The sequence below is a fragment of the Sus scrofa genome, chromosome 13 (assembly GCF_000003025.6).
Source record: "Sus scrofa isolate TJ Tabasco breed Duroc chromosome 13, Sscrofa11.1, whole genome shotgun sequence".
Lineage (NCBI taxonomy): Eukaryota > Metazoa > Chordata > Mammalia > Artiodactyla > Suidae > Sus > Sus scrofa.
Genome location: NC_010455.5, coordinates 187,106,844 through 187,395,201, shown reverse-complemented (window position 1 = coordinate 187,395,201; position 288,358 = coordinate 187,106,844). Strand labels below are relative to the sequence as shown.

The 288,358-nt window shown below is 34.4% G+C and overlaps 1 long non-coding RNA gene across 1 annotated transcript; it reads right to left on the bottom strand.

Moving 5' to 3' along the window:
- LOC110256467 lies at positions 50,821-207,619 on the bottom strand. The gene is made up of 3 exons (XR_002338013.1): positions 207,383-207,619; positions 153,460-153,531; positions 50,821-51,297 (listed from the first exon to the last, which is right to left on the bottom strand). It is a non-coding gene; the product is annotated as an uncharacterized LOC110256467 (long non-coding RNA).

Genomic DNA, 288,358 nt, shown 5'->3' with positions numbered 1-288,358 from the left:
CATATGCTTGGAAACCGCATTGTTGGATTCCAAAAGAGGGAATGGCTTTAAGGAGGCTTCATGGAAAAATATTTTGTATGTGTTTGGAGGGGCAGGGGGGCAAAATGGAGAAAGAAACTAAACATAGCAATGATTTATAAGCATGTGTAGACTAATTTAAAAAAAATTACATAAATGATGAAGGAAGAAAACCATCAGGTTATCAAATATTCCCACCAATTTCCTGAATTTAATTAAATTGGAAATATATGACTCTTTGTAATCCTATTTTTTAATGCCTTAATTTTTATAATATCCTATAAGTTAGTAGGTTATACCATGGCTGAAAAAAAGTACCCTGTGTAATTTTGACTCAAGTGTTAATGTTTGACTAGAATACTGTGTTAAAAATGGGATAACACAAAGACAAAAGAGTTTACTTTTCTTCTTGTAAATATCTATTTTGATTCATGGTTACATCTGTTATCTGTTCTTTCTGTTCACCTGAACATGTTTTACTAACCTTCTTTCTTCTCTACTATGGACTAGATACTTGGAAAACCATCTCAGAATAAAGTGCCAACCGTTCTTCAGACACCCAGGGTTGTTTCGGATGTCCTTTGGGACATAAGGGCATGTGAGGCTGTTTCCAACTGTAAACAGCAGAAAAGTTGACAGATGTTGCTATTATTCCTTAGATTACTCCTAAGGATAACACACCTCAAACAATGCCAGTCCATATTTTCTCTAATGGATTGGTTGTGAGACAACAGAAATGAAATTAGAGCATATTCAATGTTATATAAATTGCCTAGAATGTATGAGAGACAAAACTATGAGGTACAGGCTGTTTTTTTATGTAAAATATATCAAAACTGCCCTATACAGTGTCTAAAAATATTATTTTGGAATCATCTGTTCAATGAATACTCATTATTCACTGCATTTACTGAAATTTAGTGGCTATACAAATCACTCTTCTATTTACTATTCTAAGGTTTGCTTCACTTGTTTTGCTAGGTAATTAACATCATTTAAACCTTTACATTTTATTTTTATTTAAAATTTTTTTTTCTCATTTCTTTGTCTTTTTAGAGCCACACCCACAGCATATGGCGGTTCCCATGCTAGGGGTCCAATTGAAGCTGTAGCTGCTGGCCTACACCACAGTCACAGCAACAAAAGATCCAAGCCACATCTGCTACCTACACCACAGCTCACATTAGTGCAGGATCCTTAACCCATCGAACAAGGCCAGGGATTGAACCTGTGTCCTCATGGATGCTAGTCAGATTCGTTTCTGCTGAGCCACGACATGACATCACTAAATTTTATTTTAATATTTAAAATTTTTAATATTTTAAATAAAGAACATTGTTTCAAACTATAATAATTCATTTTTCTAATATATGATGAACATTTGATAAATAAAGCTTAGACTAAATTAAAAAACAGATTCTGCGTATATGCAGTCATGACCAAGGATATTATTACTAGTTTTAATCTTTGGGAAATATAACAAACACTTTTTAAAACCATTAGTCAAAAGGCCACTAATTAATTCAGTGGTGACTTAATAGCAACATCTTCTAAAGGAACTGCTTTTCTTCTTTTTTCTTTTTGGCTTCACCAGCAGCATGAAGAAATTTCCAGGCCAGGGACTGAACCCACCCCACATCAGAGACCCAAGCTGCTGCACTGAAAACTGTGGAGCCTTAACCTACTGTGATACCAGGGAACTCCCAGGACTGCTTTTAAAGAAACATTTTGGTAGACTTAGGTAGAAAATGGAAAATTATTTTATAGAAATATGCCTAAGTGATATTTTCATTATTTCACAATTTAAGAGATTATCTTTTGTTGAGGGCACGCCATCGGCAATATTATACCTTTGTAAAATTACAACTTAAAAATTGCTCACAATGTCTTGAAATCTTGTTTAAATGTCATAACATCCCTGAGAGTTTACATGATAGATGTAAATATATGCTCCTTTCTACTGATGAGAAAATTTAGGCTTAGCAACATGAGGTGGTAATTTAAGGGTGAATGCATGGTTATTAAAAAAAAAAACAAATACTGAGAAACTTGTCTTCTAATCCTGTACCATCTTTATGAGATTATGATTTAATACCTTCCCATATAGTAATAATTTAACAGAAGACTCCAGCCTCTTTTTAGAAACTAAACTTTAGGAACATATTATGAGGATTAATGGTAAAGAACAGATTATGAAGAAATTTCCATTAAAACTACTGTGTTTTCTACTAGTTAATTCAACAGGGCTACTCATCATTGTCACTAAAAAAAAAGTGTTTTGCAATGTGGGCAATAATACAAAGTAGTTACCCTTGTTTTTGATAACTTTTCTCATTCTGTTTTATTATTGTAATGATTATAATTGTATTAATTACTACAGTTATTTCCAAATATTGCAGAAGTAAACTAAACTAATTAGAAAACAGGGATATGATTCTTGTATTGTCAGTGTTATTTCCTATCATTGATTGGAAATGATTGTTCCTTTATTTAAATGAGAAAATTTTCCTTATGTTTTATTGACTATAGATTTAAGTTTCAAGTTCATTTTACAATATTAGAACTCTATACACATTTAACATTTAAAATGTCAATGGCTTTTGTGTAGTGAAGAAGAATTAAACAGAAATTTGAAAATTTTTCAATTTACTTATTTTGTGACTCTATTAAATTCATCATTCTTTCAACACCAAGAAGCCAGTATTTCTATTAATACACTACTTACATCACTAAAATATAATTTATTAATTTAACATATTAATATTTATATATCTTATTTGTAAAAATTCATTTATTCTGATGGAAATATTTTAACAAATTAAAAAGTCTAATGGACCAGATTTTAAGAAATTTAAAAACCTTAAAAAGCAAATAAAACATAAGCCATCATGATTACAGAAATTATTACCTCATCTTAAATCAGATTAAAAGCTCTTATAATAAGATTGAAGTATCTCTATGTTCAACCTGTTTTGCAAATAGAAACAAATATCTTGCCAGCTTTATCAACTAAAGACAGCAAAGATTTTATCAGTGCTCTTTCATGCTCAAAGGAGAGCCCTACCAAAGACTATTTCAAGCCAGCCAAGCAAAGGCTTCAGGATCTGGGTTGTTGACCAAATGATGTTTAATTAGGAGACAAGACTGTTTTACCATATTAGTTTATCCAATCCTATACATAGAGTCATTTAAAAACTTCCTTTCTATGGCTGTTAAAAGATACTTGAAGTCCCTGTTTTTCACAGAATTTTAGTTTCTTGAAACATCTACTATCAAATTGATACAACATTTAAATTAGTCTGTCTAACATTATCTAATTCATCTTGCTATTATTGTATATTAATCTAATCTATCACATAATTTTAAAAATAGGCATGCGTATTCATCTATAAACATATAATTTAAGCTATGTATATTTTTGTCATATTTGCATTCTTAAATACACATTATAGCACATTATAGATAATACTGATCTCATTATTTATCACTTTTTTAGAATACATTGGGAAATACCAGATATCTTGAGTCAAGCCATTATACTGCTTTTACTACAGTGCTTCTCTCTCTCTTTTTTTTTTTTTTCTTCTTTTTACGGCTGCACCTGGCATATGGGAGTTCCCAGGCTAGGGGTCAAATAAAAGCTGCAGCTGCCAGCCTACACCACAGCCTCAGCAATATAGGATCTGAGCCACAACAGTGACCTACACCACAGCTCATAGCAACACTGTATCTTTAACCCACTGAGAGAGGCCAGTGATGAAACCCACATCCTAATAGATACTAGTTGGGTTCATAACCCACTGAGCCACAATGGGAACTTCTACAGTGCTTCTTAATAGAAAGGATGGGATGTTTTATTTAGGTAAACAAGTAGAAAATTCTTCCAGCTTTGAAAGTAGAAAAATGAAACAAAGATCATTAAATTATTTCATTCAAAGTACTATTATAAAACCCTTGATTATGCAAAACAATGCATCTAGCATACTTTTAGCTGAATCACATAAATTTGTGTTGTTCTCCTGGTTTAAGATAAATTTGTAGATTTGAATTAATAATTTTAAAAATAATAATCACCCCCAAATTAAATTGCTACTATGAGTGAGAAAAAGAAGAATGAATTGAGGAATATACCTGCAATAAATTTGTACCCAATCAAGAAATGTGATATCTTACCTTTTGCTTGTCTGAAAAGCTTTTGATCTCTCAATCAAATATCAATAAGAGCTTTGCTGGGTAGACTATTCTTGGTTCTAGGTTCTTCCTCTTCATCACCTCAAATACATCTTGTCACTGCCTTCTGGCTTGTAGAGTTTCTGTTGAAAAGTCAGCTGTTATCCTTATGTGGAGTTCCCCTGTATGTTATTTGCTGCTTTACCCTTGTGGCTTTTAAAAGTTTTTTAATTTTTATTTAATTTTTGTCAGTTTTATTTATATGTGTCTTACTGTGTTTCTCCCTGAGTTTATTCTGTATGGGATTCTCTGTGCTTCCTCGACTTGAGAGACTATTTCCTTTCCCATATTAGAGAAATTTTTAGGTATAATCTCTTCAAATATTTTCTCTGGCCCTTTCTTTTATCTTCTTCTTCTAGAACCCCTATGATGCAAATGTTGGTATGTTTAATGTTATCCCAGTGGTCTCTTTGACTCTCCTCAATTCTTTTCATTCTTATTCCTTTATTCTTTTCTGTGGCAGGGATTTCCACCACTCATATTCATTTCCACCTCACTCATTCTCCTGTCTCCATTATCCTGTTATTGATTCCTTCTAGTGTATTTTTCATTCCAAATATTGTGCTATTCATTTTAGTTTGCTTGCTCTTTAAATCCTCTAACTCTTTATTAAACATTTATTTTAAATTAATACACAGAAATCAACAGCATTTCTATACACTAACAATGAAAGATCAGAAAGAGAAATTAGAGAAGCAATCCCATTTACCATAGCATCCAAAAGAATAAAATACCTAGGAATAAACCAACCTAAATAGACAAAAGACCTGTACTCTGAAAACTATAAGACACTAATGAAAGAAATCAAAGATGACACAAATAGATGGAAAGACATACCATGCTCTTGGATTGGAAGAGTTAATATTATCAAAATGACTATACTACTTAAGGCAATATACAGATTCAATGCAATCCCTATTAAATTACAAAGGACATTTTTCACAGAACTTGAACAAAATATCTTAAAGTTTGTTTGGAAGCACAAAAGACCTAGAATAGCCAAAGATATCTTGAAGAAAAAAAATGGAGCTGGAGACATCAGGCTACTGGACTTCAGACTATACTATAAGGCAACAATCATCAAAACTGTATGGTACTGGCACAAAGACAGAAATATAGATCAGTGGAACAGGATTGAAAACCCAGAATTAAACCCACACAGCTACAACCAACAAATCTATGATAAAGGAGGCAAGAAGAGACAATGGAGAAAAGATAGCTTGTTCAATAAGTGGTACTGGGAAAACTGGACAGCCACATGGAAAAGAGTGAAATTAGAACATTACCTAACACCATACAAAAAACCAACTCAAAATGGATTAAAGACCTAGGCATAAGACCAGACACTATAAAACTCCAAGACGAAAGCATAGGCCAAACACTCTCTGACATAAATGACAGCAACATCTTCTCAGATCCCCCTCTTAGAGTATTGACAATAAAAACAAAAATAAACAAATGGGACCTAATCAAACTTAAAAGTTTCTGCACAGCAAAGGAAACCCTAAACAACACAAAAAGACAACCCACAGAATGGGAGAAAATCTTTGCAAGTGAATCGACTGACAAGGGATTCATCTCCAAAATTTATAAACACCTTCTGCAGCTCCATAGCAAAAAAACAAACAATCCCATCAAAAAATGGGCAGAAGATCTAAACAGGCAGTTCTCCAAAGGAGACATACAGATGGCCGAAAAACACATGAAAAGACGTTTAACATCACTCATTATTAGAGAAATGCAAAACAAAACCACTCTGAGGTACCACCTTACACCAGCCAGAATGGCCATCATCAAAATGTCTACAAACAATAAGTGCTGGAGAGGGTGTGGAGAAAAAGGAATCCTATTACACTGCTGGTGGGATTGTAAATTGGTACAACCAATGTGGAAAACAGTATGGAGATTCCTCAGAAAACTCAAAATAGAACTACCATTTGATCCAGCAATCCCACTCCTGGGCATCTATCCAGAGAAATCCATGACTCGCAAAGACTCATGTACTCCAATGTTCACTGCAGCACTATTTGCGACAGCCAAGACATGGAAACAACCTAAATGTCCATCGACAGAGGAGTAGATCAAGAAGATGTGGTACATATACACAATGGAATATTACTCAGCCATTCAAATGAACAAAATACCAGCATTTTTAGCAACATGGATGGACCTAGAAATCATCATGCTAAATGAAGTCAGCCATACGATGAGACACCAACATCAAATGCTTTCACTGACATGTGGAATCTGAAAAAAGGACAGACTGAACTTCTTTGCAGAACAGATGCTGACTCACAGACACTGAAAAACTTTTGGCCTCTGGAGGAGAGTTTGGGGGGTGGGGAGTTGTGCTTGGGTTGTGTGATGGAAATCCTGTGAAAATGGATTGTGATAATCATTACACAACCTCAGATGTGTTTTTAAAAAGATAATAAAAAAAAGTCAAAAAAAAAAACTTTTAAGTTCTCAATCTGTGTCTCCATTTTTTTCTCAATATCTTGGATAATCTAAACTATCATCACTCTGAATTATTTTTTGGGTAGATCACCTATCTCCTATCATTTAGTTGTTTCTATGTGTTTTTGTCTTGTTCCTTTGTCTGCAAGCTACTTCTTTGTCATATCATGATGTCTGCCTTTCCATTTATCACCCCCTTGATAGCAGGTATGTCAATTCAGCAGCAGATGCACAGTCCTGGATTTCTCTGGGGTGGCAGCAGTTCATATGTACCCAGAGCATGTGATGGGAGCATCGGTATCACACTACCTCTCCTGGAGCTGAGTGGCTGCTAGGGATGTAGTCTGTACGGAGCTCCTAAGAAATGGTACAAATGACTAGCATTTCAACTTTTAAAATTATCACAATAAATTTAGTATATGTTTGTGTATATATAGGTAGTGAGTTTTATTGACTATTAGATTGTGTATACACATAAAAGAAGGATTCAGAGTTCAGAATGGGCTTCCTTATTTTGATTTAATTAGCTTCCTCAATGTCTTTCTTCTGTCTTTGCTAACTGGTTGGCTTTGGAGACATTCTAAGAAACTTAGCTTGCTTGAAACAAATGTTGAGAGTGGCTCTGTAATCCTGTTGCTAACCATGAGTCTAAACATAACCTAATAAGCCTTTGCTGGGATGCATATTTTATCCCAAATCTGATAGTTTGTGCAACAATAGCACTATAGTTTGTGATCTTTCACTGAGATCCACCGCCAAATCAGCCTGGGCAAGGCTCTTCTGGATAGATCAGGGATTGTGCAACACTGTCAACTAGCAATTAGCAAGAGGTCACAGTAACATCAGTGTGAGTTATAATAAATTTTTTTTTTTTTTCCCACTGTACAGCAAGGGGGTCAGGTCATCCTTAGATGTATACATTGCAGTTACAGTTTTTTCCCCCACCCTTTCTTCTGTTGCGACATGAGTATCTAGACATAGTTCTCAATGCTATTCAGCAGGATCTCCTTATAAATCTATTCTAGGTTGTGTCTGATAAGCCCAAGCTCCCGATCCCTCCCACTCTCTCCCCCTCCCATCAGGCAACCACAAGTCTCTTCTCCAAGTCCATGATTTTCTTTTCTGAGGAGATGTTCATTTGTGCTGGATATTAGATTCCAGTTATAAGTGATATCATATGGTATTTGTCTTTGTCTTTCTGGCTCATTTCACTCAGTATGAGATTCTCTAGTTCCATCCATGTTGCTGCAAATGGCATGATGTCATCCTTTTTTATGGCTGAGTAGTATTCCATTGTGTATATATACCACATCTTCCGAATATTGAAGGTTTTTGCCTTTTTATCCACTCAGCCACTCTGTGTCTTTTGATTGGGGCATTCAGTCCATTGACATTTAAGGTGATAATTGATAGATGATTATTTATTACCATTTGAACCTCGTGTTCCAGTTGATTCTATGGTTCTCCATTTTTTTTTTTTTTTTTTTTGGTTGGATGGTCTCCTGTTATTATCTGCTTGAGTGGTTTTTTTTTCATTTTTTGCAAATGCAATATTTGGTTTTGGCTTGTGATTGCCCTGTTTTTTAAGTATGCTAACCCCTTCCCATAAATGTGTGTTTTAGCCTGATGGTCCTGTAAGTTCAAACACTTCATTACTATATTAAAATTAAGAAGAGAGACATACATATAAACAAAAAGGGTTATTTACCTCCTGACATCCCTTGCCCACATTTTATGGTTTTGATGACTCTTTTTTATTTTTTTCTTTTTAATTTTATTTTGTTTGAAGCATGTTCATGATTAAATCTGTATGCTGGCTTATTTGAGTGACTTCTCTCTGATTGCAGTTTCCTCAGTCCTAGTTCTTCCTCTTCTTCTTCTTCTTCTTTTTTTTTTTTCTTTTCTTTTTTCTTCCCTTTCCTTCCTTTCTTTTTGGTTTAGAGAAGCCCTTTCAATATTTCCTTTAACCTGGGTTTTGTGTTGCTGTATTCTTTAAGTTTTTGTTTGTTGGGAAAAATTTTTATTTTTTTTTTTTTTGAGAGTTGCAATGTTTATTTCAGGTTCTCTCTTGTTGTTTTGTTTTTTTTTTTCTTTTTTTTGTACTTTTTTTTTCTTTTTTGCCACACAGACAGTATGTGGGAATTCCTGGGCCAGGGATTGAACCTACGCTGCACAGCAGCAACCAGAGCCACAGCGGTGAGAATGCAGGAGCCTCAACCTGCTAGGCCATCAGAGAACTCCCTATAACAAATTTTGATGTTTCTTGATAGAGGAAAAGAACATAGAGTAATTCAATGATCTCCACATTAAAATAAATTAGCCTTACAAAAGCACTTATTATTAATCACCAAGAATGCTGGTAAAGACTAAAGTCCTTAATGATTCACCAGGAAACTAAGATTTATTTCTCACAAAGTATGTAGTTCTAACAGCTTTAAACTTAGTTTATTGAGTGTTACCTTAAAATATTTTGCAGAGTAGGTGTTTCCATGTAAATAAGGATTTTAATTTTTTGGTCTTTTTTTAAGTCATAAAGAATATGATTTAAATTGCAAAGGTCCATTCAGATAGGTTAAAGATGTAAATACAAGTCTTACATGTAGTTTGCTGACGACTTATGAAAGCATAAAGACAATTAAATTTTTTTTGAGAGAGTCTTGGATTTCCCTGCAGAAGCACTTTATGGTTATGGGTGAATGGATGATATATAAAAAAATAAAGACTATTGCAAACAACTATTATTCTAACAGAATTAGTCACAGTTGTGCTGATGGTTAGAGGAGACTTTAAAAGCAAGATTCTTTTCTTCATTTTATTCTAGCCAGAGCCTACTTTCCTCCTAAACCCTAACAGTCCTTTTTTTCTTCTTTTGTTCTCATCAAAATTTCCTAGGTTGCTTTGTTCCCTACTTAGATCCCAATAAGAAGCACAGACTCTTAAGTATCCTATCTTTCCTCATATCTAGTAAATAAGTTTTATTGAATATAGGTAATTGAAGGTATATCTTGATTTTTCCTTAACTCATATATAAGCATTTATGTGGTTTAACATGGCTGGTGGCCATTGTGAAAGGAATATAGTCAAATGTTCTCTGGATAAATTGGTGGTCAGATGATGGAAGTACCTATGATTTTAATAGTCTAGTTAGGTTTCATGTTATTTAGGAAATGTATAAAATTTCTGAAAAATGAGGCAGAGACATAAATTATCTTTCTTGTGGACCTTGGTAAGATTTTTCATCATTTGTAATATGAGCTAAGTTGCCAGTATAGATCTGGCTCAAAAGCTTTTGGCAAAGATGGAATTAATATTGGGTAGGAGAAACTAGACTAGTTATGGGAAAATCTTCTATGTCTACTTGGTTTCATATTTCAGATGTGGGTAATCCTGTAAACCACAAAATATAGGACATAATCAACATCTAAGTAGAGGTCACTTAATGCATTATGGAGCCATGGAGTAATTAATTCTGATTGGCATGTGAATTTCTTCACAATGATTTGTATTTTCATGTTTAATTCTATACTGAAGGTACAGCCAAATTCAAGATTAAATTATAAAACTACATTTTCTGCTTAAGGAATCCATTCATTAAGCTCATTGTTATTAAGAGATGATGAAGAATAGAATAATATCAATAATAATACCAATAATAATAAAATGTATAAGCATATATATATAGATAATTGCACATGTATATATATGCGTGTGTGTGTGTGTGTGTGTGTGTGTGTGTGTGTGTGTGTGTGTATTCTATATGGAATAGACCAACTAGAGAGCTTCTACCAAATCCTAGAAATTTTTCTCTGTATATTCATATGGCATATCTTCTAATTATCATAAATACCTTACAGGTTAGTTATTATTAACTGTATTTCAAAAGAAGATAGACTGATTATCTAGTCTATAGAGACTTAACTAAATTGTTTAAAACTTAAACGCATGATGGTGAGAAACCTAAGATTTAAATCCAGGACTTCTGAAGCTAAAGCCTATGACAGTTCTACTGTGTAAATCAAATGATTAAATATGCCAGAATCACTTCTGTGTCCTGGGAAATGTAGACATGTTAAAGGCCCTTTTCTGTAGATATACCCATGAAAGTAAAAGCATATTCAAGAAAAGAAATCTTGCCACCTAAATTTTAAGGGCTAAATAGAAATTTCACCAGCAAACAAGATAATTGAGGCAAATATAGTGGTCTACAAAAATGGGATATGTCTCAAGCAAATCAAGAAAATCTGGTAAAAGATGAAGATTTCTGAAAGGTCAAAGATCACAGAATAGGAATGGTGTTGGCAGGGACTGAATTTGGAAGTTGTAGCAAAAACAAAAACAAACAAACAAAAAACAAAAAAAAAAACTGATCAGAAATGAAAGTTTAACTAAGAAGAATATACGAAAAAAAACAACAAAATATAACTAGGAAGAGTATATCAAAAAAAAAAAAAAAAAAAAAACCAAAGCAAAGGAAAGATGATGGTGAATCGTCTCAAGCACTGCAAACAGACTGAGCTGAATGAGATCACAAGACACTGTTATATTCTGTAAATAGAAGGTGGTGCATTTTCTTTGAAGTAGTGATACTGTAGTCAGAGTGATGTATTGGTAGTTAACGAATAACTATATGATAAGGAAAGGGGGAAACAAAGATTGAATCATCAAAATGGAAGCAAATTTTAAACAACCCTTTTTTCCAGACTTTCAGATAAGATGCTTGATGATCTTTATATAATTTCACACAAACTAGATGCCAAGAGATTGAATTTTTAAGTGATATTCTTAATGTATGAGTCATTGAATGTCACCTTACATTATTTGACCTTTAGAATTATTTTATCATATTCTTTATGCTACCCACTCTTTCTACAAGATTGATGATTTTCTTTTAATCCTAACATAATATTACTTTTATAATATTGTTTAGTTAAAGTATCATTGTGTTAGCAATATTTCCCCTTCCCAAATCTATTCCTCCCTGTAGGTGAAAATATTGGAAGCACTAGATGCTAAAAAATGGAAGTGTGAGAGAGAAGACTGGAAATTAGGATTTTCTGTCTTTGAGTGGAGCAGAGGGTAAAAGATGAACTCAATGGCTGAGCTCTCAAAAATCCAGACTTGAAAGGAAAATTAGAGTCCATTTATCCAATTTGTTTATTTCCTTTCATATAATACTACCAAAGTATTCTCTGACCTATGTTTGCACATCTTATAACACATACATCAGGATACAAGTGGGTAAAATTGAATTATTGTATTTCTTAACCTCAAGCCAACTTTAATAGGAACAACCACTCTATTTCTTTTCTTTTTCTTTTCCCTAAGGTTTGAACATCTGGTATTTAATACAGCCCCCAGCTGATGAAGGAGGCCACAAACATAATCTTTGATGACAAAGATCTGGCAAGCAAGAAGGTGAGACAGACAGTAGTTTAGGAATTTCTAAAGGCAATGAATTTTAACCCATATACTTCTAAACACCAAAGTTGGTAAATGTTCTTTTTCTGAGTTTTGTCTGAATAGCTGTGTGCCCTTATTCTGTTTAATCTACAAAGCAGCTTAGCCAAGGAATCCAGGGATAGCTGCAGCTTCCCCAAGCTAGCTCCAGCCTGGTTACTCTAGCTGTGAGTAGGAAGACAGGGCCAATGCTCACCAGAGATCAAGAACTCTGTATCATAAACACCTCTAAGGGTGACTCTTTTTACAAAGCATATATTTTACTCAAATCTATCCCTCTGCAGCTTCTGACAACTGGACCTAGACTACATAATATAGCAAATAAAGTAAGGCTAGTCTATGCTCCATACAGGAAGATTTTATGCTGAATCAGAACATTCATGATACCTTAAATCATTTCTCTCACTATCAAAAATAAGATTAGTTTCTTCTTTCTTTCTCATATCAAATGATTGAGAAAGAAATGTTCTTTCCTTTTTCTCATTTCCCACCTCTAAATGTGTGAACTGGGGGTGAGCAGTTTTAGGGGGAGGGTGTATGCGCATTTTTTTAAAAGTTTGCCACCAAGGGAAGCATAGTGGATTGATTACCCATGTCCTGCTCATCTTTTTGAGAATCCATAGTGCTCGTAGAAAGAGTTCCACGGGATTTACAAAAGGAAGTTGTTAATCTAAAACAATTAAACAGCCAGTTATTTTTATAAGCACAACAGCTTTATTTGGGAGCAACAAAAGATTTTAGTTCAGAACAAGCAACTATGACAAGCCACGTGCAATTCCGTAAAGCATGGGAGAAATTCATAAAGAGGAAGTTGGGAGAGGCTGTTATAAACTAAAATTCCATTGGAGAAAACTGGAAGTTAAAAGTATAGTGGCTTTTCATTGGTTGATTTTTGGCAGTCTCTCATTGGCTGAGCTGTTGCCAAGCAAAGAGAATATTTTCCTTCCTGCAACTGATGGTAGTAAAGCAGCAGCACTTCCTGCCTGAGTTGCGAAGTAGGTCTCTTCCTGTTTGGATCATTATTGATCACAAGTAATACCAGTAGGAGAGCTCCTCCTTCTGGTCTCCTGACTACATTTTAGTGAGATTTCCCTAAAATAATTTCCCTAAATTAATCATGATTTTTATACTCTTACTGTGTCTAAGCTTATGATGTTTCTCTTGTAAAAGTAGTAGAAACAAACTTGCTACACACTACAGATGTTAATTGCAGTCACACACATGAAAATTTTTAAACATTTCTTCATTTAATATATTTCTGGGAGGTTATCATCTCAGTTATGATATATCTTTCTTTGAATACCTGGCCAATGCTAGTTGGTGCAGGGGCAGATAAACTGAATACCAGTATGCCTCATTGTTTATTAAGTATAATTGTTCAGAGATCCTAAGAAACACTGTGAGTTTCATATATGGAATATCAAACCTGAGGTCTTCCCATTCCAACATCTGTACCCTCCTTTTGATGGCTTGATGTTAATTTTTATCTTGGTAATGATATACCAATAATCTCTATGTGATTATCTTATATCTATCCACAATAATGTGATAGACCAAATAATACTCAGCAATTTTATGATGTAGAATTGAGCATATTTTGTAACTCCAAGTTATTTGTTTTTATTTTTTTAAATATTCTTCTCCTAAACTATTGCTTAAATCCGAACGCACATAATGTTGAATATTTGAGAAAAATACTTTTGATTTTATAAGATTAAAGAAAGAGAAAAAACTGGTAAGTGACTCAGCACTATTTTTAACAATTTTATTTTTTAGAACAGTTTTAAGTTGAGAGAAAAATTGAGGAGCTATATTTCCCATATGCCACATCCCTATGCACACATAGCCTCCCCCTTTATTAACATCCTGATTAAGATAGTACATTGGATACAATTGATAAACCTATATCTAACTATCATAATCATCCAGAGTCCATAGTTTTCACTACAGTTCATTTGTGGCATTGTAAATTCTATCCATTTGGGCAAAAGTATATTGACATGTATTCATCATTATATTACCATATAGAGTAATTTCACTGCCCTAAAAATCTTTTGTAATTTACTTAGTCACTCTTCCCCTACCCTTCTAACCCCTGGAAACCATAGATTTTTTAATGTCTCCTTTTCCTTAATGTTATACAGTTGGAATTTTACAAAATATAGCCATTTCAGATTGGCCTCCTTCACTTAATAGTATGTATTTAAGGTTTTACCATGTCTTTTCGTGGCTTGAAAACTCATTTATTTCTACTGCTGAATAATATTCCATCCTCTAGATGTACTACAGTTTATTTATCAATTTGACTACTGAAGGACATCTTGATTGCTTCCAAGTTTCAGCAATTATGAATAAAGCTACTATAAACATCCATATGCAGGTTTTTGGGTGAGCGTAAGTTTTCAACTCCTTTGGGTAAATATTAAGTAGGATGATAGCTGGATCACATTGTAAAGTCTGTGTGTTTTTCAAAGCAACCTCTAGAGGCTGCACCATTTTGCATTGCCATGAGAAATAAACAAAAGTTCTTGATGCTTCACATCCTCACCACCATTTGGTGTTGTCAGTTTTATAAATTATGGTCATTCTAACAGATGTGTAGTGGTACTTTTTTATTGTTTAATTTGCTTTTCCTGATGACATGTGATGTGGAGCATATGTTCATGTGCTAATTCACCATCCTTATATCTTATTTAGAGAGGTGTCTGTTAAAGTCCTTGACCCACTTCTACTTTTTTTTTTTTTTGGTTTTCTTATTCAGTTTAAAAATTATTTATATATTTATATAACAGTCCTTTATCAGATGTGTCTTTTGTACATATTTTCTCCCAGTGTGTGGCTTATCTTTCATTCACATATATTATCTTTCATGAAGCAGAGGTTTGTAATTTTAATGAAGTTCAGGTTCATTAATTTCATGGACGTGCATTTGGCATTGTATCGAAAAAGTTAATGCTGTACCCCAAATCATTATATATCTTATATGTCATCTTCTATTTTATAGTTTTTCATTTTACATTTATGTCTCTAATCAATTTTATGTGAGTTTTTTGTAAGGGATGTAAGGTCTGTGCCTATATTTATATTTCTGCAGGTAGATGTTCAGTCCTTCCAGCACCATTTGTTGAAGAGATTATCTTTGCTCCATTGTAATTGCCTTTGCTCTGCCAAAGATCAGCTGACTACACTCTAATGGGTCTATTTTTGTGCTTTATATTTTGTTCCATTGATCTGTTTTTCTATTTTGCAAATATTATACAATCTTGATTTTTTTTTTGGTGGTAGAGTACATCTTGATATCTGTCAGTATTCTTAAATTTTGTGATGGCTATTCTGTGTCTTTTCCCTCTACATACACATTTTGGAATCAGTTGGTCTAAAGAATCAAAAATCACTTGCTGGTGTCTGAGGATTGCTTTGACAATAGACCAAACTGACAAAAACTGATATCTTGACAATAGTGAGTCCTCCTATGTATGAATATGGAATAGTTCTCCATTTTCTTGATCTTTGATTTATTTCATAAGAGTTTTGTAGTTTTCTCCACATTTTGATATATGTACACATAAGTATTTCTTTTGAGGGATGCTAATGTAAATGCATTTGTATTTTTTTAATTTCAAATTCCACTTGTCATTGCTGGTACATAAGAAGGAAATTGTCTTCTGCATATTACTCTTATATTCTGCCACCTTGTTATAGTCATTCACTAATTCCAGGAGTTTTTGAAAATCAATTATTTAAGACAATTTACATAGATGATTAAGTCATCTGTGAACAAAATCATCTGTGTTGTGACCCCCCCCAAAAAAAATACCATTTTTATTTATTCTCAACTGGTATATCTCTTGTTTTTTTGTCTTCTTGCATTAGGAGAACTTCCAGCATAATGTTGAAAAGAAGTAGTGAGAAGGGACTTCCTAGCCTAGCATCTGATCTTCATGGGAAAGCTTTGATTTTTCTCACCATTAGATATGATATTATCTGTAGAGCTTTTTTTTGTAGATGTTTCTTTTTAAGTTTAGGACGATCTCCTCTCTCTTGGTTTACTAGGAGCTTTTATCATGAGACGTTATTAGATTTTGTCTAGCACCCTTTCTATATCTATTGATATGATTAAGTGAATTTTCTTTTTTAGCTTCTTGATAAGGATAGATTATATTAATTGTTTTTCAAATGTTAAACAGCCTTGCCTATAGTATAAGTCCCATTTGGTAATACTGTGTAATTCTTTTTATACATTGTAGCTTTCAACTTGCTAACATTTTGTTGACAATGTTTGCATCTTGTTCATGAGAGATATCAGTCTATTATTTTCTCTTCTTACAATGTCTTTGGTTTTGCTATTTGGGTAATGCCGACTTCATAGAATAAGTCTAGAATTAATCATTCCATTTCTAGCCTCTGTAACAGAATATAGAGAATTGATATATTTTCTTCCTTAAATGTTTGGTGTATTTCACCAGTGAATCCATATAAGCCTGGTGGTTTTTGTTTTGTAAATTTATTAATTATTGATTTGATTTCCTTTTTTATTATTCTTATTTTTTTATTACTCAAATGAATTTATCACATCTGTAGTTGTATAATGATCATAAAAATCTGATTTCACAGAGAGAGAAGGGGACAGAAAAAATATTCCAAGAGATAATAGCCTAAAACTTCCCTCACATGAGAAAGGAATCACTCACTCAAATCCAGCAAGCACAACGAGTACCATATAAAACACACCCAAGGAGGAACACCCCAAGACACATATTAATCAAACTGACCAAAATTAAAGACAAAGAGAAAATCTTGAAAGCAGCTAGGGAAAAGAAACAAGTAACATACAAGGGAACCCCAATAAGGTTATCAGCCGATTTTTCAGCAGGAACTCTGCAGGCCAGAAGGGAGTGGCATGATATACTTAGCATGATGAAAGGAAAAAACCTCCAACCAAGATTACTCTACCAGGCAAGGCTCTCATTCAGATTTGAAGGAGAAATCAAAACCTTCACAGATAAGCAAAAGCTGAGAGAATTCAGCAGCACTAAACTAGCCTTACAACAAATACTAAAGGAACTTCTATAGGCAGAAAAGAACAAGAGAAGAAGGAAAGAAAAAAGAGCAACAAAAACAAATCCAAAGTAATTAATAAAATGGCAATAAGAACATACATATCAATGATTTAATTTCTTTAATAGATACTTTTACTTTTCCCCTTCCAATCTGGATATATTTTATTTCTTTTTCTTCTTTAGGTCTCCCAAAACTATGTCAAAAAGAAGTGGTGAGAGTATTTTTGTCTTGTCTGATTTCAAAGGAAATGCTTTCAGCTTTTCACCTTTAAGTATGGTGTTGGCTGTGGGTTTATCATAAATTTCCTTTATTATGTTGAGATATCTTCCTTCTACACCAATTTTGATGTGGGTTTATATAATGAATGGATATTTAATTTTGTCAAATGCTTTTTCAGCATTCATTGATATGATCATGTAATATTTATCCTTCCTTTTGTTAATGTGGTGTGATATTAGCCATTGTTTTTTTTTCTTTTTACTGTTTATCTAATTTATTAAAGGAAATTTGAAGGCAGTTTATAACTAACATAGTAGATATTCAGGAAATATTTAAAACAGGAGTTGGCTGGAGTTCCCATCATGGCTCAGTAGCTAACAAATCTGACTAGGAGCCATGAGGTTGCAGGTTCGATCCCTGGCCTTACTCAGTGGGTCAAGGATCTGGTGTTGCTGTGAGCTGTGGTGTAGGTCACAGACAAGGCTCAGATCTGGCATTGCTGTGGCTGTGGCATAGGCAGGCAGCTACAGCTCTGATTGGACCCCTAGCCTGGGAACCTCCATATGCCATGGGTTTGGCCCTAGAAAAAGACAAAACAAACAAACAAACAAACAAAAAACTAGCCATTGTTTATGGTGTAAACAAGATTACTTATTTATTTATGTATATGTACATTTCAGTATAGATATCGAATTGACTGAGCTATTTATTAAAAATAAATCTATCACCCACTGAATTGTAGTAGGTTCTCTCCTTTTCTCCTTGGTTTATCAATCAGGTGATTGCTTATGATTAGGTATATTGCTCCTTATTTAGCAGCATGCTTTCAGACTGAGCACCTCATTTTTTAGCAGAAGCAGTATGAATATGAGTCCAACTGTGCTTGCAGCTTTCAAATTATACTACTTCACTATCACAGCAGACATATTTGTTCTGTTGGTGATGCAGTGTGACTACAGATTTCCATTACTCCTGGAATTGATTGGGGCTCCAATGGATTTCACACATCTTAGTAAATTAATTTTTAAATTCAACACCCATTCCTAATAAAAAAAAAAAAAAACTCTCCAGAGAGTAGGCATAGAGGGAACTACCTCAATATAATAAAAGCTGTTTATGACATACCCGCAGCTAACATCATTCTTAGTGGTGAAAAAAATGAAAGGATTTCCACCAAGATCAGGAACAAGAAAAGGATGTCTACTTTCACCAATGTTATCAACATAGTTTTGGAAGTCCTAACCATGGCAATCAGAGAATAAGAAGAGATAAAAGGAATCCAAATTGGAAAAGATGTAAAATTATCACTGTTTGCAGATGACATGATGCTATACTTAGAAAATCCTAAAGACACTTCCAGAAAACTGTTAGAGCTCATCAATTAATTTGGTAAAGTTTCAGGATAAAAAAATCAATACGCATAAATTGATTGCATTTATATATACCAACAATGAAAGATCAGAAAGAGAAATTAGAGAAAGCATTCCATTTACCCTCACATTGAAAGAATAAAATACCTAGGAATAAACCTATATAAAGAGACAAAAGACCTGTAATCTGAAAACTATAAGATACTGATGAAAGAAATTGAAGGTGGCACAAATAGATGGAAATATTTACCATGCTCTTGGATTAGAAGAATCGATATAGCAAAAATGACAGTACTACCTAAGGCAAACTACAGATTCAATGCAATCCCTATCAAATTACCAAGGATATTCTTTACAGAAATAGAAAAAAAAATTAAAAATTTGTATGGAAACACAAAAGACCTCAAATAGCCAAAGCAATACTGAAAAAAAGAAAATAGAACTGGAAGAATCAGGTTCCCTGACTTCAACTATACTACAAAGCTACAATCATCAAAACAATATGGTACTGGCACAAATACAGAAAAATTGATCAAAGGAACAGGATAGAAAGCCCAGAAAAATACCCAAGCACCTATGGTCAACTAATGTATAAGAAAAGATTTAAGAACATACAGTAGAGGAAAGACAGTCTCTTCAATAAATGGTGCTGGGAAAACTGGATAGCCACATGTAGGAGAATGAAATTAGAACATTTTCTAATGCCATACACAAAAATATACTCAAAATGGATTAAATACCTAAAGGTAAGGCCAAATACTATAACACTCCTAGAGGAAAACATAGACAGAATGCTCTTTGACATAAAGCACAGCAACATCTTTTTGATCCACCTCCTAGAATAATGATAATAAAGACACAAGTAAACCAATGGGACCTAATTAAACTCAAAAGCTTCTACACAGCAAAGGAAACTATTAAAAAAAAAAAAACCCACAGAATGGGAGAAAATCTTTGCAAATCATTCAACCTACAAAGGATTAACCTCCAAAATATACAAACAATTCATACAACTCAACAACAACAAAAAAGCAAACAACCCAATTGAAAAATGGGCAGAAAATCTAAATAGACATTTCTCCAAAGAAGACATACAGATGGCCGGCAGGCACATGAAAAAAAAATGCTGAACATCATTAATTATTAGAGAATGAAAATCAAAACTACAATGAGGTTCCACCTCATACCAGTTAAGGTGGTCATCATTAACAAGTCAACAAATAACAAATGCTGGAGAGGATGTGGAGAAAAAGGAAACTTTCTTCGCTGTTGGTGGAAATGTAAATTGGTACAGCCACTATGGAAAACAGTATGGAAGTACCTCAGAAAACTAAATATAGAACTACCATATGATACAGCAATCCCACTCCTGGGCATAAATTTTCATTGAAAAAGATATATGCACTGTATGTTCATCACAGCACTATTCACAATAGCCAAGACATGGAAACAACCTAAGCGTCCAAGACAGACGAATGGATTAAGAAGATGTGGTACATATATACAATTGAATGTTATTCAGCAATAAAAAAAGAACAAAATAATGCCATTTGCAGCAACATGGATGGAACTAGAAACTCTCATACTAAGTGCAGTAGGTTGGAAAGAAAAAGACAAACACTATATGATATCATTTATATGTGAAGTCTAAAAATATGGCACAAATGACTGATCTACAAAACAGAAATGGATCATGGACATGGAGGGAAGACTTGTGTTTTCCAGGGCAGAGTGGGGAGAGATGAGGACTGATGGGGAGTTTGGGGTTGCTAGATGCAGATTGTTACATTTAGAACAAATGGTTGATGGTGTCCTACTATATAGCACAGGGAACTATATCTTGGGTAAGATCCTGCTGGAAGATGAAAAAAAAAAAATTGGGTATGTATGGGTGACGGTGTCACTTTGCTATATAGAAAGAATTGAAGGAACATTGTAAATCAACTATAACAATAATTTTTTAAAAAATGACTAGAGTGGAGCATGATATCCATAATTAAAAATACTTTCCAATCCATAACTTTACACAATTCTTTGATAATTTTAGATTTAATCCTCTAGTTTAAAATAATTATAAATTTCTCTTCTAATAAATTATTTAATTTTCTGATTTTTCATAATCTTCCTAATCTAAAGAATGTAATAATTGGATTTTTTCAATTAAAGCATAGTTGGCTTATAATATTACATTAGCTTCAGGTGTACAAGTAGAGATTTGTTATTTTTATAAATCACACACCATACAAAGTTATTATAAAATATTGTCAATATTCCCTGTGTTGTTCATTACATCCTTGTGATTTATTTATTTATTTATTTTTCTTTTTGGCTACACTTGTAGCTTGTTAAATTTCCAAGGCCAGGGATCAAACCTACTCCCAAACCACAACAGTGACCATGCCAGATCCTTAACCCGCTGAGCCACAAGCAACTCCCATTAATTTATCATGACTGGTAGTTTGTACCTCTATTCCTCTTCACTTATTTTATCCCCCTACTCCACCCTTTTCCCCTCTGGTAACCACTAGTATGTTTTCTTTATCAGTGAGTCATTTTCTGTTTCATCATATTTATTTATTTATTTTTTTTTTTTTTTTTGTAGATTCCACATATTACAGAAACATACAGTACTTGTCTTTCTCTGTCTGACTTATTTCACCAAACATTATATCCTCCAGGTCCTTCTGTATTGTGCCAGTGACCAGATTTCATTCTTTTTATGGTTGAGTAATATTTCATTAGGTAGATAGGTAGATCAGTAGATATATAGATAAAGAGAGAGAGACAGAGAGATGGAGATGATAGATAGATAGATAGATAGATAGATAGATAGATAGATAGATAGATAGATAGATCATCTCACATTTTCTTAATCCATTCACCTGATCATGGTATACTTAAGTTGCTTCTATATCTAGGCTATTGTAAATAATGATGCTAAAACACTGGTATGCATATATCTTTTCAAAACAGTGTTTTTTGTTTTCTTTGGATAAATACCCAGGAGTAGAATTGTTGGTACCTGTGGTAGTTATTTTTTGAAGAATCTCCATAACTATTTTCCATATTGGCAGCACCAAGTTACATTCCCACCAATAGTGCACACGGGTTTCCTCTTCTCGGCATCCTCACCAACCCTTGTGATTTCTTTTCTTTTTAGTGATATACATTCTGACAATGTGAGTTGATGAGGTCTAACTTGTTTTTGCCGATATTTTACACATTTTATCTGATCTGTAGCTACATTATTGAGGTTATGACAATGATAATAGGAGATATAATGGCAAGGATGTTTTGCTCACATTGCAAATAATCTGTCAATTAAGTCTAATTTATAAAGTAAAGCACTTTAAAATCCTTAAGTTAAAAGTATACTTGATTCATACTATTCTTTCAAAATATTATTTGTACAGGCATTTGATGAACATTGTAGCACTGCTAAAATGTATTATGATATTTACTTAAATTTCATTCTGAATGTTTTCACCTCTTTAACACTAGATTTAAAAAAAAATTGTCTGACATTTAAACTGACTTTCAAAATATCTTCTCAAAGTGTCTTAATGATATCTCTTGTTATTATAAACATAAGTAATGGGCGCAAGAAATAAGCCTCTGTGTTCACCTTTATCTCTGAGACATTTCATTACTACTCGACATGTTTGGAAGCTATAATTTCACTCAACATACCATCATGACCTTTTCCTGAAGAATATTTTAAATGTATGAAAAGTTAACTTTTAAGAATATAAAAATGTGAAAGCCCTCAACATTAAGTTTCTCACTAAGACCACCTGTTAGAGAATTTTCAGTACCTACTGTGTGGTCTGCATTAATTAGATGGTCCAGATAAAAGAAAATTTATATTTCTTGCCCCAACCTCTATTTCATCTTATTTCTGCTATTTATAGAAATAATCATAAAAATAAATAACATTGCAGTATAACAAATGACTCTGTGAAACACGATCTACCTATAATAAAAACATGCTCAAAGGCAGAATCCAGATAAGGGACGGTTGTCCTATCCTATGAGTAACAGGCTGGCTACAGAACAATGGCATCACCTGAAAATTCTCAGGCCCAACGCCAGATAAACTCAGGCTTTGGGTGACTGTGGGTTTAACAATCTGCATAGGAATAAACTTTAAGTATTCTAATGCAGACTCAAGTTTGAGAACCAGTGCATTGAATATAATCTTGCTAAAGATAGTGTCTGTGCTAAGATATTAAACAGAGTCTGGAGTCAACCTATAAATCAAAATTGGCTAAGGAATTACATATAATACAGGATTTTAGGACAGTACAAGGGGGCACAGTTAAAAGAAATGAAGTTGAGCATTTGCTCACAGACCTCACCATGAGTCTATGTCATGGTAGAAAGCTTTGCTATTATGGTAGAAGTCCATGGCATTCACAATGTTGAATGGGAACCACACTGAAAAATATTTTTATATACTTAAATAGCAGAAATGAATGTGTAAGTGTGTATTCAAATAATTATTATCACTGTTTTTTTGTTTTGTTTTGTTTTTGTTTTGTTTTGTTTTGTTTTTTGTCACATCTCTTCAGCATGTTGGCTCGGGATCAATCCCCAGAGCCAGGGATTGATCCCCAGCCACAGCAGTGACAATGCTGGATACTTAGTTGAGCCACCAGGGAATTCTGATTCTTACTCTATTTTTTCTTCTCTTACATTTTATTATTTTCAATTTCATGAAAAATGGTCATTTCAGACATACAAAACTGATTGCATAATCCTTTTTGGACTAAAACCAACAATTTAGGCAATACTAGTGCATAGGATTGAGAACAAAGGAAGAGTGAAGCAAGTTGTAAATATCCCTTTTAGAAAGACCAACATAGCAACAATTTGGAATAGATAGAGAAGTAGAACAGAACCATGTAAAACTATGATCAAAACTTAATAAGAACAGTAAGAGATGATGCGGGATGAAACTAAATGAGTACTAGCAGAAGTGGATAAAATAGAGAGATATTAAAGTTAGGGAAATGCTAAGATGTGACAGTCAATTGAATCCAGGCAATTAGAGAGAAGAGGGAGGCAAGCTTGACTCTCATTTCCTAACATATGGGACAGAGTGTAGGGTAAAAATGCTACTTTCTCAAATTAAAGGAAAAGGGAGTTCCCATTGTGGCTCAGCAGGTTAGGGACCAGATGTTGTCTCTGTGAGGATGCAGGTTCAATCATTGACCTTGCTCAGCGAGTTAAGGATCAGCATTCCTGCAAGCTGCAGTGTAGTTTGCAGATGCAGCTTGGATCACATGTTGTGTGGCTGTGGTGTAGGCCAACAGCTGCAGCCCTGATTCAACCCCAAGCCCGGGAATTTCCACATGCCACAGGTGCAGCCATAAAAAGTAAAAAAAAAAAAAAAAAGTGAAAATAAAATTAAATGGAAAGGAAATAGTTATTCGTGAGATGGCAGGAAGAATGAGAAAAATGATTTCAGGATGAAAAATCATGTTTTCATAAAACCACTCAGAATTCTGGTTAAAAATATGTAAAAACAACATCAAATTCAACTAAATGAAGAGAACATGACAGTCAGTCAAATTATATATGTTTGTTGTTTTAGTTGGTAGTTAATTTTCTCATAATATGAGTATGAATGCCGATTTTTATATTCCATGTTATATTTCAAAAATATTTAAGGTAGTGGCAACAATATGAGGCAATTATGGCTCTCAAAATAACGATGTGGGAGAGGTGAAGTTTAGTCCAGTTATTTTTATAACCATTTAACTTTACTATTTTAGAATGGTTTTGGTAGCCTTGTTATTAGTTTTTAGATATTAGGAAATAGGTTATGGGTCTGTTTTGGAGGAAAGGGCTAATGAAAGAGTACTGCAAAAATGGTTAAGCTTTCTAGTTTCAGGGAAAACTTCTTAGATTCCCTAAAATATTAAAAAAAAAATCTCTACACACCATTTCAGGTACTACCTGATACTCAGTTGTAGCCAACACTCCTTACAACAGGAAATATCCCTTTTTCATGAGTAACAATTAACTCTGTCATAAAGCTGTCTTACAAATGTTTTCCTAAAATGGAACATCTAAAGGATAAGTTCTAAAAGAGATGCATGCTCTGAAAGGGAGGAACAAAGGACAGTAAAAGAAAAAATGTACTCAATAACTTATTACTTTGTTACTAAACCAAATTTTTCTAACCAACTTTCCACCACTATTGATACATTAATAATGAACTAAAAGCTGCACTTACATTTTTAGTCTACCTGTATGCTAGCAATTCTACATTCAAAAGATATAATTTTTAAAGTCAATTAGAATAGGCACCTCCTCCTTTTTAATTCAATTGGCAATATTTTGAATAATCAGTACTTCATAAGCACTCAAGGATACATTGAGACATCATTCTATTACTGAAATTGAAACAAAGACAGAAATCAATCTGTATTCATTGCTATAGAAAAATAACTCCACTCATTAATTGAGAATGAATGATCTGGGCCAGGAGCCATTGATGTGAAAATCTAGAATCTTTTTTTTTTTTTTTTTTTTTTTTTTTCAGGGCCACAAGGGCAGCAAGCTGCATCTATGACCTACACAGGAGCTAGCTGCAATCCTTAGTCCACTGAGCCGGGCCAGGGATTGAACCCACATCTTCATGGATATTAACTGGGTTCGTTTCTGCTGAGGTACAACAGGAATTGAAAGATCTAGAATCTTTATCAAGATAAAACCTTTACCTTATCAATCAGTTCTCTCTATCTCCTTCTCCTTACTTTCCCTCCTACCGCATTTTTTCAAAGGGGAAATTTTCTAATAAGAACCTAAACTACATTTCAGAATCTAAACTGCTAAATTTAATATCAAGAAGTGTGAGAATCTCTTAGACTGCAGCCAGAGAAAGTAATGCTAGGATTCAATTAATAATTATTTCTATAAACTCGTTTCTCAAGCTTTAAGTTTAGTCAGTTTAAGACATCAATCGAATAGGTTCACTGTGTTACTTACATTAAGGAGAACCTGTGGATCTGCTTTCAAATAATATTGAAATATATTAAAATTAGGATGTAATTATAGCATCATTTAGATCATTTCTCCGTATTATAAATCCTCATTTTTTAATTTTTTGATGTAAAGTAGACATACTTTGGGAATTTTGGTGGGTTATCACTGATGATCTGAAAATAATATCACATTTATGCTCTTCAGATGATACATGATTATTACCTTTAAATTATTTTCTTTTTAGTCATGGTCTCTTCAACTTTTTTTTTTTTCCTTCTTTTTATACCTGCACCTACAGCATATGAAAATTCCCTGGCTAGGGGCTGAATCAGAGCTGCATGCCTATGCCACAACCACAGCAACACCCGATCCAATTCACATCTGTGACTTATACCTCATCTTGCAATAACAACGGATCCTTAGTCCACTAAGCAAGTCCAGGGATTGAACCTGCATCCTCAAAGACATTATGTCAGGTTCTTAACCCATTGAGCCACAAGAGGAACTCCCAATTTAACGTTTTAAAATATTATTCGTAGAGCTGCTATTCATGTCATGGAGTCAAATTATAATTATGAGCTATATAACTATCATGTGGTAGGGAAAATAGCCCCCAAATATGGCCATGCCCTATTCCATAAAATCTGTGAATGTTACTAATGTGTAAAAATGATCATTGCAGAAAAGATAAGTTAAGAATATTAAGATAGGAAAAATAATCCAGATTGGTCCATGTATCTCAATGATCCTTATAAGAGCAGTGCACACAGAATCAGAGTCAAGGGAAAGGGGGATGGATGGCTGAAGCACAGATGGAGTGATGCTCTCTGAAGATGTTTAACCTATCACCTACCAAATAACATAGGCATCACTAGAGGCTGAAAAAGACTGAAGACAGATTCTCCTCTCAAAACCTCCAGAAAGAAAGAGTCCTGCTGACACCCTGACTTTGAATTAGGTCCAGTGACTTTTGGACTTCATTTATTTATTTGTTTTTAGGGCCACACCCACGGCATATGGAAATTCCCAGGATAGGAGTCAAATCGAAGCTACAACTGCTGGCCTACACAGTTCAATCCCACAGCCATAGCAATGTGGAATCTGGTACCCTGCAGCAACCATGTCTTCGACTTACACCACAGCTCATGGCAATGCTGGATCCCTGACCCACTGAGCGAAGCAGGGATCGAACCTGCAGCCTCATGGATACTAGGTGGATTCGTTTCTACTGTGCTACAACAGGAACTCCCTTTTATTTTGTTTTTAGGGCCCAGCCTTGGCATATGGAAGTTCCTGGGTTAGGGGTTGAATCCAAGCTGCAGCTGCCAGCCTACTCCACAGCCACAGCAGCCTACACCACAGCCAGCAGCAACGCCAGATCCTTAACCCACCAAGCAAGGCTAGGAATCAAACCTGCATCCTCATGGATATTAATCGGGTTCTTAAACCACTGAGCAACAACAGGAACAAGATATTGGACTGCTGACCTCCAGAATTGTAAGGGGATAAACTTTTGCTGTCATAAGTTACTAAATTTGTGAAAGTGTGTTATAGCAGCAAAAGGAAACTGCATAAAAGTACATTCTACTTGTGTTATTGATGAGCAGCAAATCTGGAAAAAGTATTTTTCTTTTATTTTTTTGTTTTTTTTTTTTTTGGCTTTTTAAGGCTGCACCTGCAGCATATGGAGGTTCCCAGACATGGGGTTCAATGAGAGATGCAGCTGCTGGCCTACACCACAGCCACAGCCACCCCCACAGCAGTGTGGGATCTAAGCCGTGTCTTTGACCTACACACACCAGAGCTTACGGGAAACACCGGATCCTTAACCCACTGAGTAAGACCAGGGATCGAATCTGCATCCTCATGATTACTAGTCAGATTCGTTTCCGCTGAGCCACAATGGACACTCCAAAGAAAAAATATTTTTCAAATAAAAGATTAAATGTTAAGTAGCTCTCTTATGGCTCAGCAGGTTAAGGATCTGGCATTGTCACTGCTGTGTCTCAGATTTGATCCCTGCACTGGGAAATTCCACGGGCAGCAGGTGCAGCTAAAAGAGGAAAAAAACAAAACCAGGTTGAATGTTAAGTCATTTTATTTTTAGTTCTGAATTTACACAAATTGTATATTAAGGCTTATTTTCTCCAATAAATAATTTCCATATTTATAAAAGAACTCTCTTAGGGCTGAAGAAATCACTTTTCTTTTTGTGTCTTTTTTGTCTTTTTAGTGCCACACCTGAAGCCTATGGAGGTTCCCAGGCTACAGATCAAATTGGAGCTGAGCCGCTGGCCTACAGCACAGCCACGCCAGATCTGAGCTGCATCTGCGACCAACACCACAGCTCACAGCAACACTGGATCCTTAACCCACTGAACACGCCAAGGGATCAAGCCTGCAATCTCCTGGTTCCTAGTTGGACTCATTTCTGCTAAGTGAGCCACAATGGAACTCCTGAAGAGATGGGTTTTCATTTGCATTTGCACATATGCATGTTTCTAAGTTATCCCCTTTGTAGGAATGCAACTGGGAATAACAAACTGCTGAAGTCTGTTAGTGAGATGGTAGGCCTGGGAAACCATCCGAAGGCTTCTTCATTACACAAAGGATAGAGAAAATACACAAAGGATGTCCTCTACTTGCTGGGCTGACAGGCTTGTCACACATAGTCCATGACCAGCTGGGAACACAGCTCCTAACACTGGTAAATGGAATTTCTGGAAGGACTTCTATGATCTTTTTATTATTATTATTAATTAATTAATTAATTAATTAATTTTATTACTCAAATGAATTTATCACATCTGTAGTTGTATAATAATCATAACAATCTGATTTCACAGGATTTCCATCCCACAGCGCAAGCACATCTCCCCACCCCCCAAACTGTCTCCTCCAGAGACCATAAGTTTTTCAATGTCTGTGAGTCAGCATCTGTTCTGCAAAGAAGTTCCGTCTGTCCTTTTTTCAGATTCCACATGTCAGTGAAAGCATTTGATGTTGGTGTCTCATTGTATGGCTGACTTCAATTAGCATGATAATTTCTAGGTCCATCCATGTTGCTAAAAATTCTGGTATTTCATTCTTTTTAATGGCTGAGTAATATTCCATTGTGTATATGTACCACATCTTCTTGATCACATGGAAAAGAGTGAAATTAGAACACTCCCTAACACCAGACACAAAAATAAACTCAAAATGGATTAAAGACCTAGATATAAGACCAGACACTGCGAAACTCTTAGAGGAAAACATAGGCCAAACACTCTCTGACATAAAGGACTTCCATGATCTTTACACTGGAAAGAATGCTATCTGCAGCACTGGTGTCTTTGGAGGAACTATAAGATAAGGGAGGCTGGCCCCTCCCCCTTGGGCTCTACCTTCCTGCAGAAAATTGAATTATGTCTTTGTGCTAATAAAATGTATATCCTTCACTAGTGCCTGTTCATTATCCCATTTATACAACAGAATATAATAAAATTCTCCCCCCAAGTTTATATAGTTGACATTTTTTAAATAAGCAATATATGAATGCATAAAAGTTTATATTTTCCCTAGATATTAGAACTTTTTTTAGATCACTTTATTTTGTCCACTCCTCATAAGCATTGAGTATTACCTAGAATAAGTCTTCCTTTATCTAATATGTTAGAAATAATTTTAAATTTTAGAGAGACTTATTGAAAGTTTTCTATATGGGTGTATGTATATACATGCATATTTACACATGTATAAATACTTTCATTACTTCTGAGTATGAACACATAAGCTTGTGTGTGTATAGTATTTGTGAGTGAAGTTGAATAAAGGTTTTGAAATCTAAGCTAAGATTTTACAAGGAAAAAAAGCTTTGCTTCTTTTAAATAAGTATAATCACATCTTTATATCTTAAGTATATGAGGACAGTAGTATATAAAATACATTTATGGTATTTTACATCTTTAATAAAATACACTTTATGGCAGCTCTATTACATTCAGTTCTTTACTCCTGTATTTATTCATGGATCTCTAGATACTTGTAAAATCAAGTGATCATTAGTATCTATAAAACAGTCCATAATCTTATTTAATTTTTTTAAGTATCAGGATCAGGAAATCAGATACATCAGGTTACCTAATCTAAAATAACTACTAAAATGTGACAGGAAAAATGAGGAGAGCTTTACCAACTAAGGAAGTCAGTTGACTGAATCTAGCTAGAAGTCAAAGAAAAACTATTAATAAGTCCAAGGGCTGCCTCATTTTTCATATCACAGTGCAAGCAATCTCTAAGGGCTGAGATGATTCTGCAGCAGATACCAACTTGAAGGAAAAAAACAAGATTCAGGGATGAACATGTACCAGCCTATACTTTGATGTCCAGGTGGAGGGCCTTGAGGTTTTTAGTTGATGAACAGAAACTCAAGTTCAGACTGGCATGGAAGGTCAACCTTATAGCAACCCGGAAATAAGTATAACACAATATCCAAAGCTAGGAAGAAATTAGGTATGTGGAATATTCAAGGAAGGAGCAGGCACTTTGCACTCTGTTGTTTAAATTAAGGCCCACAAAAGTTCTTGAACTCAGATACTCAGTGCAGGAAAGCCATGATTACAGCAGGAAGGTAGCAGTATAGTCAGATGAAGCCCAGGGGTCACAGACCTCGAAACTAAGCATCTGGTTTGGATGCTTTGCTTATTTTTTCACTTTTATTGAGGTGTAATTAGCATATAACAGTGAATACGTTTCAGATATACCTGCAATGATTTAATATACATATATATTGCAATACACACACACACATATATATGTATATTGCAAAATGACTACTACATTAGAGTTAACAGATCCATCTCCTCACAAATTTAATTTGTGTGTGTGCATGTGTGTGTATTACGATTTATTCTCTTAACAACTTCCAAGTGTACAGTACAGTTCTGTTAACTGAAGCCACCATGTACATTACCTCCCTAGAATGTAGTCGCCCTATTACAGGATGCTTGTATCCTTTGACTACCTTCAGTCATTTTTCCCACTCTCCCACTGATCCCATGTCTGATGCTGATGGTGATTTAGAAGCTCTGTGATGAGGACTCAGGCATCACTTCCTACATCATTTTCAGAGGGAAGGTTAACAATAATTTTGTATGGTTTTGGTAGTGGTAGAAAGAAGTAGTGGAGAAGGAAACTGGATCAAAGGACAAGGTTTAGGAGTAGATGCAAAGAAAAAGTATTGGCTGAACTTGCTAAAATATTTTTCAATAAGCTATGTCATTTTTATTCTATTGCCTGTGAGAATTACTGATCAAATCTAAGTTGTCAATCAACAGAGATCACTTTAATTTTTTAAGTGTTTATGTATCTTCCATTCTTTGTAGACCATTTAACTCATCATTTTTTTATGATTTTGCCCTCGCTTTTAGAAAATTAGGAGCTATTTTGACTATACTACCACATTTTTATGTAGTTAATTACATACAGCTTTTATGCTTATACAATAATTCTAAAGCTGTTTGTTTTTTTAGGCTACAATTATTTCCTGGATTGGGATGTAGATGGATTAACATAATGGATTTAAAATGTTATTTAAATATCTGAAGTAAATTTGGGGTTAATTATTTTTCATTAGAAAGGTGATACAAATGGTTCAATAGTTTTGCTAGATATTTTGAATACCCTCTGATAAACTAAAATAAAGATATTCATGGTCTTCCAAACATCTATAGCTATGCCAATACTTGAATTACCTTTTTTTTTTTTTTTTAGTTTTTCAGACAGAAATATTTCCTTAGATCAGTATGAATTCACTCCTCTCATTAGGATATAAATAACTTTAGAAAGCAGGAAGAGGAAACAACTTGAAAAATTCAAATCACTCCTTCTATAAATTTAAGAGGCTATCCTATCCTTCTTCACCAAATCCTGAATAATTACACTTTGATGACCCCCTTAGGCAGGCTGAAGGCCTTCCTGGCCTGAGATTTTTTAAAAATCTTCATCTTCAGGGCTGTAGGTTCAGCTTATTAGTTTTTATTAGACATTTCTGGGAGTAACATATATATATATATATACATTTTTTTTTTTTTTTTTGGTTGGTTTTAGGCCACACCTGCGGCACTTGGAGGTTCCCAGGCTAGGGGTCAAATCGGAGCTACAGCTGCCGGCCTAAGCCATGGCCACAGCAATGCAGAATCCGAGCCACATCTTCAACCTACACCACAGCTCACAGCAATGCCGGATCCTTAACCCACTTAATGAGGCCAGGGATCAAACCCATGACCACATGGTCCCTAGTTGGATTCATTTCCGCTGCACTAGGTGTTACTTTTAGCTCTGTGATTAAAAGTCACAGATGGCAGGGAGCTGATATTCATTTCTTATTAAATCACAATTTCTGTTGATGCCTCTTTTCTGCTCTTCTGATCATATGCTTTTCATCTCCTTAAGATGAAGGGAAACAAGTGATACTGTGTAGCTACTATGTTACTACTCCTTTCTTCCTCTTACCCTCTAACTGCTAAGATCTTTTTTTTAAAGGACATGGTGGCTAAGGTACTGATTGTATCTTCATCCACGCTGATAGTCTTTGACTCTTATGTTACAGCATGTCCTTTCTGCTAAATGCCATGTATACAAGTCCTATTTGCTTTGGATACTTTTTAAACCATATATATTTGGAGACAATTAACAAAACTGAAATGTTTTAAATAGTTTAAATAAATTTTGGACAAATATAAAAATTAAAATTTTAGGGTGTGTCTGAAAGATCCCATAGAAGGAGTATGTTTAAACCACTCCATATATCAAAATTAGCCATCAAACTGACTCTTCTCCTCCTGTCTCTATTCTCATTAGTATATATGGCTCTTTTCCATGCTTCTTTGTCCAAGTATCACGAACATCACTATCATGTGCACATTCTTGATGCCCATTATTAATAATATACTTGTTTTCATAGATGTATAATATAAATGATTGGTGGGAGTTCCTGTTGTGGGAACCCAACTAATATCCATGAGGTTGTAGGTTAATCCCTGGTCCCTCTCAGTGTACATACACTCAGCGTTGCTGATGTATGTAAAGTGTAGGTCACAGTAAACAGCTCAGATCCGGTGTTGGTGTTGCTGTAGCTGTGGCACCGGTTGGCACCTGCAACTCCAATTTGACCCCTAGCCTGAGAATTTCTGTATGCCGTAGGTGCAGCCCTTAAAAAAAAAAAGAAAAAAAGAAAAAAAAAAAGAGAGAGAGATTGATGAGATGGAAAGAAGATTATCTGAATATCTGAATACAGACGATCCTATATTACGTGATTAGAGAGATGAAATTCTCCCTAAGCTTTGAAGCTTGGTGAGAGTGCTGATGATATCATTTATTAATTAATTATTAATTTAGAGGCAGGTAAGTAGAAAATATTGAATTCAACAATGACTAAAGAGTATTTAGACTGACAACTTGTAGGCAATCCTTTGGCGTTTTGAAGACACTCATTTCATTAAATGGATTTTGTAAATTGGTTATACTGAAACTTAGCATTTTCATTAATTTTCCTCCTGAATCTCATTATAAACTACAAATTGTCTACTGAAAACTACAGAAGTAAATATTTGGTCCAAGTGGTCATTTCTCCCAAAACACCTGATGATTAAATCTTGAAAATCATTATAGTTAATAAAAAGATGCTTTCCTATAATAATAAACTCTAAGCTTCACCAAGAAATATAAATGTTCTATCTTCTAAAATAAGATTATTTCAGGAGTTCCTGTCATGGCTGGGGGGTTATGAACCCGACTAATATCCATGAGGATGCAGGTTCAATCCCTAGCCTTGATCAGTGGGTTAAGGATCTGGCATTGCAGTGAGCTGTGGTATAGGTTACAGACGTGGCTTGGATCCTGTGTTGCTGTGGCTGTGGAGTAGGCCAGCAGTGGCAGCTCCCATTCAACCCTTAGCCTGGGAAACTCCATATGCTGTGGGTACGGCCCTAAAAGACAAAAGACAAAAACAAAAAACAAAATTATTTTTAAAAAGATTGGGATAAGAGGTGCACTGATTCAACAAAAGTCATGAATACATACCAAATTTAATTGTTTCATGAATCATCTGGGAATTATTTTTAAAATTTGCTTTTCTAGAACTCAAGTATTCTGAGTTTCTAATTAAATAGATTTGAGGCAGGACACAAAAATTAATAACCTAAGAAGCATTCCTCTGTTCTGATTCTACTGACTTACTGAATACATTTGGGCAGTTCTTTCCTGGAGTTCAGAGTCAAGCCAATTTCCTAATGGGATATTAGTCCATTAGAAGTAGCTTAAGGAGTTCCCTTTGTAGCTCAGTGGTTAATGAACTTGATTAGGATCCATGATGACATAGATTCAATCCCTGGCCTCGCTAAGTGGGTTAAGGATCTGGCATTGGCGTGAGCTGTGGTGTAGGTTGCAGACGCAGCTCAGATCCCACATTGCTGTGGCTGTGGTGTAGGCTGGTGGCTGCAGCTCCAATTCAACCCCTAGCCTGGCAACTTCCATATGCTGCAGGTGTGACCCTAAAAAGCAAGCCAAATCAAACAAAGCAAAACAAAAAAAAAATCAATTAATTTTTTATGCTCATAAATAATATACAAATACCTCTGGCAATAACAACACTTTATAGTTCAGTATGCTTTTTTAATTATATGAATTTTGGATAAATACAATATAATTTATTCTATGAGACTTAAATGAAATAATGTTTATAAAAGTTACTTTCAAATCATTTGAGTCTTTCATCAATATTACACATAATGAAAGCCAAGTTTTAGGTTCAAAGGAAAAGTGGTACATTTAAAAATTTTTAAATTTAAATTTTTATGAAGGCATTAAACTATTTTTACAGGCAATATATGCCAATATAAATGAAACAAAAACTATCAGCAAAAATGCATTACCTAGAGGCAACCATGTTTCCTACTGGGAAATATCCTCCCAAAGAACTCTCGTTGGGCTCTGAAAGGAAATGCTAGAATGTACAATTTTAACTAATATTTTTAAAAAATTAAGCACCATTTAATTATGAGTTGACATGGCTATCCTCACCTATGTCTATGTTAAGTGATTAAGGAAAAGTGGGGGTACCACAATGAGGATAGCTTAAGACCATCTCCTTCACATGCTTATTATTTTCAAATATGCAATTCATTGCAGTTTTTATGCTACAGATTGACATAGATGTTGTCACTTTATTTTTTAAAAAGACATTTTAATAGTAGACTATTTTAAATGCAATGTAAAAACATGAGAAAGGAGATTAATGTTAATTTGTAGCACACAAAAATTTACTAATTGTACCATGGAAAAGAAATTATAAAAAAATATTTTTAGAGAAAAGGAAACTTGGAAAGTTAGTGAGTTACAAACAGTCTCAGGTCTCACCATTTATAGGACAGGAAATAGTAGTTTCTAATAATTCCTAATATGATAAATAAAATTTATTAAATAAGAGATTTCTAAACGACACTGGGAAAGATGGACATTTATTAGCTTAGGAAATTCTTTTGTAAAGAAACTTTACACAGAATTCCCATCGATGCTCAGTGTTTAACAAACCTGACTAGTATTCCTGAGGATGCGGGTTCCTCATTCAGTGGTTAAGGATCTGAGTTATCATGAGTCGTGGTGTAGGTTGCAGAGGCGGCTCAGATCCCACATTGCTGTGGCTGTGTAGTAGGCTGGCAGCTACAGCTCTGATTCGATCCCTGGCCTAGAAACCCTAACAAAAAAGGCAAAAAATTTAAAAAAAAAAATCTTACAAACTTTTTTAAAGCAGATAACTGGAATTGAAAAATAAATGAGATCATTTTTAGCAAGCACAGCCAAAGAGGCTTTTGTTCCATTTATGTATAGTTTTACTTGGGAGCTATTTTTAAATTGTAATTTTGTTTTTAGAAAGCCAATTTTGAAATAATTTTAAATGAGAACCTCCTCTTGAAAGCAGTATTTCATCAAGTCTTACTAAGAATTTTAAAGATGAATATGAGTATCTAATCATAACTCATTAAATTTCATTTATGTATATAACAATATTCAAATAATTTATCTTTATTATTATTTTTAAACTTTGATAATTGTACCTTTTTATATTGCTGGAATACTAGAAAACTATATGTATCAGTAAATAAGTATGTACTCACTTGTGGTACAATTCTATATTTCTTCATTAGCAGTGATGTTTAAATCATTTGGGGACCAAAACAATGTACACTGTCAATCCTTTCTTCAAATATTAATAAATTCCTAATATATATTTTTTTCTTTTTATGGCCACATCTGGAAGTTCCTGGGCTGGGGGTAGAATCAGAGCTGCAGCTGAGGCCTATGCCCCAGCCACTGAAACACTGGAACAGAGCTGCATCTAAGGTAGCTTACAGCAATGCGGGATTCTTAACCTACTGACTGAGGCTAGGGATTGAACCTATATCCTCATAGAGACTATGTAGGGTCCTTAACCTACTGAACCACAACAGGTATTCCAAATTCCTCATATAGTTTTGAGTATCTGCAAAAAGTCACAATGAAATACATCATAGGCTTGTAATAGAGGGGAGTGTTTTCTCGGGAAAAAATAGTTGTATGTATATGTATTACATAAATGTGTTCTGACAAGAAATCTGATTGTATTTGTAATATAAATTTGAAAACATAGTTCCTTCTATCTTTCTAGAAAATAACAATGTATACAGGTTTTATTGTGTATTTAGTGTATTCTCATGACTAAAACATAAGTACTTTACAATATAACAAATATAGACAATAAAATTGTACTATAATTGTGTAATGTGATAAATATTGCAATCATATGCAATATATAAATGTATCAAAGTGACACACCATACACTTTAAACTTACACAATTTACATGTCAAATTTATTAATGAAAATTAATTTAAAGTAAGTACTATGTTCAAGTTTTGTTGTTATCAGCATAAAAGGTGGAAAATAATGATTTATTTCTTTATCTCTTCCAAGCTAATATTACTCAAAAGACAAGATAGTGACCTCAACATAACAGACTTATGTGAATGTTGATTGTTGTTTTTGTAAGATTTTCCAGTCTGTTATAATTATACTAAAGGTTCCAAGCAGAAATAGCATATAAATGATGTATCCAAAGCTTTTCTAAATTGCTAGGGATTTTTACCCCAGCTAGGTTATTATGTAAGTAATTACTTTGCTATTTTATTTGAACTTAGAATTTAATAGTTGGATTTGATTTCTTCCAGGATGGCTATTTATGAGTTTCTTCAAGTGCTTCTAAATTTTTTTTAAATGTTTAGTTCCTTTGCTGCGATATCAAAGAATTATAAAGCAATGAAGTAATCTGTGCTTGTATAGATCAGTCTATGAAATTTCTATGTGGACTACAAGGCATTTTTAATTATAAAAAGATATATACAAACATTAACTAACTCTACTTCTCCTATTTCCCCCTCAAAATACTAGTTGCTGCCTTTCTTTATGCAGTTTATAAAGACACAGAGTCCACTTTCTTATTTCCATGAAATCACAAATATATGAAAAATAATTCCAGTAAAAAATCTACTCACTAGCAAGTGGTGTCTGAATTTTGTCGACTGTGCTAACCGTTGAGTTCTATACCTGTATGAAAAGGAAGGTTTCACTACTCTAAAATGGACTCAGCCTCACTAAATTCACTAAGGAATTATTTTACTTTCATATTTTATTGTAGTAAATCATCTTTCCATTCCTGAAGTAAATTCCACTTGTTAAGTAGATTATTATTTAAGCATATATTTACCTTAGTGTATTAGTATGTTTTGCACATATTTTAATTAAAAGGGCTATTTTCTACATTGTATTACATTATTTTTGTAAATTTTGGGTATCGGCATTAGATTTCAAATGTAAGTTTGTGTGAGTTGTATTTTCTATGATTAATATCTCTCTAGATAATGTAATGATTTTCCTTTCATACATATTTAAAAGAACCTGGCTATAAAGTAAGAAAGTAATGATATACAATACAAAGTAATGGTAGAAATAGGAATTGTGAGTTAAAGGGTGAGCTGTTGTTTCTTTTTATTTCATTTCGTCTAAGAATTCTACCCTATTTTCTCCTGGTTTAAAGTTAATTTTGAAAAAAAAAGGGCAAAAAAAAGTTAATTTTGTTTTCTCCTTTTTCAGTTGATGCTGAAAACTATGTATTTTCTTTAAAAATAATCTGCCATTGATTTTGTCAAAACTATCTTTATAGAGGTAGAAATAATTTTCTTATAACATTAAATTACATGATTGTAAGAAAATGAATGCTTTACTTAATACATTTGAGAGAGATTTTAATTTTAATTCTGAATTATGGAAACTATTTAATTATGAAAACAATATAATATATATTGTTCTCTTTAACAGTTTTTTAAGTGCAGTTTTAGGTTCATGGCATTTTTTTATGGCCACATTCACAGCATATGAAATTTTCTGGGACAGAGACTGGATTTGAGTCACAGCTGCCATCTTCATGCCCCAATACCAGATTCTTTAAACCACTGTGCCAAAGTGGGAACTCTAGGTTCATTACAAATTTAAGAGGAATGTACAGATATTTCCAATATACCTTCTACCCTTAATCATGCCATCTATATGTATTTGTAATTATACTCACATGACAAAAGATGTATTATCACTGCTATTATTATACAGCCCTATATAACAGAGAAGCATCATTTTTTATATTTCACTCGGTGAGCATGTACCCCCTATTGTCCTGGGCTTTGTGAGAACAAGGCCTGCTCCAGTATGAGAAAATAAACAAACATATCTGTACAAGACGAGTAAACACCCATCCAGTGCTATATTCAGAAGGGTTCTCTGCATCTTTAGAAGGGTTTCTAAAGACTTAAGAAATGTGATAAGGGCTTTGGTTTAGAATAGCTGTCAGTAACCTGCTTTCCAAGTCCTGCCCATCACCTCTGCCTCTCTTTGTAAATAAGGCTTTAGTGAAACACAGCATGATCAGTCATTTACCCCGTGTCTATGGCTGTCTTCTCCTTCAATAACCAACTTTGGTAGTTATAGAGAAACCATATTGCTCAAAAGCCTAATGTATTTACTATCTGGCTCTATACAAAAAATGTTTGCTGACCCTTTAGTTTAGGGTGGTAATTTTCAGGAAAGTGAGAAGGGAACTAAAGGGGCCAGAAAGAATGAACCAATCAGGATCTGAGGTAATAAAAGAGTCCTGACTAACTAAATAAAACAATAACTTTATCAATCAGAACAAGATGTTATATGCCAACACTTGCATGCTATTGCTCTCCAATGAACCTCCTTACTGACCTTAAATTTCTGTATCTACATACTTTCTGACATACAAGGATCCAAAACATTGTTACTGTGAAAATCGGACTGGTTCATTATGTAATCCAAAGGTAAGTATACCATGCATTCCTCCTCAGTTCCTACAGTGTAGTCACTTGACATGTGAAAAAATATTTTTAACTGCTGAATTATTATATGATGTCTGACAGTTCTGGCTTCTTAATGTGGCTACCCAGAGGGCATGACTTTAAAATTTGATATTAAAGTATAAAGAGAATTATAGACAGGAGTTAAATTGAATATATAGCCAACTTATAATTTCTCATGGTCATTAACTTTATGCTGCATTATAGGAGAAAATAGATACTGATCTTTAAATAATTAAATCACTTTTACATTTAATTCATATTAATGAATGTTAGGTGTTTTATTTTTAAAAGCAAATAGCACATCACGTGAGGGTACATGTCTCTTGAATATATTTTTTTTAAGTAAAGTAGACCAATATGAAGTGTAAATTTTGACTACTGATACAGAAGATAAATTAATGGTTTGACCTATTGTTTTAAGAAATGTCATAAATGACTGCAAGGGCTAATTCAACCACTTAAGAAATATTTATTGAACATTTACCAAGCTATTCTTTGTGGTTATAAGTGCACAGTTTTAGGGGTAAATAAAGCAGAGGAAATCTTTGCTCAGATACTAAGGAAACCACATTATAATGAAGTTTAATAAAGTTTAGCAATTTGTAAAGCCCAAACCCCTACCGTTTCAAGGTAATGTACTGAGAAAATGCATCAAATTGATATTCTGCTCAGAATGAATTGAGCCCACTTGTTCACAGCAGAATTTCTTAAAGAGGTGATGATGAATAAAAATTGACTCATTATTACTGTCTCTCACAAGTAAGCAGAGTTTCCCACAAATCTATTGAACTTTATCTACTTTTAAATATCATTAGACTATTTATTTTTCTCTGTTGCCTGGATAGTTGTAATAAATGTATTTGAAAAAGAAACATGTTCCTTCAAGTTACAAAAATCACTCATGTATATTGGTAGAGAAAAGTAATTCAGAATGAATAATATCCATGAAAATGAAGTGTCCTGTTTATTAAATGCAAGATAACACATTTAGGAAATAACATTTTGTATTATCTATCAAACAGGCCCTCAAGGAAAATACTGCTCTCAATCTGGCCGAGGTGGGACCATTAAGGCTTTTTTTTTGCTTTTTAGGGCCACACCTGAGGAATGTGGAGGTTCTTAGACTAGGGGTCCAATTGGAGCTACAGCTGCCAGCCTAAGCCACAGTCACAGCAACACCAGATCTGAATGCATCTGCAACCTACACCATGGCTCATGGCAACTCCTGATCCTTAACCCACTCAGCGAGGCCAGGGATGGAACCCGCAACCTCATGGTTCCTAGTTGGATTCATTTCTGCTGAGCCACAATGGGAATTCCTTTTTTTTTTTTTTTCTTCCATTGTGTTAATTGAAAGAAAATGTTTATAAAGTATATTTGGTGTACTCTAATATGCACATATATATTCTGAAGATAAGTGTTGCTTAATTTCTGTGGTAACAAATGGAAAATCAATAATTTACAAGGAGTATGTGAAATGGAGTTTTTTTTTTATTTTAAATATCTGGCTAGATTTGTTTAAATAATAAAGGCAAGCCTTTCTTATTTCTCTGTTCTACTGCATTACCCTTCATTCTCTGTTCTCTGTCTCACCCATTGGTTGTAACTTCAGCTAAAGTATATATATATATATACTATACACACATATATATAGTATATACACCAAACCTCAAAGTTAATTATCTTGCTAAAGTTCTTCACCAAAAAAAAACAAAAAACAAAAACAAACAAACAAACAAAGAAAACCTGTATGGAGGAAATGGACTGAGACAAATGTTTTCTCTTTATTAACATTCTAACTTTTACCACTACACTTGCTGCTCAGATCTTTTCCACCCTTATGTAGGGAGTGGTTGGGAATGATTCTCAAGCTTTGGAGTACATCAGATCACCTTGAAACCTTTGAACAGATTACTAGGCCCTACCCAAGGCGTTTCTGATGTACTGTGTTTGGGTGGAGCCTGAATATTGGCATATCCAACAAGTTCTTAATTGACTTGTAATGCTTTCCATTCAGAAATGCATCTGACCCTTGAACAAAGTGGGAGTTAAGGGTGCCTACCCTGAGCAGTCAAAAATCCACATTTAACTTTTGACTCTCCCTTTACTAATAGCCTGCTCTTGACCAGAAGACTTACCAATAACATAAAGAGTTAATTAACACATATTTTGGATGTTATATGTACTATATACTGCACAATAAAGAAAACAAAATGGTATTAAGAAAATCTTAAGGAAGAGGAAATAACTTATAGTACTATACTGTATTTACCAATACCATTAGTTTATGTTATCAATATCATAAGTTTAATTGTCTGTAAGTACCTGCATAAGTATTATCTTACTTGATACAAGGCATTGTAGATGTTATGCAAATTACTAGCACTAGATTCCAAATATGGAAATGTAATGTTAAAAACAAATTCATATTTTATAGGTATAATAATTGATACTTTGGGAATGAAGAAGTAATAATATGATTGATTTATGGTAACCTAGTATAATCAATATAATTGTTTCATGGTAGCCTAGCCTATACATCAATAAATGAATCATTATGAAATCATTATGGCTTACAGTATTATAGCCATGTTCACAACACAGTATTGGAAACATTGTTACCTGTGATGATAGGCTAAGAGAGAGGCATGCTAAAGGTAAATTTACACACTATTAATTTTAGATTAAGTAGCACTTATGTCTACATAATCATCTATATATTTTTGCATTCACAACATTCTGTCTTCATCTTCTCTATATATCTAGGCTATACAGTACATATGCACATTTTTTCAAGTGGTCACAAATCTCCAAAAATTGTTCCAATGTAGTCACTGAAAACATCCCATATATAAGTGGACCTGCACAGTTCACATCTGTTTTTTTCTAGGATCAACTGCACTTTAGATACAATATCTTATACCCGAAGTCACCTTTTCAAGTTCACTACCTGTATCTTAACGGTTGTTTTTTTCAAAATAATATAGATTGTATAATTTAAGGTAAAATAACTAACTCTGGAAACATTATATTTATATATGATGCTGGAAACTGACATTGGCAAAAGCCAAGGGTCTACTTAGTATTCTCCTAAACAGGCATTTAACCTAATGCCTGTATTTTTCTTTCTGTGTTTTTGTTTTTTCAGTAATATAAGCTGTTTTCTATTTCTAAAATAATTGATTTTTAGTTATTTTTGTGACTCAGCTGAAAGACTATTTTACAACATGGAAATTTTAATTATATGTTATACAAATATCAAGTATAAGTGTTGATAATTCTCTCAATGTCAATAAATTCAACCTGTTATTTTCATGAAAAAGAAATAATTTTAGCTACTTTTCAAATATTGAGTATTTGGAGTTCATTTAAAAAAATAGCATTTTGAAGATTGTGTTTAATGTCCTTTGATATAATGCATTCCTGGTTATTCTTTTTTTTATTATTTATTTTTTATTCTATAGCCACACCTGTGGAATACGGAAGTTCCTGGGCCAGGGACTGAATCTGAGTCACAGCTGTGACCTACACCACAGCTGTAGCAACCCCAGGTCTTTTAATCCATTGATTAGCAGCCCAAGCCATTGCAGTCAGATTTTTAACCCACTGTACCACATGGATCTCCTCCTGGTTTTTCTTTTAGAGAATTCTTTTAGAGAATTAAGTAAGATGTTAATATTTTCATGAACACTCTGGGAATGTCTGGAAAAAGGCATTCAAAACATATTTCAAAAGTTATAGAAAGTGTAAGAAAATATGCATATTTTATTTTAAATAGTAGTTTTAAAGTTAAAAGCACTATGAGGAATCTGATAACTGAAGTTCCACCCCACAAACACACAAAATATAAATGTTCATATACTAATTTGGGGAACTTATGAATATATTCTATCATGAGACAAAAAGAATTAAGTTTGTAAATGGGATTAAGGCAGTGATTTGCTTGTATTGGACAAAGTTACAGACAGTGTTACCACTTGCTTATGCTTTACTGAAAAACTGGGCATCTTCTAAGAAATTAAACATACACATCCTTGCCTATTTTGAGTAGAAAGCCAGCTGCTTAACTTGGAACAAAGCTAAAAACCCTTCAGATTCTTATAAAAGTCTTAGATGACACTGGTGTAGTGATGGGATAATATACGTTTTATCAGGACTTTTGTATTTTGAAAACAAGGTCACAGTTTACATTTTTAATTATGTTCCATCATTAGTTTATTAATTTCACAAATATTTTTAGTTTTTCTGCTATTCCAACACTCTATTATGTATTAAGAATGTAAAGATAAATAACTATGACCCCAGCATTTAAGGTTATGCTAGACTAATTGGAGACAGACAAACATAGACAAACAATTGGCATTCAGGGCAATTAACAGTTTAACTATATGCCTGCTTATTATCTTTGCATATCTATTCTTTAAAATCACTAAAAATAAATAAATAAAAGTGAGGAAGGGTTATGTATGTTACTTCCCCAAAGGGATTCATTAGCATTGCAAAGCTAAAGTAGATCATAAATAACTAGAATAAATAAATATTCTCAAGTAATTTAATGAGAATTTTCTGCTACTTTATTAGTTGAAATCAATTGAAAATATATTTTAGTTGAATTTACTTTAATAGACCTTCGTATCATTCCATGTATGCCTGCACATATTACTTTCTTTACAATTTAAGTTAATGTAACATTTTATTATAATTATAGAGCCATCTTATTTTTCAAAAGGAAAATATAACTAATAATAGGGACTGTTTATAAAAATGTTAATAACCAATTTAATGTATTCTCTAAAAGAATAATCAAGACAACTTATAGATTCAGAGCATTCTTTGCTGTGTGTTGCAGTTACTTGGAATTGAAAGAAAGAGTAATCTCTACATTGTGATTATGTGTAATGTGCTGTTTATTGTAGTTCTATTGCATCACAGAGAATTAACTCTCACTGCATTCTATGGGAGAAACACTGTATGATGATGATAAGTGTCCATTCACTAAGTGGCACTCTACTAAACGCATCCTGAGAATTTTGGCCCCATTCTCAAGAACAGAAAAAGAAAGGTCAGTATATTGCTCAACTAACATTCACTAACTCTCTTAGTCACTTTTGTATGCTATTTAACAGTGTAAAACATAATAGTTTTGTAATCTGTAGATAGAATTTTGTCTGTAATATCCATCTTTATGTGCCTGGCCATAAATGTGTTTTACTTAAGATAATTTTATATTTGCACATAAATCATTAATTCTGTGAGATTTTTTTAAAATTATCTTGCCTACAAAATTGCCTATTTAGCAACTTCAATTGCAAAAGAGTAGATTGCAGAGATTTGAAATAATCTAATTACACACAATGGTGAATTTATATAAACTATAGTAGGTATAAGCAACTTCATTTGATATTTTGATGTCAATCATTGTATAGATGTATATACATATATATACATGCACACAGATATATATATAATGTTATATATGTAATGAAAACTTATTTCAGGAGATTTTTCCTTTCCTTCCCATATACCAAAAAATGTAAGAAAATATATGTAAGATTGTAATTGTTATTTCTGTGTTTCTATTAAATACTGGTGGATTACACACACACACACACACACTCACTCACATATTAAGACATAAAAACTAGAAAAAAAACTTAGAAAAATATTACTTTTTCCCTATCCCCTTAGGTCCTAAACTTTATTCCTCAAAGATTAATATATATTTCATGTCATAGAGGGAGATGATAGACAATTTTCCAGGTTTTTTTTCCTTAAATTTTATTTTTTATAGCTTTATTTTTTATGATTTTTATTTTTTCCATTATAGTTGACATATAGTGCTCTGTCAATTTCTACTGCACAGCAAAGTGACCCAGTCATACATATATACATGATATATAGGGACTTCCCATCGTGGTGCAGCAGAAACAAATCTGACTAGGAACCATGAGGTTGTGGGTTCGATCCCTGGCCTTGCTCAGTGGGTTAAGGATCCAGCGTTGCCACGAGCTTTAGATCACAGATGCGGCTCAGATCTGATTTTGCTTTGGCTGTGGCATAGGCCAGCAGCTGTAGCTCCAATGAGACCGCTAGCCTGGGAATCACCATATGCCGCAGGTGTGGCTCTAAAGAGCAAAAAAAAAAAAAAAAAAAAAAATTTAATAAAAAAAGATTTTATATATACACACATAGATATTATATATGTACAATCTGTCTTGCCTGTATGGTTTAGATTGAATTGCCTTGTAAAATGTGGGCTGAGTACACTGAGTTATTCTTTATACCCATTGAGGTCTGTCATTCCCTTTACCTAAGTCAACCCTTCCTCTTCTCTCAAAGCTTCCCTGTATACTCTATGGCAATCCCATTCAGTGATCAGCAAATTATTCTTTATCCTTAGTACTTTTTAAATTTCTTTTTCCACATTTCCTTGCCATAATTAAACACTTGTTCATCAAGCAGGGTTATTTCCTATATTCCCCATATTATTATTCATTCCTGTGATTCAAATTTCTGGTGTTGAAGTCACTCTCTTCCTTTTTCCCTGAAGTCACTTCTAGATTATCACTTACCTATCTTTTATTTTTCTGTTTGTTTTTGCTTTTTAGGGCCATACCTGTGGACTGTGGAAGTTCCCAGGCTTGGGGTCGAATTGGAGCTACAGCTGCCAGCCTATACAACAGCAATGCCAGATCCAAGCCCTGTCTGTGACCTACACCACAGCTTGCAGCAATGCCAGATCTTTAATATACTGAGCAAGGCCAGGGATCGAATCTGCATCCTCATGGATACTAGTCAGGTTCATTACCGCTGAGTCACAAGGGAAACTCCCACTCACCTATCTTTTAAAGCTAAATGGAAACACAATACTAGTAATAATACTAACGATCTCACCACCATCTGTCCTTATGGTCATTTTCCTCCCTGGCAGAAACTTCCAAACTCACTAAAGGCTTCAGGAAAGTGCCTCACTGTATCCATACTCCATTGCCATCTTTTTTTTTTTTTTTTTTTCTTTTTAGGGGCAAATCCATAGCATACAGAATTTCCCAAACTAGGGGTCCAATCAGAGCTGCAGCTGCCACCTATGCCACAGTCACAGCAATGGCGGGATCCGAGCTATATCTGCGACCTACATTATAGCTCACAGCAACATGGGATCCCCGACCCACTGAGCAAGGCTAGGGATTGAACCCGCATCCTCATGGATTCTAGTCAGATTCGTTTCTGCTGTGCCACAAAGGAAACTCCCCTCCATTAACTTCTAAGCTACAGGATGATTTGCTAAAGTTTTAAGAAAGAGGTAAGACATTCTGAGTAAAACAAGATGAAAAGGAGATTCTGATACTATTACAACTTCAGAGAGAGGATGGTTTGTAGCATTGTGGTGAAAGAGAAATGAACCTTGCGCAAGTTGGTGGATAAGTGTTTGCTTTGTTTGTATATATCAGTACACAATTTTAAAAAATGAATAAGAGGTATTGGGACATTACATAAATTAAACAAAAATATGATGCTGAAATTAAAATTTGATGGTTTAGCAAAGGATTAACACAGAGATTTAGAAAAATAAAAGATTAGGCAATAGTTGTTATACACTTACATTTTTGCCTTGATTGCATAAGATAGTCAATCTCTTATATTTTGAAATACACTTTAAAATTTTATTTAATGAGATAAGGAAATTAATTTTTTTTTTTGTCTTTTTGCCTTTTTTTCTAGGGCTGCTCCTGCGGCATACGGAGGTTCCCAGGCTAGGGGTCTAATCAGAGCTGTTGCCACCAGCCTACACCACAGCCACAGCAACGTGGGATCTGAGCCGCATCTGTGACCTACATCACAGTTCATGGCAATGCCGGATCCTTAACCCACTGAGCAAGGCCAGGGATCAAACCTGCAACCTCATGGTTCCTAGTCGGATTCATTAACCACTGCACCACGACAGGAACTCCGAGATAAGGAAATTAATTTAATTCAATAATTATTGGGCAATTACAAGATTTTGATGAAATAAAAATAACTTTAAAAACTAAATCTGTTATTACTTTAAAACTATTTAGGTTTTAAGATGACTTAGAAAGGATTCTAGTAGAAGTTAGAGAAATGGAGACCAGGCATTTTAAATTATGTTCACAATCTATATACAAGATAAAACTTCCTATGTACAGAATTATTCAGTAATACATTTCATCTAGATAGCTCTGATTTCTGAATATTAATCTTATATCCTGAAAAACTATAATTGTAAAAGATACATGCACCCTTATTTCCACTATTCACAATAGACAAGACATGGAAACAACCTAAATGTCCACTGACAGATGAATGGCTCAAGGAGATGTGGTACGTATATATGATGGAGTACTACTTGGCCATAAAAAAGCAAAATAATGCCATCATAGCAATATGGATGGAATGAGAAATTCTCATACTAAGTGAAATAAGAAAGAGAAAGACAAATACTATATGATATCACTTATAGGTGCAATCTAAAATATGACACACAGATGATCTTATCTATGAAACAGAAATATACTCTTGGACATTGTGAATAGACTTGTGGTTGCCAACAGGGAGGGTTGGAAGAGGCTGGAGGGGGAGATTGGGGTTAGCAGAATATGAATGTTATTATATATAGAATGGATAAACAAGGTCTTACTGTATAGTATGGGAAACTCTATTCAATATTCTATTATAAAACATAATTGAAAATAATATTTTAAAATAATTTATATATGTGTATACCAAATACAACATTGTAAATGACTATGCTTCAATAAAAATAAATGATTTCACCATTAAGGAAGAGTACTAAATATAGCAGATCATCTAAGCATAAAATTATCTAAAGAATTTATGGGAAGAAATAATTGGCTACTTTTACTTTGAAATAACTGGGAAAATATTAAGATCACTGAAAGGCATTAGAAAGGATTTCATATAGATAAGAAATTGTATAGTTTGTATTTGTATGAAGGCTCATGTTTCAGATGACATTGTACAAATATAAATTACACAAGTTCTTTTCCATGTGAAGTCCTCTAATCCAGAATGTAGAAACAAAATAAAATATTTTATTTGCTTCATGGCGGAAAATTTGAAATTGATATAAATACTTTCATAATTTTATGAACATATTAAACTTAGGCCAATTACATGGACAGCTGATGATTTATGATGGAATTGGATTTGCAAGTGGTCTGATTATTTGAGACATGTCAAGTTAATCTCTCGGTGATATAATATACAAGTGATAACAGGAGTCCATGAATCTGAGTGATCTGAACAATAAATGCCGAGAATCAAATTTTTCAGTGAATGTAATTATTTTTTAACATTTTGAAAGGAAAAGACATTATCTATATAAGTATAGCAAGCAAAACTCACTCTTAACCAAGTATGCCTAATGTCATTTATTCAATAGCCTTACATTTTGAAAGGAAAAGACATTATCTATGTAAGTATAGTAAGCAAAACTCACTCCTATCAAGTATGCCTAATGTCATTTATTCAACAGCCTTTCCTAAGGTTAAACTATATACATGTATACCTATGTTATTTATAAGTAATAGATATTTAAATTTTTCTTTTCTTTTCTTCTCTTTTCTTTTCCTTTCTTTTCTTTTCTTTTCTTTTCTTTTCTTTTCTTTTCTTTTCTTTTCTTTTCTTTTCTTTTCTTTTCTAAGGCCTCACGCATGGCATATGGAGGTTCCCAGGCTAGGGGTCTAATCAGAGCTGTTGCCACCAGCCTACACCACAGCCACAGCAACACCAGATCTGAGCCGTGTCTGCAACCTACACCACAGCTCACAGCAACACCGGATCCTTAACCCACTGAGCGAGGTCAGGGATCAAACCTGCAACCTCATGGTTCCTAGTCGGATTCATTTCCACTGCACCACAATGGGAACTCCACCTACTTAAATTTTGTATATTCTATTTAAAAACCTTTTTTTATAAAATTGCAATGATGTATAGAGTTTTTTGTTGAACCATACATTATTGATAAGATATGTGTTTTATCTGATGAGTTTATTTGGAAGTAGAACACTACCATTAGAAATACCTATTAAAAAAAATGTTTCCCCTGGTACCTGAGGTTAAAATATACTAACATTGCCTTCTGAGAAATACTTCTGAATTTATGTATTGAATGAACTAATTACTCATTTGAAGACATCTCAACTAATTAAATCCAACAGATGAATTTTTTAATATATCACTTCGGGAAGACAAAGTGCTTCTTGGGCTTATTGAACTTCATTTCACAAATGAAGTAAGTTAGAAGCAAAGAATACAGTGAGAATGGGTCTCAAAAATATTGTAGTTGAATTCAGATTGCATTCTGCTGTTTATATTCTGACCAGAGTAGATGCTGTATAAAATATTTGTTTGGAAATCTTTTAAGATAAGGAAGCAAACATTACAAAACCTCTAAATTGTACAGACAGAAATAGTCATGACAAAATGGTTAACATTTAAGGTCATTCAATATATTTTTAAATGGAGTTCCTGTCATGGCACAGTGGTTAACAAACCTGACTAGAATCCATGAGGACAAGGGTTCGATCCCCAGCCTCGGAGTGGGTTAAGGATCCACTGTTGCCATGATCTGTGATGTAGGTCACAGACTCAGCTCAGATCTGGTGTTGCTGTGGTGTAGGTGGGCAGCTATAGCTCCGATTTGACCCCTAGCCTGGGAACCTCCATATGCTATAGGTATGCGCCCCCAAAAATATATTTTTATCTTATGCAAATGCAGAAAATTCAATATCAAAGGGATGGTGCTGTCACTGAAGGGGTGACTACTGTCCTTAAAGGTATTTTTTTTTCATAGCAACTTGCCTCAGTAGCTTTGCTAATAGTTTCAGACAGCAAATGAATAATCATTTTTATAGAGGGAATTATTCAGGGAAATAGAATCTCAAAATATATAAAAGGCCAAAACACTTGATGATGTATTCCAAAACAGATTAAACTAATGAATTTATTTCAGTCTTTCCCCTCTTTTTATTTCGGAGTTGACATCAGGCATTAATTAAATGTACTCAGCGAAAGAATTTTTTGGAAGGAATTAAGCTGTGCTTATGGATTGTTAACGTGCCTCGCGAAAGGTTCCCAGGGAAAAAACTGTCATCATTCGGTAATTTCTGCCCCCATTTGTTAGTACTAAGCAAGTAAGAAGATTCTTATATTAGAAGGGCTGATGAACTAAAAAAAAAAAAAAAAAAAAAAAAAAAAAGAATCGAATGTAATAAATACAATATTTTAATACTCAACCATTTTTGTACTCAATCAAAATAGTGGAACATGTTTTATACTTGCTTTATAGATTGAGATCATGCAGGACCATTATGCATTCTAAGATGGTAACAATCAGTTGCTAAAATCACAGCACTAAAATCTGCAATTCAGTGACTGTCACTTTATAATTAACTACTTGTTTTTTATTAGCAGTTAACAAAGCATTTTAATGGTGAAGAAGCTGTAAAATACAAAGAACATCCTCACATTATTCTTATGATGATTAACTTATGAAGAACTGCTAATACACATTAAATGCCTTAATAATATCGGCGTTTCTATCCTGCTTTCTCATTTCTGCTATGTATTTTAGCACCATTAGTTAAAAAGTGAAAACAGATTTAAATCTAGATATTTCCTTGAAACACCAACCAGGTCCTTACGACAATACATTACTGACATTCTTAAGATAGGTGGGCTGTAGCTGTGTATCAAAAAGTAGGTATTCTATCTTTTAAATCAATATATGTAATTCACTTCATCATTAAAATGATAATTAAAAATCCCATGATTATATAAATAGATTCAGTAAAAGCATTTGAAAAAATTCATCTTTCATAATAAAAGCTCTTAAAAACTGGGTGTAGAAGAAACATTCCACAACTCAGTAAAGACCATATACAACAAATCCACAGCTAACATTATACTTAGTGGAGAAAAATGAAAAGGACTTACTTTAAGATATGGAATAAGACATGGTTGTCCACTTTTGCCACTCCAATTAACTTAGCATTGGAAGTCCTAGGTACAGCAATTATGTAAGAAAAATAAATAAATAAACAATGTCCAAATTAGGAAGTAAGAAGTAAACCTGCAATTATTTGCTGGCAATACAATATTGTATATTGGAAATCTCAAAGAAGCAATAAAAAAACTGTTGGAATTAATAAATGATTTCGGTAATATGGCAGGTTACAAAATCAACTTGTGACATTCCTTTATATAATAATGAAGTGTCAAAAAAAAAAAAGAAGTTAAAAAAAAGAACCCAGTCACAATAGCATCAAATATAATAAAATATTTAGGAATAAACCTAACCAGGGAAGTGAAAGATTTATTCAATAAAAACTGTAAGACTTTACTGAAAGAAATCATACATAAACAAATGGAAAGATATCTGTGTCTTTAAGTATTGTTAAAATGGCATAGCACCCCAAGTCATCTACAGATTCAATAAAATCCCCATGAAAATGTCAGTGCCATTCTTCACAGAAATAGAAAAAAATAAATCTAAAATTTGTGAGGAACTATGAAAGTTCTGGAATAGCCAAAGAAATTCTGAGAAGAAAAAAAAACAAAGCCAGAGGTTTCACGTTTCCTGATTTCATACTGCACTACAAATCTATAGTAATGAATACAGTATGATACTGGAACAAAAATAGACATATAAACCACAGGAACAGGCTATAGATCCCAGAATTAAGTCCCATCATATCAGGTCAACTAATAATCAACAAGGGAGACAGTAATACACTATGGGGGAAGGAAAGTCTGTTTAACAAATGTTTCTGGGAAAACTGGGAAAAAATAACATGAAGTACAATAAAATTAGACCCTTATCTCACACAACTCTCAAAAATTACCTCCGAGTTGATCGAAGACTTAAAAGTAGTAATGATACTATAAAACACTTAGAAGAAAACAGGGGAAAACTCATCCATATTGGCCTTGGGAATGACGTTTTAGACTTGATGCCAAAACACAAACAAAACCAAAAATCAACAAACAGGACTACATCAAACATCAACTGTGCAAAGCTTCTGCAGAGTAAAAGAGACAATTAACAAAATGAAATGGCAGCCTACAGAATGGGAGAAAATTTTAGCAAACATTCAATCAAATAAGCGGTTATTATCCAAAATATATTTAAAAATGAATGCAACTTAATAACATAAAAATAACCAATCTGATTTAAAAATGGAAAAAAAGAACTAAATAGATGTCTTTTTTTTTTTTTTTTTTTTTTTTTCCCAAAGAGGACATCAAAATGGCCAACAGGCACATGACAAGATGGTCAATATAACTAATCATCAGGGAGAAGCAAATCAAAACCACAGTGGGGTATCGCTTCACACTTAGAGTGGCTATCATCAAGGAGCAAGAGACAGCGAGTGCACGCAGGGATGTGGTGCAAAGGGAACCTATATACACTCTTGATGGAAATGTAAAATGGTCCATCCACTGTGGAAAATAACACGGAGGCGCTTCAAAAAATTAAAAATAGAAATACAATAGAGATCCAGAAATTCCACTGCTATGTATTTATCCAGAGAAAATAAAAACAGGATTTGGATGAAATATACACACAAAGATGTTTATGGCAGCATTCCTCACAATAATCAAGATATGGAGACAACTCAAATGCTCATCAAAGGATGAATGGATTTAAAAAAAAAAAATCCGTGGTACAGGGGTTCCCTGGGGGCTCAGTGGGTTAAGGATCTGGCATTGTCACTGCTGTAGCTCTGGTTACAATTGTGGTACCGGTTCAGTCCTTGACCTAGGAAATTCTGCATGCTGCTGGCATGGCCAGGAAAAAAAAAAAAAAAAAAAAAAAAAAGATGTGGTTCAACATATACACAATGGAATGTTATTCAGCCATAGAAAAGGAAGAGATCCTACCATTTGCGACAATATGAATGGCTCTGCAGCACATTATGATAAGCAAGAAAAATCAGACGGAAAAAGACAAATATGGTATGAATGATATTGCTTATATGTGGAATCTAAAGAGGTCAAATATGTAAAAAAAACGAGGACTAAAATGTTGGTTACCAGATGATGGGGTAGTGATATAAGACTGATAGCAATTAAAATTACAAAAATTGTGGAGTTCCCGTCGTGGCTCAGTGGCTAACAAATCTGACTAGGAACCATGAGGTTGTGGGTTCAATCCCTGGTTTCACTCATTCAGTGGGTTAAGGATCTGGCATTACCATGAGCTGTGGTGTAGGTCGCAGACTCCGCTCGGATCTGGGGTTGCCATGGCTCTGGCGTAGGCCGGCAGCAACAGCTCCAATTAGACCCCTAACCTGGTAACCTCCATATGCTGCAGGTGTGGCCTTAAAAAGACAGTAAAATAAAATAAAATAAAATAAAATAAAATAAAATAAAATAAAATAAAATAAAATTACAAAAACTGTAATGTATAGTGAATAAGTCATAGAGATCTAATGAACAGTAAAATAAATGATAATAGTATACTATAATAATGTGAGAAATATTGCTTTGATGAGTCATATTACAACATAAAATCTGTCAAAGTAACATGCTGCATACTGTAAACATATAAAATGTAAAATCAAAATGTATCAAGTATGAAAGAGAAGCTAATTCAATATACATTTGTGAGGAATGTGAACACGGAATTACTAGTGTTGAGCAAGTAAGTTTTAAATAAGATGGTCAAGGAGTGTTTGAGCAAATGCACGAAGAGCATTTGACTACCTTGGGAATGAACTTGCAGTCAGAGGGGACAGCAAGTTTATGGCCTTGAGACGGACATGTGCTTATTGCTTCATGGAATAACAAGGAGGAAAGAACAATTTCAGTGGAATAGGAGAAAAAAAGAATATTAGTCAGAGTCAAAGACGTTCCAGAGTTAGATCAGGCAGCACCTTGCAGTTAATTATAACAAATTTTACTGAGTGGAATGGGAAATTATTGGAGTGATGTAAGTGATACAATTGACCATATTAACTGAATTATTCTTGTTGCAGAGAGAGAAAAAAGAGAAGAAAAATCAGAATAATGAGATAAGTCAGAAGGTTATTGAAATAACTCTGGTGAGAGGTGATAGAGACTTGGGCCAAAGTGTTAGAGATGTGAGAAGTTGGTACAAATGGGTATTTTTTTAAATGAAAAGGGAATAGGGTTTGCAAATAGATATGAAGTAAGAAAAAGAAAACATGAGGATGACAACAAATTATTTTGCCTTGAGCAACCGGATGATGATAAAATTTTTAAAAACTGGGACAGAAGCAATGGCTTGGAGGAGATGACCAGGAGATATTTAGACTAGGGATATAAAATTGGAAGTTGGAATAATTTTTTAAAAAGTAAAGAATCATAGAGATGATGAAGAATTATAAATAATATGAAGAATAATAAAGGGTTATGACTGGGTGAGAAGACCAAAGGGACTATATCTAGATAAAGAGGTCCCAATAATTGAAACTACTGATAATACGGTGTTAGGGATCGGGGGCTGCGAGATAATCAGTGGAAAAAAATGTTCCAGACACAAAAAGGTTTCCAGCTTTCTGCTGCTTGTTTTAGCTCAATCCAGTGGAATTGGCTCTAGTAGTTCAACAAGCTGTCTGACTCAAATTGAATTCAATTTGGCCTGCACTCAAGGAGGATAAGATGTCCTAAGTCCCTTGGTATCACGTAGAGGAAGGTATTCAAAAATGTTAGAATATGAGAGTGAATTAATCAAATAAAAAACTCAGTCACTCCTCCCTGTCCCTATAGATTTCAAAAGGTTCCAAAGGGCATATTCTTTATAAAAACATTGACATAGACATTGGTTAAATAAGGGATGGGGACTTCTGCCTGAGCTCCCAGTTATTAGCGTAGGTGGTGGGATCCTGGAGTAGCTGAGGCCATTGAACCACCAGAGGCAAGCTGGGCATAAATGACCATAATGGGCAACAAGCAGAAACCCATAATGGGCAGCAAGGAGAAACCCAAAATATTTGACATACCGGATTCTGTGACACTATATATTTTTTCTGCCACCGTGGAAATTTAAGCAATGGGAAACCCAAAGCCATGGTAGACTTGGTAGGGTTGATGGACAGTTCCTTCTATTCCATTGAATGTCTTTCCACAAGTTGTAGAGTCTTAATATATCTTTATAATAAATCAAAATATTTATTAGAATATGCCCTCCTATTTTGTTCTTATATTCTTAAATGTCTTCTTGACTATCAGTGAGCTAATATATTAGTTCTCTCTTACCCTAAAACAAAAAGAATTGCACAATCTTGGAAAACATTGCATAGAATCTATTTATGAATTTGGAGAGAAATGAAATTTTTATTAGTTGTTTTAATCTATAAATACAATATAACCATCCATAGCACTACCGCTTTCAAAAATTTTCTCTATTTTGTATTTTTTTTTTAATTCAGTAGGTCCTGGATTTTGTAGATTATAAATGTACTTAAATTTATCTGAATTTAATTTTAAGGTTTCCAAAACTAACTTGAGCTCCACTCAGGGTTTTGTGCCTTCGGTTAATGAAAGTTTCATTGAAATAAACTTGCCTCTTTCTTCAGGATTATACTTTAGTGAAAAACCAACTACATCCACTTCTGTATTCCTTTTTTACTTGTGATTTTATATAGACAATGGGGTAGAACATTCCTGCTGAGAATAGGACTCTCACACTGCAATGGCAAAGAGTGAGAATACTTTGAAGCAAACTTTATGCTTGAAAGACGTGTGAAGGACAAAGTATCTATATTCTGACAGTATCTATAGTTGGAATCCTAACTCCTATTAGCAATGGTTTCTTAAAGTTTTTTTTTTTTTTTTTTTTTTTTTGTCTTTTCGTCTTTTTAGGGCAGCACCCAGGGCATATGGAGGTTCCCAGGCTAGGGGTCTAATCAGAGCTATAGCCGCTGTAGCTGCTGTAGCCAGCAGCCTACGCCACAGCCACAGCCACAGCTGAGCCATGTCTGCAACCTACACCACAGCTCACAGCAATGCCAGATCTTTCACCTGCTGAGCAAGGCCAGGGATCAAACCCACAACCTCACGGTTCCTAGTCAGATTTGTTTCCACTGTGCCACGATGGGAACTCCTTAAAGATATTTTTTAATTGCCTACTTATCATGTTTAGTATCGTGTGCTTCAATCAATTGTACTGCAAAGGGCTTCTCTGCAGCCCTTGTGATTTTCTCTTACATATCACTTGGAGTAACAGCAAATTCTGGTACTATACAATTCAGACAGTATTCATAAACACAAAACCTAAGATTTCGGTATGATGTCTAGAGTAGAGTTGTAGCCCTCATTAACTTTTTTTTTTTTTTTTTAATTTTAAGGCTCACACTGGCAGCATATGTCAAGTTCCCAGGCTAGGGGTTGAATCGGAGCTTCAGCTACTGGCCGATGCCACAGCCACAGCAACGCCAGCCAACCTACACCACAGCTCACAACAATGCTGGATCCTTAACCCATTGAGCAGGGCCAGGGATTGAACTCACAACCTCATGGCTACTAGTCGGGTTCATTACCACTGGGCCACAGTGGGAACTCCCTCATAAATTCTTGAATCATTTAGAAATGCATTTGAAGGCTAAATAAAATCAGAAAAGCCAACTGATAATAGCGTAAGTGAACAGATTTTCTTCCTTGCACATGAAGAAATCAAGAGGTAGCAGCTAGGATTTCTGCAACAGATCAGCAATAGCATCCCTTTCTTTCTTTCCTCTCTATTATACATACTTAGTAGACCACCTATCATGCATAGCTGAAGAATTTCTACTGAAGCAGGAAAAAAGGAAAAGAAAGCAGAAGCATTTCTAAGAAATCTGTCCCCCATTCAAGGATATTTCTGTATAAATTTCATTTTCTGTATCTGTCACATCATGGCAACTTAAAAAAAAAACATATTTAAGTTTTTAGATAGACAAAGAAGGATTTTGGAATAAGTATATGGTTATCCAAACTGTACTGAAACTTTTGATCATAATTTTTCCAATAGTCCATTCTTTTCACCAATGTTTTCTTTGTGTTGCTGTGCCTGATATTGCATTCCTGCAAATTATCTTCATCTTTCCACTGCATCTTTAGTCATAAAGAGGTTAAAGATCGAGTAACTGACACTTGGTAAGAGATAGTTTTAGACTTTTTACACATTCCTCCAAGCATGTATGAGAACCCAGTTCCATCTACCTTTTCCTCCCAATAGAACTTACACTTGGTTGAGAATCTCAGTAATAAACATACATTTTAAAAATATTTTCTTGTTCTTCCATAGAGAAAAGCATGTGATAACAGTAAGTGATTACATAAGTCTGACAACGTGCCAAGTATTGTTTGATAACTTTATAACTATTTAGTCATTTAATTCCTGCAAAAAACATTTATTTTGTAGAAAATAGACTACAGCCCTATAAAGGGCTTCCCCAAGTGACTTCCCCAAGGTCATTCAGGTAGTTCTTGTAACAGCCAGAGTTTACACTCAGGCAGCCTGGCTGCAGAGTCCACTGTCTTAATGACACCATACTGGTAATAGTTCTGTACTTCTTCATGTGATGTTGCAGAGAATTCTACAGCATTCCATATTTCCTCATTTAATCAGGCAAGTAAAACTATTAAAAGAAACTTATGCCATATGAATTATGAGATATAATAAAGGAAAATTTGAAAGTTATTGTGTGAAAACCAAATTTTAAACACATTTTCCCTTATATTTTTATTGGAATTAGTGTGATACAAACACCCATGTTAATTAAACACATGTTTTCAAACTCCATTAAAGGCAATTTTGAGAGTGAAAAGATGTAGCATTAATAATTAAGACAGGATAATAGGCATAAAATAGAATTAATCCCCTCCCCCATAAACAAGGACTTTCATCACCCTAATTTTAAGTACTCAAAACATTCCATAGAGTTTTCTTATTTTGTTGCAGCAAACATGAAATTCTAATTTAAATGATCCTTCTGGGTTTCCTTAAAGCAAGAACTAAATTTTAGAAATTCATGTTTTCATTTTATGTTGGTAAATAATTGTCACTTTGTTCAACTAATATCCCTAATTGTGACCTTGTTTCTGATTGTCTTGTCAGATTCCCTATTGGTATAATTATATTCATCATTCAATCTTTGGGTTGAGAATATAAGCAAATCCATGAAACAGCACACTATGAGATGAGATAATGATCTCAAGCTTTGAAAATCATGGTTTCACAATATCCTTAATGTTTCTTTTCCAGAAATGCCTCAGCTTTGTCCTGATGTGTATGTTACCACAGGGTGCTATTAGTATGGCACTGTGGCTGTGAGTAATATTTCTTATAGAAATGAATACCTGAATAGCAATTGGGCAAAGTACTCTGGATTACTTAAATAGATGTGTTTTATGTTTTTCTTCGCGTAAAAGGAATGATCCCCAAAGCCAGCCAGGTAGCCTTTTGCACTGATCCTTCCATTCCTGTAGGAAGAAAGTTGTAATATGTAAAGCTCAGCTCTGATCACACTGCTCCCCTGCTCAAAGATAATCAATCCCAAATGTCTATAAATAATATCTTTTAAACCACATTTTCACAATCCTGTCCCATTTAACCTTCTTTCATGAATTGAAAAACACACATTTCTGCCTACACATTAATATTTATGAACGTGAAAGAATTTCACAGTAATCATTCCTTCATCATGAGTCTTTCTTCACAGTTTAGATAGTTCCTGCTATGTTTCCTTGTTCACTGGCTTTTCTTCTGCTTTGTCTAATACACTGTTAAGATGGTCCAGTGCTATTTTTGAGAATTACTTTTTCAACTCAAGAGGTTTCACTTGATTCCTTTTCCTATTTAACTTTTCTTCCCTCATTATTTTCATACTTTCCTCTTAAATTATTGATCATCTCTATAATGGTGATTTTAGAGTTCTTGCTTTTTTTCTCCTCCCTTCTTGCCTGCCTGCCTTCCTTCCTTTTCTATCTTTTTGGCCACATCTGCAGCATATGGAAGTTCCCAGGCTAGGGGTTGGATCAGAGTTGCAACTGTTGGCCTATGCCACAGTCACAGCAACGCAGGATCCAAGCCACATCTGTGACGTACACCACAGCCGAAGAAAATGCTGGATCCTTAACCCACTGAGTGCGGCCAGGCATTGGACCTCCATGCTCACAGATACTAGTCCTGATCGTAACCCACTGAGTCACAATGGGAACTCCGGGTTTTGCTACTGACAGCATCCCTGTCATTTCTCGGTTTGTTTTTACTGAATTTTCCTCCTCATGAGCCACACTTTTCTGATTCTTTGCATTTATGGTAATTTTTTATTTGATGCTGGGCATTTTGTGTGCTATACATTTGAATGTTTGGACTTTATCTTTTAAAATAAAGTTATTATAATTACAATAATAATTATTATTTTGTACGCACTTGATTGACTTGGAGATCAGCTTGATCCATTTGGGACCTCCTGTTGAAGCTTTATTTGGCAGATCTACATTGCCCCTTAGTGTTAAAGCAGTCTTTGCTGAAAGCCTGAGGTATTCAGTAGAGCCCTTCCACTCACCCCAGCTGGGACTAGAATGTTTCCTACTCTATGTGAGCACTGAGATTTATTTATCACACAGTGCCTTGGTAGTGGTTACTTTTTTTGCCTCGTGCAATTTAGCATTCTGCAAGAACTCAAGAAGCCTTTATAGATTCTTGTCTCTTATTCTACAGTTTTCTCCTCTCTTTGGTACTATGCCCCACAGCTTCTAGCCATCTCAGCCTGACTCCTATCTTTGTCCTCAAATCAGTGAGACTGCTATGATGTGATCTTTGGGGGGCTCCTCTCCTTATTCCTTACCCTGGAAAGTGCTGAGAGGTTGAAAGCCAGGGATCGACTCATTTGTGACCTTTCTCTTGTTAATCATTCTCCAGTCCTGTCTGAAAATAATGGGTATTTTTTTCCCAGGTTTTCAATGTAAGGTGTGAGGGCAAATGTATCAGTTCATCTGTCATGAGCAAAAGCAGGCGTCCTCAACATGACTTTAATATTTAAGAGTTTCCAGCTTTAAGATAATTCCTCATCAAGATTCTGATATTGTTTCCTTGTCCTCTTTCATTCAGTGTTGTTGATGTCAGTCTGAATTGTGTTTCTTTGTAAATAAGCTTTTTTGTCCTTTATGTGGTATTTCATGATTTTTTAATTATTCTTTCCAATTTTCTAACATTACTCTTGAACATTTGGGTTTATTATTATCATCATTTCTGTTGCAATCATTTGCCTTTTGACTTTCTGATATATTTCATTCCCTCTCCTGCCCTTCTCTTTCTATCTGAATTCTTCTTTCCTTCAGACTTCTGATGAATTTGGCCTGTAAGAGGTCCTATTGGGAGACTGAATGGGGGACACAAAAAAATCAGTCACTGAGCTCATCTCCTACTCACTATTTTAGGTATTGCTCCAGACAATGAAGACATCTCCTTTTTGACTCCAGTTCTTGTTTTTCTTTTTTTTTTTAAAAAAAGCTCTGAAGCCCCTACTTCTGTGCTTGTTGCTTCTGTTCATCACTACATTTTCCTCACTTGTTATCTTGAAACTGGCTGTGGTACCAATGTTTTTCAATGATGTCAATCAAAGATACATTTAAGTTTGTCTTGTCAGATTATCTGTTGTGACATAGAGCACTTAATTAGAGTATCAGACCAATTTTATATTAATATGACAAAATAATTGATGAATTTTAAAAGTAATTTTTTTCTTGATTCATGTCTATGTTTTGAACTGTATAATGTTAGATACTATTTATAAAACTGGACAACTTTTCACAGCTCTTAAGAGAGCTGATTCCTCATAGTATTTTTTTAAATAAGTTATTCTGTAATTCATCAATCCCTTATTTTTGTGAGGTGATTCAAACCTTTCACTGACTACCAATAATTCCTTCTAATTTTACTAAAAAAAAGAAAATCAATGACACATTGAAAATGAAAGATCAATAGTATATGAATGTTTGTTCCACTCTATCAGACGATGTTGAGAATTGTGGAAAGTTCTTCTGAGCAATTATGAGACTTGCAGAAAACTGAATCAAATTGACATTTGGGACTTATTACAATCTTATTTATACAGTTATCCTAGGAAAGTTTATGGACATTATAGACACTTATTCTGATAAATACAATAAATTAAAAAGTACAGAAAAATAAAAAAAGAATCACTTAACTTTCTACCATTTGGAGTAGATAATTGTTAATGTCATATTTGTAGGAAGCTCTTTCTAAAATAAATAAGCACAATGTTATATTTAAAGTCTGGATTCCTTTGACCTCTGTTCAAATTTTCATTCCTCTTGCTGAGTCTCTAGAATTAGCCACTGTCATAAAGATGATGGCCCTTCTTATATGGCACTTCCATACTTTGATAAACACATCTGCTACATATGATGCCAGAGATATTTTAGCATTTTAATGTTTAATAAATCACCTCAGAGTATACATATATTCAGCAATTTCTTTTTTCATTTAACATTATGCTTTTGTAATATAAATATATTTATACAAATAGACTTATAACTCTTTATAGTGTGTTTTATGACTCACTTATTCATGTCCATATCAATGAGTGGATGTTCTAGAGCTAGTCCCTAAAAGACCTTGAAAGCCCATAATGTGTATTTCTTCTCAAATCATATTCAGTGGTATTCCCCTGATGGGTCAAACTGGCCACAGGACATATTTACATCATGAAAACTGGCAAATGCTATGTTAATTAACTATTACTCAGTGTCTTAAAGCCTATTGGCAAGAAATAGAGTTAAATTACTCTCCAAAGAAAGTATAATAATGTTCACACCCATAAACAAAGTTGAAAAATTCTTGGTTTTTCTACCTCCAGGTCATTAATAGAGATTGTCTGATTATTATTATTAAATTATTATTTGGGCTTATTGTTGATTTATTTACTTGACAATTTTGATTATAAATTTTGCTAAATTTTTTTCACTCATTATTTTCTTCCATAGATTTTTCCATAGATTTTAGTCTGGCTCTATCATTTGTGACGTTTCTAATTCATCCACCAAGATGTTTATCTTTTGCTACAGTTATAAACCACTCTATATTTATTCTCTAGTAAGTCTGATACCTAGGAACACAAGAACCTTTCATTCACTACTTATTCTTTACTTTTAAAATTACAGTGGTGTCCACGGTCCTTTACCATACAAAGTTTGGAATAATTTTGTGAAGTTATCCTGAATATAATTTTAATTAATTTATTAAGTTTAAATTGAAGATATCAATTAACATAATAATTTACTACTATGGCAAACTGCATGTTTTCATATGGATGCTTTGATTTTTATCTATTCAGGTCTTCTATTAGAGCTATCCATAATTCTAAGTTATATTCATATTATTCTAGCATATGTTTATTTATTACTAAGTTCAATATAAAGTTGTTTGTATGAGTGATTTTCATGAATTTCTGCCTTTAAATTTATGATTTTTTTTGTTTATTTCCTGTCTCTTGTCCAAGAGAGGAAATAATTTACCTAGATTATTCTCATGTTCCTTAACAAAATTCTTTAATTTATGCATTATTTTTATTAGCTTTCTTTCACTTTTTTCTATTTGATAAGTTCCTTTAAAAATTCAAATTACTTACAAATTATGACTATATACACATTCCATATATTTTATGTACTTCTTTTGTTAGCCTTCTTTTTGTGTTTGTTCACTGAGGCAGAGTAGTAGCAGCATAAAGGTTTACCTGTCAATAATGCCATTTTATGGGTGGTATACAGGTATAAAATAATGTCCCACTTAGAGGGACCTCCTTGTAATCATTTTATAAACTACATGATTGGAAAAGAATTAGAGCCCTCTGCTGCAGTGATAAAGTCATATTCCAAGCCTTAGCTTACAACAATATGAGGTAGTAGAAACTTAGTTTCCTGCTCATTTCTACCTAATTAGCAGGCATCGCTGAGAAAGATCAGCCACTTCCATGTCACATGGCTTGAATGGATTCCAGCCAGGGTGTATAGCACTACTCTCTAGAGATGATTTGCGTCGAGCTCAGTGGAAAGCCATTTCCACTTCTGGGATGAATTATCTCAAATATCATAAACATTTCACAATTCCAGGGTGATTGTTCTAACTTATCAGTTAATACCAAAAGAGTTATTTGATTTCCACATTTGGGAAAATGTTTTTATATACTATAGAAAAATAAAGCAGGGTAATAAGTAGGATTGGAAATGTCAGTGGGTTTTCTTTTTTCTTTATATCCTCTACACACCCTGGTTCTACCTTTTCTTGAATTATCTTTAAAACATTGTAGTATGTAACTATAGATATAATAGAGATATATTTTCATAGTTGTGTCATCACAGTTTTAGATTAACTCCACTGTGTCACTATCACTTTAAAGAGAAGCTGTTTGTGTGTGTGTGTGTGTGTGTGCCTGAGACATTATTACTGAGGTATAGTTAAGTCAGTCAACTTCCATATGGTTAATGAAATGCTTAGGAAGTTAAAAAAATGGGCAATCCCTCTCAAGGAGGAGACATCTCATGAGAAGGAATGCAAATTTAACTCAAGATGGTTTTGTTTCAAAGAGACAGACTTCATAAATTCTAGGTTTATTCTTCAGAATAAGAGCAATGGTTTTCTCAATTTTAAGTTAAAGGGCTTACCCCTGGTGATATGATAGGTGATAAACGCTGTGATCTGACCAAATTAAAAACAGATTTTATTGATGTAACAAACTATATTTTTAACAAATTAAAAATGTTTAAATTTGAATTATACATATCAAAATGAGAGGATTTGTAGTTTAATTATTTTCATCAATAACTATGATCTTTAAAAGTTCTGCAATAGGAGTTCCCATTGTGGCGCAACAGAAAAGAATCCCACTAGGAACCATGAGGTTGCAGGTTCGATCCCTAGCCTCGCTCAGTGGGTTGAGGATCTGGCATTGCTGTGAGCTGTGGTGTGGGTCGCAGAAGTAGCTTGGATCCTGTGTTGCTGTGGCTGTGGTATAGGTTGGCACAATAGCTCCAATTCAACCCCTAGCCTGGGAACCTCCATATACTGTGGGTGCGACCCTAAAAAGCAAAAAATAAAAATAAAAAAAGTTCTGCACCATATATAAAGAAGTATTCTTGATACAAATGTAAGATTTTATTGCAGGAAACTATAAGAATGTATTTCACAGTAAATAAAATAATAATTAAATGATGTTCAATATTTATAGCAACACTGTATAATCTTTAAATTTTCTCTGGGTATAAATAATAAATAACTACCAAAGTGAAAGATTTTACATTTTTTGATTAAGTAGCAGATAATAAAGATGTTAGACATTTTCTTATAGTATTAAAAAATGTTATTTTTGTTAGCAATGAATTCCCATTTCCACCATAAACAAGCCAAAAAGCTTATATACAATGAGAATTCATTGTTTTTAAAACCTGGTGGCATAAATGCTCTATTAGAGCAAATCTGAACCATTAATATTTTGTTAACTTACAGACTTCTGTCTGAATATAAGAAACCATTAAAAAGTTCCAGAAGGATAAGCTTATTCATTCAATAATACTCATAAATATTCAAATACCTTAGTATGGAATAGTTTCTTGAGATATTCTAGTATACAGCATAAATTAAAATACTTTTGGAATGGCTTACATTTTTTTCAGGAAGACAGATGATATTCATTTGAAATGATACATTAATAAACTACATAGTGTGTTAGGAGGCGCATATTACATTTGCCACAGGAAAGTAATGCAAGGTAGGTAGGTTTAGAAATATCAAAATTCAGAGGAACGGTAGGTAACAATTTTAAACAGTGTGGTCAGGGAAACCCCACTAAGATGTGATTCAGGAATAGATAACAAAGGATGGAAGAGAGTTAGCCATAAAGATGTCATTATTAGCAGAGGGAACAGCCAGTATAAACGTTCCGTGGCAGAAACATATGTGGAATAGTGAGAAAGAGAATGTGCCTAAAAAGAATGATCAAGGGACAGAGTGATGATTAAGGTCAGTAAGGTGACGAAATATCTTATCCTGTAGCGTACATAAGCCTTTGCCATTATTCTGATAGAAATATTGAACAATGCCATAATTTTAAGCAAAGGAATGACAAATATCAACCGAAATTCAAGTGGATCATTCTTGCTGCTAAATCGAGAATTTATCACCAGGGAAATAGTATAAGAATTGAGATCAGATAGAATGTTGGAGAGAGATAATGTCATCTTGAATCAAGATGGTGGCAGTAAATGTACCTGAGAAGTGTTCGTGTTTTAGATAGGTTTTGAAGGTAAGTGAATCAGATATACTGACAAATTGAATGTAGAAGGTGAGAAGCAAATTGTAACCAACAAGGACCTCAGGTTAGCCAGGTAATGTTTCCCTTGTGTTATAAGGGTATTTTTGTGATGAAAAACACAATGTATCTCTTCTGGAAATATATCCAAACTATCAGTACACAAACAATGAAATAATATTTTAAAGTCCTTATCTTCTGGAAAATGCTAAATATTAATAAGGTTATATTAAAATTATTGGCTATAATTATTCAATTCATAATGACATTGATATTATTATGATATATAATTAATAACTCCATATATATTAGTGGAGTCTCCTCACCCCACCTTCCATATTTCCAACTTTATTCCTTATCAATGAGAAACATGGTTCCTATTCTCATTAATGCATTTCCTTATTTGATCAATACTCCAGTATGTAACCAACATCATGGCCTACCACACTTTCTCCCCCAAACAGATCTCCTTTAACCATACAAATCCCACAGTGTGAGCTGGGACACTTCCCACATGGTTGCACTACAATTTGATTAGCATCTGACAACCCACAGTTGGCAGTCCCTCCTCATGGATGCCCTCTTCTACCTTCTCAAGTTCTAACATTCCACATCAGCTGCCGCTCCAAAGGGAAGACTTCCTCACTGAGCTTGGGCTTGTAGATACTGTGCCAGGCCAACCCTCAACCAATGATCACATCCTTCTCATTCAACTTGTGATCTGACTCTAAGACAGAGAGTCCAAAAGCGAGAGAAGGAGAAAGGAATGGAAATTAAAGAAAACTTACATATATACAGTGAGAAAGGTATTTATATATTTTTAATATATATATTTATATATATTTAATATACATATGTATATAGATATGGTCTGTTGCTGCTTGTAAGACTCAATATTGTTAAGATGACAGTTATTTCCAAACTTATTTCTCATCATGATTGACAAACTTTTTCTGCACAGATCTAGATAGTACAGATAGGAAAAATTCTGGACTTTGTAGGTACATACATTCTCTAATTTTTCTTCTCTTTTAACTGTTTTCTTCCACTTTCCTGTCTTCTTCCCCTTCCCCTTATCCTTGTACTCCTCCTATCCTGCCTATTCTTCTTCCTCCCCCTCCAGAAAGATTCTGTTTCTGCTTCTCTTTCTTCTTTGGCAAAATATAAAGTCTATTTTTATATCATAAATCACACAAAAATATTCTGTTGGCTGGTCACCTTATCTATGGATTTGAAAAAAATCCCAATCAAAATCAAAATAATTTTTTTTGTGATGGACATAAAAAGGCTGAGTCTAAATATCATATGGAAATAGAGGGAACTCAGAATAGCCAAACCAACTTTGAAAAAAAGTTGAAAGGCTAATACCTTCTGATTCTAAGGCATTAATTACATCAATGTAGTATTAACATCATTCGAATAGATAAATGGAACAGAATGAAATATCCTGAAATATTCTCACATGTATGTGGATAAATGAGTTTTGATGGGAAAAAAAAAGGTGCAAAGGCAATTCAGTAGTGAGAGGATAGTCTTTTCAACAAATGATAATGGAACAATTAGATCCATCAGCATAAAAAATAACTTTTGTGGGAGTTCCCCTCGTGGCTCAGCGGTTGACGAATCCAACTAGGAACCATGAGGTTGCTGATTCTATCCCTGGCCTTGCTCAGTGGGTTAAGGATCCGGTGTTGCTGTGAGCTGTGGTGTAGCTTGCAGACTTAGCTCAGATCAGATCCCGAGTTGCTGTGGCTCTGGCACAGGCCAGAGGCTACAGCTCCGATTAGACCCCTGGCCTGGGAACCTCCATATGCCTCGGGTGCAGCCCTAAAAAGCATAAAAAAATAAAAAAATGAAAAAAAAAATTAAATTTTGCCTCATATTTGGTACCAATACAAAAATAGACTCAAACAGCTTGTAGGCATAAAGGTAATATTTATTCAAAGAAAATTTCTAGAAGACATAAAAGAAATCCATGTAACTTTGTGTAAGGCAATAATTTCTTAAATATATACTAAAAGAAAGATTTATTTTTTTTGGCCATGCCCATAGCATTCAGAAGTTCCCAGGCCAGGGATTGAACCTGTGCCATGGCAGGGAGCCATAGCAGTGAACCACCAGCTCCTTAACCAAGGTTGAATCCAAGGGACCCCAAAAGAATGACTTATAAAAGAAAGAAATAGCTTGATTAAAATTTAAAGCCTTATCTCTTCAAAAGACACTAATGAAAAGACAAGCCACAGAGTGGGAGAGAAATTTAAAAGCAAATATTTGATAAAGGAGAAAAAAATGAAAAGAAAAACACAAAATTCAGTAAAAATAAAATAACCCAATTTAAAAATGGGCAATACTTGAAGGACATTTCACCAAAGAAAGATGTAGATATCAAGTAACTATGTAAAGTGATATTCAATCATGAATACCATGAATTTTCAGGAATTGCTAATTATAATCACAATTTAGCATCAGATAACAATTAGGATGACTAATTCAAAAGACTGGACATGTAAAATAGGGTGATAATGTGGAGAAATTAATTTCTTACATAAAAAAAAGAGGAGTTCCTTTTGTGGCTCAGTGGTAATGAACCCTACTAGTGTCCATGAGGATTCAGGATTGATCCCTGGTCTCACTCAGTGGGTTAAGTATCCTGTGTTGCTATGAGCTGTGGTATAGGTCACAGAAGTAGCTCAGATCTGGTATTTCTGTTGTGGCGCAAGCTGGCAGCTGCAGTGATTCAACCCCTAGCTGGGAAATTCAATATGCTGCATATGTGGCCAGAATAGATAGAATATATGGAGCATTTACTATCTGAACATACCTCTACCAAAATACCCCAGCCATTCCACTTATGCATTTATCTAAGGGAAATGAAATCACACTTTAAGCCAATACATATACATGGATGTTCACAGAATCTTTATTTATGCTAGGAAAATTTGGAAATAATCAAAATATTCACAAATATAACTGGATAAATCATGGTATGTTCATACAATGAATACTACCTGGCAATAATAGGAAACAAACTACTCATACATACATAAATTTCAAAAATATCATGATCCATGAGAGAAATCTACACTTTGCATGATTCAATTTATAAGACATTTTTGAAAAGGCAAAAAGAATAAGGACTGAACATAGATCAGTTAGAGGAAGATGAGGCAGTTGGCTTAAAAAGGCCATGTGGGAAAAATAAAAATCATTATAAAAAAATTTTTTTAAAAGGCCATGTAGTAATTTTATGGAACTTTATGGAATGATTGAAGAGGCAATTATAGATCTCTATCCATTTGTCTAAGTACATTGAACTGTTCATTTTGAATATGATCATATATAATCAATTCCTCAATTTAAAATAAATAATGCCCAATACTTTGGACTAAAAAATTCTTTCTTGTTGAACTACTCATTCTTTCATTGTACCTTCATACTTCCTATTTCCTTTATTTTAACCCTCAGAACTTCAAACAGAATGAAAGAGCTATTTTAACCAGAAACAGTCTTAAATTTCAATATTTTTTATACACTAATTTATCTTCCAACTTGATCTTCTGTTAGTACATGTCAGACACTACACCCAGTACAATGAGGTATTTCTCATTGTTTTAATTCTCTGTAAGACATATTTTATTGATACTTTGTATAAACTTTCAATATAAAAATAAATTGAATTGAGCCTGTTATAGCTCTATCAAAGAAGGATATATTTGGAAAGAATTTGAGAAGATAATGAGCAGGTACTTAACATCTGAATTGCCATTTTCAAAATGGTACACAGAGATATTTCTTTGAAAATTGTGAATATAAAATATATTGCATTGCTGTTCCACATGGAAAAAATGTCAGTTTGGATCTTACAGTATAATTTTTTCTCTATCACATTATCTTCTGCCTCAAGATTAATAGAGATTAAAGATTGAATCTCTAAACTAAAATTTTACGTAAACACTCCTCTGGTCCTTTTCCATATGAAAGGGGAACTATGGAATGGACATTTTTTTCTTATACAGCAACCAAATATTATTTCTATTGCAGTATGCATATGCAGTCAATAACCTCTCTTCAGGGTTTTTTTTTTTTTTTGTCTTTTTAGCTATTTCTTGGGCCGCTCCCGCGGCATATGGAGGTTCCCAGGCTAGGGGTCTAATCGGAGCTGTAGCCACCGGCCTACGCCAGAGCCACAGCAACGCGGGATCTGAGCCACGTCTGCAACCTACACCACAGCTCACGGCAACGCCGGATCGTTAACCCACTGAGCAAGGGCAGGGACCAAACACGCAACCTCATGGTTCCTAGTCAGATTCGTTAACCACTGCGCCACGACGGGAACTCCAGGGATTGTATTTTTGTCTCTTGTGGCACGGAGTGTGTCCTTCACACTATGATTTCCACAAGAAAGCAAATCTGGTACAACTCTGAAACAGATTATAATTTATTTTTCAGTGCATTTATATGTGTATCAAAATCAGAGTGGCATTATCCGGCTTGGTGATTATACATTATACATTTAGAGTGAAAATATTTACAGAAGTTATTTTTGGTAGATATGTGTCTATGCTTAGGAAACGAAGTTGTTATTACTACTAAGTCTTTTATTTTGAGGAAACTGTGGATTTGCATTCTATTATAATAATACAGAAAGATACTATTTATCCTTCACCCATTTTAGGGAACTTGATATTTTAAAATCATCGTTGGTTTATGTTATCTTTGTTTGTGTCTTTTCACTCAGTTGATCATTCACTGATTATAAAACTATTTCTTAGTAATTTGTGAGGTCATTTGATGGCTGAAATATAGTTATACAATTAATATTCCCATGGAGTAGTTCTTGCATTTTTCAGGAATACCGAAATTAAGACATCTCTCAGTTCTAGGTGATTTAAAAAAAACTAAATCTGACTTAAACATGTTTAAATTTATTGGCACACATAAAAGTAGGATAGAACTACCTCTGATTCAATTGGCTTTGCTAATACTTCTTTCTTTTCCCACTGCTCAGTCAGTTTTCTCTGTATTGATTTAATTATTAGGCAGACTCAGATGTCCACATTCATTCTTTATATAACTAGTAAACTATTAATTGAACTCCTTCCTTTGAAAGTTCTAAACTCCAAAGCAGAAACTCATGAGTTTGAGTATTTTTGTGAAAGGCCATTCTACCATATACACATGTTAGATAACATTTATCAATCAAATTTAAAAATAATTAACATTTACTTATAATTGGCAATTATCCCATACATCTTTAAGCATTTCCATATCCCTTAATAATTTTAACAACTCTACCCATCCCCATATGAGTTCAGGATTATAGAGTTTATAAGTAGTAAATCCATTTTTGTTTATGTGGAATTAATGATTTATCATCTTAAAGCTTGTTTTGTAAAGCTTTTTATGTGCCTTTCCAGGGATTGCATATTAAAAAAAAAAAAAAAACTCGCTGGATTGTCATGTTACCAAGATAATCCAAAATAAGGTTATATTTAATGTTATATTTCAATACATGCAATTTCTTGTTTTACATAACATTATCTGAGATTTGTGGATAAATATTTCTCAAGTTCTCCCTCCCATCACTAAAGAAATGGTAAAGAAATCTTTGTGATTTAAAGATCATAAACTTAAAGGAGCACTAAGTTAGTGGTCTGCTCTGGGTGCCCAATTTCTCAGACCAGGCATATGATCGCTTAGAGACAGGCAGCCGCTAATTGGATTATTGACCTTTTCCAGAGTTCTCAATTTCTCTGTCCTTGCTTTCTGCAGAAAACCATTATTTTTAAGGAGAGGAATTTCTATTATGAAATGGCCTTTCTATTTTCTTTTATTCTTTCTGTTCAATCTATGTTTATCAGTTTCATCTTTATCTCTGCCATTGTCCTTTACATGTGAGACCTATTTTCTTTCTTATCAGAACTCCTTGCTCCTATGTGTTCATTTCTTCTCTTGTTTTGTAAATGCTTGAAAATCCAAACTGTTTTCATTATAAATGCTGTGAGAAATATGAAATAAAATGTTATCTTACCATGTGAACTTCTGATAACGTCAATACTATGGTTGCATACATTAGACGGCCAACATTTAATGTTTGAACGTACTATTCTTAAATAAAGCACAAAATTTACAAGTTAAAAAAAGAGGCCAAAAACACATAAAAACAAGATGAGAATTACCATGGATAAGATCAAAGACATGGTTAAAACTGTTCCAGAAGCAGTTGTCTTACTGGACTCCAGGGCAAACATAAAAAGACCCAATAAATAATTAAAACATTTTTGTCTGAAGCCATAGTGGATGGTCTCTTGTTGTGTTCTGTTTTAGTGTAAATCTTTAATTTTGGAGAATTTAAGATCAAAAGCCATGATCACTGTTAGGATTGAGTTGTCCACTGTGCTCCCCACGGTGATCCTAGGGGCATCTGGAGGGCCAGGCTACCTGTCAATTTGAGGATAGATCTGTAACATCCTCAGGGCATTAGAATAAGACCTCGTTCTGAAATACAGAGACTAGGAATTCAGAAGGTGGTGGTCAGATAAAGAATAATCATGAGAGAGAAAATGTTAATTTCCATCCACACCCAGTCACACCTTCACATACATGGACACATGTTAACCTCATAGAACTAACACTACTAATATATAACATTATGTTATTTTATGTGTTAAATAATTTTTCAACTTCAGACATTTGCTTACTGTTATGCACATTTGATTATTATAATGAAATACTGAAATGTGCTGTTATTTGGGGATATTAAGTAGAGATAAATTATAATGATAGATAAATAGATTCATGCAAAATATTTTTATTCGAACATGATTTTAAGGCTTTTCTTTTTTTTGTTGTTGGTTTTTTGTTTTTTGTCTTTAGGGCTGCACCCTAGGCATATGGAAGTTCCCGTGCTAGTAGGCGAATTGGAGCTATAGCTCCCAGCCTACACCACAGCCACAGCAACACCATCCTAGCTGCATCTGCAATGTACACCATAGCTCACAGCAACACATGATCCTTAATGCACTGGGGGAGACCAGAGATTGAACCCACATCCTCATGGATACTAGTTGGTTTCATTACTACTAAGCCACAATGGGAACTCCCTATTTTTCATTTTTTTTGAAGAAGCATTCTAATATATAGAAGCTTTACAGTTAATAGAAGCTTTGTGGTTCTTATTCTTGCCTTGCTGCACCAGTAAAGTTTCTAATTAAATTTCTTATTACCACTATAGAAATTATTATATCACACATAAAGTATCTTAGTTCTATATATATAGTATCAATAATTATTGAGTATTTCCTCATATCAAATATATTCATTTATATTATTTTCTTTTAATTTCATATAATAGCTACGTGTAATTTATTGCAGTCTTTTCAAATATTAGATAAAACTCAAAAATAAACATTTATTGATGATATTAGCTTAGATATATATATACTTGTTCAGATTTTTTACTGACTTTTATTTTTATTTTATTTATATATTTATTTTTTTTGTCTTTTTGTCTTTTCTAGGGCCACACCCACAGCATATGGAGGTTCCCAGGCTAGGAGTCTAATCAGAGCTACAGCTGCTGGCCTATGCCAGAGCCACAGCAATGCGGGATCTGAGCTGCGCCTGAGATCTACGTCCCAGCTTAGGGCAACACCGGATCCTTAACCCACTGAGCAAGGCCAGGGATTGAATCTGCAACCTCATGGTTCCTAGTTGGATTCGTTTCCGCTGTACCACAATGGGAATTCCTACTTTTATTTTTAAATTTTATTTATTTATTTATTTACTTATTGGCCTCACCTGTAGCATGTGGCAGTTTTCAAGTCACTGCAGTGACAAGGCTGAATTCTTAACCACTAGGCCACCAGTGAACCCCTGACTTCACTTTTAATGTAGCTTATTTTAAAAACTTCCATTTGGAGTTCCCGTCGTGGCTCAGTGGTTGACGAATCCGACTAGGAACCATGAGGTTGCGGGTTCGATCCCTGGCCTTGCTCAGTAAGTTAAGGATCTGGCATTGCCGTGAACTGTGGTGTGGGTCACAGATGCGGCTCGGATCCCGTGTTGCTGTGGCTGTGGCGTAGGCCAGTAACTACAGCTCCAATTCGACACCTAGCCTGGGAACCTCCATATGCTGCTGGAGCGGCTCAAGAAAGGTCAAAAAGACAATGAATAAATAAATAAATAAATAAAATCTTCCATTTGTATTTTCTCAAGTCTTTAATAATAATTTTAAAAATACTATCATTGATGACCCCTTTTTCTTTTCCTTTTTTTCTTTTTAGGGCCACACTCATGGTATATGGAAGTTCCCAGGCTAGGAGTCAAATTGGAGCTGCAGCTGCTGGCCTACACCACAGCCACAGCAACTCCAGATCTGAGCCGTATCTGCCACCTACAGTGCAGCTCACAAGGATGCCAGATCCTTAACCCACTGAGCAGGGCCAGGGATTGAACACACATCCTCATGGATACTAGTCTGGTTCATTACTGCTAAGCCACAATGGGAACTTAAAACGTGGTCACATGTCTGATTCTACCGAAGTCTCACCCACAATAGTGTTGGACAATTGTACCCTAAAGTCCACTGTAATTTTTGTTGAATGAATCTTTTATTTTTTTTTCCCTTACTTATTAATTGCAACCCTATCATCCTAGGACACAAGAGTTAATCTACTTAGGACAAAAATTAAAGGCAAAAAGAATCAGAGACACCCCGTTTAAAAAAAAAAAAAAAAAAGCTTCTATAATGCAGTTATATTATCTGTGAAAAAAATGTGAGCAGCCATCCTGTTTTCTCTTGAAATGAATTGTTTCCAAGATGATCCTTTGCCTTGATGAAGCAGATGAAGAGCCCAGATGAACAAACACAATTTATGTTTCAGATTTGTCTACACATACTTAGACCTCAGAGTGTCAAAGTTCAGGTCAAATTTGCACTTATGTATCTACAGCTACATGTAATTATAATGAATCTAATTTTGTTAGACCTCTATAAAATACTTTCTTCTTATTGACTTCCGAATGTATAAACATATACTTGTTTGTTTATTTGTTTTTTGGTGAGAGAAAAGATTCTGATTTCCTTTATGAGTAGATTATCAAGCAGCTGCACACATCTTTTTTTTTCTCAGCTGCAAGCAGGAAGAATTTCTGACATGACGAGCATCATAAGTGAGTATTTAGTACCGAAAAGAAACACAAAAACCACAAATCTTCAAAGCTCCAATGAATTCAGTAGGAATCTAAGACTGAAGAGGGGACAATTCTTTTTAATTATTCAAAGAAATTATTTCTTTAGAAATGCATTTGGCTGAAGGAAGCCAAAAAAAAAAAAAAAAACACTCGGAGTTCCCGTCGTGGCGCAGTGGTTAACGAATCCGACTAGGAACCATGAGGTTGCGGGTTCGGTCTCTGCCCTTGCTCAGTGGGTTAACGATCCGGCGTTGCCCTGAGCTGTGGTGTAGGTTGCAGACGCGGCTCGGATACTGCGTTGCTGTGGCTCTGGCGTAGGCCAGTGGCTACAGCTCCGATTAGACCCCTAGCGTGGGAACCTCCATATGCCGCGGGAGCGGCCCAAAGAAATAGCAAAAAGACAAAAAAAAAAAAAAAAACACTCTCTTTTACAGACAAATAAAACAAATTCGCATTCTTTAAAAAATATGTTTGGGGGTAACATCCACTCATCTAGGAATAATCTGACATGGCAGTATTTAAAAGGCATCTATAACATCCAGAGCTGCCATTATGGATAACATGATTGGACTTGAAAGTTTGTAATCTTGCAAATAAGACATTCTGGTAGCATCTTCACTCAAGTGGGGACTATATTTCTTTGGAAATTTGTAAAGGATATCTGTAAAAGCCAGTACCATTCTGAACCATGAGCTTATACATCAATTTTCCAGCATGGGTATGAGCAATCTGGTTCTGGTAGGTTGACTATGTCTTAAATCACTGTACTTACTGGATTGTTAGATAAATATTAATCACTTAAGCCTATACAGAATGGGGCAAATGACAACATCAAAACATAGATGTGTATTTGTGTTTATGACATATATACATGCCTATACACACAGAAACACACATACACATATGCTTAAAATAAGTTAAAGTCAAAGAAATATGGGTGTTGGTTCTGTGGGAATTGTTACATGGAATATGTTGCTTTAGAAAACATTGGCTTTATAACCTCAGAAATTAAAATAAAACAGCAGACAACAATAAAATCAAAGCAAATAATAAGAAAATAAAAACAAGATGAGACATTGCCTTTCCCTTTCAGGAAATTGGTTACTGGAAAGTTAGTCTCTGTCCTAGAATTTACGTCTGCTCATTTCCTATTAGATTGGTATTTGTTTTGTTCTGAGACACTTAACATTTTATGTATACATACATATAAAGATCAATTTTGTTACTTATAAAAATTCCTTTATTTACCAAAATTGATGGATGACAAACATATCCAATATATTAGACATATATTTTACCTCTCTATACTAAGTAATTAATAACATGAACTTTTTTAGGACATCTATGGATCCCAGGTGAAATTTAATTGCATTAGATAGATAGCTAATATTGAACAAGCAGAGCTACCATAAAGCCTTGCTACATTCAGACAAGGCATTTGGTTAAGATTTTGTGCAACTTGACCTACAATACTGCTTCTGTTTCTGAGTCTTCACATTTGAAAAGCTATGGCAAGGTGATTTCAGAATGGGAAGTATGGGGCCAAGGTAAATACTCTTCAAACAGTTAATTCCTTCTAATAAATTAATTCAATCCAAGGGATACTTAGACATATGAAGAACAATCAAAGTGTACATATTAATTTTTCCTTGAGCTTCTGATGAGGTTATGACTCTGTCTCTGTGTTTTTTAAAATTTTGATGGATAAAAATGTAGATATTACACTAAATAAACATGTGGTAATATAATTTTACTATACAATGTATTAGACTTCTGTGTTCTTTCTACAGAGCTCCTAGGGTTAAAAAGTCTTTTTATAACTCAGATTAAGAGCAATATTTGCTTAAATTTGCACACAGATTTAACTGCTTACATTTTAAAAATTATATTTATTTAATTTATATACAATTAATTTTGCTTTGTATGTGAAGATTTAAATGGTTACATTTTTTTTTTTCGTGGTTAATATATGATTTTCTGCAACAGTAAGATTCCAGCACGACTGGACATAAGAATTCCCACACCCTCTACCTTTCTATCTAAAGAAAAGAAAATAGTATATAACCCCAAGATCTTAATTAATTTTTTCCATTAATGTGATTATATCATTTAATTTCAGATTCATGTTCAAAATCAAGCATGTCATCTTTTTGTTTTGTGAGAGGAAATGGGGAGAAAATGGCATGTACCATTTGGTCTCTTTCAGTACTTGATGTCTGATTGCCTGATATTGCATGAAATACACATAAATTTGACACATGACCTTCAGTTTCAGGTTGGAATATTTGGATTTCTTCTGATTGTATGAGATTCTGGAAAGTGGCTAGATAAATTGAAAGAGAGGGTTTTCATATTTCAAAACGAGAAGGAAATTTTAACTTCATGCTTAAAGCATAACCTAGATTGATCTTAGGATACAGATGATTTAAATTCGAAAATCCAAATTATCTCATACTTTCCCACCATTCACTCCTTGAACCAGAGTATAGGATAAGTAAATCTGCTTATAGGAGTTCCTGCAATGGGAACTGCAGCAATGGGACTGGTGGCATTGATTTCCCCGCCTGGTGTAGTGGGTTAAAGGATCCAGAGTTGCCACAACAGCTATGTAGGTTGGAACTGCAGCTAGGATCTGATCCCTGGCTCTAGAACTCCATATGCTGTATATCACAGGGTGTCCAATAAATAAATAAATAAATAAATAAATAAACCTGTATTATTAAAACAGAGATGATTTACCTTTAACCTTTCTCAAGTTGAAGCATCTTCATTCAATTATCCATTAATTTAACTTTTTTCTTTTTCTTTATCAAATGGAATATGGGATGTGATAGCTATTTTAGTTCTTAAAATAAAAATTTTAAAAATTATCTAAGGATGGAGGAAATTACCTACATTTAAGAACCTGGTCTCTGGAAATGCATTTCAATTTTGAATAACTTGAAATTAGGCTATATAGTTGATGCCTACAAAAATGTATTTACAGAAATGTCAACATATCATTAGGAATATTAAAAAATCAAGAAGAAAATTTTACTGAAACTTTGATAGAATTTAACCTCAGGACAAAGAGGATAAAAATTGTTTAAAAAATTAATAGAGTTTCAGTGACCAGAAGGAGGTATCAAGTGGTCTAATATACATGTACTTTGAATATGTATGAGAAGAAAGGGAGTGTGGAAGAAAAATACTGAAGTAAACAACTGGCTTGTTTTTCTGTGAACTTCCAATTCAAGAATTACAAATTCTCTGCAGTGATGGGTTAGGCACTAGATCTAAGCTAAGTCAGTGGTAAAACCCTGTCCATTTTTCTCAGGATGTAATGACAAGATGTTGCTTCTTTCTGTTCCAGTCTAGAGCTGAAGAGACTATGGAGTGGAACTCTGTCATCTGAATAACTCACAAAGACAGAGGGCTGCAGAAGCTTTATAATCTAAGCTGACATTTAAACTGTCTCCTAAATTGACTGGCTCTTGATAAAATAGAAGTTTAAAGTGAGCAGAATTAAAAAAAAAAAGAGAGAGAGAAGTTCTCATTGTTAACAAACCTGACTAGTATCCATAAGGATGTGGGTTTGGTCCCCGGCCTCACTCAGTACGTTAAGAATCCAGCATTGCCTTGAGCTATGGTGTAGGTCGCAGACATGGCACAGATCCCGCATTGCTGTGGCTGTGGCGTGGGCTGGCAGCCACAGCTCTGATTTGACCACTAGCCTGGGAACCTCCACATGCCACTGCTACGGCCCTAAGAAGACAAAAAATGATAAAATAAAATAAATAAAATAAGCAGAATTTAAAAACATAATATTCACAAGATCCAAGATAGAGTCCAAAATTTCTTTTCATATAGGAAATAATTTCAATTTGAAAGACAACATAAATAAATCAAAGACATCAAAACTGATTTGACTCAAATGTAGGAATTACTGAAGAAGCATTTTAAAAGAGCCATCATAACAATGCTCCAGGAAATACAAACACTCTTTAAATAAGTGGGAAAAAAAATCTCAGCAGAAATATCAAAGAAATAAAGAATTAAATGATAACATGAGAATATTTACAATAAACAAACAAAAACATACTAAATGGGCTCATTGGCAAAGTGGAAATGGCAGAGGACAGAGTTGTTGAATTTGAAGACAGATCAATAAAAATCATTCAAATCAAAGAACAGAGGGAAAAAAAAAAAAAAAAAAACAGAGAAAACTAAAAGATGAGCCTGTGACACTTGTAGGATAATTATAAAAGAACTAACATCTATGTCAAGAGTTTCAGAAGAGAAATAATGAACAGCAGATTTAAGTTTCTAAGTATCTTTCTAAATAAATGAAATTAGAACTCCTTAAAAAGAGTAGTTCATTCCAGGACTGAGGAAGGGACTCTACAAGATGAACATCAGGCATCCTATGATGTCATAAAACAATAATGTGCTCCAAAAAATGTGAGCATATAAAAGGAACCAAAGAGCCAACCTGAAAGAATCCCAGCGGTCATAACTGGGAGCATTTGAGCAACAAACTGACTAGTAATAGAAATTTGTTTTACTTGTAAAACGAGACAAATAGCTAAGAGCACCAATTTACAAAAGAATACCTCTGAAAAAGCAGCAGGGAATCCCCTGCCCCTGAAAATCTGGTTTGTAGGTGAAATTGATGACACTTACCAAGAGAATTTGAGAGAAAGTTTATGACTCATAGAAAGGACTCTTAGAAAAAGCTAGGCGGTCTAAGTTCATGTTGTCTTGGTTAAAAGTAGGGGGAGTGGGTTTTGGCCTTTACAATGGATAAGGATTTAAATGTGGGAAAAGTTCACACACACAAGTTAAATTTCCCACCAGTGTAAACTTCTGGGCCTTTTATCTGCCTCTCCAGATGTGCATCCCCAGGGGAAGAGAGGGTGTTTCCTAAAAAGAAGCCAGCATTCAAGTATCAAAATAGAGGTCAGACATGCCATTCAGGAACAAATAAATATATAAATAAATAAATAAGGGAGAACAGAAAGCTCTTCCTCACAAAGGATTCCAATTAATTAATGGAGAAGGAATGAGAGAAAATAGAATCATCATTAGAACAGATCAGTCTTTGGAAAAAATCAGCTTGAAATTTTATACACAGCAAATTTTATATACGAGCAGTGCACAGTAACTCTTAAAAGGCTTCAGGATTCTTAGCGGATTGAGTACATAGGGAAGATTTCTCTGTCTCTAGCTCTCTCCCTCTCACATACACACACACACACACACTTACCTACGTGATTGACCTGGTCTTCAGAGGATATATGATAGGGTCTATGACTTGGGAGAACAATTAAAAATGAAGAGTATCTTATTTTCTAATAGTTTAGGAAAGAAAGACTTGATAAAAAAGTCAGAGAACATTTGTTATCTTAACCCAGTAGGAAAGAAAAGTAAATAACACAAAGGAGAGATACATCTAAGCACAGGAACAATTGATTTACAAAAAAAAAAAAAAAAAAAAAAAAAAAATGGAGCTACAAGTAATCCCTCTCTAGAGTAATTGAGTCACATGGTATTTCTAATATCATTCTTAACTTGGAGATATGAGTGATGCTTAGGTGTGTTTCCCAAACTGTTAGGAATTTGGGGATTCTGTTTTAAGTAAATTTGTGAACCAGAGATAGTTAAAAATCTAGCTCTTCGTATCTATTAGTGAATTTTTGTAAGATAATATATTTGTTTTTTAAAGGAAGAAATATTAAATAAATGATTAAAAGCTTAGAATATCTATACTCAGCCAGAAAAAAATAAATAAATAAATGTTGCTATTCTATTGGAGGTTTGCTCTGATCATGGCTAAATTTCAAAAGAAATATGCTCTGTGTACTGAGACATATGGAAAAGATAAATAAATAGATCACTTGGGGAAACATAATTTTATTTGCCAAAAATAGTTGGATATACCAGGGGATATTTATTTGCCACAGAAAATTAGCCACTCTTTCTATTCAATGAGGAAAATATGTGAAACAGGTTCATATGGTTGGAATTCATATGGTTTTGCGTGCTAATGGATAAGATGCATTTAATTAATGGTCCCTAGTGTTGTTTTTTTCTTACAACAGAAATACAAATTAAATTTTAACTCGTAGTAAGGAAAAATTTTGTGAAGTATTTGACAGTTATGAACAAATATTTCATTTTACTGAAAATGAAGCAAAACAGATATATTTTAATTTTTTCATGAAGTTTAGTCCACAAATAGAAAGAGCCACTGAGCAGCTGCCTTTGTAAAATATATACAATTTTAAAAGTTTTGAACTATATTTTTGGCTCTAGGTGTTTTGCAACTAAATCTTCCATTTATGTGTATTAGCTTTCATGGACTCTAAGACAATTGCTCATCAACTTCTGACTTGGCATTTTTGGGGAATACTTATATTTACATTAGCCCTACCATAAACTCTGATTTTATAACTTTAAATATATTTCTGACCCAGTATTGGTTTAGATTTCCTGCCAGATTAATTCTGGAATGAGACAAAAGGCGAATGATTTTGACGATGACCCTCTAACAAAGATTTAAAGTTTCTGCTTAACCATAATCACGATCACGTACATGAAATGACAATTTAGGAGTATAGACATACGGGATCGTTAATAAAGTTGACCCTTCTCCTGGCAAGGGTAATGATAGTCTCTCTTACAAACAGTGAGACTTGGCAACGTGATTAGAAAACAAGCTTGGTAAAAATATTCCCGGATAATTTTGCTGAAGTACAAAATGTCCACAGGGATTTACTAATTGAATTGTTACAGGCATGGTTGAGCAAGTTAACTACAGTGGTTCCACATGCTCAGGGATTTACTGCATCTCATTATGTCAGCCCAGACTGACTGCCAGAAGAGGAGTGTGTGTGTCACAGTTCGGAACAGTTTGTCTCCCTGGAGGTGGGTTCAATGTTGCTGTAGTGATAATTGACATTTACAGGCAAGGCCACTATGTTCTTGTCCTAATGGATATATTTTATGATGGAGAAGCAATAATACTGCCATTGATTTCTCTTATTATTTAATCTTCCAAGCTGACATGATTAATTTGTCATAAATAATATATAATATTTTTGGTCTATGTTTGTAAAACAAATCCCAAACCTGAGGACATTATATTATTGAATAATGTTCCTGATGAAATATATGCTATTTTTTAGGTACATGTGAACATACAGGAGAGAAAGAGTCATCACTGGACTATTACTCGAATTTTTGGAGTTAGATAAGCTCCTATACAATCACAGCAAAATTTCTGGAAAAGACAATAGAAATTAGCCAAAATATCATTTTTCAGACAATAAGATGCCTTCATGATACCCTGAATTTCTAAGTCATCTAGGATTTTGTTAATGTACCATCTTTGTAGAACAATCTATTTTACCCAGATTTATGTTATATTTCTATGATTTTAACAGTGTTTTGGGATGGATATATACGTATGCATGTGTGTGTATATATAAAATAGTTGAGGATTTCTTTGCTATTTAGTTAGGATTCTTTGTTCTTTCATTATTTTTAGAGTCCCTTTCCCCTTTGCTACTTACCAAGTAGCTACTTGCTACTTTTTGCACAAAAATGTGATTTGTGCAAAAACAGTGATTAAGTAACATTTCAATTAAACTTTGCTTATTATATTTTTATATGATGGAATAATGTTGTAAAAATTCTATTATGTAGAAAGTTCATTCATTGGTTATTAAAATCAGCGTACCCTTTCCCATTATATCATCAAGTACATTTCTAACTGGAGTTTAGAAGATGTTGGAGAATTTAAGGGAGGAGGAAAAAGAAAAGAGATATTATCTGTAGCAAATACTATCAGGGTCCTGTGTGTATTTATTTGTCACTCACTGTTCCAGTGAAAAGTTAAAATATGAAGAAAAAGATTAGCTAACCACATTTTTGAAAGATTAAAGCCCTATGTGTAAAATACCTCCTTAAAAAAAAAAAAAAAAGATGTTGTTTGTCCAACCATAACATCATTGTATTGTTCCTAGAGCTGACATGCAGTTTATCAGAATTATTCCTCTTTGCTAAAATGAAAATAGGAATGATAAGACACTGCCATCCCCCAGCTCCTCAAAGACTAGAAAGAACTTGAATAAACAATTAATGACTTTTTATCTAATTATTTAAGTAGTAAGTTGTAGTTTACTCAGAAGATTTTAGAAACCACTGCATATTTTAAGAATGTGAATAATAACTATAGAGCAATATGTATAAGGCTTTTTTACAATTAAATTTATTTTTGAAAAAATCTTAAACCTGTTCTGTTTTTCCTTTACAACTCTGAAAACTATTAAATAAAACAACAAAGTAGGTTAAATATGTAATTAGTATCAATGATGAATGGAAAAGATGAATGGTGAATTTTGAAGACTGACATTTTATCTGTTTCCCATATTGACTTTGGTCATTGCTGAGAAAAAACACAGTAAATTTGTTTCTGTGAAATCACTTTCAAGAATTATCACTGTGCCTTGTAGAAGTAGTTTTTCCATTCTCTACCCATAAACCCTTTGAATGCATGTAAGAAAATGTGTATATGCTAGAGAGTAACATCTTCCACCATATATCAGCCGGGAAATAACAAGTATATGACAAATGCTATTAAAATTCTTTTCAGAAATTTCTCAAGCTTCTGAGGGTTACAGATTTCCTCATTTATTTTATGTAGTAAGAGACTAAACTTACTGTCTTAACTCTCCTTCAGATAGCGCAGGTTTACTATAGATTCTAAAGGTTAAAAAAAAAAATGAAAATTGAGAGCTTTTGCCAACAACCCTATGGAAAAATGGGGAAAAGACCTGAATAGACATTTCTCCAAGGAAGATGCACATATGGCCAACAAGCACATGAAAAAATGCTCAACATCCCTGATTATTAGGGAATGGAACATCAAAACTACTATGAGGTACCACCTCACACCAGTCAGAATGGCCATCATTAATAAGTCCACAAATAACAAATGCTGGAGGAGGGTGTGGAGAAAAGGGAACCCTCCTGCACTATTGGTGGGAATGTAAGCTGGTACAACTGCTACGGAGTTCAGTATGGAGATACCTTAGAAATCTATACATAAAACTACCATCTGACCCAGCAATCCCACTCCTGGGAATATATCCAGACAAAACTTTCCTTGAAAGAGACACATGCATCCATATGTCCATTGCAGTACTATTCACAATGGAATACTACTTAGCCATAAAAAAGAACAAAATATATATAATAATGCCATTTGCAGCAACATGGATGGAACTAGAGACTCTCATACTGAATGAAGTTAAGTCAGAAAGAGACAACAAATACCATATGACATCACTTATATTTGGAATCTAGTATATGACACAAATGAATCTTTCCATAAAAAAGAAACCCATGGACTTGGAGAACAGACTTGTGGTTGCCAAGGGGGAGGGAGTGGGAGTGAGATGGACGGGGAATTTGGAGTTAAATGACACAAAATATTGCATTTGGAATAGATAAGCAATGAGATCCTGCTGTATAGCACTGGGAACTATATCTAGTCACTTATGATGGACCATGATAATTGAGAAAAAGAATGTATATATGTATGTGAGATTGGGTCACTTTGCTGTACAGTAGAAAACTGACAGAACACTGTAAACCAGCTATGATGGAAAAATAAAAATAATTAAAAAAAAGAAAATCGAGAGCTTTTGATTATTTTTAGGTACTTCGCGACTGCTACATTGATAACCTCTAATAGAGTATAATAAGGTGAGGAATAGATTTTTGAAGATGGTCAGTCAAAACCTTGAATTCCATTACTAAACCCACGCTTATCATTTATGAGCAAAGAGCCTCAGAAATTCCTTTAATTATCTCTGTGTCTTTCTTTCTCCCTCTGTTTCACGTTCACCCTATTTCTGTCTCTCTTTGTCTTTATCATTTTCAATTATTGTTTCAGTGTTTAATTAAATTACTTTCACTTTAAATAAGAAATAAAAATACACATTTCTGTGAAATAAAGTATAGAAGATATAAATGTATAATTACACAGAAGCATTTTATATGAGGTTTAATGTTATAGCCAGCAATCATTAATTTTTTGGTTTTAAAGTTTCATTTTTTTTCATATTAGTAAAAATAACAGGGTTTAATCTTTGGTTATAGGATAAAATCTTTACTTCTTTAAGATTTAGTATGAAATGATATTTTTAAACATAAATTACTCACTATAAAAATAAACATTACAATATTTTTCAAATGAAAAACTTTCCCTTAGACCCTGTTTATTTCAATAAATACATCTTTTTCTGTATCACATTTATAAACATTAAATTGCAAAGAAATCTGATATCTGCTCATAAATATGCATCCTGAGTCAATTTTTGCATAGCTTTAGCTGTATAATCAAACTACAGCACAGAAAACCAATATTAGAGCTGATTAGACTAGATAAAAGAAAACACAAAATCATCATCATCATTTACTATTTTTGTTTTCACAAACTTCCTTAATTTCTTTCTACCCTTTCTCAAATAGATCTATGATTAAGTCTATATTGTTCAGTTATGATATGACAAGGGAAAACAAACTATTTGAAAAACTACTTGTTGACAAAAAATAATGTTATCATATTTATGTATGCTATTGTAAACATGTCTATTTCACTTTGAAAAAAGAATGTTTATATTTCTTAGTATCAACAAATTTTTAATGGAATTTTTCACCATTGGCTTTCTACATCTTACTATGAATCCTTCACAAACTGAATAACATTGTAATAATTGTACCAATGATTTAGACAAACACATACATGCAAAAACACACATAAAGTAAAAAAGCAAAAAAAAAAAAGAGAAACAAACAAAATTCCTGTGAACTTGTTAGTTTTCTGTTTAAAAATTATGGCAGCTGAAAGATTTTTGTTAGTCCTTTTTGAGCTTGACTCATGTTCCAAAATCGGAGGATTTGGCACAATTTCTCTTTCTTTCTTTTTTCTTTCCTTCCTTTTTTCGTGCTTTCTTTCTTTTTTCTCTATATAGCTCTTTATTTATTTTGGCTATTAATGCCATTATAGAAAAGTAGAATCAAAATGATCTTCAAGAATGTCTCAAGATTTCCTGCCATGATTCAGAGCACCAGCATTTCTCATATGTGCCTTGGATTTTATGGAGACCAGACATGGGATACCTTTTGATAACCAGGCCAGGGGGGCTTGCATTCCTGGACTCTGTGGAACTGTAACAACTAGAGAGACAGTTTTCAGCAGGCCACCACTCTCAGAGCACTAAACACATATCAGACTTAAATACACCCTCAGCATTTCTGCAAAAGAGGCCTATTGCCTGTCCTAGAGTTTTGACCTTAAGAGTAGGCCTGGGGTTTGACCATGGAGTTGCTTGCAGTGAATGTTTGGGGATCTTTGCACTCCCTCCCTACCTCACTGCAGCTCACAGGTATGTTCTATACTACGCTCATTGAGCCCTTATTTCTGTGAGTGCCACTTCAGGGAACACCTCTAGGCCACCTGGCTCTAGAGGTCAGTGGGGTTTACAGTTGCAGCCCCACAAATATTTGTATTTGTGTTGTTTAAAAAGCTGCTGCCTGAGGACCAGGCATCCAATCAGCCTGAATCTAGGTGCTGACTGAGACTTTTCCCTTTAGGACACTTGATGGCCTTGACACACTTTCAATAACTGGGGGCTATTAAAATTAAAAGTGGCTATTGGGATAATTACAAAAGTTTGAGAGACAACTAAGAAAAGATCAAGGTTGAATGAAAAGGTTTAGCTCCTACACAACTCCAACATTTCTGGACTGGAGAGGTGGCTATTTAAATTAACATACAGACACCAAAGCAGCGGGTCAAGAAAAATAAACAGAGAAATAGGTTTCAAACAAAAGAACAAGATAAAACCTCAGGAAAAACCCTTAATGAAATGGAGATAAGTAATTCACTTGATAAAGAGTTCATAGAAATGGTCATAAATATGCTCACCAGCCTTGGGAAAATAATGGACAAACACAGTGAAAACTTCAACAGAAATCTAGAAAAATAAGAAAGTTCCAAGAAGAAGTCACAGAGCTGAAGAATACAACTGAATGAAAAATACTCTAGTGAGGTTCAACAGCAGACTAGATGAAGCGAATAAAGAATCAATAAATTCAAATATAGGGCAAAGACCCAATCAGAGAAATGAACAAACAAACAAAAGGAATGAAAAGACTGATGATAGCTTAAGAATCTAATGGAACAATGTTAAGCAGACTAACATTCTGGTTATAGGAGTCCCAGGAGAAAAGAGAGAGAAAAGAGGGCAGACAACTTATTTAAAGAAACAATGGCTTAAACCTTCCCAAACCTGGAGAAAGAAACAGACATACAGATGCAGGAAGCCCAGAGAGTTCCAAATAAGATGAACCTAAAGGGGCCCACACCAAAGCACATTATAATTAAGATGTCAAAAGTTAAAAAAAAATGAAATGAAATAAGCTTAAAAGCAGGAAAAGGAAAACAATTTGTTACGTGCAAGCAACTTCAATAAGACTATCAGAAGTTTTTTGGCAGTAACTTTGCAAGCCAAAACAGAGTGACATGTTATATTCAAAAAAGCTGAAAGAAAAAGCTTCCAACCAAGAATACGCTCCCTGGCAAAGTTATCAGTCAGAATTGAAGGAGAGATAGAGTTTTCTAAACAGATAAAGCTAAAGGAGTTCATCACTGCTAAATCAGCCTTCAGAAATGATATTCTATAAGCTGATAAAAAGGGCACTAATTAGTAACTAAAAGACTGAAAGAAAAAATCCCAGCAATAAATGTAAGTATACAGTAAAAGTAGTAGGATATTCACATACAAAGCTGGTATGAAGGTTAAAAGACAAAAGTAGTAAACAATTCTGTAACTACAATAATTAGTTAAGGAATATACAGGGTAAACATATGTAAAATATAACAAATCATAAAATGGAGGGGGAGAACTTAACAAGTTTAGAATGTATTCACTTTTAGTTCTTATCTTTAAATAGATTTATAAATTCTTATTGTAAATCTCGTGGTAAACATAAAGCAAAAACATATAGTAGATATACAAATGACAATGAGAAAGTAATCTGAGTATACCGTCAAAAATAAAAAAGAGACTAATAGAAGAAGATACAGAGGAATTAATAAAACAGTCTGAAAACAACAAAATAGCAATAAGTACATACCTAACAATAATTACTTTAAATGTAAATAGATGAAATTCTCTAATCAAAATATATAAAGTGGAAGATGTATGCAAAACAAACAAGACATATCTAGATGCTACTAAAAGAGACTCACATAGAATGAAAATGAAACAATTAAAAAAAGATATCCCATGCATATAGAAATCAAGAGTAAGCTGTGGTAAGTGTAACTATACATATATGACACAAATAGATTTCAAAACATATTTTCAAATACTTATGTACCCAAAAGGGAACACCTATATATTTATAAAGCTAATATTAACAGACCTAAAAGGAGAAACCAACAGTCATACAATAATAATAGGGGACTTTAATACCCCACTTACTTCAATGAATAGATCATCCAGAGAAATAATCAAGGAAAAATAGTATTAAATGATGTGAAGGATCAGACTGACTTAATAGATAAATACAGAGCATTTATCAAAAAATGACAGAATGCACACTCTTTTCAAGTGCACAATGAATATTGTCCAGGATGGGTTATACATTAAGCCACAAAATAAGTTTGAACAAATTTAAGATTGAAATCATCAAGCATATTTTCTGACCACAATGGTAAGAAAGTAGAAATCAATTACAAGGACAAGACTGAAAAATTTGCAAATATGTGGCAATTAAACACTATAATACTGAATAACCAGCAGGCCAATGAAGAAAAATCTAAAAATACTTTGAGAAAAATGAAAATCAAAATACACCATACTGACACTTAAGGGATGTAGCAAGAGCATTTATAAACGGGAAGTACCTACCTCAAAAAAACAAGAAAAATCTAAAAAAAAAAAAAAACAAACCTTTATATATCAAGGAACTAGAAGAAGAACAAAAAACAAAGCCTGACATTAGTAGAATGGAAGAAATAACAAAGATCAGAGCAGAAATAAATGCAATAGAGATAAGAAGTCAAGAGAAAAGATTAATAAAACCAGGAGTCAATTTTCTAAAAAGATAAACAAAATTGACAAACTTTTGATAGACTCCTTAAGAAAAATTTAGAGAGGTCTTAAATAAATAAAATCATAAATGAAAGAGGAAACATTACAACTGACTACAGAAGTAGAGAAAATCATGAGACTACTATGAACAATTATAATCTACAAATTGATCAACTTTGAAGAAATAGATAAATTCCCAGAAACATGTATGCTTCCAAGATGAAATAGAAAATTTGAAAATACTGATTAGTAATAAGGAAATTGAATTAGTAATCAAAAAATTCCCAAAGCCTAAAGTCCAAGACTAGACAGTTTCACTGGTGAATTATACCAAATATTCGGAGAATTATTATCAATCCTTCTCAAACTCGTCTGAGACATAGAAGGGGAGCAACATTTGCATACTCATTTTACAAGGCTAGAATCCCCTTGATACCAAAACCAGATGAAGACATCATAAGAAAAAGATAAGTACAGCCAATATATCTGATAAACATAGATGTAAGTATCCTCAACCTAAATTATCAAGCAAAATTGAACAATGCGTTAGGAAGATCACGAGCAAGTCAGATTTATTTCAGAAATGCAAGAATTATTCCACTTCTGAAAAAGCAATCAGTGCAGCACATCTCATTGTCAAAGTGAAGAACAGAAATCATAACTCTCAATAAGTGTCTTCAAAGGGAATGTACCTCTATATTTACGGCAAACCCATAGCTAAGATCATACTCAATGGTTAAAAAACTGAAAGCTTTTCTTCCAAAATCAGAGAAAAGATAAAGATGCCCACCATCATTTCCACTTTAATTCAACCTAGTATTAGAATTGCTAGTCATGGCAATTAGGCAAGAAAAAGAAAAGGCATCCAAATGTAAAAGGAAGACATAAAACCATCACTATTTGCAGATGGCATAATATTAGGTATGTAAAAGTCTAAAGACTCCATCAAAATTGTTAGCACTAATAAATGAATTCAGTAAAGATGAAAGACACAAAATTAACATAGAGAAATCTGTTGCATATCTACACACTAATAGCAAAGTATTGGCAAAATATATTAAGAAAGTCTCATTTATTTGCATCAAAAAATAACTAGGAATAAATTTTATCAAGGATGTGAAAAATCTATACACTTGAAAACTATGAGACATTGATATAAGAAGCTGAAGAAGGAGTTCCCGTCGTGGCGCAGTAGTTAATGAATCCAACTAGGAACCATGAGGTTGCAGGTTTGATCCCTGGCCTTGCTCAGTAGATTAAGGATCTGGTGCTGCCATGAGCTGGGGTGCAGGTCGCAGATGAAGCATGGATCCCATGTTGCTGTGGCTCTGATTCGACCCCTAGCCTGGGAACTTCCATATGCTGCAGGAAGCAGCCCTAGAAAAGGCAAAAAGACAAATAAAATAAAATAAATTTTAAAAAAGAAGCTGAAGAAGACACAGATAAATGGGAAAATATTTTGTTCTCATAGATTGGAAGAATTGAATTTGTTAAAATGTTCATACAACTCAAAACAACTATGGATTTAATCCAATCCCTATCAAACTCCCAATGGCATTTTTCATAGAAATAGAACAACAATCCCAATTTTTTTTTTTTTTTTTGTCTTTTGTCTTTTTAGGGCTGCACCTGCAGCATATGGAAGTTCCCAGGATAGGGGTCTAATCAAAGCTGTAGCTGCCGGTCTATACCACAGACACAACAACACCAGATCTGAGCCGTGTCTGCGACCTACACCACAACTCACAGCAACGCCGGATTTTAACCCACTGAGGTTCCTAGTCGGATTTGTTTTCACTGCACCATGATGGGAACTCCCCAATCCTTAAATGTGTAAAAAGTGTAAAAAAAAAAAAAATTAAAAGACGAAAATATAGTGTGTATATAGAGAGTGGAATATTATTCATATCTTCAAAAATAATGAAATCTTGCAATTTGTGACAACATAGATGGAACTTGAGGGTATTATGCTAAGTGAAGGAAGTCAAACAGGGAAAGGCAAATACCATATGATCTCACTTATGAATGGTATCTTAAAAAAAAAAAAAGCTCATAAATAAAAGAAGAGAATACAGATTGGTGATTGCCAGAGGCAAGAGGTAGAAGGAAATAAGTGAAGGGAGTCAGAAGGTATAAATGTTCAGTTTTAAAATGCATTAAGTCATGGGGATGTAAGGTACATCATAGTGGCTATGGTTTAATAACACTGTTTTGCATAGTTGAAAGTTGTAAGAGAGTAGATCTTAAAATCTCTCCTAACAATAAAAAAATTACTTCACTATTTACGGTGACAATAATAGACTTGTTATGTGACCATTTTACAATATACAGAAACATGTATACCTAAAACTAGTATGTTTTCTGTCAAAACTTCAATAAAAGCATTCTTTAAAAAATAGTATCTCAAAAAAAAAAAAGTGACGTGTATATAAGAAACAAGTAATCATGCCATATCAAAACCTTCTTAAGAGCCCTTGGGAGGAGGTGAGGGTCTTAGCGCTCCCATTGATCCTCAAGTACTATTTTTATATTTGGAGTTGAAAAGACTGAACTTCATTATACTGAAGATCAATGGCAGGGTTAATCAAATTTCCTTGTGACAGAAAGTAAAAAAAAAAAAAAAAAAAAAAATATGACCTGAGAGCAAAAGGATCCTATGTAGCCAGTCTGGGAAATATTTCACATGACATTGGGCACAAGTCTAATGAAGGATATGGTTTACTTCAGGAAACACAGCTCTGACTAGAACTCTGAAAGAGTATAAACTGACTGCAAATGAAGTCAGAGGGATTGTAAAATAGTTTAGATTTTTTTTTTTAAATATAGGAATTGACTATCTTACAGTTAATCTAGTAACATTTTCTCTATCACTAGCTTGGGAGTACCATACTATGAAAAAAGTTTATACTTCCATTTTAGAAATAAGCCTACTTGCACAATACAAATATGCTTTAAAAACAGATTATACAGATTGCACTCCATCAGAGAAATTTAAATCTCTACAATCACTTACTTTAATCAGTAAAAAACAAGAGGATTTATGATAGCTCATGACAAAGCACCATAACAATGCCAATCTTAATGCTAATTTTTTTTTCTTACAAACAAACCTGACTTTAGAGGTGAGAGCCGGTGTGTGTGTGTGTGTGTGTGTGTGTGTGTGTGTGTGTGTGTGATGAAGCTCTATGAAATGCCGTTTATTCTGGCCACTCCTATCCAACATTTTACTGGAGGTTTTAGTCAAGGCAATTAGAAAGCTAAATAAAGAACAAGTTTGGAAAGGAAGAGGGAAATTCTATTCATAAATGGCATGAACGCATATACAGAAGATACTAGGAAATTCACACATACAGGCCAAAAAAATTTTAAAAAGTAACTAATAAATGAGTTCATTAAGAATACTGGTTACAACATCAATAAGCACAATCGTTACTTATTTTTTTATATTTTTTAAATTTCTTATTATAGTTGATTTACAATGCTCTGTCAATAACTGGTGAACCAGTTATACATTTATACACATTCTTTTTTTCACATTATCCTCCATTATGTTCCATCACAAGAGATTATTTATAGTTTTCTGTTCTATACAGCAGGATCTCATTGCTTATCCATTCCAAATGCAATAGTTTGCACCTATTAACAACCAACTCCCAGTCCATCCCACTCCCTCCCCCTCCTTGAAACCACAAGTGTGTTTTCCATGTCCATGAGTTTGTTTCTTTTCTGTAGATAGGTTCATTTGTGCTATATATTAGATTCCAGGTATAAGTGATATCATATGGTATTTGTCTTTCTCTTTCTGACTTATCTCACTTAGTATGAGTCTCTAGTTCCATGCATGTTCGGCAAAAGCATCATTTTGTTCTTTTTTATGGTTGAATAGTATTCCTGTGTATATATACCACATCTTCTTAATCCATTCATCTTTCATTGGACATTTAGGTTGTTTCTATATCTTGGCTATTGTGAATAGTGCTGCAATGAACATAGGGGTGGATGCATCTTTTTCAGTTAAAATTTTTATCTGGATATATGCCCAAGAATGGGATTGTTGGGTCATATGGTAGTTCTACATTTAGTTTTCTGAGGTACCTCCATACTGTTTTCCATAATGGTTGTACCAATTTATATTCCCACCAATAGTGAAGGAGAGTTGCCTTTTCTCCACACCATCTCTAGCATTTGTTATTTGTAGATTTACTAAAGATGGTCTTTCTGACCAGTGTGAGGTGGTACCTCATTGTGGTTTCGATTTGCATTTCTCTAATAATTAGTGATGTTGAGCATTTTTTTCATGTGTCTGTTCGATCTGTATGTCTCCTTTGGAGATATGTCTGTTTAGGTTTTCTGCCCATTTTTCAACTGGGTTGTTTGTTTTTATGCTGTTGAGTTGTATGAGTTGCTTGCATATTTTGGATATTAACAACCATAAAGAACAAAAACCAAGCAGGAGGCGTAACTCTCCCAGACTTCAGACAATATTACAAAGCTGAAGTAATCAAGACAATGTGGTATTTGTACAAAAACAGACATACAGACTAATGGAACAGAATGGAGAACCCAGAAATAAACCCAGATACCTATGGCTAATTAATCTTCAACAAAGGATGCAAGAAGATAAAATGGGAAAAAGACAATCTCTTCCACAAATGGTGCTGGGAGAGTCTGGACAGCTGCATGTAAATCAATGAAACTAGAACACACCCTCACATCATACACAATAGTAAACTCAAAATGGCTTAAAAACTTAAACATAAGACAAGACACCATCAAATTTCTTAGAAGAGAACATAGGCAAAACATTCTTTGACATCAACAGTACAAATGTTTTCTTAGGTCAGTCTCCCAAAGCAATAGAAATAAAAACAAAAATAAACCAAAGGACCTAATGAAACTTAAAAGCTTCTGCAGAGCAAAGAAACCATAAAAAAAAAGACAACCTACAGAATGGGAGACAATAGTTTCAAACAATGCAACTGACAAGGGCTTAATTTCCAAAATATACAAATATTATTTCTATACACTAGCAATGAACAGTCCAAAAATAAAATTTAAAAAATTCTTTCTTAGAGTAGCATTAAAAAGAATAATTACTTAGAAATAAACTTGTACAATAAAAACTGCAAAATATCTTTGAAAAAACTAAATAAAACATGAAAATATGAAAAGATATACAGTGTTCATGAACTGTAAAATGATATTGCTAAGAGCTAAAACGTTTTGATTAAAAAATAACCTTTTTACAAAAAAAAACTGAATAGCAATTGATACAATAAAATATAGAGGAAAAACACTCAAAATATCAAGTATATAATATTTTTCTTGCATTTCATTTCATATTTTCCAGGGAAATATTAAACTGTATAAAAATATTACAAAATATAGCAAAGTTTGAATCCAAGCCACATCCACAACCTACAACACAGCTCACAGCAATGCTAAATCCTTAACCCACTAAGTGAGGCCAGGGATCAAACCCACATCCTAATGTACACTAGTCAATTCATTTGTATGCAGTTGAACCCATAGGAAAAATATGCTAGTGCCATTCTTAAAGTAACATGTTATAACTTTGTATTAAAACAGCAAAAAAAAAAGGTCATTCTAATACTCAAATGTTTATGAGTAAAACAAATCCACATTATCATTTATCTTATCCCCATTTCACATAGAAATTACAGTTCCCAACAAGATACCACATTCCAGAATTTGCAGAACACTTGAAGCGTTGTTTTACACTTCCGCTGTTGTGTCTGCATTCTCAGCCACGGTGTTTACTCTGCCACTTCTCTAGGTCTGATGAGTTATAGCCTTGTTCCAAGATGTGCCAGTGCCAAGAAGAATACACTCTTTTGGAAATTACTGCTGGTGCCACTGCTTTGAGAAAAAGTGTAAGTATTTTCATTGCTCAGATGCCTGGCTAGAACCAGGAGGCTCTGGTTGGTTGAGACTGCTTTGATGTTTGGTTTAGTTGTGACTGCTACAGTGCTGTGATCGGCTGATCTGAACCATCACAGGGTTGAGTCTATATGATGATCTGTGCCAGAGAGAAGGAAAACTGGACTTTCCTCTTTGATTGACATGGATAGAAACGTCTCAAAAAAATGTGATGCTTGTGTCTCATTTTGTTATGCAAAATAATTAAGCATTGACTTTTGTGTTAATAATTCTTCTCTAGAACTCACATGAAGGGTGAAAACATGATGTACTCTCCATGCCTTCTCACACTTAATGACTGTGCAGGTTCTTCTGGAAGGAGCTCATCCTACCTTCTGCCTTTCTCTCTTAAGCTTCACCTTTTACAGATGTATTCTAAAGCTAAAGCTACTTTAGAATCCACCTGACTATTTCTGAAGACTAAGATCAGTCCATATTTCCCTCTAAAGCACTAAGTCAAATTAATTTGAACAGTAAATGTATAGCATTGATTGATCAAATAGATATAATTTGGCATATATAATTTATCATAGCATAAGGGCATACAAAGAAAAAGCAATAGTCTATATTTAACTAACATCCTACAAATTTTGTTATTTATTTTCTATCTTCTACAAAAAATCTAAGATTCTTAAAGATAGAATGTTTTTCACCTTTTTTGCTTGGCAAAAAAGTAGTAAACTAGTAGGCAAACATTAACTGTATGTTTGAACAAATGAATGTTAATATATATTCTGAAAACAACAAGTAGGATAGTTAAGTCTGGATTACTTGCAGGTAATGTCAAGAATAGTACTATAAACAGAAAAGGGATAGACAATAGGTATTAGTCACAATTATACTTAGTAAAGTGAAATTATTACATGATTTACTTATAAAAAACATTCAGTGCTTCCATGTTGCTGAAAAGTACAAAAAACACAAGTTCCTTCTATATCATTGCTCTTTGGTGCCTTGTTTTGTTCCCAAGCCTAATTCATTATTCAAAATGGCACCTCTAGATGTGGAGAAAAGAGAATCCTCCCACACTGTTGGTGGGAATGTAAACGGAGAACAATATGGAGAACAATCACCATGGAGAACAATATGGAGATTTTTTAAAAAATTAAAAACAGAGCTATCACACCATCTAACAATCCTGCTCCTGGGCATACACCTGGAAAAAAAGCGTAATTTAAAAAGATAATTTAAAAATGAACCCAATGTGCACTGCAGCACTGTTTACAATAGCCAAGACATGGAGGCAACCTAAATGTCCATCAGTAGATGACTGGATAAATAAGATGTGGTATACATACACACAATTGGATATTACTCGTCCATAAAAATGAATGAAATAATGGCATTTGTAGCAACATGGATGCTACTAGAGATCTCATACTAAGTGAAATAAGTCAAAGACAAGTGTCATACAATATCACATATGCACAATCTAAAAAAAATGATAAAAATTAACTTATTAAAACAACAGAAATACACTTGGACTTTGAAAATGTATGGCTACCAAAGGGGAAATGTGGGAGGAGGGATAAACTAGGAATTTGGGAGTAACATATACACATGATTATATATAAAAGAGATAGTCAACAAGAACCCATTGTATAGCACAGGAAACTCTACTTAATATTCTGTAATAAGCTATATGGGAAAAAATCTGAAAAAGAATGAGTATATGTATATGTATAACCAAATCACTTTGCCATACACCTGTAGCTAATACGACCTTATAAATCAACTATACTCCAATAAAAACTAAAAATTAGGGAGTTGCCATTGTGGCGCAGCAGAAACCAATCCAACTAGTACCCATGTGGACACAGAGTCAACCCTTGCCCCGCTCAGTGGGTTAAGGATCTGGCATTGCTGTAAACTGTGGTGTAGACTGTAGACACGGCTCGGATCCTGCATTGCTGTGGCTGTGGTTTAGGCCTGCAGCCAACAGCTCTGATTCGACCCGTAGCCTGGGAACCTCAGCTCTAAAAAGCAAAAAAATACAAAAAAACAAAATAAGATAAAAATGAAATAAAAAATGGCCACATTAATTTCAGCAATCAAGTGATATTCCAGCCAACACAAAGGACTTAAGAAGAAGCGATTATCCTCTGAAGGAGATAGGAAAATCAGAAGGAGTAAGTAGTTTAGGAAAGTTGAGGATTAGTTTCACTTAGAGTATATGTGGAATTCATCAGTTACCTAGTAAATGGAGAGATAAGAGCCAGTTTTATTTTGAAAAAATTTCATTTTAGAGTTATCTATATTTAACACTAAGCGAAGAGAAAACTGGGCGCAGTTTTCTCGTCGTGGCACAGTGTTTAATGAATCCGACTAGGAACCATGAGGTTGCGGGTTCGGTCCCTGCCCTTGCTCAGTGGGTTAACGATCCGGCATTGCCGTGAGCTGTGGTGTAGGTTGCAGACGCGGCTCGGATTCCGCGTTGCTGTGGCTCTGGCATAGGCCAGTGGCTACAGCTCCGATTCGACCCCTAGCCTGGGAACCTCCATATGCCCCAGGAGCGGCCCAAAGAAATAGCAAAAAGACAAAAAAAAAAAAAAAAAAAAAAAAAAAAAAGAGAGAGAAGAGAAAACTACCAGTTTCCACTTCTTCCAAAGCTTTTAGTTGAAGATTACATTTTATATAACTTTTATGTTACCCAGAATATAGTGCCTTGCATTTGATGCTTTCTAAAGATACACATAAACACCTACATGCACATATGCCAAATGGATAAAAATATATTTTAAACAAAAAACTGATTAAACCAAGTAACACAATGCATGTTATACTCACTACATGTTAAATAAACTATAGAGCATACAATGTCTGGATCACTCACCAGTACCCAAAAATATTGAGGCTGATTCACAGATCTAATTAGAAAATGTCTCTTGTTCCCACCAATAAAAAATAAAATATAATTGTTTGTGAATATTTTTAAATAGAACTTTTTTTGACATTGTGGAGCACTGGAAAAGAACTGTTATTTGACATGAGAACAAACTTTACTTGAATAGTTAAATGACTGAATCACCATATTTACTCAATATGGTTTTATTATTCTTTTATTGTGACTGAGCAACAGATGAAAGAAAAATCTATTTTTCATAAAATATATTAAAATGTTGATACCTGTGGGAAGAGAGGGGAGGGGCAAAATAGGCATCTGGGATTGAGAGATGCAAACAGTGATGTATAAAATAAATAAGCAACAAGGAGATATTGTACATCCATCATTTTGTGATAACTTTATTTATTTTTATTTTATTTATTTTATTTTACTTTATTTTTTTAGGGCCTCACCCATGCCATATGGAAGTTCTCAGGCTAGGGGTTGAATTGTAACTGTAGATGCAGGCCTAAACCACAGCCACAGCAATGTGGGATCTGGCCACATCTGCAACCTACAGCAACAACTGATCCTTAACCTACTGAGTGAGGCCAGGGATTGAACCTTCATCTTCATGGATAGTAGTCGGGTTCGTTACTGCTGAGCCATGACAAGAACTCCTGATTTTGTGATAATTTTAAATGGAGTATAATCTATAAAAATATCAAATCATGATATGGTACACCTGAAACTAATACACTGAAAATCAATTATACTTCAATAAAAAATAAATATATAGATGAATGGATGGATGGGTGGATGGATGAATAAATAAACAATTTTGAATTACTGCCTGAGATTTGCTTTCTCAAAGGAAAAGCAAAACTTGGTATTGTAACATGTTTTTCTAAAATTTATATTTAATAATGACCACCCAGTGACATGAATCATGCCATAAGTTAACTAAATTAGTAGTTTGCTTTCAAATTAAAATCAAATAAATTAACTATTTTAAAATCTTCTTAGTAAACAGATACAACAATTAAGAAATTTTTTAGGAGTTCTCTCATGGCGCAGTGGGTTAAGGATCCTGTGTTGTCAGTGGAGCAGCTTGGGTTGCTGCTAGATGCAGGTTTGATCCCTAGCCCAGGAACTTCCATATGCGGAAGGCAGAGCCAAAAAAAGAAAAAGAAATTACTTTATATCCTCCTATTTTAGCATTTGTATATTCTATTATAGTTTTTATTAATTGAGGCATTTGTTATATTTAATACATTATTTGTTTTGGTTTGTTATAGTTATGCTTTTAGACAGAAGATAGAAATACGATCTTTCAATATCTAAAATATGGAACTTGTTTAAATTCCCCCCAAAATAACTTTACCTTTCTAAAATTACTTTATTTTGGAAATTGAAATCATCTCTGTGGTTTATCATAAATTGTCACAATCTGTTATGACATATTATGAGGTCCCTTTGCATTTCTTTTTCCTGCCTCACTTGAGGATTACATGCATCTGGCAACTCATTTATGTCAACAACACTTATTAATCACTTCCCATTATTTCAGTTATGATGTATGAAGGCTTTCACACTTTTGAGATTTCAAAAGTATCTAAAACTGATGATTCCCGTTTCCTCATTTAAAACCTGTTATGAAGTGCTCTCCTGAGAAAACAGCCACCTGTGTCCAGTTAGCAGCGTATGGTCATCTAGAATTCTTGACTGCATAGATAAAATTTTCTTACTTCCTATTCCTATTTTTCCACTGTAATGACCTTCAACTAAACTGGCCTCATTTATTTTTTATTAATTTATCTTTTGGTGTAATTAATCACTTAGCAAGTTAAAAATCCACATGCTTTACTTGCTATTTCTGCCATTTTTTGAGTTTGTTGAAGTCAGAGAATCAAATAATACATCACAAACAGCATGTAGATGTCCAAACAGCCACAAATATACAAAAACATTTGACATTATTTTGTTTTTTATTTATTTATTTATTTGTCTTTTTTTTGCTATTTCTTTGGGCCGCTCCCGTGGCATATGGAGGTTCCCAGGCTAGGGATCGAATCAGAGCTGTAGCCTCTGGCCTACACCAGAGCCACAGCAACGTGGGATCTGAGCCACGTCCGCAACCTACACCACAGCTCACGGCAACGCCGGATCGTTAACCCACTGAGCAAGGGCAGGGACCGAACCCGCAACCTCATGGTTCCTAGTCGGATTCGTTAACCACTGCGCCACGACGGGAACTCCTATTTTGTTTTTTAAATTTGTGTATTTAATGTGTAACTAGCCCACGTAAGATAAATGTATAACAATAGGGAAGAGGTTAGGTCAAATAAATATTGTATCACAGAAGAATATATTATTTAAGACAGTTTATATCTTTTTTAATATTTTAACAAAAGTAAAAAAAAATATGAATGGATGAAAAAGATCAAGTAAGTAATATTCTCACTCTGCCTTCCAGAAATTGATAAATAGGCTTTCAAATACTTTTCTTTATCTCTCCATATATATATAGTTAGAAAAAAAATGATGGTTGATAGACAAAAGATAATTTTACAAAAATTAGATACTTCTAGTAATCAATCTTCAAAATTTTCAATACATAAAAATCAAGTCCTGAGTTGAAGATAACTGGCATCAGCATCTTTAAGTTTCACAGGCACAAAGTAGGCATTTAGTGATTTCAGCAGACCTTTAGTAATTTTAAATATTTCTAATAACGAATGTGAGAAATTATTATTTTAAAATACAAATAAAAACATTCTTAAAATATGGCAAAATTCTGAATAAAAGAAAACTAGAAATATATGTAAAATGACTTTAAGTCCACATTGCATCAAAATTAAGAATGATCAAAGCACCAATATTTCAGGACACTTATTGTTGACTAATGTATTTTTATGCTTCCCAATTCACTTTTGGCCAAATTAATTCTGCCGAAATAAGATGAATTTCATTTTCCACCTACCCTGAAATAAATATTTATTATCTTATCTATAACTGTATACTCAGAATATTCTAAATAGGGAATATAAAAATGAGAATGCTAAAGTTTCAGAAAGATGTAGAAAGCTCCTAAATCTAAAGTGTAATAGTAATTCAAGAGAATTAGGTATGCTTAGCCATCTGGATAAGAGATTATTTGCAAATGAGATGGGAATGTTTCATATGTATGTTGACAGGGATCATGTTATATCTTCTAAAAGGCATCAATAACAACAATGAAATGATAGAAAATAAGTTTGGATCTACTAATAATAACTTCCTTAGTATGAAGTAAAATATTTCTGGTGTCAGGTAAAAACAGAAATTGCAAAGTCAAATCTTGAACAGTGATTTTTGCCATTTGTTTTAAAAGTACCGACTATCCTATATTTGGATGGAAATTAATAAATAATCTCACTCTCCCTGCTTGATTAAAATTCCTATAAGGTATCTAAATTGCTTTGTCCTGATCCTATACATTCTGAGAAATTTTGTAGTGAATAATTTTATTTTCATATATATTTACACCTTTGGAGCAATCTGAAATAATGCCTGTTATCAATTTTCTTTCTAGGGAAATCAAGTTAAAATGAATAAATTTGAATTCTGATGTATTTTTCTCCTAAGAATCTTTCCTTATACCCTCTATGCATTTAATAAAATAATAGTCTCAATTACTAGGACCCGCAAATCTGACAGTCTCACTTTGCTCGTGTGAAACTTGTAAGGCATTGTCAGCCAGTTATGCATTGACTAGATGCTCTTGATTTGACAATTTTTCATCTTCACTTCCAAATTAAACATTCTTAATTATGAAACAAGTTCCATGACATTTTGCTTGTGACCACAAAACATGGTGACATAGGGTCTAAATTAAAAAAATTATATCACCATTTCTAGTATTTTTTCATTTTTCCTAACAAATCTTTATAATACTGAATGATACCTTATTTTGAGTGTTCTCATTATCATTCTCCATAGTAAAGGATATTTCAGAAATGATATTACCCATATAATGTCTTTTTTTTTCTTTTTAGGGCTACATCCTTGGCATATAGAAATTCTGAGGCTAGGGTTTGGATCAGAGCTGTAGCTACTAGCCTAAGGCACAGTCACAACAACACAGGATCCAAGCCGGGTCTGAGACCTACACCACAGCTCACAGCAACTGTGGATCCTTAACCCACTGAGCAAGTCGAAGGATGGAACTTTCACCATCACAGACACTATGTCAGTTTCTTAACCCACTGAGCCACAATGGGAATCCCCCCATATAATGTCTTATTCAAAATTTCACCTAGAATGTCTAAATAACAGAAGAAACACATCTGTATTTCCTCTACTCCTAGAAGCAAAATAAATAAATAAATAAATATATATATATAGTCTCCATAAAATGAAATGAAACGAAGAATCAGTCTCTAAAACAAAAGAGCTCAAAACATATTTATGAGAAATTCAGAGAAAATTAATACAATATACAATTGAAATATCCATTGGTAAGTGTCAGAAAATAAATAGAACATAATAAAATAATTCTGGCAATTGCTATTTTATAGAACAACATAAAGATAAATATATACCATTTAAAAGTACTCATATATATTGAGGACAAGGCAAAAGTAAAAATACGGTTATGTAAGAGAGTTACTGGCATATCTCGAAAAACTTCTGGAGAAAATAATGCCAAACATAATGGCAAAAAAAAAAATCCTTCAAACTTATTCAGAGGGAGGAGTATTTTGGACACTATGATAAAATAGACTTTAAGAAATATTTAACAAGATGGGACTCTGATGGAAATAGTAGACAGAGAGTAAATGTTAAGAATTCTGTTTTAACATAGAACCAAATTTTAATTTTATAAACTTATTTGAATGTCTCTCTCTTGCTCTTTCGTGGGAATAAAGTTTTACTAGCTTGAACCTCCTAAGAGGATAAAATTACACAGGGCAATGAAAAAATAAATAACCATTCAAAGAACATAATTGTACAATAAACTTTACCAAGTCCTTCTGAGAGTGGGCAAATTCAAATCCTTTGTTTGTTTGTTTGTTTGTTTGTTTAGGGCCACACCTGTGGCATATGGAAGTTTCCAGGCTAGGAGTCAAACTGGAGCAGTAGCTGCCTTATACACCACAGCCAAGGCAACACCTGATTCCAGCTGCATCTGTGACCTACACAGCAGCTTGTGGCAATGCTGGATCCTTAACACACTGGGCAAGGCCAGGGATTGCACCTGCATTCTCACAGACTCTATGTCGTGTTCTTAGCCCGCTGAGCCACAATGGGAACTCCTCAAGTCTTTTCTAAAACTTTGACAAATTCTCCTCTTTTAGATTCCTTAGAAATAGCAAGGATCACATGCAAGAAAAGGAACCTATATTTTATGTGTTTGTGGTGTGTGTGGTGCCTGAAGGGGAGAAGTGAGGAGTGAAGGCTAAAACACTTGTATGGAGTAACATGCTGCCAATCTATATATATTTAATGTAAGAAAACAAAGAAATTTCCTTTACATTTATAAGCCTAATGAAAAGAGAGATTTTCTATGGTTCAATTTTCCACCACTCAAAACAGCCTTATTATTCTTACAGTTTTTATAGAAAATGGAGACAAAGCTCTGATGTTGTTAGATTTCCTTGTGCTATATTTAATTTCTCTTTGCTAATATTTTCCCATATATATTAGTTCCATCCTCATATGTAAATGGGATATTTATAATAAGTACAAAATAGGCTCAAATAGTTTTGTTTTTTTACCTGTATGTTTAACTGACTGCGCATAAAATTGTAAAGCTATCTATGCTTCTCAGAAGGCATGCAAATGCTTGTATGTTCCTATTCTCACTTGGGAATAAATTAAATTGGGCAAAAGTAAAACTGTTGCTAAGGGAAGCTGCCTATTTGAAACATTTTTAAAAAGTTGATTATAATTGGTGACAGCGAATCTCAACTTTAATTTAAAAAATTTTTTTTTTTTTTTTTGGCTTTTTGTATTTCTTGGGCCGCTCCTGCGGCATATGGAGGTTCCCAGGCTAGGGGCTAGCCTACGCCAGAGCCACAGTGACGCAGAATCCGAGCCGTGTCTGAGACCTACACCACAGCTCACGGCAAGGTCAGATCGTTAACCCACTGAACAAGGGCAGGGATTGAACCCACAACCTTATGGTTCCTAGTCAGATTCGTTAACCACTGCGCCACAATGGGAACTCCCCTAATTTTGAAAATCTTGAGGCATGACACAGGAAATCTTTTAGATTCCTGCTAAGTAGACTTAAAAAAATAAAAAGCAAATAAACTTGGATGTAATTTAATATATTACAATTGTAAAAAACTATATGGTAGATAGAAGAGAATCAAGGACAGGTTGAACTAGATTCTGGCCAAGAAGGAAGACAGAAAGACTATAAAGAATTTTCTGTTGAAACTGTCGATGAAAACGTTGAAAATTGTGTGATATTTATTTGTAAATGCCAGAAATGATCTAGTTCTGTGATAAATGTCACTGGAATTGAATCTGGAGATGGCCTGGGGTAGTATAATCATTTAAACAATATTGATTCTTCCAATTCAAGGACATGGTGTACCTTTCCATCTGTTAGTGTTATCTTCAATTTTTTCATCAGTGTCTTAACAGTTCTCCGAGTACAGGTCTTTTACCTCCTTAGGTAGGTTCCTTCCCTAGAGTGTTATTTTTTTTTTTTTTTGATGCCTTGGGAAATGGGGTTATTTCCTTAATTTTTCTGATATTTCATTGGTAGTGAATGGAAACAGAAAAAATTTCTGTATGTATTTCTGTAAAGATTTTGTATCCTGCAACTTTACTCAATTCATTGATGTGCTCCTGTAGTTTTCTGCTGGCATCTTCAGGATTTTCTATGTATAATAGCATAGAAAATGTATATTATATTATATACAAACTGCAAATAGTGACAGTTTTAACTTTCCTTTACAATCTGGAGTCTTTTTTTTTTTTTTTTTTTTTTCTTCTCTGATTGCTATGCCTAGGAATGGACTTCCAAAACTATATGTTGAATAAAATTGTCCTGATCTTAGAGGAAATGCTTTCATGTTTTCACCATTGAGAATGATGCTAGCTGTGGGTTTATCATATATTGCCTTTATTATATTGAACTATCTTCTCTATATGCACACTTTCTGAAGAGTTTTTATCATACAAAGATGTTGAATTTTATCAAAATCTTTTTCTAAATCAACTGAGATGACCATATGGTTTTTATGCTTCTGTTGGTTATTGTGGTATAACATATTGATTGATTTTTGGATATTAAAAAAAACTCCTTGCTTTCCTGAGATAAATCCCACTTGATTATGATGTATGATCATTTAAATATATTGTTGAATTGGTTTGCTAGTATTTTGTTAAGGATTTTCGCATCTATGTTTATCAGTGATATTGACCTATAGTTTGTGACATCTTTGTCTGGGTTTGATACCAGTTTTCCTCTGGAAATGTTTGGAATAGTCTCAGAAGAATAGGTCTTAATGCTTATCTAAGTATTTGCTATAATACTCCTGTGAAGCCATCTGGTCCTGGACTTTTACTTATTGGGGGCTTTAAATTACTGATTCAATTTCATTGCTGGCAATTGATCTGTTCATAGTTCATGTCTCTTCTTGAATTAGTCTTGGGAGACTATATCTTTCTAAGAATTTGTCCACGTCTTTTGGATTGTTCATTTTATTGGTATATGGTTGTTCATAGTAGCCTCTTAAGACCATTGGTGTTTATATGCTGTCGATTGTAACTTCTTTTTAATTACTGATTTTATTGATTTAGGTCTTCTCTCTTTTTGTCTTGGTGAATCTGGATAAAGATTTATTGATTTGATTATTTCAAAGAACTGGCTTTCAGTTGTAATAATTTTAAAATTTGTATAAGAACGCAAAATATTCCAAAGTGCCAAATTAATCTCGAGAAGAAAGAACAGTGCAATAGGAATCATGCTCTCTGATTTCAGACTATACTACAAAGCTATAGTAATCAAAACAGTATAGTGCTGGCACAGAAACAGACACAGAGATTAATGGAACATGACAGAGAGTTCATAAATAAACTCAAAATGGATTAAAGACTTATGTGTTAGCCCAGAAACTATAAAACTCCTAGAGGAAAGCATAGGTAGAACACTCTTTGGCATAAACTACACAATATTTTATCTCAAATTAACTAAATGGAAAAATAAACAAATGGGACTTAAAAGCTTTTGCACAGAAAAGAAAATCATCAACAAAAAGGAAAAGACAACCTACTGAATGGGAGAAAATATTTGGGGTTAATATCCAACATACATAATCATATAGTCAAACCACTCAATAGCCAAAAAATTAAAAAATGGGCAGAGGAAATGTATAGACATTTTTCCAGAGAGTAAATGCCAATGGATAACAGGCAAATGAAAAAATGCTCAACATTCTAATCATCAGGAAAATACAAGTTAAAAACACAATGAGATATCACCTCATGGCTGTCAGAATAGCCATCATCAAAAACAACATAAATAGCAAAAGTTGGAGAGGCCATGGAGAAAAGCATCCTCATGCATTGTTGGTGGGAATGTAAATTTGTGCAGCCACTATGAAAAACAGTATGGAGGTTTCTAAAAATACTAAAAATAGACCTACCATATTATCTAGCAATTTCACTTCTGGTTATACATCTGAAAAAAACAAAAAAAACATAAATTTGAAAAGATCTGTGCACCCTACACACACACACACACACACACACAATGAAATACTATTCAGCCATAAATAAGAACAAAATTTAAACATCTGCAGCAACACACACACACACACACACACACACACACACACACACAATGAAATACTATTCAGCCATAAATAAGAACAAAATTTAAACATCTGCAGCAACATGTTTGTATTTGGAGAGCATTATGCTAAGTGATAGAGAAAGAAAAATGCTATATTATATCACTGTATGTGGAATCTAAAAAAAAATAACAAATTAGTTAATATAACAACAACAAAAAAATCAGACCGACAGACATAGAAAACACACTAGTGGTTACGAAAAGGGAGGGAGTATGGGGGAGGAGCAATACAGGGTTAGGAAACTAAGAGGTACAAACTATTAGAAAAAAATAAGTTAAAAGGCTATATTGTACAGCATGAGGAATATAGCCAGTATTTTATAATAACTATAAATGGAATATAACCTTTAAAAATTATGAATCACTATATTGTACACCTGTAACTTATATTGTTACACAAATATACTTTAATAAAAAATGAAATAAAAAAAAGAAATACCAGAGTTGAGATAAAAATATAGAAGTCATATAATACTAATCATGGACTCAAGAACCAGAGTTCATGGAGTTCCTGCTGTGACACACTAGGTAAAGAATCCAATTGCAGTGGCTTTGGTCCTTGCAGAAGTGCCAGTTGTATCCCTGGCCCAGCACAGTGGACTAATGGATCTGGCATTGCTGCAACTGTTGAGAAGATTGCAGTTGAGGCTCCTATTCAATCTCTGGCTTGGAGCTTTCCATATGCTGTGGATGTGGCCATGGGAAAAAAAAAAATGAACGAGAGTTGAAGTGAAACACGGTTTAAGAATTTAAAGTGCAGGGAGTTCCCATGTGGCTCAGCAGTTAACAAACCCTACTAGCATCCATGAGAACTCGGGTTCAATCCCTGGCCCCACTCAGTGTGTTAAGGATCCAGCGTTGCCTTGAGCTGTGACGTAGGTTGCAGACAGGGCTTGGATCCCGCATTGCTGTGGCTCTGGAGTAGGCCAGCGGCTACAGCTTGGATTCGACCCCTAGCCTGGGAACCTCCATATGGTGCGAGGGTGGCCCTAAAAAGACAAAAAAAAAAAAAAAAAAGAATTTAAAAGGCACATGATTGCACTGCCTAATTATGTATTACTTGAAAATAAAATGTTTACCACTGCTTGAAAAAGGCTTGAAAAATGAATGTGTTTGCCATAAGACTATCAGTTTGTTATCTATATTATTACTGCAAATGGGTCAATTTCACAAGAAGCAGAGTATTATAAGAGAAAGTCACAGTTCTATCATCTGCCTCATTAAATGCATTCAGATAGACATCAGATTATTTCCCCCCCAACTATACCATATCAATGCTGTTAAAAGAGACAGAACTTATTTGACGCCATTGACTCTGATATAAAGAATAATTGTAGTTTTAAAATATCTTGGTTGGAATGCAAATTGTCTCAATACATTAACATTCTAAACATATACTATAAAATTAATGGAGGTGAGACTGTGATGTAAGAACAATATTTATAAATTACTCTTTAGCTACAGAAGCATATAATTGCTTCTCACATTACACTATCATAAGACCTAAGATAAATAATCAAATAGCATTATAATTCCCTGAGCAAGGTACATATATATTTCTTTATATAATATAAATATGTTTCTTTTTTAAGATTAATAATCCCATAATTTCTGTTTTGTGTATTCTTTGCATTTTTTTCTGTGAAAATGTATCTATTTTTATACTTGGATAAATATTTTATCTATCTTAACGAATGTTTACTCAAACAATATTGGTGATAATAAATTCATTAGATGGCTGCAGATCATACTGCATTTGTATTATGGACATAAATTTCAAGAATATATAGGTACTTTAAAAATATTATCATTATCAGGCATTCCCGTCGTGGCTCAGTGGTTAATGAATCTGACTAGGAACCATGAGGTTGCAGGTTCCATCCCTGGCCTTGCTCAGTGGGTTAAGGATCTGGCGTTGCCTTGAGCTGTGGTGTGGGTTGCAGATGTGGCTCACATCCCGTGTTGCTGTGTCTCTGGTGTAGGCCAGTGGCTACAGCTCGGATTAGACTCCTAGGCTGGGAACTTCCATATGCTGCAGGTGCAGCCCTAGAAAAGACAATTAAAAAAAAAAAAAAGTTATCATTATCATTTTCCTATTTGCTTTAAACTTGTTTATTTTTTTTGTAGATTTATATACATATATATGTATACAGAATGTTCTTTTAATTCTTTTCTCTAATTTTATTGAGTCTCAGGAATATTTTTATAAACTGTACATAAAATTTGAAACTCTAATCATTTTTTCCTTTGTTTTAACTCAAATTAATAAATTTTACTGTTGTTGTTTTGAGATAAATTCTCCCCATCCTTTTTTTCTAGTGTCTGTAATTGGCAATTTCTGTCAAAGCAGCCTACTGAGCAAAGTGCTTAAACTTGAAGAGGCTTCTTGAAAGCATTCCCAAGAAGTTCAGTTATTATAAGCAGTCTACGGAATTCAGCAGGAATGTGTGAGAGAATATAAAACAGACAAGATCAGCTTTCTGCTAAGTTGAATGCGTATGAAGAGAACACCTGTAGGTGACTGTATTTTTTTTTCTCTCCCCATTTTACTCCCTAATAATTAGTTATTTGTTTCTTTTATAATTTTCCTCTGGCATACACATGACACTCAGAAAACAAGAGTGAAAACAAATCACAGAGAGGAATGTAGCAAAATAATAAATTGTCATCATTTTGTATTTCACTTCTCTGTTGTCTTTAATCAGGTCTATTTTACACTGACTTTTTAAATGAATTACGGAATGCTTTTCAGTGCAACCTGTGACTGTGAATATAAAGTGCGACTGATGTAAATGAACTGTTTTCCCTAATCTTTCTGACATGCTCAACCAACAGCATTATCACAGAAAATAGATCTGCCATAATAAATCTATGGGAAAGTAGGAAGGAAAAAGAAAGAAAGAGAAAGCAGGGAGAAAAATAACTTTAAAACGTAGTTACACATGTGTTCATAAAGTGCTTCCCGACAAGTTTGCTGCCAGCCATCAAAATATATTGGTAGCAGCAAAAAAAAAACTGGGTGTTGGGATACTTGCCTTGTGGCTCTACTATGCAAATGAGTTCTACCAAGACCAAGCTCAATGGTGTCCTTCATCCTGCCCTTTCTTATCTCGGATTTAAAAGAAAATCAGAATCCAATGTAACTTAGTTATATTGCTGGTATTGGAAGAACATCACATTCATTTGTTCATTACAATGTCTCTTTTTAAACATCTAAGCCTAAATAAAGAACTCAGAAAGATGTATAGCCTAAAACTGTAAATATAAATTAATTTAAAAATTTGTGAATACACACACCTGAATGCTCAGAGCATCACTACTTACAATAACCAAGACATGGAAACACTCCAAATGTTCAACAAATAACCAGCTCGATACATACACACACATATGTGTTTGTATATATACTATGCAATAGTACTTGGACGTAAAAAATGAATAAATATTGCCATCTGCAGCAGTATGGATGGACATAGAGAATACTGTACTCAGTGAAATGAATCAGAGAGAGGCAAATACTATATGATATCACTTATGCATGTAATTTTTAAAATAATACAAATGAATCTATATAGAACATAAACTCACAGACACAGGAAACGAACTCACAGTTACTAAAAGGGAGAGGGGATGAGGGACTAATTAGGAATATGAGACTAAAAGATACAAATTACTGTACATAAAATAGATAAGTAACAGGGATTGATTCTATAGAACACAGAATAATATTCAATATCTTATAATAACCCAAAATAAATAACCAGGAAAAGATAATGGAATCACTATGCTATAAACCTTAAACTAACAAAATATTGTAAATCAACTATACTTCAGTAATAAAAAAAAGCCCATTGCGTTTATCAACTGTTCAACTAACAGCATCATGGTAATTGTAATTTTAAATATGAATTGGAAATAATAGTATAATTACCATTATCAGAATAGCAGTGATTACATTTTTTTTAATTGTCACAATTTTTTTAAATTATCAATTATCACTACCTCATTGAAGGCAATTAGTTTTATTAACATAAATACTAAAAATAGATAAATACTTTCTTTATAATGCAATTATCAATATTTCTTTTCATTTTCCAAATGTCATGCTGAACAATATTTTTAAATGTCTTGGTAACCTATATAATAAAACAAAATAATTATCCAACTTCTAAAAATTTTACTATATTCTACATGGTTTATCATCTATATGGAAAAAAGTTGTTTTTCTCATATTTAAATATTGCTGCATGTAATATTCACAATATTGCACATGTAAATTTAAAGATATATGTGAAAACTTGATTCAGATAGGATAGAAGGCTTTCGATCTTTCCATCTTCTTGCCTTGATTCAGCTTTTGTAAAACTTTTGCTACCTTATTAAATAACTCCAATGACCCATGCAAAAAGTTCCAGCAAACTTCTGGAACTATTTTTTTTTTTTACATTTTAACTCATCTCTAACATAATATTGAGGGTGTAAGCTGTTCTGATATAAACAAAGTTTTTTTTTTTGTTTGTTTCTTCTATAGTTTGTGCTCCTAATGAAAGGATATAAAGAATTAAAAGGAAAAGCCCCCATCAGTACATTTTAATGCATCTTAAAGTTATAATCAATATAATAAATACTTAAATGCTTCCAGAAACTAGTGTTCCCATTGTAGCTCAGAGGGTTAAGAACCTGACTAGTATCCTTCAGAATGTGGGTATGATCCCTTGCCTTACTCAGTGGGTTAAGGATCCAGCATTGCAGTGAGCTGCAGCATAGGTTAGAGAGGCACCTCAAATCTGGTGTTGCTGTGGTGGTGGAGTAGGAGAGAAGCTGCAGCTCTGATTCGACCCCTAGCCTGGGAACTTCCAATGCCATGGGTGCAGCACTAAAAAGATCCCCCCACGTCCCCGGCAAAAAAAAAAAAAATCATTCGGTAATTGATTTCTTTGGCACTGACTGTCAAATACTTCCTTTGATGGTCAATGATTACATTCCACATTTTACAGAAAAATCTTCCTTTTTTGCAACTTGAGAGGTTCAAAAATAATCTCTTCTGTGTTTCTCATAGTATATGTATATACTTTTTGTTTTCTTCTCCAGCTTTAATTTGGCAGAAAAAGATAACAATTAAAATCTTATATGAAATCTGGGGATTACTGGTGCAAGATCAGTTGCAGTCTAGGTGTGAAGGTAAAACCACAGGGCTGTTAAGTGAAGAACAAACAAAAGTATTAAATTAAAGATAACTGTGGAGAACTCTTTTTAGAAGGTTGGATGAAAAGATAAGAAAGTTAAAAGTAAAATGAATTATTTCATGTGTGGGGTTGAGAGACTCTCCCACAACTTAAGTGAAATCCTACTACATATTTCTTTTATTGTTTTGTTCAAATAGTGTAAGTTAGATGTAGATGGAATATTAATATGTTAAATTATTATTTATTTAAGAAATTCTAAGTTTTGTAGATTTTATTTTTAGCAAAGTCTTTACTTAATGCAGTGACATGTATTACAGGCAGTTATTTACTAGATGGCACTCAGAAAGTTCAGTTAATACTTCATTGTTAACTGAACTTCAAAGTTCAGTTGATACTTCTCAGCATTACTAATAAAAAACTTTGAAAAGGTGATCGCAATGCAAGAAACATGCCAGCATAATCATTAAAACAATTCTGCAAAATAGCCAAAGAAGGATTGACCAGGGCATAATTTTTTCCAATGATGCAGTCAGGGCACCACTTGAATCTGCTAAGAGCGAGGGCCCAGGAACATTCCTCTAACCTCCTTTACCTTGAACTAATTTCCAAGATAGGAAAAAATTTTCCTTATCATGTTTATCCATTTTCTGAAAAGACTATAACCAGAATTTTTTCAGATGTAAATCTAATAAAATATATTAAACTTTATGATGCTTAATTTTTATGAGTGCTCTTCACCTTCCTTTATTTGGCACTCTTAATTTATATCCAAATAAATCCAAATATCTTAAGGCGAAAAGGTTATTTGCATAGTACATGACAATTTTAATAACAGTGTATTTAATTTTCAGATTTAGTTTAATCATAATTGTTTTCTGGTTTAAATCCCAAAAGCCCACATCATTTTAATCAGTGCTATACAACTTCTCACTACCTACATGGCTACTGCCCTCACCTAAGTCACCACAATATTTTACTTACGTGGTTTTAATAGCTCCTAAAACCTCTCTAATGCCTTTTTTTTTTCCCCCCTCTGTCTTCTGTTCTCAACAAATCAACCAGGGCGATTCAAATAAAACATAAAAGTTGCATACTAACATCTCATTACTTATGACTTCCAGTGGTTTTGTACCTTATCAGGATAGAAATCAAGCTTTTAAAATACCATAAAGGGACCACACACTCTGTTCCACAAATACCTTACCTCAACAGACACTCTACACAGGCTTCACATTGTACTTTACTGCACTCCCCATTTCTCCTACTCTGAGTTACATTAGCTGTCTTGCTGTTTTTCAAGCAAAATATGCTGTTTCAATCTCATGGTTGTTACACACGTGGTTTGCTTTGCCTGATGTTCTCTTTACTCAGATAACTCTATTGCAATCTTGCTCCATGTCTCTACCATCCACCACCTACTAGTGAGGTCTATACCAACCACCCTATAAAACATTCCACTGGACCATGCCTTAGCACTTGCTTGATGTAATTTTCTTGCTTCCCACTTGCTTGATTTAATTTTCTTCATAGCATTTATTGCCACCTGACGTGTTATGAATTCACTTATTTATCTGTTTATTGCTATCTACCATCAATAGAGTATGCACAGGACCTGCAAGAAATATTTGCTGAAAAAGCTAATAGATGAATACAAGAAAAGGAGGGCTTTTTCTTCCATACCAGATTTAGGCAACTTGAAGCCCTCAGCCTAAAACTATCCAGTCACCTCTCTTCATAGTTTTATTAGAACACAGTCATGCACATATTGTTTATAGCAACTGTTTCAAAACAATGGTGAGTTGAGTAATTGTGATAGAGAATGTTAAATTAACAAAGACTAAAAAATATTACTGACTCTTTACAGAAAAAAAAGCTTGTTAACAACTATTCTCATAAATGATTTCCATTCCCGACTCTCCCTTTTCAAATAGGTAGAAGTAGCTATTATTATAGCATTCAATATTTCCATCAAGAAACTGAAGTCAGATTTTTTTAGTAACTTGTGGGAACCAGGATTTATACTGAATCAGAGTGTGGTTTTGCTGTCACAAATTTTATGTGGAAATTACTGACTGCATAAGAGGAAGTTCAACATTTCTGTGAGCATTCCCTAGGAAAGTTCCCTAAGAAAATCTGATAGATTGAAACACTGCAAGCTACTCACTTGAACAAAGGAGTTCAAAAGATCACTGAAAAACAAAAGGAAAGCAATTTGAATGCAGGAGATGACATTTCACTGAGATATGTTGGTTTACCTTTCATCTTTTAGAACTTACGTGGAGAAAAACATATGCTCTTTAGTTCCATTGAGCAATTAAATATTTAAGAGAAAGTGCACTAATTGGTAGAAAATACTCTTATTGTTTCTTAACCAGTTAGTAATTGCATATAAAAGTCATATATTAGAAACTTAATGAGCAATACAAATTACTCTGCCAAAAATAGCATTTCATTATCACAGAATTTATGTTGTAGCCATCCTCACTTTTCCCTGTGGTTTTGAAACTTTAGTAGAGAAAGAAGATTATATTTAAGTTGACAACTTGTATTCTTTTCCTAAATCTGTTCAATTGTTTATCAAACACATGTATTCTAAGATCTCTGCTCTCACATGTAGAATATGATTAGTTGTTTTATTCCCTCAGTTGCCTAAACAGGAAATAACATGATAAATGAAGTAGAGTGAGGTTAGTAGATGGAAACTGAATTAAAGAGTCATTAATTTAATATTAATTCTTAGTAAATCTATGCCATAATTAAACAAGTTTTATGTAACAAAGGAAGAACACATAAACCCACTTTTATTTCAAACTTGATTGTTTTGAATTTTGTGGTAATTCAAATGAATTTTCTTTATTTGGCTTAGTGAATTATTCTAAGTTGAATATACTTCTATCTCCTATGTAGGTTAAGGAATATAATTTTTCTAGCCATTCCTGAAGATTTTCCTGGAGCTCCAAACCAGGCACTGTTCCATTCCTCCCTCCAATAGTTAACCATTATCCTGATATTTATAGCAGTCAGTTCCTTGAAATTCTTTGTGGTTTATCAAGCAAGTGTGTAGCAGTAGACATCAGAATCTAGTTTTCCTATTTTTCAGTTTACTGTATCTTTTCTCTCCATCCCTTTGTTGATTTAAAAATATGCATGGCTTAAATGTTGACAGTTAACTTTTGTTTGGGACAAAACAAGGACTATAGCCCAGGAGGCAGCATTTCAGACAGCCCTCACATATCTCTCCAAAGAAGTACAGGGGGAATGTCAGGGAATATGTGATTTTTGGTGAATTGGGGAGGTACATGTAATCACATTGTAGAGAAGGTTGCTGCTAGTCTTGTGAAGGTTACTGCTAGTCATGAGGAGCAGGTGTTACCATGAAGGATTTCAGTGCTTTTCTAGTTACAAGGAGATGCAAGAATTGGGCTTATAAAATCTTTACTTGAAAATATCTATCTAAGGACCTGTTCTTCCAGTTTTCCCAGAGCATAGAGTATCCCACCCCTGGTCTCCACCCTGAGCTCCTTTCAGTGGGTATAAAAGGTTGGCAGCTGCAGTGGCTCATGATTCAATCTGTGTAGACGCGGATGGCAAGTGCCAATTTCCAATTCACACCTTCATTTTCTTTATAATTTCTCTGTTTTAGAGTCTGTGAAGTTTGACTTGGAATGTTTCCTCAAATATAAATCAGGATGATTGCAAATTTATGGGGCAACAATTTCAGACAAAGATTTGAGTTGAACATGAGGCACAGAACATTTGCCTCCTGGATTTCAGTTTTTGATGCTGCCATTCTAGCCATTTATGCCCAATTTCTCATTCCATCTTCTACTGGAAGTTAAAAAATGGTGATAATCTAATTCTATCGTTTTACTTTAACTTTTCAGCTGAAATAATTTAGCAAAGTAATGTCACTTTTCGTCTACTATTTGGTTACCCAACGGTACAGTTCATAGGGGAAAGGTGGGACAATCAACTGGAACTTTTCTGTCATTTACTCAGTTTTTTAAAAATGAATTACTAGTTTCCACTGAGGCTCAACAGTAACAACCTGACTAGTCACCTATGAGGTTTTGGGTTCAATCCCTGGCCCCGCCTAGTGGGTTAAGGATCTGGCATTGCTGTGAGCTGCAATGGAGGTCACAGCCGCAGCTTGGATCTGGTGTTGCCATGGCTGTGGTGTAGACTGGCAGGTGCAGCTCCAATTCGACCCCATGCCTGGGAACTTCCATATGCCATGGGTGTGGCCCTAAAAATAAATAAATAAATAAATAAATACATACATACATACATACATACATAAATTAGTATTTTTCACATTGATAAGAACTCACTGATTTTTTTATGGGTTTCACTCTATTAAACCTCTTATTCATATTAAATGCCCAATTGCCCCATCTTTGAGAAACAGCAACCTTAGCAGGTTGGATCTTGAATCCTCATGTACAACCAATCCTAGTAATCTTTAATAACTATCCTGCTTTCTGATAAGTCAGGAGGGTCCATTTTCATCTTGTACATTTTCTTCCCTAGACATGGAATCACCTAATTCTCTAAGAAACCCATTTTTATTTTAATTGGATAGTATTAAAATAAGAATTGATCGTTTTTTGTAAGCCTTCTCATAGGATTTAGGACCAAGAGGTATAGATAAAATTATAAAGACATACTAATATTTACAACTCTATTCTAATCAAAATCATGGCATTACTATATGAATTAATATTTGTGCTACATTTCATATACATTGATAATTCTGGTTTTCAAGGGCAAGGGAGAAGATAGAGTGAGAATAATCCACATTTATTTATCTGCTTTCTTTCACATAGTACTACAGCTGACAAAAGATTTATTGTTGATGGTGGTCATTGCTTTTCTTCTTTTTTTTTTTTTTTTTTGGTGCTTCTTCAGGGCCACAACCATGGCATATGTTAGTTTCCAGGCTACGCATCAAATAGGAGCCATAACTGCTGGCCTACGCCACAGCCGCAGCAACACCAGATCGAAGCAGAATCTGCAACCTACATTGCAGCTCGCAGCAAAGCCGGATCCTTAACCTGCTGAGCAAGACCAAATATCAAACCTGCATCCTCATGGATTCTAGTTGGGTTCTTAACCCACTGAGCAACAATGGGAACTCTGGTGGTTATTTGTTTTGCATTTTCTCGATTCTCCAGTTTTTATCATTTCTGTCTTCTTAACTTGTTCCTTAAAATGGATCCTCCTGACTTATCAGATAACAGGATAGCTATTAAAGACCACTATTATCAATTGTTTTGATCTTCTCAATGAACTAGTTTTTATTTTTTTAATTTGTTTATAGTTTATGTGGTCTTGGTATGTTCATTAGATCAGTGTGGATTTTTTCAGCTTCTTCTGTCAGTCTTGCTGACTTTTTCTGTTTTGCTTGTTTTTTTTGGCTGCCTGGCAGCATATAGAGTTCCCAGGCCAGGGATCAGATCCTAGCCACAGTTACGACCTACACTGCACTGCTGTAACACCACATCCTTTAACCCATTGTGCCAGGCTGGAGATTGAACCTGTGTCCTGACGCTGCAGAGACACTACCAATTTCATTGTGCCACAGTGGGAACTCCTTGCTTGGTTTTTATTTTCCTCCTTCAAGTGTGAAATTAAACACTGAAATAATTTTCTCCCCCAAATCTTCCCACACTATTTGTAGACTTGTTTCCAACTGAAGCATATTTCTTATGCCATATCATTCCAGATTTCTTTGCTTTTACTTTCAAAAGAACTACAATGCTACATAATTTCCAATTATAATGTTATTTTGTATAATTCACAATTTTAATATTGATAATAGACTTTTATAGTTAGAACTATTTAATTTTAGATTGCTTTCATCTTTTTTTTTTTTTTTTCTTTTTATGGCCACACCTGCAGCATGTGGAAGTTCCCAAGCTAAGAGTCGAATCAGAGCTGCAGTAGGCTTATGCCGCAGCCATGGCAATACCAGATCCGAGGTGTATCTGTGACCTGGCCAGGGATTGAACATTCTCCTGGACATTATGTCCAGTTCTTAACTCACTGAGCTACAATGAGAACTTCATGGTTATTTTAAAAATCTATGCTTAACTCACATACTTCTTTTTTATTGAAGTATAGTTGATTTACTATATTGTGTTCATTTAAGGTGTACAGCAAAGTGATTCGGTCATACATATACATACATCCATTCTTTTTAAGATTCTTTTCCAAATAGGTTATTAAAGAATACTGAGTAGAGGTCACTGTTCTTTGCAGTAGGTCCTTCTTGATCACCCATTTTATTTATAGTGGTGTGCATATGTTAATCCCAAACTCCTAATTTATCCCTCCCCCCTCCACATTTCCCCTTTGGTCACCATAAATTTGTTTTTAAAGTCTGTGAGTCTGTTTATGTTTTTTAAGTTGTATCATTTTTTTTAGACTCTACATTTAAGTGATATTGTATGATATTTGCCTTTGTCTGACTTCACTTACTATGATAATTTCTGGGTCCATTCATGTTGTTGCAAATGACGTTATTTCATTCTTTGTTATGGCTGAGTAATATCCCATGGTATATATGTACCACATTTGCTTTATCCATTCCTCTGCCAATGAACATTTAGGTTGCTCCTTTGTCTTGGTTATTGTGAATAGTCTTATTATGAACATATGGGTGCATGTATCTTTTTGAATTATAGTTTTGTCCAGATATATGCCCAGGAGTGAGATTGCTGGATCATATGGTAGTTCTATTTTCAGTTTTTGAAGGAGCCTCCATACTATTCGCCACAGTGGTTGTACCCATGTATATAACTACCAAGAGTGTACGAGGGTTCCCTCTTCTCCATGTCCTCTCTAGCCTTTATTGTTTGCAGACTTCTTTGATGATGGCCATTCTAACTGGTTGAGATGATACCTCATTGTAGTTTCGGTTTTCATTTTTATAATTAGCATTGTTGAATATATTTTCCTATGCTTTTTGGCCATCTGTATGTTTTCTTTGGAGTAATATTTATTTAGGTCTTCTACACATTTTTTAATTTTTTTCCTTGTTTCTTTGATATCAAACCATATGCACTGTTGGTATATTTTGGAGATTAATTCCTTGTTGGTCACTTCATTTACAAATATTTTTTCCCATTCTGTGGGTTGTCTTTTCATTTTATTTATGGTTTCCTTTGCTTTTGATCAGGTCCAATGTGTTTGCTTTTATTTTCATGACTCTAGGAGGTGAATCTGAAAAGATATTGCTGTGGTTTATGTCAAAGAGTGTTCTGCCTATGTTTTCTTCTAAGAATTTTATAGTATCTGGTCTTTTTGATTATATTCATGTGCAAGATTCTAAAGAATGATGCTTATGTGTAAATATTAGAAGATGGTAAAAGACTTTTTTTTGTTTATTTTCATGAAAAGATTAACATAATCCCCACAATTAATGAGAATCTATAGGATAACATAATGGATTTGGAAACATGATTATATTATCTTTTGACAAACATGTATGAGAAATTAGGTCTGAAGAGAAATGAAGTATTTTCATTTGAAGTATATTCATATTTCAAATGAAGGATGAGTACACAGGTTCTGGTACATATCCTTATCCATCTTGTAGCTATATCTATTATGTACATTGGAGATTAGTAAACCACACCTTGCAAGCCAAACCTAGCTTGCTGCCTGTTTTTTTGTAAATAAAGCTTTGTTGAAACTTAGACATGCTCTTTTGTTTATATACAGTACATGTTTCGTTACATACTACACTATTATAGTGGCACAAATTGAGCAGTTGTTACAGAGATATATGTCCAATAAAACTAAAATATTTATATTATGTATAGCTTTTCATATAAACAAAGTTTGTCTACCTCTGATCTATATCTTCAGTATTAATATCTATACCTAATCATATGTATAATCTTTATATAAATACACACACATACATACATACATAGCTGTGTATGCATTGGTGTATATACATCTAAATATATAGATAGATATAGATACAGATATATAAATTTATTCATCCAAATAAATATTCTCTATATATTCTTCCAGAAAAGATGGTTTTTGATGACCCAAAAGTAAGATGGATCCACAAGTAGACAGAACAGTATAAGAATAAAACAACAAAGAAATAACAGCAGCAAAAAACAAAGATCAATATTTTGAATCTTGTAAATCATTCAATTTGGGTACAAGTTTGTTTTGAAGCCTGTAGTAAATAGGAAAATAATTATCAATTTTAGGGGGCATTGTTCTTCTTAGTAGAATAGATGATAAAGCATATTCATGAGAACTAAAGAATAATCTTTATTTCCTTATGTAGATTTAAAGAAAGCAGATTAGCTGACCTTGGAACTATGATCTCTTTATTGGAAGACTTGATTGTAAGTACAGAATGCCCCACAGGTCAAGTTTTCTGAGAGTTTTAGCAATAAAAAATATATAATAAATTGAAGTTCACTTTATGTATTAGGAATGAGTCTATGGTAATACAGGAGACATATAGTTGAATTTTAAAAATTAACATTTTTACATTTTTATTAAAAAAGAACAGACTGATAAGTCTATTTAAATGCAGGTCTTTTTCATTTTTTTTAAATGCCTAAATACTGATATTAGTACCAATTTCCCTGAAATCTAATAGGAAGGCTTTACCTGAATGATTTTAGCAGTTTTTTCCCAAAAAATTCAAAATGTATTCATTTAACTTAGTGTCTTTGTCCTAATGTATGTAGAGACAGGTGACATTGACTCATGTAGCCCAGGGAAGTGTTGAGACTTAGAGAAATTGTAGGAGTCAAAATAATATAAGAAGTAAGGGCTCTTGATTGATAGGGTCATTTTCTTTCTTTGAAGAAAAAACAATATAATAATTTTGTGTTCAGTTGAATGATATATCCTATAACAATATATTTACATAATTTGATCATGTTGACACCTCATTAATTACAGTTGATTCTGTGATTATTGTAAATACTGAATATTTATTTTCTAAATTTTGCACTGGTTAATACATTTACATCATATGTACGATAACAAGTAGAAAATATGTTTTGCATTATTTCACATAAAAAAGTTAGTAGGTTTTATAAACTTAATATTAGTTTTTAAGCAAATGTACAAAGACAGCATAAAGTGGAAATAATCGAATATTTTTCCCCAGAAACTCTATCTACCACTGTTAATATTAAAGGTACTTCTCTAGCTAAACATAGTAATAGTCCAAAAAGGAGACTCAGAGTGACATGTAATGTACTGAATAGAGCAATGCTTTTTCTTTTGGTCTCTAATAACCTTTTATGACACCCATTATCCTTTGCCTTTTTAGAGGGAAAGGCTGTTACACTTCCATTTTATCCCCCTTTTGGTCAATTCTTCTCTTGCCTACTCTCACATTCACATGCTCTATAAACAAAACCAACAAAAATAAACAAATCAATTGGACACATGAGACCATTGTTTTAAGTTTACCAAGACTTTGATTTCAAACAGATAACCACTGATTATTAGAACTAGGTTTAGGGGGCAAGAGTTTATTTTACAGGAAGCAAAAGCAAAACAAAACAAAATCATTATTAGACTTAAAGGAACATGTTCTAAAGTCCTTTTTATTCTTTTTCTTTTTATGGACATACCTATTGCATATGGAAATTCCTGGGCTAGCAGCCAAATCAGGGCTGCATTTGTGACCTACGCCACAGCTTAACTCACTGAAGGAGGTCAGGGATCAAACCCACATCCTCATGGATGCTGTGTTGGAGTCTTAACCCACTGAGCCACAACAGGAACTCCTTAAATTTCCTTTAGTTTATCATTTGATCAATCTTTAAGGAAGGGAAGGTAAGACTAATAACAATAAATGATTAATACATAATACTTATTGACATCACTTAATTCAGCTCTGATTCTCTAACAGGCACTTCTAAACTCCTTCCATATATTGCCTTTGAGAAGTATTTGCAATTAGTATGACCATTTTAACAATAAGGAAACCAAGTCCTTGAGAGGTTAATCAATTTGTTTGGGGTTATACTTTCAGGGAAAGGATGAGTCACTATTACAACCTAGGTAAGCTATAAAGCTTCTCACAAAAGAAAATTTTTTTGAAAATCAAACATTCACTACTGTGGTGCAATAAATATATAAACTGCAGTAAAAATCAAGGTAGCAGAAATTAAGCTTATGTTTTTAAATTTTCCTTCATTAAAAAAATCTTTGCAACAGTTACAAAATGGACATTAAAATTATTTTGAAAGTAAATCATAGTACTTAGGGAGGAAGCATGGGCTACCTCTGTCCTCTTGGGAAGTTCTATAATTCTGTTCAGCAAACATTTACAGTAAGATATATAAGATATACAACAGCTAATGCTTGCTGAATGTTTATCATGTGATGAGCACTTTTTCTCATCTTCATTAACTCATTATATTCTATATTATAGTGGATATTCAAAATTTAGATTTGTTATACCTCAATTTTATTCAAATCAGTCAAAAATTGAAGATACATGATTATTATATATTCAAAATATAGTTGAAACTCCTCCCCTAACTCTCTCCCAATAAACATGTCTTCAAGCACTTAGAGGTGATCATTCAGTAAAATCTTACTCTGACAGTAAAGTAACTGGCCCAGTTTCCCTGTGACCTATTCAAAGCTTATTTTTTTTTTATTAAAAGCACAAGACTACTCTGTTTCAGTAGTGAAAACTGCAACAGTCTCAATTTTGTCATCATTTTCTCAAGCAGATGTAATATTTCATAAGAGATTAAGAGCAGCACATTCTGATGTGTGTTTAAGCTAAGAGAAAAATCTCTCTGAAATATTCAAAATGAAAGCCTTTTTGTTATGAATGCCTGCATATTTCAACTTGGACTCAATGCTGGAAAAAGTAATTTATAGCTAGTATGTCACTTATAATATTGTCTATACTTTTTCCTGACAAAATTCAGGTCATTCATAACAGCAAGTTATGCATTTTATGGGACATTAATCAGGCAATCAGCTGTTGTGGGATATTAAAAAGGGCCTTGCTAAAGGAGAACAGTGATTGGAAAATTTCTTAGGAAAACTCAATTATAGATACAACAGTTCATTTATTTCAGCTGGCTAGATATCATCAACCCTATGGCAATAGCATGTGGAAATGGCAGAACTCAAAATGGATGGAGACTGGGTCTCTGACACCATCAAGCTACCAGATAAGCCATAGTGTTAGGTGAGAGAGAAGCTTATCACAAGTTAAAGCTCTAAGTCTTAAGGTCTGTTTTACAGCAGCTTCACTTATACCCAATTATTCATTATACCACATTAACAAATCCTAACCTATCAATCAATGAATCTGAAAGCTTGGATGATAGGTGCATCTAAATATATTGATACTGGTAACTCAATCAGTTGATTTGTGCTTTGTGTGTGTGTGTGTGTGTCAATTAACAGTTTTAAATGATTTATTAATCCACAGATAATTGTACATGGAGGGAATTTTATTATCTCTGCATATATTCTATTTTTCATGCTATTCTATACCCATTCATTTGAGAAAAATAGGATTTCATTAAGAAATGAATTTCTGCATAACAATTCCAAAGCAAATTACACAGAGGAGAACAATTTCTCTCCTCTGGAAATTCAAAGTTCTGATATGGAGCACATAGTCCTCTGTGTATTAAATAATGAAATCCATGTAATCTACCCTCCTGCGGCTTTGGCTGCCACTAAGCTTGGAGTTAGTCTTTGGTTTTTGCTCCATTTCAATAGCTTGATAGTGATGGGGAGTGAAGTCAGAAAGAGAACAAAGGGCTTGACTTTACTCTGAGTAAAGATACTATATAAAAAGATCTACTCCTGGCTGCTGTCTTCTGCCAGATCTAGGAGGAAAGAGGATAGATTACCCACAGTCAATCAGAAATTGTCACACGTGCTGCTCCAGGACCACCCATTCCCTGTATCTGTAGTTTATTGTGAGAATTTGTTCCTAATAAGCCTTTAATAATATTTTCATAATACCTATCTAGCCTTTGAAATCATTTAGATTATAGTATATTCTTTAATTCTAAAGCTAAATCAAATGCAATGATTAATCAATCATTAATCAAATCAAGCTAAATCAAATGCAAAGGCTCTTTCTTGAAACTTGTTTTCTATTGTATTTAAAAAACTAAATTTAAATGGACCAGTGTATCTTATATGGACAAGAAAGAAAACTAGTAATTTTAAACAGCATCAGGGATATGATCAAGGAAAAGCAAATGATGATATGATAATATTATGATAAGGTGAGTTATACGTTGTGGAAGAAAGAAACAAAAAGAATATTTTATGGTTCCCCTAGTTAATGTTCTTTTAAAAAATTCTAATACTACCAGAGCAATTGCACTGACCTATAAAGCTTATTCTGGTCACACCTACTTTGAGATGATCATTGGTGGTTTTTGATAACAAGTGATACAACTCATCTGCTGAATCCATTTATTTTGTTGGCTTGTCTTTCAATGAGTGTTTACATTTCAAAACAAAGTTAAGATTTAAAGTTGTACGTTATTCCATTTTTCCATAGAGATATAAACTACCAATTAAAATTAATAGCAAGAAAAAGAAGGTAGCAGACTGAGCTTCATTGTATAGCTTACGGGATAATCAAGACACCAGGACACTTCCTTCTGAATTTTTCAAGTAGGAATAGATTATTCAAAATTATCAGGATCAAAATTTTCTTTGTGTTTTGATACCCAACTTTTACCCTGTGCAATTTCAATAACCAAGCCATGTGAATGACAATAAAAACTTCAGTTTGCTTAACACATGCAAATCATAAAGCTCTTTATAACTTTTCTTTCTGATTCTAAAAAAATCTCTTTAAGATAATTAGGTCAGATATTGTAATGTCCAAATGCCAATTGTCATTTGAGTAAAATGATAGTTGGTATGAACTAATAAGTTGCCTGAGGTCAAATATCAAGTAATTGACAAAGGCTACAAATGAAAAATTCTGATCTTTTGCCCCAGAATCTTTCTGCTACTTTGTTCACTTTCCAATTTGGAAATCAGATTTAATTCTCAAATTTTTCCTTTAGGGACACAATGCATTTTTGTTTTTTTAATATGTTTTTTTTAAAAAAAAACACAAGATGATGTTATGAAGATATTATTTTGTTTGCCAGAATATTACTGTACTATGCAGTAGCAGTAATATTTAACTAGCGTGAAAACTTATTTCATAATTTGTTTCCATAAAGTATTCTACTTGTTATGTTTAAAATGGACCACACCATCTTTAAAATATATAAAAGTAGCTAAATTTTTAGCTGTAAAATCATAGAAGCTAATATAAAACTAATCTTAAAATATATTGAACTTAGTAAAGAAAGGAGAGAATTTCTTAGAAATGGTTCTTTCAAAATTAGAGCACACAAGTCCCAGTTTTTGAGCTTGAGCCACCCATTCTCTTTCTATGCTGCAACAAACCTTTCTATGCTCAAAAAAGAAAAAACAAACAAACAAAAAAACAAATAGAAATCAGACACCAAAAAACAAACAACAAAAAAAAGTGAAAGATAAATCAGACTTCATTAAAGGTAAATTCTTTTGTGCATAAAAAGACCCTATCAGAAAATAAAACCTACAAGGAGGTCCCCTTGTGCTCAGCAGTAATGAACCCAACTAATATCCATGAGGATGCAGGTTTGATCCCTGGCCTTGCTCAGTGGGTTAAGTATCCTGCATTGCCAGGAGCTGTGGTGTAGGTCGCAGATGCAGCTCAGATCTGGCCTTTGCTGTAGCTGTAGTGTAGGCCAGCAGCCATAGCACCGATTTGACCCCTATCCCAGGAATCTCCACTTGCCATGGGTGTGGCCCTAAAATGACACACACACACACACACACAAACACCCTACAAAATGAGAGGAAATACGTGCAAGTTTTATATCAGATATGGTGTCTATATCCAACACATAGAAAAAATTTTTACAACAAAAAGTTTTTGTTTTTGTTTTTGTTTTAAATAGACAAAGGACTTGAATGGGCATTTATCTTAAAAAGTTATGCAAATGGCCAAGAAATACATGAAAAAAAAATGCTTAACATTTTTAGTCATTTAAAAAGTACAAATCAGAAGAATCACATCAGATAGGGTAGTTATAAAAAACAACTCAGAAAAATAGCAAGAATATGGAGAAATTGGAACCCCTATGCAATGTCCACCTTCTTTCAGTTCCTTAATATTTTGACAATCACTAATATGTTTTCCATTGCTTTAACTTTTCCACTTTGATATTGTTATATAAACGGCTTTGTATGGACAGTTCCTTAACTTTTACAATCACCAATATGTTTTCAATTGCTTTCACTTTTTTACTTTGATATTGTTATATAAATGGCTTCATATAGTCTGTGGCCTTTGAGATTATCTTGTCATTAAGCACAATGTCGCTGAGTTCCACTAATATTGTTACTTGCACCAAGTAGACCATTTATGTTTATGGCTAAGTTATATTCCTTTTCATGAATGTATCACAGTTGATTTAACCATTTACCTCTTAAGGAACATTTTGGTTGTTTCCAGTTTGGGGCTGTTACAAAGATGCTACAACATTTGTGCACAACTTGTTCCAATTTTAGATTTCTGGTTTAAATGTCTGTGAGCACAATAGATGTGTCATATAAGTTCTGTTTAATTTATCAAGAAACTTCCAAACAACTATAAATGTAGCCATTCCATTTCACATCCCCACCAGTAATCTATGAGAGATTCTGTTCCTCTGTATCCTCACTAACAATTGATATTGTTTCTGTGATTTTTTTTTTTTTTTTTTTTTTTTTTTGCTATTTCTTGGGCCGCTCCCGCGGCATATGGAGGTCCCCAGGCTAGGGGTCTAATCGGAGCTGTAGCCACCAGCCTATGCCAGAGCCACAGCAACGCGGGAGCCGAGCCGCGTCTGCAACCTACACCACAGCTCATGGCAACGCCGGATCGTTAACCCACTGAGCAAGGGCAGGGACCGAACCCGCAACCTCATGGTTCCTAGTCGGATTCGTTAACCACTGCGCCACGGCGGGAACTCCTTTCTGTGATTTTTTTTTTTTTTTTTTTTTTAAACTGTTCTAATAGATGTGTAGTAATATCTCTTTGAAGTTTTAGTTTGCATTCCTCTAATGGATGGTGATGTTGAACATCTTTTTATGTTCTTAGTATGTATATGAATATCCTTATTAATGAAATATGTGCATTATCTTTTATTTTATAATTGGATTTGTATTATTGCATTTTTTAAATTTCTTTCCATATTCAACATGAGTCCATTGTCAGATATGTGATCTACAGATATTTTTGTTCAGTCTGTAGTTTATCTTTTCCTTTTTACAAGATTTTTCATAGAAAAATATAACTAATTTTGATGAAGTCAACTTACCTTTTCGATTTTAAATAGATTGTGCTTCCTGTGTTATGCCCAAGAAGCTGTAAATCGTGAAGATCTTTCCAGCGTCTAACAATTTATAGTTTTATTTTATATTTAGCATTTAAATATGTAATTGATTTTGAATTAACATTTATATAACATGTGGTGTGAAATTTTGGTAGATTTTCTGCGGGGTCTGAGGATATCCAATTGCTCCATCACCACTTGTTAAAAGTACAATCCTTACTCCAATAAATTGCTTGTATACTTTTGTAAAAAAGCAGTTGGTCATGCTTATTTTAGGGGATATTTCTGGGTTCTCTATTCTGTTTCATTTACTTTTGCTTTATACCTCTGCCAGTGCCATACTATCACAATAACTGCAGCTATAAAAACTTAAATAAATTGTAATCCTTTTTCAAGTTCCTTTTACCTATTATTTTCATATAACTTTTAGAATAATCATTTCTGTATCTACAAAAATCTTATAGATATTTTGACAGAAATTGCATTGAATGTATCTGTAAATTTGGAGATAACTGATACCTTTTACTATGTCTTCCAGTCTATGACCTTGGTATGCCAATACATTTATATAGATCTATTTTTAAGTACTTGGAATAATAGTACTGTATATGTCTTATTAGATTTATACTTAGGTATCTCCTTTTTTGAGCAATTATAAATACGAATATTATATTTTAAGTTCTTCTCCCATATGCCAGTTGCTAGTATATAAAACTACAATTGATTGATTTTTATACATTTAGTTTGTATCCTGAGGCCTTCCTGAACTATCAGTAGTTCTACAAATTGCTATTTGTTTATTAGACTCTTTGGAATTTAATTTATTTTGTTATTATTTATTATTTATAATTTATTTATTTATTTTATTAAGTATGATAGTAGCCGCCATATATTATAAATTTGTGTACTTACTTGAGAAAAACCTCTTTATTCTAAGATTGCTGAAAGGTGTTTTTTTTCTTTACCATGTATGGATATTAAGTTTTATATTTTTTTCCTGCATCAGTGGATATGACAATGTGGTTTCTTCTTTATCCTCTTCTTCTAGTACATTACACTGACTGATTTGCAGATTTGAACCTGCCATGCACCTCTGATAAATCCTGTACGTCATAACGGATAATTGTCTTTACTACTAAATTCCACTTGTTAATATTAAGAATTTTGCATCTAAATTTTCCAGTGTAGGTGTGTACGGTTGTCCATAGCATTTCTCTATCTCCCTGCTGATGCCTGGAAGGTCTGTACTGTTACCTACTGTTCCATTTCCTGATTTTAGTAGTTTGGCTCTTTTTTTTCCCCCAAGGAGTTTATCTTTTATATTGAATATTTATTTACTCTATTGTTTTTCTATTTTTAAATTAATTTATTTGTATTCTTTTTGTATTATTTATTTCCTTCCTTCCACTCAATTTGTATTTACTTTGATCTTTTCAGTTCCTTATTTAAAAAAAATCCTTAAGACCTTCCCTTGGACAAAAGAATCATTTAGAAATATGTTGTTTAATTTCCAAGTATATGGAGATTTTCTTTTCATCTTTTTGGTATTAATTTCTAGTTTAATTGTAATCTGAGTACACAGTCTCTCTGATTTCAATTATTTAACATTCCTTGAAGAGTTTTATGGTCCTTGGTATGGTATACATTGACATATATCCAGGGACACCTGCAAAGAATATAAAGGATGTTTATCCTTCTCTTGTTCAATAGACTGCTCCATAAATATCAATTAGTTCCTATTGACCAACGTTTTTATTGGGTCCAATATCCTTGTTGATATTTTTGTCTGATTTTTCACCAATTACTCAGAGAGAGGTGTAAAAGTCTTAGTTTTGATGATTTCAACTATCAGTTCTATCAGTTTTTGCTTTACATAAATTTCAAGTGTGTTGTTTAGTGCTATGCTTTCCATCTAGATTGACTTTTTTCCCCCATTATGTAATGTTCCTTCTGTTCTTAGTAGCATTTGTTTTGTTAAAAGCTACTTTATCCCATGTGAATATATTCTCTTTGTTAATTAATATTTGCTTTGTCTGTCTTTTTCCATTATTTCACTTTCACCATCTGTTATATTTAAAGTGAGTTTCTTATAAACTTCATGCACTCGGATGATGTTAGTTTACTTATTCCTACAGTCTCTGACTTAAATTAATATACTTCAACCATTTAAATTAATGTAACTATTGATGTGTTCTAAGTAATTATGCTTACAATTTTCTTTCATTTTCTATTTGTTCTCTATGTTTCTTTTCTGCTTTATTTTTTTAATTAGAATTTCATTTTTACTTACCTGAGGTATAAATCAATATATCTCTTTGTATAGTTTTTTTAATGGCTGCTCAAGGTACTATATACACTTACAGTGTAAGGTTGTTGACAGTTTTACAGTCTGCATAAGGTATACTTCATTTTATTTCGCTATAATTTCCCCAATGTAATTTCCTTAAGTATTTCCTCTATATACACTCAAAACCATATTAGACACATAATTTTTGCTTCTACCAATAAAAATAATTAAAATTCAAGACAAAAAAATACAGTCTATTGTATTTACTATACTTTGATCTTCTTCTTTTTTTTTTCTTTCCTGATGTTCCAAGTTTCCTTCTCCTATAAATTTTTTCTGTAAAAAACAATTTAGTCATTCTTTGAAAGTATGTAACGATAATAAGTTATCTTGGTTTCCATGCGTGTGATAATGTTTTGATTGCTCCTTCATTCCTAAAGAATATTTTCACGAGATTTAGAAATATTGTTTGACAATTCCTTTCTTCTAGTACTTGGAAAAGGTTTTATCACTTCCTTCATGTGTCTCTTTTATGTGATTTCACTGTCATGCAAATTGTTCTTCACCTACAGCTAATGTGTACCTTGTCTGCTTTCAAGGCACCTTCCTTAATTTTTGGTCTATTTTCATTTGTTTTAAACATGCTCATAATTACCTATTGAAGCATTTAATAATAGCTGCCTTAAAATCATTGTCTGGTAATTTTAATATCTCTGTCATCTTGGCATCTGCTGATTTTCTTGTCTTACATAAATTGAGATCTTCCAGATTTTTGCTACAATAAGTGATGCCCAATTGAAATGTGGACATTTTGAGATTATGTGCTGAGACACTCAATTTTATGTAAGACTTGTGTTTTAGCAGGCCTCCTTTTATACTGCTCCAGAAGCAGAAAGTCAGTACCACCTCCTTACTGCCAGTTTGGTTGTTCATTTATTAAGGCAATGTTAGAAACTTGACATATACCTATTTCAGAACCTCTAAAGAATATTTGATTTCTGGACTCTCTATCATAGCTCCATTTTAGGGTAAGATGCAGATAACACACTATTTTAAATATTGAATATTTTATAATAGACTAGTAAGACTGGTTACCCTGCTTATTCTTCCTTAGCAGAGTCTTAGCTGCATATGGCACTTATTTTTCTAAACCATTCAAGATCAGCTTGTCAATTTCCATTAAAAGTAAACTTCTTGTAAGAATTTTTAAATTGGGAAGCTCCACAGACTGAAAACTAACTGGTTCACAGAGAGAGACTCACCTACAGGAGTGAGAGTTCTGAGCCCCACATCAAACCCTCATGTGCGGGGATCTGGCACTGGGAGAAGGAGCCCCTGGAGCATCTGACATTGAAGGCCAGTGGGGCTTGTGCACAGGAGCTCCACAGGACTGGGGTAAATGGAGACCCCATTCTTAAAAGGTGCACATGGACTTTCATGTGCACTGGGTCCCAGGGCAGAGAGAGGTCTGCATAGGAATCTGGGTCAAACCTGACTGCTGTTCTTAGAGAACATCCTGGGAAAACAGGGGTGAATGTGGCTTGTTGTGAGGGAGGGACATTGAAGGCAAAACTCTCAGGAATATTCAGCAGCTGCCTTTCTCTGGAGGTGGCCATTTTGGGAAAATCTGGGGCCACAAGTCAGTCAGTGCTGAGAAGCCCCAGGGCAAACAACAATCCAGGTGGGATTACAGCCCCACCCCTCAGTAAACAGGCTTCCTAAAGACCCCTCAGGCACACAGCTGCCTCTAATCCCATTCAAAGACTAAGCCCCACCCACCAGAGGGATCAGAATAAGCTCCACCTACCAGTGGGCAGGCATCAGCCCCTCCCATCAGGAAGCCTACAGCACGCCCCAATTTAGACTTCGGCCACAAGGGGGGCAGACACCAGAAGGAAGAGAGGCTACAACTCTAGTATCTGTAAAAAGGTCACCCCACCAAAAACATACAAAAATGAAAAAACAGAGAACTATAACTCAGATGAGGGAGAAAGAAAAAACCCCAAAAATCAGCTAAGCGATGAGGAGATTCTCAGCATCCAGGAAAAAGACTTTAGACTGTTGATGCTGAAGATGATGCAAGACATTGGGAATAAACTGGAGGCAAAGATGGATAACTTACAGGAAACACTGGCCAAAGAGATACAAGATATAAAACTTAAACAAGAAGAGATGCAAAATACAATAACTGAAATAAAAAATTCACTAGAAGCAGCTAACAGCAGAATACAGGAGGCAGAAAAACTAATGAGCCAGGTGGAGGACAGATTAGTGGAAATTACGGATGCAGAACAGAAAAGAGAAGAAAGATTGAAAACAAATGAAGAGAGTCTCAGAGAACTCTGGGACAACGTGAAATGCACCAACATCCATATTATAGGGGTACCAGAAGAGAGAGAGAAGGGTACAGAAAAAATATTCCAAGAGATAATAGCCGAAAACTTCCCTAACATGGGAAAGGAACCACTCACTCAAATCCAGGAGGCACAACGAGTACCATATAAAATAAACCCAAGGAGGAATACACTGAGACACATATTAATCAAACTGACCAGAATTAAAGACAAAGAGAAAATCTTGAAAGCAGCTAGGGAAAAGAAACAAGTAACATACAAGGGAACCCCAATAAGGTTATCGGCAGATTTTTCAGCAGAAACTCTGCAGGCCAGAAGGGAGTGGCATGATATACTTAGTGTGATGAAAGGAAAAAACCTTCAGCCAAGATTACTTTATCCAGCAAGGCTCTCATTCAGATTTGAAGGAGAAATTAAAACCTTCACAGATAAGCAAAAGTTGAGAGAATTCAGCAACACTAAACCAGCCTTACAACAAATACTAAAGGAACTTCTCTAGGCAGAAAAGACAAAACAGCATCAGGAAACAAAAATTCCACAAATGACAAGGCTCACCAGTAAAGGTATATATACAGTAAAGACATGAAATCATCCATGAACAATTATACCACCAAGATCAGAAATCATGAGAAGAGGTGGGCACAAATGCAGGACACTGGAGATGAACTTGCAATTAAGAGAACAACAACTTAAAACAATCTCATATACATATAGACTCATATCAAAACTTCAGAATAACTGCAAACCAAAAATCTATAATTGATACACAAACAAGGAATCTCTGAAGAACTATATCTCATAGTAAATAAGTGCATAATCCACCATGGGGGGGTCATTTGACATCATTCTTGGAAGGCTGAAGTCTTCTTACATCTGATTCTGATTTCCTCTCCATCAAAGGATTTATGATAATTATAATTAAATAATACAACTGTACAATTAAATAATACAGTTCTACAATTGTATTATTAATAACCATTTCTCTCCATGGTACAATGGAAAGTCTATGATGTCTTGTTTATCACATCACCTAGAATGGTTTAATGCCTATATTGAAGAATCAATAAGATGTAACAAATTGTGAGGACATATTTATATAGTTACACTCTTTTTTAACCAATTTATGCATTTTATATTTTACTTATTTGCAGAGGGTGTATTATTTTTGTTCTTACCAATAACAAAGATTGGTAAGTTATTCTTTTTTTTATGCCATACGAAATATTTAATGGTAAAAATGAATAAATAAATAAATAAAACAATACACACTAAAAAAAAGAATTTTCAAATTGTATTCATTTGAGCAATTTACAGAAAATTGATGTTTTTACAGTAATAGATCTTTCAAATGTTGAGCATTTAATTTTTCCCCATTTAATTAGATTTTTCTAATAATCTTTTTAAAGAATTAAGTTTCCATGAATGAATGTCATAGCATTGGTGTATGCATATCTCAATATCCTTATTTTTTAAACAGTTTATATAAATATTTGTTTTAAACTATATTTTCTAATTTTACTCAGAGATAGAAAAATATATTGTTTATTTCAGGTTTATAATAAGCAAAATGTGTTGTGTTCCCATTTTTTTTATTTTTATTGCTATTTAGTGGAATAATTTTAGTTTTCTACACAGGAAATCTATTCATTTATGAAAATTAAAACTGTATTACTTCCATCAAGACCCTAATATTTTATATTTTATATATATTTTGTCTTTTGTCTTTTTAGTGCCATACCCACAGCACATGAAGGTTCCCAGGCTAGGAGTCGAATTGGAACTGTTGCTGCCAGCCTATGCCAGAGCCATAGCAACATGGGATCCGAGCTGCACCTGCAACCTACACCACAGCTCATAGCAACCTCGAATCCTTAACCTACTGAGCGAGGCCAGGGATCGAAGCCACAACCTCATGATCCTAGTCGGATTTGTTTCTCTGTGCCACAATGGGAACATCTAATTTACATTTTTACTCAAATTTGTCTGGTATGATTTTTCCTACTGCAACAGTTTGGAATTCCAGGACAATAATGAATAGAAGTAGTACAGCAGTCATCTTTATTTCATTGGTGATCTCAAAGGTAAGCATTCCACATTTTTTCCTTCCTGTAGAATTTTTTGTTGTTTTAGTAAACAGCCTTTTAAGGACCAAAACAAAAAAACAAACAAAAAAACTCTTTTCTTGTTTCATAAGATTTATTTTCACAGATGGATGTTGACTTTCTATCTTGCATTTTTGCTACAACTACTAAACTCATCATATAATTTTTCTCCACTTTTCCTCTGAAATGTGGTTGATTACATTAGCTGAATATTAGTTTGCCACTGCAGTCATGAATAAGTCCTACTGACATCATATTTTGTTTGTTTGCTTAGTTCGTTTTGTTTGATGTCAGACTTGATTTTCCTATATTTTTGTTTAGAATTTTTTCTTTATGTTCTTTATAAAGATTGGATTCCAACTTCATTTCTTTAATGGTTCTTGTTAGGTTTTCGTATTAAAATGTCCTAAATGAGATGGGAACTGTTTTCTTTTTCCAATTCTCTGGAGGAGTTTGTGTAATATTTATTACAGTTTTAAGTGTTTGAAAGAACTCAAGATACATTTATTGGGGAACTTGAAGTCACAGCTTACATTTATTATAATGTAGGATAAAGTATGCATCTTTTATTTGGGGAGCACATAATGATGAAACTAGTAGTCCAACACTCCCAATGGAGCTTAATGTAGTTGTGAGTTATTTGGGGAATAGTTTTTCCAACATTTTGCTCACAGACAAGGTAAAATAGATTTACTTCCTTACTAACATATTTTAAGAAGCAAATTTCATTTTTCTAGTTCTTTATTAAACTAACATTAAATATTTTTGGTCAGAATATATGTGAAGGTTTTAGATTTTACTCCACATTGTGTTTATCTTTGGCTTGTCTTTTTTTCTCAGGCTTGTCTTTAAAAAACCAAAGCTCTTAGCCTCTCATGGCATTTGCTGGTGTGCTTGATTTTTCCTCTTTTAATTTCAGTAATATTTTGCCATTTTAAAAATTCTCTTTTCTTTACTTCCAAGGAGAGACATACATTCAAATGATATTAACTATTATTTGAACATAAAATCTATAATATTTCATTTCAGAAATGCTTTTCTGAATATCTTTCCAACTAAATTATAAGAAATTAATCTATACTCCTTTTGATAATCATTCTGCTTTTGACTACTTGTTGTATTAGAAAAATCTCAGCCCTTCACCTGTGTTTCTTTTTACCATCAAACAATTTCATTTCTAACACTTCCATTCACTGAATGCATGTGAGTTTTTCTCACACCAAACAATTTTATGGTACCAGCTAGAAGTCCTACAGTTTAACTCAAGTTTGACACTGTTTACCTACAGGTAGAGTCAGATCCCCCAAGTTAGGGTCTCAGTCCCCCAATACTGTTCCCACACACTTAAAATGCCACTCACAAGTAACAGGTCCCTAGGTTTCCCACACCATCTGTCTGACTTGACTACAAATCCTAGGTTCCTATGACTCCAGGCTCAGGTATGATTAATTTGCTAGAGCTGCTCACAAAACTAAAGGAAATATTTACTTACGTTTACCAAATTTATTAAAGGATGCGATAAAGGATAAAAATGAACAGTGAGATGAAGGGATTCATAGGGTGAGGCCTAGGAGGGTCCCATGGGCAGGAGTTTCTGTCCCCATAGAGTTCAAGTTCTTAGCCCCCCTGAACACGGATGTGTTCACCAACTTGGCAGCTCCCAGATCTCTGTAATAGTGCAATTTTATAGGGGCTTCTTCAAGTAGGTATGATCAATTAGTAACACCTTTTCTAGCTCCTCTTCTCCTCTAGAGAAGTGTGTGTGTGTGTCTGTGTGTGTGTGTGTGTTGGGGAGTGGGGGTGCTAAAAATCCTAAGCTTCTAATTATGGCTTCATCTTTTTGGTGACAAGCCCCCGTCCAGGAGTCATCCAAGAGCCCATCCAGAGTTGGCTTATTGGAATAAAATTGCTCCTAGTACTTTTATCACTTAGGAAATTACAAAGGTTTTAGGAGCTCTCTTCCAGGGGCTAAAGCAGATAAATAAATAAATATATGTATATATATAATATATATGTGTGTGTGTGTGTGTGTGTAGATATATAATGTGATATTATATATATTATATTTTATATTATATGTGTATAATATAAATATTTTTTTCCTATTATCTCACACTCCTATTGTATGTGTTGGGAAATAAATGAAAATTGTTTGAAGCAAAACTGAATTGTGAAGAAGTTTCCCAAAATAAAATCACTGAGATTCAATTTACCTAGACCAATTCATTGAAAATTGATGGAGAATGTCATTGCTGAATGACTTGCAATTGCTACCCAGATACAAGGGCTGCTGACATAGTTGTCGAACACTTGTATAAACAGTGTGGGCACCTATAGTTTTATAAATTACACTGCAGATCTGCCAGGGTTATTTTCAATATCCCCCCCAAATCCCTTGTGTCCTAAACCCAATCCGAAATATCGACATACTCCTCTTTACAAGCAAAGGGGTAGTGCTCATCTCAGTCTGTGAGAATTGGATTTATCAAAATAGTTTCATGGGTATACTCCTTAAAAAAATGTCTCTTGAAAAACTGATTTTCATTTAACCATTTTTTGGGGGGGAAGCCCTATCACCAGATTCAAGAATGTATTCTGCCAAATGACTGCAAGGAAAGAAATCGAGAAGTCCTTAACAATACACACATGTTCTGATGGTTTCCTTATTACTTAATCCGCATGTAGGATATCAATATTCTAGAAGTGATCATGTTGAAAATGTTGAGCTTGGTTTCGTTCCATATTTATCATTAATTAATATTTCACATACATATATTTTGTGTTATCGAAAATATATAGATAAAAAGGATGGGCTTTTTTTCCCCTTTTTGATCATTTCAATTAAGTTTACTAATTAATTGTATTGAAAGCCTAGAATTTTGAGAAAAGAAGTTTAAAACCTTTGCCTCAAACTAGAAAAAGAAAGTTTTTTTAAATTTAAAATTTATAAAGGGTTTCATTTAAATCATTCATAATACAATTTCTCATGTTATTTCAGCTTAAGTATGATAAAATCATATAAAACAATGGTAATATACATTACTTATTTGATGAATCATAAGAAGTCTTCTATTCTGAAGCCACTGAGAGAAGAAACATCTCAGTACATACCTTATATAGAAAAAGCTGGGAACTGTAGCCAGAATATAAATTCAGAATTGGAATAGGACAAATTGTTAGGCTCAGCACTATCTTCCAGTTTCTAGAAAATGTTAACGTCATCTTAGTTTCTTGGTACTTTTTTAGGAAATTATTCCATTTTGTCAGTCCATCAGAAGTCTGGGATATAATGGCTGTAACTCATAAACCCACATAATAAATAGATCAAATAAAGTCACTAGATTCTTATTGCTAATAACGGCTCCTGTCATTTTTATAACTGTGTAAGTAAGTATGCAAAGAGAACTAAATACCAAGATGAACAAAGGAAGAGTGTCTTTGAAGCTTTCTACATAATCATTTCTATTTCTATGACCTAATATAATACTTAATGGCTTTTATTAGTTAATTATTAGCAAGAAGGTTATCATCATTTTCAGCCAGTAGTTTAATCAGCCATTAGATTTGTTCTTGAATCTTTTTGCCTTGAATCCATTACCTTAATTTTTCTTTGAATTGTCTTTAAAAGCACGTTTTGTTTTAGATTAGCACAATTTTCTTGTCTGGAACCAATAGATGTAATTCATTTCTAAGAATTCCCCATATGAATGATGCTTTATGGCTTTTTTTTCCCCCATTCCAGTAAGGAAATAAAGCAATAGATGATCTGATTAGTCAATAAAACTCCTCAGATTATTAGTTGTGAGACAGCATAGCCAGCATGCCCTATTTAACTAGTGATGATAACCATAGTGATACAGACTTAATGGCCAGGTTTAGAGTATTCCATGATGACTGCAGGTGCTAATTCAAAGAGAAAATTTTTTTTTTCCCAGTGTGTCCTTTTGCAAACTCTCTAGCTTGTATCTTTCATCACTTTTGTTACATGAAGAAAACTTGATTCTTGAAGGAAAATTCTGACTTTTGGATTGTTAATTGTTCATTTCTAAGGCATAGAAATATTTTATTTTTATGTATGGATTTTATATGCTACAGCCATGTTGAACTTATGTATTAGTTTAATAAATGTGAAAAGATGTTAAGGTTTTGTCAAATAAGTTTTCTTTCACTGCTGTGATAATCATAAGTCTTTTTTAACACGATGTCCTATATTGATTATTTTCAAATGTTAAACCAACTTTGCACTATTAAGATAAATACTTCTTAGTCATGATTTATATGTATATAATGATGTATAATTCTGTTAGTTCCTGAATTTGATTTTTTGGTGTATATTTATAAATGATTTTCTATTTTTCTGAATACTTAGTCTTGTTTTGATAGCAGAGTAATTCTAGCCTCAAGACATTGGTTGAACAGTGTTTTAATCTCTTTTATTTTCTGGAAAAGTATGTCAAGGATTGATGTTTATTTATTCTCCTTCACAAGTTAGGTAGAATTAATCACTGAAGCTGGGGGGGCTTCTATTGGTTGGAATTAGACTACTAATTCAATCTCTTTATTTATTCTAGATCTATTGGGATTATCTACATCTTATTTAGGTTTTTCTAGGAATCTGTCCACTTCATATAGTTTAACCAATCCATTAGAATAGTTAGAATATAGTTTTTCATAATATTCTCTAATCACCTTTTTATTGATTTTCATGTTTTCTGTCCTCCCTTTAAATCTTTCTTTCTTCTAATCTGTGATAGGTAAGATAAAGTTTTGTCAATTTCATTAAACTTTTAAGTTGATTTTTTCTATTATTATTCTATAACCTACTCTTTTCCCACTCTAATTTTTATTATTCTTTTCCCCTGCTTGTTTAGGGTTCTATTTTCCAAATCTTCCTACTTTACTAAGGTGTAAATTCAGTTATTGTGTTGATGTATTTTCTTTTTTTTAAATATAGGTTTTTACAGCTATACATTTCCCTATAGGCACTGCTATAACTGCATCTCATAACATTTGGCATATTAAAATTTGGTTTTCATTGATCTAATAATTTCCCTAGTGATTTTTTTATTTGATCAATTATTTATTAGTGCGTTGCTTAATATACAACATATTTTTGAATCTTCCAAATTTATTTTTGTTATAAGCTTCATTCTATTGTGGGTGGAAAATATATTTTGTATGACTTACATCATTCAGTATTTTGAAACATATTTTATAGCCTAGCCATTTTCTCCTAGAGAATGTTTCATGCACATTGTGATGAATGTGTATTCTTTTTCTGTTGTGTTGTGTCTTCTAAAGACTAGTTAGAACTAGTTGATTTATTGTGTTGTCCAAGCCTATAGTTTCTTGTTGATCTTCTGCCTCATCGTTCTATTTTCTTTTTAAAATTAAATTTTTTTTTTTCTTTTTAGGGCCACACCCTCGGCATGTGGAGATTCCCAGGCTATAGGTCGAATTGGAGCTGGAGCAACTGGCCTACACCACAGCCATGGCAACGGGGGATCTGAGCTGCCTGTGCAGTTTACACCACAGCTCACAGCAAGGACAGATTCTTAATCCAATAAGTGAGGCCAGGGATTGAACCTGCGTCTTCATGGATACTAGTCAGATTCGTTTCCACTGAACCACAACAGGAACTCCCTGCTCTATTTTTTAAAGTAGGATATTGAAGTCATTAACTACTGTGGTTGAAATTCTGGATACTTCCTATGTATTTTATTTTGGTTTTTTTGTTCATATTATTTAGTTGTTCATATTATTTAGAACTTTGATATTGTAACTAGTATATAACTAGTGACAATAGTTACATACTCCTGATAGGTTTTCTTTTTTAACATTAAAAATATTCTTTATCTGGAAGTTCCCGTAGTGGCTCAGTGGTTAATGAATCTGACTAGGAACCATGAGGTTGCGGATTCAATCCCTGGCCTTGCTCAGTGGGTTAAGGATCTGGCATTGCCGTGAGCTGTGGTGTAGGCCGGTCACAGATGAGTCTCGGATCCGTCGTTGATGTGGCTCTGACGTAGGCCGGCATCTACAGCTCTGATCAGACCCCTAGCCTGGGAACCTCCACATACCGCTGGTGCAGTCCTGGAAAAATACAAAAAAAATAAAATATATATATGTATATATTCTTTATCTGAAGGAACAATTCTTGTCTTAAAGTCCATTTTTTTCCATATTACTACAACTATTCAAATTCTCTTCTGATTACCGTTCTTATGACTGCTTTATATTTTTCTATTATTATAACCTCTATTGTGTCTTTGAATCTAAAGTGATTCTCTTACAGAGAGCATGTATTGTTTAGTTGGTTTAGATTTACTGTAATTACTAATATAAATTTACATCTGAAATTTGCTATTAGTTTCCGATATATCTTTCACGTTTTTGTTTCTCCTTACAGCCTCCTTTGAATTAAATAGTTATTTTCTAATATATAGCTATAATTCCACTATGGTGACTTTTCCTTTTTTTTTTTTTTTTTGAATCATTTTCTTGGAACTCATCCTGGGATTAAATTAACATCTTAATTTAAAGCAATCTATATTAGATGGATTCCAAAGTAATTGCAATAATACACACAGCCTCTCCTTTGATGTTTATTATTAAAATTCTATTTTTATAAATTATACCATCAAAATATTTTACCTTTATTAGTATTAATTGCATTTTATCCTCAAATTCCTTTCTAGTGTCCATTTCAAACAAAGATTTCTTTTAGTATTCCCTTAGGTCAGTGATTGAGTCTTCTCAGTTTTAGTTTATCTGCAACTACGTTAATATTTCCTTAATTTTTGAAGGATAACTTTGCTGCATTTTGAACTCTTGATTGACAGTTTTATTTTTTCAGTGCTTCGAACTTAACATTCAATTATCTCTGGCATCTTTGGTTTCTTTTGAGAAGGCAGATATAATTACTGTGAAAGAGCACTTGCAAATAATGAGTCACAATTCAAGATTTTCTTTATTTGACTTTCAATAATTTATTCAATAGGTGGCTATCTTTGAGTTAACTTTAATTTTTTAAAAACTTCATTTATTTGTAAATTAATATTTCCATAAAATTTTGAAAAAAGTCAGGTTTTTTTTTTCAAATGCTTTATGCCCCTATCTCTCTGTAGTCATTTGAATAATAAACAACAAAATACTAGGTTATTATCATTGTGGCCTGTAAATGTTACCTTATTTTTTTTTTTAAAGAACTTTAAGATATAATGAAGTTAAAGATATTGATATGGGGATATTATCCTGGATGATGTAGATGTGTCTTAAATTCAATTATAAGTGACCTTAGAAAGACTTTATAAGAGAAAGGCAGAATATTTGATGCACTCAAAAGATGAGGAGGTAATATGACCGTGGAGGGAGAGGTAAAAGTAATGTAGTCAAAAACGAAATGCTAGAAGCCCAGATCTTGGGAGACCAAGAACATATTCTCTGCTGCAGCCTCCTGAGGTTGCATGACATTTCTGAAGTGTTGATTTCAGCTTATTAAACTTATGTTAGTCTTTCAGCCTCCAGAAGTGTGACAGAAGAAATGTATGGTCTTTTAAGCCACTGCATCTATTATACAATAACCGTAGGGAGTTTACACACTCTCTGTCACTTCTCTTTCTGGGGACTCCTTTTATGCATTTGTTGACATGCTTAATGATGACCAACAGGTCTTTGAATCTCGGTTCACACTTTTCATTTCTGTTCCTCAACTGGATAATTTCAGGTGACCTCTGTTCTTCAAGTTTCCATTCTTTTTTTTCTGACAGGTTTAATACTGTATATTTCCACTACAGTAAATTTTTACATTTTTATTGTATTGTATTCCACTCCAAAATTTCTGCTTGACTTGCTTTTATAATTTCTATCTTCTAATGGGTATTCACTATATTTAGTGATATATATGTTTTCTCATATTCTCCAAATTCTCTGGGCATGGTTTCCATAAAATTCTGAATCTAGTTATAGTAGCCGACTTCTTATAAGTTCAATAAATGGGCTTCCTTGGGATAATTATTCCCTGCTTCTTCACATATCTTATATATTTTGTTGTTGTTGAAAATTGAACACTTAAAAAACAGTTTGTGACTTTTATGAAGATCAGAGCCCTCCTTTTACCCAAAGTTTTTGGTTGTTGCTGCTTGTTTTATTTAGGCCATTCAGCTACTTCCCTGAACTGTAAACGCTACATTATTTTGTATGTGTAACCACTGAAGTCTCTTCTTAGGCTTAACTATCAGGTAATTATTAAATAGAAATTTCTTCTAATGCCTTGATCCAATATATCTCCTAGGCTTTACTTAGGAGCCCTGTGTATGGGTGGAGACACATCCTCCACACTATGTAAGCTAAATCTTTGCCATAGCCCTCACTTTCTGTTTGTTCAGAGTTTAAAGGTCAGCTTGAGATACTAGTCCTACTTAGATCTTTCTTTGGTATGTGCACAGTCCTACATATGTGCATGGCTTTCAAGAGTCCCAAGAATACTTCAAAACTTTTCAAACACTTGTATAGTCTTCTAGCTTCCTAGATATTATTTTTAAATATTTTGCTCAGCTTTTTGTTTGCCTTAGCTTGTATTGCTACCTGAGGCAGCTGCCAAGGTAAGCAATTGTTGCTAACTGCTTTTGACAAAAGACCTGGGGTTATAGCTGCTTATTCTGACAGAATTCAAAGTCAAAACAAATAAAGAGATTTTTGTGGGAATGGGCTTTTAGGGAGTTTCAAATTTATTCTACCTCTTGCAGTGACTGCTAGAGAGCTGGCTTTCCAGACTAATACAGAGCCACTGAAGGTGGATAGAAACAGTGCAAGGTAAACACCAGCTCATTTTTCTTATTAAGGTTCAATTATGTTCACTGAATAAATGTTCTCAGATTATTGTAAACTTTGGGATACTTTTCATTCAGAGCCCTGAAATTTTTTATTTTGCACTTTTTTGTTAGTGGTGTTCCTATTTTATGCTTTATATGAAGAAGCAGATTTGGAGACCCTTCTTCTGTCATTTCTGAACTACCTTCTTTCTCTTTGGCCTTTAATTCATTTTTTAAAACAAATATCCATCCAAAGCAAAAAGTACTTAATATTTTAGGGCTCTTTTTATAAACACGGGATATAATGCGACCAAAAAGATTTTTTTCCCTAGGCTAACTGAATTCAAAAACTAGTGGTAGATAGACATTATCAGTTATATTAATATAATACTATAAAATGATATAAAGGAAAAATAACTGAGATTTCTGGAAATTTTAAAATATAATGTTTCTCTGAATGGTTCACATTTATATTTTAAAACATAATATATACAAATATATTTGAGATGAACTGACCAACAAATGGATAGCAAAATAAATGTAGATGTTCTTGAGTCAGCCTTTACAAAGGCACTCAGGTTGGTGGGGAAAACTTAAATAGGCTGATTAAATGAATGTTTTAGAAAGGGAGAAAGATAGGCAGATCAAGTGCATTTTTTTTGCATGTTTCTTTGTTTTTGAGAAGAATAAAAATTATGTTCCATCCAGGAATGCAACATGATCACATATTTGTTTGAAAATATATCCTGACTAGAACATGCAATACTGAAATGTACACATAAATCTCATTTAGGAGATTTTTGAAGTAGTCAAATTGAGAAATGCTGACACCAACGATGAGTCCATTAAAAATTCAAACCTTAATATTAAAAATTCAAAACTTGATGTTTTACACTTTATGTTTGTATATAATTACCTGTGTTAATTAACTTTACTTATCCATACTGCAGCAAAATAGAGGAATAAAAATAATATATTAAAAATAGATTATGGTTCAACAGTCATTGTCAGACATTTTATGTAAATTTCTAACTATCTCTCATTTTCTAAATATGAAAATGTATATTTAAAATCAAATAATCATATTATCTCAAATTGCATATACTTATTATTGTATACTGAATTATACCCCCTCAAAATTCATATGTTGAAACCATAATCCCCCATGTGACCTCATTTGGAGATAAAGCCTTTAGAAATGTAATAAAAATTAAAACAGGTCATATGGCTGGGGCCCTTATTCCATATGACTAGGTTCCTTTTTAGAGGAAAAAGCACCAGAGATGTGCAGCCACAGAGAAAAAGCTATAGTTACAGTTAGCTTAACTATAACTAGAAGGCAGCCAACTATAAGCTAAGGAGCTTACAGTTAGAGCCAACTATAAGTGTCAGGAGAAACCACAACTACTGACACCTTGATTGATCTTGGACTTCGGGCCTCCAGATCCACGAGTTGATAAATTTGCTGTTTAAACCATCCTGTGATACGTTTCATGACAGCCCTAGCAGACTAATACACATATTAAAAGGAAATTTTATATGTGAAGGAGAAGAGACACTTAGGGAACGTTAGCATATTAGTTTGCTAGGGCTATCCTATCAAAACACTACCCTAGGCGGACAACAGAAATTTATTTTCTCACCATTCTGGAGGCCAGAAGTCCCAGATCAGAGTGTTACCAGGTTTTGTTTTTCCCCAGGCCTTTCTGCTTGGCTTGCAGATGGCCACTTTCTCACTGTGTCCTTACATGGTAGTCTCTCTACACATGTTCACATGTCTGGTGTCTCTGCGTCCTAATATCATCTTCTTATAAGGATGTTAATTGTACAGGATTAGTATCTAACAATCTTACTTTAACCTAATAACCTTTTTAAAGACCCTGTTTCCAAATACTGTCACATTTTGAAGTACAGGGGTTAGAACTTCAACATATGAATTTTAGGGGTACAAAATTCCATCCATAACAGTTACTTTCATATAATTTTTTTAAAAAAAGAAAGTTAAAAATAAAATGAAAAAGATAATTTAATTTAATACATATACCCTAAGAGGAAAATACACGTCAAATTGTTACATCTCTGCGTGTTATTTCTCACTTTTCTTGGCCACACACAGCAAAGATTTGGAGCTGTGGCCCGTTTGTCAGGGGACCATTCCAGCTGGGAAGTGCTGCAGTGGTGCCAGGATATATATATAGGCAGTGGTCCCACAGCATCTGAACCATGCAGAGTTAGAGAAGAGTCAGGCAGGCTCTCCAGATAGAAGCATTTCATTCCAAACAGCAGCATCTCTTACAGCAACACCGTCTTAGATCAAAAGTTACAGATCTCATTAGGGGGCTTTTAAGGGGGTTGTTCCCATTGTGTCTCCCAAATGAAAAACACTGCCACCAGAGGTTGCCTTGGAGATGACAATCAAGTTCAAATCAAGTTTGCAGGGCACAGAGAATTTATACATGCCCTCAGAGAGCACAGGCCACCCTAGAATAAGGGACTGGCCCTGCTTACAACTGGGTCTTCCTTTATAGCCCCATGCTGCAGACTTGATTGGAGACCTGATTTCTCCCACCCAAGGCCCACTAACTTCTCCTGTCCGGGGGCATACTTGATCTTCTGATTGGTCTTCAGCAGGATACTTTATTTGCATGGGGAACAGGTTATACAGATGTGGGGTGAGGAATGGGCCACATTCCTTCTCTATTGAGCAGAAATGCTCAGGCCAGAGGTGGGGGAAGGGGCATTACAATGAGACATGGCCAGAGTCTTTTGGGTTTAATCTCCTTGAAGAGGGTTTGAACCCCCAACCAAAGGGCAAACTGCTAAATAAAAACATACGTATATACTTGGTTACACTGCTTTGTTTGAACTTTTCTCATGAGGCATTTACTGCTAATAATGTGACCAAATAGATGTGTGCAATTTCATTGTTTATTTGATACCAACATTTTTGCGAATTAGGACACTGAGAATTAGTGGTTAAGCTTACTACACCATTTTTTGCTTTGTTTTGCTTTTGTTTGTATGACAAAAAATTTAATTACAAAATATACATAAAATACATAAATCATTTGTGAACTTCATTACCTTTACCAATTAACAATTTATAATTTTATTTGATCTACATAATTTCAATAACTCATCTATTTTCTTCAATCAAAATTCCAGATAAGAATATTTCTTTAAAATAAAGGCTTTTAAGAATGTAATTTTTTAACACAAAATTACAGTATAATGATTCCATTAAGCACATCTAGGATGAAAATTTTATTTAAATAGATGAGATATTAGAAGTAATTATATGATTTATTTGAGTTCAATTTATGAAAATGTGTTAAAATTATCTTACTAGTCATTTTGAGAAATTGTTAAATGTGTTTTCCATATTTGCAATAAAGACTGGAAGAAACATAACATCCTAGTAAAAATGCAAGTTAGTTATTTCACTGTAGAATAGGTTTATCAAACCAGGAATCCGTGAGGTATCATTCAGGAGCCTATAACGTAAGACAATTTAAAATAAATCAATTACTGATTTCTTTAATGCACAACACTACCTATGAAATATCATTAGCAATTTTCATTAGATGTTTTCCAGCCCTGAATCTCAGTGTCAGTGGGACATGGTCACTTGACTGAGTCAGCTCTAAGTATGATAGTAGTAGCCATTGATAACTGTTAAGTGTGGTATTACAAGGAGACAATATTATCACTTTCTGGAAGAACCTGCCCTGAATCTCCCCTTGTTGGCTATTGACTAACTTACTGAACAGAACACACTAAATTGGTGTAAGAGAAAATCCAAAAGCGAGATTGTAATCTAAAAGGGAATTTTTACTCTGCTGAATTGGGATATATAAAAAGCTTCTTTAAATATACACACATAAAAACAATAATACAGTAAAAATATGTTTCAGAGCAATGGTCATAGATATTTTTTATGCAAATTTCTTTTAAACTATCTCCCATTTCCTGAATATGAAAATGTATGTTTAAAATCAAATAAGCATGTGAACTCAAACTGCATATATGTATTATTATGTACTGAAATGTGTCCCCTCAAATCTCATATGTGGATGCTCTACCCCCTATGTAACTGTATTTGGAGATAGACCCTTAGAAAGGAAAGAAGGGAGTTCCCGTCATGGCTCAGCAGTTAACAAACCCAACTAGTAACCATGAGGTTGTGGGTTCGATCCCTGGCCTTACTCAGTGGGTTAAGGATCCAGTGTTGCCGTGAGCTGTGGTGTAGGTTGCAGACATGGCTCGGATCCTGTGTTGCTATGGCTGTGGTATAGGCTGGCAGCTGTAGCTCTGATTCAACCCCTAGCCTGGGAACCTCCATATGCAGTGGGTGTGGCCCTAAAAAGACAAAAGACAAAAAAAAAAAAAAAGAAAGAAAGGAAGGAAGCATTTTATCTATCTCAGTTCAGCAGTCCTAAAGGCTGCTGTTGTTGTAAACAATGGAGAATGTGGATTACTTGGTTTGGAAATAAAGTATATTGTAAAATTTTTGTGTTTTTATTAGATTTTTTTGCATTTGCTGCTTCCTCTAATGCAGAGAGCCAAATTTGTGGAAGCCAATAAGTGAAGACAATTTGGGGGTATCTCTATTAAGTCCAGACAGTTATTCTTATCTTCCCTCTTTTATTCTTCCTGGAGCTATTGCTATTCCTAATATTTGACATTCTATGACAATTGCCTTTAAATAATAAAAAGATAGCGGGTCAGTTCTCATGAGAAACTGCTGACTCATAATGGAAAATTGGAAGCTACTGAGGTTAAGCAACATGGCGTTTTAGGGAAGGGTATGAGGAGTCCATGATTCAGATATGCTTCATCTGGGTAAATATAAGTTATTTAAATATAAGGATAGGTTATAAAGGAAGAGTAAAAGGAGTAAAATTTCCCTACCCAGGTTTTATAAGTAAATACAAATTCTCGCTACAGGAAATTTAAGCCGTGATAAATGCTTATTAATTGGAACCTTGAGAAACACTCTCCATGTGGAGTGCTTTTTTACTGGCATCAAGAATAATGGTAGTAGTGAGAGGTATGTGACAGAGAGTATCCTGACCTTCCAGTTATTTCCCATGGAGGAACAACTTTTCCCATCTTGGCCCAAATTAGTGAAAGGGTTTCAGAATAGAGTGATACAATTTGTGTACTATGCCCTTCTTACTCAGATTATTACACCTTCGTATCTTTTTTTTAAAAGGTTTTCTTTTTGTGAAATATGCTGAGAAAGCTTTTATCACTCGAAATATCTTCTGATTTTTATTCTCCTTTAATCACTTAAAAAAAAACATGTTTTTAAAAATTCTATTTCAGAAAGTTGACTTGGGTTTCTAAAGAAATTTTATAAAATGCTTTGTTTTAAGGTACATTTCTGCATATTTTTAAGGTATATTTTAGTGGAAGAAACAACAAATACTTCTAGTGTTGAATTAAAATTCATAGAAAATTAAAGGCTCACTATAAATCCTGATATTGAATTATTTTGACTTCTTAGATGCCTCAACATCTCCACTTATATTTTCTCAGTCAGGTTCTATTTTATTCTTGCTTACTTTACAAAAAGATAGTTGTGACAAGAACGGATCAAATTAGGATCAAATTTGGTATGTAAGCCAAGACATAAGCCAGGAGACTAGTGTCCCTTCAATCAGAAGGATTTATTTGAAGTCTTGTTTAGCCTCAGGTAGGTTTTAAGATTAGATATAAGATTACTAACTTGTATTCTCCACTCAGAGAACATTAATGCTGAACTGACATTCTTAGCTACATTGCAATTTCCCTATTTTTCTAACTGAACTATGATCTCTCATTTGTCATAAAAATTATAGGATGGAAGGACTGTTTTGTTATTTTCTACACAAAATTGAAGAAAGAGAAAAAAGCAGCACAGACTTCAAATTCATGTGAAACTGAAAGAACTTACTATTTACAGTGAAATATTTGTAAAAACATAGATAACTGATATACCGACATTAGATGTTATCCCCCAAGCACGGTTAATTTATATAAGAAGAATATAGGAGTTCCCATTGTGGCTCAACTGGTTAAGAACCCAACTAGTATCCATGAGGATATGGGTTTGATCCCTGGCCTCACTCAGTGGGTAATGTATGGGTTAAGGATCCAGCGTTGCTGCTGTGGCTAGGTTGCAAATGTGGCCCAGATCCTGTGTTGCTGTGGCTGTGGTGTAAGCCAGCAGTTGCAGCCCAGGAACTTCCATATGCTACAGGTATGGCTGTAAAAAGAAAAAAAATAAGTGTCAGGTTATATATGTGTCATTGTGTGTGAGTGCATGTGGGTGGGTGTATACACACATCTTTGGGTTCATTTTGATAAAAGACAAACTGGTTCATTTGAAGAAACTTCCGTGATCTTTATCTCTCATTGGTGCACTTTCCTCTCCTGCATGCTTTTCCATACTCAGACTCCAATAAAACAGTTTACAAGATGATATGGGATGGCCACTCAGGGGTGCCTGTGGTGACTCAGCCTGTTCCTCCTGTCTTCTCTCCCAGGAGGCTGGTTTTATCATAATAGCAGAAAAATAAATGGAAATATATTAACACTAAGGTGTCTTGTTGAAAAAGGCATGATCTCTGTATTCACCATACTTCCTAACAACTTGTCAAAGCAAGTCACATGATCAAACTAAGAATCAAGAACAGAAAGACGGCTTTCTAATATAATGAACTACCAAGTCAAATGACAAAGGGTGCTGAAACAGTGAGGGATGAAGATTATAGCCCTGTAATATAATCTACTAAATTAACCTTAACTATTTAGACCAAAAGGGAATAATGGATGAGCACTGGTGTTAGTCCTTGGGTATCTGATCATATGTTGTTGGGTCTCTTAACAAGGACATATTTAGAGTAAAGAGTCCCTTGGTTATATTCTTTCCAGCTAAATCTATTTAACTATGATAGCTTTTTTTCATAAGAGCACAGACTGATATACAATATTACTCTTATACATAACCTGTTGACCTAGATTTTTAGCAGTAGTTAAATATCTATCCATACTATATCAGAGCTACACATGATTAATAACCCCATGGTCTCTGTAATCTAGCTTCTTCCTTAGGTTTACACCCTCTATTATTAGGAACCTCATGGCTGCATATACATATAATATACTTGCTGCCCCGCTTAAAGAATGGGTAATATATATATATATAAGAATGGGTAATATATATATATAAGAATGGGTAATATATATATATATATGTGTGTGTGTGTCTGTGTGTATATATCTTTTTAGGGCAGCACCTGTGGCATATGGAGGTTCCCAGGCTAGGGGTTGAATCGGAGCTGTAGCTGCTGTCCTATGCCACAGCCACAGCAACACCAGATCCAAGTTGCATCTGCAACCTGTACCACAGCTCATGGCAACACCAGATCCTTAACCCACTGAGCAAGGCCAGGGATTGAACCTGCATCCTCATGGGTAAGAGTCAGGTTTCTTTCCACTGAGCCACAGCAGAAACTCAGGTGACATTTTAAATTGGGAATTCTGTCCGATAATTCAGCTCACTATATGTGCAGGTGTTAACTCACCCTCTTCATATTACCTTTCGGTCTTAGGAAAATGGGACAGAAATGCTGACACTCTGGGCATGGTAATGGCTGATAATAAACTGCCTTTTGTCTCTGACTCAGTGGTCTTTTGTCCTCTAGCATCTTTCATTAAATTTGAAAAAGATAACTAGTTATCCTTCAGGTAGAGTAAAATCTCTGAACTTTCATAGTCCTTAAAAAATAACTGATAGATATAATTGTATGTTTAATCAATTAAACAGTCAACCAGGAGTTCCTACTGTGGTGCAGAATCAGTGGTGACTCTGGTTTAATCCCCTCCTACCACAGTAGGTTAAAGGATCTGGCATCGCCACAGGCATGGTGTAGGTTGCAACAGTAGCTCAGATCTGATCCCTGCCCCAAAAACTCCATATGCCAAAAAAGAAAAAAGATAAAAGAAATAAAACATAACAAAACAAAACATCTATCTTGGTTGCAAACTATAATCAAAGCAGCTTTTGACTTGGTAATTATTTAGAACATGTTTTCAATGAATTTATAAGTAATATCATGTAAAACAGATGCATTGTAAAATCAATTTTTAATACTTATAGTATAGGCAAAAGGAGAAACTGGCATTCTGCATGATTACATGAAACACATAATACTCAGTTTCTCCTTCTGTGCACTGGCATTAATAGCAAAAAATATTTCATAGGGTGTTAATTGGTTTAATTTCCAAAAGTTCTTAGAATGGTGTTTGACACATAAGATATTAAATGAGGGTTTTGAGTGAGTATGCATTTCATATTGTTAAGAGGATGGATCCAGGAGTCAGACTACCTAGTGGTCCATCCTCTTAAACAATGTAGTATGTTGCTTCATTAGAAAATTATAATATATGTTTACATATAATAAATTATATATATATATATATTTTAAAATATCTTGCCATTTGCATTTTTTCTACATGAGTTATTCACATATTACATTCATTTTTAATTAGCTATAATAAAGTTAAGTAATAACAAGATTACGTCAGTTTTATCCTGAAATAGCTAACTTGTTATGTACACACATTCAAAGTGCAATACTGAAGGTTACTGGCGAATATAGAAGTTCTGAATCCCACTGAAGCTTTCATAAACTAGTGGTTATAATGACCAACAGACTCCACGAAACCTTTTACTCACAAGAGGAAAAATAGCACTGATTGGATTAGAAGTGGAAAGACTAATGCGTTTTTGTCCTTAAGGATTAGAAGAAAAATGGCTCTCTCACTCTGCAAGGAAGCACAACAAGCAATCCAAAAGCATTATTTGTGTGAGACAGTTTGTAGAATCAGTTTCATTTGTCACTGGAAGTAGTGATGGAGGCTTGGAAACTTTGAGTTATGGTTCAGCCCCAGGGTCAGTGTCCACATATTCAGAGCAATACCTTAGGTTTAAAGGTGATTCACATCCTCAGAAACACTCAGCAGTATTATCAACCTCAAACCATCAATCTGTAACTTGCAGTGTCTTTGTAAAGGAAGATAAGAGATTACCTTGACCAGATAAATTGAAAAATAGATATATAAAACATGTTTGTGTGTATGTGTTTATAATGCATATATACCATTTTCTATATGGCAGCTATTAATCACTTTTAATAAATAATATCCATCCATATGGACTTTTCCATTTATTTATACTTAATTGTTAACTTTGAACTTGAGGCTTTATTGCATGCAAAAGCTGTTTCCACCACGTAAATGGTGTTTAAGAAGCTATTTGATAAAACTTGTAAAGGGGAGAAAAACCACTGAAGTGCAACTACTGAAAAAGGAGAATGTATACAGTATAGAAAACAGGCATTGACAATCTGTATGTGATGTATCCCATTCCATATGGTTACAAGGTGATAGCTTATACAAACTGTAAAGTATCTTTCAAGTCACCACCAACTACAAAATTTCGTAACAGTTAAAAAAATTGCTAGGTGATTGTCTAGTCACTTTTGTAGAATCAGCATCTAAAAATCTAGCATAAAGCAAGGAACACACTGATCTGCATGTGGATAATGCCTACCATTATTATGTATAAATTAAATGACTTCAATATTTTAACTATTCTCAAAGAAAATTATTTTATCTATATAAATAGTTAGCCAAATGAAGTAAATTCATTTTTTTAGTAAGTAACATTACAGTGGACGATTTACCTGGATCAAGCCTTGTTTTAGACATGGGGCATATAGCATATATGCTGTGGCTGTAAGAATTGTAAGACGACCCCTGATTTCCACCCCCTGTCCTGTACATGTCCAGATGTAAATCTGGCTTCCCTTGAGCTTTGTGTGGAACCTATCATTTTGATAGACTATTCACTCCATTAATTAGGCTATATTATATGGCAAAGATGATGAGATAGTGATTATTTTGTTCCATACATCCACCAGTTCTCCAAATGTCTAACCACCAACTGAGTACATTAAAATTCAACTCAATTCTGAGAGTAGCTACTTGGAACGAGTACAGACCCCACGAGAGAGATAAGATCTTGGTCCCAACGAGACTGCCCCATCTCAGATGCCAACTGCAAGTGGAGTCCCCAGGCAACCCACACTTCTGCCCACCCAACTATAAAAATTCAGGGATTCCCACTCACAACCAACTAAGGTTTGATAATTCGCTAGCTTTACACACAGAATTTAGAAAAGCATTATATTTGTTTTTGCAGTTTTATGGTACCAATTAACAGGCAAATGAAGAGGTACATACAGCAAGGTCTGCAAGGGTCTCTAGCACAGGAGCCTCTGGTGAGTTGGGTTGCACCATCCTCATGGCAAGTAGATATGATCATCAACCCAGAAGCTTTCCCAAACCTTATCATTCTCAGTTTTGTTCTTTAATTTAAATTCTGAATGCATAGGCAAAATGGATTTAATCACTGACTATAAGCAGCTCAATTCAATCTCTAGCCACTCTTCCTCCCGTAGACACTGAGAAGTGGAGTTGAAAGTTCTAACCCTTTAATCATCTGGTTAGTTTTTCTGGTTATTAGTCCCCCTCTGAAACTGTCTAGACCCATCTACCCCCATAAACACACCTGAATCACCTCATTAAAATACAACAGATACTCCTACCATTGGGGAAATTTTAAGGGTTTTAGGAGCTCTGCGCCAGAAACGAGGGACAAAACAAATGCACTTTAAATGATACTAAAACGATCACTTCAAGGTTGCGTTACCTTATACAGCGCTCTGTCTTTGCAGACTGAAGGAAGAGATTCTCCAGCTGGGCTTGAGACAGCATGTAGGTTCTAGGAGCAGAGAATGACACTGGTTGACAGCCAGTAAGAAAGTAGGAACCTCAGTCCAATAACTTCAAGAAGGTAAGTTAAGTCAACACCTAGTAAACTTGGAAAAGAATGCTGAGTCTCTCTGATAAAATCAAAGCCCTGGCTGACACTTTGATTTTATGCTGGTTGAGACTTTGCCCAGAGAATGTAGGTAAACCCTGCCCAGAATCCTGACCCAAGGAAACTGTGATATCAACACATTTGTTTTCTTTTAAATCACTATGTGTAATAACTGCTTACACAGGAATAGAAAACTAATTCACTCGTCCTCATAGAATTTATGCTGTATTGAGGCAGGTAATAAATACCTAAGCAAAATCTAAATAATGCAATTTCAAAAGAAAAGTGCTTTGAAGTACCTTAATATGGGTTGGGCTTTAAGAGGAAGGAGGTGTATAGTGGCTAAATGATGAAGAGTGAGAATGCCAGGAGATCACTGCAAGAAGCCCCAAGGTCTTGAAAGGGGAGAGGACTTAATACATTGTAGGAGGAGCCAGAGGGGTGCATAGCAGAGTAGAATGTAGCAGAAGGAGTAGAAGGAAATACAGTAGGGGAAGTGTCTTGTCAGGAAGGAAGGGATCAGATCACAACCATCATTTATTTCTACCTTTTAGAACTCTCTCAACAGCATAAATGAAATCTCTTCTGTAAGGTTTTAGAAATGTTGGCCATTTGTGAGAATTTTCACGGCTTATTCAACGTTTTCAAACTTTGCTCATATATTTTTTATTATTCTCCCTTAGTCAGTGCTCATGATGTATTTCATTTCCACACAGTGGTCTATTTAATTGCTATATCCAACTTTACACAGAGTGATAAGGAGAGCTCCAGTCTTCTGTATATATATTGGGAAGTCAATATCAGTAGGTGACCTTTTTTTTGTTTGTTTGTTTGAGCGAGCTTTGGCATTAACAACGGAACAATGTTTCTGATTTATAATGCATTAATTTCATGATTGAATCACTACAGAGTTATTATTTGGTTTTGATTGCTTTGTATTTATTTAGCAATTTTATGCACATAACACCTACAATTTCATCAATGGCTATTACTGGATCCTGATAAAATAATCATCAGTGATGGTGGTGTTCTGGAGCTGGTTTGCAATAGCTCATGATAGTCCTTTGAGGGTGGTGGGGGGACGCACGGAGGGTTTGGGATGGAAATGCTGTAAAATTTGCTTGTGATGATTGCTGTACACCTATACAATTTTATTTGTTGTAACAAATACAATACAATTTTATTTGTTGAAATAAAATTCATTAAGTAATTAAAAAAAAACTCATCAAACTAAAAAAAAAAGATAGTCCTTTGAGGGTTTCCAGCCCCATGCTCAGTGAAGTAATGTTGAGCCCCTGAAATTGTACGTGGTGGGAAGAGTTACACCACAAAATCTGCAAACACTACAAATATATTATTTCTTTCCTCAGAGAGTCAGTTGTTAAACTTTACTTGCATAGCAGATTTCCAATATATCATTATAATATGTTAATATAAATTTCAACAAAATGCTTTTCTTTGCAAGTTTCATTGGATAAATTTGATTTTCTATTACTCATAAAAGGAATTTCAAAAAAATACACTTTATTCCAACTGTAAATTTTCCATATAAAGGTATTTATAAGTATATCTTTGGTAGTCACATTTAATATAATAAAATTTAATTTGCATGTGTAAGAAGTTAATTAAACAATAGTCTATTCAGGATGATTAAATTAATAAAGATTTATCACATTCAATTATATTTACTAATTAGAAAATCTCCTCTCCATACTAACATCTTCCTATTGCCCAATTCAATTACCATCCAGGGATACAGTGCCATTTTCTGCTCATAGGTAATTGTTGGTGGCAAAATAAAAAACTACAATGTCATAAAATTTTCCCATCATATTAACTGGAAAGGAAAATGTGCCTACTTTCATATCTATGCACAAGGGAAACATAGAGAACAATTATTTCTTTCCCTGCAATATTTAATTTTTCAGTGAAGGAAGCTGAACAGGAAAAAAGGAAATGTACATTTTAAATAACTTGCTAAAAGAAAATGAAATAATCCATTTGAATCTCGGTGAAAAACAATAATAAGACAAGAGTAATACAATAGTTCTTTATTTTAAATATCTTATGTATGTAGTATCAGAATAATCAAAAATTAAAAAACATAATAGTGTGAATTTATCTAAATACTATATAGTTAATAGTGCCTTATCTTCCTCTCTAAGTAACTATGGGTTATACCCATTTCTATGTTTTCACTACAAAATTTGTGTGTGTGTGTGTGTTTGTCTTTCTGCCATTTCTTGGGCCGCTCCTGCTGCATATGGAGTTTCCCAGGCTAGAGGTCGAAATGGAGCTGTAGCTGTCAGCCTACGCCAGAGCCACAGCAATGCGGGATCCGAGCTGCGTCTGCAACCTACATCACAGTTCACGGCAATGCCAGATCCTTAACCCACTGAGCAAGGCCAGGGATCAAACCCGCAACCTCATGGTTCCTAGTCCGATTCATTAACCACTGAACCATAACGGGAACTCCCCAAAATTTTTTAAAATCCAATTCTTTCTGGAAATTTAGATTGGGGATATCAGTCGCGTATAGCAATTTCTGCCTAGGAAAACAATGAAAAGAATTAGATTATAACTTTTATTGTGTAGCAGGCTCTATCATCAGGGCCTCCATTTTCTTCCTTGGCTATGCCAACTTCATTTATTTCTGATATGAAAGAAAACTACACAATGCCTTTGGAATGAGCAGTGCAAAGCAGCACTGCATTTAGCAGTTGGCTGGCATTTAATGTAGAAGACCAACTTAGAAACCATTATACACTCGATTCCTTTTATCACACTCTTCAAATACACTTGGTTATTTATTTACTGTGGAGAAGATAAAACATTTTGTCAGCTTCTCTGACATGTCACACATATCAGCTTCTTTCATGATTCTCTTCAAATATAAATTTTATTACAATAAACTGCCAAACTCTCAAGAATTTTTAGTTTTAGAACTTCATGATGCCTTTGAAAATTAATCTGGAGGAATAAGTATGTAAAAATAATGTAAAAAATTTGACATTCTAGAGAGTTCCCGTCGTGGCTCAGTGGTTAACGAATCCGACTAGGAACCATGAGGTTGTGGGTTCGATCCCTGGCCTTGCTTAGTGGGTTAAGGATTTGGCGTTGCCGTGAGCTGTGGTGTAGGTCACAGATGCGGCTCCAATCCCGTGTTGCTATGGCTCTGGCATAGGCTGGCAGCTACAGCTCCGATTAGACCCCTAGCCTGGGAACCTCCATATGCCACAGAAGTGGTCCAGGAAAATGGCAAAAAGACAAAAAAAAAAAAAAAAATTGACATTCTCTGTCCAATACCCAAACTTTTCTATAACTTTAGATAATTAATTTTTTGACATATCATCTCCCCACATTTCTTATTATGTATTAATATTTTTTTCTAATATGTGGATATATACACACATGAAACATTAAATGCTGGTATCTCTTTTTTATATATGTTTACTTGCTTGTAATATATTAATCCTTCCTATCAGTTCTTTTTATTTATTTATTTTAAATTTTATTGGAGTCTAGTTGACTTACAAAGTTATATTAGTTTCAGGTTTACCACAAAGTAAATCAGCTATATAAAATATATAATATATATACATGGAGTTCCAGTCATGGTGCAGTGGAAACGAATCCAACTAGAAACCATGAGGTGGCGGGTTCGATCCCTGGCCTTGCTCAGTGAGTTAAGGATTTGGCATTGCCGTGAGCTGTGGTGTAGGTCACAGATACAGCTCAGATCCCGTGTTGCTGTGGCTCTGGTGCAGGCTGGCAGCTACAGCTCCGATTTGACCCCTAGCCTGGGAACCTCCATATGCTGCAGGTGCAGCCCTGAAAAGAAAAAAAGACAAAAATAAATAAATAAAATAAAATAAAATAGTATAGAAGTATATATTCATGCTTTTTTCCATATAGGGTATTACAAACTAGTGAGTAGATTTCCCTGAGCTATACAGTAGGTTCTTGTTAATTATTGGTTTTATATAGTAGTGTTTACGTGTTATTCCCCTGTGGTAACCCTAAGATTGGTTTTGAAATCTGTGCTTGTTTCTGTTTTATAAATAAGTTCTTTTATATCATTTGTATTAGATTCCACATATAAGTGATATCATATGATATTTGTCTTTGTCTGATTATTTCACTTAGTACTGGACACTCTTCTGCATGGCAGCTGCACCACCAATTTACATTCCTACCAACATTGTAGGATGGTTCCTTTTTCTCCATACCCTCTTCGGTAGTCATTATTTGTAGACTTTTTGATGATAGCCATTCTGATGGTGTGAAGCGATACCTTTTTTTTTGTTTTGTTTTGAGGCAAAGTTCATGTAACAAAAATCAACCATTAAACACTGAAAGGTGTACTTTTTCCTTACATTTAATACATTGACAATGTTACTACAACCACCACCTCTATCTAGTTCGAAGACATTTTCATTATCTCAAAAAGAAACCCTGTATTTAGTAAGCACTACTTATTTCCCCTTCTCTCAACTCCTAGAAATCCTTTGTCTGCTTTTTGTTTCTACGGATGTTCTCTTCTGGAAGTTTCATGTAAATGGAACTATACAGTATGGACATTTGGTGGCTTCTATCATTTAGCATACTTTCTGTAGTGAATCCACATTGAATAAAGTGCATAGCACCACTTTACCTTTTGGCTCTTGTGATGAATGCCGATGTGAAAGTTTTTTTTTTTTTTTTTAATAGAAGCACTTATTTGAATATCTGTTTTCATTTATTTTTGGAACTAGTGTGTCATAGAGCAATTCTATTCCAAATTTTAGAGGAAATGCCAAACAGTTTTCCATAGTGATTACACAATTTTATATTCCAACCAGCAAAATACAGGGTTCCTGTTTTTCACATCCATGCCAACACTAGTGATTTTCTGATTATCATCATCATCATCATGATTTCCACTCCACTGTGAAGCAGAATGTCATTGTAATTTTGACTGAAGTTTTCTAATGACTAATGATGTGGAACATCTTTTCATTGGCTTTTTGGCCATGTGTATGTCTTCCTTGGAAACTATTTATTCAAGTCATTTTTGAGTTTTTTCATAATTGGTTTGTCTTTTTGCTATTCAGTTGTAAGAGTTTTTTAATATATATTTTAGATCCTAGATCCTTATCAGATATATGATTTACAAATATTTTCTACTGTACATTGTCTTTTTAGTTTCTTGACAGTGTCTTTTACTATATAAAAGTTTACATTTTGATGTTCCTCTATTTTCCCTTTTGTTGCCTATGAATTTTGTGTTATTTCTAATACAGAATGACTTTTCCATATGAACTCTCATGTTCTCCATTCCTATGACCACTACTAATGTTGTGTTTACAAAGTATGACTGATGACTGGTCTAAGTATGTACACATTACTCAATCTGTGTTCATGAGTGCCTTCCTTTTTTTTTTTTTTTGGACTTTTGAATTGAGTTTGAATATGTCAGACATTCTCAATGATGGTTCTAGGAGGTGCAGGATATAACTATTATCTTGTTGGTGGCCACATTTCCTGCCCCAGGGATAAAGTCTCAATTAAAGAGAACCACCCTAATAAGAGATGATTATCAGAGACAGGAGCTTGAGAAACAGTCCTGATTATTCAAGCAATGGGTTAAAGAAGTCCCTAAGGCCCACCTCCAATCCTCAGCTTTCTTTAAGTAAAACTGTTTAATAGTAAGTAAAATCCTTAAGAAATTCTTATTCCTTTACTTTTTAATTTGAGGTTTCTTCCTGTGCATACAAATGCTCTAACTAATAATAGCTAATTTGAGCTACATAGAGTATTAAAGTGGAAAGTGATGCTTAATCAACTAAATTACCATGGTATTGATTTTATTTATCCTGTAAGTTAAATGATTAGAATCACTTCCATATCTGCGCATCAAGCACCACCCCCTCACCACTCTGAATTTTATTTGTTATGTATCATCTTTTTCCTCCTTCAATCTGACTTCTCTTTCAGAACGAGCTCCAAAATTATATCCTAGGCCTGTCAAATGAAAGAAAAGTAGTGAGTTAAGTTAGATTCAGGGTCCCTATTGAGGCCTCTGGCCCTGAGATAGCCTCTGTAGAGTTAAGGGAGGAGCCTAATGTATAGGAACTTTTTTCACTGGAAAAATAATGAGTTAAGGATAAAAAGATTACTGCTAATCATAAAGAACAGATCTCAGGTTAATTATTTCAGTGTTTGTTTTTTTTTTTTTTATGTATGGGAAAGTTGAAGAATCTTGGGTCACTGATTTTGGTTTTTCCTAGATATGTATCTTGACTATCTGAGGGCCCTTATATCCCAAGTACAGAATGTTTCCTGTTTTTTCCATCTGAAATGAACCTGAGATGTGAAGATCTTTTGAAGAATCAGGAGAAAAAACACCAAGAAGGGAAAGTGCTCTTTGCAAGTTGAAAAGAATGTTCAAAATCCTGGAAGGAAGACATAGAATGACACATTATGGACATGAAAGATCTATGTTATCGAAGACAGTGAACAAGACAAAAAAACAAGGGCAGATAGATTGACCAATTGGGCTTAGATAAGCCCCGTGTGCTTATAATAGAGGCTATATAGGCTCTAATAATACGTATAGATTATATTCTAAGTAACTCCAAATGGTGTTAATCAGGGTATTCACAAGCAGCATTTTCTGTTTTAAGAAGATTGATCCTTTGCAGAATAACATGATTTATATCAAATTTCCTCAAAACTATAGATCATTTTCCTTGAACTTATCTGTGCACTGCTTAGCCCTCTATCATTGCAGAGTGTTGTTAAATCTATTTTCAAACATTCTTATTCTCTCAACCACTTCCAGTATCTCTGCTTTGCATACTAACATGTAAAATACTGTGTTTACAGAGGCAAAGCATGAAAAATATCAAAAACATTAATGTACTGACATGGGTATGTGTTCATCTATTTTACATGGAGTTTATTTCTGAAGTAAATGTATGGTTTGGCTTAGAAATTTTTCTGTTCCATTATTAAAACACTTCAAAAATCTACTCTTTTGAAATATGACTTTCCGTTATTTCATGGACTAAATGGAATGAGTTGATTTCAATATCCACATTTTAAGTGCTCTTACCAAGCACTAGCAATGGGGTGGAGGTAATTAACTCCCTAGAGATGAGTGCCTTGCCGTGAGTTGTTGATTCTACTGTGCTCTTACAGAACTTGGGCAGTGTCTTACTAAGACAGGAAAGTGCAAAAATTATTACTCTGCAATACAATTTTTGGATCTAATCTTAAATTCTAAGAAATAGTCCATCTTCACTTTGAAATAAAGAGCATTTTGTGGTTGTTGTTTTTTATTTTGTGAACCTTAAAATGCTTTGATCATTTAGATTTATTGTTAGGACCATAAGGTTATCTCAGAAAAACAAAATATATCTTGGATTAGATTTTTTATATTATTTTCTGACAAGTAGCTGTGATTAGTCATTATAATGTTTGATTTATGAGAACACAGTATTTTGTAAGCTTCCCTTTAACTGAGTTATTTTTAAATACAAATATTCCAAAAATAGTCCTGAAAAGATACATGGCTCTCCCCATTCTTATTAAAATTTTAATACAAGGATTCTTAACAATTAACATTTTTCCCTTCTGTTAGCAGGACTCATTCTATTGAAAATATGCATGATTTTTAAAAGTAAATAGATACCATGAGGATTAAGTTTAAGAAACTCAGTCTAAGTTCCAGTTTTCATGCCTATTAATTATTTTGAAAATGTCTTAAATTAGATTACTTAATCTTAAAAAAATCTTTACTAGAAATTACAATTCAACTATTTGGAGTTAAAATTAGTTATATCACTTGAACAACCTATAATTAAGGTTGACTACAAGACCCTGGAGGAGGGAACCCAACTTCTATCAGTTACTATTTACAACTCTCTCTCCTTTTTTTTTTTTTTTTTTTTTTTCCTTTTTATGGCCACAGCTACTGCATATGGAAATTCCCAGGCTAGGGGTCAAATTGGAGCCACTACAGTCTATGCCACAGCCACAGCAACACCTGACCTAAGCGGCACCTGTGACTTAACTGAGCTTGCACCAATGTCGATCGTGAACCCAGTGAGGGAGGCCAGAGATTGAACTCGCTTCCTCACGGACACCAAATCAGGTTCTTAACCCATAGAGCCACAACGGGAACTCTCTTTCTCTGTATTCTCTCTATTCTCCTGGAGCCCCAGATGATTCTTCATACATTATGGCCACATTTTCTGAGTGTTATGACTGCATTGTTTTCTTGGGGCAGCAGATGCATTGAAAGCAAAAGCAAGCTCCTTAATGAGACAGAGTTGCAGCTTGAAAGCATTACAGCTCTTTTAGGAAGAGTAAGAAGGTTTGCCAAAGGGACAGTGTTACAGCAAGTTTAATAACGCTCTCAGAGGGAAAGCAGGCCACCCTGCGATTAGGGATTGGCCCCACTTTACAGTTTGGTTTCCCTTATATCCCGAAGCTGTGGACCAAAGTGAAGACCTGATTCTTCCCGCCAAAGCCTAATACGGGCGTATGAGGGCTGTGTTGATTAGTCTCTTATATGGGGTATATTCAATCTTCTGAATGGTCTTGGGCATGTTACCTCATTTGCATGGGAGACAGGTGAAGGGGAAGTTCCCCAGAAAGTCCCTTGACCTTGGACTTGCATTTGTGTATATTGCCCCATAGAGGCAGGGGGCATATACCTTTCCTACTAGTCAGCAGGAAGAAGTAGGCCAGGTTGCTCAAGGTAGGGGCAGGGTATTGCAATGATGGGATGGGGTGATGATAAGGGTTTGGTAATTCTGGCTTGGCCAGAGGCTTTGAGTTTAATCTCCTTGAAGGGGACCTGAAGCCCAACCATACCAAGCATGTGAAGTTAGTATAGGGGGACGATGATAAAGAAAGATGAGCTGGCAATATCCACAGTGATGGATGAAAGTATGATATTAATAGTAATAATACAAGTAGACAATAAAAACTTCAGATATTTTACATGCTCATAAAGTCCAATCTAATCCTGGCATTATATTATATATGACACATCAACAGCTTATTTCCTTTTAAAGCAAAAAAAAAAAAAGCAGCAAAGTTGTCACTCGGCTTTCATTAAACAAGGATAAGTTACAGAAATTTCCCATTTTAATACACATCTTTCTTTAAATAAACCACATTTTTTAGGGTGCAAGAATGTTTTTTATGATTCAATTTATGGTATCATTGTAATGAAAGAAACAGAAGTATGTGAAAACCCTGGGCCTATGTAATTTAAACAGAAGTATCCTTTAAATAAAATAGATCTAATTTTTTTTCTCATAACCACACATAAACAGAAGATTCATGTTGTATCACATGATGATTATGAATTGCTGGAAGTAAAGCATAAGAGCATTTATGGCTCATGGTCTAGTGGAAAAGATAAACTGACCACTTAAAAGCACAACCTAAAAGTTGAGAATTAAGTTTTATTTGGGGCAAAATTAGGACTTATGCCCAGAAGACAGCATCTCAGGTAGCCCTGGGAAAACCATGCTGATCCTTGTCAATGGCCCTATTTTTCACTCCCAAACTATAAAACCACCTCCCAATCTCTCCCAAGGGGGGGCACAGTCTTTAAGGCATTAGTCTGCTGTGACCTTCCTTTGCCTGGTAAAACAATAATGCTGTCTTTTTCTCCTTCACCCAAAACTCTGTCTCTGTGTTTTTACCGGGCACCAAAGACAGAGACTGAGTTGAGTTTCAGCAAGAGTCTCCACCCTAAGATAGGCTTAGGCACAGGGGGTGCTGCTAGTGCAGGATGCGGCTCATGATTTAATCCATTTAGAGGCTGATGGCAAGTACCAAACTTCAGGTCACAAAGCAAACAAACCAAAAACTGAACTCAGCCCTGATACTTGGGAAAATTCAAGGAAGAAAAATACCTATAAGAGGACCTCAATACCTTTACACATTTAAAAAAAAAAATAAAGTGATCTTTCAGATCAATTTCTATGAATCTATAAAGTCAATAGCCTCAATTTTATCTTAGCTAACAAAGATTCTATCCATATGTTATAAACTAGTGTTAGAATTAAAAGTATGTAAACTAAAACAAATTGGTAATTTTAGATTCTCAAAGAAGTCAAACTCTTTAACTATGGAAATTTTTTCTGTTACTACAGACTTTTCCTACATGCTCATTCTTTCCTCATTTCAATTCCTTGTACATTTGCTTTTTTGTATATTTGAAAATGTAATTTGACTTCAAAGCTAATTGTATTTATTTCCTTTATTATTTTTACTTATTATAACATAATTTAAAAATGGATGAGAAGTAAATAATCCTTTTGATATTGAAGGTAAGAAATAAAGTATTAATTGCCATATCAGTAAACAAAGATATCACAGTCATCAGAGATTCAAGCCACCTCCAAGGGTGAGCTGGTGGGCCTTGAGGGAACGCAGGAAGGAAGCAAAGAATATCTGTCATCTAGCAGCCATCAGACTGCAGCCACTCCTGATGGTGAGCCCTCCGGATGTGAACACACAGGATACTGGCCTCAGATAGCTAAGGTACATCCCAAAGGAATGAGATTGGTGAGCCCTGTCTCTGGCATCTTCCCACATCCAGAAAAGCAATAAATTCCTTAACCTGAGATAACCAGTTTTCTGTTATTAGCAGTAATCTTTTGTTATGACTACCTACTATTTGTTGCAAAACTTCTATATAACGTAGCTCTCCCATCACCTCCAAGAGCAGTTTTTCCAGGGTTACTTGAGATGCTACCTCCTGGGCTTACATCCTCAGTTTTGTCCACCAAATAAAACATAACTCTCAACTTTTAGGTTGTACATATATTTTAGTCAACAACGGTTATGCCTACCCCTATTCAATTACATTATTTCTCTAATTATCCTCAAAGAATAATTATAATCATGTGGTGAGGTTATATCATTCCTATGCATATCTTTGTCATTTTCTATTACATATTATTGTCAAATATTATGTAATTCTATTTTTGTACATTTGAAACTACAAATAAATCTATACAGTAATGTATACATCATTCTGCAATTGACTTTTGTATTACATTGTTTTACCTTACTCTGGTCCTAATCTGTGTATCATAATTTATTCATCTGTATTTTAATTGTTTTCCATTTTCCAAATTATGTAAAATTCTGAAATTATTGTTAGTGATTTTACTTTGTGTATAAATGCAAGTGTTTTTTTAAGGTACATATCTAAGATTATCCTTACTTTGTTACAAAGTGAGGTATACATTCAAAAGTATATCTGTATAATTTTACTTGGCATTCCAAATACGTTTTCACTGAAGTACTGGTTGAAGTAACTGACAGTCCAGATACTAAAGTCTATTCCTTTCTAATTTTTAATAAAGTCATAGATTTGTCACTAATCATAAATTTATTTATTCCAATAGCTTCATAAGAAGGTTAAGTAATATTCTTCATTTTGTTTTTTACAAGTCATTGGTAATTATTATTATATAATTTTTCCATTTTATTTTATGCCATTGTTATGATGTTCTATTTCTGGTTCTCAAAAGATAGATATTATTATACCCAGCTAAAATATTTCTTTAAAAAAATTGGTCCTTTTAATAGGTATTTTATTTTATTTTTTTTTTTTTTTTTTGTCTTTTTGCCTTCTCCAGGGCCATTCCCGTGGCATATGGAGATTCCCAGGCTGGGGTCTAATCAGAGCCGTAGCCACCGGACTACGCCAGAGCCACAGCAACGCGGGATCTGAGCCGCGTCTGCAGCCTACACCACAGCTCATGGTAACACCGGATCCTCGACACACTGAGGAAGGCCAGGGATCGAACCCGCAACCTCATGGTTCCTAGTCGGATTCGTTAACCACTGCGCCATGACGGGAACTCCAATAGGTATTTTAGAGAGATGTTTTTCCTAGTCTTTTTTCTAGAAGATCTTCATTTTTCTGGTATAATTTTCCACATACCCTATTTAAAACAATAAATTTGAAATTATTAACATGGTGTTACATTTGTATATCCCTCTATTTGCTCTGTTATTTTTCTCTTTAATTTCTGTTATCTTTCTCACTACTTCTTCTTTAACTTGATATGTCAATCATATAAGATTGAAATAGTTTTAACAGTGAGCTAACCTGCACAAGAATGTTTAGAAACAGTGACATATTTAAAAATCTATGACTCTCCATATAATTATTCCAGAGCACTATATGACTTACTCTTTCAATATTTCAATTACAGAATTACTTAATAAAGAAGTACTTTCATCATAGAGAATATCTATTTTTCTGATGGGTTAAGATATCTAAGTTTTTCTGTAAGGAGGGTCACAATGGGAAAAGAATATACTATGTTCCTCGTTCTCCAATGTACTTTTGTTTAATAAATGAAGTATGTGCCTGCCAACAGTATTTCTCAAGAGTATAATGTTAGTGGTATTTTAATTAATGGTAAATTTTTAACAATTCTGCCAACACATTTCCTGACAGTGTTAATTTCCTTGTTGTTGAGAATTTTATCACTTTCTGATCATGATGAGTAATTGACTATAAAATTGAGGAAGTCTGTATTTAAGTCTATGGGTAAAATATAATTTTTAGAATCATCTGCCACCATAAAAATACATTTACTCATATATATGAGATAATGTATATGACTGTGCATTAGACCAAAAATATATCTGTAAATAAATGAAAGTCATTTCCTTCAGAGAAAGAGGGATAAATTTAAATTTGTGGTTTCATTTATATGTAAAAAAATTAAAAAGAAGGAAAAACAAAGATCATTGCTCACTACCCAGTTCTAAAAGGATTAAGTCATTAGTGACTACAATCACTGATCAATAATGCACCCTGAGAGGACGTGAGGATGAGAAACTGATTGAGGCACTCTGAGCTCAGGGTAAACAGATCCCTTCAATAGTTAGATGTATATATCAGGAAGGACTTTAATGAACCTAGATTCTTATATCTTCCCCTACATAGAAAATCATTAACTTGAGAAAAGCAGTAATCTTTTACCATGAATGTTTGCCTCACCATGTGTATTCCCTAGCCAAAAATCACATTAAACTGATTTCTCCCATACTTCTTTGAAACAGTTTCCTCAGAGCTAACTGAGAGTCTCCCTGGTTACACTCCTCCATTACACTCCCTAGATAAAATGCTAACTCACAACTCTTATGTTGTACACTTTTCTTTAAGTCAACATAGATGGCTTTGGAATGCAAAAATCTTTTTTTACAGCAACATATAGGTAGGAGTTGAATACAGAGTTTTAACTGTGAAAAACTGCACAGAAAAAAATACTAATAGCTTGGAACCTCCACAAATTAATATCAGCTGAGATGCTACATTTTAAATGGGCCACTTGGAAATATCCCATTAATAATTCTTGAAATATTTTGCAATGAACATTATATGGGGCTCCCCAACATAATTAATTAGTCAAGCTCTCTGGTTTCAATTCAGCTATAGAAGAATTTTCAAATTATGAAGGAAAATAATTGTATCCTATGTGTATACTTATTTTCCTCTTCGTTCCTTCTGCCTCCCTCATGCCCTTATTTCTTTCTGAATAGTTTCTAGATTCTAGAAGGACTTAATTTATTGGAAGAAACTTCAGATAATCATGGATTTAAATTAGACTTTCTATTCTGTGAATAAAGTTACCTTTAGCTGAGGAATCACTATATATAATATTTTACCTTGGAGGGTTTTCCAGAAGAATATGAAAAGTTTTCAGGTGAAAAATATTTTATTTTTGGTCGTCCTTACAATGTAGAACTAGAAAGCATCAGCTCTCAGTACAAATCACCCTAACCTGTTCTCTGAGGCTAATTTATTTATCCATCAAAATTTCTTGGTCTGAGAATAATACAATGCTTTTACTTCCTTGCTGAAGATTAATGACAATAAATGATATGCTGAATTTTGCAAAAGAATATTGTCAGCTCCCCACACTGAATTATGTTAAGAGAATATAAATTCCAGAATTTACATAAATAAGCAAATGTTCAAGTTCTTTAGCCAAAATAAGCTTATTTACATAGGAGCAACAATGATTTTAAACTATAATTAGTTTCATAAGGAATATTTATAAGCACAGTACTGAAATGTCTTAAAATATTGTGTAAATCTCTACCTCAAAGAAATCAAGCAATAGAAATGTTTATCAGCTTCTTTGATGATCTTCTGAACTACAGTTTAAAATACAAACTGACTATGTTAACTTCACTGCTTATAGTTATTTTAAAATCATATTCAAGCAAATTTTAGTGACCTCTTGAGCATGCATTCAAATTACAAGTATGTGTTTAAAAGAGCCACAGTGCTGTCTACTGGGAAATGTGATTCTGTATCCTACTTCTAGGCAAGTGGTCATGAGATCATAGTAGGAAGTTGGCTAAGGAATGGTGAGGTTTCCATTTTCGAGTGGATGTGAAACTTAAGAGAATAATTACAAACAATAATGTTCTCTAAAGGAATAGGCTGATTCTATTTATTTAGAATATAATTGCTTATCTAGTTTTAAGACATTTTCAAATTACATCTCTGTGGGAATTTGGCATTGGGAGTTTCCAAAACCTGATATCTGCTAAGTGGGCAGAATCCTGACGCCTGTGTAAAAAGCAGTCTTAAATTTTATTTTCTTTTTCTGTAAATGTCAATCTTGGTGCCTTAATGCAACAAGGTTTGTTTTGTTTTGTTTTTACTCTTACAAAGTCCAAAGTGGTTACAGGAGCCCTTCCAGGCAACTGTCTTTTATCGATAAATTTAGAAATCAGACTCAAAAAGGTTCCATCATGATGTAGGTATTTTAGCAGGTGCAGGCATTCCTGGACAGCACATAAAGAAGTGTAGACATGCACATACACATGTGCTAGAGAATTTCACATCAGCAATTTGGTTCTTCAAGCTGGTAGTGATGCACTTGAATTTGCAAATTGCTTATCTATAACTAGCTACATGACCCTTGCATGCACAGGTGTAATCATGTAAAACTCCCCAGTGTGTGGAAGAAGTTGAGATCTGGATCTAGATCAGCTTTAGAGTGTCTGCTACACTGGGCATCCTATATAATCAGGCATGTGGTTGAAAATAAAGGCTTAATGCTCAATTGTGGTTAGAATGATGCTCATCTAAGACTATAAGTTTAAGATTTGGGGTTTTTTTGTCTTTTTTTTTTTTTTAGGGCTGCACCAGCAGCATATGGAGGTTTCCAGGCCAGGGGTCGAATTGGGCCTGTAGCCACCAGCCTACAGCACAGCCACAGCAACTTGGGATCCTAGCCTCATCTACCACCTACACTACAGCTCATGGCAATGCTGGATCGTTAACTCACTGGGTGAGGTCAAGGATTGAACCCATGTCCTCATGGATGCTAGTCAGGTTCGTTAACTTCTGAGCCAAGATGGGACCACTGGCCTTCCCATAAATAAAAAAAATTACCTTCAGAGTGATTATGTATATTCACCACATTCGTACTCTAATAACTTAAATCACTTCAGTTTGGTGCCAAAGTTAATGGTTTTCCTACTATGCTCTACTATTTCCCAAGAGAAGTGGACCCCAATGTCTTTCAGTCACTAATGAAGAAACTGAAAAGCCACTGAATGACACACCCCGAGTCTCACTATTAGGAAGGACAAAAGTCAGAAGGAGAATTTAGTTGTTTTTGAAACACTATGGTGAGGATGCTGACACAGAACTTTTGAGGAAATCAGTTTTCAGAACACGGCAGATGCACTGCATCCCTCATTCCCTCACCTGACTTTCCCTTCTCAACCCTGACAACCTGGTTATTTTCCCACTGCTTCTCTCTTGTTTAAAAACTGTACTGGAGTATAGCTGACTTACAATGTTGTATTAGTTTCAGGTGTACAGCAACATGAATCCGTTATATGTATATACACATCTATCCTTTTTTTCTAAATAGGTTATTACAGAATATTGAGTAGATTTCCCTGTGCTACACAGTAGGTCCCTGTTAGTTACCAACTCCACATTCAGCAGTGGGAATATGTCATCCCCATCCTCCCAATTTATCCTCCACCAATGGTTTCCCCTATGGGCACCATAAATTTAATCTCAAAATCTGTTCACCTGGAGCAGATCCTTCTCTCATGACCTTCAGAAGAAACCAACCAGGCAGACAGGACGCCATGAGCTTGTTTAGAGCTACCAGCCTCTAAAACTGTGAGATAATACATTTCAGATAAATCATTCAGCTCGTGGTACTTTTTATAGCAGTGCCGATTTTACAGGACTTTCGTCATGATTACATCAAATCTGAACTCTTCTTTTTTCTTGAAATTCTCCTTTGTCTTCTATGACACTTTTCCTTCCACTTCTTCCTTTGACAAATGCTAAACCATTAATGTGCATCAGGGGGCTGCATCGCTTGCATGATTCTAAAAGCATATGTCAGATGATGAAATATAAATGCTAAACTACATATTTCCATCAATGTCTGTCGTCTGAGTTATAAATCCGTGTAGATAAGCATCCACTGGATATGCTCATGTAACAGTTCTGTAGGCACTTCACATTCCCAACTAACTCAGCCTCTTCTCTCCCTGGGTTCCTTATCTTTGGTTCCCTACTGCATTGATTGATGTCGGTTTCAGATAGCTGAGCATAGATCAAACACTTGAGTACTTTCTTTTACTCCTTTTGCCCTTTGCTATGGACAGTAAATCAGTATTTTTTTTATTCTATTTCTTGTCATTACTTCTCCTAATATAAATAGAAGGACACCACCCTCACTCACCTGGATCATTACTATACCTTCCCAACTGAGCTGTCTATAGCCAGATAGAATCTCCTCTAATGCATCCCCAGCGCTGTACAGAAAGCACTGCATAGCCTCTTCTCAAAACCGTTAACATTTTGCAGATTTATTTTACAATTCTCCCTCTCTCATAGATCTCTCCCTACCCCTCCCTCTTATTCATATTTTTCCTTGTGAAATATTTTAGAGTAGTCATTATCCCTTAGTGCCTTAGTCTCTATTTCCTAAGAAGAGCACTGTCTATAGTATAATTTTAAAATTTAGCAAATTTATATTTGATTTAATATTAACATCTAATCAACAGTCATTTTTTAAATGCCACTTACCCAATAATGCTCTTAAAAATAACTTTTTCCTTTTACCACATTTAGCTGTCATTCTTTTTTTTTTTTTTTTTTTTTTTTTGTCTTTTTGTTGTTGTTGTTGCTATTTCTTGGGCCGCTCCCGCAGCATATGGAGGTTCCCAGGCTAGGGGTCGAATCGGAGCTGTAGCCACCGGCCTACGCCAGAGCCACAGCAACGCGGGATCCGAGCCGCGTCTGCAACCTACACCACAGCTCACGGCAACGCCGGATCGTTAACCCACTGAGCAAGGGCAGGGACCAAACCTGCAACCTCATGGTTCCTAGTCGGATTCGTTAACCACTGCGCCACGACGGGAACTCCGCTGTCATTCATTTCAGTCTCGTTCAATCTGGCAAATTTCATCTACTTTATTTGTCTTTCATAAAATTATTTTTGAAACCTACAAACTAGTCATTTGACTATTTTTTCTTAATTTTGGATTTTCTGGGATTTCTTGTGATAAAGATCAAGTTATTACTTTTTATGGAAATGAAATTGTGTTCTTTTCAGGATAATATATCCAGAAGCCTATGATTATATTGGTCTTATTTGTCATGTTAATTTTGATCATGTAGTTAAAGAGTTGTCCAGTGGCTCAGATCTGTAGTGACTAACTAAAAAAAAAAAAAAATCTGTGTAGTGAATAACTTTAAGGGAGACTTTGGACAATATTAATATTCTATTACTCACTAAGCTTTGATTCCTATATTGTACAGTCACTGATGATTCTTGCCTAAATCCTGTTTTACTCATATATCACTCTTATCATAAAGTTTAACATCTTAGATGGCATCAAAGACCTTAAATGATTTAGCTTCTGTATATTACTCTAGTTTACTCTCTTGCCATCCTTCCTTCTGTGTATATATCCTAATGCTTTTAGGAGACACAGGCTGTGTCTTGCTTACTACTTTAAACTATTTAGCATTTTTACTCACATACTGGCTTCTGTGTGTGTATGTGAAACACATTCTACCACAGCCGATGTTCCTTCCTTCAAATATCCCCGCATCAAAAGCATACGTAGGCCTTTATAAGAACCACAAAATTTTCCCTCAGGTCATGTAAAGTCACTCAATACACTATTTGAGAGAAATTAATAAAATAATACCATTGTTTCATATTTTTGTGTGTGCTGGTTATTTGTTTTCTGGATTAAAATAAAATCTGAATGACTGAGTATCTTCCACCTTTCATTAAACAGTTTTTCACATACAGCTTTTGTTCAAGGCCTGGTGTATATTCATAAAATGAACACTTAATTTAATAACATAGTATTAAAATATAATTAAACTTATAAATATGCAGGAACAAAACAGAATAATATATCACCAGGCCAATAAAATGAACCACTGGACAACATGCTATATTATCTGGGCCACTACCTTGTCCCATTAACAAAGATAATGGAGAGTTGACTGCCAGTTGGAGGTTCAGTATATTCAGCATTACCTGTTATTTCCTTTTCATCACCAATATAGAAGACTGCAGTCTTTACTTGTTTATATTTTGGGCTGCAACTGAATTTCTTTTTTATTTAAAATTTTTATCTTTTTATGAACATTAGAGAATTTTAAACTTTGAAGTGTTATTTTAATATATAAGCATATAATATTTAAAGGAAATAAAGCATTTCTTTAGCTAATGTTTCAGATTTTGATTACATGGAGAAAGAGAGAAACAATTTGTTTCAGGGTATGAAACATTGGCAGTTGTTTCTTCTGACAACAAATTGTGCACAAAAATCAGAATAGACCAGCTCAGTCCTTCCATTTCTTATCAGAAGTTCAGAGAGTTTGAGATGCTTAGGGCACATAGAGAAAAAGCCAATACAGAGTTTGAAAACCAAGTGAACTTGTTCTGAAGCCATGGCTTGCAATCTGAAGTGTTTTAGTTGATAACCAATTTATATTCTGCCTCACTCATATCTTTTTCTGTCAATATTGCTGAAATTTTTGAAGTTTTTAGAAAATACATTTCCTATATTTAACAAGAAGTATTTCATAGTCAGTATTTATTCAGAAGTTACTACTCAAGCTATACCCTACTTAGAGAGTATATACATATATGTACACATACATATATATGTGTATACACACACACACACATAGATGAAAAGATAGCTATCTACTTCTTATTGAGGAAACTAAAATTATAATGCACATTTTGTTGCCACACATAAATGTAACCTCTGAATGTTCCTATATCTAAAATTTGAAGAATGGGATATGTGCTTATAAAATTCTAACTTACAAGTGTACAAAAGAGAAAAAGAACAGAATATAAGTATTTGTATTTTTATAAAACCATTACTCAATACATTTACTGATTTTAGTATGTATGTTGAATATTGGAGAATTATAAAAAACAATTTTCTATAATGTTTTGCAGATAAAATTGTAATGTTAACATGAGGAAGCATTCCTGATCCCCATTAAAGATCATTGGAAGTTGTATACTGCATGAGTAAAATTTTCATTCTGTGGAATTTGCTAAGAATTTTCTTTAAAGAAAGGCAATTAATTAATGACCACTTTCTTCCTCTCTCTCCCCCATAGGGCGAGGTGTGTGTGTGTGTGTGTGTGTGTGTGTGTGTGTGTGTGTGTTTTATCATGGCAAAACAGGAGCAGGTATGCTTTTTACTCTTCTCTTAAGCGTACTCAAAACCTAGTCTACAGGTCCAGGCTCTAGTGAGCAATGTTGCAGAAACACAGTGATCAAAGACCCCAGGAAGTCTCATTTGCTGCTTCTGCCTCTAATTTGAGAGGCCAGGAGTTACACATATCTGCTGTAAACCACCTCCTTTCAAACAACCACCAGCCCATAGAAAAATCTCACAAGGAAGGAGCACAACTCCAACCAGAACAAATAACTTTCACTCTAGAGAGAGAGTGATGAAAACCTATACTCCCATTGTTATTGATGAACAAGACATAACTTCTTATCTATTTTGGTATGAATGAACCTGAGGCTGCACAAGCCTTGCTCTTTGAGATATTTGGAATATACTGTCCACACTTAGATTTTTGTCTTTTTGACCTTTTTTTTTTCTGTGTCTGAACCTTTCCTTCAATATTACCAGGCTTCTAGACAGAATTCCTATAATGCATTTGTTTGATTCTTTGTCCATAATGTTTACTTTGATTTTTTTCCTAATTGCTCATATTTGATTGTCATGAACATCATCCTATTTAATGTTTATTTGACTACTTGAGACTTAGTACTATGTTCCTTTAGTTGACATAATACTTCATCCTTTGATATTTTATTTCCACATAAATTAACAAATTATTCACATAACTTAAGCCTATGATAGCAGAATCACAACATATAGAAGTTGGCTGCCTACCATGAGAATTTCTAATCAATGCTAAGATTAAAGTAGGATAAATACATAGATAATACTGGAGCATCACTTCAAATCAGATAAAACTGCAATATGTATAAATTATTTCATATTTATTTAGATTTACCTTATGATTCTAGTGAGTAAGCACATTCTTTAGAAAAAAATACAAATACCAAATATGACAACTCTCAAGTCAAGGGCTATCACTGCTTTATTTCACACATGAAATACTTGGAGTAGTATATACTTATTGTATACATTTATTATTTTTCTTTGGCTAAGTAACACTAACTTGACAGTATGTTTTTTTGATAATCTATGCAGTGAAAAGTACACTTAATGACTAAATTTGATTTTCTATATTTATCATCTTAATCCATTCAAGCTGCTATAGCAAAATACCAGGTAGCTTGTAAGCAATATTTATTTCTCACAGTTCTGGAGGCTGGGAAATCTGATACCATCGTGCTAGAAAATTAGATGTCTGGTAAAACACCTTTTCTGTGTTGTAGAGTGCTGAATTCCATCTTCACATACTGAAAAGAACAAGCCGCCTGTATGGAGACTCCTTTAAAAGTGTACATCCCTCATAAGTTAAGCACGTGCAGAAGGACCCACTTCCTAAGATTATTACCTTGGGCATAAAATTTTCAACATATAAAATGTGAGAGTACACAAATACTTAGATCATATAGCATTTATAATTCTTATTTTAAATTTCTATTTATAATTTTGCCATTTTTCCTAGAAGGTTGAGTCTTTCTTATAAATTCTGTTGTAATTTTTCCTATTAAAGTATAAATTATTTTTATGTCATCTATGGCATAAATATTTTACTTTGGTTTTTGGATGTATTTCTTCAGAGGACCATATCTGATATATTTGCAAAACTGAACTTTGAAACATATAATTCTGACAGATGTCTCATTTACCGAAAGCAAGCTCAAAGAATACATATTACGTAAAGCATGTTAGAACTGTTAAACTGGGAAATCCTCCATTAGTACAGCTTTTCACAAATTTCCTGTTTTCCTCATAAGAACTTGCAATGTTTATATCATAACCTGTTTGTCCAAAATGTAGACTTGCCCTGATATAAGAAATAAGCAACCAGTGAAGTTCCTGTTGTGGTTCAGAGGAAGTGAATCTGACTGTCATCCATTGGGACACAGGTTCGATCCCTGGCCTTGCTCAGTGGGTTAAGGATCTGGCATTGCTGTGAGCTGTGATGTAGGTCACAGACGTGGTACAGATCTGGTGTTGCTGTGGCTGTGGTGTAGGTCAGCGGCTACAGCTCTGATTGGACCCCTAGCCTGGGAACGTCCATGTGCTGCAGGTGCAGCCCTAACAAGACAGACAGACAGAAAGAAAGAACAAGAAAGAAAGAACCAAGATACTTAAGTTACCCTTCGGAGAGACACTGGCCCCGGGAAGCTGTCTGACTCACATCAGAATTTGAAAGAGTCTACCTTTGTTATACGTAGGCACTGAAACTTGGAGTTAGATTATTATTAGACTATTACCTAGACGTTCTTCATTATTAAACTCCCATTCCTACTCTATTAAAATTTTTCTCATAAATGGTTGTTAATTTAGATGAAAAGATACTGCTGGCACCTATAAGTGTGAAGCATTTAATTGTCGAATGTAGTAAATTACATTATCTCATTGCCTTAGGTGTGTTCGATGTATTAGATCCTAGTAAACTGTTGCCTTATAATTTTTCTTTTCCTTTCTTTTAAGCTTCTTCTTTTATAGAATTATTGTTTATGGCTCTATAAACCTTATATTAAAAATTGGACGGCTTTTCGCCCTTGCTTTCTGTTACTAGTTTTCTATTGCTCTACAAATTTAGTGGCTTAAAACAATACAAGTTTATTTGTGCTGTGGACCAAGAGTCTGTCCACAGCCTGGCCAGGCCCTTTACTCAGCATCACACCAGGCTGATACTGAAGTTTATTTGTGCTGTGGACCAAGAGTCTGTCCACAGGCTGGCCAAGCCCTATGCTCGGCATCACACCAGGCCAGGTCTATAATTTCATTGGAGACTCTGTGACCTCTTTCATGATAACTTATTCTTGGCAGAAATGAGTTCTTTGCATGCACATAACTGAGGCACTTAGCTGCTAGAAGCCACTTGCAGTTATCTACCACATGGCTTCCTCCAAAATATGGCATTTGTTTTTGCCAGCAGAAGAAAGGCTGCTGCTGCTTTCAATCTCTTCAGTTGCTGTCATTCAAGTATTCACTTGATTACACCTGGCTCACACAAAATACTGTCTTTGATTGCCTAAAAGTCAATTGTTTAGAGAGCTTAATTACATTTGCAAAATCCCTTCACTTTTGCCATATAACACAATAATAAATCCTGTTGAAATAACTATCCGACTCATATAAGGTGAGGCATTATACACAAGAATGTAGACCAGGAGTAGGACCTTGGGGCCATCTTAGAATTTTGCCTACCTCAATCTACAGTATATAGACCTTTAAAATTGACTTCTTTCTGGGAGGAGGTTTTTGTTTGTGGCAAATTTCTATCTTCCCTTTTTTTTTTCTCCTGATAATTTGTTCGGATTTATCCTAAGTAAACTATTGCACAAATTTTGATACCCTTTAAGTATATTTTTCTCTAATAATTCTAATGCACTTATATACATTTGTCAATATTTTTATAGTTGTTTAACATGTATTTAAATGGTTAATTACTGCTCCATTTTACTTAGTTATACACTTAGCTTCTATTTTTTGTGCTAATCCGATTATTCTTGCATGTCTAGGTTATAACAGAAACTCACTGATTCAAACTCAATCATTTTTTATGGGTATGCTGGAGTTTCTCTGAGTAACTATGCAGTTGGCATCCTTCATAATGAGACAATTGGACTCAGCATATCTTACCCTGAAGAAAATGTGACCATGCCAATAGCCCTTCAGAGTCTCATATTTTGCAGGTGTGATTCAGACTTAAACCAAGAATCCTTAACATATTCTGATGGACAATCCAAGGAGAATCTGCGATCTTCCTTTTCTTAGATGTCTTGCCTAACAATTCTATCAGCTCAGTGATGTGGGTGTCCCATTGGGGATTCATCTCTCTGCTTCCAGCTCCAAAAGACTTCCAGGAAGAATGCCAGGTTTATTGAGGAGTGAACTTGGATTTCACCTCGGGTAATTACTTTTGTCACAGGATACAGTCCAGAAAAACTTTTCAATCACAAAAAATAGTTGCCTCATGTGTTTTATTCAAATTTGCAGTTGACCTCTTCTAACCAGTAAATCGGGTACTGATTTCTCTATCATGGCTGGAAGAAGAATTCACTATGATAATATGGTATTTTAAGGTCAATACTAGATTAACTCTCTGAACTTATAAAAATTAATAGCATAATTGGAATAAAATACATTATTGATGACTGATTTGCCGTGATCTTGATGAGTCCTGAACCTTTGTTTAGAGATTGGGAAAATTAATGTTATTATAGAATCCTCCAAATAGGTGGACATCAATTAAGACGATAATTTTCCAAAGGAGTTAGGACCCTGTGCTTTATCTGGCTTGAAAATTAACAAGTGGGTACATTTGGGTGGGTATCAAGTCTCTGGGAGAAGAATATACTTTCCACAGAGTTTGTGGTGCTCCACTAGTCACTAAGGACAAAAGATTAGATGCACACCTAGTGGGCTAGTGCTCAGGAATCTCATATAGACATTTGATGAATGAATCATACATGGACTCAGAAACCAAACTATCTAGAATGAGAAGACATAACTTTTCTTTTCTTTCTTTCTTGTTTTTTATTTTTGCTTTTTAGGGCCACACCTGCAGCATATGGAAGTTCCCACGCTAGGGGTCAAATCTGAGCCCCAGCTGCTGACCTACACCACAGACACAGTAACGCCATATCTGAGCAGCATCTGTGACCTACCTGGAAGCTCATGACAACGCCGGATCCTTAACCCACTGAACAAGGCCAGGGATCGAACCTGCATCCTCATGGATACTAGCTGGGTTCTTAACCCACTGAGCCACAACAGAAGCTCCAAAAAGACATAACTCTGTATGCTCTATAATCACTTATGCTCCAGCTCTGTCTGGAAAATACACAAAACTTCTCAATATATCCTTAAACTACATCTACATGTTCTTACTTTCATTTGTTCATGCTTCCTTCTTATCTATTTTTTAACAATGCTTGGAGTCTGATTACCAGCTATTTTTCCTTCTTTGAATTGGGCTTTCAACTGAAATTATTTTAGTTCATACTCATCTGGATTTGATGAGAGACACCCTTTTACTACTACTGGAGACTCCTTTATAATTTGCTTTCTTTCTTTCTTTTTTTTTTTGTCTTTTTGTCTTTTTGCCTTTTCTAGGGCTGCTTCCTACAGCATATGGAAGTTCCCAGGCTAGGAGTCTAATCGGAGCTGTAGCCACTGGCTTACGCCAGAGCCATAGCAATGTGGGATCTGAGCGCATCTGAGACCTACCCTACAACTCACAGCAATGCTGGATCCTTAACCCACTGAGCGAGGCCAGGGATCAAACCCGCAACGTCATGGTTCCTCGTCGGATTCATTAACCACCATGCCATGACGGGAACTCCTATAATTTGCTTTCTTGTACAATAATCTCAAAATGATATAAGCTACTAATGTTTTCTACTGATTTAAGATAGAGCTCTAGGGTCAAATGATCAGATAACTTCTCTGATAACTAATAGAGGACTCTTGTCATTATTTTTAGGGACATATTTAGTTTCACATACATGCCCATGTATGGGGTGGTCATAGTTCTTGTCCTGAAAGGAGGAGTGTGCATACAATAATACTGATAATTAATAGTTGTTTTCTAGTATGAAGGTTTATGGAGATTTTAGCAGGAGGAAGCATTTTAGCAAAACTTACCATGAAAGCAGGAAATGGAATAGAATGAAGCATATTGAACTGGGGCCAGCGTTTTCAGAAACTCCACAATCCTGATTCCAATAATTTCTGTTTCAAGTGGTCTCAGAAAAGTTTGAAAAGCACTAGTAGAGTAGATAAGGCATTAACCCAAATCTAGAAAGTATGTTTTATAATCCTGAAACAGCCATCTTCCAATTGCATGGTCTTGGCAAATCAATTGATCTCTACGGCCTTCAGTTTCTAGATTAATGAAGTAAACTGGTGATAAAAAGAAAGATGTAGATAATTTCTAAATTAATTCCCAGTAATTACGTTGTACCAGGGATGATCTTGGTGTAATTAGTTACAAAAAAAAAATAGAAATACTTATGACTTTGGTGATTAATGAATTTTTTATTCTAAAATGATAAAATATCTAAATGAAATATAGCCACAATTCATTATCACAGTTCATTACTTTTGAAACAGTAAGACCCTTCTCTTTGTAGTTCAGAACAATATAAAAGTGCACACAGAAACTTCTGACATTTTGTAATCATAAAAATGAATGATTGGAATCATACAGATAAGTGGTCAATATCTATAACATATAATACCTGAAATACTTCCAAAAAAAAAAGTCACAGTCTAAATTCATAATGGCCTATTACAGGAAAAGCATTTCAATCTTCATGTGATCTAGAATTTGACATTTTAAGCTCTGGATCTTTTGTTCTTCTCAGGTTCATTATGCAGCGTGAAAATAATGTCAAGATAACCTGGAACTTATATCACTATCACTATTAATGGACTATCACTTTTTAAATAAGAAATTATGGATATGACTTGAGTTTAATTAAATGAAGTGGAATAAATAGAGGACCCTCTTTTTAAAAAAATGTCCACAAACAATCTCCTAGAAGGCTGGAGGTGGCTAAAGCCCTTTGGTTTTGGAAGTTGGAAGACTTCCAAATATTAGAAACTACCTATATATTTACATCTGTAACCTCTTTGTGTATCGACTATCTATCTATATATCTATCTGTCTGTCTGTCTGTCTCTGTCTGTCTGTCTGTCTCTCTACCTACCTATCTACCTATCTATCTAAATTGCACACATCTGGGAGAATTAACTCTATTTTTTTTTGCAGTGTCATTCTTATCAACATAGTAATAATGGATTTATCTAGCCAAAAATTTAACTTATCCTTAAGTGAAAGGAACACACTCTAAGTTTTAAGAGGAACATAAAATCTTAAACTTTCAGACACTGTCAAAAGAAAAAAAGGTATCTGGCTAGAATAAGATTCACTAAAGGAGGGAAATGTGGGCTTAGGGAAATTGTTAACTCTCTGTCTCTGTCAAGGGAAAAAAAAATGAGAAATTTAAGGGAAACTCAAATTTTAGGTATCTTACCTAAAGTCTCCTCAGACTCAATTTGGTATTTTCAAAATGATGAGGCTTTTTATATTGTCACAAATTGTTTCCTTTTTACCCCCCTTGGGGGCTTCCATAAAATTCTCATATTCCCAGCTTTATTCATATGTAGTGAGCACTATACAAGAGCACAGACTATTTTAGATGGTGCTTACAGAACAATGAACCAAACCTGTTAAGTTCCCTGCCTATGCGGAATTCATACTCTGGCACATTCTTATGTGTCAGTGCTTAAGTGTGGCTGTTGAATGGGACACTTCTCTTAAGATGAGGAAAGCATACACCTCTCCTTTTATCTTCTGTGCTTCATTCCTATTGCACTCCATTCAATTTTGATAGACTCAATTTCTTCATGCCATATGAAACCTCTGCCTATTTTGCATTAAATTTATTTTCATTACTTGAGACATGCAAACTGTTTCCATTTACAATAAAAACATATCTGCAATATACTCTAGACTTGTCATACTTTTTTTTTTTTTTTAATAAGGCCGCACCCGAGGCACAGGGAGGTTCTCAGGCTAGGGGTCGAATTGGAGCGACAGCTGCCGGCCTATACCAAAGCCACAGTCCAAGCCACATCTGAGACCTACACCACAGTTCACCACAATGCCAGATCATTAACCCACTGAGCAAGGCCAGGGATGGAACTTGAGTCCTCATGGATACTAGTCGGATTTGTTAAACACTGAGCCACCATAGGAAGTCCTAGACTTGTCATACTTCTTGCTGTACATCTTGTGGACTATATTTCTAAGTTAATGTTGTATGCCTTTTTTTAATAATCATCCTGAAGGAAGCTCCTCCTTCTATTTTTGAATATGGAATACAACTAAATTGTGTTATGCAATATATAAACAAAAATATATGACTTTTTCATGACATATGCCAAGAAGTTTCTGATAAGCATAAAGATTCCTAGTATACTTTAAGTAACATCACTTAATAGGCCTGCAATAGTCCAAAAAAATCCCTTTTTTTCTCCCAAATATTTTTCCAGTAAAAGTTTGGCTTCTTAAATCCTAATTTAAAATGGATTAAATCAAAATCATCCTCTATTATCACGTTCATATTTTTTTTCCATTTTGACTATTCACAAATCACAGAGAATATATGCACATTTATTTCCAGTTTTACACAATATGAAATGATTTAGGAAAATATTTCTATTTTCAATCAAAGTAAGAGGGATATTTTAAAAGTTAAATAAAATGCCAATGCTATCTTTATCAACATGAATTACAGTAAAGAATTTTAGGACCAGAAAGACCATAGAGTTTGTCTACTTCATTTGTCTTATTTTCTTTTAATTTAGCAAATATTTATCTGCCAGCAAGTTCCTATTTGATTCTCTGAAATATTCACAGATAATGTGGAGATTCTTTCCAGTATTTAAGTGACAGACAATGCCACAGCTGCTAGGTGTATAAACATCCTGAAGTCACCCAGCTTTGTGGTGATCAGGAAACTTTTGGCAGCAAGGAAACATGTTTGCCAGCACTGAGTTCCTCTAACTGTGTGGCCACCTCCTGATTTCTTGCTGTATAGCCAGTTTCCAGTTGCTGTGTAATCATCAAGAAAAATACAAGATCAAAACAAATATGTCCTTAGGTTGATATTTTTCTATTTTTCTACCCAGCAGGTAAACAAACATCTCTCAATTTTTGCACAGTGGGCTCACTTTCAATTTTGAGGAACTGATTATAGAGACTTCTTTGAACCCACTATAAAGAGACATGTAGGTCCAGGTTACACAGTGGTTAGTGCCTTGTTGAAACCCCTCTGAGAGTTCTCCTGGGTGGGAGGACTGCAGAAGAATCACACTGTGCCAGTCTGTCACTGGTGGTGTGAACAGAATTTACTGTTCTATGGCATTCCAGCAGTGCCTCTGCCCCTGAGCTGGTCTTAGGACTTCAATTAAAGCATTACCCATGTGCTCAAACTGATTGTTCAATGCTATTATTCACTCCTCTAAAATAACACTCTAATATAAAGCATATGAATAATAGGAATGAAATTACAAAAGCATATACGAACAGTTATGAGCAGTGGCAATATTTTATACTTTTTTCATGCATACTGTATGTAAGTAGTTCCAATTCAAAAAATAATTTACTTATTCACATATGCCCTTAAATATTCTTTTTTTTTTTTTCTGTCTTTTTGCCTTTTTCTAGGGCCACTCCCCACGGCATATGGAGGTTCCCAGGCTAGGGGTCTAACCGGAGCTGTAGCCACTGGCCTACACCAAGCCACAGCAACGTGAGATCTGAGCTGCATCTGCGACCTACACCACAGTTCATGGCAAAGCCGGACCCTTAGCCCACTGAGTAAGGGCATGGATCAAACCCACAACCTCATAGTTCCTAGTCAGATTCGTTAACCACTGCGCCACAACAGGAACTCCTGGCCCTTAAATATTCGTATCACTATACTTAGGATATGGACATCATTAATAATATATATTTGCTTTCCCTGATAAAACAGTAGGTTTCAATGGCAGAAAATATATCTTGGACATTTTTGATACAAAAAAATCAACAACAGGCACTTGATTGCATGATCCACTAGTAGCCCATCACTGCAGTGCAAATACAGGAGACTTAAGGTATTTTCTCCAATAAATCCATCTTCGTATCTTCTCCTTTTTGGAGGACCCAGGCTAATAAGAAACTAGTTCCTGGTGAATTGACACTTCACTAGAGATGGGATTGAGATGTGGAATAGAAGGACTGGAGCTCAACTTCTATCCTAAAAACAACAAAATTTACAACCAAATGCTGAGCAATCTTCAACCAAATGGACCAGAAACTTCAAAAAGATACTCTACTCCAGAAGGCAAAGAGAAGGCCACATCAAGAGGCAGGAGAGGCGATTATGAGATTTAAGCAACCCCATACCTCCCGGGTGGGAAGACCCACAGACTGGAAAGTAACTGTATCACAGAGACTCACCTACAGGATTGAGACTTCTGAGGCCCACATCAAACCCCCATGTGTGGAGAGCTGGGAGAAAGAGCCCCCAGAGCATCTTGCACTGAAGGCCAGTGGGGCTTGTGCACAGGAGCTCTATGGGACTGGAGGAAATGGAGATCCCAGTCTTAAAAGGCACACACAGACTTTCACATGCACTAGGTTCCCAGGGCAAAGCAAATTCTCTATATGAATCTGAGCCAAACCTGACTGCAGTTCTTGGAGGACTTGCTAGAAAAACAGGGGTGAATGTGGCTTGTTTTGGGGGAAGGACATTGGAAGCAAAGCTATTGGAATATTTATCAGCATGCCTTTCTCTGGAGGTGGACATTCTAGGAAAATCTGGACCCACCTATCAACTCTGAGAAGCCCCAGGCCAAACAACAATCCAAGTGGGATCACGGCCATGCCCATCAATAAACAGGCTGCCTAACAAACCCCCAGGAACACAGACCCATTTAACCTCACACAGAGAAAAAGCCCCACACACCAGAGGGATAGGAATCAGCCCCACCTGCCAGTGGGCAGGCATCAGTCCCTCCCATCAGGAAGTCTACAGCAAGACCCCATACCAACCTGAGCCACAAGGAGGGCAGATGCCAGAAGGAAGAGGGATTACAATTTTATTATCTGTAAAAAGGTCACCACACCAAAAACCTATAAAAATGAAAAGACAGAGAACTATAACTCAGATGAGGGAGAAGGAAAAACCCCAGAAAAACAGCTAAGTGATCAGGAGATTCTCAGCCTCCAGGAAAAAGACTTTAGACTATTGATTCTGAAGATGATGCAAGACACTGGAAATCAACTGGAGGCAATGATGGATATTTTATAGAAAACAATGAGTGAAGAAATACAAGATACAAAACTTAAGCAGAAGAAATGCAAAATACAATAACAAATAAAAAAATCCATTAGAAGCAGCTAACAGCAGAATACAGGAGGCAGAAGAAAGAATAAGTGAGGTGAAGGACAGAGCAGTGGAAATCACATATACAGAACAAAAAATAGAAAAAATATTGAAATGAAATGAAGAGAGTCTCAGAGAGCTCTGGGACAATATTACATGCACCAACATTCGTGTTATAGGGGTGCCAGAAGGAGAAGAGAAAGAGAAAGGGACAGAAAAATATTCGAAGAGATAATAACCGAAAACTTCCCTAACATGGGAAAGGATCCATTCACCCAAATCCAGGAAGCACAACGAGTACCATATAAAATAAACCCTGAGACGCATATTAATCAAACTGACCAAAATTAAAGACAAAGAGAAAATATTGAAAACCGCTAGGGAAAAGAAACAAGTAACACACAAGGGAACCCTGATGAGGTTATGAGCAGATTTTTCAGGAGAAACTCTGCAGGCCAGAAGGGAGTGGCATGATATACTTCACGTGATGAAAGGAAAAAACCTCCAACCAAGATTACTTTACCCAGCAAGGCTCTCATTCAGATTTGAAGGAGAAATCAAAACCTTTACAGAGAAACAAAAGCTAAGGGAATTCAGCAATACTAAACCAGCTTTACAACAAATACTAAAGGAACTTCTCCAGGCAGAAAAGAAAATGCCACAACCAGAAACAAAATACCACAAATGACAAGGCTCAGGAGTAAAGGTATATATACTGTAAAGATACAAAACCATCCACGCACAATTATGCCACCAAAATCAGAACTTGTGAGAAAAGGAGGATACAACTATAGGACACTGGAGAAGCGCTTGCAATTCAGAGACCAACAACTTTAAACAACCTCATTTATATAGAGAGACTCCTATATCAAAACTTAAGGGCAACTGCAAACCAAAAACCTACAATTGATACACAAATAACAAAAAATCAACTCAAATACAACACTAAAGAAAGTCATAAAACTACAAGAGGAGAGAACAAGAGAAGACAGGAAGAAAAGAAAGCAACAAAAACAAATCCAAAACAATTCATAAAATGGCAAGGAGAACACATATAGCAGTAATTACCTTACATATTAATCGACTAAATGCCCCAACGAAAAGACAAAGACTAGCTGAATGAATACAACAACAAGGCCCATATATATGCAGTCTTCAACAGACCCTTTTCACTTCTAGGCACACATATAAATTGAAAGTGAGAGAGAGAAGAAAATATTACATGCAAACGAGAATCAAAAGAAAGCTGGAGCAGCAATACTCATATCAGACAAAATACACCTTAAAATGAAGAATATTTTAAGGGACAAAGAAAGTCATTACATAATGATGAAAGGATCAACCCAAGAAGAAGATATAACAATTTTAAATGCATATGCACCAAACATAGGTTCACCGCAATATATAAGGCAACCGCTAACAACCTTAAAAGGACAAAGCAACGATAATACAATCATAGTGGGGGACTTTCACACCCCACGTACAGCAATGGACAGATCATCCAGAAAGAAAAGCAATAAGGAAACGCAGGCCCTGAAGGAAGCATTAGACCAGATAGACTTCATAGATATTTAAAGGACATTCCATCCAAAAGCAGCAGAATACACATTCTTCTCAAGTGCACATGGAACATTTGCTAACATTGGTCACATCCTGGGCCACAAATCCAACCTCGGTAACTTTAAGCAAATGACAACAAAGATACGACACTCCAAAACATATGGAATGCAGCAAAGGCCATTATAAGAAGAAAGTTTATAGCAATACAAGACTACCTCAGCAAACAGTACAGAGCACAAATAAGCAAGCTAACTTTACAGCTAAAGCAGCTAGAGAAAGAAGAACAGACAAGACCTAAAGTTAGTAGAAGGAAAGAAGTCATAAAGATCAGAGCAGAAATCAATGAAATAGAAATGAAGAAAACCATAGAAAAGAACAATAAAAAGAAAAGCTGGTTCTTTGAAAAGATCAACAAAATTGATAAACCCTTAGCCAGACTTATCAAGAAAAAAAGAGAGGATTCAAATCAATAAAATTAGAAATGAAAAAGAAGTTGCAAAGGATGTAACAGAAATATAAAGGAACATAAGAGGCCACTATATGCAACTATATGCCAATAAAACGGAAAACCTAGAAGAATGGACAATTTCTTAGAAAAGTACAATCTTCCAAGACTAAAACAAAATGAAATAGAAAAGATGAATAGACCAATCGTAAATACTGAAAGTCAAACACTGATTAAAAAACTTCCAAGAAACAAAAGTCCAGGATGAGATGGCTTCACAGGTGAATTCTATCAAACACCTATGGAAGAACTAACACTTATCCTTCTGATACTACTCCAAAAAATTACAGAGGAAGGGATGCTCCCAAACTCATTCTACGAGGCCACCACCACCACCCTGATACTGAAACCAGACAAAGATACCACAAAAAAAGAAAACTACAGGCCAGTTTCACTGATGAACATCAATGCAAAAATCCTCAGCAAGATACTAGCAAACCACATCCAAAAATACATTAAAAGGATTGCACATCATGATCATGTGGAATTTATCCCAGCAGTGCAAGGATTCTTCAATATCTGCAAAGCAATCAGTGTGATACACCACACTAACAAACTGAAGAATAAAAACCATATGATCCTCTCAATAGACACAGAAAAAGCCTTTGACAAAATCCAACACCCAGTTCTGATAAAAACCCTTCAGAAAGTGGGCATAGAGGGAACCTACCTCAACATAATAAAGGCCATATATGACAAACCCACAGCTAATGTCATGCTCAATGGGGAAAAGCTGAAAGAATTCCTGCTGAGATCAGGAACAAGACAAGGATGTCCACTCTCACCACTGCTATTCAACATAGTTTTGGAAGTCCTAGCCACAGCAATCAGAGAAGAAAAAGAAATAAAAGGATTCCACATTGGAAAGGAAAAAGTATAACTATCACAATTTGCAGATGACATGATACTATACCTAGAGTATCCTAAAGACTCTACCAGAAAACTGTTAGAGCTCATCAATGAATTTGGCAAAGTCACAGGATACAAAATTAATACACAAATCAATGGTATTTCTATATACTAACAATGAGAGATCAGAAAGAGAAATTAGAGAAGCAATCCCGTTTACCATCACATCCAAAAGAATAAAATACCTAGGAGTAAACCTACCCAAAGAGACAAAAGACCTGTACTCTGAAAACTGTAACACACTGATGAAAGAAATCAAAGATGACACAAACAGATGGAAAGACATAACATGCTCTTGGATTGGAAGAGTCAATATTACCAAAATGACTATACTACCCAAGGCAATCTACAGATTCATTGCAATCCCTATCAAATTACCAAGAACATTTTTTAAAGACCTCAAACAAAATATTTTCAAGTGTGTTTGGAAGCACAAAAGACCCAGAATAGCCAAAGATAAACTGAAAAAAAAAAATGGTGCTGAAGGAATCAGGCTCCCAGACCTCAGACTATACTACAAGGCAACAGCCATCAAAACAATATGGTACTGGCACAAAGACAGAAATATGGATCAGTGGAACAGGATGGAAAGCCCAGAATTAAACCTATGCACCTATAGCCAACTAATCTATGACAAAGGAGGCAAGAATATACAATGTAAAAAAGACATTCCCTTCAATAAGTGGTGCTGGGAAAACTGGATGGGCACATGTTAAAGAATGAAATTAGAACATTCCCTAATACCATACACAAAAATAAACTCAAAATGGATTAAAGACCTAGATATAAGACCAGACACTATAACACTCTTAGAGGACAACACAGGCCAAACACTCTCTGACATAAACGACAGCAACATCTTCTCAGATCCACTTCTTAGAGTAAGGAAAATAAAAACAAAAATAAACAAATGGGACTTCATTAAACTTAAAAGTTTCTGCACAGCAAAGGAAACCCTAAATAAAATGAAGACAATCCACAGAATGGGAGAAAATCTTTGCAAGTGAATCGACTGACAAGGGATTCATCTCCAAAATTAAACACCTCCTATAGCTCAATACCAAAAAACTAAACAACCCCATCAAAAAATGGGCAGAAGATCTAAACAGGCAATTCACCAAAGAAGACAAACAGATGGCCAAAAAACACATGAAAAGATGTTTAACATCACTCATCATTAGAGAAATGCAAATCAAAACCACTATGAGGTACCACCTTACACCAGCCAGAATGGCCATCATCAAAAAGTCTACAAACACTGAATGCTGGAGAGGGTGTGGAGGTAAAGAACCCTATTACACTGTTGGTGGGATTGTAAATTGGTGCAACCACAGTGGAAAACAGTATGGAGATTCCTCAGAAAACTCAAAATAGAACTACCATTTGATCCAGCAATCCCACTCCTGGGCATCTATCTAGAGAAAACCATGACTTGAAAAGACACATGTACTCCAATGTTTATTGCAGCACTATTTGCAATAGACAAGACATGGAAACAACCTAAATGCCCATCGACAGAGGAATGGATAAAGAAAATGTGGTATATATACACAATGGAATACTACTCAGCCATTAAAAGGAACAAAATAATGACATTTGCAGCAACATGGATGGATCTAGAAATTATCATGCTAAATGAAGTCAGTCATACAATGAGACACCAACATCAAATGCTATCACTGACATTTGGAATCTGAAAAAACAGACACAATGAACTTCTTGCAGAACAGATAATGACTCACAGACTTTGAAAAACATGGTTTTTGAAGGAGACAGTTTGTGGCGGAGAGTGGGGGATGTGCTGGGGGGTGTGGGATGGAAATACTATAAAACTGGATTGTGATGATCATTGTGCAACTATAAATGTAATAAATTCATTGAGTAATTAAAAAAATAAAAAATAAAAAATAAAAAAATCAACTATATATATATAGTAATCATTTATAGTGTCTTTAACAATATACCTAATATACTTTGTATACAGGATGATCTATATGCATTCTTATTAACTCATGTGTGTAAAATAATCTTTGTATATTATTATTAATACAATATTTTTCACACCTATTTACATTGGTTTTATATTTTAAAATTCATAGTGACTTCTATTATTTTTCTTGCTAATATTGGTCCCAAATTAGTTCTCAGAAAAATGCATTAGATATATCTAAATTTTACATTCCTAGAATGAGCTCGGGCCATGGTTCACTCAGGGTAGGTATTATACTTATACAGTGAACATAGCTGTGGTGTAAAAGTAAGCTGAACACAACTCGCAAGACTCAACTAAAAATTGATGTATTAATTTGTGTTTTGGAAGATCTGTTCTAGGGCATTCCTATTGTGGCTTAGTGGTAATGAATCTGACTGTATCCATGAGGACACGGGTTTGAGCCCTGGCCTCACTCAGTGGATTAAGGATCTGGCATTGCCGTGAGCTGTGGTGTAGGTTGCAGACGCAGCTTAGATCCAACATTGTTGTGGCTGTGGTGTAGGCCAGTGGCTACAGCCCCAATTCGACCCTTAGCCTGGGAACCTCTATATGCCTTGGTTGTGGCCCTAAAAGGACAAAAAAGAAATGGAAAAAAAAAAAAGGAATATCTGTCCTAATAGCTACTGAGTGACCTAGAGATTTTGAAGTACCCATATCATTTCATTTTAAATCTACTATTCTATTTACTGGAAAGAGAAAAATGGCAACAACAACAAAAAAACCTTCAAATAATAGTTGGATATATTATCCTGGAAAAAGTATTTAAAACAAGTTTGATATTCTTTTAATTAGCTCACTCTTCCTATAATCCCCAGAAGGAACACTCCCAAAGACATTCTATAACACCACCAACACCCTAATACCAAAACCAGACAAAGATACTAGGAAAAAAGAAAACTCTAGGTCAATATCTTTGATGAATATAGATACCAGAATTCTCAACAAAATTAGCCAACTGAATCTAACAATATATAAAAAAAATCATACACCACGACCAAGTGGGATTCATCCCAGGTTCACAAGGATGGTTCAACATAGGCAAATCAATCAACACCATACACCACATTAACAAAAGAAAAGTCAAAAACCACATGATCATCTCAATAGATACAGAAAAAAATCATTTGACAAAGTCCAACATCCATTCATGATAAATACTCTTACTAAAGTGGGTATAGAGGGAACATACCTAAACATAATTAAAGCCATTTATGAGAAACCCACAGCAAATATAATACTCAATGGAGAAAAGCTGAAAGTCTTCCCACTAAAATCTGAAAGCAGACAAGGATAACCACTCTCGCCACTGCTATTCAACATAGTATTGGAAGTCCTAGCCACAGCAAACAGACAAACAAAAGAAATAAAAGATATCCAAATTGGAAGAGAAGAGGTAAAATTGTCACTGCATGTGGATGACATTTCTATACACATATACAGAAAACCCTAAGGACTCAGTGGAAAAACTACTAGAACTGATCAACAAATTCAGCAAAGTAGCAGGATATAAGATTAACATTCAGAAATGAGTCTCATGATTTTATGATTCATAATTTAAAAAACAGTGAGCATACATTTATATCCTATCAATCTTCTGTATGATATCCATTACTAATTTTGTATTAGGACTAAAAAAATGTAATACATAATTATAGACACAGCCTGAGATCCTGTTTTGCAGTGCTAAGTGTAACTGTAAATCTCAATAATCCAGATTAAAATCAGGTAGACCTGTTCATCAGAAGTTTTTCTCAAATCTTTCTCAAACGAATGAATGAATGTATATCTACATACAAATTATTCCTAAATTTTCCATTTATTAATATTTTAATCTGAAGATTCTGTTACTATATTTTTTTACTGATAAACATTCCTAATTAAAAAAGTATTTTTCCACTTTTTACCTGATATACAAACTTTAGCAAATTAACCTCTGTAATCTTCTACATTTTTATATATAAAGTTGGGATAATAAAAATAACATATCTAACAGAGGTATTGTGAAATTTAACTGAGATTATATATGTGAAACAATGTAGACTTACCTGGCAATTTATTAATGCTAAGGACATGTTTGCAATTATGTTTACAACATAAAATATATTCTTTGAACTTGGATAAATTTCAAGATCCATTTCCTCTTTCCTGGCATCCAGACTCTTCTCCCACTTTTTTTCCTTCTGCCCAGTGTAAGGCAGAGGGGATCCTATATTTCCTTTCCACTCAACAAAATGCTATTGGGTTATTAGCAGACAAATAAAATGACAGCTGGTAAGGATCTAAGCGATGGCTTCTCCTGGAAGCGATTTTATTTGAAGAGGAAAAGAGACAGTCTAGTCTAGGAGGATTTGTTTGGATCAATTATCTAGCAGGTATATAAAACAGAATTTCATCTCCTGTCAAGTGCTCTCATAGAATTCACAAGTGACATGGTAGGGAACTTCTTTATTACCTCTGTGAAGTTGTTTCACTCAAGCTCTCATGCAGTTCCTGCGGGTCCTAATTGCATCAGTTACCCATTTCCAAGTGTCTTCCTTTGTAAAAGAGAAATAATCTATTTTGCTTTCTATTTATTCTTCTATGCCCAATATATCTTTTGTTTACTTTCTTTATATTTGACTCTTGATATTTTACTTTTTCACATCTCTTTGATTTGACTCTTGTCTTCTAGAAGTCAATATTATAACTTAATCACCTGTTTTCCCTAGCACAACACTTGGGCAATAATAAACACTTTATAAATATTTAAATGATAAAATTTAATTCAGAATATCTTACCCTCACAGAAGATTTTCTGACATGTTCTACACTTAGATAGAAGCACTACTCTTTATTTTTACTTTTATTGTGTGGAAAAGAAAAAGAAAAAAAAATAAAAACAGTATTTCCTAAGGCTGACAAGACATGCAAAAGATTATCATATTTTCTAAAGAACAAAAGGTTATCACAAATTAGTAGCTAATTGGCTGTCTACCATGACACATTTCAAAGCATATCCGAGTTTATGTGATCTTTAATTTATGCCTCAACTGCTCCAGTGAACTGATTAGTATAATTTCTTCTCACTGTTCATAACCACACATAACAATGCATGAAAACATCACATGTCTGAGGATGGTAATTTATAGCATAATGTCTTGATATTACATATTTCTCAAATATATTCCCACTAGCATTGTTGAAATAGTATTGATACAAACAGGACCATTACAGTGATGGATAATCATAAAAGTAACCCCCAGTGAGCCAAATCCTTGTATAATCCCTTCCTCAGTGTGGATTAAACCTGGGACTTACTTCTAATCAATAAAAAAACTAACATGATGTTTATACATGAGGGTCAGATGCTGCTGTGACAGATATTTTAAATGAGGAGCAGCTTTGTAACCAAAAAGTGAGCCAAGACTGGAATAATTCTGAGGAACATGATAAAGAAAGTCTAATCACATGAACAGACTATTTGTAGAAATTTGGAGATGAAAGATCTGCTAGTGAGAGATTAGAAGGAGGTGAGGGGTATGTTATTAGAAACTGGATGAAAGATATCCTTGTTATGCAGTGGCAGAACATTTAATAAAGTTCTTGCTTGCATTTACATGGAAAGCAGAATCTGTAAGTGATGAATTTGGTCATATAGCTAAGGAGATTTCCAAACAAAGCACTGAAAGAGGAGGTTTATTTCTTCTTGATACTTATAGTAAAATTTGAGAAGCTAGAAGTAATTGGAGGAAAGAATTGTTAAAGAAAAAATAACCAGGACTAGATGATTTTGTTTATTTCCTTTTTGGCCACACCCACAGCATGTGGAAGTTCCTGGACCAGAGACTGAGCCTGAGCCACAGCAGTGACCCAAGCCACTTTGACCTGCTGAGCTAAAGCGGAACTCTAGATGATTTTGATAATTATCAGCCTCTCCAGGGCAGCAAAAGACAGAATGATTCACTGTCAGGAAAGCATTTTCTAGAGACAAGACTGAGGGTAAGACTGTATGACTCTATAATCTTCTGCTACAACCTCTGAAAGACTAAAAGGATGGAGTATTCAGACACGCAAATGACCTTTCAAGAGACTAAGGGTGTGATTTACAGGTCTTAATCAAACCAGAGAGTTTCTAGGAAGCTTAAGGGCATCTTTTCTCAGCCAACTCTATAAGAGGCCACGGTATATAAAGTATTTTCTCAGAATGGTCTGTGATCATGGATTTTTGGCTAATGGAGTGAATGCCAGTGATATCTATGCAAGGCCCACAAACTTCCTTAGAATAATCATTTCATTAGGAACACTGCTAGCATGGGTCAAAAGGGGCAGAGAACATAGACAATTAAAAGAAATCATCAGGCCCCGAAATTCTGATGAGAGAAAAGTAATAAAAATAATCACGTTAACTTTCGCATGAAATAAAGGACTGCTCAACAATTGGAACTAAAAATGCAGAGAGCCATGGGTAATTTCCCCAGATACTGAAACTTAATCAAACATTTCCAACCACTGTTAGCCCAGCCAAATTTCAAAACCTCCAGCACCAGGAACTCCTTCTTTCTTCCTTTTTGAACAAGAATGTCTATAGTTGGCATCCTATTGCTATCCCATCATTGTATGTTAAGTGTGTCTATGGCAAATAATTTGTCTGTTTGGTTCCACTGATCCATAGATCAAGTGGAATTGTGCTTCAGGAGCTGTGCTTAACAAATCACAACCAGGAGTCTCATCTGCATCTGGACCAGCTTTGGACGATGGAACTTTGAGTTTTGTACTGATGCTAAAAGAGGATGAGTCATTTGGAGAATTTGGGATGAGGTAAATGCATTTTGCATTTGATTGTGAAACACTAGGGGCAAGAAAGTGACTTTAGGTGAACTAATGTGACTACTAATGAATCATATTCTTGTTTCTCATCCCCTGACTCACTGGCAATCACATTAGTAGAATCCTTCTCCTTGAGAACAGCCAGAAACTGTGGCTTGCATCTAACCAATAGAAAATTAGTATACTGACTTTTCTTCCTATCATCACAACCCATTGAAATTATTCTACTGTGCAGAAACCACTATCTGATGCTACAGATCTATTACGAAAGAAGATGAATATTCCAAGGTGACACGATAACATGACTTAACTGTATAGTCTAAGTTAAGTCTACATTAAACTTAAGTTAAATCTGTCTGGACCACAGATTTTGTGTAATGAAAGGATGTGTGGATATGAGGTGAATGAATAACCAAAAGCCATAACTGATACTGATCTGCATTCATGTTGAGGAGACTGACTTCATACTGAGGATAGTAAAAGACTTCTGAACATTAAATGATCCTATTTTTGTTCTAGGACATGCCATCCAATATATTAGCCACTATCTACATGTGGCTACTTACTTTTTAAGTACTCCATAGTGACATGTAGTGGTGGCATGGACAGTAGAGAAGAAAAATATTTCTATCATCACAGACATTTTATTGGAAATCACTGCTTTGAAAAGGTTAACTCTAGGCATAAAGTTGAGTAGGGAATGGAGAGGGAAACAAAGAGCAAGGAAAAGGACTGTAGGAAGTCAATGAAATAATCCAGTTGAGAGTTTGTGATGACAAAAGTACCAGTGGAAAGAAGAAATATTTAACAAGGCTGTAAGGGCCCCACCCCCCAAAATCATATATCAAATCCTAACTCAAAATGCAGTGGTAGGGGGCAGGGCTTTGGGAAGTGATTAGGTCATGAGGATGGAGCCTCCCTAAATGGTACCAGTCGCTTTATAAAAGAGACCCAGAGAGCTCCGTTCCCCCTCTGCTATGTGAGGACACAGTAAGAGGACCATTGTTGCTGAATCAGCAAGCGGGCCCTCACCTAACACTGAATCTTTTGGTGACTTGATATTGGACTTTTCAGCTTCCAATACAGTGAGAAATAAATTTTTGTTATGTAGAAGCCACCCAGGCTGTGGACTTTGTCATATAGCCAGAACATATTAAGACAGAGGTCCAAATGATAATAGATGTTGAAAATTGGTAAAAGTGTAATTTAAAATTTACCCAGCCTCTGATCAATAAATCTAAAATAAAATGAAATCTGTCTGTGCCTTAAGCTTTCATTGTACTGAAATATTTCACTGTGTTCATTATTTTACTCTCTAGGCAGTGAGACCTCATAGACGGATGTATCTTAACTTTCATGTACCTGCTAACTCCTACCTCATGAAGGGGTTTCCCATAAATATCTGGGTGCATAGATAAGAAAGGAGTGGAATCTCAGCAGGATTATGTGAAATAATACTCACATTCATATATTATATACCCCACGGTAACCCCTGTTATTTAAAATAATAGTTATTTTTAAGACGCTAAATTAAAATACTAAGCACCTAAGTGAAGACAGAAATCTCTCTGAATCTGCTTTGATATGCTGTGTATCAAAGATAGTCTGTTATATTCTGTTTATGGGAGGGGATAAAACTGGAAAGCAAAGTCCTCCAAACAATATGATTACTTATTTATTAAATGAATAGACAAGAGGCATCTTTTTAGCACTACTTGTTGAGAAACATCACCATCTGAAGAATATAAAGGGGTCAAAGAATAGTCATCTAATGCCTGAAGAAATCTGGGAATCTGAAGCATGTATATTTTATTCAAATGAAAGGATAATAAAAAAAAATAGAACATTTGAGTTGTCATTTTCATTATATTTGGAACTTAATCATCTCCAAAGGTTTTTGTTTGCTCATTCTTTTTTTTTTTTTAATGTGAAGTGTTTCACTGCAAATATATTTGCACGAGAATTTTTGTTATTGTTGGCTGCTGCTATCCTTTTTTTTTTTTTTTTCTGGGTGAAAAACGTGTCCTCCAGAATGTGCTCACTACAAAATCACCTGTTTGCAAAACTTTTGCGACATAAAGAGTTCAAAGGACCTTTTTAAATCCAACTTCTAAATGAATTCTTATTACTGACATCTTAAACTACTTTAAAAATGTAAGTCAATTAAAATGTCAGCATATTTCTCATATGATCATTGAAAAAAATAGTGATAATCTTCACTCCATGAGTATATTTGGGTGATAAAACCTATTATCATTTAAAAATAAGATATTTTAGGAGTTTCCATTGTGGCTTAGCAGGTAAGTACCCGATGTTGTCTCTTTGAGGATGCAGGTTCAGTCCCTGCAGATGGGGTTTGGATCTGGTGTGGCTGTAGCACAGGCTGCAACTGCAGCACCAATTCAACCCCGAGCCTGGGAATTTCCATATCCTGCAGGTGCGGCTATAAGAAAAACATATATATTCTTACATATACTAATATACATACGTATGTATATATATACATTAGTAGATTTTATTATTTTTTTATTTTTTTGCTTTTTAGGGCCACATGTTTGGCATATGTAAGTTTCCAGGCTAGGGGTCAAATCGGAGCAGCTGCAGCTGCTGACCTATGCCATGGTCACAGCAATGCAGGATTTGAGCCACATCTGTGACATATGTCCTACACCACAGCTCACAGCAATGTCGTGATCCTTAACACAATGGACGAGGCCAGGGGTCGAACCTGTGTCTTCATGGATACTAGTCGGATTAGTTACTGCTGAGCCACAACAGCAACTCCCATATTTTAGTAGATTTTAGATTATCCACGGATAAATTTTAAAACCTGAATCAAGAAATGCACTGGTTTTCTCTGGCAGATATAATTGGAATTCACTGCACAGATTTCTTCCGTGTTTGGTGAATAATATATTATGTCTTTATTACTCATAGAAAACAAAGTTTTCTTGTGAATACAGAAATATGCGGCCTATATTCAACTTATTTTACTGAAATTTTTAACTTTTTAAAACAAATTACTTTCACATATTCCAGCCATGCTCTTCTTTTTTTCTCCAAAATATACTTGAAACCTGAGGTCCTATTAAAAACCAGATCCCTACTTTAGAATTGGTAAGCTACACCAAAATATATGGTATAAAGAAGTTATTTTTTTAAATTATTGTAATTGTAATGTAAGTTATTTTCATTATAGAAGGGTTAATGATGATGATTAGAATCATTACTAGAAATTCAAAATTTAAACATGGTCTTGATTTGCCAACTGTTAAGATAGAGGAACATCTCATAATATCTACTTCTACTTCTTGGTTTCACATAAAAAGTTAATATGTAAGAGCAGCAGAGAAGAGCAGAGTTAATGAGATCTGCCCAAGAAACAGAGCAATCATTTCTTGGCTCTCCTCCTTTCTTCTCTTTTATTTCAACTTTTATTTTTTCCGTCATTTGCTACTTGTTTTTTATCTCTACATAAAATCTTTTGCCTTATCATATTATGCAATTGAGTAAAACTGTTGATTTGTTTTTAATTAAGAGATTCCATTCATCATGCCAACTCTGAAAAAATAAGGATCATTTCTATTTTTCTCAAAAATAATACAAATTACAAAATGGTAATTTGATGAACTAGAAATTAAGTTCTGGGTTAGAAATGCAAGTTCTGAATCATGGCCTACTACTTAACAGCTATGTATTCTCCCAAAACTCCCTTAATCTCATATTCTGTAGCTTTATTTACTATTTAAGACTAACAATGCTAGTCTTGTAGACTATTTTTCTCACAGATTTCCTTGGCTATTTGCTTTTTACATTTTCATATAAATTATAGTCACTAAGAAAGCAGGGCGCCCTCTCTTTCCTGCTCCCAATTAAAGGCTATGATATCTTCCCAGGACAGACAAACAGCATTCTCACCATCCCCAGCCACATACTGCAAAAACTAACCTCTTTAAACTGAGAAGTTAAATTTTTGCTCTCCCCCCAACTCAAGAACTTCATAAATATTTCTTTCTTTTTTTTTCTTTTTAGGGCCGAACCTGCAGCAGAAGGACATTCCCAGGCCAGAGGTTGAATGAGAACTGCAGCTGCCAGCCTACACCACAGCTGCAGCAATGGCCAGATCCAAGCCGCATCTGTGATTTACACCACAGCTTGTGGCAACACCAGATCCTTAACCCACTGCGTGAGGTCAGGGATTGAGCCTGCATTCTCATGGTCCTTAACCTGCAGGGCCACAAAGGGAACTCCTTGGTAAGTATTTCTACTTCACAGAAATTATGTCTCAAACAAATTTTAAAGAAATGAACATTTTTGCTTAACATTCTTCAGACATGCTATTCCTTGGCAAATCCAGTCGCCCTGGACCTTCCAGAATCCATGGTTTTGAAATGCTCATCACTGTGCTTTCTCTCTTTTTCCACCATCCTCTTAGGCTCAAATTCTGAGTTCAGATTTTAAATTCCTATTAGCTTATTTCTTCCACTGCATTGTCTCTGTGCTTCCTGGTAATTAACTCCTCCTCCTGTATGACGGGGATTTATTCACTCTCTTGTCACATTCAGGAAACCAGGATTTGGGCCTTTCTCTCAATAACACCACCAGTCCTCTGAGGGACGGCGATCTTCCTCTTTGTATGACAGAAATTACGAATGAAAAAGTGATGGGGAATGGAAGGCATCCGTGTGACACAGCAGAGTGCAGAACTGCAATAACCAGGGCACTAGCAGCATGGTTTGTAAAGAAGATAGGTGTCAAAACATTGACAAAAAGAAGTAACATAGTGCTTCAGTCTGAATTTCTGTGTCCCCCCAAAATTCATTTGTTGAAATTCTAACATAAGGTGGGGCCTTTGGGAAGTGCTAAGGTCATGAGAGTAGAGCCCTCATGAAGGGGATTTTATAAAAGAGACAATACAGAGATCCCTAGTTCCTCCCACCACACACAGACAGTGAGAAGGCACCAGCTATCAACCAGGAAAAGGGCTCCCAACCAGAACCTGGCCATGCTGGCTGGCACTTTGGTCTTGGACTTCCAAGATTCCAACACTGTGAGAAATAAATTTATGTGGTTTATGAATATATGATATTTTGTTGTAACAGACCATATTACCTAAGACACATAGTCGCTGACTTGGAGAAAATGCAGAGTGATGTAAAAGCTGAATGTTAAGCAGGTAAATGTTTTGTTTACATATAAAAGCTAAGCTTTTGGAGAGTCTGAGAACCACTCTCAGTCCCTTAGGCGATGTTTTTCTTACAGTTAAAGCCGTTCCTCTTGTTTAGGGTCCAGGGTGCCTTCCCTCAGTTGTGGTCAGTGAATATTTATTTCCTTTCTGAAAGTGCATAATCTAATCTAATGACACAATTACTAAGCATAAGGATTACATTTTATTTATTTATGTACATTTTAATGAAAACATCTAAAGATATAATCCTAATTAAATTGGTATTGGAGAGTATATTATTTTAAAATATGCTTAGAAATGAATATTCCTATGTAGAAAATTGATTAAAATTTGAATGCAACCATAAAATCAACATTCCTATTACATTTATGAAAGATCTGAATTTCAAAGAAATTTAAAAATTAATTCCTATTAAAACTTAAGTGAGTACTCTGGATTTTTTCTACAAATACTAATAATTTAGGTACATTTTACATAAATATAAATGTATTCTTTAACATTCATAATTTAATTTTGATAAAGTATTTAAAAATATCCAATTTTATTTTATCTTCTGAAAAGTTCCAGAGCTCAGATGATAATTTCTGTAAATACCAGTTAGATGGGTTCATTTGACAATCAAATGGCAAAGAAGCTCTCAATAATTACTCAGAATCCTATCAAGTTCTATGGAACCTAGTGAGCTTCAAAAGGGACAATACGTAGGTACAGTGGATTTCAAGACATTAAGACAAGAACAAGATTTGTTTTCAGTAGTGATAATAAGTGGTGGTTATATCAGTATTATAATTCTTAAACTATCGTGTGTGTGCGTGCGTGTACGTGTGATAAAATAAATAGGTCATTACGCCATACTCTAATTTCTTTATATTCTGTGTCTTTGAGAATCAGGATTTTCTCTGTGGAACAAAGAGATAGAGATAGAATATGGCAAAATTTTAGATGTAATGTGAATGATGGAAAATATAATGTATAAGATTTAAGGTAGAATCTCACATATGCAGTAGAAAATAATCAAGTAAACACCCTGTGTTCTAAAATTCAATTAGAGACAAAAGTGTGAATAAATTTAAGCATTTCATATAATAATTAAGATTATATATTCCACCTTGTCTACCAGTAAGATCTAAAATGACCAATCTGGAAAACACAAGCATCTTTAACACCTAAACTAGATTGTAGTCCAGAAATACCATTTTCAACTAATGAAAGGAGAGCTGGGAGAAATGGCTGCCTTTGTGTCTGAATCAGAAAATGTGCAAGGTACATCTGTTACATACATACATACATACATCTTAATATGGCAAAATGTAAGGAAAATGTAAATGACAATATAGAGTAGATTCATACCAATTTGAAGAAGACATGCTCTCACAATGACGGACAATGGGCTCTTCAATAAGGATACAAGTGGTAATGGATTAAATCCATGATTTTAAAGTGATACTAAAAGCGTATCTCATCCCAGTCTTGGAAAGTCAGATATACATTATGTTATCTTTAAAAGTGGGTAAAAATCATAAATAACCAAACATTTAACGTATTTCTCTACATGAATTTTACCACTGGGAAACCAAATACTGCCTCCTCGTCAACAAAAGCAAGCCGTCTTCAAATGTTACTCTTCTGTAACTCAAATTACCGGATCATGAGACATTAAACCTAAGCTGTTGTTAACATAAAAAACATGAGCAAAAAAAATCAACATACATGCCTTCTGGCAAAAGAAAAGCACCACCTATAATGTCGCTGAAGACCTTAGTACCAGATGCTAGTGGACAGAGGAACATGACAGACAAACTGCTATATAATTAGGCAATCGACAAAATCCAAAGGGGGGACACTCAATAGACCAAACAGCTGATGGAAAGTATGGGGACTTGTAGATTAAAAGAGACTTAAAAGATATGTCAAAATATGTCTAAAGATACATTTATTTTTTAAAAAATATGAAGCTAAAAGACACACACTTGCATCATACAACTATAGAGAAACAAAGAGAGCGATTGATAAAAATTCAGAATAGCTATTACTTTGAGAGGGAACAAGGGGGTAACAATTGAGGTAGGCATGTTAAGGGCATATGGGATAACTGCAGGGTTCTATTTCGTGACCTAAATTGTTATTACAAAGGAATTCATCTTTTATTAACAAACCTATACATTTCTGTGTGGTTTTCTATAGATAAGTTTGCTTGATATTATAAAGGTGAAAGTACTACAGACACAGCCAACAAAACCCTAATGTGCATTTTATTATATATTCTTTTTTGATTATAACCACACTATTTTCCACAAGTCTGAAACATAATATGATTTGAGAAATGAATTATGAGTATTCTTTTCAGTACATGAAATTAAACTGAACTGTGTTTTAGAAAATTAAGCTTTCTTTACAAAATGTTGCAAAAATCAATATAATCGGTTTATTTTCTGAAAACATACAAAATAAAACTTATAAAACATCAGGAAGAGAAGATGTCTCAAAAAGGAGGATTTCAATCTTTCATTTTAGAAAATAATAAGAGAAAAATAAAGAAATCATACAAGCAGAATAAATATAATATATAAATAGTGTGTGATACTACTCTGAGTAGAAAATGAGGGGGAGTTAAAATAACTCCTTGGATGGATTTCTGGGCCTTTTCACTTTCCTCCTCCCCTCCCTCTACACATAGGATTAAGATGAAAAAATTAACCACATAATCTTTTCTCACGTGCTGTTGGAATGGTACATTTTGTCTAAGGTAAGTGAGTATACAAGCAGCACGAATTTCCTTCACCCTCATGCCTGGGATAGGAAGGGCTTTCTTCTCCCCATGGTTTCTCAGGTGCTGGGGACCATACATTCTCTGAATCCCTGTCTACTTCTTGTTATCCTAGAAAACAGGTGAACCCTTGAGTGCACAGCAAGCTATTTCTTTTTCTCTGTCGTGAACCTTTCTTCCCATGCGTCTTTCTGCAAAGTTTAATCTGTTGTGAAGGCCACTGCTGGCTTGAACCCTGGATGGAAAAAGCAGAAACCTGGAATAGTAGCAACCCTCACTCTCTTTTCAGATCTATCATCCTACAGAAACAAGCAGACCCTTGGGTTTATCTGTTCTTCTTTACCGAGTCCTCTCTCTCTCCCTACCTAATTCCTACTTGTAGCACAATCATATGACCTAGGTAATTAATAGCTAACATGATGCAATAAAGACAGTTTTTTTTTAAATGCTTCTTTCGATAAGCCTCACTTTCAAAGTTCTTTATTGCAGATTTACATTATATTGGATATTAGATTATAATATTAACATTTTTTTTTTTTACTTTGTCCTATGGTAACTGTCTAATTCCTACACCCCTGCCTTCTCCACAGGAAGTTAAGGTTGTATCTCAGACATATTAGAAATAAGGTCATGGAAAAGAAAATGCAAAAGACACACTAATATATCACATGGTTGTTCATTAGAGTCCAAAAAAATCAGTGCATTGTATCGAACTGTTTAAAAAGAGTGATGAAGAGACAGAAAGTAAATTCCAATGGAAGTTTAGAAAGCACTGCTGAATTAGTAAATCTAGAGACTCAAATCAGTTTACTGTGGTTAAGTCACACAGGGTCTCAGTCAAGAGCAAGGATACGGAAGGCAAGAAATAAGCATTTGAGCATTAAGAAAAATTGAAATAGTAGAGAATGAATTGACAAATATAAAATAAAGCCACTCCCAGATGTCCATCTGCCATGAGACAGCCTTCATTAAAAAGTCATGGTTTCCTAATAGGGGAGCATTATCATATATTATAAATTACGATTACCTAAATTTTTAATTTTTTTTGAGATTGTGGGTAAATACCAATGCTGTACATATTGCTTAAAAAAACTGTTGCGTTCTATTCCAGATATAATTGGAATTTTTCAAAAGGTATTTGGTTCTTAAAATGGTAATTGCCTTAGCAGTGGTTAATTTCCTTGGAGTCAGTACTCCCTAGGGAGTAAATAGTTTTGTGTTATAAATAGGAAATTGTTTTCCAGCACCACAAATTAAGCAGCAATAGGTCGTATAACAGAGGTCTACCCTGAACTAAACTAAAATGCCATAAACAGAGTAAGTGGAACTCCCAATTAAGGCACTAAAGAAGACTCATTTATTTATATGCCACATTCTACTTATTACAAAAACTAAGTCATCAGAGCTGAGGACTTAGAGATGAGCCATGACCTTACTTCTGAAATAATATCACTTTGGCTTATAATCAAATTCAAAACAGAACTAAGAATAACACTGGCTTATTGACTGATGTCCATGACCCATTGATTTTCTCATTTAATAAATTGTAATTGATCATCACATCAAAGGATGATCTATGAACCCAGATGATCCATGAACCAGGATTTGTGTTAAACTGTAATTTAAAACTGGTAAAATTACCATATATTTATTTATATCATTAAAAAGAAAAAAGAAAATAACAGAATTTATAACATTTTTCTAACAAAGCAGCCTACACAATTTTAACAATGATGAGTGGGGTTGATCAAATTAGTATATAACATGTCAATCAATCCCATTTCTAATCTAAACATATTCTATAGAATAAATAAAAACTATAAAGGCTTACAGGTTTTTATTAAAAGTTCCCTTCAAAGAAAATTTAAAAGGAACTTTATGCTTAGTATTGAATAAAGGAACCAGAAATAACATGACTCAAACTAAGTGTTCTTATTTCTCCCTCCTAGGATAAATCATTTAAATAACATTTTCCTCCACCTGCCTTCTTTCTTTGTTCTAGGTGCCTACAATTATCAGCTTGAAAATGTTCTTCAATACCCTTTTCCTGTTTACTGAAGATAGTGATCAGCACAGGACTTTGAAAATTCAAAGTAATTAAGGCATATTAAATATTATGGTGCTTTTTTCCTCATTTCAAACAAGAATCCAGCCAATGTTTTAGATTTAAAATTCCTTGTTTCATATCTACTCTGGATCAAATACTGTGATAGATGTTGCAAATAAAGGATTCAAATATGGCCCTTATGTACAGCATAGTGAAAGGAAAAGACTAAAACCGTATTCTAAATACTAAGATTGAAATATGTGAAATTTCCATTTTTGAGTTGTTTTCTTACCATTCTAAGTTATTTATATATTTTACACACCAGTATTTTGTAAATATTTTCTCCCAGTCTGTAGTTATACAGTCCATGCAACTCTATTGAAATAATCAGTTCTGTCAGCTTACTTTTGCCAGTTTTGTAATTGCTCTTCCATGCAGTGCCTAAGGGACACTGTGTCCTGTCATTACTGTGCCTCAGATAATCTATCTACTGTATACCCTCCGTCTCCATGACAGTATCAATTGAATGTCAGGACTTACAGGCTGGAAATAAACCTTGGGATCAATCTCTTCTCTCCACTCACAAAACAATAAGCCAGGTCATCATGACTTTCCAGAATATTTAATGATTTTCCCTGTCTCTGAGCATTATGAAAACAACTGCACATGTGAGTAGCTAACATATTCTCTTTCAGGGTAACAGGCTGAGTTGTATCCTCCATAAACTGTAACTTAAATTACCGTAATTGACCACATTTGCTTAAGAAGGAGGTCCAGTACATATATAAAGTATCACTCCAACAGAAGGCACATATCTCCAAGAACACTACACATGCACATGGGAATGTGTATTCTCCCATTCTGCTGCAGCACATCAGACGCACTGAGAGTGAGCACCACCATCTCCTGAACACAATTGTCTAGTTCTTCTTATACAATAAGTTCTACTTAGGAAAAACCATCTTCTCCCCATGGTTAAAATTTATTTCAACCAAGTTTAAAGACCAGTTAAATCCCTCAGAACCTCAGCAGTGAATGTGACTTCTTAACTTCCATGAATAAGGACTTGTCATGTGCCTTTTCTCCAGAGTGTCATGTTTGCCCACACAGGTACTAACATGTATCACTGGGCAGGAGAAGAAATTTAAGTCAAGGTATAGTTATATGACTGCTTTCCTGGCTACAGAGAACCAAAGAGATGACAAAGTGAAAAGGACTCTCCTTGCCATTCATTACTGCCTTTAAAGATGAAAAAATGGGGCCATGAACCACAAATGCAGGTCACCTCTAGAAACTGGATAAGACAAGAACATGAATTATCCCCTATAGCCATAGCTTTACCAATGCCTCAATTAGCCCAGTGAGACCTGGGTCACATTTCTAAACAACAGTACCATATATATATGGTTTAAAGTCACTGAGTTTGTGAGAATTTGCTGTGGTAGCAATAGAAAACTAACACAAAACCTAAAATAAACCACAGCATGGGAAGAAATAACAAACATTTGAACCAAGCCAATTTGACTTTGTAATTCACTCCCAAGTGAGCACTCATCACATCTTACATGACTAGGGATGATCTGGGTGTCATCAATGTCCGTATAATTAATCTTGTCCCATGCTCCATGAGAAGTAGACAGTGAGTAAAGTTAGGACTTGCTCAACAGTGTAAATTCCATATTGGGAGAATCATAGAATATTGGCTGTAGAGAGTGTGAAATGTGCACGTGGTAATATGGTTCTACCATTTACTAATTATTTAACCTTGATAGTTTGATCAATAGCACAATGGGGATAATGATCAATATTACTGCGATACATATGTAAAAATTATGCATGTATTATTTAAATTGCAAATCACAAGTATAGCATTTTGAAGGTACTCAGTAGTAAAATGCAATGTTATTTACATTATTATTAGAATTACATATCTTTGACTCCTTTATAACTCTTGTCTCTTCTGCATCATTTGCAATATTCATTTATTAATTCATTATTTATTTAATATTTCTTGTGTTCTTTCTTTCAACAACTATTTATTAGATTCATATTATATATATAAAAAATTGTCTAGGTGCTCACAGTACAAGATTGGATAAACTCCTTAAATTCAGGATGTATATATTCTAGAAGGAACTGACAATAAATTACAAACATAAACAGCTATAACAAACAGCCTAAAAAACAAATACTAAGTGAAAAATAAAAATAGTAATAAATTTATACAGGAGAAATAACAGACTTAATGTATTGGAAGATGAGTTTGGAAAAAGGTAATTAAATAAATGGTTTTGAAGGTATTTGGTTGTTAAGGAGAAAGGTAAGAATATTAGTTTAGTTTAGAACTTGTTAAATTTTCATGTTAAAATATTTGTCTAACTATTAAATAAAGAATCATAAAGTAAAAAGTCCAAACAAGTAAATTTTAAAATATAAAAACACAAAAATAAGCTCAATACAAAGGAAGACAAGAAAGGAAGAAAATGAAGACACAAAATATAGTATAAAAGAAACACAACGTAATACTTTAGAATTCCATTCACATATATTTTAAGTGCAATTAATAAATATTATCATATTGAACTGCTAATAAATTTAATCTATGGAATAGTTCAAAATATTTGGACACAAACTCAGCATGGAGAAATGAATGCTGAACAAATATCAAAAATAAAAAACAGTGAAGATACATTAATTTTGGAGATTTAAGGCAAAGGTATCCATAGACATTAAAAGGTACCTTAACACAATAAAATAATTAAATTCACCAACAAACTATAATTAGTATATATGCCTAAACTATATGTATATATATATATATATATATATATACATACACATACATACACACCTAATTGGCAAGTCTTAAAGTATATATACAAATATTGAACAAAACTACAGAGCAATTGTTAAATAATTTATCTTAATTAGAATTTATATACACCAAAATAGGATACGTAACCTAAGTAAGGATCATAACAGGGTTGTGAACACAATAAATTAAACTGAATCTAATTATCATTAGAGATCACTGGATCTAATAATCAGAAATAAATTCAAAATTTGATATTAAGAAATGCCTCTAGAAAGCTATAAATTAAACAAAATATATGAATATATAATTCATTAAAACAAAGAATACTGATACTTTGCTACTTCTAAAAGGATAAACAGATTTTAAAAAAAACAGAATCCATAGTATAGACACTTTTAAGATACATGAATGTGCGCACACAAACACACACACACACATACACACACATAGATTTACTCTAAGAAATTATCTCATACAATTGCAGAGGCTGGTAAGTCCCAAGATGGGCAGCAGAAATGTGGAGACCCAGGAGAAACAGCAACGCTGATAGAGTCAGATAGCCTGTAGACTCAAGACCCAGGAATTGCTGAAACTGCAATTTAAACATGAAGGAAAAAAAAACCTATGTCCCAGTTTGATGGCAGTCAAACACAAATTCTCTCTTGCTGTATCCTTTTGTTCTCTTCAGATCTTGAACTGATTGGATGAGGCCCAGTCTCCTGAAGGAAGGCAATCTGCTTTACTCAGACTCTTGATTCAAATGTTAATCTCAACCAGAAATACCCTTACAGATACTCCCAAAATAATGTTTGAACAAATGTCTCCCCAGTTAAGATAAGGTATAAATTATCCATCACACACTCTATGATATTTTAAAGAAAACCAACCTTACCAGATTGTCTTAGTCAGTTAAGTTTAAAAATAGTGTAGACTGGGTGGCTTAAATGACAGGTTTTATTTCTCACAGTTCTAGAGGCTGGAAAGTACAAGATCAAGGCATTGGCAGATATTGGTATCTACAAACAGCCACCCTCTTTATGTATTCTCATATGTAAGTCAGAGAGAGAGAGATCTGGTCTCTTTCTCTTTGTATAAGGTCACTAATTTCATTCACGAGGTCTTCACCCGCATCTCCTTATTGCCTCCCAAAGGCCTCATCTCCAAATACCAGCACATAGGGAATTAACCTTCAACATATGTATTTGGAGGATACATCCAGTCCATAACACAGATCAAAAATATACTAAAAATGGGAGTTCCCATTGTGGCACAGTGGTTAACAAATCCGACTAGAAACCATGAGGTTGCGGGTTCGATCCCTGCCCTTGCTCAGTGGGTTAACGATCCGGCGTTGCCGTGAGCTGTGGTGTAGGTTGCAGATGCGGCCCGGATCCTGCATTGTTGTGGCTCTGGCATAGGCCAGTGGCTACAGCTCTGATTAGACCCCTAGCCTGGGAACCTCCATATGCCGCGGGAGTGGCCCTAGAAAAGGCAAAAAGACAAAATATATATATGTATATACACTAAAAATGGGCTCCAATCAAGATGGTATGGAAGTATGTGGAGTTCACCTCAACCCACAAATACCTCAAAAATACATCTACACGTGGAACACTTCTCGCAGAATACCTACTCAACACTGGCAGATGATCTAGTCACCTAAAAGTGCAAGAAAGATTTCCAGGTAACCTGGCAGGATGAAAGAAGAAAAAGGGTGGTGGTGGTGAGGGGCTGTTGGATGTAACCTATGCCCTTGGGAGGAAGCTGTGAAAGGGGAAAGGTGTCTGCACCCTGGGGGTCTGCACCCTGGGAAGCCCCCTCACCAGCAAGGAGGTCAGCTGGGACAGAAAGGAAGGTCAGTTGAGACTCAGAGGTGGAGCACAGCCACTGGTAGCTGCAACAGGCAGAACAGAGAAAGAACTGCACAGATGGTCTGTACCATGTTGTTGCATTCCTCACACATCTGCTGGTACATGTGGGGACTGGAAGCTGAAACTCAGGCTTCAGAAAATAAAACTGTGGAGAGGACTGGGGGTGACTCCACAGGGTCAGCCTAAAGAGGATGGAGTGTGGTACAGCCATGACTGTTTATGTACACATAAGAAGCCCAAGCCTCCATAGAAGCCTCTTTCTCAACATGGTCTTAGCTGGCTCAGGGCTACATCTATGAGCTCAGGGAACTTGCAAACAATAGCAGCTTTTCCATATCTCACACCAGTCAGAATGGCCAGCATAAAAAGTCTGCAAATAACAAAAGCTGGAGATGGTATGGAGAAAAGGGAACCCTCCTACACTGTTGGTGGGAATGTTAGTTGGTGCAGCTGCTATGGAAAAAGTATACAGATTTCTCAGAAAACTAAAAGTAGAATTAATATATAATCCAGCAATCCCACTCCTGGGCATATATCCAGACAAAACTATAATTCTATAATTGAAAAGGTTACATACACCCCTATGTTCACAGCAGCACTATTTACAATAGCCAAGACATGGAAACAACCTAAATGTCTATCAACAGAGGAGTAGATAAAGAAGAATACACACACACACACGCATACACACACACACACACACACACAGTGGAATATCATTCAGCCATAAAAAAGGATGAAATAATGCCATTTGCAGAAACACTGAAGGACCTAGAGATTCTCATACTAAGAGAAGTAAGTTAAAAAGGTAAAGGCAAATACCATATGATATCACTTACAAGTGGAATCTAAAATGTGACACAAATGAACTTTTTGTCTGTGAAGACAAAAGAGAAACAGACCCACAGACATAGAGAACAGACTTGTGATTTCCAAGAGAGAGGCAGGTGGGGGACAGATGGATTGGGATTTGGGGATTAGTAGATGCAAACTGTTATGCACAGAATGAATAAACAAGGTCCTACTGCAGAGCACAGGGGACTATACTCAATATTCCGTGCTAAAACATAACAGAAAAGAATATGAAAAAAAATGTATACATGTAAAAATGAATCACTGTTCTGTACAGCAGAAATTAACACAACATTGTAAAACAATTATACTTCAATAAAATACACTTTAAAATATGTACTAGGAGTTCTCGTAGTGGGGCAGTGGAAACGAATCCGATTATGAACCATGAGGTTGTAGGTTCGATCCCTAGCCTTGCTCAGTGGGTCAAGGATCTGTCATTGCCATGAGCTGTTGGTGTAGGTCACAGATGTGGCTTGGACGCTGTGTTGCTGTGGCTGTCGTGTAGGTTGGCAGCTGTAACTCTGATTAGACCCCTAGCCTGTGAACCTCTGCATGCCATGGGTGCAGCCCTAAAAAGCAAAATAAATAAATAAATACATAAATTAATTAATTAATTAAAAAATATGATCTAAACATGTATGGTAAAACTGTATGGAACTGACAACAAAATGGACAGATAGATGCCTTGAAGTGTATATAAACAAAAAAAAAAACCAACAAATGTATATATTTATAATTACAAATACAGTTCATATATAAATACAATTTAACTATGTAGTTCTTTAGACATTATCAAAAAATGTATGGATCTGTCAAATATTTGTATTCAAGAAATAAATCTATAATATTAGAATAAAAAAATGCCATGTTAGGGTGAAGACCCTGCACAAATACGACATTAATATCTGAAATCATAGGGGGATTGGTCAATAGATCATTAAAGAAATTTTAATGTGCTATTACAATAATAATTATAAAATTATTTTAAAAGGGATATTTGGTTACATAAATGATGAAATAGTAATGTACTTTCTACAGAAAAAAATTACAGGAAAAATAGCCCAATTAAGAAAGCAATCTATTTAAAAATAGGCCAAACTTTGACAACAATGAAATTCCTACTACCTGTCAAAGTGGCCAAAATCCAGAACCCTGACAACATCAAAGGCTGGTGAGGATGTAGAGCGGCAGGAACAGTCACTTTTAAATATAGTTTGGCTGTTTCTTACAAAACTTAATTCCTACCAAGAGACCTAGCAATCTTTCTCCTTGGTATTTATCCAAAGGTGATAAAAACTTACGTCCCTACAAAAACCTCACCTGGATATTGTTAGTAGCTTTATTCAAAACTGCCAAAACCTGGAAGCAACCAGTATGTCCTTCAGTATGAGAATGGATAAATAAATACATTGTAGTACTTCCAGACAACAGTAGATAATTTTTCACTAAAAATAAATGAGCTATCAAGCTATGAAAAGACATGGAGGAAACAGAAATGCATGTTACTAAGTGAAAGTAGACAATCTGAAAAGGCTGTATGCTGCATGATTCCAACTATATGCCATTCTATAAAAAAGAAAACTACAGAAAGAGTGGAAAGATCAGCGGTGGCCAGAAGCTGAGAAGGAGGGAGGGATGAACAAGCAGAGCACAGGGGACTTATAAGATATTGAAAATACCTTTTGAAATCATAATGATGAATACTTGCCTTACATATTTTTCTCTCCACAGAATGCACAATGCTGGTAGTCAATCCTCAAGTGAACTGTGGATTTGGGGGTAATTATGATATATCAACGTGGATTCATCAATTCTAACAAAAGAATCAGGGTGCTAGGAAATGTTGATAATGGGGTGGAAGATACGCATGTATGGGGGCGGGAGAGTGTATGAGAATGCTTTGAAAAGTTTCCCTCAATTTTATTATACACCTAAAACTACACTGGAAAAAAAAAGAACTCCTTAAGAAAATGTGAAACAAACAAAAAATTAACTCATTTAAGAGCCTATTTAAGAGTGGAATGGCAATCGATTCACAAGGGAAAAAAAAAAAATTCATGGCCCAGACACAGTTTACAAATAAAATTGTAAAACAGTTTTAGAAACAAGGTTAGTTCCATAATTTTAATGGGAGTGTAAACTGAAATACTTTTCTAAAGAGAAATGTAACCATATATGTCAATGTGTTATTAGATATGGAAATCTGCCTTATAAAATATAACACATATATATACACACACACGCACACATATTTAGAAACTACCAAGTAATTTTAGAGTTGCATATGTAAGAGTATTTATACCAAAGGTCTTTTAAACTACTTCTGCAAACTAGGGATATAATTAAATAAGAAATTAGAATATTATATCTGAAGAATATCATTTTCACTAGCTCAACTTCTAACAAATTTGAACATTATAAAAGACCAGCTCTTTTTTAATAATTGAAAATTAAAGGCCTTGTAACGATGCTATAAAGGGCTTTAGTTAAGTAAATTATGAGTTACCCTTTTGTATCTATAATGTAGAGCCATCATGTGTCTAATAATGTTCAGCACTATGTGTGGCCTACACGGGTCTCTGTGTTACGAACTCTGCAATTCTCTCAGCTTCACATTATATGATCCTCCACCTCATTTGCAACCTGTCACTCTGTCCTGCCCTAAATTACTCCTAATTCCTAATCTTTCTCCAGATTCTGGGACGGAGCATTGCTGTTTCCTCTGCCTAGAAAATTATTTATTTCCTTTTTTCTCTGGCTAAATCTTCTTGATCTTCTAAAAAAATGTTCAAATGTTCATCCATAATGAATGGTTAGAGTAGCTTCTTCTAATGGGGAGATATATTTAATTAGTTATTAAAATCTCTGATACTTGAAATACTCATTATATATTCAAATATAATTGGATAATGAAAGGCATTTGTTTCACATTATATATTTATAGCAGTTAGAGTTCAACTTCTAATGTCAAGGACCATAGAAACTACATACGCATAACTTGAATCATAATTTAATACAGAAGAAATTAATAATATGATGGCTTGCAAAATAGTCTGGTGAGCTTTTCATGAAAATTAAAGATATTACATTATTTGGAGGCCTCCAGTACAGCATTTGAGTCTAATATCTCCCCCAAAATCGATATGAATTTTGAAATTTACTTAATGTCACTAAGCCATTATCCTCACCAATAGTAGGAGAATATCAGGCCTCTATATTGAGCTATTTTTAACTAATACAGAATATCTCCTTTTCTCTGTATGGGGGTAGGAGTGATGGAGGTTAGCCTACCTAACCTACCTTTAGCTATAAGTAAATATATTTGTATATTTTTCTCCATTTCATTATTTTCATTATACGAGCTTCTTCAATCTATTAAATTTTAAAATTTCCTGACTATATTCAATAATATTTCCTATATTCATCTTGAAGAAAAGTAATTGAGACTCTAGTATTCTATCATAAAACCTGTCCTTAGAGGTTGATGCAAAGACTGATTAATGACTTCTTTTTGAATCCTAGAGCAAAAGGGTCTGGAGATGTTTGAATATGGAGTTTTCCTGGGACCTAGGTTTAGAGATTACAGCTTTCAGGTGGCTTACCTATTATATTAATTTCCTGGGGCTGCCTTAGCAAAGCACCACAAATTTAGTGGATTACATAACCCAGTTCTGGAGTCTAGAAGACCGACATCAAGAGGCTGATAGAGCTGATTGCTTCTGAGGACTATGAAGGAGAATCTGTTCACGCCTCTATCCTAATTTCTGGTAGCTTCAGGCATTCGTTGGTTTGTAGATAACATTCTCCTTGTGTCTTTATATCATCTTTCCTCTATTGGTGTCTGTCTCTGTCTCCACATTTTCTCATTTTATAAGGACAGCAGTCATATTGGATTAGGGCCTAATAGCCTCTTCTTGATTTGATCTTTTGCAAAGACTATAATTCCAAATAAGGTCACATTCACAAGTACTGAGGGTTAGGACTTCAACATCTTTTGGGAGGATGCAGTTCTAATCATAATAGCTATCTATTGCAAAGATTTTACTTGATAATTATTTCCTGTTCCTGAAAAAATAATTTTAAAAATTATAGTAATCTAGGACTTGCTATTTAAATTAAACCACAATTATAGAGTTATATAATCAAAATAGGCAACATTAAAATGATGACTAAAGAAATGAAATCTAATTTTGCTTGTTTAAAATATAATTAGGATCCAGGATTTAATTATTTGAAAACCAGTATGCTGGAATTGTAGACTACAGTCTCTTTTCTTAATTTATAATTTGAAAAAGAAATCTATGTTGGTCATTAAAAAGAGTCTCAAAATATTTCAATGTAATGAAATCACATAAAGTGGTATTCCATAATTGGTTGCCATTGAGGAGCATCAATCAGAAAAGCACACCATAAAATTGAAAAAGTGCCAAAAACATCTGGTACTCACTATCAGAGAAGACAAGGAACTAAAACTTGAAGCAACAACATTGTGGAAAGAAAATAAACAAATTGCAGGGGGCCAGAGTTATACTACTCTTATGTTGGGGATTTTCTTCCATAGATCACATGATAAGGCATTAAGACCTAGCTGAAAGCAGAAACTTTGAATTTGATATATTGTTATGAGGGAGGGAAAATTTTTTGTCTTAAGAAGTAATAAGCCAGCCAGGATGTGAGAAACAGAAATTCTGGAGAAAAATGGCCCAGAGAAGTGATTGCGGAATTTTAAGTGCTTTAATACTGAAGATTATTGGTAAATCCTAAAAACAATAGGGCCAAGAAATTAATCAAAAAGAAATTGCTGAGTAACTAAAAAGTTTAAGACCTTTCAATAGTCTTATGTTGCAAGGGAGACAAAATTGAACTGCCGATGGGTGAGGAGAAAGGGCAGCAATAAATACCACATGCATTTAAGTTGAAACTTCTAAAAAGTGATGACCTGAAATAAAATGGGCACCAGATAAAGATACACCTTACAACACGGGCTCAAAAAAGCTAGGCTCTTTATTAGGACATGGTAGTATTCCCTTACTCTAACTACTGACACATAGCAAGTTAATTCTTCCCTGAAGGAAAATAAAACTATCCAGAGCAATTTAAACTCTCCATATAGAGTATAACACACAATAAAATATCCCCAGTAATAACATGTGCAAAAATCCAAAGACTAAAAACCAAGAGAAAACCTACAAATGAAACTGATCCACAGGTGATCCAGATAATTAAGACATCAAACATGTAATTTAAGACAAATCTGATTAGTATATTTAAATATGTTCAAACAACAGCATGATTAGGAACTGCACCAAGGAAACTTAAAGCTGCATTTGCTACGGGACCATTTTAGGTGACTCCTCCTACTAGACCAGTAGAGAATAGTAATTAGCATATTGACAGGGATAATTCACATTATTCACTATGTATAGGTAGATCAGCTTTTATACAACATTGGCAGAGAGAAAAAGACTGCAACTCACTGAAGCAACTAGTGCTTTTCCCATGCCCAGTATTATCAGTAAATGAGAGAGTACAATGAATAAAGTCTTATAAAAATATGACAAACGAGATTTAAATATGAAGTTCTGAGTCAATCAAGATGGCAAGCCAATTTTGACCAGTAGAACTTTTAAGTAAATGGGAGGTTAACTACTATTAGGTGGATAGTGGAAAACAGGCTTTTTTTTTTTTTTTTTTTTTTTTTGCTTTTCTCAGGCTGCACTCGTGGCATATGGAGGATCCTAGGCTAAGGGTCCAATCGGAGCTGTAGCCACTGGCCTATGCCATAGCCACAGCAATGCCAGATCCGAGCCACATCTGCGACCTTACCCACAGCTCACGGCAACGCCGGATCCTTAACCCACTGAGCAAGGCCAGGGAACCCGCAACCTCATGGTTCCTAGTCAGATTAATTTCCATTGTGCCATGAAGGGAACTCCCAAAAACAGAAATTTTGATTATCAATTATGGTCTCAGGACCAACTGCAGAAACAGAACCTAAATTTGTCAAATTGATGATTTTTTCTAGGAATTATAATTAAATGGAATCTTTAGTGAGGCTGAGCCTACACGAAATAAAAAAAAAGCAAGGAGCAATGGAATCTATGTGATCCAAAAACTAGACTGTGCTAGATGCAATCATTCTCAAGAGTTCCCTTTACCAATTGGCATAGCCATTTCCCAATTTCAGCTGCTGTTGGAAAATAAATTTTCAACTGTCTACTTCTCCATAAAATTCCTAGAAGGTATTCCTACCATGGTGCAGTATATGCTGCTCAGCTTCCTTGTGATATCAATCTGAAGTTAGTCTCAACTGAGATCACATTCTTGCTTAAATTAGTTACTCTGACCTTATTCTGAAATAATTCCCCCTCCCAAAATATATGGGCTGCAATGATAGTAGATCTGACATAAAACCACATCCCAAGTGGTTTTATTATTCCAGGATAACTGGCAAAAAATTCTGACAAGGACTTACATAAAACAGTATTATAAGCCAACTTCTCCATCAGTCTCCCAAGGCAACAGAGATAAAAGCAAAAATAAACCAATGGGACCTAATCAAACTGATAAGCTTTTGCACAGCAAAGGAAATCATAAAAAAAAAAAAGACAACTTACAGAATGGGAGAAAATAGTCTCAAATGATGCAACTGGCGAAGGCTTAATCTCTAAAATACACAAACAACTTATACAATTCAACAGGAAAAAAACAAACAACCCATTTGAAAAATGGGCAAAAGACCTGAATAGACAGTTCTCCAAGGAAGATAAACAGATGGCCAACAAGAACAAGAAAAAGTGCTCAACATCACTGATTATTAGAGAATGGAAAACCAAAACCACTATGAGGTACCAACTCACACCTGATAGAATGGCCATCATCAACAAGTCAACAAATAACAAATGCTAGAGAGTGTGTGGAGAAAAGGGAAGCCTCCTACACTGTTGGTGGGAATGTAAATTGGTAAAACCACTATGGAAAGAGTATGGAGGTACCTCAGTAAACCAAATACAGAACTACCATATGACCTAGCAATCCCACTCTTGGGCATATACTCAGACAAAACTTTCCTTGAAAAAGACACATGCACCTGTATGTTCACTGCAGCACTATTCACAAGAGCCAAGACATAGAAACAACCTAAATGTCCATTGACAGATGAATGGATTAAGAAGATGTGGTATATATACACAATGGAATACTACTCATCCATAAAAAAGAATAAAATAATGCCATTTTCAGCAACATGGATGGAGTAAGTCAGAAAGAGAAAGATAAATACCATATGATATCACTTATATCTGAAATCTAATACAAGGCACAAATGAATTCCACAGAAAAGAAACTCATGGACTTAGAGAACAGACTTGTGGTTGCCATAAGGAAGGGGCAGGGAGTGGGATGGACTGGAAATCTGGGGTTAATAGATGCAAACTTGCATTTGGAGTAGACAAGCAATGAGATCCTATTATATAGCACAGGAAACTATATCCAGTCACTTGTGATGTGACATGATGGAGGATAATGTGAGAAAAATAATACATACATATACATATATATGTGTGTGTGTGGGTCAATTTGCTCTACAGTAGAAATTGACAGAAAACTGTAAATCAACTATAATGGAAAAAAAATCATAAACAAGGAATATATGTAAAAATACATTCTGAACAAAATAAATGTCAATCAATTTTACTAACATGAACACATAATATATCATAAACTGTATTTACACTAGAAATTTAAGAATGGTTTAGCATTCAAAAATAATAAATGCATATCACTAAATCAATAGATCAAGTGAGACATATGTGATCTTAGAATAACCAATAATTTTCTTAATCTCATTCAAAAAATAATCATCTTAATATTAAAAGTGGCATTTTCTCCTAAGATTAGAATCAAAACAAGTTTAGAAGCAAAGCAGTACTTCTATTCAATAACTTCCTAGTCACTGAAATAAGACAAAGCAAAATAGTAAGATTCAGAAATGGCAAAGTAAAATCGTTATAAATGGAATATAATAATGTATATAACAAAAAAATCAAAAGCTCCTTTAGATAAAATGTTTTAATAAGTGCATTTAGTATGTGCTCTGACTATAAGTCAAAAAAAAATGATTAGTCACTATACACTATAGAGAAATAGATTCACTGAAGCCATTTATAAAAACATCAAAACACTAAATACCTATGAATAAATATAATAAAAGATATACAAGACTTCTACTCTACTTTTTTTTTTATGGCCACACCCACAGCATATGGAAGGTCCCAGGCTAGGGGTCGAATCGGAGCTACAGCTGCCAGCCTATGCCACAGGCACAGCAATGCAGACTCTGAGCCATATCTGCAAACTACACCATGGCTCCTGGCAACACCAGATCCTTAACACACTGAGCAAGGGCAGGGATCAAACCCAAGTCCTCATGAACCCTAGTGGGGTTTGTTAACTGCTGAGCCATGAAGGGAACTCCCTACACTACTTTTTTTCTAATTTGAGACAATTTTAAGGAAACCTATATAAATGTAAAGATATAACTTGGTGATGAAATGCAAAGTTGAACATTTTAAATATGCTGATTTTGTTGAATTGACCTATAGATTCAGTGTAAATCCAAACAAAATTCCAGAAGATATGTTTAAGTGTCTGTGTGTGTTTGTGTGTGTATGTATCCTCTCATTTACACTTACATGATTTACAACAAAGTACTATGGTACTGCAGTGGGAATGACTTTGCAACACATGGTGCTGGATGTCCACAAGGGAAAACATGGACCCATAACTCAAATCATCAAAAAATTTTTCAAATAAAGGGGTTTTTGAGAAATTAATGTAAAATATAAAGTAAGTATCTAGATTAGTTTAAAAATTATAGCAATCTAAAATTTCCTATTTAACTGAAACCCCAATTACATAGTTATAAACTAAAATGACAGGCAGTGTTAAAATGATGATTAAAGAAAGGAAGTCTAATTGTGCTTGATTAAAATGTGACTAGGATCCAGGATTTAACTGTATGAAAACCAATATGCTGCAACTGTGAACTACAGTCTTTTTTTCAAATTTATAATTTGAGAAAGAAATCTATGTTGGCCATTAAAACTGTCTCAAAATATTTCATTGTAATTAAATCACATAAAGTGGTATTCTACATGTTACCATTGAGAAGCATGAGTCAGAAAAGCACATCCATAAAACAAATTTTAAGAGGAACACTACAAGCACTAAACAGAAAAAAAAGACTAATAAATTGGACTACATTAAATTTGTGAATTTCTGTTCATCAAAATACAACATTAAAAAGTAAAAAGACCATCCTTAACATAGAATATTTTTGTATTATATAGGACTCATATAAATAATTACTATAAACCATTAAGAAAATTTAGAAAATTCAACAGAATGATGGGCAAGACTTTTCACAGAAGATGCTATTTCTATAATAACTAATTATATTTATTAATTATTGCAATATTATTGGCCACTGGAAAATGAAAATTTAAACTACTTTGAGATATCATAACATATTCAGGGAATTGCTAAAATAAAATATAATTAAACAAATTCATCATTTTTAGGAAGGGTGAAAAAATGGAACATTTATACATTATTAATTAAAATATAAAATGAGAGACAGGACTAAGATGGCAGAATATAAGGACTGGAGCTCAACTTCTATCATAAAAACAACAAAATTACAACCAAATGTTGAGCAATCTTAAACCAAATGGACCAGAAATTTTGAAAAAGATACCCTACTCCAGAAGACAAAGAGGCCACATCAAGAGGTAGGAGGGGTGATTACGTGATATGATCAACCCCATACTTGCCAGGTGGGAAGCCCCATGGACTGGAAATTAACTATATCACAGAGACTCAACTACAGGGGGTGAGAGTTCTGAGCCCCATGTCAAACCCCTACATGTGGGTATCTGGCAATGGGAGAAAGAGTCCCCAGAGCAACTACCATTGAAGGCCAGTGGGGCTTGTGCACAGGAGCTCCACAGGACTGGGGGAAAAGGAAACCTGATTCTTAAAAGGCTCACACAGACTTTCATGTGCACTGAAACACAAGATATAAAACTTAAGCAAGAAAAGATGCAACATACAATAACTGAAATAAAAAATCCATTAGAAGCAGCCACAGCAGAATACAGGAGGCAGAAGAACAAATAAGCGAGGTGGAGGACAGGTTAGTGGAAATCATGGATAGGAAACAGAGAAGAGAAAAAAGATTGAAAACAAATGAAAAGAGTCTCAGAGAACTCTGGGGCAATGTTAAATGCACCAACATCCATGTTACAGGGGTGCCAAAAGGAGAAGAGAGAGGGAAAGGGACAGAAAAAATATTCGAAGAGATAATAGCTGAAAACTTCCCTAACATGGGAAAGGAACCACTCACTCAAATCCAGGAAGTGCAATGAGTACCATATAAAATAAACCCAAAGAAGAACACCCCGAGATACATGTTAATCAAAGTGACGAAAATTAAGACAAAGAGAAAATATTGAAAGCAGCTACAGAAAAGAAACAAATAACATACAAGGAAACACCAACGAGGTTATCAGCAGACTTTTCAGGAGAAACTCTGCAGGCCAGAAGGGAGTGGCATGATATAGTTCATGTGATGAAAGGAAAAAACCTCCAACCAAGATTACCTTACCCAGCAAAGCTCTCATTCAGATTTGAAGGAGAAATCAAAAGCTTCACAGATAAGCAAAAGCTAGGAGAATTCAGCAACACTAAACCAGCTTTACAACAAATACTAAAGGAATTTCTCTAGACAGAAAAGAAAAGGCCACAACCAGAAACAAAAATACCACAAATAACAAAGATCTCCAGTAAACGCATATATACAGTAAAAATAGGAGAACATCCATGCACAATTATGCCACCAAAGTCAGAAATTGTGAGAAAAGGAGGGTACAACTACAGGACACTGGAGGTGCACTTTCAATTCAGAAACCAGCAACTTTAAACAAGCTCTCTTATATATGTGTGTGTGTGTGTGTGTGTGTGTGTGTGTGTGTGTGTGTGTGTGTGTGTGTATGTATACATGGACTACTATCTCAAAACTTCAGGGCAACTGCAAACCAAAAAGCTACAATTGATACACAAACAAATAACAAAATAATCAACTCAAATACAACACTAAAGATACTCATCAAACCACAAGAGGAGAAAACAAGAGAAGACAGGAAGAAAAGAAAGCAACACAATCAAATCCAAAACAATTCATAAAGTGGCAAGAAGAACATACATATCGATAATTACCTTATGTGTCAATTGACTAAACGCCCCAAACAAAAGACACAGACTGGCTGAATGGATACAAAAACATATATATGCGGTCTTCAGGAGACCCTCTTCACTTCTAGGCACACATACAAATTGAAAATGAGAGGTTAGAAGAAAATATTCCATGCAAATGGGAATCAAAAGAAAGCTGGAGTAGCAATACTCATATCAGACAAAATACACCTTAAAATAAAGAATATTTTAAGAGACAAGGAAGGACACTACATAATGATCAAAGGATCAACCCAAGAAGAAGATATAACAATTTTAAATACATATGCACCCAACATAGGTTCACCACAATATATAAGGCAACTGCTAACAATTTTAAAAGGACAAAGTGACAATAACACAATCGTAGTCAGGGACATTCACACCCCACATACAGCAATGGACAGATCATCCAGACAGAAAAGCAATAAAGAAATGCAGACCCTGAAGGAAGCATTAGACCAGATGGACTTCACAGATATTTATAGGACATTCCATCCAAAAGAAGCAGAATACACATTCTTCTAAAGTGCACATGGAACATTCGCTAAGATTGATCACATCCTGGGCCACAAATCAAGCCTCAGTAACTTTAAGATAATTGAAATCATATCAAGCATCTTTTCTGACCACAATGCTATAAGACTCGAAATCAACAACAAGAAAAAAACTGCAAAAAACACAAACACATGGAGACTACAAACTACATGCTACTAAACAACCAATGAATCCCTGAAGAAATCAAAGAGGAAATTAAAAAATACCTAGAAGGAAATAACAACAAAGTTACACACTCCAAAACCTATGGGATGCAGCAAAAGACCGTCTAAGAGGAAAGTTCATAGCAATACAAGACTACATCAGCAAACAAGACAAAGTACAAACAAACAATCTAACTTTACAGCTAAAGCAGCTAGAGAAAGAAGAACAGACAAGACTTAAAGTTAGTAGAAGGAAAGAAGTCATAAAGATCAGAGCAGAAATCAATGTATTAGAAACAAAGAAAATCATAGAAAAGACCAATGAAACGAAAAGCTGGTTCTTTGAAAAGATCAACAAAATTGCTAAACCCTTAGCCAGACCTATCAAGAAAAAGAGAGGATTCAAATCAATACAATTAGAAATGAAAAAGGAGAAGTTACAACAGATATCACAGAAATTCAAAGGATCATAAGATACTACTATACGTAACTACACACCAATAAAATGGAAAACCTACAAGAAATGGACAATTTCTTAGAAAAATACAACCTTCCAAGACTAAAACAAGATGAAATAGAAAAGATGAATGGACCAATCACAAGTACTGAAATTCAAACAGTGATTAAAAAACTTCCAAGAAACAAAAGTCCAGAATGAGATGGCTTCACAGGTGAATTCTATCAAACACCTAGAGGAGAGCTAATACCTATCTTTCTGATACTACTCCAAAAAATTGCAGAGGAAGGAACACTCCCAAACTCATTCTATGAGGCCACCATCACCCTGATACTGAAACCAGATAAAGATACCACAAAAAAAGAAAACTACAGGCCAATATTCTTGATGAACACAGATGCAAAAATCCTCCACAAAATACTAGCAAACCGCATCCAACAATACATTAAAAGGATTGTGCATCATGATCAAGTGGGATTTATCCCAGCAATGCAAGGATTCTTCAATATCCACAAATTCTTCAGTGTGATACACCACATTCACAATAGCCAGGACATGGAAACAACCCAAACGTCCATCAACAAAGGATTGGATTCGGAAGAGGCAGTATATATACACAATGGAATACTACTCAGCCGTAAAAAAGAATGACATAATGCCATTTGCAGCAACATGGATGGAACTAGAGAATCTCATACTGAGTGAAATGAGCCAGAAAGACAAAGACAAATACCATATGATATCACTTATAACTGGAATCTAATATCCAGCACAAATGAACATCTCCTCAGAAAAGAAAATCATGGACTTGGAGAAGAGACTTGTGGCTGCCTGATGGGAGGGGGAGGGAATGGGAGGGATCGGGAGCTTGGGCTTATCAGACACAACCTAGAATAGATTTACAAGGAGATCCTGCTGAATAGCATTGAGAACTTTGTCTAGATACTCATGGTGCAACAGAAGAAAGAGTGGGGGAAAAAATGTAATTGTAATGTATACATGTAAGGATAACCTGACCCCCTTGCTGTACAGTGGGAAAATAAAAAAAAAATATTAAAAAAAAAACTGAAGAATAAAAACCTTATGATCCTCTCAAAAGACGCAGAAAAAGCCTTTCACAAAATCCAACACCCACTTCCGTTAAACAACCCTTCAGAAAGCGGGCATAGAAGGAATCTACTTCAACATTATAAAGGCCATATATGACAAACCCACAGCTAACATCATCCTCAATGGTGAAAAGCTGAAAGAATTCCCACTGAGATCAGGAACAAGACAAGGATGTCCGTTCTCCCCACTGCTATTCAACATAGTTTTGGTAGTCCTAGCCATAGCAATCAGAGAAGTAAAAGAAATAAAACGAATCCAAATTGGAAAGGAAGAACTAAAGTTTTACTATTTGCAGATGACATAATACTATACCCAGATAATCCTAGATGCTACCAGAAAACTGTTAGAGCTCATCCATGACTTTGTCAAAGTCGCAGGACACAAAATTAATACACAGAAATCAACTGCTTTTCTGTACACTAACAATGAAAGATCAAAAAGAGAAATTAGGGAAGCAATCCCATTTACCATTGCATCAAAAATAATAAAATACTTAGGAATAAACCAACATAAAGAGACAAAAGACCTGTACTCTGAAAAGTATAAGATGCTGATGAAATAAATCAAAGATGACACAAACAGATGGAAAGATATACCATGCTCGTGGATTGGAAGAGTTAATATTATCAAAATGACTATACTACCCAAGGCAATCTACAGATTAAATGCAATCCCTAGCAAATTACCAAAGACAATTTTCACAGAACTCGAAAAAATATTGTATTTTATTTTATTTTTGTCTTTTTGTGCTTTTCTAGGGACGCACCTGTGGCATATGGAAGTTCCCAGGCTAGGGGTATAATCAGAGCTGTAACTGCCAGCCTACAGCAGAGACACAGCAATGCCAGATCCAAACTGCATCTGTGACCTATAGCACAGCTCATGGCAATGCCAAATCTCTAACCAAATGAGTGACGCCAGGGATCGAACCCGCAAACTCATGTTTCCTAGTTGGATATTTATCCAGTGCATCCACGACAGGAACTCCTCAAACAAAATATTTTAAAGTTTGTTTTGGTAGCACTAAAGACCCAGAATGACCAAAGATATCCTGAAATGGAAAAATGGAGCTGGAGGAATCAGGCTCCCAGACTTCAAACTATACTACCAAGCAACAGAAATCAAAACCGTATGATACTGGCACAAAGAAATATAGATCAGTGGAACAGGATAGAAAGCCCAGAGTTAAACCCATGCACCTACAGTCAACAAATCTATGACAAAGTGGGCAAGAATATACAATGGAGAAAATAGAGCCATCAATAAGTGGTGCTGGGAAAACTGGACCACCACATGTTAAAGAATGAAAATAGAACATTCCCTAATTCCATACACAAAAATAAACTCAAAATGGATTAAAGACTTAGATATAAGACCAGACACTATAACACTCCTAGAGGACAACACAGGCCAAGCACTCTCTGACATAAGCGACAGCAACATCTTCTCAGATCCACCTCTTAGAGTAAGGAAAATAAAAACAAAAATAAACAAATGGGACTTCATTAAACTTAAAAGTTTCTGCACAGCAAAGGAAACCCTAAATAAAATGAAAAGACAACCCACAGAATGGGAGAAAATCATTGCAAGTGAATCGAGTGACAAGGGATTCATCTCCAAAATTAAACACCTCCTATAGCTCAATACCAAAAAACTAAACAACCCCATCAAAAAATAGGCAGAAGATCTAAACAGGCAATTCACCAAAGAAGACAAACGGATGGCCAAAAAACACATGAAAAGATGTTTAACATCACTCATCATTAGAGAAATGCAAATCAAAACCATTATGAGGTACCACCTTCTACCAGCCAGAATGGCCATCATCAAAAAGTCTACAAACACTGAATGCTGGAGAGGGTGTGGAGAAAAAGGAATCCTATTACACTGTTGGTGGGATTGTAAATTGGTGCAACCACAGTGGAAAACAGTATGGAGATTCCTCAGAAAACTCAAAATAGAACTACCTTTTGATCCAGCAATCCTACTCCCGAACATCTATCTAAAAAAAAACCATGACTTGAAAAGACACATGTACTCCAATGCTCATTGCAACACTATTTGCAATAGCCAAGACATGGAAACAACCTAAATGTCCATCAACAGAGGAGTGGATAAAAAAGATGTGGTACATGTACAAAATGGAACATTTTTCAGCCATTAAAAGGAACAAAATAATGACATTTGTAGCAACATGGATGGACCTAGAAATTATCATTCTAAATGAAGTCAGTCATACAATGAGACACCAACATCAAATGCTTTAGGTTGGGCAGTGGGAGGATGTACTGAGGCTTTGGGATGCACATGCTGTAAAATTTGGTTGTGATGATTGTTGCACACGTATAAATGTAATAAAATGCATTAAGTATTAAAAACATATAAAAATTGATAAAACTTCAAAAACTGTCTATTTAAGTTGAATATTTGGATACTCTATGACATACCAGGTATTTTATTCATGGATATATACCCAACAGAAATGCATACCTAGATATATCATAATTACGTAGATGACTATTAAAGCAACATGGTTAGAAATAACTATTAATAGTAAACAAAATAAATGCCCATTAGGTATGATATTCTTAATATGGTATTATATTTGAATGAAAATGAACACGCTATGAACAATAACTTTGATAAAATTAAGCAGTAGAATTTTAACACATTTGAAGCCAGATACAAAAATGAGTTCACTTGTATATTTCTAATCATTGAGGTTCTAAACTACAAAAACTAAGGATACTGGAAGTCAGTAGTTAATGTTGACTTGGGGAAGCTGGTTTGAAAAAGACTCTAAGGATACTAGACTGTTTTGTGTGCTTCTGATTTCTCAATCTCTTTTGTTTACAATTTACACTTCAACAACATGAGTTATAGTCTTAGAAAATCCTAGAGTATATTCCTTAAGCACAGTGCAATTAAATGACAATCACACAAGCATACAGGTGTCTTTATTGCATGGCAAAATGCAATAAAGAACTAAAAATTAAAAACGATATATTTTGAGCTGAATTATAATTAAATACTAAATATAAAGCCTTTGTGATGTATCTAAAACCATGCTCAGTTAATATTTATAACCTTAAAATGGTAAGTTAGAAAGAATAAAAGGTTGAAAAAGCTAACTTAAGATCATTCTCAAAAAGTTAGTACATAAATAGCAAATAAAACTCAAGAAAAAAGGGAGTAATGATAAGAAATAGAAAAATAGGCATATAGGAGAGAATGTCAGATATATGAAAACATAAATATTTTAAAATACTTAAGACATGGATTTCCCATTGTGGCGCAGCGGAAACAAATCCGACTAGGAACCATGAAGTTGCAGGTTCGATCTCTGGCCTTGCTTAGTGGGTTAAGGATCCGGCCTTGACGTGAGCTGTGGTGTAGGTCGCAGACGTGGCTCGGATCTGGCATTGCTGTGGCTCTGGCATAGGCTCCAGCTGTAGATCCGATTGGACCCCTAGCCTGGGAACCTCTGACTAAGAGCCGTGGGTGCAGCCCAAAAAAACCTCCGACATAGGGCCGCACCTGTGGCCCTAAAACAAAGCCAAAAAATAAAAATAAAAAAAAACACAAACAAACAAACAAAAAAAAAGACATAAAATACTTAAGACATGAACATAATACAAAATAAACACATTCTTCTCAATAACCAATGAAATAGATACGGAATGCTCCTGAATATAATCCAGAGTAGGCTCTTCAAAAACACGGAAGCAAAGTTGGACAAAAAGTTTTATATCAATGTTAAGTAATCAGAGATGGAATAGTTATTCTATCAAAGTGCTGCCTTATTTCCAAGTAAGTAAAAGACAATACCATCATTTCTCATTCCATCTTTTCTTCCCCATCTTTTCCCTCCAAGAGTATCCATAAGCATTCATACATTGTAAGTGTGTGGGTCTGTGTATGCGTGTGTGTGTGTGACATTAGAAAAAAAGGAATCATAAGTATGTTCAAATTAGATTATATTAGTGCTTGGGGGGGTGTAATCTAACAATGTACTGATATGATTTAGAAGAAACAGATCTTTTCCCCTGGCTTTATGGAGCTAATGGAGCTTTCTCATTTACACTTTTTAAATTTAAGATGTATAATGAGATGACTTGATAGACATATACATTGGGAGATGATCCCCAAAGTAACATTACTTAACATATCCATCACCTCACATAATTTTCTTATGTCTGCACAAGTGTGTGTTGTGAAGGCATTTAAGATCTACTCTCTTGGTGTGAGTTCCTGTTGTGGCACAGTAGAAACAAATCCGACTAGTATCCATGAGGATATGGGTTTGATCCCTGGCCCTGGTCGTGGGTTAAGGATCTGGCCTTGCTGTGAGCTGTGGTATTAGGTTGCAGATGTGGCTTGGATCCTGCATTGCTGTGGCTGTGGTGCCTGCAGGCCTGCAGGTAAAGCTCTAATTCAACCCCTAGCCTGGGAACTTCCATATGCCTCAGGTACAGCCCTAAAACAAACAAACAAAAAAGATCTACTCTCTCAGGAACTTTTAAGTATACAATACCGTATACCATGCTCTACATTAGATTCCCCATAATTTTTTCCACTCATTACTCAATTTTTTAACCCTTGGCTACATTTCCCCCATCCATCAGCCCCTGGAAACCACCATCCGTTCTTCATTTCTAGGAGTTCAGCTTGTTTAGATTCCACATACAAGTGAAGTCATATAATATTTGTCTTTCACTGGCAGAATTATTTCATTTAGTGTAATGTTCTCAAAATTCATCCACATTGTCACAAATGACAAGACTTTCTTATGGCTAGATAATACCTCATTGTGTGTATATATATATGGGTTTGAACTGTACCTGTCCACTTATATGCAGTTATTTCCCCAATAAATAAAAACTACAGTATGACAGGATCAATTGTCGGTTGTATCCAAGAATGGAGAGCAGCTGATATGGAGATCAGACATTTTTAAATTTTGAGAAACCTCCATAACTCTCTTCAATAGTGCCTATACCAAATTACATTCTCACAAATAGTATACAAGTGTACAAGGACCACTTTTGCAACAGGTGTGAAGTGATAGCTCATTATGGTTTTGATTTGTATTTCACTATTGATTACTTATGTTGAGCACCCTTTCATGTTCCTGTTGGGCATTTTCATATCTTCCTAAAAATGTCTATTCAAGTCCTCAGCCATTTTTAATCAAATTCTTTTTCTTTTATCTTTTTCTTTTTTTTTTTTTTTTTGCTAATGAATTGTAAGGGTTCCTTATATATTTTGAAGATTATCCCATTATCAGATTTGTGGTTTGCAAATATTTTCACTTCTGTAGTTTAGCTTTTCATTTGGCTTATTGTTCCTTTCACTATGCAGAATTCTAGTTTGCTATAGTCCTACTTGTTGATTTTTGCTTTTGTTGCTTATACTTTTAGTGACATATTTTAAAAATGCATTACCAACAGAAATGTCAAGAAGGTTTTTTCATGTTTTCCTCTAGTTGTTTTGAGGTTTAACATAATATATGTAAGTCTTCAACTCATTCTGAGCTAATTTTTCAAATGATGTAAAAGAGTGATACAATTCTTTTGCATTTTAATATCCAGTTTTCCCAACATAATTTATTACAGAGACAATCCATTCCTCATTTAGTATTCTTGACATTTTTGTCAGTGCATATTAATTGTATATGCAGGTGCTTATTTCTGGGCTTTTAATTTTGTTCTATTGGTTTGTGTGTTTGTTTGTTTTTAACCCATATCATACTATTTTGATTACTATAGCTTTGTAATATAGTTTTAAATTGGAAAGTGTGATACCTCCACCTTTTTTCTTCTTTCTCAAGATTTCTTTGGCAATCCAGTGTCTTTTGTTGTTCCATTTGAATTTTAGGATTTTTTTTTCTATTTATGTGGAAAATGACACTGAATTCTTGACAAGCATTGTATTGAATGTATAGATGGCTTTGGACAGTATGGACATTTTACCAATATTAATTATTCCAATCCATGAACATGACACCTTTTCATTTATTTGTGTCTTCCTCAATTTCTTTTACCATGGTCCTATAGTTTTCAATGTAGAATTATTTCACCTCCTTGGTTAAATATTTTTTTGGCCATGCCCATGGCATGGGAAAGTTCAGAGTTCAGGCACTGAACCCTCACTACAGCAGTGACCTGAGCCACAGAAGTAACAATGCAAGGTCCGTAACCCACTGTGCCACTAGGGAACTCACTCCTTAGTTAAATGTATTACTAAGTATCTCATTGTTTTTTCTGATACTGTAAATAGGATTGTTTTATTTTTTTCAGATAGTCAGTTTATTTTTAGGATGTAGAGATGTACTTTATTTTGCATATTGATTTTGTATCCTGAAAATGTACTGCTTATTAGTTCTAACAGTTTTTGATGGAGAAGAGCGTTCTGCAGATAAGACCATGTCATCTGCAGAAAAGCAAATTTTACTTCTTTCCCATTTGAATGCATTTTATTTTTTTCTTACCTAATATATTTGCTTAGGACTCCCAGAACTATACTGAATGGAAATGACAAGAGGAGGTACCCTTGTATTCTTCCTAGTCTTAGAGTATCTTCCAACGTTAAGTATGACTATAGGAATGAGTTTGGCATATATGGTCTTTATTATGTTGTGAACAGACCTCCTCTGGGCTGGCAGGACTAATTCATGGACTGTAGCTAAGAGGTTAAAAAAGAAACAGACCTTTGATGGGTCCATCCCTGTCCTTATTACAAATAAATACTCTTTCATATTTACCGTTCATCTTAACTTATTCTATATTGTTGAAATAGTATATTAGTGATCAACATTTCCTACCCTATTCACAAAATTATTATTTTTAGTGTTTAGAATAACTACAGTTAAGTATTTTTCATTAAAATGCAACAATAAAAGCACCTAAGATTTCATATATTTTTAAAAAACTCATATGTTGACTTCCTTTAGCACAATTGAGATATAAAATAAATTATTTAATCTGGGTTAGTTCTTTGTCATAGTAAGTATTCATAAAAAATATGTACCTTCAACCTGAATTCATTTAGTAAGAGGTACTGAAGACATGGATAACTCTCCTATTGTGCTGTATGGCACTAGTTTGATGTCTTCTGTAAGGAATAAAATGTATTAATATAGTTTTCAATGATTAAATCATTTTCATATTCAGATTGCCTTTTGTTTTCTACTTTTCTACAAAAAGTATTTGTATAGATTATAATACATTGCACTAAAAAGTTTAATTTTATAATTCTCACCTGTTTAAAATTATACAGTGCTCTTGATACATAAGTTTTGAGCTTTGTCCACAATATACATTTTATGAAGATAAGGTTTTGAATGAATATTTTTTTCTACTGTAGATGAATTCAACTATATAGGACTAAAAGCATAGTCAAATGTTTCCTGGAACTTGTAAAAGCAATCATGTGAGAATCTGAACTAACCAGTATAATGACTCTTAACAATAAAAAATGGGTTCATAGAAACATAAAGTATATAATCAAGAAAACTGACTCATGTGTGAATTTTCTGTGATATAAGTAAAAAAGTTTAAATAAATTCAATTTTTCCTTACTTCCCATGGATAACTGCTCATACATTAAGTAAGCATAAGAATAATAGTATTAAATGACACTGTCTTTCATAGATACCTATTTATAATATTATAAAATATGCTACAAATTGAGGGGTTGTGTGACAATACACTTAACCATAAACTGTGTCATACTTTTTTCAGGGTGTTTGGCAAGCCAGTTACTTTCTTCAGTAAACATGCTGACCAATTTTAATGGCCTTTTGAGTATAGCTCCCCATCTCATTTTATTGCCTGATAAAATGTCAGCAAGAATGTATGCATTGTTCAACAGCCTCTAGAGAAAATGAACCTAAAACAGAATATAACAACCATTATGACAACAAGCATATATTTCAGTATTTGGGGTACAATCATATATATTTGCTGAGGAGACATTTTGTATTGAGTATTCTAATGTTTATAAGTAATACATATCTCTAGGTAAATATTTAGAAAAAAAAATTTTTATAAAGGCTGTTCAATTAACTGTTATTTCATTTACTTCCACTAATGGGTCTTTTCTGTACGACTAACTTGGTATGTCACAGAAGAATTTATCCAATTATTTGTAGCAATATTTTTTAAAATTTTGATTGTATTTTTTTATTGAGGTATAGTTGATTTACAATATTGTGTTTGTTTTAGGTGTACAACACAGTAATTCTTACCTTATATGTTATCACAAAATATTGAGTATAGTACCCTATTACAACAATATTTTTAAGAATAAGTCTCAGACAAATGTAAACATACATTCTTAGCTTCTCACTTTTGATGGAGTACCTACAGAGCTCTGCAAAGACAGAGGTGTCCTATGGATGAAGTAAGTACTGTTAAAAAGAAAATTTCAAAAGGCACTAAGTTTACTTATAAGAGAACTAAAATCCAAAGCGCATTTCAAAAATAAAACAAACTGATATATTACAATGTTAATATATTCTCCAGCGAAGATTCAGATGAAGATATGTTGATCATTCTATAGCCACCTCTGAAATGTGAATTCTCAATCATAGGGATTAAAGTTCCACAACTAAATAAGCACATAGGAGTGTGAATTTTGGATGAGGACCTATCAGTGTTGATTATTTGTCTCTATGATGTGGGCACAATTTAACATGCACGTCACTCTCATAATGAATTAGTTTATTATAATTTTGAACTTTCTTAGCAGTAAATAATTTTGAACAGAAAATTATCAATTGACATATGAGGAAATCTAGTAGCAACGGTGAAAGATATTTTTTAAAAGTTATGTTTAGAGAAAATATAAACCGGGGGGAAAAGTGAAGAGGCTTTGTATATACAAATAAGAAACAGAGAAGCACAACAAAAACAACAGCAACCACCTGAAAATTAAAATACAGTTTCCCAAAATAAATAAGAATATAGTTGAGAATATTATTCTGAATATTAAATATATCTTAAAAGAGAAAATAGAAATAGAAAATAAAGAGGATTCATCCAGAAAGCTTCTATATCTGAAGAATTAAAATCATTTTGAATGCTTTTAGTCAAAAAATGTTTGCATCTCCTAAAATAAGTTTGGATACATTTTATCAACAATTGTTTTGGCATTTAAAAAATGATAGTGTGTCTGGTTTTGGCTGTAGGTGAAATTTATAAAGCTTATATGATTTTGAAGTACTATTTAAAGTAACGTTAAAATTAAAATGTAAGCTTTCAAACTTCATTGTTGAGAACTTTACCATTTACCTATTGCTGTGTAATAGTTCATGTCAAATTTAGTAGCTTAAAACAGAAATAATATTTTTAGTTTATTATTCTGTCAGTCAGCAATTGAGGTTGAAGACAGCTGGCTAGGTCTTCAGGCTTCAGCAGAACTCTTGTGCATGGCTGATTTCAACTATGGGTCTGCTAAGAGACTCTACATCTGAATACTAGTTGGGGCACATAAATTTGCCTCCATGTGATGTCTCAAATTACCCAGTGTGTTTATGCACTGGTACAATTCTGGAGCAAGATTAGAAGAATGCTACATTCCATTGACCAAAGTAAGCCACAAGGCCAATTTACATCAAAAGAATTATAAACTAGATTAGAATCCTGATAGGAGGAGCTTAAAGCATCTTTGCAAGAGGAGAGGACAGAGGAGGAATGAAAAATTGTAGCCATTTTTGCAATATATTTTCTGCAATTAATATTTCATTTTTAGCTTTCTATCATATTCTAAAGATTGCCTTATAAAAGTCTGAGATAGTGAATTATTATTTTTTTCTTTAATTTGGAAACCATCCTTTCAAATTGAATTAAATGTTGCCTTATTTTCTTTCACAACTATGTGGGTTTGGTATATATATCTATGCATGTGAAGATGGACACTTAATCACCATATAGCTCATATTTATAATTATTAGTGATATAATACATGGTGAAACATTTACTTATCCCCTAGAATCTGGGACCCATCATTCTTTAAAAATAGCAATCAAGTATTATTTGACAGTGTGTTTCCAAGTGAACATTATAAACATATTCAGCCTAAATTATTAAACTTTATCAATTTTTATGGAACAATGCAGTTTAATTCATTTAATTTCTAAAATGGGTCAAAATAAAAAGTAATAACTGAAATTAATTTTTTAAATAAGACTGGTTAATAGTTCAGGTCAATCCACATCCAGAAAGACAAGTTCAACTACTTTTACATTCATAATCCATATCAAAGGTCATAGTGTCTTAATACTGTGCCAAGTTGCAAAATCACACTAAATAAATAAAACTGGTTTTAATAAAGTTTTAGATTATTCAGTTTGGCTGAATGAACCTATTCTTACATAGATATGGTCTTCACCATGGAAAAATAATTTTTCTCCTTTCTATTAAGAAGCAAAAAATGATCAGGAAAATATTAATTTTTTACATGGTTAAAATAAAAGGGAAAGACAATGATAAATTTCATATGACTACTTGGAAGTTAAATCAGTTAAGTCACCATTTCTCCACTTTTCAAATGTTCGCTTCACATACATAAACTTTGAAGCAAAATGTATGAAATTTCTTGGTTAAAGAAAATCCAATCTAAGTAATGAAGAAACACTCTTAAAATTTAATTGGATTATAAAAGAAATCATCCCACTCTATAAAAACCATTATACCTACTACAAGCACATTAATATCCCATATATGGTTAATTATGTCCACTCTCTTTCAGAGCTATAATTTTGAAAATGAAATACACATTGAGTAAAAAAATGCATCTGGTATAAAGATTATGTAGTTTGCATTTTCTGTTTTATTTAATCAGCAACATGCACCTAATAAAATTTATGTGCTCTACATTGCTAATGTCATAAATAATTCCTCTCTAACTGAGGAACCAAGATGTGCACTTACAGTACTAAATGAAGAAATGCCTTAAAGTAAAACACTGAAAAAATTATGATACTAAAACCAGTGAAGACGGTAATGATTTTAACTGTTTCTCATTAATTATAAATCTTCATCCTACGTTTCAGAATACTATTGCTAAGTAGAGAATCTGGTTTATTTTCTTCCAAAGTGCCATCATATCTGCCATTCAATAATCCCATAAAACTATAATGTGAACAAATACATGTGCATGACAGCCTGAGTCTTAGAGAGTAAACCCCTGTGGATCAAAGTGTTAAGAATTTTTGTTGTTCTTCATTTAATTTTTCTAATAAATATGGATAATAAAAATATCTGTATCCCTACTTATTAGCATCACACGTGGATATCAAATTTCCCCACCTCTATTTACTTAAGAGAGTATTCTATCCCATTTGAGTGGTCTTCTCAATGATCATTTGATCATAAACGTGAGGATTTATTTTATTATTTTTGATGCTATTGTAAGTGGAATTTTTTCTTCATTTTCTTTTGGATTACAAAAACTGAACTAATTTCTATGTTGAATTTGTATCTTGTGACTTTGCTGAATTTGTTTATTAGTTCGAAGAAGGTTATTGTGAAATCTTTAGTTTTGTACATAAAGATCTTATCTTTGAAAAGAGATAATTTTAATTTTTCCTTCTTAACTTGGATGCCTTTTTATTTATTTCTCTTATTTGTTTTCTCTGGCTAGGACTTCCTATACCATGCTGAATAGACATGGTCAGAGTGGGCTTCCTTGTATTTGTCTTGATCTTAGAAGAAAAACTTTCTTTTTAATTGTCGAGTCTGATGTTATTGTCTTTTTCAGATATGGCCTTTAGCATATTGAGATAGCTTCATGATGCCCCTAGTTTGTTAAGTGTTTTATCAAGAAAGGATATAGACTTTTGTCAAATACTTTCTCTGTGCCAATCGAGATGGTCATGTCATTTTTGTTCTTTATTCTGTTTATATGCAGTATCACATTGGTTGATTACCATATGTTGAAAAATTCTTGGATTTCAGGGGGAAAAAAATCCCACTTTGTCATGGTATATAGTCTTTTTAATGTGCTGCTGGTTCAGTTTGCTAATATTCTGTTGAGTATTTTTAGTCAATATTAATTAGGGATATTGATCTGATTTTCTTTTCCTACAATATCGTTTTGTCTGGCTTTGGTGTCAGGGTAATGCTGGTTTTATAGAATGAGTCTGAAAATGTTTACTCCTCTTCAATTTTTTGGAAGAATCTGAAAAGAATTGGTACATTAACTGGTAGATTTCACCAGTGAATCATCTGTTCCTGGGCTTTTCTTTGTTTGGAGGTTTTTTATTACTGGTTCAATATCTTTACTAGTTATAGGTCTCTTCAGATATTGTATTTCTTCATGAGTTTTAGCACATTTTTCGTTTCAAAAATGTATCCATTTATTTTGTTTTTCTAATTTATTGCCATAACATCAGTATTCTCTTATACTTTTTATTGCTACATCATTGGCTGTAATGTCCCATCTTTAATTTCTGATTTTGGTTATTTATTTGGTTATTTATTCGAAGACTCAATTCAACTCTCTTCAATTTTTCTTTTTTTCTTTTTTCTTTTTTTTTTTTTGGTTTGGTTTTGTTTTGCACCTCTGACTTGATAATTACAAGTGGTTTGCATTAAGTTTGCTAATATTTTATGCCTGATGAAGTCTACCTTTGAGCCTTTCTAGCTAATTTTTTAATTCAGTTACTGTATTTTTCAGCTCTAGAATTTCTACTTGGTTCTCTTTTATAGTTCCTTTGTGCTGATATTCTCATTTTGTTCATGTATCATTTTCCTTATTTTATTTAGTTGTCAATCTGTGTCTTCACTGAGCATCTTTAAGCCAATCATTTTAATTTCTTTGTTTAGTGATTTAGAGATCTGCACTTTGTGGGTCAGTTTGTGGAGATTTAATCTGATTGTTTCATGTTTGATTGTTTCATGTTCTTTTGATTGTTTCATGTTTTCCTGTAGTTTTCCATGTTGTTTGTATACCTGTGATCTTTTGATGAGATTTATGATTATGAAAATAAAAAAAAGGCTCCTCTCCTAGTTGTTACAGACTATCTTTCATCAGGGGAATACTCTTAACCGAGAAGCCCAGCTAGAGGTTCTAGGACCTCTCAATCCTTTTCTACGGATGTGTCTTCCCTGAGCCTGAGCATCTGCCTTTATTCTCGTATATAGTTTTAATTTCTACTTAATTACTATGCCTATAATGTCTTGCTCTAAGTGCCTTCCCATAGAACTTCAGGCTCCCTACAGCTCTAATGCCCCATGGCACTACAGGGAACCAACCTCTTACCCAAATTATACCCCTGTTCCCCAAGCAGTCCAATTCAAGTGATACATACAGTAGCCAGTCCTTTGAGCAGACCACAGAAAAATTCAGAATACTGAATATAGGTTCCACTCTCCCTACAAGCCAAGAGTTGGGAGGTTTCCTTCCAACTGTGCTGAACTATACTGCATAGGAGGATTGGCAAAGGTGAGCAAAAAAAGCCAATTTTTAAGCCAAATCCCTTCTTTGCTATGTGTCAACTTGTTTTTGAGTCTTCTGAAAAGTTTTATAGAGTTTTTAAAAATGTATTTTAGTCCATTTGGTTGTAACTTTGTGTCTCCAAGGGGTAATTATGACCTGGAGCTTCCCAGTGTACCATATGGACATCACTCATCCATACTTACTTATAAACACCCAAAAAAGTCCCCATTAGATATCTGGCCTCTATGCAGGCAAAAAAACAAACAAAAACCCAAAAATCTTGCTTCATGTTTTGTTACAGGAAAGAAAATCCAATCAGAATAGGGCATTGAGAAGATGCTATTCAATAGCTCATTATCCACCATATGAGATACATTTTAGTTAACAAATATAATTTTGAATACATTTTCATTTAAATTTTCATAAGCGTATATTTTTAAAATTCTTTAAAACATCTTTGAATTTTATAAATTTAAATTAAATATATTTTATGTAAATTTTAAATTTTTCATTAAGAAAAAAGCCTTTGATGTAAAACTATTTTAGTTATAATTGTGCATATGACAATGCTAAAATAACACCCATAAAACCAAGGAGGTATTTACTTGTCTGTTCATTTTGAACATTTTAATGTCTAAATTTACAGCTATATGATTTACTATATTCTATACTGATAAAGTTAACAAACCCCTTATATATTTGTACATTTGGTACAACTTCTCATCATATATTTTGAAATGATATACTTTAAATTATAGGAAAGCAGATGTATTATTTACCTTATTAATCACTAAACATTAGAGTAGCATATGTTGGTGCTAAAAATAACATTCTGCATTATGTAATAGTTCTACACCCTCATTTTGCAGATGGCAAAATTTGTTGCAGAGAAGTAAAAGTGCCTTTCTCTGTCAGAGGAAGGAACAGGGTACCAGAGCTGTGAGACAAGTAGAAATGGAGTTGGAGCCAAAACCTGACCTCAATGAGCTGAATTCCATCACCACTCCCAATTAGAAAGCAAAGATCTGTGAGAATGATTAGAAACATGGGGCCACTTTTTTCTCTCTGTCAAACAATATTTCGAACCACTTAAATAGGTTACATTTTTTTTTTAAATCATTGGAGAAGTCTGCCTTCCTTTGACTTCATTATGAGTAGTTAAGATAACAACTGGACTCAGAACAAGCAAAAACCAAGCCCACATTAAAACTGTATGTATTTCACTCTTTGTTAACTATCTTTAAGTAATAAAATTATAGTGAAAGTATCACATGTAAAATAATCATAAAATAATTAAGGAATGAGAAACAATGAGTCTGGTAGGAAATTTGTACGGCTTCAAATAAAGATGAGAGTTGAGGAAAAAATAACTTTTTTTAAAATTTGTTTTGAAAGTATATACTAGGGAAGAGAGATTATTTTCTAGTTACCAGGATTTCATGTTTTTCCCACTGAAGCCTAAATTCACATTAGGTAAGGAACACTGTCATGTTTATGTAATTCCATCATTTCTCCTCAGATTGAAATACCAAACTGAGACCTCAGAATGTGTAAATTAAACTTCAACTCCTGGTGCCTAAGAGGATTTATCTCTAGTTTACAGTGCAACACATTCTTCTTGTCAATCCATCTTTCCAATAACATTTTTTGAAAATGTTGGTTATATAAATATTTAATATTTATGAGTGTGTAAATGTTATTCAAAATGTAACTATAGAGAAAAATATGATTACATTTATTTCCATGAAAAATGTTTATTTTATTGGTACTAATAATTATCTTGTTTTATTTCATTTGTTCAGTTTTATATGTTTCTATCACAATCTCTATTCCAAACATTCTAACTGCCTCATATTCCTCTATGTTGAGATACATAGATACCATATAAAATTTGTCTTCCTAAAGAAAGATCTCCCAAGTCATGCAATCTGCTTCAATTTTAATGTATTATTTTATACGACCTGTATACATCTGTCACCCTTTCTGTCTTGTCTTGGAGATTGCCTTTTTCTCTTTATTCTGTTTATTGTTAACTTAAACTGTCTTTTTTTGTTGACTTCTTCATTTGGGTCATACATATATCTAGTAATTTCCTGAAGAAAGCAACTCATAGTGGCTTTCTTGACAGTCTCTATCTCTAAAACTGTATTTATTCTATTTTTGCAGTTGATTGGTAGTTTGGGCAGAGGATCACAGTTCCAAAATAATGAAGGAAACTACAGCAAATAAATAGAGAATTTGACCCTGTTCAGACGCTGTGTAAATACACTCATTAGTGCTTCAAAAGGTAATGCACATTCAATTTGCTTTCTTAAATATCACTGTGACTGAAATATGGGAAATGGGGAAATGATGTGAGATGGAGCAAGGGAGTTGTCAGTGATATCAGCTAGGATGTTACTGTAATCCAAATGAGAGAATGTAGTCTCATGGACTAAGGTAAGAACAGTGTTGGAAATTTGGGCACTGATTTTAAACAGGCTGGGGTAAAGAAACGGGGAACACATCTTTGATCTAGATAAGAACAAATGTTAACAATCCCTGAGCTGTGAAAAATGACCACTGAAGCAGGTGTGGAGCTTGCTGTGCCTGAAGGGCCCATTTCATTCAAGTGAAGATAATCTTTCGAAAGTTCCTCCCAACCAATGCAGTTAGAGTGGATTTACACTGTAGTTGATGGGTTTTGCAAATTTTCAAAGCATCGGAAAATTCTTTGTGAATACTAGATTTTCCTCAAAACTGAATTATCCACTTCTCTATAGGACAGTTCGGAAAAATCCAAAGAAATTTTAAGACAGACCTACACATTTAACTTCTTTATTCTTTCAAAGGCTGTCATTTAAATCTGTCCTTAATGCCCAAATCATATAATAATATAATATCCATCCACATGTCTTAGAATGATTAGGAGAAACATGCGAGAAAAGTCACATAAGATGGATGGCACATATAAAATCTCAATAAATGATTAGTTATACATATTATACCCCATAGCCTATATTACTTACTGTATATTAAATATTGTTGTAAGAATGAAAATAGTATGAATCACATCCTAATGCTTTCACATGATACTTATAAATACATATTGTCATTCCATACACATAAATCATTGACAATTATCCATGCTTATGAGTAAAGTATGGAATTGAGATCTGCTGAACCTAGTAGTTTTGATATTTCCTGTAGAAAATATTGAAATTATTTATCTTTGAAAGAAAAGAAATGAAGCATCTTTGTTTTATTCATATAAACATATAATGTGAGTCATCTTTAAAGCTGAAATAGCTTATTCTCATACAAAGCAAAAAATACTCTATCACATAGAGATGTTTATTTACAAACATCTAGCCAGATGCACTGCAAATAACAGGATCATGGTTGAGCAGCATGCTCTGGGAGGGGTAGTGGGTCATAATTTTTTGAAAGCTGTGTTGACCTTTCCAAGCCACTAGGGTATCACTTAGTATAATGAGTGCTAATTTCCTAAGTGCTTATCCCAGTGACCTAAAATATTTTACCCAACTTAAAGTGCTTCTTAGTCCCCATGGTGTAGTTACACAGTGAGAAAATATGGTTCATTATCTCACAAACATATATTATAGGCAAAGAATTAATAATTACAGTGACATTTTTTGCTTAATTTAAACTGGGTAACAACAAAAGGAAAGCTTCTAAAAATAAAGTGAATGTCACATGCAGACAGTTAATTATCTTAATCCAATATTTTCTTTTTTACTGAATTTTGTCAAAAAAGTCTTCACCTACAGGCTGATTTTTAGGACTCCTTTTAAGATGTAAATGAATATCAGAAGGGAGGGGCTATCTCAGGGCTAATTTCTTCAGTGCACTCAGAATGATGATTTTCATCTTCTCCTATTGCTCTCTAAGGCCATTTTCTGGTTCTGCAAACTGATGTTTTGATGTTTTCAAGCTTGAATGGCAATCGGAACATATTTTTTAGTTCAATGAATTTGTATTTAGGCAAGTTCCTAATTGCCTTACATAAACAACTTTTTCAATTTTTCTATAAAAATATTCTTATACAAATCAGTGCCTCTACAAAGAATAAAATTTAGGTTTCTCTAAATGATAGGAAAAAAAAGAGTAATGGATGACTAGCATATTATACACAACATAGTCCCATAACCTTGTACACATATCATCCTTGCTTTTCCCCTGTGCATCATAAATATGAGTACTCAAAAGAGAGAAAATCATTTCTTTCTCTTTCTCATTCGTAATCTGAGATTATAAATCCTTTTTTAGAGTTACAATCATGTCCGAAACCACTGCTTTAGAAATGGGAGGTTGGTTATTATGTTGAGAACTCTACTCTGTGGTATATTTTCACAAAGAGTATTAATGGACGATGAAACAAGAATATGTCAATCTTCATAAAAAAGAGTGAAGGGTGACAGGCAGAAACTTTTCTTTTTATTGAAGTCTCATAAACACTTTTCCTCCTTCTACAAAGTTATACAGGAACTTTTGGTTCCAGAATCAAGTTTATGATGACCTATCTTCTTCTCAGTTACAAGCATTCTACTCTGCGGTAAAGAGTAGGCCCCCAGATCTGTTTCTAAGAATCTGTCTGGGAATGCTGATGTGCCTGAAATATGGACCGTATTTTGAGTAGCAGGGGAGTGGAAAATAGATCTATCCCTTTTTCTTTTTTTCTTTTTTTTTTTTGTCTTTTCACCTTTTCTTGAGCCGCTCCTGCAGCATATGGAGGTTCCCAGGCTAGGGGTCCAATTGGAGCTGTAGCCACCAGTCTACGCCAGAGCCACAGCAACGCGGGATCCGAGCTGCATCTGCAACCTACACCACAGCTCACTGCAACGCGGGATCCTTAACCCACTGAGCAAGGCCAGGGATCAAACCCGCAACCTCATGGTTCCTAGTCGGATTTGTTAACCACTGCGCCGTGACGGGAACTCCTCCTTTTTCAACATCATTAGATTTTCAAAGATATTTAGGGATCATAGTTCCTGAGAAGTCACATGATTAATGCCTACATACGTATCAGTTAAGTTCTTTAGTTAAAATGAAAATCAAAAGAAGAATAATCTGTTGCAGATAAAGGATTATGGAATGGGGATTCTGTTAACTGTCATCTTGTTCTGTCGATTTTTAGATTTATGACACAGGTTACAAACCTATACATATAAGACACAGTCTAAACATTTTAGGAAGAAAGTAGTTTGAGTCTAAAGAAAGTATGGAGATACATAAAGGGCACTGTAGATGGTTACAACTATCTGAACACTTAACAAGTAAAAGAATACGGTCATTATTATGTAATGATATGTTCACTGATTTCATTAAATTCAAAAAGCAGGGAAGTTATTTATTAACATGAGAAGAAACCAGACATAATTTTCCTTGCATACTTAGGAGGTTTGACCCTATAACAATGCCTATGTGCAAAAAATGTTATTTTAGAATTAATACAGGCATGTTTAGTTGACTATCTTGTACTTCCTTACCAATGGTTATGTCAGGAATGTTTTAATAAATACAAATACTAATAATGAATGAGTTATTTAGTTTATTATTTGTTTGCTACAAGTATATAGTTATAAGTTTAATATATCGCATTATGACTACACAATTGAGTATATTTCACTTGAATAAAACAATTACTTTTTCTATAATAGGATTTGAATAAGTAATATTTGTCTTAACAAAACTGCTTATTCTATATAGTTATTTCTGCTATAAATATCATATTAGAAAAAATTCCTGTTTATTTGGCATCTAATAGGCTTTAGGTCTTTGCAAGAAATTGGAGTAAGATTATAAATTTGGAGTTTGTAGTATTCTAGAGAGCCTTGTAAAAAGGAACACTTTCCATCACACAGTACATAATCAGTATTTCTTTTACACTTGAAAGGAAAGGTGAATAACTATTATTTCAGTGCAAGTACTATAAATAGGGAAATTGGTAAGGAAAGGAACACATGTTACTTAGGGTAAAAATAATACATATACATGAAATGTGTATGAATATCACATGTATGAATGTTTAGAGAACAGAAAGAAAAAAAATGGGGAAGCAGGGATTGGAAGTAAGGAAAACATAGCAAATATGGTTTGTAATTTACAATAAGTAGGAAAATGTTCAGCTGTGTTGCAGTAGCAAGAATAGAAAAAAAAAAAAGGAAAACAAATTTAAGTAGTTTAGCACAGGAATAGTTTATTTCTCACTCTTACATGGTACGACCGTATTAATGCAGCCTAGTCCCTACAGTATTTAAACCTTCTAAACAGCAGATTACAGAAGCTGCCAAGGTAGAGAACAAGAAAAGTAGAAAAGGCACAAAATCTGTCAATTTACCAGGCACCTCTTTGACTCCTTCTTCCCACATATAGATAACATATATCCCCTCCTCAAAGGAAATAATCAAAGTCCTATCTTGTCAGGGACTGATCTGCAGCCATTCTGAAATGCCATTGGGAAGATATTTTGAAGGACTCTTACCTTTTTGCTTTTTAGGGCCTCACTTGCATGCCAAGATCAAGATCCCACAGTCAGTTCTCACAGAAGTCCTACTGTCCTGGCTCCTGCCTTGTTCTGCTCTTGGGATTATCTATAGCTTGTATTTCTTGTCCACATATCTGGCAGGTAATGGGACATGTGTCTTCCTGTATAGTCTGTCAGATTTCTCAGCTCAATTCCTACCGGAAGAAGCTTAGGGACCAAAGGTTGTTTGTGTGTTTTTCTTCTTTTAAAATCTCAAATGGTTAAAGTTTTCCAGTCCAATCTCTTAAGTTCTTTGCCTTTAGCTGCCTTCTTATCCATCCAGTTCCAGTCACTTCCATGTACTAATCACCATACCCAAAGTTCTTTTTGAAACTTTTCTAAAATCAGATTTATTTCTCAGAAATTTCACTTTCTTGACCCATCTGAGCCCTTTTTCAATTAATGGGGGCTACCTGGAACCTATTATGATGAAAATGTAACCTATGCCACTTTTGTTTGTTTGTTTGTTTTTTAGGGCTGCACTTGCAGCACTGTGCTTTTTTGTTCAGAGTCTTTGGTAATACCATCTTTTATCATTTGGGGTCTAATACCACTTGATTTTCCAACTCAGTAAGTAGTTGAACTTTTCTTAAGTTTTGCTTGTGACAGTATTAACTTAGTATTTGATACCTGTGCTCCTGGAAAACAGTTGGACTTGTAGAAATCCCCCCATCATTTTGTGTTAGCCATGGCAACACAAGATCTGAACCACATCTGTTATATAATGGCATGCTACTGTACTTCCCATCCTGTTATGGGCTGAATTATGTCCCCCTAAAAGACAGACTGAAATCCAACACCTGGAACCTATGAATGGGACCATATTTGGAAGTAAGATTTTTGTGAGTGTTACAAGTTAAGATGAGGTCATACGAGATTATAACAAGCTCTAATCTAACATGTGGTTTTCATGCTAATGCTGAAAGAAGTTTTAGCTTAATGGATATAACTTGCATGAGGGTTAGAAATAGTCAACCAGTAGATTACAGATATGATTTAATGGCAATCTGTTTATTGGGATAAAACATGATTAGGATGTAGCTCCATTTGTTAATCCATAGTACAACTGGAAGCATAGGTGGTTATAGCAAAAATCAAATATTCTCTGATGGTTAGTAGAACATTTCCAATTCACCATAAAGAGTATCCCCCCATTATCTGAACATGAGCACTTTGTACAGTATGATGGAGGAGAATACTTCAAATTATCAGTGACTTTTTGACATGTGAAGTAACAAAAACACATGAAGGGTATTATCCGAGTTTTGTTAAAGAATATATGATGTTTCTCCCACCCTACCCTTTCCCTGTTCAAAGTTAACTAAGAGCAGACACTGACTACCAGTCACCTGGGATAGATAAGTAACTAGCTGGGTAAGGGATCTAGTTGAAAGATGAAAAGATAGATCACTTAGAGGACTTAAAAAATCAATAAACCTGGACTCCCATCTAAACTTATAAAATCAGAATGAGGGAAGCAGAGTTGTACGAATTATATATGTCAAAATTCACCAGGAGATTATGATGAATATTCAAAACTGCCAAGTACTCAGATCAATGCTCTTTACATTTTTCCCTTTAATTATGAGATTCCACACTTCTAAATTCCTCCTACTGATTTTCTTTCTTTTTTCCAATGCCTCTGGGGAAAATGACATAACCACCATCTACTGGCAGTGATCCTGTGCTATGTGTGCAGCCAGAAGGGCTGACATATTTCTAATGCTCCGAGTTTCCTAGTTTGGGTTTGCAAAAGACTAGTATCATAGCCTTTATTCAAAAAGTCACCTTAATATGGCTGAAAACCAGACAGAGGCATTCTACCTGCCTCTATTTCCAAGCAGCCCTATATGGGCTGCTTTGTTTTTTTGTTGTATTTTGGGAAATTATGAGAACATATCTGTACATCAATCATCAGTCATTACACTTTCCACTTGACTTCACTGCATAACACCTGCTTTCTACAACATTATCAATTATGCATTAGCTGGCAGTCTTTCATATTAGCAGATTGATTCCACTTTAATATATGCTGCCAATTTTGCCTTGTCTTTTAACCACAAATATGATATCTATGGTTAAGTCACACCAAAGAAGCCAGTATCACCACCACTAAAATAAAACTGGCAATTTCCTTAACATAATTACATGATAAATGCAAGTTGACAGTAATATCTGAAGCATACTATATACTCATCTCTAAAAATATTTCATGGAGGTTTAGTTTGCTTCTTTGGGGGTTAAATACCTAATCATAGGATGGGACAAAACATTCAGGATTATTTTCAGATCTTTATTACCTGTGAAAATTACAGGCTTAATGATCTGTTTCTGTTGTGCTGGCTGGTTGGTGATATCAGACTTATTAACTTGGCCATCCATCCAAACACTGTGCTGACTCTGCAAATTCAACACTAATGAACATCCTCATCTGCAGGTGTCTTATTTGTGCTGTAATGTGAACAACACAGATGGGACAATTTTTTTATCAAATAAATCTACAAACTGTAAAAAAATGAGAAATGCTCAATGATCACTATTATTTGAAATTAAGGAAAATAAAAGTACTATCTTATGATAGATAGCAAAGCTGCTGAAAGGAGTCATTTTAAATAACCCAGAAACTAAAACAGTGAAAAAGGCAGAAAAAGCATTAAGGGACACTAAACTATCAGCCTTTAGATTGTGTGGACCTCAGATATGCAACCCTGCCTGGTTAAATACCATTTGGATGAAGCTAAGACATTCTTCATCATAACGAATATACATTAAATAACGCAGGTTGCAACTCAAGAAATGTATCTTATGTTCTTTTGAAAACCACAACCATTTTGTCCAAATGAGAACCCATTTTATGGGTTGAATTGTGTCATGCTAAAATTAGTACTGGATTCCTAATGCCAAGTACTTTAGAATGTGGCCTTATTTGGAGATAAGAGTCTTTACAGAAGTTATCAAGTTAAAGTGAGGTGACAGGTATCCCTATAAAAAGGGGAACTTTGGCAAGAGACATGCACACAAGGATAACACCATGTGAAGAGACACAGGGAGAAGACAGCCTTGTATAAGCCAAGGAGAGAGGTCTGCAACAGATCTAACCCTCACAGCCTCAGAAAGAATCAACAATGCTCGCCCTTTAATTTCAGACTTCTCACCTCCAAAAGTGGGGGACAATGTATTTCTGCTGTTTCAGCCACCCAGTTTGTGGTCATTTATTATGTCAGACTTAGCAAACTTACACCACCTACATGATTCTGCTTACTTGATGACAGTGTTTGGACTGGATTGGCACCTGCCCCATGCTGGAACACATGTTGTCTCATTTTTCTAACGACAGTGTTAGAAATGGGTGAATGACCTAAATCAAAGGCCAGTTAAGAAATATATGTACGTATGTGTGACTGGGTTGCCTTGCTGTACAGTAGAAATTGACAGAACACTGAAAACCAGCTATGATGGAAAAAATACAAATCATTTAAAAAATTTTTTTTAAAATGAGAAAAAAAAAAAAAGGCCAGTTAGAGTCTTTCATGGAGATATTTAAATGGAATGCAGAAAATAATACCCTGACACTCAGATGGAAAATATGAGTCCAAGAGGTGCTAGCTGCCCTTGTTTCTCTCCATGGAGAAAACCAATTAGCAGAAATAAAAATGGATGGTGACATGTAGAGAAAAATAATGACAAAAAGCAGAAAAAGGCAAGGATCACTGGTTACTGTTCTCAAATATACACCCCTGCAAACTTTCCTGATTACACAAGTCGTGACAGGGAAAATTTTTATTTGTCTCTTTTGCTAATTACTCTCTTTCATATCATGCAAATTTATTCAAACTGAACCTAAATTCTCATCAGTAAAATAATATTATATTAGTTACCTTTTTGTATTAGCAACAGGTCAAATTAATCATTTGTAAGGTTCCTGGCATATAATACATATTGAATTAAATAAAAATTTTTTTTCACCATACCCACAGCATGTGGAAGTTTTCAGGTCAAGGACTGAACTTGCACCAGAGCAGCCACCAAGCCATGGCAGTGACAATGCTGGATCCTTAACCCACAGTACTACAAGAGAACTCCATCTAAATATGTTTTTAATGTTACATTAATCAATGTATGAACAAAAGTACTACTTAATAGTCATAGTGCACCCCAAGATGGAAAGTCTAGATCTTGTCTCATTACACTATATCCTCAAGCAAAATACACTTCTCACTAGTACCTTTTTTTTTTTTTCTTTTTTTCTCTCTCTCTCTCTTTTTTTTTTTTTTTTTTTTTTTTTTTTTTTCCTTTTAGGACTGCACCCACAGCACATGGAAGTTCCCAGGCTAGGTGCCAATCAGGCGCTGTAGCTGCTGGCCTACGCCACAGCCACAGCAACAAAGGATCCCAGCCGTGTCTGTGACATACACCATAGTCCACAGCAACGCCGGATCCAAGCCACATCTGCAACCTCCACCACAGCTCATGGCAATGCCAGATCCTTAACCCACTGAGTGAGGTCAGGGATCAAACCTGCATCCTCATGGATACTAGTCAGATTTGTTTCCACTGAGCCACACCAGGAACTCCATACTTCTTGCTAGCACCTTGTCTGTCTACTCTGTCTAGATCTTATTCAGTGGTTATACATTTCTCTTGATTTTATCTAGGCTTCTCACGTCCCCAGTTAAGTTCTTGCTGGCTACAACATTCAGCACTTCTCATTCACCCAAGTACCCGCTACTGGATTCCTTCTCACAGTGCCCTGCCTTAATTCTGCTTGTTTGTGACCCACATCATAATGGGCACTGTCAAACTATATGGTTATTGCCTGGCAAACCATCAACAAAATCACATGAATTGAAACCTTATTTTGTTTCGAGTTGTCAGCTGCCTCGTACGCACATTCACCCTATGACAAGAAGAAAAATAAATGTGATGGCAGTAGGTTAGCAACTGTTTCACTTACGTTTCATAAAAGCAACTGTTTAAGTGAGTTCAATTACAGAAATAAAAAAATTGGTTGATTAAAAGATCACTCTAAAGTGTTCTAGAGTGTTTTTTGGTATTTTGCTACCTTATCTACATAATATTATTTCTGTAATAAAGTTGCTTAATGGAGCTTCTAGGTAATTCCATGTTCAATTTCTACACATGAGGTCATTTTGCCTTGTATGCATGACTTTTTATATTCTTGTTTCACCTGAGCTAAACCAATGGTTAGTTACACATCATTGCTCCCTGGCTATAACTAGAGGCCACATTACATAGACATCTAATTTAAGAGGTGATAAAAATGAATCATTAAATGAAAGTTAAATGCACTTTAGAATAAAAAAAAATAAGCAAATAAACAAAATAATCTCCATAAGACAAATTTGATGCTATTCCTTTTTTAAAAAGAAATCCTTCTTATCTACATTGTCAGTAGGAATCATTTTATTAATGTTTTCTAGATAGTAATAAGATTTGACAAGATGAGAAAGAATACGTCATATTACTGCTTACAAATGTTGAGTCTGTAATGTAATAAAAGTAATAAGATTAAACTTTACCTATCTTGGTAACTTGTAAAAAAATAGTTGATTTTTTTTCAAAATTTATCATTTTGTTGACATATTTACAGATATTTTTCATAATTCAAATTTCTTCCAGAATAACTGTTTAGTTGCTCATTAGCCTCATCCAAACAAATGATATTTTGTGCTAGGATCTAGAATAAAATGAATAATGAAAATTAATATTGTAGACAAGATAAGCACAGCTCTACATGGAGAACTAAATCCTTGGTAGGATAGAGAAACAGGTGCCATGGGGACATAAAGAAAATGCAGCTACTTGAGTCTTCAAGGACAAATCATACATTTTATCCTCAATAAGAAGCCCAAATCGTGTATCTTCTAAACCTATAAAACAAACATTCCCATACCCATACCCACACCTGACATACCATATAGGTGTGCTCATATGCACAAAAGCCACCAACAAAGGATTCAAATTTATATACAAGAAAGGCTCATGCAAACAATATTCTATTTTTGAGATTAGAAAAATAAATACTCATATCAGGGAATGACTCTTTGAGCAGGATATAGATAAAGAATATAAATAAAACAAATCTAAGAGACTTCTTAGATTCCTAATTTTTGTTTCACAAGAAAGATAAATATCTTGAAATTTGCTCCAGCCTACAAAGAAAACACACACACACACACACAAACACACACATTTACTTTGGATCTTTTTGCACCTCTTTATTTTCCATCCCAAAGCATCTAGAAATGACAGTGTTAGAGCCTCAAAGAAAGAGAGTCATTCTCCTTGCTGTCTCAATCTAAGACCTGTTCTCACTTAGCCTATGTAATATATCAGAGGTTGAAAATGGGCCCACATAACAGACATTTCAGGGTTGGAATGAAGTGAGAGAGACAGAGACTAAATAAAAAAAAAAAAAAATCTGTGGCCTGGATGGGTCAAAGCAAGTGATGTTGATAGAGAAACACATATGTGAGGGTTTAGGAAGCGTCAAAACAAGGACATATTGTAAAACATTAGAAAATCTTCCATAACACCAATAATTAGAAAAGTTCAAACAAGCTTTAAATATTCCACAGTGGATTGTCTGAAAGAATCATGGGCAAAACTAATAGAAATAAATAACTATAAGCAAGTATTAAAGAGAACATGTTGGTGATAATCAAACTTCCTACTGGAACCCTAAAAATAAGAGTCCTGATTAAAATGTGATGTGGTTTCATTTTACTTTGTGTCATATTAAAAAAAAAAGAATTTAGAAAACTGAAATAAGCAAATGAGAATTTAATAAAACTAGTCCAAGTGTTTTAAGGACATAAAAGACTGACATAATAATAGAAATTATGGGGAATGTCAGCAGAAAAGTGAAAATTGTATAGAAGGATGAAATGAAAATTCTAAACTAAAATGGAAAATATATGTCCATATCCTTATCTGCAGAAGGAGCTCATGTTAGATTACATAGAATTTGGGAATGAAGGTTATAGATAAGTAATTAAATTCCTAGTAAAACATCCTTTAAATGGACCATCCTGGATTATCTAAGAGGGCCCAATATAATTGTAAGTATCCTTAAAATCAAAATAAAGAGACAGGAGATGGAATTACGATGGTGGAGTAGAACTGCAGCTCAACTTCTCTCATAAAAACAACAAAATTACAACCAAATACTGAACAACCTTCAACCAAATGGACTGGAAACTTTAAAAAAGGGTATCCTACTCCTGAAGACAAAGAGGAGGCCACATCAAGATGGTAGGAAGGGCAATTATGCAATATAAGCAACCCCATACCCAATGGGTGGGCAGCCCACAGACTAGAAAGTAAATGTAACCTAAAAATTCACCTACAGGACTGAGAGTTCTGAGCCCCATATTGGGGCCACACACCTGGGGGTCTGGCATTGGGAGAAAGAGTCCCTGAAGTGTCTGGTATTGAGGGCCAATGAGACTTGTGCACAGAAGCTCCACAGGACTGGGGGAGACAGAGACCCCATTCTTAAAAGGCACACACAGATTTTCATGTGCACTACATCCCAGAGCAAAGCAGAAACTCCAGAGGAATCTGGGTCAGACCTGACTTGGGGGGTATCCAAGGAAAAGAGGGGGTGACTGTGGAGTGTTGTGGGGGAAGGACATTGGAGACAATGTCTTGGGAGTGTTCCTCAGTGTGAGTTACTCTACATGTGGTCATTTGGGGAGAATCTGGCCCAACCCATCAGCGCTGTGAAGCCCCAGGCCAAGCAATAATCCAGGAGGGATCACAGCCCCACCCATCCATAATAGGCTGCCTAAAGACCCCCCCCCATCCCAGGCACACAGTTTCCTCTAATATCATCCAGAGACAAAGCCTCCACAACCAAAGGCATAAGAATCAGCTCCACCTACCAGTGGGCAGGCACCAGCCCTTTCCATCAGGAAGCCTACAGCATGCCCCTGTACTAACTTTAGCCACAAGAAGAGCAGACATCAGAAATAAGAGAGGCTACAAATCTACATCCTGCAAAAACGTAACCACATCAAAAACCTATAAAAAATAAAAGAGGCAACTATAATGCAGATAAGGGAGAAAGAAAAAACCCCAGAAAAACAGCTAAGTGATCAAAGGATTCTCAGCCTCCAGGAAAAAGACTTTAGACTGATGATAGTGAAGATGATGAAGGACACTGGAAATAGACTGGAGGAAAAGATTGATAATTTGCAGCAAACACTGAACAAAGAAATACAAGATTTAAAACTCAAGCAAGCAGAGATGCTTGGTGAAATAACTACAATAACTTAAATAAAAAATTCATTCAAAGTAACGAACAGCAGAATACAGGAAGCAGATGAACGAATAAGTGAGGTGGAGGACAGACTAGCAGAAATCACTGATGCAGAACAGAGAAGAGAAAAAAGATTGAAAACAAATGAAGAGAGTCTCAGAGAACTCTGGGACAATGTTAAATGCACCAACATCCATGTTACAGGGGTGCCAAAAGAAGAGAGAGATAGGGACAGAAAAATATTCAAAGAGATAATAGCTGAAAACTTCCCTAACATGGGAAAAGAACCACTCACTTAAATCCAGGAAGTGCAATAAGTACCATATAAAATAAACCCAAGGAGGAATACCCAGAGACACATATTGATCAAAGTGACAAAATTAAAATTAAAGAGAAAATATTGAAAGCAGCTACAGAAAAGAAACAAATAACATACAAGGAAACACCAACAAGGTTATCAGCAGACTTTTCAGGAGAAGTTCTGCAGGCCACAAGGGAGTGGCATGATATACTTCACGTGATGAAAGGAAAAAACCTCCAACCAAGATTTCTTTACCCAGCAAAGCTCTCCTTCAGATTTGAAGGAGAAATCAAAACCTTTACAGAGAAACAAAAGCTAAGGGAATTCAGCAACACTAAACCAGCTTTACAACAAATACTACAGGAATTTCTCTAGGCAGAAAAGTAAAGGCCACAACCAGAAACAAAAATACCACAAATGACAAATCTCCAGTAAAGATAGGAAAACATCCACACACAATTATGCCACCAAAATCAGAGGTTGTGAGAAAAGGAAGGTACAAATGCAGGACACTGGAGATGCATTTGCAATTCAGAGACCAATAACTTTAAACAACCTCATTTATACAGCGATTCCTATATCAAAACTTCAGGGCAACTACAAACCAAAAACCTACAATTGATACACAAACAAATAACAAAATAATCAACTCAAATACAACACTAAAGATACTATCAAACCACAAGAGGAGAGAACAAGAGCAGACAGGAAGAAAAGAAAGCAACACAATCAAATCCAAAACAATTCATAAAATGGCAAGAAGAACATACATATCAATAATTACCTTACCTGTTAATGGACTAAACACCCCAAACAAAAGACACAGACTGGCTGAATGGATACAAAAACATATATATGCGGTCTTCAGGAGAACTTCTTCACTTCTAGGCACATATACAAATTGAAAATGAGAGGGTGGAAGAAAATATTCCATGCAAATGGGAATCAAAAGAAAGCTGGAGTAGCAATACTCATATCAGACAAAATACACCTTAAAATGAAGAATATTTTAAGAGACAAGGAAAGACACTACATAATGATCAAAGGATCAACCCAAGAAGAAGATATAACAATTTTAAATACATATGGACCCAACATAGGTTCACCACAATATATAAGGCAACTGCTAACAACCTTAAAAGGACAAAGTGACAATAACACAATCGTAGTCAGGGACATTCACACCCCATGTACAGCAATGGACAGATCATCCAGACAGAAAAGCAATAAGGAAACAGATGAACACAGATGCAAAAATCCTCAACAAAATACTAGCAAACCTCATCGGACAATACATTAAAAGGATTGTACATCATGATCAAGTGGGACTTATCCCAAAGACACAAGGATTCTTTAATGCCTGCAAATCAATCAGTGTTATATATACCACACTAACAAACTGAAAAATAAAAACTTTATGATCCTCTCAATAGATGTGGAAAAAAGCCTTTGACAAAATCCAACACCCAGTTCTGATAAAAAGCCTTCAGAAAGTGGGCACAGAGGAATCTACCTCAATATAATAAAGGCTATATATGACAAACCCACAGTTAACATCATGCTCAATAGTGAAAAGGTGAAAGAATTCCCACTGAGATCAGGAACAAGACAAGGATGTCCACTCTTGCCGCTACTATTCAACATAGCTTTGGAAGTCCTAGTTCAGAGAAGTAAAAGAAATAAAAGGAAACCAAATTGGAAAGGAAGAAGTAAAACTCTCACTATTTGCAGATGACATAATACTATACCTAGAAAATCCTGAAGACACTACCAGAAAACTGTTAGAGCTCATCAATGAATTTGGCAAATTGCAGAATATGAAATTAATACACAAAAGTCGATTACATGTCTATATATTAACAGCAAAAGATCAGAAAGAGAAATGAAGGAAACAATCCCATTCATTATCACAAAAAGAATAAAATACTGAGGAATAAACCTACCTAAAGAGACAGAAGACCCTGTACTCTGAAAAGATTGAGACGCTGATTAAAGAAATCAAAGATTACACAAACAGATTGAAAGACATACCATGTTCTTGAATTGGATGAGTCAAGATTATCAAAATGACTATACTACCCAAGGCAATCTACAGATCCAATGCAATCCTTATCAAAGTACCAAAAGGACATTTTCATAGAAGTAGAACAAAATATTTTAAAGCTTGATTGGAAGCTAAAAGACCCAGAATAATAGCCAAAGCCACTCTGAGAAAGAAAAAGAGCTAGAGGAATCATTTTCCCTGACTTCAGTCTATACTACAAAGCTACACTCATCGATACCATATTGTACTGGCACAAAGACAGAGTGTAGATCAGTGGAAGAGAATTGAAAGCCCAGAATTAAACCTACACACCTACAGTCAACTAAGCTATGACAAAGGAGGCAAGAATATACAATGGAGAAAAGACAGTCCCTTCAATAAGCGGTGCTGGGAAAACTGGACGGCCATATGTAAAAGAAGGAAATTAGAACACTTCCTAACACCACACACAAAAATAAACTCAAAGTGGATTAAAGACCTAGATATAATACCAGACACTATAAAATCTTAGAGGAAAATATAGGCCAAACACTCTCCAACATAATCCTCAGCAATATCTTCTCACATCCACCTCCTAGACTAATGACAATAAAACAAAAATAAACAAATGGGACTTAATTAAACATAAAAGTTTCTTCACAGCAAAGGAAACATTAAACAAAACAAAAATACAATCCACAGAATGGGAGAAAATATTTGCAAATGAATTAACTTACAAGGATTAATCTCCAAAATTTATAAACACCTCCTGCAGCTTAATACCAAACAAACAAACAAACAACCCATCGAAAAATGGGCAGAAGATCTAAACAGACATTTCTCCAAAGAAGATATACAAATGGCCAAAAAACACATGAAAATATGTTCAACATCACTAATTATTAGAGAAATGCAAATCAAAACCACTGTGAGGTACCACCTTTCACTGGCCAGAATGGCCATCATCAAAAAGTCTACAAACAGGGAGTTCCCATCTTGGTGCAGTGGTTAACGAATCTGACTAGGAACCATGAGGTTGTGGGTTAGATCCCTGCCTTGCTCAGTGGGTTAAGGATCCAGCATAGCTGTGAGCTGTGGTATAGGTCGCAGACACGGCTCGGATCCCACATTGCTGTGGCTCTAGCATAGTCCGGAGGCTACAGCTCTGATTCGACCCCTAGCCTGGGAACCTCCAATATGCTATGAGAGTGGCCCAAGAAACGGCAAAAGAAAAAAAAAAAAAAAAAAAAAAAGTACAATCAATGCCGGAGAGGGTATGGAGAAAAAGGAACCCTCGTACACTGTTGGTGGGATTGTAAATTGGTGCAACCACTGTGGAAAACAGTATGGAGATTCTTCAGAAAACTAAAAATAGAACTACCATTTGATCCAGCAATCCCACTCCTAGGCATCTATCCAGAGAAAACCATGACTCAAACAGATGCATGTACTCCAATGTTCATTGCATCACTGTATACAATAACCAAGACATGGAAACAACCTAAATGCCCATTGACAGAGGAGTGGATTAAGAAGATGTGGTACATGTACACAATGGAATATTACCCAGCCATTAAAGGAAAGAAATAATGCCATTTGCAGCAAATGGATGGACACAGAAATTATCATGATAAGTGAAGTTAGTCAGACAGTGAGACACCAACATCATATGCTATCACTTATATGTGGAATATAATAAAAGGACACAGTGAACTTCTTTGCAGAATAGATACTGACTTACAGACTTTGAAAAACTTAAGGTTTCCAAATGAGACAGGTGGGGGTGGGAGACGGGCTGGGGGTTTGGGTTGGAAATGCTATAAAAATGTGTTGTGATGATCACTGTACAACTAGATATAATAAAAATTCACTGAGTAATTAAAAAAAGAAAAAATAATAAAAAAAAGCTTCATTTGCATCACAAATAATGTTCCATCCCTCATTTTTTTCTTAGCATTTTATTAAAATTTGTTTCCAAATGAAAAAAAAAAAAAGAGAGAGACAGAAGTCATAAGTGATGTAATACAAAATAGGAATTTAAGGAATTAAAATTAGCAGATAAGAATTTTAACACAACTATTATAGCAAATGTTTTAAAGACTTAGATGGAAAAACAAATAATGACAGAAAACATGGGAGATCTCAGTGGAAGAATGAAAACTGTAAAAGAACCAAATGGAAACTCTCAATTGAGATGGGAAATATCTGAAATGAAAATTTTACTGGCTAGACTTAAAAACATATTGTACTCAGCCAAATAAAGAAGACAAGTGAATATGAATACATATGAATATAGCATTTATTTCTTTGTTTATTTATGTCTTTTTGCACCTGAGTCATATGGAGGTTCCCACTAGGGGTCTAATTGGAGCTGTAGCCGCCAATCTATGCCACAGCCACAGCAATGTGGGATCAGAGCCACATCTGCGACCTACACCACAGCTCATGGCAATGCCAGATCCTTAACCCAGTGAGCAAGGCCAGGGATCGAACTTGCAACCTCATGGTTCTTGTCGGATTCGTTAACCACTGAGCCATGACGGGAACTCCATATCAGTAGAGCATTTAACTGAAAGAATTAAGTGTGCTAGGCATGATAAACTGTAGTTAATGTAACGGGTATTGTTTTTAACGGTAAGAAGGATCTATGGATGATTGTATTCAATTCCTTCTCTCCATGTATGTACTTTCCACTCCCCATTGAAGAATTGAGGTTATTAGAAGACGGAAAAATTAACATCCTGGGGCTCTGCCAAGATTTAAAAGGTCTGACATATTCTACTTTCTTTTCTTGGATCCCACCCATTGAGAATCCCAAGCTGCCTGGAAAAGCCACATGTATCATTCAAGTAAACTGACTCAGATGAACTCCCAGGCCAAAGCAGAACCAACTTCTAGCCAAGTAAGTGACCTGTTTTGGTCATATGAGCCCAGACTAGCAGATAGCTGCAGCCACAGCTCACACTATGAATTACAGAACTCTACCTAAGCCCATCCAAACCCCCCTGTTTGTGCAATCCTCTAGAGCCAAAGTCTACATGTTTGCTAACCCCAACTCCATGCACCAACTCTAATCAATTGCTTTTAGACTTCTCCTTACTCAACTAGGCAGTTTGATGACACAGGACTTAGAATTTCAGCACTGCACACCCAGTCTCATGAGCTGACTTCTTCCAAGGCTACTGAAGGATCCACAATGGGTAATAACGTGTTCTTGAGCTTTCCTTTCTCTCGGTGATAGCTGATAACATCACAGCACTCTTCAGGGATATTATTCAAATAAAGTTGAGAGAACTTCATTCATGTCTCAAAATCCCAGATAATCTTACATCCAATAGTGATATAACAGGCAGGCCCCATACCAAACGATATTACTTTTTTAAAAAATGCCTTAGTCAGCCAGCAGATTTGCTGTCATTTCTTCTGCACATACTTTCTATCAGGACATAATATCTTTAGGTTAATAGAGAGCACACCCCAGTTCATTCTATCTTTAAGGCTGGAAGCGGAACCAAACAAAAGTGTCAGCTTGAAAATTACCTGACATGAGAAATACATTAACTACAAAGGACAGTCTATCTTCTGAGCTTGGAAAGGTTAGATGGCCCCAAAGACGTAGGGAAATGGTATCCAACTCCGTTTTATGGGATCTCTCTTTACCAGAAAAACCAGTGGTCACAGGGGTCATGACCTGCCTGTGTGGCAACCAAAAGTCAAAGCCAATATCATGTGCCTCCATACTGATTTATTTCATTTTCTCTATTTAAGGGGAAAACTAAAGAAAAGTAACAGGCAAAAAAAGACTGAAACAACAACAACAAAAAACAAGATAAAAACCCCTTGACAACCTGTAGGCAATATGGCAAAAAAAAAAGAATTCACCAAAGCTCAATGGATCATATTAGAAATCTTAGTAGTAATTATATGAATAAGAGTGGAGATGGGGAGAACACCAGCATTAATGTCAAGAGCTGTGCAAAGAACAATAGCACAAAGAAGCTCAAGTCTCTAGGTTTTTAGGAGAAACAAAGCACCCACCTGAACAGGAACACCTCCGACTTTGAGACACTTGAATACATCAGTGACCTTTCTAGACCTCATTTCCTCCAAATATATATTGGGCAATACACAAGGAAATTTTCAAGGAAACAGGTGTGCACACAATTTTATCTAAAAAAATATTGCAGCATTTTTTTATGAGGGTTAAAGATTGAGAAATAAACAAAATAATATTTCCAAAATAGAGAGATGGTTGTTCTCTATCTCAATCATGAAAAGAAACTCTTCAACCCCTGTTTTAAGTGTAGTTAAATGTTAATGTTAATTTGAAACTGTACTAAAGAAAGTACTTAATCTGTCCAGTGCCTCAATTCCTTCTCCGGAAAAAGAGAATAAATATTGTTGTGAGGATTAAATCAGAAGGACTTAGAAATGAACTAATTATAAGGTAACTGCTAAAAATTTTTATGCCCAAAACTTATTTCTAAAAAAGGGTGTTTGCAATATATCAGTGTTTTCCAAACTTCTGTGACCTGGACCAATGGTAAGAAATGCAATGATATTGAACTTCCAGTACACAAACAGGTAAACACACATGGACATGTAGTTTTACACACTTAACACACAACAGAGCTCTCAGAACATTTACTCTTTCTTGATGTAGAGCACCTTATTTTTGCATTGTATGCTCTGCTATGTTATGCTATACTCTGCTATTTTTGCCACAATCTTGCTACATTTTAAAATGCTGGTCAAGACCAACCAAATCCATTTCAAAATGCTAAAGCTTCCCTGGAATATCTTACAGATATTATGTCATCTCTAAATCAGGCTATCATTTACTATCTTATCTACCTAATCATGTGATACCTAATCTACTTGTTTACTCTCTGATATTTACTTATTAACTCTATTTCTGTCTCCTCCCACTAGAATGCAAGATTAATGGAAGCAAGAAGCTGCTGCTTCTACACTAACTGGAAGAGATATGTTAGAAGATATTCTAACACTTTTTTTTTTTTTTAGGGCCACACCTGTGGCATATGGAAGTTCCCACGCTAGGGGTAGAATCAGAACTGCAACTACTAGCCAATACCACAGCCATAGCAATGCTAGATCCAAGCAACTTGCAGCAATGCCAGATCCTTTAACCCACTAACTGAGGCCAGGGATCAAACCCATATCCTCATAAGAACTTATCAGGTTCTTAACCTACTGAGCCACAATTAGGAACTCCTAACACATATTTTTAATAAGTGAGTTATTAAAATATTATGGCCCCTTAAAAAGATGAGTTACAATGGATAGACTGTTACAAAACTGAAATGTTTTACTTCAGTGAAATGATCTAAAGATAGATAAATAAAATAAAATCAGGTAGCTTGGTTTAGAATTGTGTTAAAATTTATTTATTTATTTACTTGCTTAATTTATGTATGTATGTTTTAAAAATGCCCCAGAGATCAAGAATAACACATTTGCTGTGAAATATTAAAAAACATTAAAGAGAGATATTTTTAAGACTAAAAACAATTCAAGAAATCACTGAGAAAAATATATTTGATTTCATAAACTTTTAAAGTCACACCACACTGGGAAAAATGTTTTAAATATTTGAAATGTAAGTTTAATATCAATATCCTCTGAAAATATCCCCAAGGAGGTTGGCTATCTCTGTATTTATATTCAGTTTTACTATATATTTATTCTTTTTTTCCTATTTAAATTTGGTATCCTTCTGGTTTAGGTAAAAACATAATCTAACATGTAATTACCTAGTCAAAAATGCTGACAGCTACCAAAAATGAGAATATTAATATCCATCCTAATTTAGATATTATGGAGCTTCTAATGCATTATTTTCTAGTTCATTTACATTCCATATCCCTGTACTAAATTACTATGGATGTGTGGCCTTGTCAGGACTCTTTATAAAATGTGACAGCTGACTAGTAGCTGACTATATGTACATAGTAAATTAAACTCAGTGAACTGTCAGTGTAACTTGATATTAGTTGGATATTCAAATTGAATTTGTAACTTCTTTTCAAACAGAATGTCTTACACATCACTATGTTAAAATAAATAGAAAAAAGATACAGATGATTTAAAATGTACTGCATGTTAATAGCAGAGCCAAACCGCAGCAATTTTATTAGTAATATTATTTTTCACATACCATTTTTATTTTGAATTACAGTAAAGGTAAATTTGAGTAAAATGAATCTCTTTGGTTTAAGAAATAGTAATAATATTTAAATTACCCATATTAAGAAACATTTCCTTTAAATCTCAAGGGGGGGTTCATTCATGAGAATCATTAAGAATATCCATCAATTTGCATGCTTATCTCTATTAGAAATACTAAAAAATAAAACAGTCTACATCAATATGCCATTTACACTCCCATTAGTGGTAGGATGGAATCTTCTGTTGTCTCACATTCTTCTAATTAGTATAGATAGATTTTGATTGAATTTGAATCATTATCAAATTGCTGAATATAAAATTGTATTTTATTATGGATTTAAAGCTCTCTGATATAAATGAAATTGAGCTTCAGTGCAAAGCCTTCTAGTTTATTGGCATTTCTTCTCCTGTGAAATACCTGCTGATGTTTTTCAACCACTTCTAAGGCAGGATATAGATGAGCAACTGGAACAGATACTTCAAGGTAAGGATTATGGCAGGAGCAAGGAGGAGCTGTGTCCTGCTTGGATAAAAGATAGAGACCACATATTTCTCATTCTTAAGGTCAAGGAGACCTCCAGACCTACACACTTACAGAAAGGTTCCTCAGGAGTCAGAGAAGGGAGGGGCACCAGCCCGTGGTACATCCTGTTGACGTCCCAGAGACGCTCATGCTGGAGTCCATCTTGGCTAGAAGATATGGATGTACATAGGGCAGGGCCCTGAGGTAGGCAAATGCAGGCTCAAGGCCATACAAAGCAAGACGATTGGCCAGGGGAAGCCGGGAAAAACTGCTTCCATACAAGTGATTTAAACCACCCCCAAAGTACACGTTGCTCTCTTCCTCTCTTGTTCTTCCTGTTCTCTCTCTCTCTCTCTCTACCCATCCCCACCCCTAACCACAGTGTGCCTCTGCTTTATCCACACCTATCTTCTCTCTTTCCTATCTTAATAAACACTTTATTTGCCTCACTACTCTCTGTCCCTTTGTCGAAGTGTTTCTCCAAAGGGATAAGTACTCGGGGACCTATATCAAATCATTAGGGTTCAGCGTTCTCACATTACAGCCACCGAGAACACTTCCATTTGATAATTGCTTTTATTGACTCATAGATATTGCTTATATATTTGGAATAAAAATCATTGGTTGGTTATGGGTATTGTTCTGGCAGTATATGGCCTATATTTTCACTCTAATATGTAAATAAATAACATTTTATATTTAATAAGTTAAACTTATAAAATAATTTCCATTTTGTATTTATCTTTTATAACTGTCTACTCAAATTTATAAAGTATTCCCTTACATTGATTTCTAAACTTTTACGATTTTCCTTTTACATCAACTCCTCTATTCAATGTTCTTTTTCTCTATGTCATGAGTAAGGGATGGAATTTTATTTTCCTCATATGAATGACTAACTATTCTATGAGTGACTATTGAATAACTAATGCTACGGATGGAGTTTTATTTTCCTCATATGAATGACTAGCTATTCTATGAGTGACTATTGAATAACTAATGCTATTACTGTAGATCTATAGTATACATTTTTTATTTTTGGCCACACCAGCAGCATGTGGAAGTTCTGTGGTCACAGATCAATCCATTGCTGCAGCAGTGATTGGAGCCACAACAGTGACAACGCTCAATCCTTTCACTGCTAGGCCACCAGGGAATTCCTGTAGTATACATTCTTAATCTCAAGAATTCAGCATTGTAATATAACATCTGATAGAGGAAGCCCTCCCTCTATTTTTCTTCAAAAGAATCTTGGCTATTTCCTGTCCTTCATTCCCCTGTATCAATGATTTTTCAATCAAAGGTCATTTTGCTCACAATGGAATATTTGATGATGTATACAGCCATACTCAGTTACCATGAAAGGCATCTTGGGAGTAGAAAACAAGGATGCTGCTAAATATCTAACAATGCAGAGACAGCACCCCACAACAAAGGCCAAAGCAGCTCCAAATGTCAACAGTGCCAAAGGTGAAACCCCTGCTCTACAAGGATATTAGAATCAGCATGCCTGGAAGTATAACTTAGCTGGAAATTTGATCTGAAAGCCTGTAAATGATTTAAAGGTATTTTTCATACCCTTATGTTAAATATATCTATCCGTAAGGTGGAACATGTCTCTAGGTCTTTAAGTATATATCTCTAGGTCTTAAGATGTTAAGATCATTAATATTTTGTTAAATGTTCTTGAGTGGTAGCTATACAATTTTTATCAGAGTCCTCTTATGAATTTAAATTATTTGTTAAAATTCTAAAAGCTATTCATTTAAACTACATTACCTACATTTATTTTTATAGAAATGTACTTGAATTTTATATTGTTTTGAACACCAAACTTCATGTGATTTTATAAATTCTAATAATTTATCTATATATTCCATTAGATATTTTGCAAGGTTTATTCTTTTCCAGATATGTAACTTTATTTTTCTCACCCTCATATGGTTACAGGAATTTTCAATATATAGTTTCTTAATGAAAGTGATAATAGCTGGAATCTTTTTTTTTTACTAATTCTAAAAGTATGCTTTCAACAATTCATGTTTAATCATGGTGCTCAGTGTTTTGCATCTTCTTATAACTAAAAAGTTTTCTACTATTTAGTTTGATATGTGTTTTAAAAATTAAATTATTTTTAAATGTACATAGTCTTATATTTATTGAAACAGTATTTACTGCAATATGTCAATGTAGGAATTTCCTGTTCAATTTGCTCATATTAAGCATTTAGTTTATTCATGGTATAAGTGAAATATTTTGATAATGTATTAATGTATTTTGTGTATTGTTCAGTAATCAATTAGTAATTAATTTATGATATGACTACATTTTCAGTGATAACAATGTGCGTTTTTCTCTTTCTCTCAATCTATTTCAACTGTTTTGGTATCAAGGCTATGCATGTCATAAAATGAGATGAATTCTCAAATTTCCTATTTACTGAAAGTGTTTATGAAATATGAGAAATATGATTATTTACTACATGGCAGAAGATACCTCTAAAGTACTCTACATCATGCGCATATATCACTTTGTGTGAAGAGTTTATTTCATTTCTATCTAGATTACATTTATGTTTTTGAAATCATTCAGATACTCTAAGGTACTCTATTTCTTCTTTAGCCAATTTTTATGTTACATTTTTTTTCAGAGCATATTAATACTTTCTATGCTTTCATATTTATTGCTATGGATTTATTCAAAGTAACATTCATATGTTGATTTCTACCACGTGGTTATTAGCGTGCATGTGTATGTATGTGTGTTATCTTCTACCCAGTGTCAAGTTTAGGTAATTTCTTTTTTTTGCTGTGCCTTTCTTTATAGTTATGTTTATTTTCCATTCACTCCCCCACTATAAATGTTATTCTCTGGAGTCAATGTCCAATGTCCTATGTTTGAGTCTCTAATTACATTAAAAAATTTCTGGTTGCCACTGGATTTCCTTCTTGTTTACTCAGCGCAACTGTCATTTCAAGAATTTCAATTTTGTAGCGATTGGCAAGAAGACCTTAGTGTGAAAATAGGCCTGATGCTGGCTTCTGAATCATGAATTTTACTTTATCTTTTTTTTTTTTTTTTTTGTCTTTCTGCCTTTTCTAAGGCCACACCTGCTCGCATATGGAGATTCCCAGGCTAGGGGTTGAATCGGAGCTGTAGCCGCCAGCCTATGCCACAGCCACATCAATGCCAGATGCGAGCCGCGCCTGTGACCCACACCACAGCTCACGGCAACGTCGGACCCTTAACCCACTGAGCAGGCCAGGGATCAAACCAGCAACCTCATGGTCCCTAGTCGGATTCGTTAACCACTACGCCACGACAGGAACTCCAGGATTTTACTTTATCTTTACTGCAGCCATCCAAATCATCTTTTCTCTTTCACTAGTTCAATGTTAAATGTAATAAAATTTGTTAAGTTTATCAGGATTATAACCCCTCAACCTCTAATGTTTTCTTGTATATGTATATAATATCTATATACGATGTGAACCAGAAGGTCTGCACTTGTGATGCTCATTTCCAGCTGAGTCTCACATACAGCCATAATATTTCCCCAATACTAGAATGTAACACAAGAAGACAACTACAGATGCACTGGATAGCAGCAGTGGAAAGAATACTCTCAAACACTCTATCGCTGAAGCACTTGTAACCCTAAATGTCTTTCATTAGATTATCTATGATAGTCACCAACTTTTATTCTTTCCAGTTTTAAGATATATCCATACAGCATTAATTGTGTGGTGAGTACTATGGAAAGCATTAAATACAAAATGATGTTTTTCTGACAAACCTTTCCTTACAATCATTTTAAATGATTATACTTTCACTACTAGAACCATACTCTACTTGCATTCTCATTTCTAAAGTACATCTTTGAATGCTTCAATTAAAAAGTAAATAATTATAAAAATATAAACTATAAAATCATTTGTATTATGTTTGTTATTTAGGATTTGTGATGTGTGCACTAGTCTAATGAAATCAATGAGATATTTTGTCACAGATGTAGTCTTAACTGTAAAGTTAAGAGTCATGAAGTACTGCATATTGACAGAAAAATACTCATTTCTTCAAATAAAATTATCCCTTAGATTGTACATTAGATATATTAATTTTCACATGTTTAAAGAAATGTAAACAGTTCAGATGGGTGGCTTTCTTGGAAATTTAAACTTTTGTCTTTTTGTCTTTTTAGGGCCACACTCATGGCATAAGGAGGTTCCCAGGCTAGGTGTCTAATCGTAGCTGTAGCCAGCAGCCTATGCTACAGCCACCACAGCAACACCAGATCTGATCTGCATCTGCAAACTACACCACAGCTCATGGCAATGCCGGATCCTTGACCCGCTGAGTGAGGCCAGAGATCGAACCCACAACCTCATGGTTCGTGGTCTGATTCATTTCCACTGCACCATGATGGGAACTCCGAAATTTAAACTTACAAAAGGAAGCACATAAAAAAAAAAAAAAAAAAAAAAAAATCCCTAAAAGGGACATGGAATTGTGGATCAGGACAAACAGCACATAAATATTTATCTTTTTCCAAAATATCAACTGCACTAGACATCCATTTAATAATTATAAGACATTTTCATTATCAGTAAAATGGGAATAACAGGATCTAACCATTTTAGCTCATAGGATCTGTTAAGAAAGTGCAATCGACAGTGGTAATATAAAAGAATATGCAGCTGTTACTACAGTGCCCTGAAAGTACTAAATATTTCAAAACACACTAATGCCAGTTTACATTAAATCTTCATGGCTGGATACATTGAAAGATGAGGAAGGATAATATAAATTTGAGAAGTTACAAGCATTTTCCCAGTTTACTTTTAGCATTGAAAGGTTGGCAATGTTTAGATATTTCATTTCTGATGTATCTAACACAGGTAGGTTCTGCCAAAGACTCAGTGTTGAGATATGAATTTACTAATTGTTTTCAGGGAAACGAAATGCTTTCATCAGAAATGGGTCAATGTAAATATGTTCTCTCTTTATGAGACAAAATAAGGAAATTGTCCTCATCGTTACAAAAACTGTGTTAGAGAGTAACAGGGATAAAATAAGAATTAGATAGGATGGAATTCACCTTGGCAATAAGGCTGAAGTCTTGGAGCTCATTTCTGCATTTCTAGGTTTCTGCTGATTCTTTTTCCTGCACGTGAACTTCTTTTTCTCTATTTACAATCTGAAATATAAGTACTAAATATTTTTCCAAATTTGAGAAGACATCATCGTCAAATAAACCTATGTTCATTTAAGAGAGACCAAGTTGTTAACCATGTTACTTTGTTGCCTTCTGCTCCTCTACTCCCCTCCATCCCAGAGAGAAAAAAGATTTCCTAGGATCCAGATTTTGACAGTAGAGAAACAAAAGAGTGTTTTTCTTTTTTTATAGGTGGAAGTACCTTTATGGTCTACAAAGATTTTTAACTGAAAAGCAAAAACAAAAAGCTAAATTGGTCATTTGGAGCAAAGCAAGTGGCTACACACAGGATATTTAAACATAGGAGGACATGGATTGAAGAAAATGAATTACTACCTCTAGATAAATAAATAGAATATGAATCAAAGGAGGTTCAACAACCCAATAAAAAAATAGAAGACCTAAATAGATATTTACCCAAAGAAGACATACAGATGGCCAATAGGCACCTGAAAAGATGCTCGCCATCACTAGTTATCAGATAAATGAAAATCAAAACTACAATGCAGTACCACCTCACACCAGTCAGAATGACCACCATCCAAAAGTCTACAAATAATAAATGCTGGAGACAGTGTAGTGAAAAGGGAACCATCATGCTGTTTGTGGGAATTAAATTTGGTGCAGCCACATGGAAAACAGTATGGAGGTTTCTCAAAAAAAACTAAAAATAGAGTTGTCATATGATCAGCAATCTCACTCCTGAGCATATACCCAAATAAAATCATAATTAGAAAAGGTACATGCACCTCTCTGTTCATAGCAAGTCTATTTACAATAGCCAATGCATAAAAACCACTAAATATCCACCAACAGATGCATAAATAAAGATGTGATGTATATATATAAATACACATACACACACACAATGGAATACTACTGAGCCATTAAAAAGAATGAAATAATGCCATTTGCAGCAACATGAATGGAACTAGAGATTATCATACTAAGCAAAGTTAGAGAATGATAAATACCATATGATATCAGTTATATGTGTAATCTGAAATACAACACAAGTCAATATATTTGTAAAACAAAAACAGACTCACAGATACAGAGAAAAGATCTGAAATTGCTAAAGGGCAGGGAGGGGAGAGGGATGGACCGGGAGTTTGGAGTTATCAGAGGCAAACTGTCACATATAGGATGGATAACTAACGAGATCCTACTGTATAGCACAGGAAACTATAGATAAACCATCATGGAAAATAATATGAAAAAGAATATGTTTATGTATAACTGAGCCACTTTGCTGTACAGAAGAAATTGACACAACATTGTAAATCAACTACACTTCAATAAAATTGAGGAAAAAAAAAAAGAATCAAAGTAGCTTTATTGTTAACCTAAAAATAACCACCTTGAGTATGCCAAAGGCTTCACTGTGAAACACAAGACTAAAAGCAAGAGATACAGTAGCCATAATGCCCCATTCTTTAACTGTTCTTTCCTAAATTTTTTTGTTTTGTTTTTTTCCTGATTTTCCCTTACTCAGTGAAATGCAATCCTTATAGATTTCCAGCTTGGGGTTTCTTTGGGGTAAAATGTATCCATTTTCTGTGTCCATACTAGAAGAAGAAATTGACCAATGCCTAACTCAGGAATCTGTGAGGTTTATTTTGCCTGGAACCCAGTGGATAGTCAGTAATCTTATCTTCCTATCCCTTCCCTTGTAGTTTTGTGGATAAGCTTCAGTTTTAATCATGATATTATCACGTTAAACTTGTTAGAATATATAGACCTTTTGTTAAAACTTTCCAAAGAAAATAAAACTGCAGATAATTTCCTTTAAAATGCAAGACTAAAACTTTGTAAATTATAGTTTTTAATAGCCAGAAAGAGCATAAAATTATCCACAAGTTAAACGAACATGAAATGAATAAATAAACACATGCCTGAGTAAAGTACATATGTAAAATCAATTTAAATGTTATGTATGAATATCCTCAGCTTCTGAATACTAATTCATACATTAAGGCATAATTAACACAATCAAAGAAGCACATTTGACTGTAGATCAAATAAATAGCCTGCCCAAGGAAACAGAAAACAATTAACCTAAGAGAATGATACTGCAGTGCTGACATCACCCATCTGATTTAAAATGTTTCATTCTAACACAGAATGAACCTAAATATAACTGTTAATGCCCACTTAAAGTGTTCATTTAAAAAAGCATATTTGGTGTCATGAAATATATTGAAATGCAAAAAATTATGTCAATAAATTATCTCAACACTGATGGTAAGTCTGTTTTTGGATGATGGTACCATATATCTGTCCCCAAGTAACAAGGAGATAACACTATTTACCAGATGATGTAAATTGAGAGAGAGAGAGAAGTAGACTAATATCCTTCACCCCGTCCCAAAAAAAAAAGGCACTTTGAGGTCTCATTGTACAGATAGAGCAGTCCTCCAAAAATATATATAAAAAGAGAACAGCTACTCTTGAGCTGTTCCAGTGAGTGCTGCTGGAGTTGTTTTATCAGGGACATAAACCAAATATGCCACTTCTCACATCTATGTCTGCATGATGGGGAAAAAATAAACGTAATCAAATGGCATGCAATTTAATCAATAAATAACATTAATTATTTGATATATTTTGTTTTTTATTCAATGGATGATGAATAAGAGGAAAGATACCAGTTTGGGCACCGTTATTCTTCTTCTTATTATTTAGCCTAATATACAGCTGTAGACAATAGCTGAGCCATCATCCTCAATAAGGATGAGATCAAGCTCCACCACACAAGAAAATTCTGTGGTTTTTTGATACAGACACCCAGAATATGTAGTAGCTTTGAGGTAGACAAAGAAGGCAAGTGTATTCTGGAGGCAGAATTTATGATCTTTTATTAAAGGAGGATAAATCTTAATATAAGATGATGGCTAAATAGAACAGAACATTTACCAACATTCCCTTCGCTGCTGCAGCAATCATATTGAGCCTTCAAATCCCCATGAAGGTTTTCTGTTCCCACTTGACATTACAGAAACTTAGCAAGATCTTATCAGGGCTTCAAATAACTCCCCTTATAATTCAGATGGAAAGAAGGCAAGTTATATTTTCTGGGGCCTTCTCAACTGTTTTAAAAACTCTACCAGTACGTCTTTCTGCCCATGTCCAAGTAACATATAACAACCCCAAATCCCTGAATATTTTCTGCTAAAATGGCTCAAAAGAAAATGAATCACCCAGGAAGTTTTCAGGTATCACACGTCCCTGACATGTTCAGGCTTTAAGTATGTTTGAGTCTTTTCTTTTAAAATTATTCTTTTTTATGTGAGTTAGCAAACTACTTTCTGCAGGAAAAATATGACCACTTGTTTTTGTCATTAAAGCTTTACTGGAATTCAGCTACACATGTCCACTAATTTAGTCTGTGGCTGTTTTTGTGCTGCAACGTAGTTCCTAGAGGAAATATATGGCTCACAAAGCCTTGGCTATTTACTATCTGGATATTTACAGAAAAGGCTTGTCAATCTCTGCTCTAATAAATGAAAGAAAAAATAAACCCATTACCCCAAGTTTATCAGTTAATTTGTAACCATGTTCTAGATGGGGAGCCCAGTCGGGAATGTCTACAGTGTAGCCTAAAGAAATAATACAAAGAGGTAATATTGCAGGTGACTTGTCTAAGAACAAACTTTAAGATGACCAGGATTTGTACATACTATTTAAATCATTTTCCTCAATGCAACTATTTCTTCCCACTATATTTTTATCAAATACAAAAACATAAACTTAACCAATCTCCATGTTATTAGAGAGTATATAAGCAACAAACCATAATATTTTTTAGGTAAAATAAAATTAAAATTCACCAGAAAGAAAGGCAATCAATTTTCTTTATATGGAAACATTCTAAGTACCCTTATATGGCTGCCACTCATAGCATCAGGAAGTTAAAAGACTGAAATCACTTAATAGCTTCCCCATTTACAGTATGAACAACTTTAGAAGTAGAAAGCTCATGCGATGATGAAAAAATATAAGATGTTCTGATATTTAAATATCAGCATTCATAATTTTTCCTCCTCTAGAATTACAATCTCATAAAATTAAAATTCCATCCTTTTGTGAACTACACATTTAAACTAATTCTAATGCTCTCTATTGCAATTTTATTGCAAAGGCTCCTCAGGCTTTTCATACTTTAAAAGTGTCCTAAAACTTAATCATTCCAAGAATTCATTTAAAGGTATTGTGTATATTTAGTTCACTGAAAGCCTACCCAATTCATAAAAATCTCTGAATACATAATGCAGTACTTTAGCATTTAGCCATCTGTGCACAATATGAATCATTTATTTTAATATTTTCAAAAAGATTTTATAAACCATAGCTTATATTTATCATTCTGTCTTTGATAAATAGCTATGTGAGCAAGGAATGGCCCCAGCAATTAGTGTAGCCATTCACGTAAAATTTTTCAAGTATCATTCTGATATTTTAGTATGATGAATTTCCTTTATTCTCTTTCTTACTTTTATAAGAGGAATTTTTCATTCCATATTTCATGAATATAAAACTCAAACATGTTTCTATAGGAATTATAAACTATCTGAAAGGAAGCAATTGCCTCATTCCTAACAAGACTCCTAAATTGTTAAGATAATTGAGAGGCTATATGTATCAAACATAATTTTCCTTATTATATGTTAACTGACCAATTCAAAACAATCTGGAGAGTGTTTTTATTCTCCTCCCTATCATTTATAACCCAACAATTAAGACTTTTTTTGATTTCTACTCTTTCAAGTTTTAACAATATCATTACCATGGCAAAGAAAAGACTGATAATCTTAAGGATAAGAGAACATTCTTTGAGAAAACATGATGTTTATCATTAAAAATAAGTCACTGTAGTAAAAACAATTCCTAAGAAAATCCAACTGAAAAGTAGATAGAACAAATATATACACTATGTCATAAAATATCCACTATTAAAAGGTTACATCCTAGGTTGGTTTAAAATGACAGTATAAGTGAAAATTTACCACTACGTATTGGAAATGTGTTAGTATACATTTATAAAGATTTTGCTTTTAATTAAATGAGTATTGTTTAATAAGAGAAAATTAGGTAATATATAACAAATAAAATATTTCTAGCAATATTATTACAAAAATGCCTAGATTTTGATATTAGTTATTTCTCCCTAAGGATCAGAAATACCACACACACAGGTATATGATATAGTTTACATAATATAATAATATCCAAACACATAAAAGCATGTATGAGTAATATATTTAACATAATATGTTAACATACGATTCTTAATCACAACTTTTAGAAAACTTGAAATTACATGAAATAATATGTAAACCAGAAATAGAACTGGAAGGAATCTAGCAAAGTATTAATCCAAAATTCTTTTTGCATCTGAATAAAAAATGAATAACTCAGAGTCAAAATCAGTTGTCTACTGACAGATATACTGCTACTGGTTGAGCTGGAATTAGAAACAAATGATATAATTGCAGTGAATTACACACAAAAGTCCAGATGAGTGACATTTCCATTACCTCCATAAAGAGGAGAAAGAAGCTAAAATTTAAGTTAAAAGACCAGGGTTCAGGTTCCACTTTCCACTTAGCATGCCTGTGACTTTGCGCAGAGAGATCACCAATACTTTTTCTGAATTTCATCCTTTTTATTCCACAGAATGGAGACCATAAAGGTTCCCTTAGTATTGTAAAGTATTTATATAAAGTATGAAATTTATATATAGTATGATATTATGTTAATTATATTAAGCTTCACTAGCCAATTAAGTAACACTCTTTAAGTGCCATAAACATTCTTTCTCATTGGGTTTTTAAAAGAAAGTTGAAAGTGCAGAATAACTGTTAAACATTCCATTTATTTCAAGATATTTATATTTTTGATGACAAATTGTAGTATAATACATAAGAGATATACATTCAGGGATAAAAAATAATGGCATAACATGTATAAGAAAGCAGTACTAGTGGGGTTAAAAACCCTTCTATGGGTTGGAAAACTATGCTTGATGTAATCAACTATCTGATCACTGAGATATATGTAGCCCTTCATTTTCTTGCTTCTCTTTTAGGGTCTAAACTGATACCATGATTCAAAGTAAATTAATTCATTCATTAATTAAAATAAAATAAAAACACTATGTGGTTTAAAATGGGAACATCTCCGTTGACCTGTTTCTGAAGTCTTTTTCCACAATCTTATAGAAAAAGGAAGTTGTCCAGTGTAGGGTACTGCGCATTGTCAAACGAAAAAGAACACTGCCCTAGTCTTTTGTGGTTCCAGTTTCGTCACACTGCTCTCAAATTCCTGCCCGTAGTAACACCATCCAGTGTCAAAAGACATAGCCAGCTGAGCCAGGTGCATCGCTAACAACTGAACCTGTGAAACTCTTCTCATGTGGTCCTGCTCACAGCTGGTTTTTCCCTGTGAACTTGTGTCAACTCTGTTTACTTCCTTTGGAGCAAAGGATGAGCTGCTATACAAAAATACAAAGAAAATAATAAGAAAATGGTTGCCCTAGTTTAAATATTTATTTTTTAAAAAAGGATTTCCTCCTAAAATAAGAAAACAAAATTGAAAACAAACCAAGCAAAATAAACTTGTGGTAGCAGTCAATGGTAGAAGCAGCTGCAGCAAATATGATAATAAGAGAAGCTTAATTGAAACAGATGTTTCAAAATGCGCATTTTTAAATGGTATACAAACTTTGATAGAAAGTAAATTTTAAATAAAATGGAATTGATTGAAAGCATAATTAAAACCCCAAAGAAACAAAAATAGTCTTGATGAAAATTAAATTAGAATGATAAACAATAACTGGCTTTGCCTAGACGACAACATATTAGATAGTGGAGGAAAGTTTTTTGTTTTTTTTTTAACTTTGGTGCTACTTAGGCAAACATGTATCCTACAAAGTCTCAGTAGACATTTTCAGTGACAATAAACTTTAGAAAGAACAGAACTTTAAAAAATGTGCCATCTCAACTTTTTTTTGGCTGCTTCCACTGCATGCAGAAGTTCCTAGGCCAGGGATCAAACTTATGCCACAGCAGGATCCTTAACCCACTAGGCCATCAGGGAACTCCCCTCTCAGTATTTTAAAACACAGTCCAGTGAATTCCTATGATGCAAATATCTAAAAATTTTCAAAAACTTATTTTTAAACTAATTGGAATACAAAATTTAAATTTATCACATTTGCCCAAATTTTTTCCTTATTCTCTTCTACAAGTTATCAAGAATGGTGAAGGATCTGAGATTTCACTCTCCTTTCAAGCCAGCAAGACAGGGTGCCACAGTTTTACAGAGGATGGTAGGTGAAACAAGACTCCTGAATCAGAGAAAAGGATTCCATGAGCACAGCTCCACGCACAGCACAAAATTATCCAAGAGTAATTCTGTCAATTCTCCCCACTTCACCTTCCACAAAGGCCATGTGGATGAGCCTAGGTATATGACTAAAGGCTCCACAGAGAATGGATAACCTAAATATTTTACAATAGAGAGTAAGCAAATACGCTCTTTGTTCTAGAAACAGACACTACCTTTTTCATGATTTTTTGCTATATAGACATCTTTAAAAGAAAGTCAATAACAAAGGCAATCAATACTCTGCTTTTCAAAATGTACAGAAATACAAGAGACCATGGAGTAAGTTCTCCCAACACAAGCAATTCTCACTCTGACACCAAATCCAGTCCCAAAATCTGGTAAAACCTAGTGGTTGCCTGAGAAGGAGGTCCATCTCTTTTCTTTTCTAACTTTTCTCTAATTTTTTAACCTCAGCACCACTTTTTAATTTCACTTAACTACACTAACTGCTGTCAAGTCACCATTGTTGCACTAATCCACACTTTCTGTCATGGTCATGTAAGAGATTATTACTGAGACAAGAAGCACAAATTGTGTCTAAATGGAGCAGAACAAGAATGCCAGAGAGAACAGAGCCAATTGAAAAAAGCTATTGAAAGAGTTCTACCATAATCAAATACAGACATTATAAAAATGACCAATTATGAGATCCATGTATGCCACATATCTCAAAAAACCAAAAGTTTCTGGAATACGGGAGTTGTTCTGCACAAAATTTTGATATTAGCTATTTTTTTACTGAATTTGATATAATTCAAGTATATCTAAATTTCCTTTCAAAATACAATTTGTTCTTATGCATCTAGCTTTATAGAAGTCTATTTTATTTTTTTCACTCAAGGACCAGAGCAAACTTGATCCTGAGGGCTGGACTCCTCCAAAGGCTCATTCACTCACATGACTATTGTACTGGTTGATGCTATGGGCCAAGAACTCAGCTCAGGATGCTGGTGAGAACACCGGCATTCCTCAAGGCATGCTGTTCTATTAGATGTGCTTTGCTATTAGCCCTGCTCTTTTAGGGTGATGAGAAATGAAGCCAGTGAATTCAAAGAGTAGGAGCTGAATGTTGTGTTTCACACACTATAAAGGAATTCACCATTCAGAAGCAATGTTCTATTGTATAATATAAAAGTGAGCTAGGCATTCTGTAAACCACAAATGGTAGCTTTGGCAAAATGTTTACAGGCAGCCAAATGAAACCCACAGTTATTTTCCAGTGAGAACAAAGCACTACGCCTTCTATTAAGGAAATCTAATCAAACTGCCATCAAGTATATGGCTGGCCTCAATGGGAAATAGTGCCATCCTAAGGATCCATATTGATTTCTGCTGCGGGCAGGTTTTACACTGAGTAGATGAGTACAGTCAGATAACTTTTGATGAATTCAAGTCCAGGTTGCTCAGCCCATTCATAATCTCCATCTCTATCACCACAACACTGTGCTGAGGAACCTACTAATGAAGTACATTTGTTGATGTGAGAGAGGCTGAGAGCCACAGAACAGTTTCTATTTACCACTTGATAATAATCTACTTTCCTTACATTCCTCTTTCTTGAGCACTCCAATGGGCCCAAACTCTTTTCTATAACTCTGCTAATAATTTTCTAATTGTGTTCCTTCCAAGTCACTCTACTTGAATCCGCGCGAATAGCCACTGCTCATACGTGAGTGTGGATCTATACCTGTCTCTCACCCTCTTTCAAAGGGAAAAAAAAGAAAAGAAAATCAGCAAAACAACTGGAAGCACTGTTAGAACTTCTTTCCACCGGGATGATTTCACTTTTCTATCCCCTGATAGAAAAGTCACGCTGAAATGAGGTTGCAGTAAAGAGTCAGGGCAAAACAAAACAACTATATTTCATACATGAATTTTATAATATGTACACATACATTTTATACACACATATTTCTGTACATACATATGTATTTGTTTTTGTTTCCCTTGATTCTCAACCATGACCTCATTTTGTATACACACACACACTAGCTAGACCCTTAATAACATGATTTGAACTGTCTGGGTACACTATGTGTGGATTTTTTTCATTCAGTTGGGACAGTGCTACACAATCTGCAACTGGTTGAATCCACAGATGCAGAAGAGTGGATGAAGAGGCCCAACCATAAGCTATATGCGGATTTTTGATTGTAAGATCAGCACCCTTAAGGCCTATATTATTCAAAGATGACCTTACATATGTTTGTGTTTGTACATATTGGATACTTGTTGCTAAGGAATGCGTTAGTTTTAACCAACATCAATTTCAGATATGGAATAGCAGCTGCAATTAGAGCCACTGGTTTTAGCTTAAAAAAAATGCACTATCATTCTCCAAGGTCATTCTGTATTCTACAGAGGTCTATTAGGGATGTTGAATGAGGATACAGAATGTGTTAGCAATCAACAACCTTCCATGCTCTTGATGGTGAAAATTGATAGTGGCAATAATCTCTACAGCTTCTCAAGGAATGTTACAGTGCCTTTAGTATATTAAGTAGAAATGGTGCTAATATCTTCCAGTTGTCCTTTCCACTGTAAAACCCCTCACTTCATGGGTCAGGAAATCGTGTAGAGATTCTGACAGTCATTGAATATATACATTGAGGCTGAAATTGGGGAAATAATCCCAGGGTGAGTTTCAGGGTTTGCTGTACCCACCAGAACTCAAAACTCCATTAACCACCCCAATTCCATAATCCCATATTTCCTAGGAATGGCTATCAATTCAGGATCAATGACGAGTATTCCCAAACAAATTCTAGTTGTACTCCCTTGCATAGTAAATAGGCAAAGACTGCTTTGTAAAGATACGCATTACAATTTAATGGTGGAGTGTGGGTGGAGTACAGAGTTCTTCTTCAAGCATACTCAGCTTTCTCTTAGTTCTAATTTTTTGGGGGTAGGATAGCTTTTGGTCTGGGAACTGAACTGTGATGTTCTTTTAGTGGATTGAAGTCAGACAGTCCTACTCAGCAGTCCTAGAATTTTTTAACATTTTATTTTATTGAAGTATAGTTGATTTACAATGTTGTGTTAATCTCTTCTGTACAGCAAAGTGATTCAGCCGTACATATACACATATCCATTTGCACATAGGTTACCACAGAACACTGAGAAGATTTCCCTGTGCTATTGAGCAGGTCCCTGTTGACAGAGCATTCCATATACAACAGTGTCCCTTTGCCATTACCAAACCCCCAATCCATCCTTCATCCCTCCATCCTTTCCCCTTGGTAATGTATGTTTTTCAAAGTGTGTGAGTTTGCTTCTGTTTTGTAAATAAATTCACTTGCATCATTTTTAAATTTCACATATAAGTGATATCATATGATATTTGTATTTCTCTGACTTACTACTTCCTAAATCAAAACCACAATTCAATAATACACCCCAATGTTCATTGCAGCACTATTTACTAGAGCCAGACATGGAAACCACCCAAATGTCCATCAACAGAGGATTAGATAAAGAAGATGTGGTACATATATACAATGAAATATTATCCAGCCATAAAAAAAGAATGAAATAATGCCATTTGCAGCAACATGGATGGACCTAGAGATTATCATATTAAGTGAAGTAAGTCAGGGAGAGAAAGACAAATATTATATGACATCACCTATATGTAGAATCTAATTTTAAAATGATACAGAATAGGATAAAACTAGTTACCCCAGAGGATTAAGATGGTGGAATAGAAGGACTGGAACTCAACTTCTCTTCTAAAAACAACAAAATTCACAACTAAATGCTGAGCAATCTCCACCCAAATGGACCGTTGTGGTGCAGCAGAAACAAATCTGACTGGGAGTCATGAGGTTTCAGGTTCCATCTCTGGCCTCGCTCAGTGGGTTAAGGATCTGGCATTGCCATGACATATAGTGTAGGTCGCAGACGCAGCGTGGACCTGGCATTGCTGTGGCTGTGGTGTAGGCTGGCAACTACAGCTCTGATTCGACCCCTAGCCTGGAAACCTCCACGTGCATCAGGCACAGCCCTAACAAGGAAAAAAAAAAAAAGGTAATTCATGCTACATTTAATTAACTCTCAGGACAAGATTTTAAGTTTATAAGAAATTTTATGTATCTTTTAGTAAATTTTTCATCATACACGTGATGGCATTGTGGTATGGCATTTATTCCCAAATTCAGAGAGTAAATGACTCTTTTAATTTAGATTAATTTAAGTACTGAATATAATAAATTAAGTAAAGTGCCTAGTAGACTGACAAGTATTAAATGCTTTATAAACAATTATTATGGTTGTCAGAATACATAATTACTACTCATTCTCATAACAAGTTTGTTCTATGTAATTATGTGATATATTGTCTTTTCATGTAAGAAACTAATAGAGTGTAAATTAAAATACTGATAAATATAGATTCATATAATTCTCATGAGTTTGAAATTAAATATATACATATATACATTATACCATACACATACACATATATATATCTGATACTTGTTACTGATTTGAGATATCTGAATTTAAGATATGCAACCTTGAAAATGAAATCATCTACTTTTTTTTTTAATCTATCCAGTTAAAAAATTATAAAATTAGGAAGTATACCAAATGAATGTGATGATGATGTGGCCTCTTATACTATTTTATGTTATACCTTCACAGTTATCTTAACTTGATTTTGTAGTTTCCAGAAAGGTTTTAAAACTTATTACTATGTGCCGTCTTATTTGTCATGAGAATTATTAATTTTTAATGTACATATTATAAAACTCACTTCTTTTAAGTAAAAAGATAACTTTGAAAAATATATACCGTCATGAAACCAATACTACATCAGGATACAAAATATTTTAATCATTCAGAAAAGTTTGGTCTTGGTCTGTTGCAGAAAACCCTTTTATCCACTCGCAGTCCCTGCAAACCACTGATGTTTTGCTATCTATAGTTTTCCCCTCTAATCTGATAACAAGGACATCCTACAGACTCCTGGCCTTGTTCAGGTGGAAATGAACATAAACATACAATACATGAGTGAGACAAACTGAGGAAATCCAGGAAAAAGAACAAATTCAGGCTCAGCTGCCACTTCACGGCATGTTGACTCAGCAGATCAGAAAAAGTTAGTTTTATAAAATGGTTACTGCCTCCCTTCTGCCCTCCAAATTTCTAGGGACAATCTCCCTTGTAGCCCACACTAACTGAAACATAAAAGGAAAGTGAATTATGGGGAATACAGATTATTCTAGCCAAGAAGGCACAGAGCAAGGTCTTCACAATGAAGATGATTTTTACTTTGCTTTCTTGTGGATATAATTAAAAAAACGATTCCAAATCACTTATTAAAAACTGAATCAATAAAAATATGATGAAATGGTTCATTTTTTCATCTGAGTTAAATTAAAATGCATGCTTATGTAGAGACTTGGAAATATTTACTTGATGGGAACATAATAACTTAAGACTACAATATGTAAAACAAGTAACTATTTAGCCAATTAAGTCAAACTATTTCACTATATTAGACTTTTTTTAACTCGATGGGCTTATTTTTTACTTAATTTATAAACTATTGACTGTTCAAAATTAGGAACTCATCTCCTCCCATAAACATCATTTTCCTTTTCATTGTTTCTGTTGTGTTGTTATAGACAAATGAGATTCTTTCTAGTTACGTGTCATTGTATACAGCTTTTTCTAATCTAATGCCAAATTTAAAGGTATGTCATGTTCCCATATCCCTGGTTATTTCAAAATATGCAAAAATAGAAATAAATGCTCAGTTTTTAGCATTTATGCCACTAGGGGACTATGGGAATTTCTGTCAAAGTCTCCTAATATCAGTCTTTCAATTTTCGTTAGAGTTTTAGGGTATAAATTAAAAAGCTCTCATCATACCAGCTTCTAAAAGCTCTGTGATGGCTTAATTGTTTATATTTAATTGAAACAAAATATTTTATCCTGCTTGAAAATATGCTATGTATTATTTTTTAAATTACATGCAGTTCAATATTTCATAAGTTATTTACCATCTAAAGATCCACCTTCTTATCAGAAGATGACACATTTTTATTGTTGGTGTGTGTGTGTGTTTAATTTGTCTATATGCAATCTCATGGAAGGGACCTAAAAATAGTAAAAGACATACTTTAAATTGACATCTTCTTGTATTGAAATTATGTGCATGCTTTGACAATCTCATAGTGATTTTATTCCTAGGATTCTATCAGTCCCAAATAGTATGCATACTATATTTTAACTGATAATCTTTTACTGCAATAGATACCAATATAGTTGACAAAGTCAAGATTATATCTAATTATATAATTAGATAATTAATCTGTGATATAATTTCAAGTTCACAGACATAAATAATCAACTCTCTTAATTTGTGGAAGCAACGTCAAGTAGTTATGCTTCAAGCCACACAAGTCCAACTCTCTTAATTTGTAAACCCTGTATCCATACCAAAATTAATACAGTTAGAGGTTTTTTCAATTCAATTTTGTCTCTTAATATATGCGAACACGCACTGAAGGGATGACCTAAGATACACATACACACAATGAACATTTTAAATTAATGAATTGATAATATGTCTAACTTTACAGCCAATAGAAAACTAATGTTGGGTGAGTGATATTACAATAAGGAAAGCTAAGTGAATGAGAACTTTCAGCCTCTTAAATGTTTAGGTATCCTAGAGAACATTTTCTCAACAGAATTTTATACCTTATTCTATACCTTACCCACTAAAGCAGAGAAAAAAGTCATAAAAATGGAAATTATCTAAAATTGAATATATATGCAATGAGTTTATCTAGTTTGAGACATATCTAATTTCTTCAGTAGAAGACAGCAAAACTGCACAGTGGTAAAAACTAAAGTTTTTTTAAAAGGCAACAATGTTTATGCTTTTCATGATAAACTCAGATTGTCTTGGAAGATCTCTTTGTTCTGTTGCTAGTTGCAAGTTTTGGTACCAATTGTTATACAATCTAACTCTGATTCTCAGGGGGCAGTGAGGAAAAAATATTCACTTTGATCTGTTTCTCATCAGATTCAGCTGCAGAAAATGTCATATGTAAAACTGTTTCAGGTTTGCCATAAAAGGTTCAGGGAAGGACCTTTTTGCTTCCACATTACACAGTTCACTTTGTAATGCCAGGAAATGTAGGTTTCAGGACAGTAAATAGTTTGAAGGAAGGGGGGAAAACAACATATCCCTTTGACCTTTCTCTTTCTTTCTCCTTCTGGCTTTATTTACTTTTTTGTTTGCTTATTTATTTTCACAGTAATTCCAATATCAAGTCACAGCAATACTCGATTTGGCAAAAAAATAGTCTAATAAGCTCCCCAGTCCCATTTCTAATTAAATCTCAGAGACTACTAATACCAACTTCCAAGTTTCCCTTAGCAAGTTTTGTGCCATCTCCATGACTCTAGCAGCGGAACTTCACTGCTATTTCAATAATTGAAACAGTCTTTAAAATCCTAAGATACAATGCCTTTCCAAGGCTTCCACCCATCCCAGTTGAGTTTTTTAGCTATTGCTACAAAGAACATCATTCAAATAGTCTGTCCTAAATTTATCTTATTTTTCCAAGAGAATCAGAAAATTATGACCCTGGAATCAAATGGAACAAAACATATTTTTTCAAATATTTTATATGTGTTGGCTTAGAACACAGGGCTATGTGGTCATTCTATCCTGAAGATAATTTCTGCAGGGGCATATAATCCCTTCTGAGGCATTTGGAATCTTATAAAATGATAAACATTCACAAAGTCCTTTGGAAATATTACTCAGTCCATAACATTACCCTCTTCAATCAGATATGCAAAATTCAAATGTTTCTTTGGTAAATTTATGTTTAACTTAGTCATCATTGATGGCTGAATAATATCCATTGTTCTTATAAATTCCCCATTACAAAACAAACAGTAATGTAGACATTTAAGTGTAGAAACTATATGAAAACAAAAAAGTGATTCAGTATCTGGCATTTTTAAACTAAATATATTGACCTAGCTTTATAGAAACTTTAATAGAGGCTTAGAGACTTTCAATAGCTTCAACTAGTTTCTTTAACCCACTCACTGGCGTACATGGGGGAAAAGGGAGAGTTACTGTTTTTCAGGTTAATACCTTTCATATTCTAGACCATTCTGCTCATTTAAGGCTTTAACTGCCTCCCTGATACATCACACTGACCCAATACAGCAAAACCAATCTATATTATAGGTAGTAAAAACACAGAAACAGGTAGCATTATAGCCACTGCACTCTCCTCTGTACAATATCAATATTAAAACTCATTTTTAGACCATAACTCCCTGATTGTGATTAGTATTTTACTGATGAAGAAATGAAAAATTAAGATATAACATTATTTTATTAATGTTAAAAATAAAAATAAGCTAAAATATTATCAAATACTGTACTCATCATTGCCTCAGTATTCCAAATAAGAAAATTTAACAGTAGACAAATATTATATTAGAAGATCACAGGAGTTCCTGTAATGGTGAAGTGGAAATGAATCCAACCAGGAACCATGAAGTTGAGGGTTCAATCCCTGGCCTCGCTCAGTGGGTTAAGGATCCAGCACTGCTGTGAGCTGTGGCGTAAGTCTGTTGGAGACCACTGAAACTGAATTCTGCAATAAATAAATCTGGCACACGTGAAAAAGCACAAACACTAAGGGATAGCTTTATCATTACCTGCACCTGATTTTGCTCATTAACCTTCATCACCTCCCCTAATAAAAGGCATGTGGGCTAAAGGCCAAGCACCTTTGTTCTGCAGAACAGAGTGTCTCCTGGTCCCCCACTTTCGAAATGTAAAAGAGTCTTGTGTGTTTTGTTATATCACACTGTCCTCCTTTCAGGATCTCCCGTTGCTCTGCAGCGCTGGACATGGCATAGGACATAGACTCTGGCTCCGATCTGGCATTGCTGTGGCTGTGGCGTAGGCCAACAGCTACAGCTCAGATTGGACCCCTAGCCTGGGAACCTCTATATGCCATGGGTGCAGCCCTCAAAAGCAAAAAAAAAAAAAAAAAAATCACAAAGCATCTGAAACATACACTTTAACAAATTCAAACTCTACCCCACTTTTTAAGACAAGAAGCAAAGTTTCCTGGAGAGTATTTAGGTAAATTTATCTGCAAAAACTGCAGCAACTTTACATTTTGATGTGCATTCTAAAATATTCCAAAATTGTGAAACTGTGTAAGGTGATGTTTAGTTCACATCCTTGAAGTGATTCTTTTTTAATGTAACTAATTTAAGTTGATGAATTATTCATTCAAAGGACACTGACTCAGAAACATGACCAACTGAAAGAAAGTAAATCTAGCTTTAATTTCATACTGAGGCAAACACAAAAGTGAACAGATCTTAATTGTCCTGGCCCACAAACACATTGATGCTTATTTTTTTTTTTTGGAAATAATTACAACACTCAATATGGAATCCTTCTGTGACTCTATAAGCCAATCATACTGGTATTATATGTTTATATACTTCTTATTTATTACCTGGGAAAAAGATATCCGAGCAATTTTCTGCTAAATAACACATGCTGGTCATTAATGCAAAGCCAAAAATGTAAAGTGCTTTTGGGAAAAATGACATTACTAACAATTGACATACAGACCAAAGTGTCTGTGACAACAAACATAATGTAGAATAAACATCTTTTAATTTCAGTAATTATAATTTATCTTGACAGATGTTCTCTGGACTAATACTATAAGTAAGTAACTGAGAACTGTCTTTATTCAACATCAGTGTTCTAGTGTAAATATAAAGATAAATCCTTTATAAAGAAAAAGTTCAAAAGTAAAATAAAAAAAAAAAAAATACACAGGAGGAATTCCCATTATGCCTCAGGGAGTAAAGAACCCAACTACCATCCAAGAGGATGTGAGTTCCATCCCTGGCCCTGCTCAGTGGCTTAAGTGTCCAGCGTTGCTGCAAGCTCTGGTGTAGGTTGCAGATGAGGTTGGATCTGGTGTTGCTGTGGCTTTGGCACAGGCCAGCTATCAGCTGCAGCTCTGATTTGACTCCTAGCCCGGGAACATCCATATGCCATTGGTGCGGCCCTAAAAAGACAAAAAAAAAAAAAAAAAAAAAAAATCGAAAAACAAACAAATGCCACACACACAGATGTGAATTCTGATTAAAGTTATTTCTCTAATCAGCTCTGTTAACTTAGAAAATTTACTGAATGTTTCAAATTTAAAATTATGACTATGGGAGTTCCCATCGTGGCGCAGTGGTTAACGAATCCGACTAGGAACCGTGAGGTTGCAGGTTCGATCCCTGGCCTTCCTCAGTGGGTTAAGGATCCGGTGTTGCCCTGAGCTGTGGTGTAGGTTGCAGACACGGCTCGGATCTTGCATTGCTGTGGCTCTAGTGTAGGCCAGTGGCTACATCTCCGATTCGACCCCTAGCCTGGGAACCTCCATATGCCACTGGAGCGGCCCCAAAAATGGCAAAAAGACAAAAACAAACAAATAAACAAATAAAATTATGACTATGTAAAACAGCTTAATAAAATTATGACCACATGATACTTGAACCAAAGTACTTACTTCTTTATACAAGTTACAGCAACCTTCCAAAATGCCACACAAATTCCTTACTTATTCATATGTAATTTGCTATTTTAACTCTTTTTTTTTTTGTCTTTTACTAGGGCCAAACTGAGGCATATGGAGGTTCCCAGGCTAGGGGTCTAATCAGAGCGACAGCTGCCAGCCTGTGCCAGAGCCACAGCAATGCGGGATCCGAGCTGCGTCTGCAACCTACACCACAGCTTAAGGCAAAACCAGATCCTTAACCTACTGAGCCAGGCCAAGGATCGAACCCTCAACCTCATGGCTCCTAGTCGGATTCCTTAACCATTGAGCCGTGATGGAAACTCCTCATTTTAACTCTTTTAATGTTTGAAACTTGGGATTTCTCTCGATATAATGAAAATTATTTTCTATTTCAACAAAAAGGATCTTTTGCATATCTAATCCTATTCTATAACCATAAAAGTAAAACTATAAATTTGTTTAATTCTTTTTTTTTTTTTTTTGTCTTTTTGCCTTTTCTAGGGCTGCTCCCAAGGCATATGGAGGTTCCCAGGCTAGGGGTCTAATCAGAGCTGTAGCCACTGGCCTACACCAGAGCCACAGCAACTCAGGATCCGAGCTGTGTCTGCAACATACACCACAGCTCACCGCAACGCCGGATCCTTAACCCACTGAGCAAGGCCAGGGATGGAACCCGCAACCTCACGGTTCCTAGCCGGATTCATTAACCACTGCGCCACGACGGGAACTCCTGTTTAATTCTTAATTTGAGAGAATTTTTTTAACACTGTTGATACTTGATGACAATAGAGAGGGTTGTGCCCAGAGTACAGGTGCCTTGGTGATTATAGCAGAAATGTTTATTCATAAATGTATTCGTAATTTTGCTGTTAATGGAACATCTTAAATCGTTACTAAAACTAAGGCAGTTATAGCCATTGCATGGCCAGAACACTAAACCTTACCAAATACCTGCTCCAAAAACCAGACACCTAGGAGATATAATTATTACTTTTAAGAAATTCAAGTTGAAATCTTATTTCTATTAATATGCTTTGTGTTACAAATTCAAAAGTATACCTGGGAATGTACATCCCGAGGTGTAAATTAAAGCTCAGAATCACTTAAATTCCCTCTTTTAATACTTAATGTTCTTAATTCTTAAATAACTTAGGGCATATTTTGATATGCACGCCTTTTAGTTGGAATGAATATATTATTTATAGCTTATGAAATCCAGTATTTGTACTGTTCCTTTGTATTTTCATGTCCTTTCCAAATTGTCTATAACGTGTTTACTTTGGTGATCCAAAAAATGGTAAAAAAGAAGAAAAGGGGTAAAACTTCCACATAGATAAAAGATGTAGATGTAAATACAAATACAGATATAGACAGTCATATTTCAAAAAACAGAACAGATACATGAATGAAAGGATAAATAGTGAAAATTGAATTGATATATATGTATTAAATACGCTTAAGTACAGACATAGTTAAGAACATAATGGCAAAACTACAGCATTTTCATCTGAGGTACTCAGTGCATATTTTGCATTATCCTTTGCTTTTACTTTCTAAGATAGATCTTTGATTAAGGAAGGATTTCCTTTTCAACCTGGCTATGCAGCTCAAAAGTCCTGCTATAATTGCTCCCTTAACATTCATCTGCAAATCTCAGTAACGGTTAAGCTAAAAGAAAAATAAAACATCTGACAGTGTATAAGTGAAATAATGGATACAGCTGAGCTTAAAATAATGACCAATTAATGTTATTTAGAATATTTGCAATAAGTGTATATAAGTTCCAAGCAGCAGAGGGAAATGAACGCAATATCAGTTATGTTGTAGACAGTACTCACTTTTGGAAATCAAAAGTGAACGCTAAAATTTTAATAATAGTTAATATGCATTAAATACATCTGATATACATATTTGTATATACACACATATACACACATAAATCCATTATATATAAATAAAAATACAGAAACATATTTATACATGATATATATGTGTTTATATATGATGGATTTACATGTGTGATTTTATTTAATCACAATGAGAGCAGCAGATGAGAATTAGTAACCACTTACATAAAATAACTATCCCAAAATAGGAATGATTCAAAAATGCCTATAAATAATAAAGACATGATTCCTGTTCCTAGAGGGAACTGCTGGTAACGGTCAAATAGGCACAACTATTGGAATAAATTTTATCAAAAAGCCATACACAGTTGGGCCTAGAATGCGTCCGTGGGGACAAGGCCTACCTGGAGTCCTCAGCCTGGCTCCTCAACAACGTCTAAGCCCCTCCGGCGAGGCAGCCCATAAGGTCTCAGAAGCCGAAGTCCCAACTCCTGGAGGTGGTTCCCCGGAGCTTTTGCACAGTGACCTGGCGACCTGGGGTCCCCCTTGCTGCCACCGCCGCTGCAGCAGGGGAAGCAGCTGGGCACTGCCCTTCTGTCCAGTTGGCCTGACTGGATTCAGTCCCCAGGCTGTGAGCGCCACACTGCATCTGAGATACAAGGGTACCACCGAAGTCCTGCCTGGGCCCCAGGGTTGGCTCCGGAACTGAAGGAAACCTTCTGACGCTTGAGGAAGCGGGTTTCTGACCCACCAGCCCTGTGACGAGGTCATTCTGCAGTCCTCTGTAAACACCAAGCGACTGCCAGCACCCAGCCCAGGGTACTAGTCCTGAGGTTGCTTTGCAGCAGCTGCGCGCCACAAAGAGACTGTTCTGAGGCTGCGCACTCGGGACCTGAAGTTCCCAGGATTCGCAGCCCCGCCCCTTTCCCTTTGCTTTGTGATCCCAGGGTCTTTGCAACAACAAAAATGACATCTTTTATCCAAAAAATGGATTTATAACAAGTGAATTTCTAATCTACTCTTGTGAGTTTGCCTATAATGTCTTCAAACCTTAGAGTTTAGGTTTGAGAGGATCATCCGTTCAATAGACTAATATTCGTTCTTGAACACCACACGGATATTTTATTTGATTTAATGATATTCTATTGCACATTTATAATTTCTATAACAATAATTAATATTTACTATAGAAAGTAATTTCTGGAGTTCCTGTCCTGGCACAGCGGAAACTAACCCAACTAGGAACCATGAGGTTGTGTGTTCCATCCCTGGCCTCGCTCAGTGGGTTGAGGATCCTGCCTTTCTGTGAGCTGTGGTGTAGGTCGCATAGGCGGTTTGGCACCCGCATTGCTGTGGCTATAGTGCAGGCCGGCAGCTATAGCTCTGATTGGACCCCTACCCTGGGAACCTCCATATGCAGTAGTTACGGCCCTGAAAAAAAAAAAAAAAAAAAAAAAAAACTTCTTTGAAATTGTACTGTCTCAAACATTGGTGATTACACATTTTCTTATAAATCTTTTTTGTAGTTTACAAATTACAATTCACAATCACACATAAAAAAGTGGAATGATCTTTATTCATCCTTTCAAATTTAGTATCCAGGAACCTCATGAATAGAAAATTCGTGTATTTTTCACAAATAATACTCTATCAGTATGACTTCAATATAGAACTTCTCAGACAGATTTATAAAAAAAGCTGGGCTCTGTTTAAATTAAAAGAGCAAATAATGGAAATTTCAAATCAGCATATATAAAGCCATTAAAAATAAACAAAGCAATTTAAGAATTGAAGTAGTCCCAATTTGAATTACTCAGAATAAAAGTAAAAATAATAATTACATGTATATGTAAAATATAATTGGTTTAGAATGAATTTTACCGAAATTTAAACAAAAATTTCCAAATTACCATGTGAACAGAAAGTCATTTATTGTCTTCTGCTCTAAGTAATTACATATTAGCTCTTACTTGTTTTATTCATGAATATAATGACTTCAGTGACCCTAAGATTGGTGAGGAAAGATTTTACTTATACATATTTTTATGGATGATTAAACAGTAACGGAGGGCTATATTGCCTCTCCTCAAGTAAAATGGAAAAACTCTTCGCCATGATTATATAGTGAATGTCTTGCCTCTATTTATAGGAGCCAACATACCAAAATGTATGTGAAAATAAAATGTATTATTTTATTTTATTTTATTTATTCATTTAGTCTTTTTGCTATTTCTTGGGCTGCTCCCTCCGCATATGTAGGTTCCCAGGCTAGGGGTCTAATCGGAGCTGTAGCCACTGGCCTACGCCAGAGCCACAGCAACGCGGGATCCGAGCCGTATTGCAACCTACACCACAGCTCACGGCAACGCCGGATTGCTAACCCACTGAGCAAGGGCAGGGACTGAACCCACAGCCTCATGGTTTCTAGTCAGATTCATTAACCCCTGAGCCACGACAGGAACTCCCAGAATGTATTATTTTATATAAAAATAGCATTCACCTCTGCTCAATAAGATTTCGAAAAATTATGGAACAATGGAAATAGAAAGATACTGTTACTTTTTTACTTAAATCTGCGTATGTTATTTTTCCCAATGAAAGCTGTAGCATTCTCTTCAATGTGTTATTACCACAAGAAACCTTCTATCTTGTAGCAATAATAAAGTATGTGGTGAGCACAGTATATTGCTTTCTGAAATTTCAAAATGCTTTTAGTACGCTTATCCATGTCAAACTCTTAATGGTGCCTCTACAGGGTGGCTAATACATTATGTTTGAACTGGAGAAAATTATACATTGACTCTTGAAAATGTGGTTATGACAATTTTCAGTAGTTAAAA